At 50.0% G+C, this 270,665-nt stretch overlaps 20 protein-coding genes, 1 long non-coding RNA gene and 1 other non-coding gene across 53 annotated transcripts; 14 read left to right on the plus strand and 8 right to left on the minus strand.

Moving 5' to 3' along the window:
* Positions 1–2,336: 2,336 nt before the first annotated feature.
* ZBTB3 (zinc finger and BTB domain containing 3) lies at positions 2,337–5,710 on the plus strand. 4 transcript variants are annotated; one of them, XM_041723483.1, is made up of 2 exons: positions 2,337–2,664; positions 3,110–5,710. In XM_041723483.1, exon 2 carries the CDS (start codon positions 3,161–3,163, stop codon positions 4,694–4,696), a length of 1,536 nt encoding a protein of 511 aa, XP_041579417.1. In that variant the 5' UTR covers positions 2,337–2,664; positions 3,110–3,160; the 3' UTR covers positions 4,697–5,710. The 4 variants fall into 4 exon arrangements, with proteins under 4 accessions (XP_041579417.1, XP_041579418.1, XP_041579416.1 ...); XM_041723484.1 differs by lacking the exon at positions 2,337–2,664 and adding an exon at positions 2,680–2,768; XM_041723482.1 differs by lacking the exon at positions 2,337–2,664 and adding an exon at positions 2,946–3,001.
* A 3,831-nt stretch (positions 5,711–9,541) lies between these two features.
* On the minus strand, positions 9,542–19,916 carry TTC9C (tetratricopeptide repeat domain 9C). Of its 3 annotated transcripts, none has more exons than XM_041723093.1 (4): positions 19,431–19,916; positions 18,871–19,165; positions 14,326–14,508; positions 13,582–14,118 (listed from the first exon to the last, which is right to left on the minus strand). In XM_041723093.1, the coding sequence occupies exons 2-4, from the start codon at positions 19,106–19,108 to the stop codon at positions 13,988–13,990; spliced, it is 552 nt and encodes a 183-aa protein (XP_041579027.1). In that variant the 5' UTR covers positions 19,109–19,165; positions 19,431–19,916; the 3' UTR covers positions 13,582–13,987. The 3 variants fall into 3 exon arrangements, with proteins under 3 accessions (XP_041579028.1, XP_041579027.1, XP_041579026.1); XM_041723092.1 differs by having other exon boundaries at positions 19,320–19,452; XM_041723094.1 differs by lacking the exons at positions 13,582–14,118; positions 19,431–19,916 and adding an exon at positions 9,542–11,316 and having other exon boundaries at positions 18,871–19,423.
* A 723-nt stretch (positions 19,917–20,639) lies between these two features.
* On the plus strand, positions 20,640–33,981 carry HNRNPUL2 (heterogeneous nuclear ribonucleoprotein U like 2). The gene is made up of 14 exons (XM_041773640.1): positions 20,640–21,586; positions 23,493–23,628; positions 23,911–23,987; positions 24,210–24,349; positions 24,650–24,740; positions 24,838–24,950; positions 25,381–25,644; positions 25,824–25,946; positions 26,984–27,112; positions 27,706–27,874; positions 29,441–29,641; positions 30,662–30,735; positions 30,991–31,098; positions 31,215–33,981. The coding sequence occupies exons 1-14, from the start codon at positions 21,046–21,048 to the stop codon at positions 31,293–31,295; spliced, it is 2,247 nt and encodes a 748-aa protein (XP_041629574.1). The 5' UTR covers positions 20,640–21,045; the 3' UTR covers positions 31,296–33,981.
* Positions 33,982–36,903: 2,922 nt separating this feature from the next.
* Positions 36,904–49,247, plus strand: BSCL2 (BSCL2 lipid droplet biogenesis associated, seipin). 11 transcript variants are annotated; one of them, XM_041773641.1, is made up of 13 exons: positions 36,904–37,366; positions 39,211–39,424; positions 40,687–41,003; positions 42,533–42,614; positions 46,419–46,562; positions 47,254–47,352; positions 47,529–47,663; positions 47,845–47,942; positions 48,068–48,209; positions 48,364–48,430; positions 48,592–48,681; positions 48,772–48,852; positions 49,010–49,247. In XM_041773641.1, the coding sequence occupies exons 2-13, from the start codon at positions 39,344–39,346 to the stop codon at positions 49,150–49,152; spliced, it is 1,479 nt and encodes a 492-aa protein (XP_041629575.1). In that variant the 5' UTR covers positions 36,904–37,366; positions 39,211–39,343; the 3' UTR covers positions 49,153–49,247. The 11 variants fall into 11 exon arrangements, with proteins under 11 accessions (XP_041629575.1, XP_041629578.1, XP_041629579.1 ...); XM_041773644.1 differs by having other exon boundaries at positions 48,592–48,651; XM_041773645.1 differs by having other exon boundaries at positions 48,595–48,651.
* Positions 37,309–38,997, minus strand: GNG3 (G protein subunit gamma 3). The gene is made up of 3 exons (XM_041773654.1): positions 38,605–38,997; positions 38,103–38,202; positions 37,309–37,836 (listed from the first exon to the last, which is right to left on the minus strand). Exons 2-3 carry the CDS (start codon positions 38,199–38,201, stop codon positions 37,708–37,710), a joined length of 228 nt encoding a protein of 75 aa, XP_041629588.1. The 5' UTR covers position 38,202; positions 38,605–38,997; the 3' UTR covers positions 37,309–37,707.
* A 143-nt stretch (positions 49,248–49,390) lies between the features above and the next one.
* On the plus strand, positions 49,391–52,079 carry LRRN4CL (LRRN4 C-terminal like). The gene is made up of 2 exons (XM_041773653.1): positions 49,391–50,077; positions 50,610–52,079. Exon 2 carries the CDS (start codon positions 50,616–50,618, stop codon positions 51,327–51,329), a length of 714 nt encoding a protein of 237 aa, XP_041629587.1. The 5' UTR covers positions 49,391–50,077; positions 50,610–50,615; the 3' UTR covers positions 51,330–52,079.
* Positions 52,080–55,631: 3,552 nt separating this feature from the next.
* On the plus strand, positions 55,632–58,957 carry UBXN1 (UBX domain protein 1). 2 transcript variants are annotated; one of them, XM_041773387.1, is made up of 10 exons: positions 55,632–55,972; positions 56,080–56,167; positions 56,307–56,360; positions 56,450–56,556; positions 56,641–56,710; positions 56,957–57,148; positions 57,243–57,294; positions 57,441–57,554; positions 58,457–58,649; positions 58,817–58,957. In XM_041773387.1, exons 2-10 carry the CDS (start codon positions 56,109–56,111, stop codon positions 58,864–58,866), a joined length of 891 nt encoding a protein of 296 aa, XP_041629321.1. In that variant the 5' UTR covers positions 55,632–55,972; positions 56,080–56,108; the 3' UTR covers positions 58,867–58,957. The 2 variants fall into 2 exon arrangements, with proteins under 2 accessions (XP_041629321.1, XP_041629322.1); XM_041773388.1 differs by lacking the exon at positions 55,632–55,972 and having other exon boundaries at positions 55,979–56,167.
* Positions 58,958–61,360: 2,403 nt separating this feature from the next.
* Positions 61,361–62,020, minus strand: LOC121471951 (ubiquinol-cytochrome-c reductase complex assembly factor 3). The gene is made up of 2 exons (XM_041722869.1): positions 61,842–62,020; positions 61,361–61,741 (listed from the first exon to the last, which is right to left on the minus strand). Exons 1-2 carry the CDS (start codon positions 61,959–61,961, stop codon positions 61,595–61,597), a joined length of 267 nt encoding a protein of 88 aa, XP_041578803.1. The 5' UTR covers positions 61,962–62,020; the 3' UTR covers positions 61,361–61,594.
* Positions 62,021–67,574: 5,554 nt separating this feature from the next.
* Positions 67,575–69,527, minus strand: CSKMT (citrate synthase lysine methyltransferase). Of its 4 annotated transcripts, none has more exons than XM_041722866.1 (4): positions 69,444–69,527; positions 69,057–69,152; positions 68,820–68,960; positions 67,575–68,667 (listed from the first exon to the last, which is right to left on the minus strand). In XM_041722866.1, exons 3-4 carry the CDS (start codon positions 68,893–68,895, stop codon positions 68,012–68,014), a joined length of 732 nt encoding a protein of 243 aa, XP_041578800.1. In that variant the 5' UTR covers positions 68,896–68,960; positions 69,057–69,152; positions 69,444–69,527; the 3' UTR covers positions 67,575–68,011. The 4 variants fall into 4 exon arrangements, with proteins under 4 accessions (XP_041578800.1, XP_041578799.1, XP_041578801.1 ...); XM_041722865.1 differs by having other exon boundaries at positions 69,439–69,463; XM_041722867.1 differs by having other exon boundaries at positions 68,829–68,960; positions 69,057–69,470.
* LOC121472416 lies at positions 69,229–69,377 on the minus strand. Its single transcript, XR_005982894.1, has one exon. It is a non-coding gene; the product is annotated as a small nucleolar RNA SNORA57 (small nucleolar RNA).
* A 20-nt stretch (positions 69,528–69,547) lies between the features above and the next one.
* Positions 69,548–72,679, plus strand: C11H11orf98 (chromosome 11 C11orf98 homolog). Its single transcript, XM_041722868.1, has 4 exons — positions 69,548–69,640; positions 69,792–69,916; positions 72,150–72,247; positions 72,332–72,679. Exons 1-4 carry the CDS (start codon positions 69,602–69,604, stop codon positions 72,460–72,462), a joined length of 393 nt encoding a protein of 130 aa, XP_041578802.1. The 5' UTR covers positions 69,548–69,601; the 3' UTR covers positions 72,463–72,679.
* A 3,140-nt stretch (positions 72,680–75,819) lies between these two features.
* INTS5 (integrator complex subunit 5) lies at positions 75,820–81,050 on the plus strand. The gene is made up of 2 exons (XM_041722503.1): positions 75,820–75,955; positions 77,907–81,050. The coding sequence occupies exons 1-2, from the start codon at positions 75,876–75,878 to the stop codon at positions 80,881–80,883; spliced, it is 3,057 nt and encodes a 1,018-aa protein (XP_041578437.1). The 5' UTR covers positions 75,820–75,875; the 3' UTR covers positions 80,884–81,050.
* Positions 81,051–81,180: 130 nt separating this feature from the next.
* On the plus strand, positions 81,181–95,643 carry GANAB (glucosidase II alpha subunit). The gene is given in 23 exon segments (XM_041722450.1): positions 81,181–81,358; positions 84,086–84,190; positions 84,337–84,445; positions 84,687–84,814; positions 85,654–85,833; positions 86,301–86,366; positions 87,180–87,249; positions 87,418–87,505; positions 87,593–87,689; positions 87,939–88,119; positions 88,707–88,860; positions 89,074–89,309; positions 89,391–89,517; positions 89,623–89,702; positions 90,165–90,308; positions 90,409–90,505; positions 90,817–90,918; positions 91,097–91,340; positions 93,659–93,723; positions 93,919–93,957; positions 93,960–93,994; positions 94,103–94,177; positions 95,557–95,643. Coding segments are annotated over 23 exon segments (2,547 nt in total). The 5' UTR covers positions 81,181–81,320.
* Positions 95,644–97,082: 1,439 nt separating this feature from the next.
* On the plus strand, positions 97,083–101,797 carry B3GAT3 (beta-1,3-glucuronyltransferase 3). Of its 2 annotated transcripts, none has more exons than XM_041774006.1 (5): positions 97,083–97,364; positions 98,504–98,678; positions 100,071–100,431; positions 100,627–100,931; positions 101,286–101,797. In XM_041774006.1, the coding sequence occupies exons 1-5, from the start codon at positions 97,283–97,285 to the stop codon at positions 101,323–101,325; spliced, it is 963 nt and encodes a 320-aa protein (XP_041629940.1). In that variant the 5' UTR covers positions 97,083–97,282; the 3' UTR covers positions 101,326–101,797. The 2 variants fall into 2 exon arrangements, with proteins under 2 accessions (XP_041629940.1, XP_041629939.1); XM_041774005.1 differs by having other exon boundaries at positions 97,085–97,364; positions 100,627–100,917.
* A 134-nt stretch (positions 101,798–101,931) lies between these two features.
* ROM1 (retinal outer segment membrane protein 1) lies at positions 101,932–103,747 on the minus strand. Its single transcript, XM_041774004.1, has 3 exons — positions 103,126–103,747; positions 102,583–102,829; positions 101,932–102,469 (listed from the first exon to the last, which is right to left on the minus strand). Exons 1-3 carry the CDS (start codon positions 103,713–103,715, stop codon positions 102,251–102,253), a joined length of 1,056 nt encoding a protein of 351 aa, XP_041629938.1. The 5' UTR covers positions 103,716–103,747; the 3' UTR covers positions 101,932–102,250.
* A 262-nt stretch (positions 103,748–104,009) lies between these two features.
* Positions 104,010–113,753, plus strand: EML3 (EMAP like 3). 4 transcript variants are annotated; one of them, XM_041773999.1, is made up of 22 exons: positions 104,010–104,550; positions 105,371–105,542; positions 105,621–105,881; positions 105,976–106,086; positions 107,148–107,215; positions 107,378–107,498; positions 107,720–107,890; positions 108,085–108,154; positions 108,237–108,347; positions 108,589–108,684; positions 109,055–109,210; positions 109,371–109,512; positions 109,957–110,108; positions 110,185–110,310; positions 110,401–110,532; positions 110,979–111,046; positions 111,777–111,865; positions 111,936–112,033; positions 112,156–112,243; positions 112,709–112,807; positions 113,095–113,225; positions 113,314–113,753. In XM_041773999.1, the coding sequence occupies exons 1-22, from the start codon at positions 104,529–104,531 to the stop codon at positions 113,515–113,517; spliced, it is 2,688 nt and encodes an 895-aa protein (XP_041629933.1). In that variant the 5' UTR covers positions 104,010–104,528; the 3' UTR covers positions 113,518–113,753. The 4 variants fall into 4 exon arrangements, with proteins under 4 accessions (XP_041629933.1, XP_041629931.1, XP_041629932.1 ...); XM_041773997.1 differs by having other exon boundaries at positions 104,011–104,550; positions 107,375–107,498; XM_041773998.1 differs by having other exon boundaries at positions 104,011–104,550; positions 105,624–105,881; positions 107,375–107,498.
* Positions 113,754–114,032: 279 nt separating this feature from the next.
* MTA2 (metastasis associated 1 family member 2) lies at positions 114,033–122,731 on the plus strand. 2 transcript variants are annotated; one of them, XM_041774001.1, is made up of 18 exons: positions 114,033–114,573; positions 115,272–115,339; positions 115,798–115,891; positions 117,464–117,581; positions 117,716–117,779; positions 117,964–118,081; positions 118,404–118,506; positions 118,707–118,806; positions 118,947–119,135; positions 119,245–119,319; positions 119,453–119,511; positions 119,703–119,800; positions 119,943–120,082; positions 120,534–120,762; positions 120,963–121,052; positions 121,353–121,471; positions 121,574–121,722; positions 121,910–122,731. In XM_041774001.1, the coding sequence occupies exons 1-18, from the start codon at positions 114,546–114,548 to the stop codon at positions 122,073–122,075; spliced, it is 2,007 nt and encodes a 668-aa protein (XP_041629935.1). In that variant the 5' UTR covers positions 114,033–114,545; the 3' UTR covers positions 122,076–122,731. The 2 variants fall into 2 exon arrangements, with proteins under 2 accessions (XP_041629935.1, XP_041629937.1); XM_041774003.1 differs by lacking the exon at positions 114,033–114,573 and adding an exon at positions 114,586–114,953.
* A 1,864-nt stretch (positions 122,732–124,595) lies between these two features.
* TUT1 (terminal uridylyl transferase 1, U6 snRNA-specific) lies at positions 124,596–134,888 on the plus strand. Of its 2 annotated transcripts, none has more exons than XM_041722281.1 (9): positions 124,596–124,748; positions 126,233–126,423; positions 129,173–129,488; positions 129,674–129,774; positions 131,448–131,914; positions 132,458–132,567; positions 132,726–132,836; positions 132,988–133,080; positions 133,693–134,888. In XM_041722281.1, exons 1-9 carry the CDS (start codon positions 124,667–124,669, stop codon positions 134,841–134,843), a joined length of 2,622 nt encoding a protein of 873 aa, XP_041578215.1. In that variant the 5' UTR covers positions 124,596–124,666; the 3' UTR covers positions 134,844–134,888. The 2 variants fall into 2 exon arrangements, with proteins under 2 accessions (XP_041578215.1, XP_041578216.1); XM_041722282.1 differs by lacking the exon at positions 124,596–124,748 and adding an exon at positions 124,765–125,181.
* Positions 134,889–135,900: 1,012 nt separating this feature from the next.
* Positions 135,901–148,024, plus strand: EEF1G (eukaryotic translation elongation factor 1 gamma). Its single transcript, XM_041722283.1, has 10 exons — positions 135,901–136,047; positions 137,136–137,294; positions 138,407–138,470; positions 138,626–138,768; positions 139,314–139,457; positions 141,538–141,667; positions 141,972–142,176; positions 147,155–147,327; positions 147,430–147,554; positions 147,786–148,024. Exons 1-10 carry the CDS (start codon positions 136,036–136,038, stop codon positions 147,942–147,944), a joined length of 1,314 nt encoding a protein of 437 aa, XP_041578217.1. The 5' UTR covers positions 135,901–136,035; the 3' UTR covers positions 147,945–148,024.
* A 4,601-nt stretch (positions 148,025–152,625) lies between these two features.
* On the minus strand, positions 152,626–160,207 carry LOC121471263. 2 transcript variants are annotated; one of them, XR_005982646.1, is made up of 4 exons: positions 159,056–160,207; positions 156,036–156,187; positions 154,429–154,563; positions 152,626–153,119 (listed from the first exon to the last, which is right to left on the minus strand). It is a non-coding gene; the product is annotated as an uncharacterized LOC121471263 (long non-coding RNA). The 2 variants fall into 2 exon arrangements; XR_005982647.1 differs by lacking the exon at positions 159,056–160,207 and adding an exon at positions 157,559–157,722.
* On the plus strand, positions 157,918–187,670 carry AHNAK (AHNAK nucleoprotein). 6 transcript variants are annotated; one of them, XM_041721750.1, is made up of 6 exons: positions 157,918–158,066; positions 169,245–169,347; positions 169,652–169,808; positions 170,249–170,436; positions 171,333–175,586; positions 175,635–187,670. In XM_041721750.1, the coding sequence occupies exons 3-6, from the start codon at positions 169,652–169,654 to the stop codon at positions 186,831–186,833; spliced, it is 15,798 nt and encodes a 5,265-aa protein (XP_041577684.1). In that variant the 5' UTR covers positions 157,918–158,066; positions 169,245–169,347; the 3' UTR covers positions 186,834–187,670. The 6 variants fall into 6 exon arrangements, with proteins under 6 accessions (XP_041577684.1, XP_041577683.1, XP_041577678.1 ...); XM_041721749.1 differs by having other exon boundaries at positions 171,333–175,001; positions 175,050–187,670; XM_041721744.1 differs by having other exon boundaries at positions 171,333–187,670.
* Positions 187,671–263,044: 75,374 nt separating this feature from the next.
* SCGB1A1 (secretoglobin family 1A member 1) lies at positions 263,045–266,982 on the minus strand. Its single transcript, XM_041723062.1, has 3 exons — positions 266,865–266,982; positions 263,742–263,929; positions 263,045–263,184 (listed from the first exon to the last, which is right to left on the minus strand). The coding sequence occupies exons 1-3, from the start codon at positions 266,917–266,919 to the stop codon at positions 263,152–263,154; spliced, it is 276 nt and encodes a 91-aa protein (XP_041578996.1). The 5' UTR covers positions 266,920–266,982; the 3' UTR covers positions 263,045–263,151.
* Between the last annotated feature and the right edge of the window lie 3,683 nt (positions 266,983–270,665).

Consider the following 270,665-nt stretch of genomic DNA (forward strand, 5'->3'; position numbering starts at 1 on the left):
ATTCAAGTTGAATCATGTCACTTCCCATCTTAGAACCTAATGGCTTCCCAGGGTACAAGAGGGCTTTGGCTGCCTCCATTTTGACCTAAAACTTTGTTGAGTTCTTCATTCCAGCTAGTCTCTGGGCTCCTGCAGAAGACCCTGAGGGCAAACCATCTCTTGATGGAAACCAAAACTACCCCTCAAGCAAAAAGGACTGTCCAGAGCCAGCAAAACCCCACCCACAATTGCCTGCAAGACAATGATCCATTTAACCTCCACCTACCTGCCCATACCCACCCACCTTTGCCCAGCATTTTCCCTGTATAAACCCGGGAGTATTTTCAGCACTTTGGAGACAGTCTTTGAGATGCTAATTAATTTCCCCAGTGTTGGTCTCCCTGAAATAAATTCCTTTCTTGTTTCACCACCACTTGTTTCTCTGCCTTTGGATTTTATCAGCCAAGAGTGGCTGAACCCTTTCTGTCTCTGAGCTCCCCAGGCATGGGGTGGCCATGATAAATTTTCTCCAAGCCCTGATCTCTTTGCTTCCAAAGCTTCAAGGTCAGAGAGAGACAAGATAGGATAGAAAGAGAAAACAGCAATGACTTAACAATCAACTGTATTGAGATTAGGCATACAAAGAAAGTCTCCTGGGCAGCCTGGGTGGCTCAGTGGTTTAGCGCCTGCGTTCAGCCCAGGGCATGATCCTGGAGTCCTGGTGTCGAGTCCCACATCGGGCTCCTTGCATGGAGCCTGCTTCTCCCTCTGCCTGTGTCTCTGCCTCTCTCTCTGTGTCTCTCATGAATGAATAAATAAAATAAAATAAAATAAAATAAAATAAAATAAAATAAAATGCTCAGAGTTTTAAAAAGTCTACTGGAGGATTGAGTGATCTTTTGCTATCTCTTTTTAGAGGAGCCCTTGTGATATGTCACTTGTTTCCTAAAGAGAAACAGAAGCAGCAGGTCCCCCTGGAGGGCAATCTCTGAGCAAGGATCATTCATCCCAACTGCCCCTCTTCCTGGTTCTGGGCTCCACCTACTGTGCAACCAGTTCTTCCAACAGCTAGGATAATCCTGCACCGAATCCAAGTCTAAATCCTCTGGCCATTGGATCTACAACAACCCTAAGAACCCCCTTGCAGATACTCTAGGAAGATAGATTCTACAGAATAGTTAGAGCTAGAGTTTTGAAGACAGACTCAAATTCAACCTCAGCTCTGCCTTTTATTACCTGTGTGACCTTGGCCAAGTTACTTAATTAAGCTGAAGCTGTCATTCTGTCTAGTGGAGAAAGGAAAAGCTATTACAGAATTATATTTTATCTTTAGCACACTTTTAAGCATTTAACAAATGCTAAATAAATGGTAGATGTTTTTCTAACTTTGACTAATACTCAAACACGTAGAAGCAAAGCTTTACAAGCTTTTTCCTTGGGGGACAGTTACTACTAGAAGTATGAAATTTCTTCTGGTGTTTATTTATTTATTTTCTTTCTAAGATTATTTATTTGAGATAAAGAAAGTGAGAGAGAAGAGAGCACAAGCAGGGTAAGGGTCAGAGAAGCAGACTCCCCACTGAGCAGGGAACCTTATGTGGAGCTTGATCCTGGGACTCCAGGATCATGACCTGAGCCGAAGGCAGACGCTCAACCACTGAGCCACTCAAGCATCCTGAGCATATGAGTTGATCTCAGGTTGGGCATGGAGCCTACTGGAAAGGAAAGGAAAGGAAAGGAAAGGGAAAGGAAAGGGAAAGGAAAAGGAAAAGGAAAAGGAAAAGGAAAAGGAAAGGAAAGGAAAGGAAAGGAAAGGAAAGGAAAGGAAAGGAAAAGGAAAAGGAAAGGAAAGGAAAGGAAAGGAAAAGGAAAAGGAAAAGGAAAAGGAAAAGGAAAAGGAAAGGAAGAAGAAAAAGAAGAAAGAAAGAAAGAAAGAAAGAAAGAAAGAAAGAAAGAAAGAAAGAAAGAAGAGAAAGCAGAAACCACACTCTTCATTCTCCTGTCCTGGGAAATGTTAGAGTCTTGTACCCATCCTTCCCTCCCATCAGCACCGTCCAGACATCTCCAGACACAGAGAAGCGCATTCTTATCTCTTCGTTGTAAACTGTCTACAGGGATCAGGCTAAGGACAGTATGAGACCATTCGAGCAGCTGCTTGTTCTCGGACACCACCATTACTGAGCCAGGAGTCTGGAACCATCAGACTGGGGTAGTGAGGCAAAAGGGCATCTTGCCATTTTTGAGAGAGGGAGGGACCTTCAGGAGATACTTGCACTTCAGAGAGGCGTACCTGTTGCCCACCGTTATGTTATGGTGGAGCCGAGGCCCCTGAGTATCACACCGGTCTGTGGTGTTGTTCCCGCTTTCCTAGTCGCCCTGAGCACAACATCCTGCTGGGTGACCGGCTTCCCGCCAAGGAGCGGGTCCCCGCCCTCCTACGGCCTCAGGTAGATGGGGAAGCTCAGCCAATCAAAAGGTCTCTGGGGCAAAGAAGGCGGGACGAGGAGGAAAAGTTTAGGACAGGAGCGCCATCCAATCCTGCTCCTCGCTGGCTGAGCAACGGCCACTAGCACCATTCGCAGACGCAGCGGACAGCGAGCCAATCCGTGCGGAGGGAAGGCAGATTTGAGCCAATTAAAACTGAGAAGGTGGGAAGGGGCGGAGTCCGCCGGTGGTTGTTCGCTGGTGGGTGAGGGATCTGCTTTCTCTGCTAGTTTCCACCCTAGGACTTCTTAGCCCCTGGAATGCGAGAGAGAGGCTCAGGGGAGTTCCTGTTGTAGGGCATAGAGGTACCTTCCGGCAAGGCCTGGAAGCAAAAGAGATTCCTAGTTAGAGGAGCTGTTGGAAGCCACCGGGTGGGCATCGAGGAAGCGGAGGCTGGCTAGGGGCGGGACTTCCGGGGCGTGGTCTTGCGCGGGGGCGGGGCCATCTGGTGAGGTTGGGCCGGTGGGTGGAGCTACAGGGAGACCACTGGGTGTGACCTAGGAGAAGGAAGGGTAGTAATTTAAGCGGGCGTTTTGAGGTCAGGAAGGTGTTGCCATTGGTTTTGGGGTGGCAGGTGATAGCACAGGACTGAGGGGAAGGTTGCTGGGGAGGTTACCTGCCCTAACCTACTGTCCTCTCTTCCCAGGGAGCCACTGGTGGGGACCTTTCTAGGGTCCTGTTCCCTCCGTGGGGTGCTATGGAGTTCCCAGACCACAGCCAGCAGCTGCTGCAGAGCCTGCGAGAGCAGCGATCCCAGGGTTTCCTTTGTGACTGCACCGTAATGGTGGGTAGCACCCAGTTCCTGGCCCATCGGGCCGTGCTCGCTTCCTGCAGCCCTTTCTTCCAGCTTTTCTACAAAGAGCGGGAACTGGACAAGAGGGATCTGGTGTGCATCCACAATGAGATTGTCACGGCCCCAGCCTTTGGTCTGCTTCTGGACTTTATGTATGCTGGCCAGCTGGTTCTGAGGGGGGACACCCCTGTGGAAGATGTGCTGGCAGCTGCCAGCTACTTGCACATGAATGACATCGTTAAAGTGTGTAAGCGGCGGCTGCAAGCCCGGGCCCTGGCAGAGGCAGACAGTACCAAGAAGGAGGAGGAAACAAACTCACAGCCCCCTAGTTTGGAGTTTTTGTCCACTTCCCGCGGCCCCCAGCCTTCGTTGGCATCTGCTGAGACATCAGGCCACTGGGGCAAAGGGGAATGGAAAAGCCCTCCAGCTCCCTCACCAACTGTCTGTCCTCCAGATGAGGCACCAGTGCCCGGTGGGGCTGACACTACGCAGCCTGGCGTGGAGGTTGACTCACCACATCTACAGGCACCTCCTCCACCAGTAGCCGATGTCTCTCTTGCCAGCCCCAGTAGCTCCACGGAGACCATCTCTGCAAACTACTTCTCTTCTAGCCTGCCAGCAGTTTCAGTGGAGCCACTGGCCCCCCTTGATGTGGGTACTGAGAGTCTGAGGATGGTAGAACCGAGGGGTGCTGGAGGACCATTGCCAGGCTTCTATCCTCCAGCTGCAGCAGCAGCAGCAGCCCCAGTCCCAGCCCCAGCAGAAGCTGAGCTGGTCCAGGTGAAAGTAGAAGCTATTGTGATTTCTGATGAGGAGCCCGATGTGTCAGAGGAGCAGCCTCAGGGTGTCGAGGGACTATTCCCAGCCGGAGGAGCAGTGTATAGTGGACAGCCCCCTCAGCCAGAGACTTTCGAGGAGCCAAGAGCAGTGGGACTGGAAGAGGTGGGGCCAAGTGACCATTTCCTGCCCCCAGATCCTCACCTCCCCTACCACTTGCTGCCAGGTCCAGGGCAGTACCATCGAGGACTGGTGACATCGCCCCTGCCTGCTCCCCCAGCCCTGCATGAGCCACTTTACCTGCCTTCTGAATATGAAGCAACTCCAGGAAGTTTTGGGGTTTTTACTGAGGATGTGCCCACTTGCAAGACATGTGGGAAGACCTTCTCATGTTCTTACACACTAAGGCGACATGCCACAGTGCACACTCGCGAACGACCATACGAGTGCCGCTACTGCCTGCGCAGCTACACACAGTCAGGGGACCTATATCGTCACATCCGCAAGGCTCACAATGAGGACCTGGCCAAACGCAGCAAACCAGATCCAGAGGCTGGCCCCCTCCTAGGTGTGCAGCCCCTGCATAGCTCCCCTACAGCAGACAAACAGAACAGCAGCGCTGGAGGGCCTCCCAAAGATTTTGTACTTGGCCCCAAAAACTGACATCTGCAGGAGCATCATAAGCTGACGCTAGAGCTGCTCTTGCCCCATCAGGGGGCAGCGTAGGTTAGAAGCCTCTCATTTCCCCTGCTGGGGGCGCAGAATGAACATCCTGCCCTGGCTGAAGATTCACCCCGTCTTTCTTTACACAGCCAGACAGCAGGACTCTTGGCGCAGTGCATCTCAGTCCGCTCCTCTCCACGGGCACTGGGAATTTTTCTGAGGTGTAATCACTTCTCACTCTGCCTTCTGGGCCATAAAGCTAGCAGTGAAAATATCTCTTTGAACTGGTGTTGGTTGGTTTATTCCACAAACCTGCATGCCTCCTGATTCTTTCATACCTCTCCTGCAGACCTTTTAGGAATCTGACATCTGTACAGGGGTGGGGTTTGGGTCAGGTTGCTGATGAGGGAAAAAGAGACAGGCAGATGGCATGTGGACTTGGCTTAGGAGAAGGGTACTAATTAAGGAATCGTACCCAGTGATGGTTGCAAGTGATTGTTGCAGTTGAGCTCCTATGCCTTGGGCTATGCTGAGGACTCCATAAAAATACTTGATTCTCAACAACTTTATAAGGTATTAGCACCCCCTCCCCTTTTCTTCTTTCACAGGCAAGGAAACGTAAGACTCAGAAATCAACATGTTCAAGGTCAGAGGGTGAGTTAAGGGACAAGCCTGAATCTGAGTCATGGCTTCAAGCACCATGCCTGGGTTAGAACATTATTGAAGAGTGTTTGGCTTTGCTTTGCTCCCTTACCCCTTTACCTCTACTTCCAATGTAGAAAGTCTTTGGCTCACTGTTTCAACAACAGATACTGACTGTATCAATGACTGGAAATGTTTGCCTATGTGTCCTAATATGAATTGAGATCTCTGAAGACAAGGAACCAAAAGGCAGAAAACACAAAGCTCAGTTGTGGGGGAGGGAGAGGGACGGTGGTATGGAAAAGATGAGTGCTTGGGCAAAATGAAAGCAAGGGACTCCAGATGAGGGAATCTTATCATCATTCCTCTGGTCCACCTCCCTAACCTAGAAAGCATGAGGATGGCATAGAGAAGTCCGACTACTCTGCTGAGGTCATACGGGTGGTTACTGGCAGTAGAGACATTAGTGAGATGAGAGTCTAAGGTGTTGATGTAGGCTCTGGGAGCTCTTGGGAAGGTCAGAGAAAGGCCTGCCCTTCTGTTCTCTGTGTAAACAGTGGTGCCATCGGGGGAGAGAGCTCCTGAAAAACACTTCTCTATTTTGCACACAGAGTGCAAAAAATGCAGGAAGGAAAATCCAGGAAAAGATGAAAGTGAGTAAATTTTCTGAATTTCTTTTCCCTCTTTGGATTTGCCTGTCCCATTCAGCCCTGTGAGCTCTGGCCAGCAAGCTTCTGTTTCTGAGTTCGGGGAAGGAGGGCCAAACATCAGAGGTTTAGCCAAAGGAAGCTCCTTATCTGGGGCATCGAGGGAAGCAAACCGTTGATGCTTCCCATTTTCATGGCTGAATAAATTCTATGCCTTTCACTTTCCTTGTGTTGGAATAACCTTTCAGTTTGTCTTTCAAATGGCTAATTTTATTTCTGTGAATACATTCCTACTTTAACTCCTTGGCATCAGTAACAAGGCAAGATACATGTATATACAATAAGTTATTCCAGCACCTTTTCCAGTCTTTTGTAAATATCAAAATGCCTGAAAACAATCAGTTGCCTTTAAAAGAGTAAATTTTGTGGTATGTGAATTATTTAAGATTTTATTTGAAATGAGAAAGATCAAGATAAAGAGAGCCCCTGGGATCATGACCAGAGCTGAAAGCAGATGCTTAACCAACTAAGTCACCCAGGCGTCCCAGTATGTAAATTATATAAAAATTATATATATGGAGAAAGAGAGAAAAAACAAATCAGCTGCCTCAGAACATCAATTCCTTTTTTTTTTTTTTTTTAAGATTTTATTTATTTATTCATGAGAGACACAGAGAGAGAGGCAGAGACACGGGCAGAGGGAGAAGCAGCTTCCTCGCAAGGAGCCCAATGCCGGACTTGATCCCGCCACTGGGATGACACCCTGAGCCACCCAGGCATCCTAGAACATCAATTCCTAAAAGCAAGGCATAATAGTTGTGTCTATATGTGTATACAATGTACATAATTTCTCTAGTCAGTCTGGAAAACACAGTAACCATTGTCTCGGCCATGTGTCATTCCTAACTAAAGAAGATCTTTTGCTTGGTGAGATTCTCCTCTAGAGCAAGCATTTGCTTTTGGTTCCCAGCATGAAATGCAGTTTTCACTGGAGGTGGCAATTAGGAATCTGCAAGATGTTTAAAGCAGCACAGCAGCCAACACAAAAGGCCACAGTTGTCTCACATTATCTGCTGGACGCCAGGAACAGTTTCTGCCAGCCTGTAGAGGTATAGAGAATTTTCTCATTTCTGCTGCTTTCAGTCTCATCCATGGATTCAAGGAATCACAGGTGAGCTCATCTAATCTCTATGCCAACATTGGATCCTTTTTTTTTTTTTTCTTTAAGATTTTATTTATTTATGCATGAGACACAGAGACAGGCAGAGACACAGGCAGAGGGAGAAGCAGGCTCCCTCTATCCCGGGTCTCCAGGATCACGCCCTGGGCTGAAGGCGGCGCTAAACCGCTGTGCCACTGGGGCTGCCCTGGATCCTCCTTTTGTCAGTAAAATCACTACTTGAAAAAGAATTTGGGGCGCCTAGCTGGCTCAGTCGGTGGAGCATGCAACCCTTGATATCAGCGTCATGAGTTTGAGCCCCACGTTGGGTGGAGAGATTACTTAAATAGTCTTAAAAAATAATAATAAAATAAAAATAACTCATTATCCCCAAAGGAAACCTAGTCTATTGTTGGATAGTCCTAATTGTTGGATAATGTTGCCTTCTACTGAGCCAAAATCAGCCTCCTTTTATGAGAGTATGGGTCAGGCTCCAGCCTATTAAGAGTTGCACCCTGAGATACTGTTTTTGAGCTATAAGCTGATTTAGTCTTCAGACAACCACCTTCTGCTCTCCAGCTTTAGAGATACGATTCTTTTTTTTTTTAATATTTTATTTTTTTTTAATTTTTATTTATTTATGATAGAGAGAGAGAGAGAGGCAGAGACACAGGCAGAGGGAGAAGCAGGCTCCATGCACCGGGAGCCCGACGTGGGATTCGATCCCGGGTCTCCAGGATCGCGCCCTGGGCCAAAGGCAGGCGCCAAACCGCTGCGCCACCCAGGGATCCCTGAGATATGATTCTTTATTGTTTGTTTTGTTTTTAAGATTTAAAAAAATTTTTTTAAAGATTTTATTTATTTATTCATGAAAGACACTCGGAGAGAGAGGCAGAGACACAGGCAGAGCGAGAAGCAGGCTCCCTGCAAGGAGCCCGATGTGGGACTCGATCCTGGATCCTGGGATCATGCTCTGAGCCAAAGGCAGACGCTCAACCACTGAGCCACTCAGGCGCCCCAAGATTTAAATTTTTTTTTTAAGATTTATTTATTTATTTATTTATTTATTTATTTATTTATTTATTTATTTATGTATGATAGATATATATGTAGAGAGAGGGGCAGAGACAGGAGGAGGGAGAAGCAGGCTCCATGCCGGGAGCCTGACGTGGGACTTGATCCCAGGACTCCAGGATCGCGCTCTGGGCCAAAGGCAGGCGCTAAACCGCTGAGCCACCCAGGGATCCCCGATTTAAATTTTTTAAAAAGTAATCTCTACACCCAGTGTGGGGTTGGAACTTACAACCCCAAGATAAAGAGCTGCACACTGTAACTACTGAGCCAGCCAAGTGCCCCTAGAAATGTAATTCTAATTTAGGATTTCAATTCTTTTTCTTTTTTGGGGGAGGATGGATTTCAATTCTTTTCTTAACTGGCGGTTTTGTAAATGTATGCCTTCACTTGCTGCCTATTGATTGCCTCTTCTATCACCAGACATTTGGCCAAACTTAGCTTCACAAAAGTCACAATTTCAGTCATTTGGATTGGATTTTATTTATTTTTGTATTAAGAGAGGGAACAGCACATGTGCGTACAAGGTGGGGGATGGATGATGGGCGGGGGTGGGGATGAGAGAGAGAGAGAGAATCTAAAGCAGGCTCCACACCAGCACAAAGTCCAATGCAGGCTTCCATCTCATGACCCTGAGATCATGACCTGAGCCAATATCAAGAGTCAGATGCTTAACCAACTGAGCCACCCAGGGACCCCTGAATTTTTATTTTAATTTAACCAAAGCCAATGTTTCCAAAGATCATTTACCTGGGCATATACTATTTGTATTGTGAAATATATTTACTTTTATAGTTGGGTCTTTATTTTTTCTTTGCAAATGATATTAAGTGTTCCCAAGTCCCTTCCTCAATGACCAGTAAACAATTTTGATATGTGCCTCTATAAGAACTCTTGAAAAAAAGAAAAAAAAGACCAAGTACCATTATCATACTCAACAAAACTGACAAAAATTCTTTTTTCCCCAGACAATAATTCTTGTTCAAATGTCTGTATCATATTTTATTTAAGATTTTATTTATTCATGAGAGACATACAGAGAGAGGGAGGCAGGGACACAGGCAGAGGGAGAAGCAGGCTCCATGCAGGGAGTCCGACATGGGACTCGATCCCGGGACTTCAGGATCAGGCCCTGGGCCGAAGGTGGCGCTAAACCATTGAGCCACCTGGGCTGCCCTCTAAAATGTTTTTATTTATTTATTTATTTATTTATTTATTTATTTATTTATTTATTAAATTTTTATTTATTTATGATAGTCACAGAGAGAGAGAGAGGCAGAGACACAGGCAGAGGGAGAAGCAGGCTCCATGCACCGGGAGCCCGACATGGGATTCGATCCCGGGTCTCCAGGATCGCGCCCTGGGCCAAAGGCAGGCGCCAAACCGCTGCGCCACCCAGGGATCCCCTAAAATGTTTTTAAATACCAGTTTTATTTTTCCTTATTGATGCAGAAGATAGCTTAGTGTAACATCAAGTCTGGCGGTGGGGGTGGGGGGAGAGATCAGAAAGCAAAACTTGACCAAAGCAAACATGCAACCATGACATAATTTTGTCAACAATCTAGGTCTAGAAATTTAAGCAGCTTGGGAAAGGAATGAAATATTCTATTTTTGTTAGTTCTGTCCTTGGAATTACAAGATTTTTGGAAGAAAACCTTTTTGTTGTAAGTTCTATCATTTAGGGATATGAGGGGACACGAAGAGGAGCCTGGCTCTTTGGGAGGGAGAAGGGGCTCACCGATTAAGGGAGAACTCATGCATACTTGGCAAGACTAAGAGTTTTGGGGTTTTTTGTTCTTCTGAAATCTGTCCTTATGTGATAGCTAATGATACATGCTTACTACCTCCACTCATAAAGGTAGAGGCAGTACTACCTGGTCTCATCTTCTCTGTAGAACCCATACATTGTGGACATTATTCACAGCAAGTACACAGAATGACAAAGGAGCTCTTGGTTGATGGAGCCTCCTACTGAGACATAACTGTACCAGGTCTGCAGCCTGCACCGATAAAGCTTCCAGAAAGTTCCATGGGGTGCTTATGCATAAGGGAAGGATAACCCTTCCTATTTCCCTCCTCTGTAAGGAACTGGGCTCTTACAAAATATAAGGTGACAAGTGAAAAACAGATTTATGTCTTTTTTTTTTTTTTCAGATTTATGTCTTTATCCTCTCTTTCATGGTATTGTTTCAAGAAGACACAGCAATCTGTTTTTCCTTTTTTTTTTTCTTAGAGAAATGAGTACACAGATATGCATGTATTAAAAATTAAAATGTTTGGGTTTTTTATTTTTTTGGCATGAGAGCTGAAGAATTATTAAATACTTAAGTGCTTGACTCAAGGTTTTAAGATAGAAGAATTCAATGAAAAAATAATTAAGTATACTGTATGAATGCTCTAAGTATGAACACTAGCAGGGACTAGAAATTATCACCAGAAAAAAATAGGAACCAGATATTTTTGGGACAGGGGTACAAAGAACTGGAATGTATGTGGAATATTAAGGATAAGGAATTGATTTAGTCAAGGAGGTTAATTTCAAATCTTTCCTTTTAAGTCATATGGGTCCAATTTATAATCATATATTTCACAAAAATATATTTCCAAGTTTGGGACTTGTGTGACTTTGGCTTTGGGCATGAGGAAACAAAGAAAAAACTTTTATCATTCTTTCATCCTTTACTAACCTTCTTGTACTGTATATGGATACATGTAAAAATATCTATCATTAAAATCTATGTCATAGAGGATTAACTGCATTTATAGCTGATTTTATTTCTCAAGGCAAATATCCCCAAGAATATCATGTATGGAAAGCTATACAAATACATAGATTGACTTCACCACCACCAAAAAAAAGACTGTATAAGTCCCAAAGAATTTGTGCAGAGCTAGAAACAAAACAGAAATCCACCCGCGTCAGAGGTATGGGGTTAATTTCTCTTGTGGAGGCTCCAATTGGTCTTTAACTTTCAAGTTCAAGTGGAGGAGCATCATTCTTCTTTGTTAACCAAACATGCCCAGGTAGAGCTGCCTCTCTTTCTGATGGTAGCTACTGAGTTCCGACTGTGTTAGCTGGAGGTACCGCCGGACATTGGCATCTTAGAATAGGGCAAAGAAGGCAATTAGAGACAATTAGAACATAATCACAGCTTGGGGCAGGAAAGAATTGTTCACAGGATCCTTTTTTTTTTTTTTTTTTTTTTTTTTTACAAACATACTTTTATAGAGTCAGATCCTTTTTTAGTCATGGCTAAAAAAAAAAAAAAAAGAGTCTTTTAAAATGTTCAAAGCAGGGATCCCTGGGTGGCTCAGCGGTTTAGAGCCTGCCATTAGCCCAGGGTATGATCCTGGGGTCCCGGGATCGAGTCCCGCATCGGGCTCCCTGCATTGAGCCTGCTTCTCCCTCTGCCTGTGTCTCTGCCTCTCTCTCTCTCTGTGTCTCTCATGAATAAATAAATAAAATCTTAAAAAAAATGTTCAAAGCAAACATTGATTAAAAATACTTAGGGAGGGATCCCTGGGTGGCGCAGCGGTTTGGCGCCTGCCTTTGGCCCAGGGCGCGATCCTGGAGACCTGGGATCGAATCCCACATTGGGCTCCCGGTGCTTGGAGCCTGCTTCTCCCTCTGCCTGTGTCTCTGCCTCTCTCTCTCTCTCTGTGACTATCATAAAAAAAATAAATAAATAAATAAAATAAAAAAAAAATACTTAGGGAAAATACCAAGTTAACTGTTACTGGCTTCTGCAAGCTAGCATTTTTACCCCCACTTTAGGGATGTGGTTATTTTACAAAAATAGGTCAGAGATAATCCCAAGTGACATCCTGAATAAATGATATAAACCAGCACTATTATTTCAAATCAAGATTTCAGTCTTTCAAAGAAATTACTAGAGAAAGTAGGTTTGAGGAAGACCAGATTTCTGAATTTAAAAAGAATCATTTGAGTTTATTTAATATCATGCTGGAACAAATTTTTTTGGTGGGGGGAGGTGTGTGTGTATGTGTGTATAAAGTATGAGAATAAACATATTCTCTGGGAGAAGACGTTTGTTCAGATCTACAAAATATGCAGAGTATTTTTTACTCTCTAGAGCCCAGGAATCTTCCTGTGAACAAACATAAACGTGGGTATAAGACTTAAGCTGGGGATCCCTGGGTGGCGCAGTGGTTTGGCGCCTGCCTTTGGCCCAGGGCGCGATCCTGGAGACCCGGAATCGAATCCCACGTCGGGCTCCCGGTGCATGGAGCCTGCTTCTCCCTCTGCCTGTGTCTCTGCCTCTCTCTCTCTCTCTCTCTGTGACTATCATAAATAAATAAAGAAAAAAAATATTTAAAAAAAAAAATAATGATTTAAAAAAAAAAAAAAAGACTTAAGCTGGGAAAAAAAAAAGAAAGAAAAAAAAGACTTCAGCTGCTATTTTAGCTCTTTTTTTTTCTTTTTTTTAAGATTTTAATTATTTATTCATGAGAGACACAGAGAGAGAAAGAGGCACAGACAAAGACAGAGGGAGAAGCAGGCTCCATGCAGGGAGCCCAAGTGGGACTTGATCCCGGGACTCCAGGATCATGCCCTGCGCTGAAGGCAGGCACTTTAACCACTGAGCTACCCAGGTGTCCCTATTTTAGCCCTTCTTTGATGAGGCTTCTTCTCTACCTTTAGTTGTGGAGTTTGTTCTGCCAGTCTTCACTTCACGTTGATTTCTGGGGTATTGAGGATGCTTTGGTAAGTTACCTAGTTGCATTTGTGGGACAAGGTGAGCCTAGGATCCCCCTACTCCACTGCCATCTCCTCACCCTCCCCTGCATACTTCTGTTGCTAAAAATCTTTCTCAGATCTCAATATATCATAACTATTCTTTGCAATAGTAAATCTCATTCATTAATACTAGTGTGATTTTTTTTTTTTCTTTAGAAATCTCCGTACAGGGAGAAAAATCTCTGTACAATCAGGACTGGCTGGTTGTTAATTTCATAATGAAAGAGAATTTGAAGAAATAGTTGTCACAACTAGAGAGAGTCTAAAGATACTATACCTGGCTAGCAGTTCATTTTTGTAATGAACTTACTTGAAAGTAAGAAATATGGACAAATGCCTCATGTTTTAGGTCTTTATTAATTCACAGGGGCTTGCCCACTCATTTATTCTATTACTATTATTATTAAGATTTTGTTTATTTTTAAATATTTATTTATTTATTTATTTATTTATTTATTTATTTATGAGAGAGATCGAGAGAGAGAGAGAGAGCGGCAGAGACACAGGCAGAGGGAGAAGCAGGCTCCATGCAGGGAGCCCGACGTGGGACTTGATCCCGGGTCTCCAGGATCACGCCCTGGGCTGAAGGCGGTGCTAAACTGCTGAGCCACTGGGATGCCCAAGATTTTATTTTTAAGTAATCTGTACACCCAACATGGGGCCTGAACTTACAACCTAAGATCAAGAGTCACACATTCTACCGACTGAGGCAGCCAGGTGCCCCCCACCCACCATTCCTTTAGAGAGTTTTCTAAGCCAGAATGCAAAATGGGAGACAATTTTCAGGGCTGAACACAGGAATGTATCTGTAATCCACTTCACAATATCCTTACCTTGGAAACAAAGTACCAAGTTTAAAATTCTGTCTCAGTAGACTTGCCCTTTTTCTAGGTCATACCTGGGCTTAGTTGAGCTAAAGGATAAAACGATAGCTAAAGCAAAGGCCAGACCCAGTGTGGGAGCTGGCCAAAGTGAGGATCATCAAGTGTTTTCAGTGGAATCCAGATCCTGTTTCAGTTACAATCTCGGAACCGGAACTTGAAAAACAATGATTTAAAATCTTTTTCACTGGGGGAAGGAGGGGAGATTATACATGCGCCTGTTGAAGCATAAATACTTCTGGAGGGTATACAATGGTGCTTTCCTGTGGAGGCAAGAACATAAGGATAGAAGAAGGCCAGTTTATCAAACACCTCTTTATACTTTTTGAATTTTGAACTATGTGAATGTATTATTATCTATTCACAAACATTCAATAAATTGCAAAAGTAAAATAAAATATTTCCCACCCCCAGACACCACCTGCACAGGACAATTTTGTTCTTAGTATCTCAATCCCCTTCTCTCTTACCTTTTGGCTGCCTGTTGACAGCTGCCTGGAGGTAGTGCTGAGCCTGGTCATAGTCCTGCAGATGAAAGAAGGCCACGCCAGCCCGATACAAGGCCTTCGCATTATTGGGTTGTTGTTCCAGGACTTTCTGACTGTATTCTTTCACTCGTTCGTAGTTTACTGGCTCCATCTGAAGGAGACAGGCTAACAGGCCAAATGAAAGGACGAGCAGAAGAGGGAGGAGGGGGTAATTACACTCAGTGCCACTGACCAACTGGAGACAGCACCAGAGGACAATACCAACAATATGCACTCATCTGATTCATTCATCTACATGTCTACCTGGTGTCAGACATTCTTCTAGATACTAGGACTCCCACAGTGAACAGCTTTACATACCTTATAACTGGCTTTAATAACTACTGAATATGGGATGCCTGGGTGGCTCACTGGTTGAGCATCTGCCTTTGGCTCAGGTCATGATCCTGGGGTCCTGGGATCCAGTCTTGCATTGGGCTCCCCGTGGTGAGCCTGCTTTGCCCCCTGCCTGTGTCTCTGTCTCTCTCTCTCTGTGTCTCTCATGAATAAATAAAATCTTAAAAAAAAAAATTGGGATGCCTGGGTGGCTAGTGGTTGAGCATCTGCCTTTGGCTAAGGGTGTGATCCCGGAGTCCTAGGATTGAGTCCCACGTCGTGCTCCCTGCATGCAGCCTTCTTCTCTCTCTGCCTATGTCTCTGCCTCTCTCTGCCTCTGTGTCTCTCATGAATAAATAAATAAAATCTTAAAAAACAAACAAGCAAACTACTGAATGCTTACTGTGCCTAGTGCTGGGTTAGGTCAAGCTATAAAACTGAGAGGAACATACTTTAAAATTTATTTGAAATGTTTCTTATTTCTTGTCTTGAACCCCCATTTAACCACAATTATTTTACTGCAGCTTTTTAAAAAGATTGTATTTATTTGAAAGACAGAGAGAGAGCAAGCACAAGCAAGGAGAGGGGCAAAGGAAGAGGGAGAAGCAGGCTCCCCGCTGAGCAGGGTGCCCAACTTGGAACTCGATCCCAGCATCCTGAGATCATGTCCTGAGCCAAAGGCAGACATTTAATTGACTAAGCCACCCAGGCGCCCCTGTACTATAGCTTTATAAACAACAAGCATTGCCATCAATTGTGTGAACAACAACAAAAAATTGTGTGAACAAGTAGTAAACACTGTGCTTTGTACTTGACAAAACATTATCTCATTTAATCTTCTCATCCACTATGAATTTGGTGCTACTATCTTGATGTAACGGACAAAGAAATCAAGGTTCGGAGAGATGAAGGAACTTGCCCAAGATCCTACAGCTTCTAGGTGGAATATGAAATTTGAACCAAGGACTCTCTAATTAATTCATCATTCTTTTTTTCTTTAAGATTTTATTTATTTATTCATGAGAAACAGAGAGAGAGAGAAAGAGAGAGAGAGAGGTAGAGACACAGGCAGAGGGAGAGCAGGCTCCATGCAGAGAGCCTGACGTGGGACTCGATCCTGGGTCTCCAGGATCACGTCCTGGGCCAAAGTCAGCGCTAAACTACTGAGTCACCTGGGCTGCCCTAATTCATCATTCTTGATGATCTACTACTTCACTACTACCTCAGATTATATAAGGGGACTTCGAAATACAAATCTGTTTAGGGGGCAATGCTCAGCCTTTCTATAATTAAGAAGCGAAATGTGTTCCCTATTTCATGACTGTAGGAATTAAACATAGTATTATTTAATCATGGTGTGGAGAAGAAAGGAGAATCAGGGTTTCTGAGGACATTAAAGGGCAGGGGCTTACATCTGTAGCCCTTCTACAACATTCCCACCAAGTGGTCATATGGCTTATACTTAACTGATCCATCATTGTAGCTTCATTAATTATTTGACAACTGGTTATGCAGCACTGACCATATGCTAGGCAGAGCTAGGAGCAGCGGGGAAAAGGAACAAGACAAATATCCTGATGAGTAAACACCCGTTGTATCCTAGCCCCCAAATAGGAGGAGTACACAATAAACAAATGAATTTTTTAAAGTATTTTGAGGAAAACAGAACTATGCTGGGATACAGTGAATTAAGTCAGAGAGATGCCTGATTACACAAAGCCTCTTGAAGAAAGTGACTTTTGAGGGCACTTGGGTCGCTCAGTGGGTTAAGTGTCTGCCTTGGGCTCAGGTCATGATCCCAAGGTCTTAGGATTGAGCCCCACATCAGGCTCCCTGCTCAGTTCAGCCTCCTTCTTCTCTCCCTCTGCAGCTCCTCATGCTTGTGCTTGCTCACGCACTCTCTCTCTCTCTCTGTCAAATAAATAAATAAAATCTGTAAAAAAAAAAAAAAAAAAAGACTTTTGAACTAAGATCTGAATGCCCAGGGTCATTCAAGGGACAGGCCATTCTAACTGAGAAAGAAGAAATCCTACAAAGCTGGAAGGCAGAAATACATGTGCTTTGCAAATTCAGTGTATGGAGGAGCCAGACCATGTCAGGTCCTGCAGGTAAGAGAGTTTGGTTTTTTTCCTAAGTGTAATGAGATGCCACTGGAGGATTTTCAACCGTGACACGATCTCATTTCCTTATCTGTAAAATGGTGATAATCACAAGTACTTGGTAGAATTTTTTAAAATATTTTTTTATTCATGATAGACATAGAGAGAGAGAGGCAGAGACACAGGCAGAGGGAGAAGCAGGCTCCACACCAGGAGCCCGACGCAGGACTCGATCCCGGGACTCCATGATCGTGCCCTGGGCCAAAGGCAGGCGCCAAACCGCTGAGCCACCCAGGGATCCCCCTTGGTAGAATTTTTATGAAGATGAGAGATATTGTAAATAAACTGTCCCCCACATTATAGGCACTCAATAAGTGAAGATGGTTAATTGAGTAAGTCTTTATGGAGTATCTCCTAAGCACCTCCAAGCAGAGGCTCTACAGATGGCTAAGCCACCTTAGCCTTCAGATCCACCTACAGAGTTAAGATACTCTTTTTTTTTATTTTAAGATACTCTCTTTAAAAGTGAACATTGACTCTCTTTAAAAATGCTCGTGCCTGTGGTACTCACTGTTCCCATTCTCTTCTTTATTCCTCTCACAGTGCTTCACATTATCTATTTTCTATGTTACCTTTGTTAATTGTCCATCTCCTTACTTGAATATATGTTCCACTACAGCAGTGCTCTTTATCTGCCTCATTAGACTCCTTTATCCTTAGTATCTAATAAATGTTGAATGAATAAAAGCACAAGTATCTAATAAATGTTGAATGAATTAGCTACTATAATTGCTATTACTGGTACTTGAGTCTAAACACAGAGCTGGACACACAGTATAACAAAGCTAGATTTTCACCAAATCATAGGTGAAAGCAAGTATAGTAAAAAAAAAAAATCACTTTTATCTTTTTATTTTTTTTAAAGATTTATTTATTTATTCATTTCAGAGAGAGAGACAGAGACACAGGCAGAGGGGGGCAGGCTCCATGCAGGGAGCCGGATGTGGGACTCGATCCCAGGTCTCCAGGATCACACCCCCGGCTGCAGGTGGCGCTAAACGCTGCGCCACCGGGGATGCCCCCAAAAAACCACTTTTAAAATAACCATTGTGGGGATGCCTGGGTGGCTCAGTGATTGGGCATCTGCCTTCAGCTCAGGGCGTGATCCTGGAGTCCCAGAATCCAGTCCCACATCAGGCTCCCTGCGTGGAGCTTGCTTCTCCCTCTCTATGTCTCTGTGTCTCTCATGAATAAGTAAATAAAATCTTTTTAAAAAGTAAAATAAAATAAAATATAACCATCGTGAACTATAAAAACTAATCCTAATAATTCCCATGGCCTCAGCTGGGACCATTAGAATGCTTCAATATACTTCAAAATAATTTCATTAGGTCTTTGATTATTTTGCCTGCCACAGAACAGACATAAGAAGTCTTTCTTTTAGCAGATTAATCCTAGTGATACTAACTCTGGCAATCATCTTTATCCAAGGCCGGTATATGGATGATTCTAGTTATCCAAGAGCTCATTTATAGGAAGGAGGAAAACAAGGAAGAGTTGTCCAAAGCATCTACTAATGACTTACATGAGCAGCTGAAGCAAATGCCTTCTTTCCTATATTTTACATATGAAAGAAACAATGCTGTAAATCTAAGTTCAGTGTTTTCCGCAGAGTGCAAAATTCCCTAAACTATCAGTACCACCTGGGAGTTTGTTAGAAAGGCAAACTGACAAAAAGAAAAAAAAGAAAAAAGAAAGAAAGAAAGAAAAAGAAATGCAAACTGATAGTTCCCCCCCCCACACACACACACCCCTCAGACCCACCAAATCGGAATCTCTGGGGATGGGACTCAGTTAACAAACTCTCCAGGTGAACTTTGAGAAGCACGGCCCTATAGCAACTCGCGTAGACCCTTATAAACTGGAAATACATTTCAATTCACGGCAGAATAATTACATGACAGCAGAAGAGCATGCCCCTGTGTTTTCCAATGTTCACAAATTTTCACTTGCCTGCCCTGATACTCTATCTGCCCTTCAGCCCTGTTCTTACCAGCTAGATTGTTGTAGCAGTCTGTCTGGGTAGTGTGCAGTATTTTCTCTTGTTCAGGTGTGAGGGCTGGGCCCTGAGGTCCTATGTTAGGTATCGGGGAGGGCAGACTTGGATCCAGACCTCGCAGCTGAAGCAAAGCTCGATGGTACCTGCTTACAGCATCTCGGTACTTCCCTTCTCGGTAACGCTGGTTCCCTTCCTCCTTGTACAGCTGAGCCTCCTGCAGGCGCTTCTCCATAATTCTTTGTTGCCCAGAGCTCTTGCGGAATTGGGAAGTGAACGAGCAACTGAAGCTCTGGAGATAGAGCAAAATAACGGATTTAGGTAGCCGGTTTAAGAAGGCAGGAAATTACCCTTCTCCAAGAAGCCCCACAGAGAATGAGTTTTGCTTGTTTCTTCTACAGCCCCTTCCTCCCTTCTTTGCAGTAGTTTTCGATCTCTAGACGTACAAGACTAATCAGGAAGAGTCTGTGGAAATAGTAAAGCCGAGATTAAGTGACTTCTTAAAAAGGAGATAGCGGGGTGCACAGACCCTCCCAAAAACCAAAGGCCGTACTAACTGTGGCAGGCGTGGGAAAGCCGGCGGAAATTGCTTCCTCCTTTCTTTTGGACACACCTCCCTGACCCGGAAGTGGAAGGGAATAGGCGGGACAACCACTAAAAGAGGTCTACAGGGCTGGCCTGCACCCCTTCTCTTCATTTGCATGTATTCAATAAGCATTTGTTTGTGCCTATGTCAGAAACTGGGAACCGAGCTGAGTGCGCAGCATGCACCCCAGCCCCAGGCATAAACTGACGCGGCGACAGAGCAGCTCAGTTCCAAACCACGGAGCCCAGCGGTCAACCCCTCGCCCTCTCCAAATGCCCAAGCACGGAAATCCCCTGCTTGGCTTCGATTTGCCGGCGGAAACACCTAGCAGACCCGAGTGGGTGTCCCGACAGTTTGGTGTCTAAGGGGTGGCGCGCATTGCGCCACGCCGCCCAATCAAAAGCGGCTTCGGAAAAGTAATCACAGAACATGAAGACTCCTGACTCTGGGAAACGGACTAGGGGTGGTGGAAGGGGAGGAGGGCGGGGGTGGGGGTGACTGGGTGACGGGCACTGAGGGGGGCACTTGACGGGATGAGCACTGGGGGTTATTCTGTATGTTGGTAAATTGAACACCAATAAAAAATAAGTTTATTATTAAAAAAAAAAAAAAAGGAAAAGTAATCCCTCAGAAACGACCCCGACTCTCTCCAGTCCCCCTACGGAACAACCCGGCAAAAAAAAGTCCTCCTGGCAGCTTAGCCAATTGGAAGAATCCGGACGATCATGCACGACCAATCAGAATTGCAGATGTCGATTCAAGTTGGCCAATGGGAAAGCTAAAAGGCGAGGTCCGGGTGTCTGTTGCTGGGTAGAGAAATTGAAGGATTGCGAGAAGAGGGCCCGGGGATCGCTGTATTCCTTGGTTTGGGGAAGCCCTTCGTGTACCAAACAGGAAGACAGTTGCTAGTAGGCTTTCAAGTTGCAACAGCTTCCCTCCTTTTTCTTTTTCTCACGTAGTTGCTGCACGTTTAGGCGGTAGGCAAGAAAGACTAGCAAACAAGCCCTAAGACGACAGCGCGATCGGAAGCCAGACGGGAGTAAGGGTGGTGACGGGGTGGGAGGCGCGAGTGGGAAGGGAGCTCCCCCGCGGCTGCGCAGAGCCCGGGGCTGGAAGTTCGGGAAGGCGGGCGCGCACACGCCTCGGTGCTACGAGGCACTTGAACTGTAGCCAGGCTTCCCCGTCTCCCGCTCCGGTGCGGCTGCGCGGTGAAACCACTGGCGGCGATTGGCCCAGGGGTGAGAGGGGGCGGGAGGGAAGGAGAGGGAAGTCCGTCGTCCCCGGCGCGCGCCCGCCCGCGGCAGGGAAATCGAGGGGGCAGGAAAGGAAGCAGTTCCCCGTTGCGTTGTTTTGGGCTCGGTGAGCCGAAAGGGGGAGGGGAGAAGAAGGGAGAAACAAACACTACGTCGCAGAGGCTGCGCGCGGCCTTCGCTGCCTGCGTGCGTACGTGCGTGCGCTCGCTCGCGCGGGCTCAGTGCTGGCGCGTGAGGCGGAGGCGGGCGGCGGCGGCGCCTGCGCGGTCGGGCTCGGTCGACGGTTCGCAGGGGAGGAGGCGGCGGGAGGCGGAGGAGGCGGCGGCGGCGGCGATGGAGGTGAAGCGGCTGAAAGTGACCGAGCTGCGGTCGGAGCTGCAGCGGCGGGGCCTGGACTCGCGCGGCCTCAAGGTAGATCTGGCGCAGCGGCTGCAGGAGGCGCTAGACGCCGAGATGCTAGAGGACGAGGCCGGCGGTGGCGGGGCCGGGCCCGGCGGGGCCTGCAAGGCGGAGCCTCGGCCTGTGGCCGCGTCGGGCGGTGGCCCGGGCGGGGACGAGGAGGACGACGAAGAGGAGGAGGAGGAGGACGAGGAGGCGCTGCTTGAGGACGAGGACGAAGAGCCACCCCCTGCCCAGGCGTCGGGCCAGGCCGCGCAGCCGCCGCCGGAGCCCCCGGAGGCGGCAGCCATGGAGGCCGCGGCCGAGCCCGATGCTTCCGAGAAGCCGGCGGAGGAGGCCACGGCTGGGTCAGGTGGGGTAAATGGTGGCGAAGAGCAGGGCACCGGCAAGGGGGAGGAAGACGAGCCAGAGGAGCGGAGCGGGGATGAGACGCCGGGATCCGAGGCGCCGGGTGACAAGGCCGCAGAGGAACAGGGTGAGGAGCTGGCAGCGGAGCCCGTCTCCAAACTGCCCCCGACCCAGCAGTCAGCCGTGCACCGCGGGGTCCGATTCCTTGTTCTCAATTGCCTGAAAGCGCAAGATTCCCGGCGCCTTTTGGTGGGAGTTCCCAGGGGAGTTGGCTTTCATTCTTTGCCCACCTTGCTGGCGGGTTTGACTGCCCCTGGTGGCCCCGCTCTCTGCAGGAGAGAGGTTCCTGCCTAACTTGGTTCCTTAGTGGTAGTGGATGGAAGTAATTTTGCATGCGAACTGCTTGTGAGCTACCTGTGGAGCAGCCTGTCGCGGTATTGGTTATCTCTTCCTTAAGCGGGAATGCGCTGAGAAATTGGTGCTTACTCGGACGGCCAGACCGGACTGTTGGAGGCTTTGGCCTTTGGGTTACCTGAGTATTGATATTTCCGTTTTAAACATATTAAGCAATAGTCTAAGTTCGCTAAAGTTCGCTCCATCCCATTGCTGGAGCTTGAGCCACACAGTGAATCTGTAAGTCTAACCTTGCTCCTGCTTTAGCAGCCTGTGGTGTGAGGCTATGGAGTTTAATAGTTAACTAGTGAAGAGACTGTCTTAATCTAGTTCATTTAGAACTAGCCAACCTCTTGGCTAGAGGTTTTATCTTGTCTGAATTCTTATGATTAAATTTTAATCTTTTCACTGAGTCCATGGATGGGAGAATTTGTGGATTTGCTGCACACTTGGTTAGTCTTTTACATTTTAGGTCCCTGACTTCCTGAATTGAAAAGATTGAGGTGTTAGTGGCTCCATTGAGTAACCTGGGAAGAAAATGTGTGGAATTGCCCCAGGGAGTTAGTGACCTTTCTCTTTTCTTTTGAAGTGGTTGGATGGTTAGAGCTGATCTGTACCTGTCTGTCAGAGTAGGCAGGAAAACTAGAGCTGTTTCCAAGTCTTACTATGAAGTGGGTTGCCTTAGTTCTTATAAGAGATTTTTTTTTTAGGCTGCTATTAGTAATCATGGTATAATTGGAACCCATTCTAAGACAGTCACATGCAACTTGCAGATTGTTTGCTCTGTGTCCTGGAACAAAAATCCCATTACATAACCTTTGACTTAACGTGTATCCCAAATAGCAGATAAAAAAGGTTTTGAGAGGGAAAAGACCGCTTTAAATAAATTATTATCTTAAGCGCTTGTTTTACAAACTAAGGAAAATTTTCAGATCTTTTTTCCTCTTGCAGAGAATGTTGCTAAATATATGATAACACCTTTCTGCCCCAAATTATGTGCAGTAAAGATGCAGTATTATTTATGGGTCTCTTGTGACTTAATGGTTTGCTCTTGACAACTTTCAGTAAAGCCCATGGTAAAAATATAGCTTTGTATATGCACCTGAGTCCATTTGCTGTATAAGTAAAAGCTGTGAAGGGCTGTGCATTCTAAGCTAGAAAGGCAAACTCTTTAACACACACACACACTTATTGAGACATCTAGATCATGAAGCTGCTGAAGAGTGATGGAAAATGTATATTAAGTGCCTAGCTTACATTGAAATTTGACAATCAAGAGTCTAAATTAACCTATGAAATTTTTAAAGACTTAGGGGATTTTTAAAGATGTCATATTGGTGGGAAAATCTGCAAGTTTGACCTGATTTAAGTAGATAAATTTAGAATGCAAAAATTGTCCAATTTTTATCTACTGCTCGACTGTAATTAGCTCATAATCATAATGTCCGTCCTTTTTTCTAAAGTACCAGTCAATGACAGGAGGATGATCTTTAGAAATAAACGTTCTGTGGATGCAGTGGGAATAACCTGGCTATTCTGATTAGATAGATACTCAGATCCCTTTTTAGTTTCTATTGGTTCTGAGCTTATTCTACACTCCAGTATGAAAACTGCTGATTTTCTTTCCCTCCTTTTTGTAGGAGATGACCAAGATAGTGAAAAGTCAAAACCAGCAGGCTCAGATGGTGAGCGGCGGGGGGTAAAGAGACAGCGGGATGAGAAGGATGAACATGGCCGAGCTTACTATGAATTCCGAGAGGAGGCTTACCACAGCCGGTGAGGGAAACAGCCCCTTTCGTTGAAAGGAGTGTCTGCTCTGATTTTGATATACCTGATGTTGATTGGAGAGAGGGGTGGATCTAAAATCGAATAGGCTTTTATAGGTATAAGTTTTAGATTGAATCTGTTCTGAAAGCTCCTGTTGCTGTTTTCATTGTTGAAAGAAGCTGTCTTTTGGAATTTTGTATTCACTGATAGTTTACAACGTTAATTATACAGACACCCATTAAGGAAGAGGACTTTGGATACACTGTATTTGCTTTTTTCTCATACCCATAGCTCAAAGTCTCCACCACCCCCTGAAGAAGAGGCAAAAGAGGAGGAGGAGGATCAAACTCTTGTGAACCTGGACACGTGTATGTATAAGGCAGATAGGTTGGGGTTTTCAGCCATACAGAGATGATTTTGCATGTTAAAATGTCATGGCCTGCAATTTTTAAGAGATGTAGCAATGGAAGACTTGTATCCATTTCTGACAACTAGGTTTATTTGTGTTCTGTTGGTGGCTTTTAAGTGTTAGGCTTTGGAATAAACAGATTGCTTCTAATAGATACTTCGGATCTGCTTCTTCCTAACAGATACCTCGGATCTCCATTTTCAAGTGAGCAAAGACCGCTATGGAGGGCAGCCACTTTTCTCAGAGAAGTTTCCCACCCTTTGGTCTGGTGCAAGGAGTACTTACGGTGTGACAAAGGGGAAAGTCTGCTTTGAGGCCAAGGTAGTATATGCAGCTTCTTAAGACCATTCATTTCTTATTCATTAAACTACTATGTGTTAGGTTCCTGCCCACCAGTATTTTATTAATGCAGTGAAAGGTACCACGTTTTAATGATAATCTTAGCTCCAGTAACTAAGAAATTGATGTCTGTGGCTTTGGTTTAAGTTCATTGATTGCTGTTATTCTGATGTTGGATTGTGATAGTTGTTTTCAGTTTATATAAGAGTCTTGTTTTTCTAACTCAGAGTTTGCTCCTGAGTTGGTCAGAGTCTCTGAGAGTTCCTTTTGTGACTTGGCCAGGTAACCCAGAATCTCCCAATGAAAGAAGGCTGCACAGAGGTTTCTCTCCTTCGAGTTGGATGGTCGGTTGATTTTTCCCATCCACAGCTTGGTAATGCTATTTTTAACTTAATCATTAGTGTTTGCTGCTATATTGCTTACTCCATGGGAAGTTTGGATGTAGGTAACTAATTTGTTCACTGTTCTAGGTGAGGATGAATTCTCCTATGGTTTTGATGGACGAGGACTCAAGGCAGAGAATGGGCAATTTGAGGAATTTGGCCAGACTTTCGGGGAGAATGATGTCATTGGCTGCTTTGCTGTAAGTGCTCCTAAAAGTTATAGATTCATAGCAAGGAGTGAATAGAGGGCCCTGGGAATTCAGTTTGCTTCCCCTGCCCCCCATAAGTAGGCTCCACACTAGGCCACTTAGCATGGAGCCTACTTTCTTTGTCGTGTTGTCAAATTTCTGAAAGGTAAAATCTGGACTATATCAATGAGTTTAGTGCAGGGCTTGAACCCACAACCATGAGATCAAGATCTGGGCTGAAATCCAGAGTTGGATACTCAGCCCACTTGGCCACCTAAGTGCCCTTCAGTTTGCTTCATGTTAGCTCCTATCTTTTGTGTGTTTGATGCATTGTTTGCTTAGTTGTGTTTAGCACTTTGAGTTTAAAAAAAGATTAGGTTGTAAGATTTAATTAGTTTAAACCTCATAAAGTCATAAATGCTCTTGTCTGTTGTCATTGTAGAATTTTGAGACTGAAGAAATAGAACTTTCCTTTTCCAAGAATGGAGAAGACCTAGGTGTGGCTTTCCGGATCAACAAGGAATCCCTGGCTGACCGGGCCCTCCTACCCCATGTCCTCTGCAAAAATTGTGTTGTAGAATTAAACTTTGGTCAGAAGGAGGAGCCCTTCTTCCCACCACCAGAAGAGTTCATGTTCATTCATGCTGTGCCTGTTGAGGAGCGCGTGCGCACTGCAATTCCTCCCAAGACCATAGAGGAGTGTGAGGTATGCCAGACAATATGCAAAAACTTAGTATTTGTGCTTTGGAATGGTTGGTCTAAGGCTTTTCTTAAAGTATTATCTTGAAGTTTTATTGAATTGGGGCAGGTGATGATGTTCTTAAATCAGGCTTTGTAAACGTGATCCTCCCTTTTCACGGTATTCCTGGTTCTGTTTACTTACAGGTGATTCTGATGGTAGGACTGCCTGGATCTGGAAAGACCCAGTGGGCACTGAAATACGCAAAAGAAAACCCTGAGAAAAGATACAATGTCCTGGGAGCTGAGATTGTGCTCAATCAAATGAGGGTGAGTTGCTGGGAGAGGTTAGCCATGAGCCACGGTATTTACTCTGGAGGTTACAAGAAATGCCTATAACCTTTTCCTGATGGAGTTGGTTGGGTCTTTTGAGGGTCGAATAAGGATCCCACAAATGGGAAAAGGAATTCTCAATATATGTTTAAGGGAGTTTTTATTTCCTTGCTGTGTTGTCAAATTTCTGAAAGCAGGCTAAATTTGGAATCTATCCAGATCAAGACTGGAAATGACTCTTAGAAAATGGGTAACATACGGGAATCCCTGGGTGGCTCAGCGGTTTAGCGCCTGCCTTTGGCCCGGGTCGTGATCCTTGAGTCCCAGGATCGAGTCCCATGTCAGGCTCCCTGTATGGAGCCTGCTTCTCCCTCTGCCTGTGTCTCTGCCCTTCTCTCTCTCTCTCTGTCTTTCATGAATAAATAAATAAAATCAAAAAAAAAAAAAAAAAAGAAAAGAAAAGAAAAGAAAATGGGTAACATGGGATCCCTGGGTGGCTCAGCAGTCTAGCGCCTCCCTTCGGCCCAGGGCATGATCCTAGAGTCCCGGGATAGAGTCCCACATCAGGCTCCCTGCATGGAGCCTGCTTCTCCCTCTGCCTGTGTCTCTGCCTCCCTCTCTCTCTCTCTCTCTCTCTCTCTCATGAATAAATAAAATCTTGGAAAAAAAAAATGAGTAACATACACTGACAGCATTGAGGAATAGGAGTGAACTGCCGTGATAGCTTTGGTGGCATGTAAAGAGGTGGCCTGGGGATCCCTGGGTGGCGCAGTGGTTTAGCGCCTGCCTTTGGCCCAGGGCGCGATCCTGGAGACCCGGGATCGAATCCCACATCGGGCTCCCGGTGCATGGAGCCTGCTTCTCCCTCTGCCTGTGTCTCTGCCTCTCTCTCTCTCTCTCTGTGACTATCATACATAAATAAAAAAATAATAATAATTAAAAAAAAAATAAAAAGGTGGCCTTTACCAGTGACTCTTGGGTTTGAACTTGCATAACTTCTTGTGTTTCTCTTCACTTCCTCTTAAACTCCTCAGATGAAGGGGCTTGAAGAGCCAGAGATGGACCCTAAAAGCAGAGACCTTTTAGTTCAGCAAGCCTCCCAGTGCCTTAGTAAGCTGGTCCAGATTGCTTCCCGGACAAAGAGGAACTTCATTCTTGATCAGGTATTGTTCACATGTTGAAAAGAAACCTGGAGCACCTGCTGGCTGAGTCCGTGGTACATGCTGCTCTCAATCTTGGGGTTGTGTGTTCCAGCCTCACGTCAGGTGTAGAGACAACTTAGAAAAAGAAGGAAAGAAATCTAATTTTACAGAAGGTCTAAAGATGAAAAATTATCTGATAAAATTGCTTATGGTCCAAGTGGGGTACATATGTAGAGGGAATCCGAATTAAGGATCAGAAGTAGGTGACCAAATTACGACTGTTTATGTTATGGTCATAATGTTTTTTGAACTCAGAAATGCCTTTTACGCGTGTTTTTACCATACTATAAAACACATAATAGAAGGTGGTAGAGCATTAGAGCTTATTTGGATTTCTGGCTCTACCACTTACTAGGTTCGTGACTTGAGGCAAGTCTTGGCCTCTGAGTCTCAATTTTTCTGATCTTCATCAGGGAGAATTTGAAAAATTAGAGGAAATTGTGTCTGTAAGACCCTGTAACCTCTTGCTTCACTTGTAGAAGATGCTCAGTAAGTTGGTTGAGTACAAGTGGTAATTTGTATTTCTAAAACATCTGTTATCCTTCTGCCCCCAGTGTAACGTGTACAACTCTGGCCAACGACGGAAACTGTTGCTGTTTAAGACTTTCTCTCGGAAAGTGGTGGTGGTGGTTCCTAATGAGGAAGATTGGAAGAAGAGGCTGGAGTTGAGAAAGGAGGTGGAGGGAGATGATGTGCCTGAGTCTATAATGCTGGAAATGAAAGGTGTGCTAACATTATACAAGTTAGGGAGCTTGTCTTTGGTCAGTGCATGCCTTACCCAGGCCTCTTAGCACCTCTTAGCATCTGGAGTGCTTCTCCACATCTAAAGAGTAAATCCTGGGATGCCTGGCTGGCTCAGTCAGTAGAGCATGCGACTCTTGACCTCATTGTCATGAGTTTGAGCCCGTAGGTGGGCATAGAGGTTACTTAAAAAAAAAGAAGAAGAAGTAAATCCTAAGAGTAAATTAATGGGTGTGAGCACTTAGAGATGAATGAATGAGGAGGGTGACCGGTGAAGCAGTAACTTCTTGACTCATTCTAGAGAAGATACAAAGAGGGAGGGAGGGTAATCGACCACAGCGTGATTAAACTCAAAGCAGAGGCTTTCTTGAGTCAGTTATTGATTTAGTAAAAGCTTCAAGGGTGTTTACTGGTTTTCCAATACTATTTTAGGCATAGGGGATAGCAAATAAAATGAAGCTTTGCCTTCATTGAATTTATGTTCTGGGGGGTGGGGTTATTATAGTCTAAGTGAAAATACAGTGTTTGGAGTGAACAATCTCATCAGTATATTTTGATTTTTAGTATCACATTAGGATTATTCTTTGGTTTTGGTTTTGATCTGTGTCTGAAATTTTTAATGCAAAACAAAACCTTATAGCATCATTTCCATCTTGATTGACCCCTTTTGATTGACCCCTTTTCCAGTTGTTCCCTTCAGAGTGATTCTCCACCCCCCACACCACCCCGGTTGCTGCCTTCAGCTTCTACCATCCCACCTGTCTTATCAACTACGACTGGCTCTTTGAATTATGATAATGCCCAAGCACAGGAGCTGATTACACATCTAAGAGCTGGGATATTCCAAGTTAACTATGCCAGTCCATAACTGATAATCAGGCATGCAGAGGAATTTAGTTCAGTTTTGTTAAACTGAGGGCTAACTGAATTCATCCAAGAATCAGGAGTGCCCCATTGACCTGAATTCCCTGAGACCTGGCCTCTGAACTTCGTGTCTGGGGACTGGCTGGTGTGCTGGCCCATCATGCACAGGTGGTAAATGAGCTCCCCTGTACTCTTGCTCCCTATTATCCTCATGTAGATGAGTAAGTGCCTTTTGGTTTGGGTCAGTTTCTCATGGAATCTCTCTTAAAAGTGTCTTTCCTGGGGTCTTTACCTAATTGACACCAAAACTTTCTCAGTTATTTTTTAGCTTTTGCTACCTGCATCTGTCCTGATAAGAAACTTTTAACTCAATTCACTGTTAATTTACTATGGATCACTCGAGAAATTGTAAATCTAGTTTGCAGATAGCCTTTTGCTTGGGGCTGTTACAGTTTGGGGAAAAGCTTCTTTCTGGTAGAAGAAGTGCATTGTTCATTTAAATGTAAGTGGGGGGGGAAATAAAAAATAAAAATAAATGTGAGTGAGTATGAACCCAGCACCTTGGTGTGCATTTAGTAGATGAGGGTTAGAAAATCCAGCTCCCTATGGTGGGCTTTTCATGGTGAAATCTTGCACATACATGCGCTTTTCGCGTCCCACGACCTTCTCTCTTCCTCTTAACAGCCAACTTCTCTCTGCCTGAAAAATGCGACTATATGGACGAGGTGACCTACGGGGAGCTGGAGAAGGAAGAAGCTCAGCCCATTGTCACCAAGTACAAGGAGGAGGCAAGAAAGCTGCTGCCCCCCTCTGAGAAGCGGACAAACCGCCGAAACAATCGAAACAAGCGCAACCGGCAGAACCGAAGCCGAGGTCAAGGCTACGGTGAGTCCCAGGGACCTGCCAGCTCCTGGTGTCAGTGTGTTGTCGGTGCCACGTACAGCAAAGGCCCAGGACACCAAGTCAAGTCATAGGCAATAAGGAAGTACTCTCTTTATGGAGCTGGTTCTTCCTGTGTCCTTCTCCCCCACCTTCTTATGCTTTTCTCATAATTCTTCCCTCAACAAAAGGTAGTTATTTTGCAGCAGGAATACTTGTTTTCTTGAAAAGCAGTGCTTGGGCTCTTGTCTAGTTGTCATTTTTACATGAGTGCCCCATTTCATCTCCTACTTCAGTGTTGGCAGTATAGCCTTCAGACGTGTACAGGGAAATCAGATTCTCAACTTAAGGTTTTTTGCTGCTGCGTGTGTTGGATCAACACAGCTGTGTAGACTAGAAAGTGAATGCATTATTCAATAATTGGGGGGGTTACAAAGTAAGGCTAGTAGTGGAATTAATTTATCTCCTGGACATCTAGTTTGTCAGTTAACCCCATGGTGTACCTTCACTGACCTTTAAAATGTTTGTGTGTGCCTGTGTATGTAAGTCAGCAATATGTTTGAGTGCCTGCTATGTCCTAGGCACTGGAAATACCAACCAAGTTCTTGCTCTAGACAGCTTAGGATTTATACTTTGTTTCATTGGTATAAAATACTGGGTCTGGGTTATAGGATATCTGGGGTCCCTTCCAACCCTGAAAGTCTGTGATCCTCTGAATGGCAGTTTTTATTCCTGTCTCTAACTCTGCCATGTATCCTTTTGCCATCTTAAATGTTTTGCAGGAGTTGGGGAGCTTCAAAAGCAAGGTGGCTTGGTTTTCTTGTGTCTGTATTCCTCTGCCCTCCCACTTCAGACTATTTAAAAAACTCCTGGCTGGTAATTAATTACCATTGTGTGAGCCTGACAGAAGCAGGCTTCTGTATTCCCCTCAGAATTGCCTTTGGCTCCGACTTTTTGATTTCCACTCAGACATGGAGCCAGGACCCCATGCCAGCTGTCTGAGCGCGCTCTCCATTTCTCTTCCAGTGGGCGGGCAGCGCCGAGGCTACGACAACCGGGCCTACGGGCAGCAGTACTGGGGGCAGTCTGGAAACAGAGGGGTGAGTGCAGCTCTCCTGCTCCTCCCTCTGGGTTGTGATGGCCATTCCTATTGGCTTGGGGGAGCAGAGTGGTTTGGGCTGTTTTCTCAGGGCTTATTAGGGTTTTGCCCATTTGATGTGTTCCTCTGGAAGACCTTATTTTGGGGAGACTCAGCCTGTTGATAATATCAAGCTACGATGTGTGTCTCGTTTAAAATGGGATAGCAGTGGATCATGATGCTAAAAACCCATAAATCTTCACTCCTCCTTTCCCAGGGTTACCGTAATTTCTACGATCGATACAGGGGAGACTATGATCGATTCTACGGGCGAGATTACGAGTACAACAGATACAGAGACTATTACAGACAATACAATCGGGATGTGAGTATCTTCTGGAGCTAGAGCATGGGGGTGGCAGGACTAGAGGAATGAGTGTCATGCCTTTCCGTCCTCGGCCAGCTGTGGCTCCGAGTGATGGGGTTTCCCCTCTCTTCTAGTGGCAGAATTACTACTACCACCACCCCCAGGACAGAGACCGATACTACAGGAACTACTACGGTTACCAAGGGTATCGGTGAAGCCCCTGTCATTCTCGCCTGTCAGCCATGAAGCTGAATCTCTAGGGGTGCCAGGCACCCCCCAAAACACAACCAAGGAAAACAGGGGCTGTTCGGGTGGGGCTGAGCTGCCGGGGAGGGGCGGTGGGGGGGGAGGGTGCACAAGCAGGGGCAGGGGAGGGGGGAGGCGGAAACAACAAAACTGTACATTTTTTTTAAAAGTTTGTTGAAAAGAATATTGTCTTATTCTATAAAACATTTCAAACCTAGTTAGATATTTGTAATCAAAAAACATTTGCGCAGAAAGCAGCACTTAGGGCTGCCTGTCCTATATCCTGCAGTTGGACAGGAAAAGAACTGAAAATGTCACCCTTCTGACCCATAAGGCAGCTGGACTGGCAGCCAAGGAAGGGAGAGTGATGAGGTGGTGCGGAGAGGGTGGGCACGCATGTGAGGGCACTCTCTCCAGAGCAGGCAGGAGTGGGGACAGAGGGAGAGCTTGTGACTGGGGCAGTGAAAATAAACGATTGGCTCTTATCAATCACTTGCACCAACTAACCGTTTGTATTTTTTTTTACCGACCTTTCCCTCTTGGGATATCTGGTCTAGTGGGCTGGGAGGCCGAAGTGTCCCTATTTCCACTTGCCTGTACCTCGTGCTGTTTAGCTGAGGCACAGAGACTACCAGTTGGGTGGTTCTATTATATAGGATTCCCAGGTCAAGGAGGCAGAGGGACTGTTGGTGATGGCAGAGCAAAATAGCCTCCACCCTCTCTGTACCCAGTAATTAATTTCCACAGAACCTTGGTGGAGAATGGCATTGCTGCCCTCAGCCTGAAGATTGTGATTTGCCAGTCTCTACTCTCTGTCTTCCAAGCTCGAGACAGGCGGGAAGTCTCTGAAATCATCTCTGTTAGAGTATCTGTCCTCTTATAGTGCAAGAGAAGGAACGTTTCTCAGGGTTTCAGCTCACACAGAAACGAAGCAGGGTTCTTTTCTCTTTTCGCTGCAGCCGGATATGTATATAGGTGAATCCTGTGGTGTGGGCTGTGGGGCCCAGGTGCTGAGAATAGCAACTATTTTATACAGTGTGGAGGGCAGAAGCCCTGCTGGTTTTTTTGATACATAGGTAGAGAGTGGATAGAAGGGGAGGGGGGTGGGGGGTGGGAGGCAGCTCAGGGGGCTGCCGAAACTGGGGAAGGGCGCGAGAATGTGAGTGTGTATAACGTATGCATGAGAGGGAGCACCCCCTCCCCACTTCTTGAAACAGGATTCCTCCAGGGGTGCTGTCCCTGCGTGTCCCGAGAGAAGCCTCCAGACAAGAGACTTCAGTTGGGATAGTTTTTGTTTGTAACTTTACCAACAGCCTCCCGGTTCTTGATAAACAGCTTCAGGTTGCTGGACTCAAGAGGACGGGTGGGATATGAGAATGCTCTTCCAGTACTCTGCTTCTGTTGTAATTCATTTTCCTGCTCAGCATTGTGTCAGCCAAGAGCTTGCTCCGGAAACACCACACATGCAGCACTTCTGAGGGAGGGAAAACCCAGGGTTGTGCTGCCCACTGAGGCCTCACTTCGTTTCCCCACCTGGGCAGTTCTTGGTTTAAAATTTTGTGCTGAGATTTAACTTTCCTCTCCCTCTGCCATCATTCCCTCCATGCAACCCTTCTCTAGGTGTGCAGGCCCACATTCTGGCCCTCTAGTCTAACCCCTGTCCCACACACCCTTCTGCCCCACAAGTACCTCTGATCCTGAGGCCAGCAAAGGGGTGCTGGTAGGAAGGAAGTCAGCTTGCTCCTCATGACATCCTTTCTGTGGGCACCTGCTTCCTTGTGGTGCCTTCATGGATTTGTGTGTGGCAGTGGGTGAAGTGATTGCATGAACTTTGCTGTAATCCACTAACAATTTCTTAGGGGAGTTTAAGAAAGCTTTGCTCATAGTGTCAGGCAAGGAGGTAAAAACTGGAGCCTAAAGAAATTCCCTTGGGGCAAGATTATGTGACAGTAGAAAATTGGATTTGAGGTAGAAGTTGCCATCTCCTTTCAGATGTTCTGTCCTCCAGCAAATAGCATCTTTTTATAGTGTCTGATGTGCTTGGCGGATGCTATACCCTAGGGGCCACGGGGGCAAAGCTCAAGCCATTTGGCAGTTTTGGGAGGTGGGGGACAGCTGGGGGAGGTACTTGCTATTAATTTTTGACACCAGAAAGTCATCTTTTTAAAATTTTTTTAAAAAGCTGTTTTTCTGATGGAGAGTGAAACTGCCACATCCTTGTCACTTTAACCCAAGAGATCACTTGCAACAACAGTAGATGTCTGGGTTTTGTTTCTGTCTTTTTATTGTGAAAAAAAAAAAAAAAACAATGTTAAGGGGTGGGGGGTGGGGAATGTGGATTACCAAGAGGGATTCCTAGCCTTGTTTTCCTTAGAAGACTTGTTTAGTGTTTTATCAGACATCTCTTGTAGTTGTAGATGGAAACGCTCATGAGATAAACAAACACCACATGGAGCCTGTAAATGTTTTTGCACAACTTGTAAAGCATTCTTGGAAGTGGCCAGTAAAAAAGGGTTTTACCGTTTAAAAAAAAAAAAAATGTAACGTGTCATTGTTTACATCTGTAACTTTTTCCTCCCCTGTTCTCATTACATCTTGGCAAAAATGTAGGCACAGTAGCTTCCAGTTTTAGAATAAATAACCATTTGGATTGAATTCACCCTATCTCCTGTGGCTGCACTGACTGGGGCAGAATGTGTCATTGGGGGGAATTGACTGATTTTTGATGCTGCTTCCTCAAGTTATACTGGGTCCAACCAAGGATGGCTTTTCTCTTGCATGGCTGTTCCTCCCTTCCTATTCTACAATTCACTTGGGAGCCAGCCATGTCTTCACTTGTCAGTTGTTAGCTTGCTTAGTGCCTGCTTATGCTGAGCACTTGAGCCATCAGAGTAGAAGAAAAATCATAAGCCATGATCTCTCCGTATTTGGCCTATACTAAAACCGTTTAGTATTTAGCTTTTTTTTTTTTTAAGATTTTATTTATTTATTCATGAGAGACACAGAGAGAGAGAGAGAGAGAGAGGAGGCAGAGGGAGAAGCAGGCTCCATGAAGAGAGCCCGACGTGGGGCCCGATCCCGGGTCTTCAGTATCATGCCCTGGGCTGAAGGCAGCGCTAAACCGCTGAGCCACTCGGGCTGCCCAGTATTTAGCTTTAAAGCTAAATGTAAGGTTCCATTTGGGGGCCAAATAAGTTTATTAATGAGTCACTGCCATTTAGAAGGAAAAGCCTTACTTATTCCATGGAAGATGTTTGATGGGGGTTATTTCATAGTAAATTTGGAGAATGAAAAGGTAATTTGAATTAACAAAAGCACTATTGCATTGCTAGTACTGAACTGATCCTCCTAACTAATTTCAAAGAGTAGTGTGATATAACAAATACAGATCCTGCTCTAACTCCTCTCTATGGGACACAGATTCTGACCCCAGGGGCTTACAGCTTTGTATACCTGAAGACCATATCCTTGATTTCAGAGTTTGCCCCATCCTCTGGGATATTTAAAGTTACCCAGTGTTAGAGTTCATTAATCTTTTTTTTTTTTTTTTAAGATTTTATTTATTCATGAGAGAGAGGAGGTAGAGACACAGGCAGAGGGAGAAGCAGGCTCCATGAAGAGAGCCCGACGTGGGACCCGATCCCGGGTCTCCAGGATCATGCCCTGGGTTGAAGTCGGCTCCAAACAGCTGAGCCACACCCAGGCTGCCCTCATTAATCATTTTTAATGGTTATTTATAGTTAATGCCTGGTCTCTGGTAACCTCTTAAACCCCCTTTTCCCCCAACGAGGGCTGTAGCCATTTACCTCCAATCTGATGAATATGAAAATTGTGCAGAAAAATTGAACAGAGGCTTAAAAAACAAAGAACTACTATCAAGATTACATTTATTGAGCACTTTTGGCTTTTTACCAAGTCTAAGCTGATGTGGAGATTTTCACTTACTCTCTTGAATCTGCCCAACACCGTGATGCAGTAGAAAAAGAGAGGTCCTTAGGGTCTGCTCTGCATTGCTTGCTATTTAAGCCTATGTAGTACAGTCATTCATTAAATATCTGAGTGCCAGCTATGTGCCAGAAACTTTCAGGATGCAGAGATTAAAACAGACTTGATCCTTGGAGGGCCTGGGTGGCTCAGTCAGTGGAGCTACTGACTCTGGATTGGGGTTCAGGTCCTAATCTCCCAATGAAATGGAGCCCTCCCTGACCCCATCCCCCCCACTCTTCCCTTCCCCTGCACCCAGCTGGGAGTGTGCTTCGGATTCTTTCCCTCCCTCTGCTTCCCCCCCCCCCCCGAAAAAATAAACCAAACTTTAAAGAATAAAACAGAACAGACTTGATCCTTTCAAGACTTTTCATAAAACACCAAGAAGGAACTGACGGGGACTCCTGAACAGAATGGAGGTAGGGCCCCACTTCAGGAGGGCAACCAGATTACTTTTCCCTACTTCTTCATCTCCAGGATGAGGTAATTAATTAGATGATCTCCAGGACCTGCTGGGTTCAGAACTCCATCAACAGCTGCAAAGCTGCTGTTCTGAAAGTGCCGCAATTTCATTGGGTGCCCCTGGGCCTGTGGAGTGAGTCTAAATTTAATTCCTGGTAGGATGCCCTTTATTGCTTTGGTTTCCTCTCTGCATCCCTCTCCCCTTGCCGTCTTCCTGTGCGAAGATGTGGGGAAGCTGGGGCGATGGCCATCCCTAATACAGGCCACCCTCCTATTACTGCAGGGTGGCACAAGACAGGAGCCAGCCTAGGCTTTTCCTGGAAAAGATAGATCCCTGAATTTGGGAGATGTTGCTAATGCATGAGGAGCAGACACCCTGGGACTGTTACCTTCCCTGCCTTGGCCCTGGTCCCACCTCCTTATGTTCACCCTTGGAAGGAAAAGACTTCTAGAAAAGCATCCCGGGCTTCTAAACCTCGCCAAGTTTGGGTCTGGGAGGCGCTCGTGAGACATTAAGCCCTGATTTTGGCTGGTGGCCAGACGGCAAGCTGGGACCACGACGAAGGTTGGTAGGCACACTAGGGGCGGGAACGTTGCTTCTGGCGGATGTGACAGAATAGGCCTGAGGGAGAATGGGAGCACGGCAAGCCCTACAAGGAAACCCAAACTGAAACAACTTCGGGCTTACCCAGCTCCTAGGGAGATCAGGAATAGAGAAGGAATGGCGCCGGGCACTGGCCGCACACTTACGTTTACACCTCTAAGCTTGGCAAGCTCCAGAACCTAGATTTCCTCGCAAGATACCCGCGACCAGCGCCTGCTACGGGATGCTTGCCAGGGTCCCCTTGTCCCATGAGCTTTGCTCATGACCACCCGTGTGCCTTCACCTGGATCCGGGGGGACGTCGGCTTCCAGACTCTGGGCCGCATAGGAATGGGCATCAAGTTGGCGAGGGCAGGGGCAGCCATTTTGAGACCAGATGAGCACAGATGGGACTGCACTGACTCTGGCTGCCTGGGGCCGCCATTTTACGTATGGGGCTAGCTGGGACGCCCTGTACGGTGAAACCCAGTGACTCGCGGCTGCCATATTGGCGCGCGTCCTATGGCGGTGGCCATCTTGGAAAGGGGCACGCTGTGGGCGCTGCCATCTTAGAAGTAAAACCGGCCCCTTCGCAGGAACCCGAGCCGAGCTCCTCCCCTCCGTTCCTGCGGTCTGCGACTGCCCTCCCTAAATCCATCCTGTTCGGTCTGTTTTCATTTTCACTTGTGTTCAGTGCTTTCGCGCGCGCGTGTGCGTGTGTGTGTGTGTGTGAATGCTCTCCGCAGCTTCTGGATGTCGTAACTTAATTCTCCCACTTGAGGCTCTCTCGCGCCCGCCGTCTCCCCAGTCCCGGCGATCTCCCGTCCTAGGCGATGTCTAACCTGGTTTGACTGCCCTTTTCCTGGGGAATGGCAAGTCTTTCACCTGCCGCACACATTCCCAGATCCACAGACTAATGATCCTCTCCCCAAGAAGGCTAACACAGGAGCTGTCTTCTGAGACTCTGGATACCTTTATTCTTCAAATGGCTTTACCCTTCTCATAGCTCCAGGTGAGACTGGGAGCCAGCACCCGGCCAGTGCCTCTCTCCATTGTCTGTCTCCATTGTCTGTCACAGAGAAGCCTGCAGGACGCTGGCAGAGTCTGGCGGCCCTTCTGGGGATAGAACTAAGGGGTCCCTGGGTCAGGGGGTTCTTGGGGTCGGCTGCAGTGGGCGAGGAAACGGGGTCGACAGATCGGTGATGGAGAGCCTTGTGCTTCGGACGACCTCACGGGGTCGGACAGGGCTAGGGGTGGGATGCAGGGACCCTCAGGGACTCACGACAGTTACTAACCTAAGGGAGGGCCCAGGAGAGGGACAGGTGAGGAGCTTGTGTGGAGGGACAGGGCAACTCAGAGGAGGGCACAGAAGAACTTCTTCTCCCTGAAGGGGTTCTCCGAAGTGGGCACCGGGGTGATGAGGGGATCCTCACAGGCGTGGGCATCACAGTAAGTCATCAAGTCGGCTGCTGCCTTGGACACCTGGGGCACAGCCAGGAGGGGAGTTGTTAGCCAGATCCCCTGAGAGGGCCTGCAGCCTGCCTCCCCAAATGGGTTATCTTTTTGCCATCTCTAGGGCTTCTTAGGACAGTATTCTCTTCCCTCATCCCCCTCAGAGGGACTGTCCCACAGAGCCGGAGACTCCTCCCCTGATCGCAGGGACTCAAGGAAAGAAATCGTCTCTTAACCTGAGATTTGGGGACCTACAGCACAACTGGGCCAACTGAGGGGACCCAGGATCCGCCCACCTTTATCCGGCACAAGCTGGCTTCAATCTTAAGCTGTTCCACCATCTTGCGGGCTTGCCCAATACTCATAGTGCTGTTCACGGGGGTCTCCCCTTTCATCCTAGAGAAAAGAGAGGAATAGCTCAGAGTATGATGTGGGAGGTGAGGAGCTGCATAATCTCATCTGAGGACCCCCCCCTCCATGTTCATTTTTCATCAGTCTTTACGAGGCTGCCCCAATATTTTGTTCCTCTTATCTTCATCTTCCAGTGGCCTTTCCCATCCCTGTCTTCCTGGGCTAAGGAAATGGAGAGAGTGGGATGAAATGCCCTCCAAACTCACACACGGCCTGGGCCCACAGATCATTAGACATAATGATTTAAGGCTTTTCAGCCTTTCCAGCCTTGTGTGTTCCCAGCCCTGAAAGCCTCAACCAGAAAGAGCCCCACCCTGATGAGGGCACATGACCCCCACCTGCCTCCTTGAGACCCAGGGGGAGAAAAACAGGATACTCCCTACTCACCTGCAGCCACAGGCAGTGGTAGCCCTGGGGAGTAGTCAGTGGGGTGCACAAAGCCTGCCCCAAGATGGGTGCCCCACCTTGCAGGGAGTTGCAGTTGAAAGTATTTGCTGCTGCAGCAGAAGGAGCTAATACAGAGAAGTCCACTGGGGAGGTCAGGTCAGAGTTCTGTTGAGGGCTGGGCCCAGTTCCTGCAGCTCAAGCACTGCCCAGACGCTGGTACCTGAAGGATGAAGGATGCTAGAAGAAGCTGCTCAGATCCTGGAACATACCAACTGCCTGGCCAGTGGGGGAGCCTGGCTGCTGACTGCAGCCCCTGCACACACCCCCTAGTGTGAACTGTCTCACTAGCTGCCCTTCCCCCTTTGCAGGCATTCTGAGTCTGGGCTAGGAAGTTGCTGAAGGAGCTGGAAGGAGTTGAAGGCCAGGCTGACTCCCCCCTTAAATGGGGTGGTCTGGACCTGTGACATCACCTGCAGTGGAGTCTGTACTGGCTGCGGGGGACTCTGCTCATTTGAAAATCTGACATCAGCTGGGCAGTCGCCCCCCTTTTCCCTCCTCCCTCCTCTGACATAGCATGTAGTACCTGAATCTTCTTTTCTTTCCCAGGGACCCTCCGTTCTCTGTATCTAGGAAAACGTGATGAGTTACAGGTATCAGCTTCTAGATCACCAAGCACTTCATGTTCTAGCCACAAGTGGCTCGAGTGGAAGATCAAGGGGCAACAAGGTGCATCAGGAAGATGCCTAAAGAACAAGGAGGAGGAGAAGCTGGGGGAAAAGAGCTGTGCAGATACCAGATCAAAGAATCGGACAAAGAAGAGGTAGGGGGCACTGTGGGGGAAAGTCACTGGGTGTTGAAATAGATGGGCTTCCTTGGGTGGGTTTTGGAGGGTGGGTATTGGTTTGAGAGATTACTTCCCAGGCATGCAGCGTTGTGCTTGGTGCTGTTGAAATGCAAAGATGTACATAATATTAACCTGACGCTCTGAGGGATCTTATATGGGATGAAGAGTCATATACACAATAGAAGGTACCCTCTGCCAAGGTCTAGTGTCCATAACGCGCTGCGGGGATTCTGAGGGAGAGTCCAGTTAGGGTCAGAGGTGGTGGATCACATCCCAAGTGCTGGAGACAAAACACGGAGCTGAAATGCTGCCACTCTTGTGACCGGGGCCAGCCGGCCGGCCAGCAGTACTCCCTGCCGTGGACGCCTACAGGCCCAAGGGGCTGTGGGCGATAAAAATCAGCACCAGCTGGATACCCGCCCTTCCCCTTTGCGGGGGAGGGGGCGGTAAACGGCCGGTGGTGAAGGTGTGGGCGGAGGGCCGGGACTGCGGCCTCCAGGGCGGGCCCAGGGGGCTGCTGCTGACTCATAGCGTTCCCTGGGTCACGTCTTGAAGCCTGGAGGGAGGCGCCTGTCCCCTTGGGTCTGGGAACCGGACCGCGGGGAGAGACCGCACGCGGCCGGCGGAGGAAGGAAGCCGGCCGCCCGCCAGGCCCCGCCCCGGGAGGGCCCCGCCCCGAGCCCCGCGGCGGCCGTAGGAAGGGGGCGGGGCTTCCAGGGCGGCGGAAGTCCCTTTTGCCGTTGCTCGGCAGCCTGCGTACTGGTGAGTGCGGAGCGGCGGCCCGGAGCTGCTACCCCTTTGGTGCGTTAGGTGGGGCTCTGGGCGGCGGGCAGATAACTCGGGAGGGGCTGTCTGAGTGCGGCTGCACGACCCTAGGCAAGTCGCGCGTGCCCTCGGGGCAGCCACCTCGCGGGGTGGACTCGGTGTCCTCATGTGTAAAAGCCTTTTAAGGTGCTCATTCCCCGAGTGTTATGTGTTGCTGTGAGATCAAGGTGGCCTGTCCCAGAATCACGTGTCCAACAGACAAGTTCAGCCGACTTTGGCACTGGGAACCAAGCGGAGTGGGAAAGGGAAGTGATGATTGCTAGAGGAACACAGTCACCTGGGGAGAGGCCACCTGAAACAAAGACTGTTCTGTTATCTCTGGTTCCTCAAACCCAGTCCAGTAAGCTTGTCCTCTCTGTCCCCACCTCCCCTAGGAAAAAAGCCATTTTCCCCCCTTTTCTGTCTTTTTCCAGGAACCGCCAGCTGCTTCACCCCATGGCCAGGCGTGGCGTCCAGGTGGCAGAGCAGCTAGGAACTCAAGGCCTGAACCTGGGGCCAGACACTCTGCACTCCCTGCCATGGTCAATGACCCACCAGTACCTGCCTTACTGTGGGCCCAGGAGGTGGGCCACATCTTGGCAGGTCGTGCCCGCAAGCTGCTGCTACAGTTTGGGGTGCTCTTCTGTACCATCCTCCTCCTGCTCTGGGTGTCTGTCTTCCTCTATGGCTCCTTCTACTATTCCTACATGCCTACAGTCAGCCACCTCAGCCCCGTGCATTTCTACTACAGGTGAGAGGGGTCTTCTACCAATGTCGAGGAATTCTTTGAGAGAATTGCTCTTAGGCCCCTTAGAGCTTATTCAGTTCAACCCCTTGGATTACAGAGGAGAAAACTTGAGCACAGTGTGTTTATAGGGCTTCTTACTTTTCACCGCCCAAGGCCAAGGAAGCTCTGGGTTGGTGGGGCTCTAAGATCCTAGTTCTGCCTCTGGTTACTGAAATCTGTTAAAGAGAAGGAGAAGAAAATCCCCCTTTTAAACTGTCACTATGAGGATCAGTTCTGTTTGGGTTGGGTCATACCTCTCAGGGCCACTGTAGACGTCTAAACCAGACAGATCCCTTGGGTTGTCTCAGAACTAACCTGGCCTTCAGTAGAGAAGGTATTGGGAAAGCAGCAAGTTTCCTTGTACACTTTATCCCATTCCTGATAATCCTGTACAGTAGAGATTATGGAAACACAAAGTGACAGTACATAAAGTCCCAGAGTCCTGCTTTTTACCTGGGGCTTCAGTTCCTTCTGATTTTACAGACCTTGTCAAATTCTCTCCCCTTGTCTTAACAGTGACAATAGGACCAATCGAGAGATGCTGATAGGGATATTGTTATCAGTGGTCCAAAGTCATTTATTTTTTCCCCTGTCTTGAGTCCCTGATCAGAGCTGCTTAAACATTTAGGAGGCACAATCTCATGAAAACTTTAACCCTTTTGTTATAAAAACGTGTATGCATGGGGGCACCTGTCTGGCTCAGTTGGTAGGGCATGTGAATCTGACTCTTGATCCCAGGGTCGTGAATTCAAGCTTCATGTTAAAAAAAAAATTATACAGATATATATATATTCACACACACGCACAAATATATATGCATGCCCATGTGTAATTTTGCTTACAAGTTGAGGTTTGTGAGCCTCTTAAAAACCATCTGTGGATCCCTTGGGAGGAATTTTCTCAAACTAGGCACAAGACCAGAACTACCAAATCAGAATTTGGGGATAGGACCCAGGAATCTGCCTTTTTTTTTTTCCCCTGAGAGAGGGAGAGGGAGCTTGAAGCAGATTGGGGGGCAGAAGGAGGGAGAGAGAGAACCCCAATTTCTCTCCACACCCAGCGGGGAGCCCAGCACAGGGCTTGATCCAAGGACCCTGAGATCATAACCTGAGGTGAAGTCAAGAGTCGGACACTTAACTGAGCCGACCAGGTGCCCCCAGGAATCTGCATTTCTACCAAGCTCCCCAAGTGAGTCTTTAGAAACACTTAAGTCTGAGACTATTCAACTGAGTATCCATTGAGTCCTGTGTAAGCGATTCTGCTCTAACAAGAGGAAATAAGCTAAAGTAGTAGGAAAAAGAATGAAAGAATCATTCAGGTGTCTTGAATCTCCTGGCTGTATTTCTTTTCCATCTCTCTCTGACAGAGAGAAGGGTACCTGTTCTGGAAGAAGGGATGGGGGACAAGAGGGAGCCCTAGGGGGCCAAGGAGGTGTACGGACAGGTAAGGCAGACTCTATAACTTAGTGGAGTATCATCCCCATTCTCATTTAGGACTGACTGTGATTCATCCACCTCCTTACTCTGCTCCTTCCCTGTTGCCAATGTCTCGCTGGCTAAGGGTGGACGTGATCGGGTGAGTATGGGAGCTACAGAGAGGTTTCATTAGAGCTTTGAAGACTTGAAATCATAGGGATTGAGAAAGACTTGGCGAGCAGGGATTGAGTAATAGAGACTAAGAGGAAAGCTTGCAAGGAAAGAGAGGTTAAACAAAAAGTCTGAACCATGTAGATTATTCTTTCCTGCTGCAAATGTTAGCAATACCCTTCTTAGATTATTTCCGACAGGCCATATCTGCTAGATGAGATGTGCTTTAGACCTCTGTGAACCTAAATTAAATAGTCAGCTATTTCATTGGACTAGGATGGAATCTACCCAAGAGTTTTGAAAGCCTGTATGTGAAATTATGAAACTCTTGACAAATATGTGTGGCTTGACATTACAGAGGTTACTGTGCCAGGGGATGGGCTGGATGGCAGTAGGACTTTAGCAAACCCGGAAACCCTGGGAAATGCAGAATGGGAGTGCATCTGTTTATAGTAGGCAAATTGGTGGAGGCTTTGAGAAGAGGGAGGATCCCTTCTTGCTTCAAAAGGACCATTGGAGCATCAACATCACTTTTGCTCACCAGAGTTTTTTGAGTTGTTAGCATAATTTGTAGTAATCAGCCATCAAACTTAATAAGAATTTTTCAATCATCCGGAAAGTGTTTTTTTTAAAATGGTCCACTGACACAGGGTAGACATAAATGATCACTCTGGAGGGAGGAGTGTAAGTTGTAGCATCTGGGATTGGTATTTAGACTGGCGTTGTTTGGCAGTACAAATAGCTTGCTATGTGTATTCTGTGACCACTTTCAGTTGCTCAGCAGGTAGCCATACACTGTCAAGAAGACTTCTCAGGTCCAATGAGTAGGTCCCAAATGGACATAGTGATGTGGAAGGTTGGATATTGTAAGGCAGAGATTTATCATTTCGCTTTCTTTCTTTCTTTCTTTCTTTCTTTCTTTCTTTCTTTCTTTCTTTCTTTCTTTCTTTCTGTGGGGGAGCAGAGAGAGAGCAAGAATCTTTTTTTTTTTTTAGAGCAAGAATCTTAAGCGGGTTCCATGCCCAGCTCAGAATCCAACTTGGGGCTCGATCTGTATGACCTGAACCAAAATGAGGAGTTGGGACACTCAACCTAATGAGCCACACAGGCTCCCCGAGATTTATCATATATATATATATATATATATATATATATATATATATATATATATATATAATTTAAAGATTTATTTATTCATAGAAACACAGAGAGAGAGAGAGAGAGAGAGAGGCAGAGACACAGGCAGAGGGAGAAGCAGGCTCCATGCAGGGAGCCTGACGCAGGACTGGATCCCGGGTCTCCAGGATCATGCCCTGGGCTGAAGGCAGGCGCTAAACCACTGAGCCACCTGGGCTGCCCGAGATTTATCATTTTAGTCTGGCTACTCAGGAAAGGAATTTGGAGATTTATTACAGAATCTTCTATGAAGACATTGATTCAATAATGTACTTTTGTGGCTAAAAATAGTAATAAATAGACTATATTGAGAGGGAATTAGAAACAAAGCCACAGTATATATGCACCTGAAATGGTGCATACAGTTGTGTGGCTGCCTGTTTTGTGGAGATCCTTTTTTTTTTTTTTAATTGTATTTATTCATGAGAGACACAGAGAGAGAGAGAGAGAGGCAGAGACACAGGCAGAGGGAGAAGCAGGCTCCATGCAGGGAGCCCGACGTGGGATTCGATACCGGGTCTCCAGGACCAGGCCCTGGACTGAAGGTGGCACTAAACCACTGAGCCACCTGGCTGCCCCTGTTGTGGAGATCCTAGAGGTGATTCAGGTAGCCTACAATTGGGTGTGAGGCTGCTGGATAGGGAAGGAAGGGAAAGATGAATGGGGGGGGGAATCCAATATCAGAGACTCCAATCAGGGTAGTCCCTGATAATTAAAGCAGGTTGATCCTTTTGTCCATTTACAGTGAATATATAGGAAGGGATGAAGAAATAGAAGGCATAATGTGTCTATTTTCTGTGTAACACTTTGGTAGAAGTAGAAAATGTGGTCCTGCTTTCCAGGAGCTTACAGGTTTGATAGAAATCTATATACTGCATGAAGTAGCAAGGCATAAGGTGCAGATTCTGCATTTCAGAAGAATTTGTGGAGAATTTGATGCATCAGTGTGAGACTATGGGGATGGTGGGGCTCAAAATGGACCGATCCTGTAAGGAAGGGTGAATATTGTGTGGGGATGTGGGAACAGAAGGAGAATCTGCCCATCAGATGTTAACAAAGGCTTGGAGTCATTCACAAGATTCTGATATTGATTTGGTGGCTCCCATTGGAGATGTTGGTTTAGACAGAATTACTAGTTTAAAAACATAATTAAACAGCTTTATTGAGATAAAACTCACGTACCGTACAATTCACCCACTTAAAATGTATAGTTCAGGGACGCCTGGTTGGGTGTCTGCCTTCCACTTGGGGCGTGGTCCCGGTATCCGGTATTGACTCCCTGAGGGAGTCTGCTTCGCCCTCTGTTTCTCTTCCTCTCTCTCTGTCTCTCATGAATAAATAAAATCTTTTTAATTAATAAGTCTATAGTTCAGTCATTTTTAGTGCACAGAGTTAAGCAACCAGCACCCCAATTAATCGTGGAACATTTTCACCCCAAAAAAGAAACTCCTACCCATTAGCTAGCAGTCACTACCCATTTTGCTTCAACCCACCTAGAGAACTACCTATTAAAATGTTTCAGGGGCGCCTGGGTGACTCAGTTAAGCATTCGACTTTTGATTTCAGCCCAGGTCATGACCCTGAGAAGGGTTGTGAGATCGAGCACCAAAGATCTGAGTTGGGTGTGGAGCCTACTTAAGATCTCTCTCCCTCTTCTCCCCTTCCCCCTGCCTGTAAAAATGTTTCAGAGAATTCAGTGAAGCAGCTGGCTTCATCTGGCCTCTTCCATGGGCTAGGAATCTCATGGAATCCATTTTTTCAACAGATAATTCATTTTGAAGATAAGAATCTGTATGAAGAAAGACTTTTACAGGATTTTTCTACCTTTTACCCTAGTGATAGTGCTCAAAGCACCCTCAGCCATACCTGGATTTTCGAGGTGGTTCGCTATGGGCTTTTTAAAAAATATATTATCTTTGTTTAAAAACAACAGCTTTAAAAAAGCCAGCTTTTTTTTAAAAAAATCCATTCTCTTTGTTTAAAAACAAAAGCTATAACTCTTGCCTCTGAGGATGTCGTGCTACAGATAAAAATAATTGAATAAAGAGATTAGAAGAATATTGTAATGGTCAGGAAAAACCGGAGTGTGTTTGGTGGCAAATCTGTAACCTTTCAAGGTTAATGCCAGTGAAGAAGCCTCCCCACTAGGAGCCGCAGGGTTCTACCAACAGACAAGAGGTAAGGAACCCAGAGCGACAGAAAGCTGAACTGGAGTGACCTGACTGTGAGGGGTGGTTTGGGAGTTGGTGTACACTTCTGGCACTTGGTTAATTAATAATGTAAGTGAAGGCAGGCTGGGCCCAGGGGGATGGCCTCACGGGGACAGAGGCCTGAGTCACAGATGGCCCAGTTGGCAACATGACGGTTCACTTTTGGAAAAAGAGATGTGACACAGCCTTTCTCAGAATTGTGGAGTCTGATTCAGCCAAGTCACGGGACGGTGATCTCAGAAGTGGGAGGGCCGCCACCAGGGGGCAGCACCTCCCCGGGGAATGAGAGACCCCGCCGCCCCCTGTGCTGGCGTGGGGTGTGTGGCAGCGTTTGGAGGTGGGAGGAGGTGGAATTTTTTTTTTTTTTAATGTATTTTTTGAAAAGAGATGGGGGCTACCTTGGGCAGGTGCTGATGTATGGACAGCCGTACCGCGTTACCTTAGAGCTTGAGCTGCCAGAGTCCCCTGTGAATCAAGATTTGGGCATGTTCTTAGTCACCATTTCATGCTACACCAGAGGCGGCCGCATCATCTCCACTTCTTCACGCTCTGTAAGTGTTCAGGACCTGTCTGGGAGGGCACGGGGGTGACAACAGATGTCAGAACATCTGGGTAGGGCTTTAGGTCTGAGGTCACAGACTCATCAGGATAGGGAAGAGGGGGGTGATGCCTGGGTGGCTCAGTGGTTTAGCACCTGCCTTCAGCCCAGGGCGGGATCCTGGAGACCTGGGATCAAGTCCCACATCAGACTCCTTGCGTGGAGCCTGCTTCTCTCTCTCTCTCTCGAATAAATAAATAAAATCTTAAAAAAAAAAAAGGATAGGGAAGATGAGTCAGTTCACCAAGCCAGACAGACACTCCAGATACCTGATAGCTGCCTGTCCAGCTTCAGGGTAAAGTCTGAAGAGTGGAGCCAAAATGGGCTTCATTAGACCCCAAAGATCTGCACTGGAATCCTCCTCACTCAAACATACAAGCCGAGACACAGCTTCTTTCACCCCTTGGTTACACAGCATTACCAACTGGGTGTGATAATAGTAGTCCTGTAGCAAGACTTAGTCTGGATTCAATGAAAAAAGGTACAGTGCTTACTAGTGTATAGTGGGTGTTCGATAAATATGAGACTCCATTCTTACATGAATTGTCAACAGAGCTACATTATGATACAGATCCCTGAGTGTCTATATGGAGAAAAAAGTTTCAGGTGGTACACTGAAACTTAGAGACGATTTTGGATTGTAGAACTGCCTGGGGGAAAGATCAGAGACTGTGTGGGACTTCACCTATGCAGGTTTCAGGAAGAGGAGAATGAAGACGTGGGCGGGCAGGCATGTTACTCAGGTAGTTGGAATGACTGGGTCAAGGGTGGGGGAGCGTGGTAGGAAGTGAAAATGAGAGAGCATGGGGCATGAGGAAGAAGCAGACTTCACAGACTACTCAGGAGCGGTGGAAGGGTGGGTGGGGCTGTGGAAATTTGGGGGTACCTGTTCCCAGCCTCTCCTTCCTGGCCCTGGCAGGTGATGTTGCATTACCGCTCAGACCTGCTGCAGATGCTTGACACACTGGTCTTCTCCAGCCTCCTACTGTTTGGATTTGCAGAGCAAAAACAGCTCCTGGAGGTGGAGCTCTACTCAGAATATAGGGAGAACTCGGTAAGGGGGTGAAGGAAGACTAGATACCACTGTTTGCATGAGCCCAGAATTCTCCCTGAAGAGCCTCTGGGCTCGGTCAACAGGAACAGCAGTGGAGATGCTGGAAGTGGGCTTCAGATTGGGCTGGAAGAGTGACGGCAACAGGATCATGGCCTGACACTCAGTGCCCTGCCCTCTGCAGTATGTGCCAACTACTGGAGCGATTATTGAGATCCACAGCAAGCGCATCCAGATGTACGGAGCCTACCTCCGCATCCATGCCCACTTCACCGGGCTTAGGTGAGGAACCACTGCAGCTCGTATGGGGGCTGTCCTTAAGTGAAACTAACTTGAATTTTCCTAGAAATGACTTCTGGGAAGTGAGAAGGCTAGTGCTCTCCGGTAACTGCCTCTTCCTGCCTCAGGTACCTGCTGTACAACTTCCCGATGACCTGCGCCTTTGTAGGCGTCGCCAGCAACTTCACCTTCCTGAGTGTCATTGTGCTCTTCAGCTATATGCAGTGGGTGTGGGGGGGCATCTGGCCCCGACACCGCTTCTCCTTGCAGGTCACAAAGGACTTCCTTCTTCTCCCCTTCATCATCCTTCTTGTACTAAGGAGTGGGCTGGGGCATGATGGGGATGCTCCTCGGGTGTTAAAGGTCCAGATCACAGCCGGGGTGGGGTGGGGAACCTCACTGCTCACTAGTTTCCCCTTCGCAGGTAAACATCCGAAAAAGAGACAGTTCCCAGAAGCCAGTACAGCGAAGGATCTCAGCCCATCATCCAGGTAAACATGATGGGAGGGGGCTTCCTATGTTACCCAGGATGAAGCTTTAGGCCCTCACAGCTGGGCTAAGGGTCAGAGGATAGGCAGACCGGAGGAGGTGAGCTTGGCACTGCTGCCTGCGTGCAGTTGCTTTAGCCCTACCCTGTCCTCTACCCACTTTGGAGGCACAGAGCCCCAAGGCCAGGAGGAGTCAACACAGCTGTCAGACATCACAGAGGACGGTGAGAGCCCTGAAGATCCCCCAGGGGCAGGTACAGTAACAGCTCACCCGCCTGCCCTCGCTGTCTTCAGTTGTCCCCTTTAGCCTCTTAGCCTGACCTCTGCATTCCCCGTGGCTGCAGAGGGTCAGCTCCCTGAGGAGGAGAAACCAGATCCGCAGCCCTTGAATGGAGAGGAGGAGCTGGAGCCAGAGGCCAGTGATGGTGAGGGGTGCTCAGTGAGGGGTGCACGGCATGGGGGGTCTGGTGGAGTGGAGGTGGCATGTCGGTGGGGAGGAGATTATATTGACTGAGGGGGTTGAAGAGCCCCTGGTTACTTAATGCCCCATTTGGGATTTTGTTTCTCCCTCCTCTGGCCCAGGTTCAGGCTCCTGGGAAGATGCAGCTTTGCTGACGGAGGCCAACCTGCCTGCTCCTACCCATGCCCTTGCCCCAGAAACTCTGGGCAGCTCTGAACCCTCTGTGGGCAGTCTTCGACAGCGCCCCACCTGCTCCAGTTCCTGAAGAGAACAGGACAGAGTCCTCACATTCCAGCCTTTTCTCACTTGACAACTCTTCCCCTGTCCTGTGGTTCCCCCAATAAACTATTTTCATGGCCACTGCTTCCCTGACTCCTTGAAATGGATTCAGGGCCTTGTGAAAACGCTGCATTGCCCTGGCACCTTCCCCGCCACCCAGCAGTGGAAGAGGTTGTCTTGCTGGAGGGCCGGCCGGTGGGGAAGGCCTCCAGACCTGGCCTGTTATACAGCTGTTTCCATTCAGAAGCCTAGGAAGTCAAAGGAGAGAAAACCTCTCTTGCCCACTGCCTCCACGTGACTGGAGAGGGGGATCGAGGAGGGCGGTTCTGGAGAGCTGGGCTGCATCATTCTGGCCTCTGTACCCCACCCTTTCTCTGTCCATTGGGAGGCAGAAGACAGGAAATGACTGCCCTGGATGTGGTATAATTTTTACCGAAACCACATTTTGGAGCCCAGGCCCCATGCTGTCACAGCTACTTTCCAACCCCCAACTGCAGCCAGGTGGCCCTCTCCTCACCTCCCCCCCCCCCCCCCCCCCCCCCCACACACACACACATAGCTTCAGCCCTGTGATTCTCCACTCCTGGCTGCTTTCCACATTCCGCCCACCTCTCCAAACCCAGGCATCCTGGCCTCCAGATGCAGCAGCTGCCTGTGGCTCCCCCCAGCCCCAGCCCCGTGACTCAGGCTCTCTGAAGGGACCAGCCGGCTTCTTGGCATTCACCGGGAAAGGGGGGGGTGCAGGGCAGGGGGGCTAGGTGGTGACATCATCATGGAAGGGTATAAAAGCTTCAAGCCAAAACAATTGAAGACAAAACCTACCCGTGTAGCCCGTGCTCCTGGGGACACCCTAGCCTTTCACCCACAGACCTCTGGCCTGAGATCTGCACTGCTGGGAGACCTCCCCGCTGGTGAGGGGGCTACTGGGGGCCAGGGGAAGGGGATGGCAGGTGGGGGGCGGCAGGGACTGGAGCTCCTTTGATAGATGGGGAACGGTCCAGGTCCGCAGATTTTCCCCTTCTATTCCATCTCTTCTTTTTTGTTTCTGTCTCCCTTTGGGTTTTTCAGTATAATTGTTTTTACTGAGATCGGTCCTTTGAGTGGCAGCTGGGAATAATTCTACCTTTCTTCCCCAGGCTGAGTAAATCCTCTTTTTTTGCCCTTCAGCACTTTGTTTATTCATTAACTGTTTCTGGTACTTCACCCATTGCCAATCGCACACCCATCTCTCAGGTCAGCCTGCATTTGTTTCACCCAAAACCAACCAACAAGTCCATAGCCCGTTGAGAAGTTGGTTGACAAATCAGCATGTCTGTGTCCTTTTCTTTGCTTTCCTGTCCTCTTCTTTGCCCCCAGCTGTGTTTCCCTGGTTTTGTTGGGGGGAGGGGTGCAGAAGGCATGGGGTCTGGGCGGTCTTGACTTCTCCAACTCCTTCCCTTCCAGACTCCAATGCTGGGCTCTCCCTGCCTTCTGTGGCTCCTGGCTCTCACCTTCTCCTTAGTGGCCAGATCACAGCTCTTGACCCCTCAAGACTTTAAGGAGGAGGAGGAAGATGAGACACTACGGCCGCCTCTGCCTGCTGTCCTCTGTGACTACGATAGTTGCCGCCACATGCAGGTGCCATGCAAGGAGCTGCAGAGGGCCGCACCCAGGGCCTGCCTGTGCCCTGGGCTCTCCAGCCCTGCCCAGCCACCTTACCCTCCGCGCCTGGGAGAAGTGCACGTGGTGGCTGAGACGGGCAGCGCTTTGGTGCACTGGTGTGCCCCCTCCTCCCCGGTCCACCAGTACTGGCTGCTGCTTTGGGGAGGCAGTGGGGCTGCCCAGAAGGGGCCCCCCCTCAACTCTACAGCCCGCAGAGCAGAACTGAAGAGGCTGAAGCCTGGGGGCACTTATGTCGTTTGTGTGGTGGCTGCAAATGGAGCTGGAGAAAGCAGCGTGCCAGAGGCAGGTGGGGAAGGCCTTGATGGGGTGAGTGGCCCTACTTTCGGGCCCTGCGGCAGGCTGGCCGTGCCCCCCAGGTCCCTGACCCTGGTCCACACAGCTGTTGGGGTGGGCACAGTTGTGGCCCTGCTGACTTGCTCTGCTCTGGTTTGGCACTTCTGCTTGCGTGAGCGCTGGGGCTGCCCCCACCGCGCAGCCTCCCTACCAACAGCAGGGCTCTGAAGCAACCTGGGGGCCTCTTAGGCCTGGCTGAGTCTGGGCTTGGAGAGGAGAGTTCGGCCTGGACTCCTTGGGAGGAGGTGGTTGCCGCTGCTGCCCAGAACAGCCCAGATGGCAGAGTAGAAGGCCAGGTGCCTGGGCCACAAGTGAGTCTCAGTGCTTAGCCTGAGAGCTTGCTCAGGTCCCAAACTCTCCGTTCTGCTCCACACTGAGGGTTGGAAAGGAGCAGAGAAGCTTGCAACTTTTTACTTAAAGGACCAGATAGTAAACAACGTAGGCTTTGCGTTTCCGGAGGACAAAATCAAAGGTGATTTGTAGGTACTTCTATAGCCATGTAATCATGTAAATACGTAAAAAAACATTCTTAGCTCATCGGCCCTACAAATCAGGCCCTGGCTATATTAGGCCTGTTGGCTGTAGTTAGCTGATCCCAATCCCTGCCATATACCCTCCAAAGGGCCCGGTCACCTTGGTGGCTTTGGTGGGATTTTTGAGAACAAGCTGCTGCAGGATAGGAGTTTGGGACAAGACTACTTCCTCTTTTACCTTTTATTTAGATCTAGAGTATGGGCACACCTGAGTCTGAATCCACCTGTCTGAAGTGGGTGGAGATAAATTACATGGGTTGGAGAACCACAGACTGCCTAACTGCTTTCTGAGGCATTTCCCAGATCCAAGGATTTCCCCCACTTTCCCTAAATCTGCGTTTGTTGTATATCCACTGTACCAACATTAAAGGAAATATAAAAGGAAGATATTTTCATTTTTCGCGATCCTTTTCATTTTCCTGTCCACGCACCTATTTTTCAGAGAAGTGTATACTTTTGAATTTATAATTAAATTAACTGGATGGGGCAGCCCCGGTGGCTTAGTGGTTTAGTGCCGCCTTCAGCCCAGGGCGTGATCCTAGAGCCCTGGGATAGAGTCCCATGTCTGGCTCCCTGCATGGAACCTGCTTCTCCCTCTGCCTGTGTCTCTGTCCGCCCCCCTCTCTCTCTAATAAAATCTTTTATTTTTTTTATTTTTATTTATTTTTATTTATTTATGATAGTCACAGAGAGAGAGAGAGAGAGAGGCAGAGATACAGGCAGAGGGAGAAGCAGGCTCCATGCACCGGGAGCCTGACGTGGGATTCGATCCCGGGTCTCCAGGATCGCGCCCTGGGCCAAAGGCAGGCGCCAAACCGCTGCGCCACCCAGGGATCCCCTCTAATAAAATCTTTTAAAAAATAAAATGGATGTAGGGGTGCCTGGGTGGCTCATTCAATTGAGTGTCAGACTTGGTTTCAGCTCAGGTCATAATTGCAGGGTCATGAGAGCGAGCCCCACTTTGGGCTCTGTGCTGGGTGTGAAGCCTGCTGGAGAGTCTCTCTCCCTTTGCCCCTACCCCTATTATTCAAATAAATAAAGAAAACCTTTAAAAAATAAAAAATAAACCAACTGGAAATAGAAAAGCCTGAGTTGCTAGAGAGTATAATCCTCACTTTTGCTGGTCTTATAACTTTTTTTTATGCATTGATTATTTATTCAGCAATAGTTAAAATTCAGATCCAAATAACTTTTTTAAAATAAGATTTTATTTATTCATTCATGAGAGACACAGAAGAGAGGCAGAGACACAGGCAGAGGGAGAAGCAGGCTCCATGCAGGGAGCCTGACATGGGATTCAATCTTAGGACTCCAGGATCACGCCCTGAGTTGAAGTTGGCGCTAAACCGCTGAGCCACCTGGGCTGCCCCTGGTCTTATAACTTTTTTTTTTTTTTTGCTGTGGTTTATAACTTTTAATTACAGAATTGACAGTTATATGAATTTCAAGTACTGCTGAAGAATACAAAGGAAAATTCCCCCAGATTTTTATTCAATGCCAATGTATTTTTTTTAAGATTTTATATATTTATTCATGAGAGAGAGAGAGACAGAGAGAGAGAGAAGCAGGCTCCGTGCAGGAAGCCTGAGGTAGGACTTGATCCCAGGACCCCAGGGCCATGTCCTGAGCCAAAGGCAGATGCTCAACCGCTGAGCCACCCAGGTGTCCCTCAATGCTCTTATTTTCTTTATTCACAGTAGATGATGGACAGTGTTCCACGTTGGTAATTCATAGCCTCCTTGGTTATGTTAAAGGCTGTGCAACTTTCCCTAGGAGGATGCTCCTTAAAGGACCAAAGCCATCGCTCTTTACTGGAACATTTGTCTTCAGTGTCTGCTACGGGTATCTTTGTGTATCCTTCACGTTTGTGTATTTAATACTATACAGTTGATTATTTTCTTTTTTAACCATTAGAGCTCAAGATAAATTAAAAATACGTGTATTATGGGATGCCTGGGTGGCTCAGTGGTTGGGCAGCTGTTTTGGGCTCAGGTTGTGATCCCGGGATCCGGGATCAAGTCCTGAATCAGGCTCCTGCAAGGAGCCTGCTTCTCCCTCTGCCTATGTCTCTGCCTCTCTCTCTCTCTCTCTCATAAATAAATAAATCTTTAAAAAAAAATACATGTATTCTAAGACCACATTATAGTGAATACTGTGTCCCTGTTTTATTTGCTTCCCCCTTTTCCTCAGTATTCATTTGCAAATGAGGGCCCTGCTTTCTCATTATTCAAGACTTGCTCTATATGCCTTCTCATTTACTCTTCACAATCTTTCTTAAAAAAAAAAAAAAAAAAAGATTTTATTTATTCAGGAGAGACAGAGGAGAGAGAGAGGCAGAGACACAGGCAGAGGGAGAAGCTGGCTCCAAGCAGGGAGCCTGACATGGGACTCGATCCCAGGTCTCCAGGATCACACCCTGGGCTGAAGGCCGTGCTAAACCACTGAGCCATCTGGGCTGCCCTCTTTTTCTTTCTTTTTTTTTTTTTTTAAGATTTTATTTATTCATGAGAGACACAGAGAGAGGCAGAGACACAGGCAGAGGGAGCAGCAGACTCTCCGCAGGGAGCCCGATGCAGGAACTCAATCCCAAGGACTCCAGGATCACGCCCTGAGCCAAAGGCAGCTGCCCAAGGGCTGAGGCACCCAGGCGTCCCATCTTCACATTCTTTCAAAGAGATCACCTGGGAGGAAATGAGAACTCTGACATTCTAAATGGTTTAAAGATACACCAGTAAGGAGGTGAGTTAGGATGCCCAACTTCAAAGCTGAAGTTCTTCACTCCAGTATGGAGAGGCAACACAGCATAGTGGTTTAGTGAATGCACACTGCATGGGTGTGTGGATTCTGGCTTGGCTACTTACCAGCTTTGTAACCGTAGGTAAATTTATCTCCTTTTTCTGTATGTGTTTCCTGTGACTAATAGTAGTATAATCACATAGATTGTTGTGATTATTAAATATGCATTAATCACATAAAAAGTCTCTAGCGCATTAGGGTAAGTAATCAAGGACCACACAATACGGGGATAAATGTTTAACGGAGTCAATATTGGAGGTGGCAGGTGGAAAGGGGGTGGTCAAAGCAAGATTTCTTTTTTTTTTTTTTTTTTTTTTTTAAAGAATTTTATTTTTATTTTATTTATGATAGTCACAGAGAGAGAGAGAGGCAGAGACACAGGCAGAGGGAGAAGCAGGCTCCATGCACCGGGAGCCCGATGTGGGATTCGATCCCGGGTCTCCAGGATCGCGCCCTGGGCCAACGGAAGGCGCCAAACCGCTGCGCCACCCAGGGATCCCGCAAGATTTCCTTATAAAGTAACTGTAGGAGATGCCTGGGGAGCTCAGAGTTTGGGCACCTGCCTTCAGCTCAGGTCGTTATCCCAGGATCTGGGATTGAGTCCCTCATCGAGCCTGCTTCTCCTTCTGCCTGTGTCTCTCATGAATAATAAATAAATCTTAAAAATATATATATTATTAAAAAAATAAAGCCAATGGGGGGGGGGGGTCCAGTCTCAGGATTGGGAGTTAACCAATCCCACATAAGAGGCAGGATGTCACAAGCAGGGGGACTGGTAGGTGCAAAGGCCTAGAAGAGCAGGGCCTGCCTTGCAATAGGCAAAGGTTAACAGCAAGAGGTAGGAGATGAAACACCGACCGGCACAGTCTTGCCAGGTACCGAGGACAAGTGCTTATTGTTATTCTCACTTCACTGAGAGGGCTTTAAACAAACAACAACGAAAACGGAGGAAACCAGACTACTAGCTTTTAAATTCCGTCCTCAGTGACAGGGGTGTCGTGGAGAACTTTCAAGCAGGGAGGTGATGACAGGATCAGATCACTGTGTTCTGCAAAGAGGCCTTTGGCAGCGGGGTGGAGGATGGCTCAACTCCCCAGAGAGGATGAGCGGGTCAAAGAGCGCGCACATCGCTCTGGCTCCCGCGCAGCACCGCCAAGGGACATTCCAGTTGGCTGCGCTCAGTTACTCCATGGAGAGCGGCTACGTTCCGCCCGTGGGTTTCGGAGCCGCACCACCCTTCTTCCCCACCGCCGCCGGGCGTCCAGCTGGCGCGGGGGTAGGTGGGGTCGCCTCCGGGGCGGTCACTCCGCCTCACCGCCCATCCCCGCCCCCGCCTGGGCCAGGCAGCGCGGCCAGACCCGTGCTTTTTGGCCCTCGGAGGCACCAGTCCGCGCCCATCGCCACGTGACCCAAACAGATCCGGGCACTTCCGCTTCCCCTCGGCTTTTTTCTTGTCCGTGTCCGCTGAGGGTCCAGAGCCCGGTAAGTGAGAGAGCGGCCGGCTGGGACGCCGGGGCGGAGCTGCGCGCGGGCCGGGCGCACCCCGCTCTGTCCCTATCTCCCTACCCCTCCTTCTCGCCCTGCCTCAGGTCCGCGCGGAAGCGGCGGTGGCGGCGCCATGGCGGAGCTGACGGCTCTAGAGAGTCTCATCGAGATGGGCTTCCCCAGGGGACGCGCGTAAGGGAGCCCCCCAAACCCCGGCCCACGGGGGTCGCGGACCTGTCTGGCCTTGCCCCCAGCCTGGCCTCAGGCTCCACGCCCCAGCCTGACCAGCACCATGGCTCGCGGGCGCTATTCACGGTGTTTCTGCCCCCAGGGAGAAGGCTCTGGCCCTCACAGGGAACCAGGGCATCGAGGCTGCAATGGACTGGTGAGCGCTCAGACCGGGTGGCAGGGGACTGGGGGACTGTGGGGAGAGGCACCGTCAGGGATAACCTCCCTCCCGACTTTCCCTGCCAGGTTGATGGAGCACGAAGATGAACCAGATGTAGACGAGCCGCTGCCGACGCCCCTTGGACATGCCCTGGGACGGGAACCCACCGTCTCGGAACAAAGTGGCCCTGAAGGTCCTGACTGAGGGACACGGTTGTGATTATTCAAGAGAGTTCGGGGAGGATGAATGGGCAGTAATAGTGATTGTTTGTTTGTAGGAACTGGCTCTACTGCCGGAGAAGGCAAACCCGTTTTGAGTGAAGAGGAGAGACAGGAACAGACTAAGAGGTATATAGCAAGGAACAGTGTCACGTTTCTGAGGGTCACCTTCCACCTGTGCACAGTACACAAGTCTTGATCAAAGAACCTGGAACTTTCCGCCTTCCCTTTGTCCTTCTTTGGTGGTTTCCTTTTTGTTTCTTTCATCTCTCCTCAGACACATGTTTCTGTATTTCATTTTGAGTCCCTGTTACAAACTCATCTTCTTGATCCATGTCCATTTATTTTTTGAGCTTTTTCTTTTCTGCAACACAGGATGTTGGAGCTGGTGGCCCAGAAGCAGCGGGAGCGTGAAGAAAGAGAGGAGCGTGAGGCTTTGGAACGGGAACGGCAGCGCAGGAAACAAGGGCAAGAGTTGTCAGCTGCTCGGCAGCGGCTGCAAGAAGATGAGATGCGCCGGGCTGCTGAGGAGCGGAGGAGGGAAAAGGCTGAAGAGTTAGCAGCCAGGTCTGGGTGATGGGGATGGTAGATAACAGATGAGCTGGGAAGCTAGGTTTGCTTTGTCAACGTCTGTCCTACTTTCTTCCTGTCTGCATTCCAGACAGAGAGTCCGAGAAAAGATTGAAAGAGACAAAGCAGAGAGAGCCAAGAAGGTAGGTGACTGGGAAGACATTGAGGGTAATGAAGTACATGGGCTAGTAAAAGAATCTCCTTTCCTAGCTTCAGAGGGGAAGATGGCCATTCGATGTTTCTGGTAAGAATGGGTGGGGACCTGATCAATGCTTTCTTTGTCCTCCAGTATGGTGGTAATGTGGGCTCTCGGCCGTCTCCACCAACAGAGCCAGGGCCGGTTCCGTCCTCTCCCAGCCAGGAGCCTCCCTCCAAGCGGGAGTATGACCAGTGTCGCATACAGGTATTGATTGTAATTCCTGTCTTGCTTCTGGGATTCCTTCGTTGGCCTATACAACACGTGGCTCGGAGCTTTTTTTCAGTTGGTTCCCTTTGCCAAACCTCTACCTTTTTTGTAAATGACTTTTGAAATCCTCTCTCTCTACGGTTAGAAGATACCAAGTTTCACTTGCCTCAGTCTTAATTTAAATCCATACCTCACTCTTCCTCAGCAATTACCTTTTTAGTTGGTCATGTTTTTATTCGGCTTATCACACTGTTTGCATGGTGTGATATTTATGTATGTATTTTTGTATGTTCTTATCCTTGTCTTTGTTAAAACGTGAGGGAGTTGCAGCCTCTCTTCAATGCTTAGTAAAGCAGACAATAAGTGGTGGTTCATCGGGGTGTATTTATTTATTTATTTATTTTATTTATTTAGATTTGATTCATTTATGAGAGACAGAGAGAGAGAGGGAGAGAAAGAGACAGAGACAAAGGCAGAGGGAGAAGCAGGCTTCACGCACGGAGCCTGATGTGGGATTCAATCCCGGGACTCCAGGATCACGCCCCGGGCCGAAGGCATGTGCTAAACTGCTGAGCCACCCAGGGATCCCCATCATCAGGGTGATTGATTGATTGATTGATTGATTTTTAAGATCTTATTTATTCATGAGAGACAGAGAGAGGCAGAGACACAGGCAGAGGGAGAAGCAGGCTCCCTGTGGGGAGCCCGATGCGGGACTCCATCCCAAAGGCAGCGCTAAACTGCTGAGCCACCTGGGTTGCCCCATCAGGGTGTTGTAAATAGTAATTATGCTGGTTCAGTTCTCAAAGAGGAAGCAGAAGCCAACCTTGCAGCTCTTTTCTTATTTGGGTACCTCAGTTTTGACACCCCCTGTACTATATTTCTCACTTGCCCTTCAGGTCAGGCTGCCAGATGGGACCTCACTGACCCAGACGTTCCGGGCACGGGAACAGCTGGCCGCTGTGAGGCTCTATGTGGAGCTCCACCGTGGAGAAGAGCCTGGGGGAGACCAGGACCCTGTGCAGTTGCTCAGTGGCTTTCCCCGGCGGGCCTTCTCAGAGGCTGACATGGAACGGCCTCTGCAGGAGCTGGGTATGACACTTGGGACCAGAAACAGGACATGGGGGAGGGGGAGAAGGGTATGCCCAAGAAAGGAAGGAATGCCAGAAGACTTTGTGGAGATGGTGTGCGGCCAGAAATCTTGAGGGGGCAAAAAGCCAGAGATCTTTGTGGTCAAAGCTATTTTCTCCCATCTTCAGGACTTGTGCCTTCTGCTGTTCTTATTGTGGCCAAGAAATGTCCCAGCTGAGAGGCCTTTATCCCACCATCTCTCTCTGACCTCTTCATCTTTGATAAAGCACTGACATCTCCTTCCTAATAAATAGACCCTGAGTTCTCTATGTGCCTGACTCCTTCCTGAATGGCTGGGAGGGCCAAAACTGAAACAGGAAGAAGCCAAAGGGAAGGCATTTAGGATAGACCTCATTTTTTAAAATCTCAAGTTTCTAACAAACTTGATTCCAATCTCTGGGTCTTTTTACTTGCTTGGGAGGTTGAGAGGGGAGATTGTTAGGGATGGGGGGAGTACAATGGGTAGCGCTTTTTGCTCCTATAGGTAAGGCAGTGCATAGGCCTGAAATCCTTACTCATGTGCCATGACTTTAGGAGTGGGGTGGGGGGCATCCTCCACCTGTGCCTGCCTTGATTTTCGGAAGCCAGCCTAGTTGCTACTTTAGTAAAAGAAGTATGATAGTATCTGTTAATTTGGATTGTTGTAGGTGTTATATAATGCTGATATAGGGAGCGTTAGCATAATGCCCAGCACCTAGTAAGTTCCCAATAAATACTAGCTACTAAAAGGGTAATTTCTTTTTTTTTTTTTAAGATTTTATTTATCTATTCATGAGACACACACAGAGAGAGAGGCAGAGACACAGGCAGAGGGAAAGCAGGCTCCATGCAGGGAGCCTGACGTGAGACTCAATCCCAGGTCTCCAGGATCAGGCCCTGGGCTGAGGGTGGCGCTAAACTGCTGAGCCACCCGGGCTGCCTGGTATCTTTTTTTAAGATTTTATTTATTTATTCATAAGAGACACAGAAACATAGGTAGAGGGAGAATCAGGGTCCTTGTGGGGAGCCTGATGCAGGACTCGACCAAGACCCCTGGATCACAACCTGAGCCAAAGGCCGACCCTCAACCACTGAGCCACCCAGGTGCCCTGGGTAATTTTTGTTATTGTATAATGCGGCTATTCACAAATGGCCAGAGCAGCATTGCAGTGACCTTTACACCGCATTTCCTCTTCAGTAAAAGTACTGAGTACTTAATATGCACTAGTTTTAACTGCTGTATATGTATTAACTGAGATAAGAAGGCACTTACCTGGGGGACACCACAAAGCACATGGCTTGCTGAAACCAACACAGGTAACTGACAGTGGAACTTGGACACACCTGGGGAGCCTGACTCTAGGACTCAGGCTCTCAACCTCCAAGCTCCTTCATCATAGCCCCTCACTGCTGCTGACCACATCACTCTAATGCTCCCTCAAAGAGCTGCTAACCTTTTCCCTCTCATTCGTGGGCTAGGGAAAGAGGCCACAATTAAACCAAAGATCACACTTAACAAATGTGTTTGGCTTAGCGCTTCACAACATCTAGCCACTGAAAACAGCATCAATGCTCCCATCTGGGTTTACAGCTCAGTGTTACCAAGCTGTATTTAGTGTTCTGGCTTTATTATAATAAAAACAGGCTTTGGGTTTTGTTTTCTTTTTTCTTCTTCAGTTGAAATCTTGCTTGGAACCACAGGCAAGATTGTGAAATAGAAAAGAGTGGGGCACCTCAGTGGTTTAGTTGGTTATGGGTGTTGCTCTTGGTTTTGGCTCAGGTGGTCTCTGAGTTGGGAGATCCAGCCCCTGCCCCAAACTGCACTCAGCAAGGAGTCTGCTTAGGGCTCCCTCCACCCTGTCCACCAGAGTCTCTAATTTTTTAGAGACAAAGCACAAGCAGTCAGTGGGGAGGAACAGAGGGAGAAGCAGACTCCCCACTGAGCAGAGAGCCCATGGTGAGACTTGATCCCAGAACCCCAAGATCATAATGAGCCACCCGAGTGCCCCAGGGTCTCTTAAATCTTTAAAAAAAAAAAGTAGACAATGGGGTGAATTGGTTGATTTGGAGGTGGGGTGTGACCCAAATGCCAGCTTTATCTCATTCCTTCAGTGACATCTACAAGACCCCATGACTGAATTCAGAGATTGTGAACTACTACAGTCAAATCCTTTAAGGGGAAACCCTCCCCTACATTTATTGAAAGGCTGCTCTGTGCCAAGCAGTGCACTTTACATTTCCAAGTTAATCTTTTTACAACAGCTGTCAAGATAATTGTCACCTTTAATGGAACAGGACTGAGGCTCAAGGAAGTTTTTGTGACATACAAGACTAATCAAAATCTGACTCAAAGCAGGCTTTCACTCCTAGCAAATTGTCCTCCATCACTTCAACAGCCCCAGAAAACATCGTGGCACATGTTAAATGCTAGCAGCCCCACTCCTCCTCACTCAAAGGACAGGAAACCCAAAGTGTCCTTTATGGGCAGGTATTGTTACAAGATTTTCCAAGAGAGTTTTGATTTCAAGAATGTCACTTGGTTATCACCAAAAGTACACTAGCAGAGCACATGACCTGACTAGTGTTTCTGAATATGTCGCCACGAGGCAGGTGGGAGCCTTGGTCACCCATGTCCCCAGCACGGACCCCCAGGACACGAGACATTTATAAACGTCAGACCCCAGGGCTCACTGTCCAGACGGAGGAACGTGATTTATTGGTTCCTTCAGTTCGCCACGTCCGACGGCCCAGGCCTGGGCGTAGGACGTGCAAGCGCAGTCAGAGCAGCGTCGGGGGTGGAGGAGGGACGTGCTCACCCCGCAGCGGCTCCCAGGACTCAGGGAGGCCTGGACCCGGCATCTCAGTCCAGACTCCCCGCCGGGCCTGCGGAGAAAGGTCGCGTCGGACTCGTGCCCGGGAGAAAAGTCTCACGCTGATCTCCCGCCGCCAACCATCCAGTTCTTCCTCCAAGCCACGTTTTCCTGCGTGGCCGCTGCCTCCTGCAGAGTGGCCAGCACTAATTCTTTGGTCCTGGCCGCCTCGTCCCTGCGCCGTGGGTCCTGCTCGGGCATCTCCTGCGGAGAGGAAGGGAGGTTCGCAGTGCTCACCCACTCCCATGCCCCAGCCCGGGGCTCTCCGCCCGCCCACTCCACCTCGCACCCGACCTGCTCCCACCTTCAGTATCGCCTGCTTCTGCTGCTCTCCCGGGCTCACGAGGACAAAGAGTGCGGAGCCCACGCCAGCCCCCGCTCCCAGAAGGGCCCCCACGATCAGCGATCTGCGTAAGGTCTCCATGGCCCGCCGCGCCCAGCGAAGCACCCTCTGCTGCCTCCCGCGGCCTAGGAAGCGTCTCCCCGCCCCCGCGCAGGCTAGAGCGGCCTGCGGAGACGACCATAGAGCAGGGTGGGGCTAGAGAGGGCTGATCGGCCCCGCGCTTAGACTGTGGGGCGCCGGGGTCGGAGACTGGATTTAGCTGGGAAGGTTGAGTGTGGCCGGAGCGTTGGCGTCGGGGCGAGCTCTGCAGCCCTTGTCGTGAAGTCAGACGGGTTGCTCAGGGGATCCTGCGTGACTTCTTGGGTGCTGTGGGTTTCGCAGTTGCCCATTTCCGAAATTTCATGACAGATACAGGGCTAGGACTGTGTTCTGTCCTTTCCTACAATAATTTGTGCTTTTTCGATATAGCACATGCTGGACATCCAGATATTCACATCAATCTGACCCCCTCCAAATCCCCTCAAATTCTTAAAAAAAAAAAAAAAAAGTTATTTGGGACGCCTGGGTGGTTCAGTGGTTGAGCGTCGGCCTTCTGCTCAGGTCGTGATCCCGGGATCTGGAATCAGGCTCCCTGCATGGAGCCTGCTTCTCCCTCTGCCTGTGTCTCTGCCTCTCTCTCTCTCTCTCTCTCTCTCTCTCAGTCTGCGTCTCTCATGAATAAATAAATAAATCTTTTTAAAAATGTTATTCAATTTGCCAACATACAGTATAACAGTGCTCATTTCATCATGCCCCCTTAGTGCCCGTCACCCAATTACCCCATCCGCCCTCCCATACCTCCCCTTCTGCAACCTTTTGTTTCCCAGAATTAGGAGTCTCTCATGGTTTGTCTTCCTTTCTAATTTTTCCCCACCGTTTCCCCCCCTTTCACTATTATATTCCACATGAGTGAAACTATATAATTGTCTTTCTCTGACTTATTTCACTCAGCATGATACCCTCCAGTTCCATACATCTTGATGTAAATGGTAGGTATTCGTCCGTTTTGTTTTGTTTTTTTTTTTAAGACTTTTACTTATTTTTGTGACAGATCACAAGCATGAGCAAAGGGGAGAGGTAGAGGGAGAAACAGGCTCCCTGCTGAGCAGGGAGCCCAATGTGGGACTCAATCCTAGGACCCTGGGATCATGACCTGAGGTGAAGGCAGATGCTTAACCAACTGAGCCACCCAGGCGCCCCTAGTCTCAGTCCTTTCTGATGGCTAATATTCCAGTGTATATATATACCATATCTCCTTTATCCAGTCATCTGTTGAAGGACATAGTGGCTCCTTCCAGTTTGGCTCTTGTGTACATTGCTGCTGTGAATATTGGGGTGCAAATGCCCCTTTGTTCACTACATCTGTATTTTAGGGGTAAATACCCAGTAGTACAACTGCTATCCCCTCAATTTCTGAACAAAAACTCAAAGCCAAGTGTGCTGGATGAGTAAAAGGTATATTTATATATACATATATTTTTTAAATATTTTATTTTTAAGTTACCTCAACACCCAACGTGGGGCTTGAACTCACAACCCCAAGATCAAGAGTCATAGGCTACTGTTAGAGCTAACCAGGCATCCTTATTTTACTTGTTAAATAAAGGTGTTGAAAGTTTGTTGGGGACACCTGGGTGGCTCAGTCAGTTAAGCATCTGCCCTTTTTTTTTTTTTTTAAAGATTTTATTTATTTATTCATGAGAAACACACAGAGAGAGAGGCAGAGACACCAGCAGAGGGAGAAGCAGGCTCCATGCAGGGAGCCCGATGCGGGACTGGCTGCGGGACTGGCTGAGGGACTGGCAGAAGGACTGGCTGCAGGACCTGATTCCGGTTCCTCAGGATCATGCCCTGGGCTGAAGGCGGCGCTAAACTGCTGAGCCATGGGACCTGCCCAGAATCTGCCTTTGGTCCAGGTCATGATCTCAGGCTCCTGGAGTGGAGCCCCCTATCAGGTTCCCTGTTTAAAGAGTTGGCCTCTCCCTCTCCTTCTGCCTCTCCCCACTGCTTGTCCTCTCTCTCTAATAAATAAAGTCTTAAAACAAAACAAAACAAAACAGGGCGCCTGGGTGGCTCAGTGGTTGAGTATCTGCCTTCGGCTCAGGGCATAATCTTAGGGTCCGTGGATTGAATACCACATCAGGCTCCTTGTGAGGAGCCTGCTTCTCCCTCTGTCTATGTCTCTGCCTCTCTCTGTGTGTCTCTCATGAATAAATAAATAAAATCTTTTTTTAAAAAGTAAATTTGTTGTTTTTCTCATCATGGTATGAGATCATGGTACTCTCACCCCCACCCCCCAGTGAAAACTCAGGGTTTGGATAACATACTGAATTCTAGTTTGGAGAAGAAAGTACCTTTTAGTTCTGTGACTCTGGGCAAGTCATTTAAGTTCTTTGTGCCATCAGATGCCCGTGCATTGGAAAACAGGTCTAGGGATCCCTGGGTGGCGCAGCGGTTTGGCGCCTGCCTTTGGCCCAGGGCGCGATCCTGGAGACCCGGGATCGAATCCCACATCGGGCTCCCGGTGCATGGAGCCTGCTTCTTCCTCCGCCTGTGTCTCTGCCTCTCTCTCTCTCTCTGTGACTATCATAAATAAATAAAAAAATTAAAAAAAAAAAAAAAAAAGGAAAACAGGTCTAGGGATCCCTGGGTGGCTCAGAGGTTAGCACCTGCCTTTGGCCCAGGGCATGATCCTGGAGTCTCGGGATCGAGTCCCGCATCGGGCTTCCTGCATGGAGCCTGCTTCTCTCTCTGCCTGTGTCTTTGCTTCTCTCTCTGTGTCTGTCATGAATAAATACATAAAATCTTTAAAAAAAAAAAAAAAAAGGAAAACAGGTCTAATGACAGTATCTATCTCATAGTTCTAGGATAATTACATGAGTTCATATATAATTAAATGAGTTTCTGGCAAATAACTAATACCATATAAATATTCGTTAAATATAACACAAAGAGGGCACCTCAGGTGGCTCAACAGTTTAGCACCACCTTTGACCCACCTTCGATCCTGGGTCTCCAGGATCAAGTCCCACGTTGGGCTTCCTGTATGAAGCCTGCTTCTCCGTGTGTGTGTGTGTGTGCGTGTGTGTGTGTGATGAATAAATAAATAAAATCTTAAAAAAAAAAAAAAGACACAAAGAAGCATGTCAAATTAGAAGACCCAGTAAGGAATCAGGAATTCCCAAGTTTGTTAGCAGAGTTCTTCAGTCACAGGGCTTTAAGCCAGATGCCCTGTTGGCTCCTACCCCTCCTGCCTTTCCTGGTGTCACCGGGGTGTGGGGTGACACAAAGCTCCTATTCCACCTGTTGGGATTTTCCCCTCTCTGGAAGGCCCATAATCTCCTTGCTTGTCATTGTCTTCTCAGAAGTGATTAAGGGGCCAGGCTCTAAAGATTAAAAGAGCCGCCTGTGGAGTGTACTGAGTAGGGTACTCCACTTTGAGTTCTCTAAGAATTAGCACCCATGGCCCTTGTGCCAGGGAACAGTGAGGATGAGCCTTGGCCTACAGACAGCCCAGGCTCCTCCCAACACCCAGAAAGTCCTAGGCTAACCAACCCTCTGTGGATGGACAGAGGAGAAATTGTTAGAGTTGAAGATCACCAGGATGTTCAGGTTAGGACTCCCTTACCCTGTTGTCCTGCTGCTGGCTCATCCTCCGACTTGGTCAAGCGCCCTGCTATCCTGATTCAGGATTTTGTCTCTCAAAAGGCCCGCCTGCCCTCCATTGTGGTAGAAGCCTCTGAGGTGAGTGAAGACAGCGGGGAGTTTGATTGGCCACATGAAGAGTTGCTGCTGCTCACTGATGAGGAAGAGGAGGCTGAGGTCTTCTTCCAGGACCAAAGTGAAGAGCCAGGTAAGGGAGGCAGTAGCTTCAGTGGAGCTGTTGTGACCTGAATGTTCTGGGCAGGACTGAAATGGAAACCTGAGTTGGGTTGCACTAAGCAATATAGGCACACAGTAGGTGCTTAGTGTAGTGGGAGAAAACATAGAGGTGGAGAGAACAGTCAAGGTGTCTGGCAAAGTTGAACTTTTTTATTTTATTTTATTTTATTTTATTTTATTTTATTTTATTTTATTTTATTTTAAGAAATGTATTTTTTAATTTTAATTTTTTTTAAATTTTTTATTTATTTATGATAGTCACAGAGAGAGAGAGAGAGAGGCAGAGACACAGGCGGAGGGAGAAGCAGGCTCCATGCACCGGGAGCCTGATGTGGGATTCGATCCCGGGTCTCCAGGATCGCGCCCTGGGCCAAAGGCAGGCGCCAAACCGCTGCGCCACCCAGGGATCCCCAAAGTTGAACTTTAGAGGGAAGTTCTGATGTCAGATGGGGATGTCTTTTAAAAAACTTTTATTTAAATTCGATTTGCCAACATACAGTATAACACCCAGTGCTCATCACGTCACATGCCCTCCTTAAGGCCAGCCACTCAGTTATGGGTGATGCCTTTTAATTAAGTACTTTTATTTTTTAATTTTATTTATTCATGAGAGACAGAGAGAGAGAGAGGCAGAGAGACAGGCAGAGGGAGAAGCAGGCTCCCTGCGGGGAGCCCTATGTGGTTCTCGGTCCCAGAACCTCAGGATCATGACCTGAGCCCAAGACAGACGCTCAACCATTGAGCCACCCAGGCGTCCCTAATTTTTTTATAAAAAAAATTACACAAATTTGTTTCATCTTTTAAAGTCAATAATAGACCAGGAATACTTTTCACTCTTCAACTCCTCTCTCCCCAAGGCTGGACATGGAGCCCATTGGACCCCAGATCTCCCTTACGAAGCTTTAACCCAGAACTCAGCTGGGGGCAGGAACAGGGAGAACCAGAGGTCTCCTGGATTCCTGAGGACATGGAGTATCAGGAAGCCTCCAACCCTTGTTCTCTTTGGAACCCAGCAGCAGGCTCCCATGTTTGTAGAAGCTGCTTTGTGGAATACTCACATCTGCTTCCCAGGAGATTTGAGGGTAAGTACCATTCTGTCCTCAACATTTCAGCCAGGTTTGTTATAAGGCATTTCTATTGGCCCTTTCAATCTTCCCTCTTTTAAAGCTGAGTTCAAGAGGATTAGAAGTGAGGTCAGCGGCTCACACAAATCAGTCAATACTGGGATTTGGATTAAGAACTCCTCTATTAAAAAACTCCTCAAACAGGGGCATCTGGGTCACTCAGTTGATTAAGCACCCAACTCTTGGTTTTGGCTCAGGTCATGATCTTGGGGTCTTGGGTCAAGCGCTGCATCAGGCTCTGTGCTGGGTGGGCTTGGAGTCTGCTTGGGATTCCCCCTCCACCTCTTCCCCACACCTCCAAAATAAACCAAAAAAAAAAAAACAAAACAAAACAAAACCCTCAAAAAAACCCACAAAACTCCCGTTTTATTTTTTAATTTTAATTTTTTAATTTTTTAAAAGTGAAACCTTTTATTTTTTTTAAAGATGTTATTTATTTATTCGTGAGACACACACACACACACACAGAGGCAGAGACATGGGCAGAGGGAGAAGCAGGCTCCATGCAGGGAGCCTGGCATCGGACTTGATCAGGATCTCCAGGATCACGCCCTGGGCTGAAGGCGGTGCTAAACCGCTGAGCCACCCGGGCTGACCTTTATTTTTTATTTGTAAAGATTTTATTTATTCACGAGACAGAGAAATAGAGACATAGACAGAGGGAGAAGTAGGTTCTTCCCAGGGAGCCCGATATGGGACTCTGTTCCCCGGATGGCCATCACTTCCTGAGCCAAAGCCACACGCTCAACCACTGAGCCACCCAGGTGTCCCAATACTCGTTTTTAGAAGGTCCAGTTCCTTGGGGCTGGGGAATGTGCCACTGCATCTACTCTTATTGGCACTCATCTTGTGCCTGGCCTTGCTAAATGCTCCAGGTTCTACCTATCATTATATGCAATCCCCTTAATTCCAGGTATTATTCCTACCTTGCTGCCAATGTGCGAACTGGGACACAGAAACATTCAATGCTATGTGCATTCAATGCTATGCAGAGATCAGGCTTGCTTCCCAGTCATCTTACAACGCTGAAAAACTATCCACCTCTCTCCCTCACCCAACAGAATAATTCAGGCCAGACTGAAGTCTTTAATGAGAGCCTTGAACCAAGTAAGCAAAGTAGGTGATGCCCCCAAAAGGGCCTAGCTCCTGCACCATCACAGTACAGCCTGGAGTCCCTTGTTCTAGGCAGGGCACTCGCACATCAGGGTCCTCATCTGAGAACTGAATCAGGGTCCCCTGGGGGCTTAGGACCCTGAAGCACTCTGACAGAAGCTGGTAAGCCCCAGGCCAACCCCCTCGGGCAACAGCATCCCAGGTGCCCTTATCCAGCACTAGCTGGAAGGAGCCTGAGGAAGCCACGGACTCCAGGTTCTGGGCATCAGCCTGCACGAAGCGGAGTTGAGAGGTAGGGTGCCCAGGGCACAGGGGCTTTCGATCTTGGCCACCTTCCAGCAGACTCTTCATGTGGGCCACAGCCACAGGAGAGAGGTCCACCCCCAGGACGTCCACGGGATGTGGGCACCTGGTGTAGAGGCCTGTACACAGACTGGAGGTCCCACAGCCCACATCCAACACCCGCAATGGGCATGCAGCCCGGGACTCCTTCAGCAGCGGCAGCAGGAACCCCTGGGCTTCCTCATACCCAAAGAACCAGTCGAAGGTGGGGACGCTGCCTGCACGGGTATCGGAATGGAGCTTATCCCAGAGGCGATGGTCGGCAGGGCAACTGCCAGCCAGGGAGCCTGTGGACGCGAGTGGAGTACCTGTGTCACCCACCGCCTAAGTTCCATCAAACTATTGCAAACAAGGTACAACGTACCCTGGGGTCTTAAGAATCACAATTTCAGGTACTAGACTCCCAGGTCTCCAAGAACCCTCCCCTCCCGCTGTCTACCTTCCCTACCCGCCGAAGCGCGGCGCGCCCCAGCCGCCAGGGTCGCCACGTGGAGGGTTCGGCGCAGCGCTGCCATCTGGAGATCCCGGCAAGGTCGGCCAGAGAACCTTCGCGAAATGTCGCCAGCACTTCCGCAGGAGCCTGAGGTCCAAGAGAAAAGCGGCAAATTCCGCCTCGTGCAATAACGCGTACTGCCTTCCTAACAAAAACCTCGGAAAAAAGAACGTGGACACACACCTACTAGGGTACGAACCGCCTTTATTGTTTGCAACCGGAAGTAAAAGAGAAGACCCTGCAGTTCAGCTCCGGGGGTCTTGATTCAGCTCCAAAGACCTGAAATTAAAGGAGAAGGCGTGAGCGCCCCAGGGAGGAGTCTGCGGAAGCCCGGTGCCGCCGTGCTCCGCGGAGCCAGTGTCCCGGCGCTTGAGGATAGAACCAGCGGACTGGAAGCCGCGGGCACCGAAGACATGACGCCGAGGGGGCCGGAGCCCTTTCCTTCTGCCTCCGTACATCACGGGGACCGGGACTGCACACCCGACCCCCGCCAAGAAAAGGAGGGTGCGCAGGCCTCGCCCAGCACCCCCGCCTGGGAACCGGGCTCCGCAAACGACCCACGGACCTAACCTGCCGCCGTCGCGGGAAAGAACCGTAAACGCGCCGCGTCCACTTATATAGCCTCAACGCCCCCGAGCTTCGATTGGCTCGCGGAGGCCGGGGGCGGGCCTACGTCGACGCTGCGCCGAGGCCAAACGCGGTCTTGGAACCACGTTCGCGGCGCGGCCATGGGGCCTCCCGGGGGGAAGATCAACCGGCCCCGAACGGTGACTGTGTGGAAGCCCGACTTCGTTTCTCCAAGCGCCCTGCAGCCCTCTCGTCCCTCCAGAGATGGGATCTTTGGGCTGGACTCCGGGTGCGGGGTCTCGGGTCGCGCGGTGCGCGGCATCGTCTGATTAGCATCTTCCTCCCCCTTAGGAGCTGAAGAAGAAGCTGTTCAAGCGCCGGCGGGTGTTGAACCGGGAGAGGCGACTGAAGCATCGGGTAGTCGGGGCTGTGATAGACGAAGGGCTGATCACACGGCACCACTTGAAGAAGCGGGCGTGAGTGCCGGACCCTCTTGGCTTTGCCCCTCCCCGCCGAGTGCCGCCCCCCCCCCCCCCCCCCCCCGCCGGGCTCCTGGGCCAGGAGTCCTTCTGCGTTCCTCTGGGTGCACTGACGGAGCGTTTGTCGGAGCGTTTGTCAGCTGTGCTTTTGCCTGCACCCCGCTAGCCTAGCACCTCGCACGGTACCTGTAGTTCACAATCTCTCCGCCTCCCGGACGTCCCCCACTAAGAATGTAAGAACTGTCCACTCACCCACCTCCGCAGGTAACATGGTACATTCACATTTTTTTTTTTTTTTTAAGATTTTATGTATCTAACAGCACAAGCAAGGGGAGCAGCGGACAGAGACAGAGAGGGAGAAGCAGCCTTCCTGTGCAGGAACTCCATCCCAGGAACCCCGGATCATGACCTGAGCCCAAGGCAGACGCTTAATTTACTGAGTCACCCAGGGGCCCCTTCACATTAGATTTTTGTAAATAAAAAAATTTTTTAAAAATTTATTCATGAGAGACACACACACAGACAGAGAGAGAGAGGCAGAGACACAGGCAGAGGGAGAAGCAGGCTCCATGCAGGGAGTCCCAAGGTGGGACTCGATCCCACGCCCTGGACTAAAGGCAGGCACTAAACCGCTGGGCCACCGGGGCTGCCCTAGATTTTTATAAATAAATTTAAAGCACATACATGGGGCAGCCCCGGTGGTTCAGCGGGTTTAGCGCCGCCTTTAGTCCAGGGCGTGATCCCGGAGACCAGGGATCCAGTCCCACATCAGGCTCCCTGCATGGAGCCTGCTTCTCCCTCTGCTTGTGTCTCTGCATCTCTCTCTCTCTGAATAAATAAATAAAATGTTTTTAAAAAAAAATAAAGCACACACATGAGTATGCACGAACTCCATTCACAGAAAAGCGCCTAATGGGATTTTGCATGTTTCAAAGCCGCCTGAGCCTTGGGGAAGAATTACCATCCCATCCTTTCATTGACTTCTTCATTGTAAATATTTACAGTTTGGGATATAATAAATACATTTGGTCTTTGTCCGTGGTTCCTAGCACAGAGCTTCTAAAACCCTGATAGGAGTGTCATGTATGGCCTAAGGACCCCCTTTTGAGCACCCTAAGGTTTATACTAATAACTTAGGGTGGAGCTGATCTCCTGAAAGACCAGGTGGTGAGAGCCTTGTAGATTTAAACTCCACCTACTTAGGAAGATTAAGTTCTATAAGAACTCTTGAATAGTAGAGATTTGATGAGCTTCCTGGTTAGTGAACAGGTGGAGGTTTGGGGAAAGTGGCACACCTGGAGAGAGTGTGGAAGCTCAGTGCCCCTTCCCCATACCTTACCCTATGCATCCCTTCCATCTGGCTGTTCCTGAATTGCATCCTTTTACAATAATTAAGTAAATGCAAGTAAATGTTTCCCTGAGTTCTGTGAGCTCTTCTAGCAAATTATTGAGTCTGAGAAGGGGATCGTGAGAACCTTGGTTTATAGCTGATTATTCAGAAGCAAAATATCTGAAGTGGGGGGCTCAGTCTCGTGAAACAGCGCCCTCAACCCTTGGGATCTGATCCAGGTAGATTGTGTCAGAACTGAGTTAAATGTGTAGGATTCTCAGTCGGTGTCCACCAAATTTGAGAATGCCTTGATGTGGGGAAAAACCCACACCTTTTTGGTGTCAGAAGTATTGAAAATAGGGGCACCTGGCTGGCTCAGTTGGTAGAGCATGTGACTCTTGATTTCAGGGTTGTGAGTTCAAGCCTCATGTTGGATATGGAGCCTACTTAAAAAAAAAGTATTAAAAATAGAGGAGAGGGATGCTTGGGTGGGTGGCTCAGTGGTTGAGTGTCTGCCTTTGGCTCAGGGTGTGGTGCCGGGGTCCTGGGGTCGAGTCTTGCATCAGGCTCCCTATAGGGAGCCTGCTTCTCCCTCTGCCCATGTCTGCCTCTCTCTCTGTGTCTCTCATGAATAAATAAATAAAATCTTAAAAAAAAAGAAAAAGAAAAGTAACTTTCCCTTACAAGTTCTGGCACATACCAAATTTTAACATTTAATGTTAAGTACTTTATATATGTGTGGGAGTGGTATTAAGTATGTAAATGGCTAAGTGTTGGAGAGATTTAACTCACTACCTCAGAGCCCAGATTTTCAAAGTCTTTTTACTTGAATCCGAAGACCTTTTCGATAGAACCAACTGACGCTGGTTCAGGAAATCTTTGCTCCTACTGACCCTTCAGGTCCAGTGCACGTGCCAACATTACTCTGTCTGGGAAGAAGCGCAGAAAGCTCCTCCAGCAGATCCGGCTGGCCCAGAAAGAGAAAGCAGCCATGGAAGGTAAGGCCAGGGCATAGAGGTGGGGTCAGGGAGCAGCCTGGATTCCTTGGGGTTCTTTAATACTTTCCCTTTCCTTTTTCTCAGTGGAAGCCCCCACAAGGCCAGTCAGGACTAGTGGACCACAGCCCAAGCGGCAAAAGAAGACAAAAGCACCCCAGGATATAGACATGGAGGACCTTGGAGATGAGAGGGGAATCTCTCACCCCTTCCACTAGAAGATTCTCAGCTGGAGCCAGAAAGACTCTAGTTGTTCAGAGGACTTTGGAGAAGGCATTGCCCCTTTTCATTCTCCCTAGACTCCTCTTCCTTCATGGCCTAGTGACCTGTCATGGAGGGATATGTTAAGAGGAAGAGGGTGGTGAAGAAAGACTGGAGAACGGGGCCCCCTTGCAGTCAGCTCCTCTTGTAATAAAGTTCTAGAGTTCTCTCTGAGATGTGTGGTTTATTTTTTTTTTTAAATTAATTAATTTATTTATTTATGATAGTCACACAGAGAGAGAGAGAGAGAGGCAGAGACACAGGCAGAGGGAGAAGCAGGCTCCATGCACCGGGAGCCCGATGTGGGATTCGATCCCGGGTCTCCAGGATCGCGCCCTGGGCCAAAGGCAGGTGCTAAACCGCTGCGCCACCCAGGGATCCCAAGATGTGTGGTTTAATGTGGGAGCCTGAAAGGGACTTGGGAAGGGGTCTGTGGGTGTGGAAACAAGATAGAAAATAAAACCCATGGCGCTAGGGCAGTCCGGGTGGCTCAGTGGTTTAGCGCCACCTTTGGCCTAAAGGGAGCCACGCCTCCATGGCGTGGTCCAGGAGACCCGGGATCAAGTCCCATATCGGGCTCCCTGCATGGATCCTGTTTCTCTCTGCCTGTGTCTCTGCGCCTCTCTCTTTCTCTCTCTCCTTGTGTGTGTGTCTCTCATGAATGAATAAATAAGTAAAATCTTAAAAAAACAAAACCAAACCCATGGCACTCCGGCAGCCCCGGTGGCACAGCGGTTTGGCGCTGCCTGCAGCCAGGGGCCTGATCCTGGAGACCCAGGATCGAGTCCCACATCCGGCTCCCTGCGTGATGCCTGCTTCTCCCTCTGCCTGTGTCTCTGCCTCTCTCTCTAGCTGTGTCTATGAATAAATAAATTTAAAAAAAAAAACCTTTAAAAAAAAAAAAAAAAAACCCATGGCACTCACTTGAGCAAGAGCAATAAGAAGGCAGCCTCTGTGATGATCCTGTTTCCCTAGTGACACTCCCAACTCTCCACTTCTGACAACAATACAGATTATTGTAGAAATGGCAGAGGAGATAAAGTCCTGATACTAGCCCTGCCTCTCACTGCCTCTGTGACCAGAGGGGGCAAGTCATTTTATTTATTTATTTATTTATTTATTTATTAATTATTTATTTATTTATGATTTGAGAGAGCACAAGTAGGGAGGGGGTGCAGAGGGAGAAGCAGAAGCAGACACCCCACTGAGCAGGGAGCCCGAAGAGGGGCTGGATCCCAGTGCCCCAAGATCATGACCTGAGCTGAAGGCAGACACAGCTGCCTGAGGTGCCCAGGTACCCCAGGAACAAGTCACTTTATGTCATGTTTGTATCTGCTTCCTTTGTTGGATTTTATATATATACATCACTTTTAAAAAATATTTATTTGGGATGCCTGGGTGGCTCAGCAGTTGAGTGCCTGCCTTTGGCCCAGGGCCTGATCCTGGAGTCCTAGGATAGAGTCCCACATCGGGCTCCCTGTATGGAGTCTGCTTCTCTCTGTCTATGTCTCTGATTCTCTCTCTGTGTATCTTTCATGGATAAATAATTAAAATCTTAACAAATAAATAAGAGGTTTATTTAGGGATGCCCGGATGGCTCAGCAGTTGAGTGTCTGTCTTTGGCTCAGGGTGGGATCTTGGGGTTCCGGGATTGAGTTCCACATTGGGCTCCCTGTGAGGAGCCTGCTTCCCCTCTGCCTAGGTCTCTGCCTCTCTGTCTCCCATGAATAACAAAATCTTAAAAAAAAAAAAAAAAGTTTATTTATTTTAGAAAGAGTGAACTGTGTAGGGAACGTGTATCAGGAGAGGAAAAGGGAAAGCTGACTCCCTGCTAAGTGCAGAGCCCTATCTGCCAGCTCATCTCATAACCCTGACTTTATTTTTGTTTTTGTTTTTTTTTAAAGATTTTACTATTTTTTAAATTTTTATTTATGATAGTCAGAGGGAGAGAGAGAGAGAGAGGCAGAGGGAGAAGCAGGCTCCATGCACCGGGAGCCCGACGTGGGATTCGATCCCGGGTCTCCAGGATCCCGCCCTGGGCCAAAGGCAGGCACCAAACCGCTGCGCCACCCAGGGATCCCAGATTTACCAATTTTTAACATTTTCTTACACTCGTTTCATCTCTGCACTTGTAAATATGTATGTGTGTATCTTTTTTTTTTTTTTTTTTTTTGAGATTTTATTTATTTATTCACGAGAGACAACAGAGACAGAGAGGCAGAGACACAGGCAGAGGGAGAAGCAGGCTCCGTCCAGGGAGCCTGACGGGGGATTCCATCCGGAGTCTCCAGGATCACGCCCTGGACTGAAGGTGGCGCTAAACCGCTGAGCCACCGGGGCTGCCCTGTATCTTTGTTGTTGACTCATGTGAAAATCCATTGCAGATGAGATTTTACCCTTAAGAACATTCATTTATATAGCCAAACTACTATTGTCACACCTAACATATTTAACGTTGGCTATTGGGGATGCCTGGGTGGCTCAGCGGTTGAGCATCTGACTTTGGCCCAGGGGGTGATCCCAGAGTCCCGGGATTGAGTCCCACATCGGGCTCCCTGCGTGGAACCTGCTTGTCTCTCTCTCATTGCTGTAGAACTTATCTAGTTTAAAAATCTTTTACAGGTCAAAAGTTGAGGTTCTGAGGTGGATACCAGTTTGAGGCAATCCTAGGAGCAGAAATTGTCTCTATTGTTCTAGAACAGATCTTGCTAGTAAGTGGCATGGCTGGGTGGCTCAATGGTTGAGCGTCTGCCTTTGGCCCAGGGTGTGATCCCGGGGGCTGGGATGGAGTCCCGCATAGGGCTCCTTGTGGGGAGAGTGCTTCTCCCTCTGCCGACTCTCTGTGTCTCTCATGAATAACTAACTATCGAGAGAGAGAGAGAGAGAGAGAGAGAGAGAGAGAGAGGCAGAGACACAGGCAGAGGGAGAGAAGCAGGTTCCACTGAGCCACCCAGGCGCCCCTGTTTACTTATATTTGATGTATTTAATAGGATCACTATTTATTGATGAAAATGTTTCCTAGTGCTTCATTTTTTAAAACCTCGTGAATTGAACACTTTGTATTTTTGGCTTTCGGCAAAATAAATTCGGCCGTGAATAGCCGCAGCTAGCTGTAGTTTGTGTGTCAAAGGCCCTTTGGAGGAACAACAACAACGAAAGGTTTCACTGAGGCCGGAACGGCTTCTCATTGTCACTAAGTCCGGGTCGGGGATCCCGACGCGGTCCGGAACCAACGTAGGAGGGTCGCGGACGTCGACGGACCGGTTTCCCGGGGATACACAGTCGCTGGTTCCTTTCGGGCTTCCTGTCAGCGCGCATGCGCTGCCTGCGCTTCGCCGCTCCCGCCTCGGGCTCGGGCTAGGGCTCCGGGATGTCCGCGTTGTGCGACCCTCCCGGGGCCCCAGGGCCTCCCGGGCCTGCCCCGGCCACCCACGGTCCCGCGCCGCTCAGGTAGTTAGAGCCCCTGGCATCTTACCCCCATCGCGCGGCCCTGCGCCGATCCCCAGCCTTCTCGGCAGAAACCCGGATCCTACCTCGAGAACTCGCTTCAGGGTTCTCAGAGATTCCTGGTCGGATCTTCCCAGAACTCAGGGATCGCCTCAGCAGAACTCTGGGCTCCAGTGCCCGCACTCGTGAGCTCTCGGTCCTGCCTGCCCCGGACCCCCAGCGCCTAGATCCCGGCCTTGTTCTCCCAAGAGCTGGGGCTATCAGAACTCTTGGGAGCCCAGCTGTCCTACCCCTTGTAGACTTGAGAGAACCCAGGGTCCCTTGACTTCATGGAGACTCCCTGAGAGCCGGGGCCCAGAAATCCACACAGTGCTTCCCTCTAGCCTTTGCCTTACCCTCCGACTAAGATACCCCCCCTCACCTTAGGATGGTTTATTTGATTATTTATTTAAAGAATCAGAGAGAGCATAGTCTGGAGCCCTATTAGCCCCTAGAGGACTTGGTCTTCTTTGGTAGAAAAGGCAGTAAAAGGAAGGGTACTTTGTCTCTTCCCATAACACTGGCTTCTGAACCTCTGAGGCCAAAGCTCTATGTTTTGGGAGGGGAGGTGTTGAAAGCCAGGCATTACCTTGTCTGTACCCTGGCACACTGAGCATGCCGGGAAGGGGGTTTGTTGATGTGGAGTTTAAGTGCTGGGTGGCGACGATGTTTGCAGAATATGGGAAAAAACAGGTACTAGGGCAGCCCGGGTGGCTCAGCGGTAGCGCCGCCTTTGGCACAGGGTGTGATCCTGGAGACCTGGGATCGAGTCCCATGTCCGGCTCCCTGCATAGAGCCTGCTTCTCCCTCTGCCTGTGTGTCTCTGCCTCTCTCTCTCTCTGTGTGTGTCTCTCATGAATAAATAAATAAAATCTTAAAAAACAAAACAAAACAAAAACAGGTACTAGGAAGCCTTAATGAGGGACAAGTTTGAGCTTAAGATTTTAAGAGCAAGATCCTGGGTGGTTGTGTTTTGTTTGTGGGGAGGGCATCCAGGAGGGCAGCCAGGCTGGAAAGGTGTGTTTTTTGTTTTAAAGATTCTATTTATTCATGAGAGACATAGAGAAGCAGAGACACAGGCAGAGGGAGAAGCAGTCTCCACGCAGGGAGCCCGATGCGGGACTCGATCCCAGGACTCCAGGATCACACCCTGGACCGAAGGCAGGCCCTAAACCGCTGAGCCACCCAGGGATCCCTGGAAAGGTGTTTTTAAAGCAGATGTTATAGCCACACAAGATGCATTTACTTAATTCAGCAAATACTTACGGAGTACTTCCCATATACCAGGCGCTTCAGTAGAAGAGGATTCATTGTTGAAGAGCACAGAAATGGTTACTACCCTCTTGGGACTTCTAGTCTGATTACTTAACTTTGGTTTTCTTTCTTTCTTGCTCTCTCTCTCTTTTTTTTTTTTTTTTTTAAAGATTTTATTTATTCATGAGAGATACAGAGAGAGAGAGTCAGAGACACAGGTAGAGGGAGAAGCAGGCTCCACGCAGGGAGCCCTATGTGGGACTCGATCTTGAGACTCCAGGACCAGGCCCTGGGCTGAAGGCAGGCACTAGCCCCCTGAGCCACCCAGGGATCCCTAACCTTGGTTTTCTTTTCCGTAAAGTGGGATCATACCTTCTTGGGCTGTTGTCTTGATTGAGATAAGACACGTGAAGTACCTAAAGAGCACCTGACATGAGTTACCTAACATTGATATTGTTATTATCGAAAGAAAAATAGGTAGCATTTACTGGGTGATTAGTGTGAACCTGATGTAGCTAGCGTTTATTGCTTCACGTACATTATCTTATGAGGGAGGTACAGTTATCCCTGTTTTACGTAGAAAAACCAAAACTCACTGAGGGAATGTAATGTGCCTAACATCTCCCAACACTCTAAGTCTTCTTCTCTTGCTTCCTTTTAGTGCTCAAGAGCTGTCCCAGGAAATCAAGGCTTTTCTAACTGGTGTGGACCCGATTCTGGGCCACCAGCTCTCTGCCCGGGAACATGCTCGCTGTGGTCTTCTCCTGCTGCGTTCTTTACCACCTGCTCGAGCTGCTGTGCTTGACCACTTGCGAGGTGTCTTTGATGAGAGTGTCCGGGCCCACCTGGCTGCCCTGGATGAGAGCCCTGTGGCTGCCCCCCCTCACCTCCGTCCACCCCCACCCTCCCATGTCCCTGCTGGGGGACCTGGTCTAGAAGATGTGGTGCAGGAAGTACAGCAGGTGCTGTCTGAGTTTATCCGAGCCAACCCGAAGGCCTGGGCACCTGTGATTAGCGCATGGTCCATTGACCTCATGGGGCAACTGAGCAGCACATACTCAGGCCAGCACCAACGTGTGCCCCATGCCACTGGCTCTCTCAATGAATTGCTACAGCTGTGGATGGGCTGTCGGGCCACCCGTACATTGATGGATATCTATGTTCAGTGTCTCTCAGCTCTCATTGGTAGTTGCCCAGATGCCTGCGTGGATGCCTTGCTGGATACCTCTGTCCAGCATTCCCCACACTTTGACTGGGTTGTGGCCCATATTGGCTCCTCTTTTCCTGGCACCATCATCTCCCGAGTTCTCTCCTGTGGCCTTAAGGATTTCTGTGTTCACGGTGGGGCTGGAGGTGGAGCTGGTGGCAGTGGTGGAAGCTCTTCTCAGACCCCCTCTATAGACCCTTTCCCTGGGTCTCCTGCTATCCCCGGGGAGAAACGGGTGCCCAAGATTGCCTCAGTTGTAGGCATTCTAGGGCACCTGGCCTCCCGCCATGGAGACAGCATCCGCCGGGAACTTCTTCGAATGTTCCATGATAGCCTGGCAGGGGGCACTGGGGGCCGGAGTGGGGACCCCTCCCTTCAGGCCACAGTTCCCTTCCTACTGCAGCTGGCGGTCATGTCACCAGCTTTGCTGGGCACAGTCTCTGGAGAGTTGGTGGACTGCCTTAAGCCCCCAGCTGTGCTGAGCCAGCTGCAGCAACACCTGCAGGGATTTCCCCGAGAGGAGCTGGACAACATGCTGAACCTGGCTGTGCACCTGGTAAGCCAGGCCTCGGGGGCAGGTGCCTACCGGCTGTTGCAATTCCTGGTGGACACAGCTATGCCTGCCTCAGTCATTACCACCCAAGGCCTGGCTGTGCCGGACACTGTTCGGGAGGCCTGTGACCGGCTGATCCAGCTGCTGCTGCTGCACCTGCAAAAACTGGTTCATCACCGGGGAGGGTCTCCTGGGGAAGGAGTGCTGGGCCCACCCCCAGCCCCCCGCCCTGTGCCTTTTTTAGATGCGCTAAGAAACAACGTTGGAGAGCTATGTGGAGAAACATTACGATTGGAACGGAAGCGCTTCCTCTGGCAACACCAGCTCCTGGGCCTGCTCTCTGTCTATACTCGACCTAGCTGTGGACCTGAGGCCTTGGGCCATCTCCTGAGCCGGGCCCGAAGCCCTGAAGAGTTGAGTCTGGCCACCCAATTATATGCAGGGCTGGTGGTCAGTCTCTCTGGCCTCCTGCCTCTGGCTTTCCGAAGCTGCCTGGCTCGGGTGCACGCAGGGACTCTGCAGCCTCCCTTCACTGCCCGGTTCCTGCGCAATTTGGCACTGCTAGTGGGGTGGGAACAGCAGGGTGGTGAGGGCCCTGCAGCCCTAGGGGCCCGGTTTGGGGAGTCTGCATCAGCTCATTTGTCTGACCTGGCTCCTCTCCTGCTACATCCTGAGGAGGAAGTAGCTGAAGCTGCTGCCTCCCTCCTGGCCATTTGTCCCTTTCCTCAAGAAGCCCTGTCCCCCTCCCAACTCCTGGGATTGGTGAGAGCTGGAGTACATCGCTTCTTTGCCTCTCTGAGGCTGCATGGCCCCCCAGGAGTGGCTTCTGCCTCTCAGCTTCTTACCCGCCTCTCTCAGACCTCCCCAGCTGGGCTTAAGGCTGTCTTACAGCTGTTAGTTGAGGGAGCCTTACATCGGGGCAACACAGAACTGTTTGGAGGGGAAGTGGATAGAGACGAGACTCTTTCAATTGTCTCAGCTCCTTTGGCTTCTGCCTCCCTTTTGGACACAAACCGGCGTCACACTGCAGCTGTGCCAGGGCCTGGAGGGATTTGGTCAGTTTTCCATGCTGGAGTCATCGGTCGTGGTTTAAAGCCACCCAAGTTTGTCCAGTCTCGCAATCAGCAGGAAGTGATCTATAACACCCAGAGCCTCCTCAGCCTCCTGGTGCACTGCTGCAGTGCCCCTGGGGGTACTGAATGTGGGGGCTGTTGGGGGGCTCCCACCCTGAGCCCGGAGGCAGCCAAAGCAGTGGCAGTGACCTTGGTGGAGAGTGTGTGCCCTGATGCAGCTGGTGCTGAGCTAGCCTGGCCCCCTGAGGAGCATGCCCGGGCCACTGTGGAGCGGGATCTCCGCATTGGCCGGCGCTTTCGGGAACAGCCCCTGCTCTTTGAGCTGTTAAAGCTGGTAGCAGCTGCTCCCCCAGCCCTGTGCTACTGCTCTGTGCTCTTGCGGGGGCTCCTGGCTGCCCTTCTGGGTCACTGGGAAGCCTCTCGACACCCTGATACAGCTCAGTCTCCCTGGCATCTGGAGGCATCCTGCACCCTGGTAGCTGTCATGGCTGAGGGAAGCCTTCTGCCACCAGCGCTAGGTAATATGCACGAGGTATTTAGCCAACTGGCACCTTTTGAAGTGCGTCTGCTGCTGCTCAGTGTCTGGGGCTTTCTCCGGGAGCATGGGCCATTGCCCCAGAAGTTCATCTTCCAGTCAGAGCGTGGGCGCTTCATCCGGGACTTCTCCAGGGAGGGTGGGGGTGAGGGTGGACCCCATCTCGCTGTGCTGCACAGTGTTCTCCACCGCAACATTGACCGCCTGGGCCTTTTCTCTGGCCGTTTCCAGGCTCCTTCACCGTCCACTCTTATTCGGCAGGGGACGTAGCCTTTTCCATGCTTTGGAAGTCAAGGGAGGTTTAGCAGGGAGAGACACAGGGGGCTAAGGTGCTCAGAAAGGTAGAGGTTTCTCTTCAAAACCTTAGCCTAAAGAGCGCTGTCACTTTTTTCCTCTCCCATCATTTTTTCTAAATAAAATTTGCCGAGTTGAGAAAAGCAGAGTCCAGTGCCTCTGTCTGATGCTTAGAGCTGGCAAAGTCGGACAGCGCCTGGCTCTGGACAATCCCGCCCCCGCCCTCAAGCCACGCCCTCGTCCCCGCCGACCGCGGGCATTTATTGTGCGCGCTTTGCCAACGGGACAGCCGGCCGGCCGCTCTCTGGTCGGGCCAATCAGAAGGCCGGAAGGGGCGGGTGCTAAGACACGTGGCTCAACGCGGGCGGGGCGGGGAGGAGAGGCTCGGGGTCAAGGAGCAAACCCGGCACAAGATGGCGGCGGTAGCGGCAGTGGCGGCGCGTAGGAGGCGGTGAGGAGCCCGGAACCCGGGTGCACGCCCGGGACGCCCCCATGTCCCCCAAACCCCATAGCTCTTCTTCCTGTATGCCCTCCTGAGACTCTGTCACCCCTGGCCTCGTGAGCACTCTCTGTCCCTCCGGAGGCGGCCTCAGGCGCTCTCGGTTTTCTCGCTGTAGGTCCGCGCGGCGTTGGGGGCCCTTTTGGGGCTCCCAGCTCCATCCTGGCGGGTCAAGAGGGCCGCAACCGTTCGCTGTCCTTGGCCTTGCCTTCTCTCAGCTGCCCCCTTCCTCCCTTGGCGGCTCGCGACGGTTAACGCTGCCTCCTTCCTGCAGTGCGCGGGGCCATCCGGGCGGGGACGAGACGCGGCCGGGCCTACGGGAACTCAATCCCTTGGCCCTGCGGGCCCCTCAGCAGGGAAGCACCGCGGCCTGCTGTCCCGTCTGCACTACCCTTCTTGCCCTACACCCCCAGGTGTACTCCAGGACCCTGTCCTGCCCTTGTCTTCACGTGGACACCGACTCTGACTTGTTCCGTGTTCACGGTCGCTGGGCTCGGCTGGGACAGGATCCCATAAATTCATGGTCTGCTTGGATGTTGGTGCGCAAACACAGCATGCAATCGAACGGTTTGATCTGCGCTCTCGAGTTTATATTACCGAAAAAACAAAACAAAACAAAAAAACCCTAAACGGTTGGAAACAATCACCAGCGCCACAAAGCGTTTACCTGGACGTAACGGATGTACTGGGGGGGGGGGGGGGGCATGTACTGTCACCAACAGTGAAAAAAAGATTGGACTGTAAACTCTCTGGAAGCCTGTGATCTGAAACAATAAACGGGTGCACCTTACCCTGCGGCTCATTTCTGACTTTGGCTTGTGACCACCTCTTTCTCTGGAGTGTTCAAGTCATCCCTGAGTTCCTAGGGCCTTCCAACAGGTCACATCCGAAAGATCTTTTATAAGTCCTATCCTCATTGGCACTCCTCCGACCCCATTGTATAGATTGTACAAATGGGACTCCAGGAGGTATTTAACTCACTTTACTTTTGATTACTGCCGCTTTGGCCAGGTAGACGGGGTCAGTGATGCAGGGGACCTGCTGCAGTCACTCCTTAGGACCTGGGCCACAAGTCTTGCTATTGAGTTTTCTGGTAGCATTTCTTCTGCTTGTTTTGCTACTAATTATTCCTGCTTGGTCTATCAAAAGATAGTGCCTGGTGTTTTCCTCACTTTTCTGTGTGGCCTGGCTGGCTTGCACATTCTTCTGGAACTGCAGGGCTTACCCTGTTCTGCCCTCTCCTTTCTGGTGATTTTCCTTACCTTTAGCTTTCAAGCAGATACTGAGGCTAATGCTGGATACAACGTATATAGTCTTTAGTTACCTTGTTAGCAGTTTGCAAAGTTTTTAAGACTTAAAAGAAGCCTGCTTTTGTTTTCTCTTCCTATTTGGAACACTTAAGAGTGTGCTCCTGGACAACCCACATCAAGTTGCTGGGAAAGCATGTTTAAAATGCAGATTCCTGGGGTTCAGGAATCTACATTTAATAAACACTGCAGGTAATTCTTAACAGATAAATAAAGTTTGAGAACCTCTGTTTAGGATTTACCCAGAATGGATGAATGTATCTTTCATACTAACTTGTCTAAATAATTGGATTAGTCCCTTGTCTGTCATTTGCTTTTTTTTTTTTTTTTTTCCTTGTCTGTCATTTGATAGCACACTGGGGAAGTGACTTTCCAGTAACCCTGGGGTAATGGTCCTCAGTGAGGCAGACCCTGCTGGTATAGGTAGTGTGCCATATTGTGTGTCATGAAGTACATGGGCCTGGAGTCAGGCAGAGCTGAGTTCAATCTCAGTTTCACTCCTCATTAGCAATTCAGTTTTGGATGGATTCTTAGCCTTTTATGCTTCAGTTTTCCCATCTGGGAAAAACCCCAACCTTACATTCACCAAGAAAACAACAAAAGAAATGAAAACGAGGTAGTGTGTATAAAGAAGTGGTTTTGAATGATGATTGCCCATTAGTGTTGTTTGAGAAGATTTTAAAAACTCTGATGCCCAGGCCCCACTTTGGGCCAATTAGATTAGAATCTGTGGAGGTGAGATTGGCACTTTTCAGAACTGCGGGCAGGGTTGGAAACTAGGGATATAGGCAGGTAGTGGGGCCCGTGGGGGCATGTTAGGGTTCAATACATGTAGCTGTTATTCTTGTTAGGCTTAGGTAGTGATAGTGGTGACTTACTTTGGACATCTAGGAGTGGAAATCAGAGGAACAGGATGCCTACGGTGCTAGGGATGTTGGGACTCTAGGTATTGTGACAACAGGCTACCTGAGGGTACATCTTTAACTTTTCTACTGTACCTCCACTTAATGCCTTGCGTGGAAAGGCATGGCTTGCTTTGTTTCTCTGTTCCTCACTTGGTACCACCACTTCCCCTGGGACTGGCTGTTACTGCTCCTTTCCTCTGAGTAGCTGATGTAACCAGAGTCAATACCAGGGCCTCTGAAGGCCAACCATCCTTTGTCCACTTCCTTTGCCTTTTGAAGGCAAGATGCGAGAATCCTCTCCTCAGGCCAGACACTTTATCCCATGTCCATTCTGCCTTCTCTTCTATTTAACCAGACTCTTTCTCCCCTGTTAGGGTTGTGGTGGAAAGGGGCCTTTCCCCTCTGAAGGTGGGGCCTTTTCTCACCTCTGTGCTGATGGTTCCCTCTTTGTCTTTTTTCCTCCTTAGATCTGGGACAGGTTTGGTATTCACTTGTTTAGGAGTCTTCCTGGGAGTTACCCTTGCTGTGGATAGAAGCAACTTTAAGACCTGTGAAGAGAGTTCCTTCTGCAAGTATGATATTTCTTGGAGAGTGGGGTGGAAGATAGAGTAATGTGGGAGGTGCTGTGGCATATGGGGGGTAACCTGGGGACACTGCAGGTGGTAGAGGGACCTAAGAACATTGAAGAACCTTTCTACCTTCCCATTTCACTTGGCAGGAGGCAACGAAGCTTACGGCCAGGCCTCTCTCCGTACCGAGCCTTGCTGGACTCTCTGCAGCTTGGTCCTGATGCCCTCACAGTCCATCTGATCAATGAGATCACCAAGGTCAGAGGAGAAAAGGAGGAGGCCAGTGGCAGTGGGGAAATGGCTAAGGGGTAATTCGGCAAAGGTGAACCTATAGCCAACATCCTATCCCAGCCATCTAGGGATTTTATGAGGAATTCAGATCTCAGGTCCCTTAGGTAAAGGACTAGAAGCAAGAGAGCTCTAAAGAGGGAGTGGGTTCAGAGGGCTTTCCATGGTGTAGCCCTGTCCCTTCTCCAGATCTAAATCTCTGCCTCCACAGGTAGTGCTGGTGCTGGAGCTCCAGGGGCTTCAAAAGAACATGACTCGCATCAGGATTGATGAACTGGAGCCCCGGCGGCCCCGATACCGGGTGCCAGATGTGTTGGTGGCTGATCCCCCAACGTCTCGGTAAGTTATTCCTGAGAAATATACCCATTTCCACAGTCCTTTTCTCCTTCCCAGTGAACCTTTATCTATTTATTTAAATATTTTATTTAGAGCAGCCCGGGTGGCTCAGCAGTTTAGTGCCACCTTCCGACCAGGGCGTGATCCTGGAGACCTGGGATCCAGTCTCATGTTGGGCTCCCTGCATGGAGCCTGCTTCTCCCTCTTTCTGTGTTTCTGCCTCTCTCTGTGTCTCTCATGAATAAATAAATAAAGTTTAAAAAAAATTCTAAAAAATCTTACTTTAAAATGTTAAGGTATAATTTGTCTGGAGTTGATACAAGTAACTGGTATGAGGTAAGAATTTGGTACCATTTTATTCCTACTCGAGAAATCTATTTTTCTGACTTCACTATTTTTTTTTTTAAAGTGACTTTTTTTTTTTTTAATTTTTATTTATTTACGAGAGTCACAGAGAGAGAGAGAGGCAGAGACACAGGCAGAGGGAGAAGCAGGCTCCATGCACTGGGAGCCCGATGTGGGATTCGATCCTGGGTCTCCAGGATCGCGCCCTGAGCCAAAGGCAAGCGCTAAACCGCTGCGCCACCCAGGGATCCCTCTGACTTCACTATTGAATAATCATCCTTTCCTCACCAAAATGCCGTGCTACCTCTGTTAACATTTTAAAGTTCTAAGTATGCTTGGGTCAGCTGCCAGGCTCTTCTTAGGTTCCTTTGGTCAATCTGTCTCCCCTGGCACTGTCCCCACACTACCTATAGCTCTTAGCAGCCCCCTCTTCTGGAGAGTCCTCACTAGTCTTGGCCTGTTGTGCTTCTTTGTATCCCTTTTGATCTCTTTTCCAGGCTTTCTGTCTCTGGCCGTGATGACAACAGTGTGGAGCTCACGGTGGCTGAGGGACCCTATAAAATCATCTTGACGGCACAGCCATTCCGCCTGGACCTACTAGAGGACCGCAGTCTTCTGCTCAGTGTCAATGCCCGAGGACTCTTGGATTTTGAGCACCAGAGGGCCCCCAGGGTCCCGTGAGTATGGGAGTTTGGATTGGAATGGACGTAGTGTGCAAGAGCCTGGGGATGTGGTGGATTTCACACTGGGTCCCTGGGAGGAGACAGGGTGGCAGGACCACCAGACCAGGTAGGGGCTGGGGGCTGGGAGAAGCTGTTCTCAGGGAAGGTAGGAAGCAGACCCAGTCTCGGTTTCCTCCGTTTCCTGTACAGACCAGGAGGCAAGTCACTTTTGTCCCTGAGCTGTACCCTGGGCACCTCCTCTGGGAGGCCTGCCTGGGTCTGCCTTTCCCTTTTCCCCTTCTCACACCATCACATTTCCCAGGTTTATTTTCTTCCTTTTTTTTTTTTTTTTTTTTGGTTTCCTATCCCCCTACCCCCCCATCTCTGGAAGTTTGTCGACTGAAACTCACTTTTATGTTTCTGTGTTTGTGTTGGTTTTGTGCCTCCTTTTCCCCTTCCCTACCCATCTCCTCCTGCCCCAGTTTCTCGGATAAAGTTAGTCTCACGCTCGGTAGCATTTGGGATAAGATCAAGAACCTTTTCTCTAGGTAAATCCATGGCCACTGGTACTGTATCTGTTCCTCTGCCCTTACCCACCCTTCACTCTGGCCCCCAGGGGAAGGTGTCCCAGACCTTCCCATGCCCTGCCCTTCACTCACCCTTCTTTCCCCAGATATGTGGTATCTGGTCCCTGTTCCCTGTTTCCCTGGCTGGGAGCCCTCTGGGAGAAGGAAGATGACATGCTGGAAGTCCTTGAGGAATGTAGGGAGCTTCTTGCTTTGCCAAGGGGGTGGAGAGATACTGCCTAATGCTGGGGTTTCTGGCTCTCAGCTGGGGTGCCCTGAGGCTCTAGATAGAACTGCTTGACAGCTGCCCTTGAAAGCATTCTTTAGCAGAATCTCTTGTTTGAGTCCCTGCATATATCTGTAGAGGCTTGACCATAGTATGACCCACTTGCTTTGTAAAGCCTTGGTGTCAGGCCAAGAGGCTAAGGCCCAGTGGAAGTAGTTGGGGCCAGAGTCTCTCGGAAGCAGCAGAGCCAGCACTGACATTCCCAGTCCAGGCACTTGAACCATCCTGCCTGTCTGTTCTGGAAGGCAGGCAGAGGCTGATGATTTAGCACCTGTGTGTGGAAGGCATCTCCTGGTAGCATTTACTCGTTTCCCTTTCTCATTTCTCTCCCCGTCTTTTGCACATTAATCCGTTCACTGGGGTCCCTTGCCAAGCTTTAACGTTCAGTCCCTTCCTCCAATGCCTTCGTTCCTTTGGACCCTTGGCTCTCTATTCCCTTACCCCTCCTTCCACTAGCCCCTCGTCCCTGCCCCCTCTGGATTGGAGCAGACAGCTCTCCTACCTTCCAGGCAAGGATCAAAAGACCCAGCTGAGGGCGGTGGGGCCCAGCCCGAGGAAGCACCTGGGGATGGTGACAAGGCAAGTTGGTGGACTGGGTGGCTGGGCACAGGGTTGGCTGGAAGGTTGGAGGGGAAGGGCCCACAGGAAACTTGAGCTCAGTGTCCCCATTGGGGACGGGATTTAGAAAAGGGTCGGGGAAGAGAGAGCTAGTATGTAATTGGAGGTGGTCTGCTTTCCTCCTCACAGCCAGAGGAGACCCAGGGGAAGGCAGAGAAAGATGAGCCAGGAGCCTGGGAGGAGACATTCAAAACTCACTCTGACAGCAAGCCATATGGTGAGGGACTGGGAGAGCCTTGGGCAGGGATGCAGGGACTCTTTGTCAAACAGAAGCTCTGGAGCCCATCTTTTGTTTTCTTGACAGGCCCCACATCTGTGGGTTTGGACTTCTCTCTGCCAGGCATGGAGCATGTGTATGGGATCCCTGAGCATGCAGACAACCTGAGGCTAAAGGTCACTGAGTGAGTCCCATGGTGACATCAAGATATGGGGGGAAAGATGGGTTGGACATTAGGGCTGTGGAGTGGTGGTGTGCAGTTTGGATACTTCAGACAAGCATGGATCACTTCCTGTGGCCAGATCCCCTTTGGGGATCAAAAAATTCTCCTTTGGGAAAGGGCAGGGGGGCCACTTCTTATCACTCACCTGTATCTGTGGGGTGGAGGTTGTGAGTGCCATAGCCTAGGGCCAGTCTGTCTGTCTGCCTGCAGGGGTGGGGAGCCGTATCGCCTCTACAATTTGGATGTATTCCAGTACGAGCTGTACAATCCCATGGCCCTGTATGGGTCTGTGCCTGTGCTCTTGGCACACAGCCCTCATCGAGACCTGGGCATCTTCTGGCTCAATGCTGCAGAGACCTGGGTTGACATATCTTCCAACACTGCAGGGAAGGTGAGCAAGCAGGTGGAGAACAGTACGAGAGTACGTCTTCAGGCCTGAGACAAATGGGTGTGCTAGGGGCATTTACTTTGAAGAAGCTGGTTGGAGGCTCACAGGGATACCTGTTTAGGGACTGGGTGGGAAAAGGAGTCCTGAGCCTTGAGAGCAGCATTTGAGTTCCCTGGTCATTCCCAGAAAACACACATTCATGGAGAAAGTATTGCTCTTTCTACATTTATTGTCAGTACACTTGTTATTGATCAAACGTCTAAGTGCATGGGATATGTTGTTCATTGAGGTAGGAAACGTTCTCATTCTCAGGGTGGAAGACAGATGTTACATAGGTAAGAAGGCAGGGCAAATTCTGTGGTGGGAAGCGTTGAGAAAGAGATGTGGTCACAGGGTAGGGGATGGAGACAGTGCTGTTTTAGATGGTGTGGTCCAGAAAAGCCTTCTTGAAGGGGTGATATCTAACCTTAGCCCAGACAGACTCCTTAGGACCCAGCGGTGTGAGGACTCTGAGGAGAGCGTTGCTGCTTTGTCTCTGGGTCAGGGAAGAAGAGGGTGGGTGTTGGACCTGTGTCTCTGGTCCTCTGTAGACCCTATTTGGGAAGATGCTAGACTACCTACAAGGCTCCGGGGAGACCCCACAGACTGATGTCCGCTGGATGTCAGAGAGTGGCATCATTGATGTATTCCTGCTGCTTGGCCCCTCTGTCTCTGATGTGTTCCGGCAGTATGCCAGTCTCACAGGTATGTGCATCCCCTTGCTGCTAGCCAGCAGCCTCCTTCACTGGCCCTGTCTTCTTGAGAGGGAGGACTGTATTTTCAAGATCTTGTGCCTCAGCCTGCTTCCCAGCCCTGGACCCTTCACTCACTGTCTAGTCGACTTGTCTTCCTCAATTTCTGGGTGTTCCCAGTGGCCCTGGGTTGGGCCTGACCCCATTGTGACCCCCGTGCCTGCAGGGACCCAGGCATTGCCCCCGCTCTTCTCCCTCGGCTACCACCAGAGCCGCTGGAACTACCGGGATGAGGCTGATGTGCTGGAAGTTGATCAGGGCTTCGATGATCATAACCTGCCCTGTGATGTCATCTGGCTGGACATCGAGCATGCTGATGGCAAGCGGTACTTCACCTGGGACCCCAGCCGTTTCCCCCAACCCCTTACCATGCTCCAACACTTGGCCTCCAAGAGACGGAAGGTAAGAGGACTGCGGCCATACTCAGTCTGCTCTGGCACGACAGGCCCGGAGAGATCTGACCACCGCATTCCTTGCCTGCAGTTGGTGACCATCGTGGACCCCCACATCAAGGTGGATTCTGGCTACCGCGTGCACGAAGAGTTACAGAGCCGGGGTCTGTATGTTAAAACCCGGGATGGCTCTGACTACGAAGGCTGGTGCTGGCCAGGTAAGTGGCCCCAGAATTGAGGGAGAGGCTGTTGTGAGGCCAGGGAGATAGGATGGTAGTCATTTTGCTCCTTGGAGGTTGACAGCCACCCTGAACTTGTCCTAGGCGCCGCTGGTTACCCCGACTTTACCAATCCCACGATGAGGGCCTGGTGGGCTAACATGTTCAGCTTTGATAATTATGAGGTATGGAGCCCCTCTCCTACCTGCATCTGTCTTTCCCACCTGGCCTCCCAGACTCCATCGTTCTATGTCAGTCAGCCCTGCTGTGGTCAGTTGCCTGTATTTTTTTTTTTTTTAAGACTTATTTATTTACGGGGTGGGGAGAGCAGGCTTGGGGGAGTGGGATGAAGGGAGGGGCCAAGAGAGACAGACAGGGGAGAAATTCCAACTCTCCACTGAGAGTGGAGCCTGACACAGGACTTGATCCCACCCCTGAGAGCATGACCTGAGCTGATATCAAGAGTCGGTGCTTAACTGACTGAGCTGCTCAGGCGCTCCTGGCCACCTGTATTTATCAGGAGGTCTTCATGATCCTGGGAAGACCCTGAGAGATGCTTCTTTTGGATTCCTAGGAGTTCTCTACTCTTACCATTTGTCTTCCTCCCTTCTGTCCTTCTGTCCCCATTTTCTGCCTTGTCTACTTAGGGCTCAGCTCCCAACCTCTATGTCTGGAATGACATGAACGAACCGTCTGTGTTCAATGGTCCTGAGGTTACCATGCTCAAGGATGCCCAACACTATGGGAGCTGGGAGCACCGAGATGTACATAACATCTACGGCTTCTATGTGGTAAGAGGTTGAGCAAGGAGAACCTGAGGGCTAGGGAATGTGCACGTGACGATGGCAGGCTTCTGCTCCTCACCACCCCTCTTCTCCTGTCCCCATTCAGCACATGGCAACGGCTGATGGGCTGGTGCTGCGCTCTGGGGGCTTAGAGCGCCCCTTTGTCCTGAGCAGGGCTTTCTTCGCTGGCTCCCAACGCTTTGGTAAGATTTGGAGAATAGAGCTGTAGCAGAGTGTGAAGGCCAGATGGGAAGAGTGGTGCACCAAGGCCTGCTTCTCTTAAGAAGTCTGTCCACGCAGCTGTCCCCTGAGAGCAGTACGCTGCATCCTCCCTCACCCCCACCCACACACTTTAAGAGGAGCCAGGGACTTGGGGGGGGTCCTGTCCCCTTTCAAGTGTTGTACATTCTGCCATCTTGGGCAGGACCCTAGGGGCCCTAGAAGAGATGTGGCGGGTCAGAGGATTCAGCTGCCCCTTTGCTGTTGGCAAACTCCATCTCCCTCTTTTTCTTAGGAGCTGTGTGGACAGGGGACAACACTGCTGAATGGGACCATTTGAAGATCTCTATCCCTATGTGTCTCAGCCTGGGGCTGGTGGGACTTTCCTTCTGTGGGGGTGAGAGGGGGAGGAATTTGGGGTCTTGGTTTGGTGGGAGAAGAACAAGGCCGAGGGCACAGGACCCAGGCATGAACAGAGAGAGCCGAGAGTCTAGGGTGGGGTGTGGGGGAGCTACTTAGGCAGAAGCCCTCCTTTACCCTCTTTTCCAACCTGTTTCCTCCCTCCCCTCTCCCAGCGGACGTGGGCGGTTTCTTCAAAAATCCAGAGCCAGAACTGCTTGTGCGCTGGTACCAGATGGGTGCCTACCAGCCATTCTTCCGGGCACATGCACACTTGGACACTGGGCGGCGAGAGCCCTGGCTCTTACCAACTCAGTACCATGACATAATCCGAGATGCCTTGGGCCAGCGATACTCCTTGCTGCCCTTCTGGTACACCCTCTTCTATCAGGCCCATCGTGAAGGCATTCCTGTCATGAGGTGAGGCATTCAGTTGGGTCTGTGTAGAGTAAGCTGAGGGGCTGAGGGATGTGGGGACTGGGCTCCATTTTGGGCCTCTTTGCCACTCACCAGGGCCTTGTAAAGGGGGAAATTCTGGTTTTGAAGTCAAGAGTAAGAGCCTAAATGGGGATGAGGAGCAGTCAACATTACTGGCAGGCATTGTTCCTTACTATCCCCAGAGCCTGAAACAAGGTAGACAAGTATCCTTCTTTCCTTGGAAGCAAGACAGACATGTACACAAATATGCAAATAAGAAAATTGCCTACAGTAATAATCTCTTTTTAAAAAAATAGAACAGGGTAATGGAATTTGGTTCTACAAACCGCTGAGCCACCTGGGCTGCCCTACAAATGGCCTTTTCAAGAAGAAAGATGCATGAGTAGCACCTGGGTGGCTCAGTTGGTTAAGCATCCAACTCTTTTTTTTTTTTTTTTTTAATATTTTATTTATTTATTCATGATAGTCACACACAGAGAGAGAGAGAGAAGCAGAGACACAGGCAGAGGGAGAAGCAGGCTCCATGCAGGGAGCCGGACGTGGGATTTGATCCCGGGTCTCCAGGATCGCACCCGGGCCAAAGGCAGGCGCTAAACTGCTGCGCCACCCAGGGATCCCTTTTTTTTTTTTTTTTTTAAGATTTTATTTATTCATGAGAGAGAGAGAGAGGGAGGCAGACACAGGCAGAGAGAGGAAGCAGGCTTTATGCAGGATACCTGATGTAGGACTCGATCCTGGGACTCCAGAATCATGCTCTGGGCCAAAGACTGGCGCCAAACCGCTGAGCCACCCAGGGATCCCTGAAGCATCCAACTCTTTTATTTATTTATTTATTTATTTATTTATTTATTTATTTATTTATTTATTTATTTATTCATTCATGAGAGACACAAGAGAGAGAGAGGCAGAGGCAGAGACACAGTCAGAGGGGGGAAGCAGGCCCCCTGCAGGGAGCCCAGTGTGGGACTCGATCCCGGGACTCCAGGATCATGCCCTGGGCCAAAGGCAGGCACTAAACTGCTGAGCCACACAGGCGTCCCAGCATCCAACTCTTGATCTCAGCTCAGGTCTTGGTCACAGGGTCGTGAGTTCAAGCATTGGGCTCTATGCTGGGTGTGGGGCTTACTTAAAAGAAGAAAGGGGGATCCCTGGTGGCTCAGCGGTTTAGCGCCTGCCTTTGGCCCAGGGCGTGATCCTGGAGTCCTGGGATTGAGCCCCACATTGGGCTCCCTGCATGGAGCCTGTTTCTCCCTCTGCCTCTCTCTCTCTCTCTCTCTCTCGTGAATAAATAAATAAAATTTTAAAAAAAAGAGGGCATGTGAGATGAGGCCTAATGAGGAAGATGGACTTTTGTGATCTAGAGGAAATAATGTTTCTAGCATAGAAGATAGCAAGTGCACTTGCTAGATAGCTAGTGCACTCTAGACCTTCTCAAGTAGAATTGAGGGCAGCTCCAGTGGCTTAGCGGTTTGGTGCCACCTTCGGCCCGGGACATGATCCTGGAGACCTGGGATCCAGTCCCACGTCGTCTGGCTCCCTGCATGGAGCCTACTTCTCCCACTGCCTCTCTCTCTCTCTCTCTCTCTCTCTCTAATAATTAAATAAAGTCTTTGAAAGAAAAAAAAAACACAAAACACTATTCCATTCAATTCCCTTAAAAAAAAAAAAAAGTGGCATTGAGTTTGTTGTGTTCCAGGAATAGAAAATAGATAGCTAGTGCACTCTAGACGTTGTAAAGTGGAATTGAGGGCAGCTCCGGTGGCTTAGCGGTTTGGTGCCACCTTCAGCCCGGGGCCTGATCCTGGAGACCCGGGATCGAGTCCTAAGTCGCACTCCCTGCATGGGGCCTGCTTCTCCCTCTGCCTCTGCCTGTCTCTCTCTCTCTCTCTCTCTCTCTCTCTCTGTGTGTGTGTGTGTGTGTGTGTCTCTCATGAATAAATGAATAAAATTTAAAAACAAAAAGAAAGAAAGACCAATGTGTCTTGGGGGTAAAGAACCAGAGGGAGGGGTAGGAGATGATGTAGGAAAATCCGACCTGATCTAGGGCAATGAAATGGCCACTGGAAAGTTGGCATGTCAGATAGTTTCAGGAGGAGGTAGGGAAGGAGGAGGAGGTGGATTAGGAAGTTCAATGATTAGACCAAGGGTAGGTTGCATAGCTGTGGCCTACAGCATGATTGATCTGTCTGGCTGCAAGTTCCTGGCTTGGACCCCTGTGCTGTGTTTAACTCCAGTTCGTGGGATAGCATCTTTGACCTCTGCCAAAGAGGTCTTCCTTTCTTGTCTTGCTTCCTTCTTAGGCCCCTGTGGGTACATTATCCTCAGGATGTGACCACCTTCAGTATAGATGATCAGTTCCTGCTTGGTGAGAAATGGAGGCGACAGTTGGGGGTGGGTTGGGATAGGGTTGAGAAGAAGTAAGCACCTGTGGGAGAGATGTCTGTGGATGCCCAGAGAGGGAGGAGTGAGTGAGACCGCTGGCACAAGGTGGCAGGTGCTTTGGTGCTCCGTGTCTGAGAACTGATCCCCTCAATTCACAGTTGATTCTCGTTTGTTTTAGGCGATGCATTACTGGTTCACCCTGTATCAGACTCCGGGGCTATGGCGTGCAGGTTTATCTGCCTGGCCAAGGGGAGGTGAGTTAAGGAAAAAAGGGAAAGGGTGTGTGTGATGGGGAAAGTGGTGAAGGCTGAAGAGGATGAATAGGATGGGCAATGACCTAATCTGTCTCCTGCCACCCACAGGTGTGGTATGACAGTCAGAGTTACCAGAAGCATTATGGTCCCCAGACCCTGTACCTGCCTGTAACCCTAAGCAGTGTGAGTATGCCTGGCCCAGCTGTTAGCTCTATCTGCCTGTAAGTCTCCAGAAGGAGTAACTGTGTTCCTATCATAAATAAATAAAAACTTAAAAAAAAAAAAAAACGAGGGGCAGGGGCAGCGGGGTGGCTCAGCGGTTTAGCGCGCTTTCAGCCAGGGCCAGATCCTGGAGATCTGGGATCGAGTCCCACGTCGGGCTTCCTGCATGGGGCCTGCTTCTCCCTCTGCCTCTGCCTGTCTCTCTCTCTCTCTCTGTGTGTGTGTGTGTGTGTGTGTGTCTCTCATGAATAAATGAATAAAATTTAAAAACAAAAAGAAAGAAAGACCAATGTGTCTTGGGGGTAAAGAACCAGAGGGAGGGGTAGGAGATGATGTAGGAAAATCCGACCTGATCTAGGGCAATGAAATGGCCACTGGAAAGTTGGCATGTCAGATAGTTTCAGGAGGAGGTAGGGAAGGAGGAGGAGGTGTACTGGTTTTGGAGACAGGTACCTAGAAGGCACACAGAAAACTCCATAGTGGCGGTTTCATGTTTTGTGGACCTTGGTTACTTGTCCGTAAAATGGGGACAATACCACCTGTTCAGGACTAGAGTGAGGAATGAGTGAGGACGCCCAGAGCACAGGCCGGGCACAGAGAAGTCCCAGATTTCATTCATTCATGAAACAAGCATTTGTAGCCATGGCGTCCCGTGGCCGACGGATGAATGAATGAAAATGAGGAAATTGGGATCCCCGGGTGGCTCAGCGGTTTAGCGCGCTTTCAGCCAGGGCCAGATCCTGGAGATCTGGGATCGAGTCCCACGTCGGGCTTCCTGCATGGGGCCTGCTTCTCCCTCTGCCTCTGCCTGTCTCTCTCTCTCTCTGTGTGTGTGTGTGTGTGTGTGTGTGTGTGTGTGTGTGTGTGTGTGTGTGTGTGTGTGTGTGTGTGTGTGTGTGTGTGTGTGTGTGTCTCTCATGAATAAATGAATAAAATTTAAAAAAAAAAAAAAAAATAAAAAAAAAAATAAAAAAAAAAATAAAAAAAAAAATAAAAAAAAAAAAAAAAAAATAAAAATTCATCGAATCACGATCACCTGTATTTATTGCTGGGAGAAGGCTGAGGGTGGGGGGAGATGATCATGTGTGCCCAGGGTTGGTGGGAAGCTCTGGGTGAGGGGTGGGGGAAGACTGACTGGGGACAAGGGGGAATATTTGTGGCAATTTTTTTTACTTCCTCTTGGCCCCCAGCTGTGACAGGTTTTGATAAAAGGAGAAACAATAAAGAGATAAACCATAAATAACTGTTGGTGTCCGGATTCTAGTTCTGGCCTGAACCACAGACCCTTAGAAGCCTGAGGGCCTGACATTTTCATCTAGCTTCAGCATAAACCTCATTAGATCTGCAAAATGAGTGAGTACGTCTTCCTCAACTTGCTAGATGCCAATATTTTCATAGAGGAGTCCAGCAAGGCCATCAGATTTTAGGAGGCTTAGTTAACAGTGGTGACCGGAGCTGATGGGGTCCGTCTTGAATAGAAACAGCTTTATAGTCAGATGTTCTCATGAAAAAGGCTGCTTCTCTTTGGCATCACTTTTTAAAATTCCCCATTGTTTCAGTGACAGGAAGTAGATCACTCCATTTTGTAAAGTGACTTATCAGTCTTGAGAGATTATTTTATAAGAAACGAGGTTTTTTTTTTTTTTTTTTTTTTTGGGGGGGGTGGGGTGGGGAAATGCTCAGGAAGGCTTGTACCTGAGTAGTTAGGGAATGTGCTCATGGAATTCTCAGCTCAAGAAATATTTCCAGTTAGTTTGCTGGGACGTAGTTCACTCCCTTGGCACCCCACTCCCTACCTCCTATTGTCATCTGTTTAAGAAACGAGGGGCAGGGGATCCCTGGGTGGCGCAGCGGTTTGGCGCCTGCCTTTGGCCCAGGGCGCGATCCTGGAGATCCGGGATCGAATCCCACGTCGGGCTCCCGGTGCATGGAGCCTGCTTCTCCCTCTGCCTGTGTCTCTGCCTCTCTCTCTCTAGCTAGAGTAACTGTGTTCCTATCATAAATAAATAAAAACTTAAAAAAAAAAAAAAAAAAAACGAGGGGGCAGGGGCAGCCGGGGTGGCTCAGCGGTTTAGCGCCGCTTTCAGCCCAGGGCCAGATCCTGGAGATCTGGGATCGAGTCCCACGTCGGGCTTCCTGCATGGGGCCTGCTTCTCCCTCTGCCTGTGTCTCTGCCTCTCTCTCTCTCCCTCTGTGTCTGTCATGAATAAATAAAATCTTAAAAAAAAGGGGGGAGGCAGAGGAGAGGGGCAGGAGGTGTACTGGTTTTGGAGACAGGTACCTAGAAGGCACACAGAAAACTCCATAGTGGCGGTTTCATGTTTTTGTGGACCTTGGTTACTTGTCCGTAAAATGGGGACAATACCACCTGTCTCAGGACTAGAGTGAGGAATGAGTGAGGGACGCCCAGAGCACAGGCCGGGCACAGAGAAGTCCCAGATTTCATTCATTCATGAAACAAGCATTTGTAGCCATGGCGTCCCGTGGCCGACGGATGAATGAATGAAAATGAGGAAATTGGGATCCCCGGGTGGCTCAGCGGTTTAGCACCTGCCTCCGGCCCAGGGCGTGATCCCGGAGTTCCGGGATCGATTTCCGCGTCAGGCTCCCCGCATGAAGCCTGCTTCTCCCTCTGCCTGTCTCTGTCCCTCTCTCTGTGTGTGTCTATGATGAATAAATAAATAATTAAAAAAAAAAAAAGAAATCTGGGTACTGGGACTGGAGACCAAGGGAAAGGTCTCAAAGTCACTCCCACCAGGCGACTGACCGCCCGCCACGCGAGCACGCCACACCGGATGTGACGTCACCGACTCCCGTGGTTCCCAGAACTAGGCAGAGGGACCGGAAATTAACCCGGGGGGCGGGGTGCAGACTGACCGGAAGTGGGCCCGGGCGGGCGCCGCCGGCCCCAGCTCACCGGAGCTGGTGAAGAGGAGCGTGAGGAAGGCGGGACGCGGGGCGGGGCCGCTGCAGGGGCGGGGTCTGCAGGCCGGCGGATGGGGGGCGGGGACCCCCCCTTGGTTCCCCCCGGACCCCGCCTGCTCGGGCGCCGGCGGCCGCACGGCCATGAAGCTGAAGCTGAAGAACGTGTTTCTCGCCTATTTCCTGGTGTCGATCGCAGGCCTCCTCTACGCGCTGGTGCAGCTCGGTGAGCGGGGCGGGGCGGGGGTGCGGCGGACCCGCCTGAGGGCGCCCGCCGCCGCGCAGCCCGCCCTGGGGATGAAGCTCCGCGCAGGCACCCTGCAGCCCGCTCGGCCCTCCGACAGCCCTCTGCCGCCGCCGGGCGCTCTGCTCTCTGTAGCACCTCGGATGAATTGCGGACTCCTTTCCAGAGTCCGCAAGGCCCCGCATGATCCTGTGGCCATCCGCCTTGGCAATCCCCTTACCTTCCCCACTCGCTCGCTCTGCTCCGGCCGCACTGGCTGTGTGACAGTTTCTCGAAAAGCCCACGCGCGTTGCTCTCTCAAGCGCTTAACCTGCACCTTCTGGCTGCAGTGCTTTTCTCCCATTTCTTTCCTGGTCGCCTCTTTCTCATCCTTGAGGTCTCAGCTCAAATGTCACCGCCTCAGAGAGTCCTTCCCCGACCACTTTAGCTAGAGTAACTGCTTTTTCTGGATTCTCTTTTATACTCTATCTTATACGTCTCCTTCGTGGCCCTTATCACAGTTCGTGACAATTTTACTAATTTGTTTCTTTGCTCAGTGCCTGCCTCCTCCACTAAACTGAAAGCTCCATGAAGGCAGGGACCATGTCTGCTTTCCTCCCTGCTGTATCCGCAGCACCTAAGGCTGTGCCTCCCACGAGGAGCATTCAATAAATATTTATCCAATAATGGAATCAATGAATTTTATGAGTCTTTGGTCACACAGCCACGGGAACAGATTGAACTTTGCCTCTTACGCAGATAGACGGCTTAGGGCTTGATCTTCAGGTATTTAAAAGACTGCCCTGTTTCAGGAGATTTAGTTGTTCTTTACATCTCTAGAAGGCAGCAACATGAGGATCAGCAAGTAGAAGGGTTGGAGGCAGATGATCAGCTCAATATCCAAATGAAAGCTGTAACAGATGGACTTGACTGTGGTTGGAGAGGGCTGCTGATTGAGACCATAAGCCCCACCCCGACCCCCCCTACCCACCCCCCACCCCCGAGGCGTGGAAGAGGCTGTTGGGGAAGTTGTCAGGAGATTTCCCCCTACACTGGCTAGGAGTTGAATGAGAACGTTCTGCCCCTTTGGGATGCTCAACATGCTGTGGTTCTCTGCCCCCATCCCTGCTTCCTGGGACCAGGTCAGCCATGTGACTGCCTCCCTCCCCTGCGCGCAGCAGCAGAGCAGCTTCGGCAGAAGGATCTGAGGATTTCCCAGCTGCAAGCTGATCTCCGTCGCCCACCCCCTGCCCCTGCCCAGCCCCCTGAACCTGAGGCCCTGCCTACTATCTATGTTGTTACCCCCACCTATGCCAGGTATGGGGTCTGGTGTACCCAAAGGCCTGCCAGGGCCAGGATGTTGGTGTTGATGGAGTTTGGGGAGGCACTGGGCTAGAGGGTGTTCTGTAGGTGAGGGCATGCCAAATGACAGGATAAAGGAACCACATCTTTCCTCAAAGATTTGTGGGGAAATGACTGTTTCTCTAGTGAAACAGGGGTATGCTATGAAATAGAATACACAGTTCCTAACAAATTTTAAGATAGAATAACAAAGTTTCAAAGAAATGTTGAGCTTACCCATGAATTCACTCTCTCAGGGACCCTTTGGTGAGAAAGTCTGGGGACCACTGGCTAGTTGAAGTAGAAAAGGGCCTGGCCTTACTGTCATACTAGGGTCTAGAAACAGTTACCCCAGCTATGATTTGCGGTATGTTCACTCTCTACCAGCCACTGTGCTAAGTAAGGGCTTTTTTTTTTTTTTTTTTTTTTTAATTAAAATGTAACTTTATTTTGGTACAAACCCCTGGGGAACCTGGTTTTAGGTTTATAGCTAAAGAGCCTGCCAATACCTCAGGGGAATCAAATGGCTGACCCATGGAAGCACAGGCAGCTCTAGACCCTGTCCCCTTCCACACACGCAGCCCCAACCCCATGGCAGGCAGAGCAATTGAGGGATAAATCTAGAAAAGACTGGGCCACACCTTCCCAGTTTCCTGTCTAACCTTAGATAAATCCTCTCCTGGAGAGGAATGAGGCAAAGGGCTCATCTAAATTTCTCATCCTGGAAACCCAGGAAGAGCACCTGGTATTTTAGAAAGTCGTTAAAATTTGCTCTTTAAGGGGAAGCCTGGGTGCCTCAGCAGTTGGGCGTGTTTGCCTTTGGCTCAGGCCGTGATCCTGGAGTGCTGGGATCGAGTCCCACACTGGGCTCCCTGCATGGAACCTGCTTCTCCCTCTGCCTGTGTTTCTGCCTCTCTCTTTCTATGTCTCTCATGAATGAATAAATAAAATCTTAAAAAAAATTTTTGACCTTTAAGACAAAATCGTTGTAAAGTGCTGTTATTCCCATTTTCATAGCCAAGGAAACAGGCTTGGGGAGATCTGACCCATTTCCCTCAGTGTCTCACCTACTAAGTTACAGAGCTGGCATTCAAACCTAGATCTGTCTGATTCCAAAGCCTGTGCCCTTAACTTGTTATAGTCTCCCACAGCCAGAGCCCTGGAGTTGAGGCGGGTGCCAGACATGGGCTGCAGGAGCAGGGCAGGAGAGTGCGGTGTGAAGTTGACAGGCAAGAAGAGGAATTTGGGTATTGGTTGGGCAAATGTTGTGGGGGATACTAGAAGGGGCCCAGGAGAAGCTATGTATACTGGCAGGAGTGAGCAAATGGTCCCGACCCCTTGCCCTCCTCTGTATCTTTTCCCCTGCAGGCTGGTGCAGAAAGCAGAGCTGGTGCGGCTGTCCCAGACACTGAGCCTGGTGCCCCGGCTGCATTGGCTGCTGGTGGAGGATGCTGAGGGCCCCACACCATTGGTCTCAGGGCTGCTGGCTGCCTCGGGCCTCCTCTTCACACACCTGGCGGTCCTCACCCCCAAGGCCCAGCGGCTCAGAGAGGGTGAGCCAGGCTGGGTTCGGCCCCGTGGTGTAGAACAACGCAACAGGGCCCTCGACTGGCTCCGGAGTGGAGGGGGTGCTGTCGGGGGAGAGAAGGACCCCCCGCCAGCCGGCACCCGGGGAGTCGTGTACTTTGCTGATGATGACAACACCTACAGCCGGGAACTCTTTGAGGAGGTGAGCCCTGGGGTGGGGATGGAGAAGGAGGCAGGTGGAGCCAGCTTCACCTATTCCCTTGGTTACTGGTGTTTCTCTGGAAAGATGTTGTGGGAGGATGGGGAGCAGTGGGGCAGAATGAGCCCATTGGCCCTTCCTGCTACTCCCTTGCCCCTGGGCCACCCTGTCTGTTTCTTTTCTCCTGACCTCTCTTAGATGCGCTGGACCCGTGGTGTCTCAGTGTGGCCCGTGGGGCTGGTGGGCGGCCTGCGATTTGAGGGCCCTCAGGTACAGGATGGCCGGGTTGTGGGCTTCCACACGGCATGGGAGCCCAACAGGCCCTTCCCAGTGGATATGGCAGGATTTGCTGTTGCCCTGTCCTTGCTGTTGGCTAAGCCCAATGCCCAGTTTGATGCTACTGCTCCCCGGGGCCACCTGGAGAGCAGTCTCCTGAGTCACCTTGTGGATCCCAAGGACCTGGAGCCCCGGGCAGCTAACTGCACTCGGGTAAGGGGCTGGAGGTGGGTAGAAACCTGGCTCTGGGATATGGAAGGGTGATGGGGAATGTGGAGGAAGGCTTTGGGGAGGAGGGGAAGAACAGTTGTTTGAACAAGGAAGGACCCTGCAGAGCTCACTCAACCTTGCTTACTCCCCTGGAGGGGGAGCTGGGAGCCAGGGAAAGAAATGGTCTCCTGCACTCTGTCACCTGGGTACCCATGTAGCCCAGAGGGGGTAAGGGGAGAAAGCCCTATTTTAGAGGCACTACAGCTCCTGCCCTGCACACTTGAATTTAATGCTATGTGTGTAGAGGCAGCAGTAAGAGAATTCGGGCTATTCTGTGGACCCCAGTTCTAACTGAAATGCTCCCGCAACAGGTCCTGGTGTGGCATACACGGACAGAGAAGCCCAAGATGAAGCAGGAGGAACAGCTACAGCGGCAGGGCCGAGGCTCAGACCCAGCTGTTGAGGTGTGATGGCGGCCCCCCCACCCCCGCCCCTGACTACCACCTCGTCAGGCACGAAGCTGGGGGACTGGGCCCCTGACCAGCCTGGGCGGCAGATTTCCAAATCCTGACCCCTCAGAGCCAAGGGGTGGCTCCTCTGCCCCTTCAGCCCCAGAGCGTGGCCCAGCTGCTTCTCCTCTCCCCCAGCTTGCCATGTGGCACTGCCCACAGGCTGGGGACAAGCGGCCCTTGTGTTGAGCCAGGTCAGCTCGGTCTGGGGTGGGGCAGAAGGACAGACACTCAGGAGGGCTGCTAAGCAACTGGGTAACTTATTGGGGCTAGGCATGGGCTGGGGGGCTGGAGGAGCTGGGCTGGACCCTCCCCACCTGAGCATGTGGATCCCATCCCCCCCCCACCTCCAGAATAAAAGATCATGAGCTGGAGGGGCCTCTGGTTTCCTTTGTAACGCACGTCTGGTTCTTGCATTTGATCCTCGCCAGAGTCAGGACCTGGGAGTCCCGGCTTCTTTATCAGATAGAAATCAGTTCTCCCAGGGCCCTCCACTCTCTTGAAGAGGAAGATCAGTGGTTTCAGTCCAAAAGTTTTATTGAGTCTGTGTGCCAGGAGCAGTCTCCAGCTCTCCCCACGTTGCTCTCCCATTACCCCGTGTGCTTTCTGGTTGTCCGGTGGTTCTGGCCACAGGGGCTAGGCCCCGGACACCTAGTTCTCTTGCTGCTACCAGTCCAGCTCCCTGACTATCCTTAACCCCCCTAATCGCAGGGACTCCCCCATCTGGAGCCTTGGTACAGAGTTGTGAGGTTTTCATTCCTGTCCATCCCTCCCCTCCCCCCTGCCCAGGCCCCCACCCCCCACCCCTCTTCCCAAGCTTCAGGCCACTAGGCCTCAGGTAGACCCTCCTTAGGAGGTTCCTCTTCTGCTGGGGCCTCCTCAGGTGCTGGCCTGTGAGCAACCCCCCCCTGTAGCCATGCTGTTTTCAGCATGTCTTTCAGCCCACTGGGAAACAGATAGCCCTGGGCCTCTCCCTCCCCATCGATGACTCCTCCAAGCCCCTCCAGTGCCGTCTGGAGGTACCGCAGGCCCAGGAGCACCAGAATCTGTGGGGGAGGCAAGGGGGAGGAGGTCAGTGAGGGTCAATAGGTCCCTGGAGCCAGGGGTAGAGGCAATGAGGGGGGCCCAGATGGAGGGGGCCCCCATGTTGCTGACTCACCTGCAACATGAAGGTGACAGTCAGCGTGCTGCCCAGTGTGCTCGCCAAGCTCTGCAGGTGCCCCAGCAGTGCTGCGTGGCATCCTTGTGTCCAGAGGTTTAGGCTGGGCTGACGGGGATCAAAGAGAGGGTGTGCGTGGGGGTCTGAGAGCCGGCTTTGCAGGCAAGGTCTGGGCGAGTGGGGGTTGCAGCAGGAAAAAGGGACACCATCGATCAGATATAGGCCTTCCACGTTGCTCTGGATCCGACTGTAAAGAGAGGGGCAGGGGTGTCAGGATGTCTGGAAATAGAGACCCCGGCGGAGAAGCTGCAGGGCACAGGATTATCTCCATCTTACAGACGACAAAATGGGCCCGGAGCAGTTTGGTCACATGCCGTGGGTCACGCACCTAATAAACAGCAGATCTGCAACCAATTCTCTCAATCACTATGCTCTATTTATTGCCTATGGGGGTGAGGTGGGTTTCAAGGGGGGAGGAGAAGAAGGGAAAGGAGGGGAAGGAGGCCAGCAGGAGCCGGGGGTGGGGAGAGACAGAACACTCACTCAACCACGTCCTGGTCACTGGGATCCAAGTAACGGCTGCTGACCCACTGGACCCCAAACCAATCCTTATATCCGTGCCGCCCACAGCAGTGGTGCCTCAGCTGGAGCTCATCCAACAGCCGTTTGGCATGACAGTGTCCGGGCACCTCTGTGTCTTTATAGTGAGCCAAGGCAGTCCCCAGGCCCTCCTCCAGCCCAGTGTCCAGACTCCCAGGTAAAGCCAGGGTCAGCCCCAGGGCGAAGACCAGAAGACCTCCGCCTGCAGCTGTGCCGGCCACCAGCAGTGGGCCGAGGACCTTTCTCCACGGAGGGTATTGAGCTGCATCCAGACTGGCCCTGCTGGCTCCTGCACCCACCAGGCCTGTCCCCAGAGCCACTGTGCCGGCTGCCAGGGCAACCTGGGGCAGGATGGCAAATGGGCAGGAGGGAGCCAAGAAGGTGCTGAGGTGCCACAGCTGAACCAGGAGGTGCCCGCTACAGAGAAGGGTGAGGCCACCCGCCAACGCCAGCAGCCAGGAGAGGAGCCAGAGCCCCTGTGCCAGACGGATGCGGGGCTGCAGGGGCAGCACCAAGGGCAACACCGGCGCCATCTCCCATCTCTGCCCAAGGGGAAGCAGAGCTGTCGGGGACGAGGGTTGGTGGGGACGGGATGCTGAGTCAGCCCAGCCTGGCTTGAGCTGAGCTAATGCCACCCTGACCCCAATACCCTGGGAATCCGCCCACCCCTAGCCTTAATAACCCGCTGCCCTGGCCCCTGCCAAGCCCCAATTCGAGATGCCTTTGCCTTGCCCCTTAGGGAAAGCCCCGCCCCCGGGCAGAGGGCCCATTTCGTAACCCCGCCCCTGTCCCCTCGCGGAAGTGGGGAGGGGCGGGTCGGCTCTGCCCCTAGGGGCGAAGGGCCGGGTACCGGGACCAGAGAAGACCCCAGGGAGTCCGGGGGCGGGGGATCCCTAAGGACGCGGAGGCCCGGAGGGGGCCCAGGGGTCAGCAAGTGGGCCCTGCCCGGGTCCTGAGCCCCGAAGCCCGGACAGGGAGGGGTTACCACCAGGCGGCCCGGCCTCCCCCAACGTCCCGCCCCCCCCTCCCGCGCTTCCTGGCGGCTCAGCGTCCGGCGCCTGTTTGTGCTGCGGCGCTGGGGCCTGGGACGGCCCCGCCACCGCACCCCCGGGAGCAGAGAGCGGCCCCGGGAGAGTCCGAGGCCCCGGGGGGCCCTGGAGCCTGCCGCCCCCGCCCCACAGCGCCCCCTCCAGGCCCTTTCCCCGCGCCCGACAGCGCCCCCGGGGGGTGGCACGGCAGCCGTGCGCGCGCGCCCCAGGGTGCTTCCCCTTCCCCTCTCCCTGGCCATGGCCCCGGCGGCTTAGAAGCCTCCGCCGCCGCCGCCGCTCGGAGCAAGCCGGGGCCGGATGGACGGGGCCGGGGGGCCCGGTGAGTACGGGGCGGGGCGGGCGGCGTGCCCCTTCCCGGAGCGCCGGCTGGTCGGCCGCTGCCACTGCCCGCCGGGCGTCTGGTGGTGTCCCCGCGTGCTCCTCGGCCTCAGGGCTTCTGAGCATCCTCCACGGTGCCTCAGGTCGCTCTTCCTCGTTATTTGGATCTCCTGCTGTCATTTCCACCTTCCTCAACGTCATCCACTCCCCATGTTACTCTGGGCCCCTTGGTGTTTCTCTGCCCCCCGGTGTTATTATGGGCCTATTCTCCTGGTATTTCGGGTCGTTTTACTTCTGACCCGTTACCCTGGGACCTTCACTATGACTCCGTCTCCACCTATACCCTCCCGGGTCGTTCTTGATCTCTTCTGGTCTTCTGAGCCCTCAGATGACCGTATTCGCGTGTCCCCCTCTTCTTTTGGGCCCCCCTCCCCCTCTGTGTCCCTGCCTTCCCTGGAGAGCTGAGCCTGCTCTAGGGTGGGCAGTCACCCCTGAGCTGCACCAGGCCTCCCTCTGTGGTTCCCACGTTCCAGGGCAGTACTCCATATTTGCCCCCTGGGATTCTATGGTACTCCCTGTCTTTGCGGAGGCTGAGGCAGCAGCAGGAAGGGAGCTTTGCCAGGCTCCCCGCCTGCCCTGCCAGAAGGAGGCCCTTGATCCTCTACCACCCGTCTCCTCCCCTCCCGGCCAGCCTCCAAGCCTGGGGCTGCTTGAAGGGGGCAGTGCTGTCGGACAAATGCGAAGTTGGGGGAAGACAGAAGCCCCTCAGCCCTTTCTTCAGGTGGCCGGTCCATTCTAAGTGCCTCTTGCCCTGTTCCCAGGTGAGGGCCCTGCTCAGGAGGCCCTGCAGTCCTTGAGTCGGCGGCTTCAGGTGCAGGAGAAGGAGATGGAGCTGGTAAAGGCAGCCCTGGCCGAAGCTCTCCGCCTGCTGCGGCTGCAGGCGCCCCCCAACTCCCTGCAGGACTCTGGCACCCTAGCTGCCACAAGGGACAGGTATACACATTGTCACACCCTCTTCCTCTTTCTTCCAGGGACCTCTAGGGGCATCAGGTTGATTCACTGTCTCCCCAGCAGCCCTGCAGCGCCCCCCGGACTGCCACCCCCATGCAGCCCCTCCTTGGTGAGCCGCGGCACCCAGACCGACACAGAGGCAGAGCGGGAGGCATCCCTGGGACCCTCTGGCCTGAGCAATGGGCCCCCGGCCCCACAGGGGGGCAGTGAAGAGCCTAGTGGGACCCAGTCTGAAGGAGGGGGCAGCAGCAGCAGTGGCACTGGCTCCCCTGGCCCCCCGGGGATCCTCAGGCTAACGCAGCCCCCACAGCGCGCTGACACGTAAGTGCCCTGTGGCAGAGGCCAGGAGGGGTGGGAGGGTTGGGGAGCAGGAACAGAGGGAGTGATATTCACCTGCTCACTATGCTCCTACCAGGCCACGGAGAAATTCTTCCTCCTCATCCCCCTCAGAGCGGCCCAGGCAGAAACTCTCCCGGAAGGCAGCTTCCTCAGCCAACCTGTTGTTGCGGTCAGGGAGCACAGAGAGGTGGGCGAGGCTCCCCTCCCCACCTGCCCCCCCCACCCCCAGGCTCAGGCTTTTGACTTTCCACATCCCTCACCTCACTTCCCTGGGTGGGGTGGGGGGACCTCATTGGCCAACAGGAAGAAAGGAACAAGCACCCCTGGGGGGTCTGCTGTGTACCTGGCACTGTGCTAAACTCTCAACCTCCATCTCATTCAGTTCCCACGACATCCTTGGGGGGTAGGTGGTGTCATGCTGTTCATTGTCCAGGTGAGGAAGCAGGCTCAGAGAGGGTAAGTGATTTGTCTGGGGTCACACAGCTAGAGCTAGGATATGAACCCTACTCTTTCCGACTCCAGTTCTGCTGTTTCACTGCGTACCTTCCAAGAGTTTAGGAGGTACCACAAGCTCTCGTGATTTTCATGGATGACTTGCTTTCAGAGTTTCAACCCTACCCCTCACCCCTTAACCCCCTCCCCCTTCCCCCTCATCTACCAGGCTTTATTTCTAGACAGCAAGGGGGAAATCCTAGTGGCTGAGCATGGTTATCTCAGAGTGCGTACAAGCTTCAGGACTCCTGTGTGTTCATTTGAACCCTGTCCTTGGTTTCTTCTTTATTCTCTGAAGAGATGTTGCAGCCATATGGTCTAGTGACAGCTCTCTGTGGAATTCACCTGTTACTTTCCTCTTGAGACATAAAGACATTCTTGCTTTCCTCCCAGATCCCTGAAAGGCAGGGCTGGTGTACATTCTGGATTCACTCTGGTCCCATTTTACAGATGGAGAAATGAAAAGGCCAGCCAGAGGCCTGTGGTCTAGGAGAATGGGCTCCCCGCTGCCATGCCACGCTGCCTCTCACAAACTTTAGGGCTCTGTGCCGAGTGCTCAGCCCCTTCAGCCCAAACTTTCTCATCTCTTACAACGGAGCTGAGAGTCCCTATCTACTCTGGGGCCCTGAATGCTCTGGATGCAGGCTAAAAGGCTGCAGAGGTGTCTGGGTGAACCTCCTTTCCTGTGTCCTGCCCTTCCCCACTTACGTCTCAGGACCTGACCTCATCACTCTGCTCCTCTCTCTTTCCCAACAGCCGTGGAGGGAAAGACCCCCTCTCCAGCCCCGGGGGTCCTGGGTCTCGGAGGAGCAATTATAATTTGGGTATGTACGGAGAAGTCTGGCACGATGGAGTTAGGGTTTGGGCTACAGCCCCAGGAGCTATTTCGGGGGACCTGTGAGGTGTGGTGGGTAGAGTCCTGCTCTGGCTTTCCCGAGAGGGAGGCTGCAGGGTGGTGGTTGACACCCCCCTTTTCTCTGTAGAAGGCATCTCAGTGAAGATGTTCCTTCGCGGCCGCCCCATTACCATGTACATCCCATCTGGCATCCGCAGCCTTGAGGAGCTGCCCAGCGGCCCACCCCCGGAGACCCTCAGCCTTGACTGGGTGTATCCTGCCCCCTCCAGTCCCATGGGGACCCCCTTTCCCATCTTGGGAACCCCCCTTCTTTCTGGCTTCCCCCTGGGTCTGCGGGATCAGGAAGCCATCGGAATCCGCCCCTCCCATCTTCTGCCAGTGGTGCTGCCAGCCAGAAGCTCTTTTGTTGTCCCCACTCTTCCTCACTCTGCCCTCGGTCTGACCCTTTCCTTGACTGTGATCCCCACTCCAGTTATGGGTACAGGGGGCGTGACTCCCGCTCTAATCTGTTTGTGCTGCGCTCTGGGGAGGTGGTCTACTTCATCGCCTGCGTGGTGGTGCTGTACCGGCCTGAGGGAGGCCCAGGGGGTCCTGGAGGTGGTGGCCAGAGACATTACCGGGGCCACACGGACTGCGTTCGATGGTGAGGGGCCCGAGGCCTGGGAGCGGGCAGTTCTGGGTGTGGGGATAGTTAGTGTGGCAGGAACGGGATCTGGGAGAGTACAGAGGAGCAGGAAAGAAGAGTTGCCTTGTTGGTCTGCAAGCATGGAGAAGGGTGTCCTGGGGGGTCTTGGGAGACCAACCCCCTTCCCGAGAGTGTCTCCTCCTTCCACTTAGCCTGGCCGTCCACCCTGATGGTGTCCGTGTAGCCTCAGGACAGACAGCTGGGGTGGATAAAGATGGAAAGGTAAGGCCAAAGTCAAACCCTGGGCAGACGGGAGGAAATTCTAGCCTGGCTGCCCTTCACATCCTGACCTCTTCTCAACCAGCCCCTACAACCTGTGGTTCATGTCTGGGACTCTGAGACACTGCTGAAGCTGCAGGAGATTGGACTGGGGGCCTTCGAGCGGGGTGTAGGAGCCCTGGCCTTTTCAGTGGTGGTGAGCTGGCCCTCGAGCCCCTTGGCCCCCATATTCCTTGACCAGGAACCTCATCCTTGCACTTCACCAGGACGCCTCAGGAGTTCTGGCATTCCTGAACCCAGCCGACTTTCCTGAGAAAGGGACAGGGGTCCACCTCACCTGCCCGCTCAACCCGCGATGGCAGCCTTTGCCTGATGACTGTGAACCCCCAGACCTTGAGGCCTCACTTGGCCCCCCTCGATGTGTCCCCTATTTTCAGGATCAGGGTGCTTTTCTTTGTGTGGTGGATGATTCCAATGAGCACATGCTGTCAGTGTGGGACTGCAGCCGGGGCACAAAGCTGGCTGAGATTAAGGTGAGGAGTCCAGGTGGCCTGGCAGGGCAGTGAGGTTAGGGTGCCCAGAGCAGTAGAGTACAGATAGCTCCAGGCTTCCCCATACATCGACTTCATTTCTGGCTGGGTCACCTGGAGCAAGTCTCATCGCCTCTCTGAGGCTGGGAGAGGGGACTATGGAAATTCTGGCCTCCTGAGTGATCTTGTGTTAGGCATTAGAGTGGTGCTGGCATCATGAGTGACTGGGGGAGGGGGTGGGGGTGCTCTTAGGGAACCAGACTTGTCCTGGGGTTTTGAGACTTCAGCAGACCAGCTGTCAGGATGCAAACTGAAGAGTCAGAGTGTGGGTGCTCAGGGCTTGGGGTAGCTGAATCTAGTATCTTCCCTTCAGAGTACAAATGACTCAGTCTTGGCCGTTGGCTTCAGCCCTCGTGACAGCAGCTGTATTGTCACCAGTGGGAAATCCCACGTCCACTTCTGGAACTGGAGTGGAGGAGCAGGGGTCCCTGGAAACGGGACCCTCACCCGGAAACAGGGCGTCTTTGGGGTGAGGCGTGGATGAGTGTGGGGTAACATGGGAGGACAGGGTAGAGGTGAAAGTATCCATCTGAGTAGTGTAGACCCTAATACTATCCACCTGGCAACGGCATGTGACTTTGTCTTTGCCCTTCCCTTTGACCCCTGCTCTCTGCTTGCCTCTCCCCTAGAAATATAAGAAACCCAAGTTTATCCCTTGCTTTGTGTTCCTCCCGGATGGAGACATTCTCACTGGGGATTCAGAGGGGAACATTCTCACCTGGGGACGGAGCCTCTCAGATTCCAGGACCCCAGGCAGGGGTGGGGCCAAAGGTAAGTGGTGCTTGGGGGTGGCATCTGGGAAGTCTGGTACCCCAGAGGGTCCATGGGAGCAGAGAAGAGGATCCCCCCCTTTTTTTTTAACCACGAGAGTTGATAGTTGTCTGGGACCCCACCGGGGCCCTCCAGGAGGGCATTCTAGAAGGGTAGGGATGCCATGGCAAAGGGGCAGGGCTAGGGGCTACGGAGTCTGCCAGATCCTGGGTTCACATTCCAGTTTTGCTGCTGGGTATTTGGCCTTTAGAAAGTTATCTCAGGTCTTTGAGCCTCCATTGTCCAGTCTGTAAACTGGGTAAAATAATAGCCGAGAATCAGAGACCGTATTCAGTAGGTACTCAGTAGCTGGGAGTTATCATTCTGTTGTGCCGGCCAGGGCTGCTCCAATTCCCCACTTCCCAGCACCCCTATGGCATGACCCACTTGTGACTTTGCCAACAGAGACCTATGGGATTGTGGCACAGGCCCACGCTCACGAAGGTTCCATCTTTGCCCTGTGTCTCCGGCGGGATGGGACTGTGCTGAGTGGTGGTGGCCGGGACCGCCGGCTGGTGCAGTGGGGTCCGGGGTTGGTGGCCCTCCAGGAGGCTGAGGTGAGGCTGGGGTCAAGGGAGGGAGGAGGAAGAGGGTTGGCTAGTGGGACCCTGACCTTCTGACACCATTCCGTAGATTCCTGAACACTTTGGAGCGGTGCGGGCCATTGCTGAGGGCCCGGGCTCTCAACTGCTGGTGGGAACCACAAAGAATGCACTGCTGAGGGGAGATCTGGCTCAGGGCTTCTCCCCTGTCATCCAGGTTGGGGGGCTGAGGGCTCCGGGAGGAGGGGAGGAGGGTGGGAAGAGCTGCTAAGGTAGGGCAGAGGTGACAGCCCATGCTCTGCTGCAGGGCCACACGGATGAGCTCTGGGGGCTCTGCACGCATCCCTTCCAGAACCGTTTCCTCACCTGTGGCCATGACCGGCAGCTCTGCCTGTGGGATGGGGAGGGCCATGCGCTGGCCTGGAGCATTGACCTCAAGGTAGAGCCCTATGTGCCTGGATCCCCAGTGCCACGCCCACCATGGCTTCTGTGGCCGCCACTCCTTTCCCAACATCCCTGTCCCTTCTCCTCAGAGGTAACCAGCTGCACGGGCTACTAAAATCTCCATTCTTCTGTGCAGATACCTCCAGTGCCCCCTAAGCACTGCCCCCTTGCCCCCAAGCTCCCAGACCTCCCCTTGACCCAGCAACAAATGGCAACTCTCCCGCACAGCTTCCCAGCTCAGTTCTGGTTGTTAAGTATTTTGAGTATCGCCTCCTGTAGGCTCCAGTGACACCCTGCCTCCACCCCAGGTCTACTGTCCCTCTCCTCCCCAGCTCATCCTTGGGAGGAGAAGCCTTTGGTGTTACCAACATGAAGAGGTGTCCGTCTGGGAACCTTCACTAGAAAGGCATCTTCTTGAATTCACCTTCTCCCCCCTCCCAGGAGACGGGTCTCTGTGCTGACTTCCACCCCAGTGGGGCAGTTGTAGCCGTGGGACTGAACACAGGGAGGTAAGAGGAGCCAGGATTCCCGGTAGGGGAAAGTAGGAGGTACGGGAAGGGTTCCCGGTAATGGGGTTTGTGGGGGGAGGAGTGTGGCTGCTGCCTGCTCGGGAGCCTCAGCTGCACCTTCCCGCTCCTCAGTGCTTTTCTCTGCAGCCCCCTGCTTCCCCGGCTCTCCTGTGGCAGCTGTCATTACCCTCAACCACTTCCCTCCGAGCCTGGGAGTGTGGAGGAGGTGGCTGCTTAGGATAGAGAAGCGGTGGGGATAGGAGAGGCACAGGAGAGACTAACAAAGGGAAGTGACAGGCTTCCAGACTCCCACAGGTCCTCCTAGTGGGCCCCTCTATTCCCCTCTTAGAGGCATCAGAAGTCCTTCAGCCTTTATCTCTCTAGCCCCTTCCGGATTCCTAGCCTAAGAATGCAGTGGTGGAGGCACCTGGGTGGCTCAATGGGTTAAATACCAACTCTTGATTTCAGCTCAGGTCTTTATCTCAGGGTCGTGGGATCCAGCCCTACGTGGGCTTGCACTGGGCACGGAGCCCTGCTTAAGATTCTCTCTCTGCATCTCCCTCTGCCCCTTCTCCCACTCTCCTTTTTTCAAAAACAAACAATGGACACAGTTGCGGCTTGTCTACATTACAGCCTTTCTGTCCACACCTCTGAGACTCTCCAACTCGCCAGTCCCCACCTTGCCCAGGACAGGTAACCTCTCACCTGCTTTTTACTACTTCCTTTCCAGGTGGCTGGTTTTGGACACAGAGACCAGAGAGATTGTGTCTGACGTCACTGATGGCAATGAGCAGCTCTCAGTGGTCCGGTACAGCCCAGGTGAGAGCCACCCCTACCCTGGACCCAGACCTGTCCCTGGCCCTTCCTCTCTGAGTGACTGTCTTTGTAGATGGGTTGTACCTGGCCATCGGTTCCCATGACAACATGATCTACATCTATAGTGTTTCCAGCGATGGTGCCAAGTCCAACCGCTTTGGCCGCTGTGTGGTGAGGAAGCTGGGGTGGAGGGTGGGGCATTGCCATAGGTCTCTTGAAGGGGTCTAATGTGCTCAGGGGGATCTGCGTACGGGAAATGGCTACATTTTTAGTCTCTTGGCCCTTGCTCCTAGGGTCACTCCAGCTTCATCACTCACCTTGACTGGTCTAAGGATGGGAGTTTCATCATGTCCAATTCTGGGGACTATGAGATACTTTACTGTGAGTGGCAGGAGGGGAGAGCATGGGGAATGGGTCACTGGGTGGGTTTTATTTGTTTGGGGGGCTCCTGGTTGGGAGGGTTGAAGGAGAATCTGTAGGGAACTTCAGGCAGAGAGGGTGTTGGACAGGAAGGTGGAGATGGGATTGAAATGGAGTTGGAATTGCACAACCCCAATGAGGAGAGAGCTGAAAAAATGTACTAGGAAAGATTGTTTTGGACAAGTTTCTCAGGGCAGGTATGGAGGGATTGATCAATGTAGGGAGGAGGAACTGATGAGAAGCCATTAGAACTTCAGCAAGAATTCAGGAAACATATGGGGTTGGGTTCTGCCCTGAGCTGAGGGCTACCTTGGTGACCAGATCACTGGCCACTACCTCAAGCAAGTCTTAACAATCTGCCCTTCCCGATGTCTCCCCGACTGAGGGCAGGGTTAGAGCTGAGCTGGGTGGGCCCCCTCTCCCCAGGGGATGTAGTTGGAGGCTGCAAGCTGCTGAGGAATCGCTATGACAGCCGAGACCGGGAGTGGGCCACCTACACCTGCGTGCTGGGCTTCCATGTCTATGGTGAGCAGGGCCTTTGGAACCATTCGGGAGGGGTGGGGTGCGGTGGGGGGCAAGGTGGAGTCCTCGCTGGGCTCGGCATGCTGGGCATGTGTCAAGGGGTTGGCGTCAAGAAGCGGGCAGATCCAGCCCGGGAGGCCCCTCAGGCCCTGGGCTGTCGGGACTGGCTGGGAAGGATTGCCTGGAACGCGGCCGGTGGGTGGCCGCCCTGCCTGAGCACCAGAACGTGCGTCCCTGGGCCGTGGGTGGGCACGGGGAGGAGGCCGTACTGAGGCTGGCCGCCGTGCTAGGCGTGTGGCCAGACGGCTCAGATGGCACCGACATCAACTCCCTGTGCCGCTCCCATAACGAGCGCGTGGTGGCCGTGGCCGACGACTTCTGCAAAGTGCACCTGTTCCAGTACCCGTGCGCGCGCGCCAAGGTGAGGCCTCGCGGGGCTGGGCTGCTGCGGCCGGGCGGGTCGGGCCCGGGGCCGGCGCCGCCGCAGCTCCGTCTTCGTTCTCGCCCAGGCGCCTAGCCTCGTGTACGGCGGCCACGGCAGCCACGTGACCAGCGTCCGGTTCACGCACGACGACTCGCACCTCATCTCGCTGGGCGGCAAGGACGCCAGCATCTTCCAGTGGCGAGTGCTGGGCGCTGGGGGCGCGGTGCCAGCGCCCGCCACGCCCTCCCGAACCCCCTCGCTGTCCCCTGCCTCCTCTCTCGACGTCTGACCGCTGCGGGCGGGCGCTCACCGGCCCTGCGGCACGGCTCCGCCCCATCCGCAACCCCCGGGACCAGGGGCCGACCTTTCCTGGACTTCGAGACATTCCTGATCGCGCGTTTCCCTGGAGGGGGCGAATGGCACCCCCCGCACACACTGTAGAGACCCGCTGGCCGCGCCGGGCAGCCCCAGCCTGGGCCCTGACTCCCGCCGCCTGCTGAGGGGCAATAAACCAAAAGCAAAGTCGCCTCTCCGTCCTTTTGTGGGGCGCGGCTGGGTGCCTCCGGAGCCCTGTGGGGGTGGCGATGAAGAAAAAGAGGAGTTTGGACAGAGTAGGGGAGCCTAGGCCACTCATGCAAATAATAGGCAAAGCCGCTTGCAAATAACCCGGCGAAGCGCAAAGGCGCGCGAGTCTTTCGTGGCCTCAGGCGGAGATACGGGGGCTCCGGCGAGGATAGAGTTAAGCCCAACTCCTCTCCCGCCCTCGGAGGAGGGGCCGAGCTGCAACGGAAATAACCGAGCGCCCGGCCGGGGTGGCCGGAGGGAGCCGAACCTCTTCCGGAAGCAGCCGATCTCTGGGGTCTCTCTCTCCGACCTGAGCCGAGCGCCGGGCCTTGTTCTCCGGATCAGCCGAAGGTGTTCCGGAAGGAGGCGAACCCCGAGGCGGGCAGGGCAAGCCTTCCCGGCGGCCGGCAGAGCCCAACGTCTGGTGGGGCTCGGCGAGGGCGGAGGTGGGGGAGCCGGAGCCTGGCTCCGGGCCGGCGGGAGCCGAGCTCGTTCCGGAAGAGGCCGAGCGGACCGGCGCTGGCCTCGGCGTCCCGGGCGTGAGGCGGCGGCGGCGGCGGCGGCGGCGACGGCGACAGCGCGGGCCGGGATGAAACGAGACGGCTGAGGTGGCGGAGGTGCCGGCTGCGCGGGACCGACCGAGACTTCCGCGAAGCGCCAGCCCCGCGCTCGGGGCTTCGCCTCGAGCCGAGCCCCGCCACCGCGAGTCTCCCGGACCCCTTTGTGCGGCCGGAGGCGGCGGCGGGAACGGCCATGGCGGCCAACATGTACCGGGTGGGGGGTGAGTACCGGGCGCCGGGGCTGCAGGGTCCGGGGCCGGAGAGGCTCGGCACCCGGCAGCGCGGGTAACCGCGTCTGGCGCGGCGTGGTCCGAGCGCGGACCGGAACCGGAACCGGGAGCACGGGGAGCGAGGGTGCGGGGACCGCGACGCGGCGGGGCTCCGCGGCCTTCGGAGAGGCTGCGGGAGGCCGCGACGGCACTCTCCGGGCTGCGTCGGGGGCCTCCGGGGTCGGGCGGTGGGGCCTGGGAAGGTGGTTCGGCACGAGCTGACAGGGCAGGCAGGGGGCGCGGAGGGCCGAGGCGGCCGCTCTGCTACCTGAGCGGCAGCCGCCAGGAGGTTTCCTCTTCCCGGGCGTTATTGTGCGCCTGGATGCTAAAAGGTGAGGGTCAGCGATTGCTCATTTGGCCGAGACGGGTGCGACTCCATGGCGGAGTTGTAGGGACTGCAGGGGGACCCCCCTGCTTCTTGTTTCTTCCTTAAGGCTCACTTTTGAGGGAAGGATTTGAGATTAGAACTTGGGTGGTGGTGGGGAAACCCCTTGTTTTCTCGTAGTCTCTCCACTTCCACATTTCAGCGTCCTCTCTACCTGGATCCTTATCCCCTTGGTCCTCTCAGGCCTCCTTTCTCTCCCACCCCGGTGCTGTCTTTCCCATCTCCCCCTCTGATCTTCCCGGTGCTTCCCCACCCCCTCCTACAGATTACGTCTATTTTGAGAACTCCTCCAGCAATCCTTACCTGGTTAGACGGATTGAGGAGCTCAACAAGGTGAGTGGAACAGAGAGAGTCCCACCCCTGTCCTGTCTGGCCTCCCCACCGCCCCCTCCGGGAGGGTCTTTTTCTTCTGAGGTCACTAACTTCAGGTGGAAGACGGAGGCGGGGTGGAGGGAAAACCAATCCTATCCTAAGCGCCCATTCATATTCATCCATTCATTCATTCATTCGATGTATTCAGGAAAGGCTTTTGAGAGCTGGGTGGGAACCTTCTATTCTCTCTCTCCTGAGAGAGGGAAAGGGAAAATCTGGAGGATAAAAAGTTTGGAAGTCTGTCCTTAAACGCCAAGTTTTATTCATAATCGCTTGGGTCTTTCTATTTATACTCCTTAGAGATTTATGTACTGTTGTTAGTCTCCTCTTTTTGTGTTTCCACTTTATTTATTTATTTTTTTGTGTGTGTTTCCACTTTAAAATGACCAACTTTAACTGCTGTTTTTTTATCCTCTTAGACTGCAAATGGAAATGTGGAGGCAAAGGTTGTGTGTCTTTTCCGGCGAAGGGACATTTCTAGTAGCCTCAATAGTCTGGCTGATAGCAATGCCAGTGAGTGTCTTTGCACTGCCCCCCCACCCCCGCTCCCCCACCCCATGATCTGAGGCCTGGGCATGTTCCTGCAGGTATTTCCCCTGGTAGCATGCCCAAAGCAGGGGTGTGAGTTTGGGGGTGAGAAATGCCTGGTTTGCGGAGGGAGGCCTGTTTTTACACGTTGGGGTTGGAAGCAGGGTGGAGAGACCATGATAAGGAAAGCCAGAAAATGGCTTGTGTGTGTGTATCTGAATGATGGGTGTAAAAGAGATGATAATATTTAAATAGGGGATGAAGAAGAGCTTTAGAGAAGCAGGACCCTTGGGGGTCAGTTTTGGGTACCTTGGGACAATGGGTAGTGACTGTAAAGGTCAAGGTTGAAAAGGAAGAGAGTGTACTTGGAAGCCTGCATAACAAGGAAGCAGCCTAATTTTGTGATCACGAAGTAATGAGAATACATTGAAGGAAGAGAATGGGAAACTAGGAAACTTTTCTTGCCCTTTTTCCTCTTTCTCACCTCTTCTGTCTTGCTCCACTCCATTTTACATCTTTTTCTTTTGTGTTATCTTCCTTCTCTTCATGCTTTCATTTTCTTTAAAAAAAAAACTATTTCTTTATGTTTTCCTTAGTTTCTTTTTCCTTTCCTGCTTTGGCTTTCTTTCCTCTTCCTCTTGTTCCTCCTTCTGAAATTATTTTCCTTATTTCAGGCAGCTGTGGCCATGAAGGGGTTAACGAAGAGCTAGGCCTACCAAGTTCTCTGGCCCTCTGGGGTTTCCAGCCCCATCTGGCAGGGGCTGACCTTGGCCTTGTCCAATCAGAAGGGGTGGGGGTGTGTGGTCCCCCCCTTGCCTTAGCACTGGGTTTCCGGAGCACACAGGCGAGGGGTGGAGCCTGCTGCACCCCACCCCCCCCTTCTCCCTGAGGTTGGGAACAATGCACCAATGAGCCCGGGCCTGTGGCTCTCCTGCCCCCTCCCGCTTTGGTTGGCCCTCAGCCAAGTTAACCCTTTCCACCAAGGTTTCAGGGCAAAGTTGCAGTGCCTGGGGAGGAAGGCACTGGCGCTGGCTTGAGAGGTACTGTCCTTGGAAGCCCCAGAAACAATCATTAGTCAAGTGGACAGTGAAGAATAGTTAGGACTGCGATATGTATAAGAGCAAAGAGACTCCTGAAATCTGAAAAGAACTAGTAAACACAACCTTGTGTGATGATTTTTCACCTTATTGGGTTTCTGGAACTCAGGCTGGTTTAGCAAGAGAGAGGAGTGTGATATTCTTGCTGGGCCTGAGGTGGGCAGATTTGTGCTTTATGAGTGGCATTTAAGCATTGGCACCTGGGTCTGTGATGGGTTTCTGTGGCATTCTTTGTACTCTTAGCAGTGATTCCCAAGGCATTAGTGATGGGGAGTTGGGAGCACTGTAATGGGGAGAGGGCTAAGTGGGAAGTTTGGCGGGCTTAGGGTCTGAGAGGTAGATGCCTGGGGAATGTGAAAACCAGCTGGAATAGGAAATGTTTTCCCCGGGGTTAGAGTTGCCAGGGTGGCTTCTTTCTGAATTAGTTTCTGACTTGGCTTCTTCCTCCTTCATCTCCCAGGGGAGTTTGAGGAGGAATCAAAGCAGCCAGGGGTGTCAGAGCAGCAGCGACATCAGCTGAAGCACCGGGAGCTTTTTCTTTCTCGGCAATTTGAATCCTTACCAGCCACCCACATACGGTATAGGACAATCAAGGCCACTGTGGCCTGTAGGCACTTCCGTAGAAGCTGGCAAGGGAGGGGGTGGTGTATTGGAGATGCTGTGGAGAGGCAGTGAGGAGCTCACCCAGGGTTTTCTGACTTCTCTTCTGTAGGGGGAAATGCAGTGTGACCCTCCTGAATGAGACTGACATCTTGAGCCAATACTTGGAAAAGGAGGTGAGAAAGAGGTGCTGGAAGAAGAAGGAGGGGGGTGGGTATGTCCCAAGGGGCTAGAGGAAAGTAGAACCATGATGAGGCACAGTTCAACTGACTGACCGCCTGTCTTGGGAACTCTGGATCCTCCTCACCACCCCCCGCCTCTGAGGACTGCTGCCTGCTTACCCTTTCTTCCCATCTCCAGGACTGCTTTTTTTACTCACTGGTGTTTGACCCTGTGCAGAAGACACTTCTAGCTGATCAGGGAGAGATCAGAGTTGGTTGCAAATACCAAGCTGAGATACCAGATCGCTTGGCAGAGGGTAAGCAACAGACCAGACCAGTATGGCTGCTGGGTTATCTAACATGGTAGTGTCTATGAATAGTATGCCGTGGAGTTCTACACTGTATAGTCTTCATGGCTCTCTGCTGTCACCCTGATAGGACAGGACCCTGGGAACCTGAGGCGGGCAGATGGGCACAGTTGGGAAGAGAAGTCTGAAAGTTGAGGTGGTGATAAAAATCCAAGCAGGATTTTATAAAATTTTATAAAATCCAAGGAGGAGCGAAGTGCTATTGTGAGTATCAAAATACTTCCTATCCTCCTTTACCTTTCTCTGATGTTGCCATCTCCCTGTTTCCAAGGAGAATCTGATAATCGGAACCAACAGAAGATGGAGATGAAGGTCTGGGACCCAGACAACCCTCTCACAGACCGGCAGATTGATCAGTTTCTCGTGGTGGCCCGGTGAGGGGTGGGTGGATGGGAAAGATGGGCTGGGGGTGGTGTGGACATCTTGCATCGAATTTGCAGAGGTGGACTTGATTGTTTTGGGGGGAAGTGGTTTTTTTTTTGGCGGGGGTGGCATGGGTGTTTTCCTTATTTGGCTTAGTTCCTCAGCCCAATCATGCCTTCTTTTCCTCTTGGCTTCTCCATCTCTCCCTCAGAGCTGTGGGCACCTTTGCAAGGGCCCTAGATTGTAGCAGTTCCATTCGGCAGCCAAGCCTGCACATGAGTGCAGCTGCAGCTTCCCGAGATATCACCTTGGTGAGCAGATGTGGCTGGGCAGTTGGGCAGGCTGGGCTCTGTGGGGACCTGCAGAGCCTGGGGACAAGAGAGGAGGGGTCTCTGAGGCTGTGGTGTGGAGGGGTTCAGGCCATCAGCATTGTTTCCTATCTTCCTTGTAGTTCCATGCAATGGATACGTTGCAGAGGAACGGCTATGACTTGGCTAAAGCCATGTCGACCCTGGTACCCCAGGGGGGCCCGGTGCTGTGTCGGGATGAGATGGAGGAATGGTCTGCTTCAGAGGCTATGCTGTTTGAGGAGGCTCTGGAGAAGTATGGGAAGGATTTTAATGATATTCGCCAGGACTTTGTAAGTGGATGGGGCTGGGAGGAGAGGTGGAAGAGATTGTCGTCTCTGGTAAGGGAACCAGGACCTGGGACCAGATGCCAGCTCTGCTTTCTTCCCTCTGCCTCCTTAGCTGCCTTGGAAGTCACTTGCCAGCATAGTCCAGTTTTACTACATGTGGAAAACCACAGACCGCTATATTCAGCAGGTATGGGCTGGGCTGGGCTGGGCAGGGCAGGGCAGACTGGACCAGGGACCTCCTTCTCACCTCTGCCTTTGGGAGTTGATGACATCCTCCTGCAGAGATACTTTGATCTTTCTTTTTTTTCCCCTTCCTGCAGAAAAGATTGAAAGCTGCTGAAGCAGACAGCAAACTAAAACAAGTCTATATCCCCACCTAGTAAGTGTGGTAGGTGGGGGAGGTTGGCATGTTTTCTTTTTCTCCCTCCATCTCCCCCAACTCATGCTTTGCTCAGTGACTGGCAGTGGGCAGGAGTCAGGATCAAAGAGTCAAATGTTGATAGAGATGAGATGGAAATGGATTCTCTACCTTGACCAGTTCCTGGTTTCTCCCCACACTGTTCCCATTAGTACTAAGCCAAATCCTAACCAGATCATCTCTGTGGGCTCGAAACCTGGCATGAATGGGGCTGGATTCCAGAAGGGCCTGACTTGTGAGAGCTGCCACAGTGAGTTCCATGGGAGGATTGGGATGTTGTGGCGGGGGGCGGGGGGGTGGGGAGGAGGTGAGGTCCTCTCTGGCCCAAGGACCTGAAGGACTCTCGTGTAGTATTTTTCCCACACTGCCCCCTTCTCTCCATGCTCCTACAGCCACACAGTCTGCCCAGTGGTATGCCTGGGGCCCACCCAACATGCAGTGCCGCCTCTGTGCTTCCTGTTGGATCTACTGGAAGAAATATGGGGGACTGAAGACCCCGACCCAGCTTGAGGGGGCTGCTCGGGGCACAACAGTAAGGAGTGGTGGGGAACAGGCAGGGCAGAGCAGTAAGCATATCGATGTGAGCTTCAGGGGAAGGCCAGAGCACCCAACCCCTTCCATGGTGATGGTTTGATGTGGGTATGGGTGGGGAGGGGGTGCTCCGTGATGGTTGGAGACTGGTAGGTTGGGATGGTGATAAAGAGTTCAGGCAGGAGGGATGCCTGGGTGACTCAGTGGTTGAGCGTCTGCCTTTGGCTCAGGGTGTGATCCCGGGATCGAGTACCACATCAGGCTCCTTACAGGGAGGCTGCTTCTTCCTCTGCCTGTGTCTCTGCCTCTCTCTGTGTGTCTCTCATGAATAAATAAAATCTTATTATGCTAAATAAGATTTCAGGCAGGAATAAATTGCTTTTTGCAGAGAACAGAAAAAAGGGAGCCTCAGTGACCATCTGTGTTCTCCCTTTTTCCCATGTCTCTTTCAGGAGCCACACTCGAGGGGTCATCTCTCTAGACCTGAAGCCCAAAGTCTCTCCCCCTATACGACCAGCGCCAACCGGGCCAAGCTGCTGGCTAAGAACAGGCAAACATTCCTGCTCCAGACCACAAAGCTGACCCGACTGGCCAGACGCATGTGCAGGGACCTGTTACAGCCGAGGAGGGCTGCCCGACGACCCTATGCCCCTATCAATGCCAATGCCATCAAGGCAGAGTGTAAGGGCAGGAGTGGTGGGGTTAGTGGCAGGTCAGGATACTCTGGCTGGAAAGCAGAGCAGAGACCAGTGTTTCTCTGGATGTTTAAAATGACAGGGATACCAGGCCACAGCGCTTGGGTGGGAGAATAGATGTGGCTTCTGGCCATAGGAGAGGCCTGAATAGCGAAGCCCTTTCGAGTTTTCTTCTTTGTTCTTCAGGCTCCATTCGACTTCCTAAGGCTGCAAAGACTCCATTGAAGATTCACCCTCTGGTGCGGCTACCACTGGCAACCATCGTCAAAGATCTGGGTAGGTTAGGGCATGAGGAACCCGTTAGGTGGTTTCAGGCTCACATGGTTTCAGGCTCACGGTCATCCTTTCACCATCAAAGTCCAAAGAGATTTAGTTTAATAGTTTAACAGCTGGTACTTTTGTATGTTAATAATGGTTTTCATAAGCTATCCATAGTGAATGCTAAGATCACACTCAGGTGATCCTTGCTTGCCAGATCCCTCCCACCATCACTGCCTTTGGGGATGCCCAGGGAAACTACATTGAGAAGAAAAAGCATGAAAGTTCTAAGTTTTCTCTTATTTTTTTATCTGGCAGTGGCCCAGGCACCTCTGAAACCAAAAACACCTCGGGGTACCAAGACCCCAATCAACAGAAACCAGCTGACCCAGAACCGGGGTCTGGGGGGTATTATGGTGAAACGGGCCTATGAAACTGTGAGTTAACAGCAGGAGTGGGCAAGGCTGATTGGGTGGGCATTTGTGTCTGATAGGAATCCATGAGTCCACTCTCATTGTGTGCCCCCTCCCCCTTTCCAGATGGCAGGAGCGGGGGTCCCCTTTTCTGCCAATGGAAGGCCTCTTGCCTCAGGGATTCGCTCAAGCTCACAGCCAGTTGCCAAGCGTCAGAAACTAAACCCAGCTGATGCGCCCAATCCTGTGGTGTTTGTGGCCACAAAGGATACCAGGTACAGAGCCCATCATGGGAGGGGCTGAGAAGTTGACAACCCACTTTGGGGGGTAAGGATAATAGTATTGGTGTGGGATGGGGATGTCAGGAAATAATGGGTCCGAAGGCAGAACTGGATTGTGGAACGTGGGGTTTCACCTTGAGAGCCTTAGCCTTCTTTATTCTACTCTCCTTTTCCTGGCCAGGGCCCTGCGGAAGGCTTTGACCCATCTGGAAATGCGGCGAGCTGCCCGCCGACCCAACTTGCCCCTGAAAGTGAAGCCACCACTGATTGCAGTGCGGCCCCCAGTCCCACTGTCTGCACCCCCACATCCTGCCAGCACCAATGAGCCCATTGTCCTGGAGGATTGAGCATCTGTGGGGGAAGGGAGGTGGCTGAAAGCCAGAGGGTGGGTGCCCAGGGCATCCAACCTCCCTTCCCCTCTAGTAGCAAAGGGAATGAGGAGTGAGGGAGGGAGGGTTTGTCCTTGGAGGGGTTGGGCGCCCTCTGGTGTTACCACTTGGAGGCCTGTCCCCTTTCCACATTTTCTCCACTTCTGGTGGTGGAGGGCACACTGCAGGAACTTGACCCACTGTGGGAACCTAACCTGTTTTGGGGGTTAGGACCCACAGTCGTCTTGGACAGTTTTGGGGGGAGGGTTTTTTAATTTTTTAAAAATTTTGCCTCCCTTTGTGAAAACGGGATGGGGAGGGGAAGGGTAAATTGACAGGAGGTGGTGGTAGGGGGAGGGGGGCGTGCACTGCCATGACTGCCATGTCTATCCTTTTTTTTTTTTTTTTTTCCTAATGGGGGTTTCTCTTCCTGTCCGGTGTCCGGACTTTCCTAATTGGAGTTTGAGGCCCCTAAGCTGGCATCAACCCCAACCCATGCTCTCTATTCCTTCCCTTCCTGTGCCCCCTCCGCCTTTTGTACGCCAATTCTCAGAAATAAAGATCTTTTGTCCATTTTTTAACCTCGGATTCTGTAATTGGTTCTTATAGTAACAAATAAAAAGCTGTTTTCTTCAGCTTCTCCTGGCTCAGCTGTTCTCTGCCATGGGTGTGTGTGTGTGTGTGTGTGGGTGTGTGTGTGTGGGGAGGACAGTGACTTAAATTGGAAAAATAAAGGACAACGGGTGATAAAGGAGATACAGATGGGGCTTGCCTGGGAACAGCTTTAGGAGCTAGGCAGCCTGTTCTGGCTAGCTTTCTCGTGGGACCCAAACTGCTCCCCAGCTCCCTGTGGTGCTGGAATCCAGGCTCCCTCTTGGCACACAGATTGAGAACGGTTGGAATGGATGGACCCTGGATGGTTGGTGGCTTCCACAGGAAGGGAGGTGGGAAGATGCTTTTTCTTCTATTTTCCAACCCTTAACCTCTCTTTTAGGAAATTCTGGGAGTTGCTAGAGATCAGGGCAAGATGTAGCCTACTTGGGGGGCAGGGTGCTGCACTCTTACCACCCAGCCCTGTGGTATATTTGCAGATTGCTGCTTCAGGGATTCCCAAGACCAGCCTCAGCACCTGCCTTGATACTGAGGGCACGCTCTAGAGCTGTCTCCTGCCTTTTTGGGTTTGGGAAACAGAAGTCTGAGCAGGGCCCAACAGGAGGAGCACCCTTACAGAGTGAACAAGAATTAAGCCTATCATGAGTTCCTTCCACGCACTTCCTTGAAGATAGGGGACAGCCTCAGCAATCAGCGCTTCCTTAAGGTTACGGACCTTGAGCTGTCTGCCTCAGGCCCAGTGTGCTTTCCACAGTCTAGAGCTGCGGACTGATAACCACAGCAGGAGCTGCTCAGACCCTTGAGAGTCCTCTCCATCTCCCTTCTCTGCCCCTGGGGCCTCCCCAGCGACTTCGCTCTCCCCACTCTGAGCTTCCGCCTCGACAGTATCAGGAACTGCCCGCTACACCAGTCTGGGGGAAGGGGGAAAGTAGCATTTTCTCCCTCCAAGGTCTTCGCTTAGTTGCCACCAGCGCAGGTAGGTTCTGCCGCATGCCTTGAAGTGGGCCGGTGGCTCCGGCTCCTCATGGCAACACTCCACGCAGTCAACTAATGCAGGAGGGAAACGTGACTCACCGGGACCGCAGCGATCTGGCCGTGGTTGAGCGGAGTCCGCGAGCTGCCCGGTGGAGACAGAGCTCCCTGACCAGGGCGGGGAAATGGTCGCATGACACCCATTGAAGGGAGGACCGAGGGCAGAGGGAGAAGCCGCAGCCCTAGGGAACTTGGGAGTCCGGGGACAGCCTGGAGCTTTGTGAAGTCGGCTCATCCTACCCCCTTATTCGCCAGGTGAATTTGGGTTCGGGGGTGGAGCGCCGCGGTCCCTAGCGCCCCTTGAAGGAAGCTTAACTGCGTGCTCCGAAACACCCAGCAGGGAACAACCAGTCGACTAGAACCAGCCCCGGCGCCGGCTTTTGTGGCCGCCCTCATAAATATTCATGATACTTTGGGCCAATCACCGCCGGAATGACTCAGAGTTCACCAATCGACTTGCAGCATGCAGATAAGTATCAAAGACTTGCGGCTGGGACGCCCGGGGGGCTCAGCAGTTTAGCGTCACCTTCAGCCCAGGGCCGATCTTGGAGACCCAGGATCGAGTCCCACATCGGGCTCCCTGCATGGAGCCTGCTTCTTCCTCTGCCTGTGTCTCTGCCTCTCTCTCTCTGTGTCTCTCATGAATAAATAAATAAATAAATAAACAAACAAATAAATAAAATCTTAAAAAAAAAACAAAAAAAGACTTGCGGCTTTTTCCGAAGCTGGTAGAAGAAACAACGCGGAGTGGAAACGGAACCCTGAGTCGAAGGAGCTGTTTCCCAAGCCGAGGAGTGTTTGCGCAATTGGTCCATGCTACGTCACTTCCTATCCGCCTGGCGGAAGTTGCTTCCAAGCGCTTTGCGATTTGTAGGCGTGAGTTCCGGTGGGGGCAGAAGTAGTTGTGTGCTGTCGGGAGAGTCGCGATGGCGGCGGTGGATTCGGATGTCCAGTCGCTGCCTCGTGGGGGTTTCCGCTGTTGCCTCTGCCACGTTACTACAGCCAACCGTAAGCGGTGGTTGTGAGTTTTCGTCTTTGGGTGCTAGCGAGGGTTAGAGTTAGAGGTCATAGTTCTTGGCAGGTCGGTTGGTAGGGCCGCTCACCTCCGTTTTCGCTCCGCCTTGACGAAGGGACTGCAGAGTGGCGGAAGTCCTACCACTTTTCCCTCTCCTTCCCAGCATCCGAAATCTCCACAGCGAAAGTTTCATTCTTATTCCCTCTTTAACCGTCGTCTGTTGGACGCCACCTTTGTGTCTGGTACTCTTCTAGGCTCTCGGGTGGGGTGAGGGGATTCAGAGGTGGAGACCATTCTGGTGCTCCACAGGGATGTTTGGAGAGCTGTAGGATCACAGAGAAAGTCGTAATTAACTCAGGGAAGTCCTACAGAGGAGCGACCCAAAGGCAGAGACGGGCGAAGTAGCATGGCATGCATGACTAGAAGGTGGGTTTGGCAAAGTAGACAGGGTTCTTGTATGACAGCACACAGGACTCCATGAAACCTCAGATTCCACTTTGGAAGTCTGGAGTTGTGATCTTCCCTAAACAGGATCTTCTATCCGTGTGTGTGTGTGTGTGTGTGTGTGGCACTATCACTGTTTGCCCCATAGGGCAAGCCAAAAATCCAAGATAGTCTTTTCTGGCCCCACATATTCATTGGTGGCAACAAACAGCTGACCCAGAATTTAACAAAAATAATAATTGCTAACTTTTCCCATGTTCTATATGTGTATACCCTTGGGGTTAGTTCTATTGATATCTTCATTTTGTGACCCACGAAATTGACACACAGAGAAGTTAAGTGACTTGCCCAAGATCTCACACAGTTTGCCAGAACTGGGATTTAAACTTGAGCAGTGTGACCTCAGATCATGCACTTGCAATCTCCCTACCATACCTAGAGACCATCCATGAAGTCTAGGGTCCTGCTTTATTTAGTTCTTCTGTAATATGATCTGGATAAGTTTCCTGTTATTTATTTATTTATTTATTTTTAAAATAATTTTTAGGTGTTGCTTTACCTAGCACTTAGAGAGGGTTTAAGAAAAATTGTAGCTAGTTGTCCTGGGAACTACTTAGAGAGAATACCTTATGTGGACAAATGGACAAGAGAGGGAGGTGAAAAGAGCCAGACTTGGTTTATTCAAAGGCCACCCTTTCTGTAGCTTGGAAGGATTGGTAAGATTTAGGTATGCATTTAGGTAAAGTCAAGGGGTGGGTGCACTGAAGAGTGATTTGGATATTTTTTTTTAATGTTTTTTTAAAAATTTTTATTTATTTATGATAGTCACACACACACAGAGAGAGAGAGAGAGGAGAGAGAGAGAGAGAGAGAGGCAGAGACATAGGCGGAGGGAGAAGCAGGCCGGGAGCCTGACATGGGATTCGATCCCGGGTCTCCAGGATCGCGCCCTGGGCTAAAGGCAGGCGCTAAACTGCTGCGCCACCCAGGGATCCCTGATTTGGATATTTTTGTTTCACAATTATCTCTGTAGGACCCAGCCTAGATGCCCACTTGGGAGGCCGGAAACACCGACACCTAGTAGAACTACGAGCTGCCCGAAAAGCCCAGGGACTTCGAAGTGTGTTTGTCAGTGGCTTTCCCCGGGATGTGGATTCTGCTCAGCTTACTCAGTACTTCCAGGCATTTGGACCTGTGGCCAGTGTCGTCATGGACAAGGACAAGGTAGAGTGAATGGCTTTTGGGGTAAAGAATGACTCAGGTGTGCCACATACAAGAAGAAATGAGAGAGAAACCAGGAGCCCTGTTTCAGCTGGTGCCTTATGTGGCTTGTCCTTGATGGATACCACAGTACTTGGGCTAATTCAGCTTTGTGAGCCTTCGCCACCCCCCCACCCCCCCCAAACTCCCACCTCTCTGGCTCCTGCTTGGATTTGTCAGTTTGCCAGAGTTAGTCATTGGGGGACTTGTGGATCATTAATTTATTGTCTTCGTTTTATTTGCCAAATATTAACTGTTGACTTAGTACTGGGCACTGTGTGTAGACTGTATTTTTTTAAAGATTTATTTATTTGAGAGAGAGGAGGAAGAGAGAGAATCTTAAGCAGACTCCACATTTAGTGGTGGAGACTGATGAGGTTCTTGATCTCACGACCTTGAGATTGTGACCTGAGCTGAAATCAAGAATCGGACACTTAATGGACTGTGCCACTCAGGTGCCTCAGAGTTGTATTTTCAATAGTGAATAGGGTAGGGGCACCTGGTGGCTCAGTTGGTTAGGTGTCTGCCTTTGGCTCAGGGCATGATCCCAGGATTGAGTCCCACATTGGGCTCCCTTCTCCATGAGGAGCCTGTTTCTCCCTCTCTCTCTGCCTGTCAATCCTCCTGCTTGTGCCCTTGCTGTCAAATAAATAAATAAAATCTTTAAAAAAAGAGGTCAGTAGTGAGTAGGATAGATGTGGCCCCTGCAGGCACAGAGCTTACAGCCTAGTGAATAAAGTAGACAATTAAATGAGTAATTACAAAGAAGTAGGTGCTTTTAAGACTATAACATTGGGAGATCTATCCTAACCCTACAAGAGACTGGTTTATGAACCAGTTAGCAGTTTATTAACTTATAGTGAGAGGTACACTGAAATTAGCTGGTCAAAATACCCTGTCTTCTGGACAGTGCTAGAGAGGCAGAGACATAGAGGGAAAAGCAGGCTTCCTTCAGGGAGCCCAATGTGGGACTCAATCCCGGAACTCCAGGATCACGCCCTGAGCCGAAGGTGGATGCTCAACTGCTGAGCCATCTAGGTGTCCCCCTACAGAAGCTTTAACACAAGAGGTTTAATTGTTTCCTTTATTTTTTTAAGAGTTTTTAAATTCATTCATGAAAGACACAGAGAGAGAGAGAGAGAGAGAGGGGGGGGGGGCAGAGACATAGGCAGAGGGAGAAGCAGGCTCCCTGTGGGAAGCCTCATGTGGGACTCAATCCCAGGACCCCAGGAACATGGTCTGAGCCAAAGGCAGACGCTCAACTGCTGAGCCACCCAGGCGTTCCTAATTGTTTTCTTTAACAAGAAGTCCAGACCTGGGCAGTCTGGGACTTTACTTTTCTCCTGCTCTGTCATTATTGGGCATGTGGTTCTCACTTCCTAGTTGTGATAATACTGCTTGCACATCTTCAGGTGAGAAAAAGGGGCAGGCTGAAGGACAGTATAAAAGGCTAATGCCAGCTGAGTCTGACTGTTTTCCCCTGCTTTTCTTTACTTTCCAGGAAAATATCTTTTCCCAGAGCCCACACGTGGGGGGTCTCTTCTGTTTGTGTATCCTTGCATCAGTGACACGCTGGCTCACTTAACTATGGTTTTTTTTTTTTTTTTTTTTTAACTATGGTTTTTAAGAAGTTTTGATGCCTATTTCTGATGCCTATTAGTATTTTCATTGGTGTTAGATGAGAGATTAATTTGGGAAGAATTGGGTCTTTTATACTGAATCTTTCCATAAAAATGCTATGTCTTCATTATTGATACCTTTATTTTTTTAATTTTTTTATTGTTTTTTTAGATTTTATTTATTCATGACAGAGAGAGAGAGAGAGAGAGAGAGAGAGAGAGAGAGAGAGAGGCAGAGACACAGGCAGAGGGAGAGAGGGAGAAGCAGGCTCTGTGCAGGGAGCTTGATGTGGGACTCGATCCCCGGTCTCCAGGATCACACCCCAGGCTGAAGGCGGTGCTAAACCGCTGAGCCACCGGGGCTGCCCTATTGATACCTTTAAATGTAAAGTTTTATAATTAGTAACTTGTATTAGATTTATTCCTTAGTACTTCATATTTTCTGTTGCCACTGTAAAAGGTACTTTTTTCTTATCTATTACTGGTAGAAAGGATCATAATTACATATTGATCTAATATTTAGCAACCTGCTGAATTACTTAAAAAACCACAGACTTTGTTGGGTTTCTATAAAGACAATCATATAATTTGCAAAACAAAACAAAAAACTTTTTTTTTCCTGTATGTTGATAAATTGAACACCAATAAAAAAAATAAATTTATTTAAAAAAATGAAAATTATAGGAAGCAGAACAGAATCTATCACAATAAAATGCAATTATTAGTTAGAGGAATAAGCCTGACTTCTGAGAAGGGGAAAAATGTAGGTCAAGAAGACACAAAAACAGGACAGCCCCTGTGGCTTAGCAGTTTAGCGCCGCCTTCAGCCTGGGGTGTGATCCTGGAGACATGGGATCAAGTCCCACGTCGGGCTCCCTGCATGGAGCCTGCTTCTCCCTCTGCCTGTGTCTCTGCCTCTCTTTCTCTGTGTGTCTTTCATGAATAAATAAATAAATAAAATCTTAAAAAAAAAAGTTATTTATTTATGAATGGTCCCCATTTCATAGAATCTCACTCATGACACACATGTCAAACCACATATTTGGATTCTGGATTCCAAAACCACGATCCCTGCCCTTTTTGTGGTTTGCTAGGGCGTATTTGCTATCGTGGAGATGGGGGACACAGGGACTCGGGAAGCTGTCTTGTCACAGCCCCAGCACAGCCTAGGAGGACATCGCCTGCGGGTCCGGCCACGGGAGCAGAAAGAGTTCCAGAGCCCAGCTTCCAAATCTCCCAAAGGAGCAGCCCCTGACAGCCACCAGCTGGCCAAAGCACTAGCTGAGGCCCCTGATGTGGGGGCACAAATGGTGAAGCTTGTGGGGCTGAGGGAGTTGTCTGAGGCTGAGCGGCAGCTTCGGAGCCTCGTGGTGGCCCTGATGCAGGAGGTCTTCATGGAGTTCTTCCCTGGTGAGTCACCTCCCTTACCATGTGTGAGCCCTTCCTGCCCTTCCCTCCACTGAGTCTACATCCCCCACCCCTCTCCCTCAGCTGCGGGCGTTTGGCTGCTCTTCCTTCTTTATGTCCCACTATGTTCTTCCACCCCATTCTCTTCTGTAATGTCACTCAACCTTTCTTCTCTGCTTGGCATCCAGGCTGCGTGGTCCATCCTTTTGGCTCTTCCATAAATAGTTTTGATGTCCATGGCTGTGATCTTGACCTCTTCCTGGATCTGGGTGACTTGGAAGAGTCTCAGGTGAGTGACCAGGGAGGCAGCTTGGAAGAGTCAGTGGGGGGCAGCCCCGGTGGCACAGTGGTTTAGCGCTGCCTGCAGCCCAGGGCGTGATCCTGGAGACCCTGGATCGAGTCCCATGTCGGGCTCTCTGCATGGAGCCTGCTTCTCTCTCTGCCTCTCTCTCTCTCTCTCTCTCTCTCTCGCTCTCTCTGTGTCTCTATGAATAAATAAATAAAATCGTTAAAAAGAAAAAAGAGTCAGTGGGAATGGTCATGTGACTCTGGGCAAGCACGATATCTCTCTTGTGCCTTAGTTCCTCATCTGTAAAATGGGGATAATGGAACCCAGCCAAAAGGGTTATTGTGATTAGAGAAATGTGAATGTATTAGGTGGTCATTAGAGAGGATGAATGCTAATGGACACAGGATATGTGGCATTTGTAACAGGAAAAAAAAATTTCAAAACGGTATACATTATTATATACTGTATTTTGGGAAAAATATATGAAAAGAGATACAGTGAAGTAATTTTGGGGTTATGTTTTTGTCTATTTTCTAAAATCTAATATACAGATCTCCTTTTGGAATAAGGCGGTTGTTAGTATTTTTTAGGCTTTGTTTTTTAGAGTGGTTTTATTTATTTATTTATTTTTTAAAAATCTTCCATATAGTTTTTTTTTTTTTAATTTTTATTTATTATTTATGTATTATAGTCACAGAGGGAGAGAGAGAGAGGCAGAGACACAGGCAGAGGGAGAAGCAGGCTCCATGCACCGGGAGCCCGACGTGGGATTTGATCCCGGGTCTCCAGGATCGCGCCCTGGGCCAAAGGCAGGCGCCAAACCGCTGCGCCACCCAGGGATCCCCTTTAGAGTGGTTTTAGATTCACAGCAAAATTGTGCAAAAAGTACAGTTTTCATATACTCCCTACTTTACAAAAAGGGTTATTTTAAGGATTATTTATTTATTTTGGGGGGGGGCAGAGACAGAGATTGAACTTGATTAGAGGGAGGGGCAGAGGGAGAGAATCTCAAGCAGACTCCCTGCTGAGTGTGGAGCCTGATGTAGGGCTTGACCTCACGACCTTACGTTCATGACCTGAGCTGAAACCAAGAGTCAGATGCTTAACCCACTGAGCCACCCAGGCACCCCACAAAATGGGTTATTTAAAAAATAAATTTGTTTTATCATTCTCCCTATGTATGTACACACGCACACATATACACTTTATATTTTCAGAATCATTTGAGGGCAGGTTGCATACATGATGCCTGTCATAGTCCAGTGTCCAGTAGGGAAACACAAAGGCATCCTTGTGTACAGCCGCAGGACAGACATGTTACCTTATGCAAATGTAAAATGTTAGGAGACTTTTAGTCTGCAGCCCATCCTCTGCTTTCATCAGCTGCACCAGCAGGCTCGTGTTGTCCCCCTCACACTCCTGTACAGTTCCTCTGCCTTCTTTGGTCTTTTCATGACAGTGACATCTTGGTAGAATACAGACCATTTATTTTGTGGCATTAAAACGTTATTTTTAATTTTAAAAAGAGATTGTGAAATTAATTGAGTTCATATATATAAAACCCCTGGACCAGGGCCTGGCACATAAGCAGTAATGATAGATCTTGGGGGATGTTGCCCAAATGGGGGACAGCATGAGAGGTGAATATTCACTGAGCTCATTTCTATCCACAGCCAGCCCCAAAGGCCCCAGAGTCTCCATCTTTGGACTCAGCCCTTGCATCACCACTGGATCCTCAAGCCCTGGCCTGTACCCCAGCTTCCCCTCCAGACTCACAGCCTCCTTCTCCTCCAGACTCAGAAGCCCTGGATTTTGAAACTCCTTCCTCTTCCCTGGCACCCCAGACTCCAGACTCTGCTTTGGCCTCTGAGACCCTCGCCTCTCCCCAGTCCCTGCCTCCAGCCTCACCACTGCAGGAGGACCTGGGAGAGGGGAACTTGGGGAAGGCCCTGGAACTGGCAGAGGCCCTGAAGGGGGAGAAACCAGAGGGGGCAGCAATGCTGGAGTTGGTGGGATCCATTCTTCGGGGCTGTGTCCCTGGAGTGTACCGAGTCCAGACTGTACCCTCTGCCAGACGCCCTGTGGTCAAGTTTTGTCATCGGCCTTCAGGTCTTCATGGTGACATCTCCCTCAGTAACCGGTACCTTTGTTTAGGGGGTGGTTGGGAAGGCCAGCTGAGCATTCTGGGGTGGGTGAGGAGGGGGCCCTGTTGTGGGGAGCTCCTGTACTTGCTGAGGATATCCTTGTTGGGTCCCATCCTGCTTTCTGTCACTTGTCTCCTGTCTCGCATCCACTTTCATGAATGTAAAGTGTGTTCCTTGGAATACTTTTTTTAGGGGATTTAGGAAAAAGTTTTAGGGTTGAGTAAGTTTGGGAAATGCTGAATTAGATGGAAATCACTTTCTCCCTTCCCACCCTCTTCCCCACTTCCTTTCTCCCTCTCTCCCTTTGTTTCTTTGCATATGAAAGGCAATTTGAGCTGTCTTGTAACTACAGTAAAGGATGCAGTGTTTCCCAGTTTTGATTTCCTTTTGCATGACTTTTCACTTGACCCACGTTGGCAGACACTTGGAAAACCCTCTCTCGGCCTTATTTGCAGGCCCCGTCCTGCAAGCTTGGGACAAGAGCTAGGATAATGGATTCAAAGGGTTCCGCAGCACTCACACCCTTGTCTTTGTTCCAGGCTGGCTCTGCACAACTCTCGATTCCTGAGTCTCTGCTCTGAGCTGGATGAGCGAGTTCGGCCTCTTGTATACACCCTCCGCTGTTGGGCTCAGGGTCGAGGGCTGTCAGGTGAGAATGAGTCAGGACACTTGGGGTTGAGCTGGTGTTGGGGCAAAGGCAGGGGTTCATGGAGGGAAGGGGAGGCAGGCACAAGAACCAGGGTTGAGAAAACCAGCGTGGAGGTGTTAGATGCACCTCCAGCATAACTGGAATTATTGTTTATCTAGGAAGCGGCCCCCTCCTCAGTAACTACGCCCTGACCTTGCTCGTGATCTATTTCCTTCAGACCAGGGAACCTCCTGTGTTGCCTACTGTGTCTCAGCTCACCCAGAAAGCAGGTACAGCAGCCTGGCTTCCACCTTCTTTATCTTGTCAGCTTCAGCTTTCCTCATGTCTTGTTTAGATGCACTGAGCTACCCCAGGAATGAGATCTCTGCTTCCAAATCTTTCTGCTTCCAAGCTGATTTTCACCTTTTTTTCCTTTTACAGGTGAAGGCGAGCAGGTGGAGGTGGACGGCTGGGACTGTAGTTTCCCCAGGGATGCCTCAAGACTGGAGCCCAGCACCAATAAGGAGCCCCTCAGTGAGTCTGGGGAGGCGGGTAGAGGAATTTTTTTTTTTTTTTTTTTAAGATTTTATTTATTTATTCATGAGAGACACAGAGGCAGAGACATAGGCAGAGGGAAAAGCAGGCTCCCTGTGGGGAGCCCGAAATTGGACTGGATCCCAGGACCCCAGGATCACGCCCTGAGCCAAAGGCAGACACTCAGCCTCTGAGCTACCCTGGCACTTGAGGCTGGTAGAGGATTGATAAATGATGTTAATCACTGCTGTAGATTATATCCGTCAGTTAGTTTGTCAGGCATGGTTCTCACAGCATAGTTCTCATGGGATAGCTAGTATTGTTAATACCATTTCACAGATGAAGAAACCATGCCTTGGAGCAATTAAGTGGCTTGTTCAAGGTTACACTGCCAGCGAGGGAAAGGAGCAGCATCTGGGGAAGGACGTTGCTGGGGGCACAGGGCAAGAGGCCGGACCTCTTGTTTTAGAGATCAGAGGAGTTTGGCTGCAGACACTTCTGAGCTACTTGGAAGGGAAAAGAAAGTCCTTCCAAGAGAATGTCTCTAGTGCAGACCTGTCTCAGTTCTGGCCTCTGAGTAACCCCTTCTGCCTGGTCTTCCTCCTCTTCTAGGTTCTCTGCTAGCCCAGTTCTTCTCCTGCGTCTCTTGTTGGGATCTCCGTGGCTCACTGCTGTCCCTGCGGGAGGGTCAGGTACTGCCTGTGGCAGGGGGCCTGCCCTCTAATCGCTGGGAGGGCCTGCGCCTTGGCCCCATGAATCTCCAGGACCCTTTTGACCTGAGTCACAATGTGGCAGCCAATGTGACCAGCCGCGTAGCCGGGCGGCTACAGAACTGCTGCAGAGCAGCAGCCAATTATTGCCGAAGTCTCCAGTTCCAGCGCCGTTCCTCCCGGGGTCGGGACTGGGGGCTGCTCCCCCTTCTGCAGCCCAGCTCCCCTAGTTCCCTGTTGTCTGCAACACCCATCCCTTTACCCCCTGCTCCTTTCACCCAGCTCACTGCCACCCTGGCCCGGGTGTTAAGGGAAGCATTGGGGTGTCATATAGAACAGGGAACCAAGAGACTGCGGACTGACAGAGGTGGCCCTGAGGAGTCTCCTCAGGGAGGGACAAACAAAAGATTGAAACTAGACGGACAGGAAAAAAGCTGTGAGGAGGGGCTGGAAGAGCAGCAGGAATGTGTCAGGGACCACAGTGAAGATGGGGTGGAGGAAATGGTTGTGGAGGTTGGAGAGATGGTGCAGGACTGGGTGCAGAGCTCTGGGCGGCCAGGGGAGCCACCCCAGACGACCACAAAGCAGCTAGCTACTGGAGGAGAGGGACAACCAGGACATGAAGCATTGGCAGAGCAGAGGCCTCAAGGCCCTGATGCTGATGCAGCCAGAGAAGGTTTTTGGGCTGAGACAGGGAAGGGGGTGTTGCTGTCCTCAGTGAGCTGGCGCTGTGCCTTGTGGCACCGAGTGTGGCAGGGGCGGCGGCGGGCCCGGCGACGCTTGCAGCAGCAGACCAAGGACAAAGGTGGAGGCACTGCTGGCACAACAGCATGGCTGGCGATTGAGGCTCAGGTCACCCAGGAGCTGAGAGGACCAACCGGTGCAGCACAGCGGCCAGAGGCTGAGCCGCTCCTGACCTTTGTGGCATCTGCCTCCCAGGCTGACCAGACTCTCACCGTGACCCCAATCCAGGATTCTCAAGGCCTGTTCCCTGATCTCCATCATTTCTTACAAGTTTACCTCCCTCAAGCACTTCGAAACCTCCTCAAGTGAAGACAGGGACCCTAATGGGCAATAAAGCTCCTAGTTTAATAAACACTAGAGTTTCCTCTAATTTCCACCTGGTAGTAATCCTTCCACCCACTACTTGCCCTCCCCAGACCTACTGCTCTTCTCAGACATGCCTTTTTTGGCCACCCTAAAATAGGTCTGGGCCTATTTGCTTCTTAGCATTTATCACCACCTGCAGGGAGGCCTACATGTGGTGTGTTCCTGCACCCGGAGCCCGCTTGGTAGAGTTCTTGAAGGATGGAGTGCCAGGTGGGCGGCTTGGGCAGTACCTGGAACAAGAACCGAGTTTGCCTCCACTTTACCTTACCGCCCAGATTTATATGGTGACGGCCTGAAATTGGGGTTCAGGGTTCTCTGTCCATTCTTTCACTTAACAGAGTTCATCCTGTTCTGATTAAAATGGGGAAAACACTGTCCGACCTGAGCGTGGGTAAAGGGGTGTCCATCATCGGTGAACTGGCAGCCCTCTGCAGGGTGACGGGTGGCAGGGATCCGCTGTGTTCTCCCTCGGCCCTTCTCGGCTGCAGGCCCTGCACCAAGGCCCTACCTGCAGTGATTGCATCCTGGAGCCCGCAGGGTGGTTTAAACGGAGGAAACCTCACTTTGGTAGAGGGGTTTCTGACTTGGGCTCCGGTGAGATAATCATCCTCTCCTGTAGAAAACCAGAGCGGGAACAAACGTACTTATCCACACAGGACTTGTTTCCGCCCCCAGTGAGAGTCCCACAATCCTGATGTTAGGGGCCTGGAAGGATCTCCGTCAAGTCACCGCGGGTTTCTGAGCTGGAGGGGAACGCCTCTGGGACCTGGCACGGCGCGGAGTTGGCAGCCGTGCCACGTCGCCGGGAAGAGGAGGCTTTTCAGCTAGTTCTCAGTTTACCCTCCCCGCCTTACACCTTCAAGTCGGGACTCCGATTGGCCTCGCCTGCGGGGCGGGGCCAGTCAAGAGTCCCGCTGCGCAGGCGCGAGCTGTCTGTGTGACGACCAGCAGGCCCCACCCCCTTCTTTTTGCAATTCAGCCACGGCGCGGTATAGAACTGTCGTGCGTATGCCTTCTGTGCCGTCCTCGCTTTGCGGCTGCTGTTTCTCCGCGGCTCTCCCCTCCCCCTTCTCTCCCCGACGGCTTACTTTGCGGCAGCGCCGAGAGCCCCACCCCCTTTCTCTGCGGAATCACCATGGCGGCCGGGGTAAGTTTGCCGGCTCCGGCGATCCAGGTCATGGTATCCGACGCCATCCTCTGCCCGAGTGGAGCCCTCCGGCGTCAGAGAAGTTCTGGAGCCGAGTGAGGGACTGATCCTGGGTCTAGAGACCGTGCTGTTGGGAGAGCAAGGCTTCCAGGCCCCGGCGGGGAACTGAGGCTGGAGCTCTTGGAGGCCAAAGAGGTGGTAGGGTCTGGGGCAGAGGAGCAAGGAGATGTGGGATCCTGGTCTTCTGGGGCCTGAGAAAGGGGTTCGGGTTCATTGCCGCCTCGAGACGTGGGATCCGGGCAGGTTGACAGAACTTTTGCGACCGTTTTGTGGGGGAACAGCGGGGACGGGGTGAAAAGGAGGGTCTTTGTGGGCAGGTAGGGCTGTCTCCGGTTAAGGGTCGTCCAGCGGGGAGGTTTGGGAGGGAGAGGACTCTCCGGACGGCGGAGTCAGACGGTGCTGGCCGGGTTAACAGAAGGAGAAGCAACGCCAGAACTCACTGCGGGACAGGACCGGAGGGACGAATGGTACGCATGACGAGAAGGAATGGTTCTTGGGGGGAGACCGAGTTGGTTTAGGAAGAGAAGATGCCATTCGATTTCTCCGTGGCTTTTCGGAGGGGAACTTGGAAATGGTCGTGTGTGTGTGTGTGAGAGAGAGAGACGGGGAGTGATGCTTTCGAAGGGGGTGAGCGGCTCAGTCGTAGAGTAGGCAGGTACTCGTTAACCATCAATGAATGAACCAGAGCTCTAGGAAGGGAGGAATGTGTCGGCAGGTGGAGTCTGAGGGAACTACGAGTTCTGGGTTTCTCCACGATATATTGGAGGAGAGGAGAATGCTGCTGGAGATGTCCTTAGGGAAGGTCAAACCTGTCAGCGCTTTATTTAGCAGTTGGTGTGTAGTTGTGTCTTGGGTATTTCAGCGGACTCTGATTACACATGGCAGATACTAGAGAGCGTCGTTCACCAGGGGGAGTAAAAGTGAGTTGAACAGATTGGGAATAACTCAGGGAATTTATCCCGGGAAGTGACATTTCCGACTGAGAGCCTTTTACTCATTAACGTTCCCTCCCCTACTTTCACCTACAGACCCTGTACACATATCCTGAAAACTGGAGGGCCTTCAAGGCTCTCATTGCTGCTCAGTACAGCGGAGCTCAGGTCCGCGTGCTCTCCGCACCACCCCACTTCCACTTTGGCCAAACCAACCGCACCCCTGAATTTCTCCGTAAATTTCCTGCCGGCAAGGTGAGTAGAAAAGTGGAGAGGAGTCTTTGGTCCTGAGAACTCAAAAGAGTCCTGAGATTCTCTCACTCTGAAAATGGTCTCCATCTTTAAAAGGGAATTTTCTGTATAATTTGTTCTTTTTTTTTATTTTATTTTTTATTTTTTTTAATTTTTTTATTTTTATTTTTTTTATTTATTTATGATAGTCACACAGAGAGAGAGAGAGAGGCAGAGACACAGGCAGAGGGAGAAGCAGGCTCCATGCACCGGGAGCCTGACGTGGGATTCGATCCCGGGTCTCCAGGATCGCGCCCTGGGCCAAAGGCAGGCGCCAAACCGCTGCGCCACCCAGGGATCCCTAATTTGTTCTTTATATATTTCAGTGATGGGATCCCTGGGTGGCGCAGTGGTTTGGCGCCTGCCTTTGGCCCAGGGCGCAATCCTGGAGATCCGGGATGGAATCCCACGTCAGGCTCCCGGTGCATGGAGCCTGCTTCTCCCTCTGCCTGTGTCTCTGCCTCTCTCACTGTGTTCCTATCATAAAAAAAAAAAAAAAAAAAATTATATTTCAGTGATTTAAAATTCTTTTGAGTTAAGTGAAGATTCACACGTAGTTAAAAATGATGCAGAGCTGTTCAGTGGCTTGTTATAAAATTCACAAGTTTCTTTGTATTTGCGGGAAAGAGAATGGGTTTTGACTGTTTTCAGTGCAAATACATCGAGTATCTGCCCATGAGCCAACCAAAGGGCTTACCGAGGTCGATAAATAACCATGCTAAACAGAGAAGAGATAAATGCAGTTCAGGGAGCACCACAATACTTTAAAGAATACGGAGAGAGATGACACTTGGTTTTTGGTCTTTTGCCTATTTGATTGAGGGATTTTATATAAACAGTTGATAATATTTAAATCTTTGGGATTTCTCATGTGAGTTCACATTGTAAGGAATACCAAGTTACTTAAATATTTCTGGTTCCTAAGTTTCAGATTGTAGTAGTTCATATCAGTAGTTTGCTTAGTAAGGATTGTCAGCCTTATGTAAGAACTTTATCCCAGGATTGGCTAGTGAGTAATTCCTGATTGTTTTACTTAATGTTTTTTTAAATTTTATCTTTTGACTGTTTTATCCCAGGTTCCAGCATTTGAGGGTGACGATGGATTCTGTGTGTTTGAGAGCAATGCCATTGCCTACTATGGTAATTTGCAGTGGGTGTGGGAATGGGAAGATCAGGAATGAAGGAGGTAGGAGAGGATGAGGGTGAGCTGTAGTGGACAGGAGAAGAATTTTTATGGACTTGGATCGATGTTGGCCTGACCCCAAAGTTCTGACCTTTGTGTTCTGCCTCTGCAGTGAGCAATGAGGAGCTGCGGGGAAATACTCCAGAGGCAGCAGCCCAGGTGGTGCAGTGGGTGAGCTTTGCTGATAGCGACATAGTGCCCCCAGCCAGTACCTGGGTGTTTCCTACCTTGGGCATCATGCACCACAACAAGCAGGTAAGCCTTGAACTTGGGGAGAAGCCAAGGCCCAGGATGAAATCAGCTCCTGAGTGTCAAGGAGCAAGAAATAAAATAGATTGAGAAAAGGAGATGCTAAGAATTTGGGATAATAAAAGACCTAATCTTTGGGGTATGAGTTTGGAGCACTGCTGTTGATAGTGTCTGGGTTCTTTGTCACACAGACCCAGTTGGAGGTGGTGCCTGTCATGAGTGGTCAGAGGAGAGATTTCTGTTGTAGAAAAGCTATCCCAAATGGTAGGGGAGTGGTTACATCAGGTGACTTCTGTGGTTCCTTCTAAAATTCAAAGATAAAGGACTAGGTCATAGTGGGAAATTAATCCAGACTGCACCATGAGGAAATTTGACCTTGAGAGCTTCCTTTGTGATACATTTGGAGTGATCTGGAATCTGACTCCATTGAAAGAAGATGGGGATGAGCCAGAACTTTGTAAGTGAAATAGCTACCTTAGGTCTGTCGTTGGAGGGGAGAGGGAAAGGGATGGGTATCCACTATTAAGTTTTGAATCCTTTTAAATCAATAGGCCACAGAGAATGCAAAGGAGGAAGTGAGGCGAATTCTGGGGCTCCTGGATACTCATTTGAAGACGAGGACTTTTCTGGTGGGCGAACGTGTGACACTGGCTGACATCACAGTTGTCTGCACCCTGTTGTGGCTCTATAAACAGGTGACATTTGAAAGAATTAGGTTGGCAGAGGATAGGGGGCGGTTAGAAATTAAGTCATTAAGTCTTCCGGGTTACCCTGTATTCTGCTGAGGACTTGGATGTGAAGGGTGTTGGGTAACGACTAGTCTATAGGAATCCCAAGTTTGAATACCATGACTACCTTCCCTCATGAGAAGTTTGGTAATGTTCTGTTTCCTGAGTTTCTGTTTGATAGAGAAGATGTGGTTTGTTTCTGTATTTTGGGGGAAGTCCAGCTGTGCTTGTGCTTAGTTGTAAAGACAGGAAAGGCGGGCAGCCTGGGTGGCTCAGTGGTTTAGCGCCGCCTTCAGCCCAGGCTGTGATCCTGGGGTCCCGGGATTGAGTCCCATGTCAGGCTCCCTGCACGGAGCCTGCTTCTCCCTCTGCCTCTCTCTCTCTCATGAATAAATAAATAAAATCTTAAAAAAAAAAAAAAAAAAAAAAAAAGACAGGAAGGGCTGGTAGCTTCAGTGTCCAGATCTTTTGGAGGCAGGCTGGGTTCAGTTCTTAGTTTCATTACTTACTAGTAGAGGGATGTGTGTGTGTTTGAGAGAATTCCTTGAGTTCTTTTTTTTTTTTTCTTCTGTAAGCTATAAAATCAGCATGGTAGTAATTAGTTTTGAGGTTTTTGGGTTAAAGAAGATGACATGTTGCTGACCAAGCAACTGTTGGACCAATATGTGTCCAGAATAGTAGTGCAGTAATTGGAAAATAAAAAAGCACCTCCTTTGTGTCAGGCTCTGTGTCAAGGGCCTTGCAGGGATCATCTTAATCTTTACCTGCTGTATGGGTGAGGAGAAATGGAACCTTGCCCAAGGGAATGTAGCTAGTAAGTGTGGCATAGAGTTTGAACCCAGTACTGCAGAACCAGAGCCAAAGAACTGACCGCTCTGTTCCGTCTTCTTGACAAGATTATTTTCCATATGATCTTAGCAAACTAAAAGATGGTAAATGAGTTTTTCACAAAGCTAAGTTTAAAGGACAGTTTGTTATTCTGAAGTACTTTTTTGCCTTTTTTTTTTTTTTTTTTTTTGACTGTTGAATATTTAGCTTCTGAAGTTAGGTGAATAGTATATATCATGTAGATAATTGTGGTTTACTTAGTAAAACGAGTAATTGGTAGCTGTGTTGCCCTGCCTTTTATTTATTTGCTTTAGTTTTATTGATATGACTTTTAAAGATTTTATTTTTTTGAGACAAAAAGATACAGCATGAGCAGGGAGGGAGGGCAAAGGGAGAGGGAGAAGCAGGCTCCCCGTTGAGCAGGGAGCCTTATGTGGGGCTTCATCCCAGGATGCTGGGATCATGACCTGAGCCAAAGGCAGACTTAACCTACTGAGCCACCCGAGTGCCCTGACACGTGACATTTAAAAGGTTGGAATGGGTAGGCCTGGGTGGCTCAGCGGTTTAGCGCCTGGTTTAGCGCCTGGTTTAGCGCCTGCCTTCGGCCCAGGGTGTGATCCTGGAGTCCCAGGATCGAGTCCCACATCGGGCTCCCTGCATGGAGCCTGCTTCTCCCTCTGCCTGTGTCTCTGCCTCTCTCTCTGTGTCTTTCATAAATAAGTAAATAAAATCTTTTTAAAAAAAATAAATAAAAGGTTGGAATGTGGGACGCCTGGGTAGCTCAGTGGTTGCGCATTTGCCTTGGGCTCAGGGTGTGATCCCTAGTGCAGGGATTGAGTCTTGCATTGGGCTCCCTGTGAGGAGCCTGCTTCTCCCTCTGTGTCTCTCATGAATAAAATTATAAAGAAATAAAGAAAGATTGGAACGTGTAGATGAAATGGTTTTGTAAATGATGTAAGGCACCATATAAACATATCTACCAAGTAGATTTATAGTAAATGAGGGATAGGATCAAGTATCCGCTAAGTTGGACTGTATAGTGAAAAAGTGGAAGGTAAACGGGAAGTACCCCTCCAGGGTAAGATGGTATACTAGGGAGCTCCCATCTCCGGGATTGAGAGGAAGATTGGAGCTTTGGTGTAGAAAGAAATGTCTCTGGCTTGAAACTCCTCAAGAACTTTCTCTCCTTTGTTTCTATTCTACCCTTATGTTTTGACAGGTCCTGGAGCCTTCTTTCCGCCAGGCCTTCCCCAATACCAACCGCTGGTTCCTTACCTGCATTAACCAGCCCCAGTTCCGGGCTGTCTTGGGGGAGGTGAAACTCTGTGAGAAGATGGCCCAGTTTGATGGTAAGTCTGTGGAGATACAGGAGTATGTGGCCTGGCTCTGGGCTGGTTGGCTCAGTCTCAGTCCCTTGATTTCCCATCAGGCTTTTGGGTTATGTGAACCCACAGATAAGGTTCACGTGTATTTGTTGCTGAGGGTTGTGTTCTTGCTTCAGGACATACAGGGAACTGGTGGCAGAGCAGTGCAGGGCCTAGATCCCTTAGTTCCCCGCCTGGCAGTTTTCCTCCATTACCCTGCTCACTGCCTGCTTTTAGAGGCATATGGAAAGAGGGAGGATATTGACTTCTCTCCCTTTTTCTGCACCAGCTAAAAAGTTTGCAGAGAGCCAACCTAAAAAAGACACCCCACGGAAAGAGAAGGGTTCTCGGGAAGAGAAGCAGAAGCCCCAGGCTGAACGGAAAGAGGAGAAGAAGGCTGCTGCCCCTGCTCCTGAGGAGGAAATGGATGAATGTGAGCAGGCACTGGCTGCTGAGCCAAAGGCCAAAGACCCCTTTGCTCACCTGCCCAAGAGGTAATGATATTGGGGGGTAGGGGACATGGGACTCCCAAAGGCCACTTTTTGCCTCTGTGTGTTCCCCTCACACAGCTAGGGCTATTTTAGGTTGTCCATACAAAATTGAAAGATGTTTTGTGGGCAGCCCGGGTGGCTCAGTGGTTTAGTACCACCTTCAGCCCAGGGTGTGATCCCGGAGACCTGGGATCCAGTCCCATGTCAGGCTCCCTGCATGGAGCCTGCTTCTCCCTCTGCCTATGTCTCTGCCCCCCTCTCTCTCTCTCTATCTCTCTCTCTCTCTCTGTGTATTCTCATGAATAAATAAAATCTTAAAAAAAAAAAAAGATGTTTCGTTTGCAAGGAAAGTTTATCCTCAAGAATTGGATTAATTTTTTTTTTATTATTTTATTTATTTGGGGATCCCTGGGTGGCTCAGCGGTTTAGCATCTGCCTTTGGCTCAGGGTGTGATCCTGGAGTCCCAGGATCAAGACCCACGTCCAGCTTCCTGTGTGGAGCCTGCTTCTCCCTCTTCCTGTGTTTCTGCCTCTCTCTCTCTGTGTCTTTCATGAATAAATAAATAAAAATCTTTTAAAAAAAACATTAAAAAAAAAGATTTTATTTATCTGAGAAAGAGAGTGTGTGTACACCTATAAGCTGGGTGGGGAGGGGCAGAGAGAGAGGGAAGAAGCAGGATCCCCGCTGAGCAGGGAACCTGACCTCATGACCTGAGCTGAAGGCAGACACTTAATCTACTGAGCCACCCAGGTGCTCCAAGAATTGGATGAATTTTAAAAGTGGAAAGGAAATTTCTAATATATATAGTATTTGGGAAGATAAGAACTCCTTTTCCAGCAAAGAATGTAGACAGGCACAGAATTGGGTGTGGAGGTAGACTGGTCTTAAGTATGCTCAATAAGATTTGAGAGTCCTCAGAACTAATATGAGAAGGTGCAGAGAGCCTCATGTCTACCCTGCTGGGCTGCCTTTGCTGAAGCAGTGACACCACATCAGTGTTGTTTTATTATATTTTTACCCTTTTGATGAAGGCAGTATAAACATTATCTCTGAGAAGCAAGGATGACTATGACTCCATAGTGCCTGTCTGCTTCATTATTTCTCAGATTGCTGGAGTTAAACCCCTAAAAGAAAAGGAAATAGATGGGACGGTTGTCACCCCTATCCACTGCCAACCTTTTTAATGAAGGTTGGGGTTCTTGGAAGAAAAGAATACAGTAAAAGGAAACTTTTCAGTGAAAAAAAGCAGGACATCTAGCACTACTCACATCATCAGCTAATGCCCTAGGTTTTTCATTAGAATTGCAAGCATTAGGAGACCTGTCTTGTCTGTGGCCACTTCACAAAGTCCTTGATCCCAGCTTTTCTCACCCACTCCCTGCTTTTCTCACCCACCCAAAGCCATCCAGCCTTTCTTAGTTTGTCTGTTAGGGTTCAACAGAGTTCATCCTCTGCCATTTTTGTAATTTTTTTTTTTTTTTTTTTAAGATTTATTTTAGAAGGGGACAGTGTGTGCATGAGTAGGGGGAGGGGCAGAGGGAGAAGGGGAGAGAGAAGCAGACTCCCCATTGAGTGCAGAGCCCAAAATGAGGCTCTATCTCACAGCTCAGATCATGACCTGAGTGGAAATCAAAGTTGGATGCTTAACTGACCGAACCATCCACGTGCTCCTTGTAATGGTTTTTAATGGGACAAACAAGCATGAAGGTACACATTGCTGGTGGCCATAATAGGGGTTTGGAGAGTTGTAAATGACAAGCATCCTAGCACCAGATGGTTACAGTAGGAGCTGCTATTTCCCCAATTGGGGAGCAACTTGGAGTGTAGCTCTTAAGCTCAGGTACTTTTTTTTTTTTTTTTAAGAGTTTATTTATTCATGAGAGAGAGAGAGAGACAGACACAGGCAGAGGGAGAAGCAGGCCCTATGCAGGGAGCCCAATGCGGGACTCGATCCTGGGTCTCCAGGATCAGGCCCTGGGCTGAAGGTGGTGCTAAACCGCTGAGCTCCTCGGGCTGCCTGACTCAGGTACTTCATACAAGACCAAGGAAGCTCCAGATGCAGCTGCTCTTTACAGATTTTTTTTTTTTTTTGAACTGAAGTGATTTACCTTGAGCCTAACACAGGAGCAGGTAAGGAGTGAGCAAGATTTTTGGTGTGTATATAAATTGTATTAATTAACCTGAGTGACATATGCTGTTGTAATACAAATCTCTAATTACTTGTTAGCTAGTTTTTTTTTTTTTTTTTTTTAAGATTTTATTTTTTCGTGAGAAACCTAGAGTGGCAGAGACATAGGGGGAGAAGTAAGCTCCTTGTGGGGAGCCTGATGCGGGACTTGATCCCAGGACCCTGGGATCACAACCTGAGCTGAAGGCAGATGCTCAGCCCCTGAGCTATCCAGGGACCCTAGTTCTTTTTTTTTTTTTTTATTAAAGATTTATTTATTTGAGAGAGAAAATGCGTTGAGCAGAGGGACCAGCTAGGGGAGAGGGCAAGCAGACTCCACTGAGTGGGGAGGCTAATGGGCGCAGCTTGATCCCAGGGTCCTTAGATTGTGACCTGAGCCAAAGGCAAGTGCTTAACCAACTGAGCCACACAGGTGCCCCAGTTCTAGTTCTTTTAAGGCCTTCCAGCTTAACTTGTTTCAGAAGCTGTTCAGAGCCTGTCCTCATTTGGGGTGGAATGGATACAAGATGGTCATAAATTTTAAAGTTCAAACAGATGAGGAGGGTATGAAGAGAAAAACCCTGAGTCCCTTTTTTTGGGTGCTTGAGGGGGAAGCACCTCAGAGGAGGTCTCCTTTGTGTATTTGGGAAAGAACACAGGACCGGGGATTCAAGGGCACTCTGCTTTGCTATATTGTAATAGTGGGCAGGTCACACCACTTAACCTTATCTGGAAAGAGGGAAAGGAATGGTTTCTAACTCTAGGGTTTGTTAGCATCATTTACACTAATGAGTAATTGGTCCAATTAAAGTTAGTGAGGGCTTTTTTTTTTTTTTTTTTTTAAGATTTTATTTATTCATGAGAGACACAGAGAGAGAGGCAGAAACACAGGCAGAGGAAGAAGCAGACTCTCCCAAGTGGAGCCCAATGTGGAACTCAATCCAGGGACTCCAGGACTCAGGACTCCCTGAGCTGAAGGCAGACGCTCAAGCACTGAGCCACCCAGGCATCCCAATTTTTTTTTTTCCCAAAGATTTTATTTAATTATTCATGAGAGACACAGAGGGAGGCAGAGACATAGGCAGAGGGAGAAGCAGGCTCTCTGTGGGGAGCCTGATGTGGGACTTGATCCTGAGACTCTGGTATCGCAACCTGAGCCAAAGGCAAAGGCTCAGCCACTGAGCCATCCGGGCATCCTTAGTAAGGGTTTTCTTAAATAGGTTTATGGCACATTTTATAGTAGAGGGTTATGTAGCCATTAAAACATTTGTAAAGGGGGATCCCTGGGTGGCGCAGCGGTTTGGCGCCTGCCTTTGGCCCAGGGCGCAATCCTGGAGACCCGGGATCGAATCCCACGTCGGGCTCCCGGTGCATGGAGCCTGCTTCTCCCTCTGCCTGTCTCTGCCTCCCTCTCTCTCTCTCTCTCTGTGACTATCATGAATAAATAAATAAAATCTTTAAAAAAAAAAAAAAAACATTTGTAAAGGGATCCCTGGGTGGCACAGCAGTTTGGCGCCTGCCTTTGGCCCAGGGCGCGATCCTGGAGACCCGGGATCGAATCCCACATCGGGCTCCCGGTGCATGGAGCCTGCTTCTCCCTCCGCCTGTGTCTCTGCCTCTCTCTCTCTCTCTCTCTCTCTCTCTGTGACTATCATAAAAAAAAAAAAACAAAAAACAAAAAACCATTTGTAAGGCGCGCCTGGGTGGCTCAGTTGGTTAAGTGTCTGCCTTCTCAGGTTGTGATCTTGGGGTTCTGGGATCCAGACCCACATCGGGGTTCCTGCTCAGTGGGGAGTCTGCTTCTCCTCCTCTGACTTTCACCCCTGCTTATGCTTTAACTTGGGTGCTTGGGTGCTCATGATCTCTCTCAAATGAATAAAAAAAGGAAAAAAAAAATCCCTGATAGGGGGACAGTATTAAATGAACAAATTGTGTAAGGCACAAAATTATATACATCATCTTTGGAAAGTCACCAGCAGGAAGTACATAAACATTAATCAATTCTCTTGTTTACTGGCATTGCAGATGATTTTCTTCAGTCAGCATGTGGTTTTATAACTGGAAAGAAAAAAAGAGAACCCCTACCATGAGGGGAGGAACTCTATAGCTGAGCCTTCTCAGTGCAGTGTGCCAGGTTGCCTCAAAGATCAGCTGAACCTAAGGGCTTTTCAGCATCTGGGCTTGTTCCTGGGCACAGTGACTCAAGGCCACCCGTATAAAGTCTGGGGCGGAGGTTCTTTGAGAACATTTGCTGCTTCCATTGTCACATTGTAGTGTGTGTAACCCGAAGAGGCCTGTGGTAGGGGAAGATACTTGGGTGAATCAGGGACTGTGACTCAGTGGGAAAGGGCCCTGGAGGGAGCCAGGGGGCTAGGGGCTAGCCAGGAAGGATGAGCGCTCATTCTGGGTTTCCACCAGGGGGCAGTAGTTTGCTGTGTTTTTCCTGGGTCAGGTCTCCCTCAGGCCAGGGGGTGGGGGGGGGGGTGGTGGTGGTGGTGGTGGTGGTGGTGGTGGTGGTGGTGGTGGTGTGTGTGTGTGTGTGTGTGTGTGTGTGTGTGTGTGGTCCCACTGTCTTCAAGCTTAGCCTACTTAAGACTGCAGAGAGAGAGCAGAGGAGTGGCCTAGGCCCCTCTTCCTACGCCCTTAGCTTTCTTCCGTTACAAGCTTATACCCATCTGCCAGTCCAGTGAGCTCTTCCTTTAAACCAGTACATTTTAAGTGAAATTCGTCCTTAGCTTCTCTTAGCCTGGAAACCCTTTGTTGCCTCAGTAGGACCTTCTTCACATTGATCTTGCTTGTTTTTCTCCATTCAGTACCTTTGTGTTGGACGAATTTAAGCGCAAGTACTCCAATGAGGACACTCTCACTGTGGCACTGCCGTATTTCTGGGAGCACTTCGATAAGGATGGCTGGTCCCTGTGGTACGCTGAGTACCGCTTCCCTGAGGAGCTCACTCAGACCTTTATGAGTTGTAACCTCATCACTGGTGAGAAGAGGGTGGGCTGAGGGAGGGGGAGGCCAAGGCAGTGGGTGCTGTGATTCTGAAGGCTGTACCCACTGTGATTCTGTTCTCCCTTGGCCCTGTCAGGAATGTTCCAACGGTTGGACAAGCTGAGGAAGAATGCCTTTGCCAGTGTCATCCTCTTTGGAACCAACAACAGCAGCTCCATTTCTGGAGTCTGGGTCTTCCGAGGCCAGGAGCTTGCCTTTCCGGTGAGGAAAGGAGTAGGGGAGGAGTTGCTCCCTTTAGGATGGGGCAAGGAGATGGGAAGCATACTCTCATTCTTGTGCTTGTGGGCATTCAGGAGAGTTCAAGGAATGTGTACAGGAGGAACTGTCACAGGAGTTTTAGGATCTGATGACATGCGGCTGAGCTGGAAGTAACAGGTGTGGGGCAGGATCTGATTGGACCACATGCTTCTTAACCTGGCTTTTTCTCCCCAGCTGAGTCCAGATTGGCAGGTGGACTACGAGTCCTATACGTGGCGGAAACTGGATCCTGGCAGCGAGGAGACCCAGACGCTGGTTCGAGAGTACTTTTCCTGGGAGGGGGCCTTCCAGCATGTGGGCAAAACCTTCAATCAGGGCAAGATCTTCAAGTAAACATCTCTGTCATCATCGCCTAGCTGCCTGTACCTGCCCTTCAGGGAGATGGGGGTCATTAAAGGAAACTGAACATTGAACCCTTAACCTGTCCCGCCTCCTTTTTAAGTGATGGCTTCTTCAAAGGGGGGTAGGTCTGTTGAAGCAGGGTGTTTTCTAGGTTTGCATACCTCCCTTTGCAGGAAAAAGAAGTCTTCAGAAGAGCAGAAACAGGCCTCATTTTCGACTTTATATGCTCTGCCTTTACGGTGATGGCTGTCTTCTAGCCTAGCTGAGAAAGACTGGGTGCAGTTCGAGTGGTTGGTGACACAGAGCTTTGTAACTACCTGAGTCTGCAGGACCAGGTTGCTAAAGTATGGTAGCACACTGTGTGTGGAGGAACTTCATGGTGTTTCTCAGATTGCCCTGGGAGGTAGGTGGCATCAAGGGTCTGGGTAGAAATTTCAGATAAGCAGGAGTACCAGGCACAGTACCAGCCTACTACCTAGAACGGGCACTGGCCCGTGGGCCCTCACCTGGCTGCGGATCATTTCTGGGGGAATTCTGCTTTCTCACAAGGAAGTGGGGTTCAGAGATTTAAGGGACTTAACTTGTGGAGGCAGGATTTTGAACCCAGTGGGAACTCACTGGAGCCCAGAATCTAAATGGGCCTTGCTGTTTCCTAGAATGTAGAGGAGTCCTAATGGCCACATGAGAACCCTTCTCAGACCTGGGGGTACTATTTTTTCTCTTAGGCTTAATTTTTATTATGTTCTTTTCACAGATTCTTGTTCTACTTTGTCTTTTTTTTTTTTTTTTTTGTATTTTTTCTGAAGAGCATTGAGGGTCTCCCTGGTATTAACAGTTGAGAGGAAGTTGGAAAGCTCTAGTTCAATTCACATTTTGAGACATAGGCAAAAGCAGTCATGATTCAACCTTTGGTCTCTAGTTTATGGTTTTATACGTGTTCTTTCTCTGCCACCCTCTTAGTCCATGCAGGGCTTAGCTAGGGAGGGGAAGAAGTTGATCTTTGTAGGTACAGACGGTCTGGTGGCTGGGGAGAGGGTAGGGCTGTAATCTAGCTGGGTACTTGGACTATAGTTGGGGTTCTGGGAAGAGTGGGTGGAGCAGAGTTGCGATGTGGAATCCAGCTGGGTGAGGATGGGCTAGTTCTTGCTCAGGGATTGCTCCCTGGCAGGTCATCTTGGGTTGGATCCAAACTTGCCACCTGTCTTGCTTCCAAGCATTCCACGCTGCTCTTGGTTAGGATCTAAAAGTGCTAGTTGCTGGCTGGGCTGGGGCCTCACCTAACCTGTCAGACTCCCTTCACAAATTCCGTTTCCCACCACACTTCCCTGCTCCTTTGCTTTCATAATCTTCACCCCCTTCCTGGTATCCTTGACCTTCCCAGGAGCTGGAGATTTAGTTGGGAGAGACCAAGTTATGGAAGGTTTGAAGGGGCAGGTCGGAGAGGCCCAGGACTGGGGCCCTGTTGTGGAAAAGGGTTTCCTCAGGGTAGGCTAGAACTTGGGCAGCAGCTGGCCTGGCTCCCCATGTGGATTGGGCGGGTCTGATGGACTCAGCCTTCCAGCCTCCTTGGACTGCAGGAAGAGTGACTCATCTGCACGTCCTGCCTCCTGTGCCTCAAGCCTCAAGGTCTGGCGGTTTGGTGCAGAGGAGGGTGGCCAGGTTGTTGGATGTGGCCAGGCTTGTGTTTGGGGGAGGGGCAGTGCCCACAAACGGAGGTGGGGTGGGTGGCCTCTTCCAGGCTGGCTGTTGGCCTCCAAAGTGGTTGGAACCAGAGGGCCTCTTCTCTGCCCTGGTGGGCAAGAAAGAGGTTAACAGGAGTTTCTAGCGGCAGATGTGGGGGCAGGGTAAGAGGAGAGGTCCATCTGGAGTTGGTTGGTCTGCCCTGCCCTGCCCTGCCCTGCCCTGCCCAGGGGAGGCCTGAGTCACCGTACAGCCTCAGGCTGGGGACTGGCACCCTCCCCGACCCCATCTGATCCTGGCTGGGGCCCCTGTGCTTGCTGGAGCTTTGCCTGGCTCCCTGCTCCTCCCGGCCCTGCTTGGCTCTGGCTCACCCAGGCAGCCAGTGAGCGCCTGCGCCAAGGGGTGTCTCTGGTTGCTGGGCCCATTTCCTGACATGCCTGGGAGGCTCGTGCCACCCGCGCACCACCTACAGCTGGCATCCCGGCGGCAGTGCGTGCCGGCTGGGGCCAGCGTCCCAGGGAGGGAAGGGAAGGGACCCTGAGTGGGTCAGGCCGAGAACAGGGCATGATGTTGATAACTAGAGTAAGATGGAAGAAACCATTTATTTGCTTACTGGGCAAATGCTTAGCATATCCCGAAAGGAAGATGGAGAGAGAGGGGTCTGGATTCAGGTGCATCTGACTGCAGATGAACTCTAATTCAGCATAGTTAAGATACAGTGTAATGTTAGTTTCCGGTGGACAATATAGCGATTCCACACTTCCCTACATCAGCTGGTGCTCATGAAGACAGGTGTCCTCCTTGATCCCCATCATACCTGTTTCCCCCATTCCCCTCCCTTGCCCTCTGGGGACCATCGGTTCTCCACAATTAAAAGTCTGTTTCTTGGGGATCCCTGGGTGGCGCAGCGGTTTGGCGCCTGCCTTTGGCCCAGGGCGCGATCCTGGAGACCCGGGATCGAATCCCACGTCGGGCTCCCGGTGCATGGAGCCTGCTCCTCCCTCTGCCTATGTCTCTGCCCCTCTCTCTCTGTGACTATCATAAATAAATAAAAATTAAAAAAAAAAAAAAAAAAAAAAAAACAAAAGCTGTTTACCGTTTTAAAAAAAAAAAAAAAAGTCTGTTTCTTGGTCTGTCTCTTTTTTTTGTTTTTGTTCATTTTTTTGTTCATTTTTTTTCCTTTGTTCATTTGGTTTGTTTCTTAAATTCCATATATGAGTGAAATCATATGGTATTTGCCTTTCTCTGAATGGTTTATTTCCCTCAGCATGATACTCTCTAGCTCCATGGTGTCATCACTGCAGATGAAATCTTTGCCAAACCCAGTGTGTGAATGGGAACGCCTGAGACTTGGTTCAGCCTGTATAGAAACTGGTAGATACTGGTTATAAGCAGCTATTTATTATAGCTTTGTTGGTGCTTCTGCTTAAGTCACTTATTAAAAACTCAAGCCTTTAAAGTTCTTCCAATAAAGACGTAGATTGTCATGTTTTTTTCATGTCCTGTTTGAGCTGGAGTTGGACAGCTGCTCTGCACACTGGGTCAGGCCCATCCCACCAGCTGCCCACATGCCCCAAATGTGCCACTTCCTCTTTTCAAAGGTGGGGGAAGGGTCTAGAATGTTGAAGGGAGAGGAATGAAGTGTTTTGGAGGATCCACCCAGCCATTTCTGAAATCAATACTGTGGTTTTCATGGCAACCAGCACTCTTTGTCCTTGGAACCCAGAACTTTCCCTCATCAGATGGGTTTTCCTGGGTGACTGTGGCTTCCCTGGCTCACCCTACCAGCTGTGCCTACAGTATAGGCTAACTTCCCCAACTGACTTTGGTCCTCTGTGTGTTTGGGTGCAATTCTGGGGTCCCCACCTCCACACCTCCCCTCATGGTGTGGAGCTAAAATATCAGTGCTCCTGAAAGGTTAGAGAAACAGCCACCTGCTCCTGTCTGTTTGCTCTAATTAGGCTGGCATAGCTCCCGGAGTCGTTTTACTCCAGTGGAATTACTGGGGTGTCCCGGTGCTCCAGCACCCAAGGGATGGGTGCAATGGTGGTGAAGTGGCTGCTGGGTGCTGCATTGTATTCATTCGAATGTCTCCCAAGAGGCAGAGTACCCTGGGCAGGTGGGACTGCTTAAGTGGCAAAGGTTGTTTTGGTGACCCTGGGTCTCTAGATGTTCCTGGGCTCTTGTCATCCTTGTAGCCCCCTCCCTTTCGGGAACTGCTCCCTGCCCCGTTTTCCTCATTTTCTCAGGATTCCAAAGGGAGCCTGCTGACCCTACCTTGTTTACACAATGGGCTGGCCATGTGCAGAGCGGGGGCTGGATGGTCAGGGTTTGGGGCTATTTCTGATCGAATCTCCCATGGAATGTGCTTCCCTCCACTTCCAGCGGCCCCCTCCCCTCCCCAGCAGGAACAGCTGTCATGTGAGGGCCTCTCTCGCTGGCTCAGCCCTTTTGCAATCTGGCTGGCTCCGCAGGGATGGGGGTGGATAGTGAGGATGGACAGAGCCAAAGGGTAAATGAGGGGACACGACAGGGCAAGAAGGGCTATGTCGTTGAAGGCCCAGGGAAGAGGGGTTGCCAGGGCCAGTAGGAGGGGTGGAGGCAACTGAGTAGGCCAGGGAGGCAGTATGACAATGAGCTTAGGGTGCCCATCAGAGGCAGTGGGGGCCGCAATGCGGCAGGAAACTTTCTAGGTGCAGGGGAGACCAGCTGGTTATAGCGGGACCCTGGCCAGTCATTCTTCAGGGAGATCTCCATTTCTCTTGAGTCACAGGGGAGCATGCCCTGTCAGTCCCATTCTCTGTGGGGCCTGAATCACCCACTTGCCAAGGGTGTTGGCTGCCCTATTGTGGAGGAACCTGTGCCCTACCCCACCCACTCCTGTTAGGACAGGGGTTAGCAGACACACTCCTTTAACCCACCCTCCCAATGGGAACATTCTATCTCTTGAACTCAGACTGACAGAATGTACCTTATGCAGGAAAGCCAGGGAGACCACATTAGGTAGTCGCTTTATTTTACCCAGGAGGAAACCAGCCCAGAGAGGGGAAGTGACTTATCAAGGGTGCATGCTAGTCTTTCCACAGTTCTCAAAGCCACTCACTGAGTCACTTTTGTTCCTAAGAGCAGGAAGGGGCGCTTCCCTCAGACTGCTGGGCCACTAGGATGGACCAAGCACACTCGGTTTTGGAGGTAGAGGGTGGTATCCAAGGCTGCTAGCAGCCCTGGCTGGTAAGAGGCACAGAAGTGGAGCAGGTCCCAGGGCAGGTCAAGCCCGGCACTCCAGCACTCCAAGTCCTGGGGCGAGCAGAGGGCACAGGGCGAGCAGAGGCGGGACTTCGAGCGTCAGGAACCTCAGCTATGTGGTGACTCAGGCTCTGGGCAGCCTAGGCCCTTCCTTTATTGCTCAGCCTGATCTCCTCAGCCTGGACTTGGGAAGTTGCAAGCAGAAGAGGGAGAGAAGCCCAGGCTGGTCTCCCTTTACCCCTGAAACCAGAGGAAAGGCAGAGGAAGTTGGAAAGGATGGCAGAGAAGCAGATTCCAGAAAAGCGGAGTAGAGGCTGGTGGTCCCCCTTCCCTGCTCCCAATTCCCTGCTGGGGCTGCAGCAGCTCTGCTCACTCCAGCTCCCTCCCTCGGCTCCTGTTTACAGTTTGCCTGTCTTGGGCTCAGATCTGAGCTCTTCTCTTCTGCTCCCCCTCCCTCCTTCACAGCCTTATTCAATCGTGTTTTGCCACTTGTTTTCCTTAATCTCCACATTTCCTGTTCTCCCCCAATCTGCACAAGCACACCTCCTGGCCTCTAGGCCACCTCTCACCCTGCCAGTGCAGGTGTCCTGCTCCCTCTGTCCTGCTCACCTTGCCCGCTTTGTCCCCACTCTCTTGTCTGGATGCTCTTTCTGAGCCATGTTTCCTCCCAGAATCTGTGCTCAGAGCCCCACGTGTCTCTCATTCTCTAATAAGTTTTAACTTGGGTTCTGCTTTGGCCTGAAGATTTCAATTAGGACCGAGTGTAATGGGCAGGTTTCCTGTATTCGCTCTTGTCTGATCTGATCTGAGTGATTCAGGAACTCCTTATTGAAGCCCAAGGTTTTATACAGGCTGGAATTTAAACTGGGCTGGAACACTTGGCTTCATGTTCTGAGTTTGAGTGAAGAGTCTGGGGTCTCAGAGTTGCTTAGGAAATAATATCTGGATCCCAGAATCACTCCGAGAGGTTTGCTGTTCACCGGGGAAGACAGATTAGGAAGCAATGAAAGTGAACATGGATGGGCCTGATGTTTGGGGAGATGCTCATCTCTGGGTATGTGTGTATGGGTGGGGGTGGGGTCTGGGAGATTCCAGATAGCTCGAAGAAGAGGTAAGAGTCATTTCTCTGCTTCTAAGGCAGATATGTCAGAGGGCCCTCATGGGAGGGGTGGGGAGTCTACTTTCAAAGAGACTGCAGATTGCACATTTCACTTCCTTTCTGGGATCATAGTTTAAAAGCCATGAATACTCTCTGAGCAGTCGCGTCTCATCTTCCCTGTAATACACTGATTTTAGAGGAGGGGACTGTGGTGAGGAGGGAGGGGAAGGGGAATCCCCTGGCCCGGGGCCTGCCCATAGAGCTCCCTCTGTGGTTGCTATGGAAACAAGCATACTAGGACAAAACAGAGGCATGTCGCTTGGCAACAGAGCCCAAGATTCATCACACACACACTGTGCGTACACATCAGGGAAACTCCTGGGTTGGGCGGGGGAGCAAAACTTCTGGGGAAGCTGGGGTATCCCAGTGATGATGAGTCCTAGGACTCACTCAGCTTTGCCAGCAAATCTGCAGGACCTCGTTGTTGGTGTCTGGTACCTCTGAAAGGTGATGGAGTGCCAGCAGGAGGGCTGAAGTCCTTCTGGATTCCTGGATAGCCTTTATTTTGGCAGAGGAATCTGAAACCTTCAAAAAGATACAGATTTTCCTTGCGAAATTGAGACTGTCAGGGGGAATCCTTTTATAACTTAAAAAAATATTGTGTGTATCTGTCAGTGTATGTATGTTGGTGGGAGGAGAGAGGTGTCAGTGTAAAATATGTGGCAGAATGGATAATATCCCATTTTCCCAAAGCATAGGACCTGCAAGGAGCTCAGAAGACATTTTCTTCAGGACCAAGCACCTTGAGGCAGGTGTTCCATCCTGTTGAGTTTTTTATTCCCTGAACCACCACTACCAGCACCACCATAGGCCCTTGGCCTGTCACCGGACACACAATAAATGTGCGGCTGTAGGAGAGGCCTGTAAGTGGGGCAATTGTTCCCTGGCTGAGAGGAAAGCGGAATGTTGGGGTTTAGGATGCTGTTGTGAAAAAGACAAGGGCTTTGGCGCCAGTTATACCTGTAGTTCATTCATTCATTCATTTCACAAAGTTCTCCAGCCACAGCTCTAGGCGCAGGGCACAAAACCAAGACCAAGGAAATCCCTGTCTTCATGGGGCCTAGATGCCAGCGGGAGGTTTGGCTCCTGCTTCTGAGCGCTGTGTGCCTTTAGGTAAATCACTAACTCTGTCTGAGACCGTGCCCTCCTAGAGCACATGAAGATTAGATGATAGCGCCTGCTGCAGCAGGAGACACAATCGCCATTAAGATAGCTTTGGGGGGTGAGGGATAGGGGGCTACAGCAATTACACCCCTGAAAACTGTTGAATATATTTTCTCCCCTTGGGCCAAGGAAGCTGACCTAGGAAAGTCCAGCTCCTTTTCCAGCAGGCAGGGACGGGATTGTAGTTTTTTTTTTTTTTTTTTTCTTTAATGGGGCAAGGGTCTGGGTGACTCCTTCTCTATGCTCCTAGCTTGGAGTGTGCAGGAAACAGTCCCCAGGACCATCGCCAACCAGGCATTTTGACACTCCTACCTCTGAATGAAGTATCTGGACAGTAATCCCTGCTCTATAGTTGCTCCCAAACCAGCCTCTCCTGCCTTCTTCTCTGTTGACCAAGAGGGTGGCCAGAACAAACAATGGAGCAGATAAGTTGGCCCTGAGCCCAGGACACTAGCCTCTGCTCTTTCACTCCTGGGGGGCCGATGAGCCCATGCTCCAGGGAGGATCCAGCATCCACACCCTCCCCTGCTGGTCCTTTCCTGTGCCAGTCCCTCCCTCCAAACTCCTCTCTGCAGATCCCCTGCATCTCTGTGGGTATATCATCACTCCCGTTTAAGTATGTTCTGGGAAAACTTGCACTTTCAAGGAACTCTGGTGATTCATAAAGTTAAAAATCCTTTGGTCAACTGTTAACAGTGGTTACTTTTGGGGAGAGGGAGTGGGTGAGGGAGGAGGGACACATTTACCTTTTGTTGTTCTACCTTTCTGTATTGTTTACATTCTTCACCAGATGGAGGCATTGGTTTTATTTCAAAAATGTCAACAAGGATTACCTGACTTGTAGCATGACGGGCCACTCTAGTTTCTCTGTATTCTTCTTCTTCTTCTTCTTCTTCTTCTTCTTCTTCTTCTTCTTCTTTTTTTTTTTTTTGGTTAGTTTCTCTGTATTCTTGCTCCATTTGTCAAAAAGCTGAGAAAAATTTTACTGAAAATGAAATAAGAATTAAAAGCCACTAGTAAAGGAAATAATTAGTTCTTAGCTCTTATGTTTTAAAAGCACCACAACGTTGAAAAGTTTAGATTTTTTCCCCTTAAATAAAGTAGGTTCTAGAAACAAAATGGAGGAGGTGCTTCCTTCAAAAGCCTGGGCTCGTGACTGTGTGTGGTGGGACTGCCTCTGCCCTGGGTTTGAGTCCCTATCTGTGTGCCTGTATGTCTGTGTGTGTGAGTGAGTGTGTGGGTGGGTGGGGTGGGGTCTGGGAGAGAACAGACTTGTACCCAGGAGCAGGAGCAAGTGAGAGACAGAGACATGGAGAGACATAGAGAGACAGAATGCTGATGCCCAAGCTCTACTTTGTCTGTCTTTGCATGTCTATGCCTGTCTGAATGTCTACACATGTATCTCCACCTTTATGCATCCATTGTATGAGTCTCCACACAGCTAGGGCTCCTTTGCGGTGTCTTCCCTCCCCCATGCCTGTGCTGGTAACTGGACCTGGGACACAGCCCCCAGGGCTGGCAGCAGAGTTGGCTGCTGGGTATTTTTAGCCTGTAAACATGTTTGCCATTTCAGAGGACAGGGCCGTAGGTCTCAGCCCCAGCCCACTCATGATCTGCCGCAAGGAGGGTGCTCCTGCCCAGAGCCAGGTCTTCTCAGGGTCCCAGCCTGGGGTCTTCCTTCCTCAGCATTTGGGAAGGAAGGAAAACTGCCTTGATATGGGTAGTGGCTGGCCACCTAGGAGGGAGGATAAGAGGATTCATGGGGGAGAAGAGAATGGGAGTGTGGAGGGGGGGCTGGGTGGCCAGAAGGGCCCCCGAACCCCATCATTAAGCGGTTAATAAAATCTCATGGAGTTAGAAGTGCCTGTGGGAAATGGCAGTAAATTTGGAAGCAGCGTCCTTGCGAGTGGGGGGGTGGGGGAAGGGCTCAGATAAGAAATGGGGAGGTCGAGGCAAGGCTGGAGCTCCAGCTTCCCTCGGGTGGAGCCCGTAGAGGAAGATGTGCGGCGGGCGCTGCTCCTCCAAGGGCTGCCGGCCTGACTCCCCTGTCGCCGCGGTGGCCGGAGCAGCACCTAGTGCGTGGGGCACTGGTGACTCCACGTGGGCACCCTGACTCCAGGGGTGGGGCCAGCGTCTTCAGACCTTTTGTGGGGGAGGGGCGGGGGGGTCAGAAAGCCGGGTGGGGGCGCAGAAATGGGCGCCGCTGCATGGAGCTTGGGAACCAAGTGAGACTGGGGCCTGGGATTTGAAGTGTAGACGCCCGGGTTGAGAGAAAACTCAAAGATCCGCGTCCGGCTGGAGGTTGCGTCGGAATCACACACCCCCCCCCCCCCCCCCAACCAGCCGCTTTCTGAACCTCTGGTCCTTCCGGCAAAATGAGCTGATCTGCAGCTTCCAGCTGGGAGGACGATCCTTGGGGAGCTCCAAGGAGTATTCTGGTGCAGGCGACCACACGCTGCAAACGTTGCGGGGGTGGATCCCCGCGCGGGCCAGGGCAGGGGGCACTGGAGCGGGGCGGGGTAAGGCTGCTCCCTAGTCCCCGCGACCCCCCGTGGCCCTCCCCCCAGCAGCGCGCTCCCGGGGCCGGGTCGGGTCGGCCCGCTCGCGGGTCCCAGCCCCACTCCGGCCCCGCCCGGCCCCGCCCTCTCCCCACAGCTCCGGGCAGACCCGCCCGCCGGAGCCGGAGTTACAAGAGCCGCCTCCGCGCGCGAGGGCCGGGCCACTCGGAGCAGCTCCGCCGGGGGGACTGCACCGCCCACCCTGCCGGACCCGCCCCGACCGGGGCTCGCCGCCTGCAGTCGCCGCAGCACCGCGACCTGGGGCCCCGCGCGGGCTGTGGCCGTGCCCCGGGGCTGAGCGTGCAGGTAGGGGCGCCGGGCGCACCGCGGCGCCGCGGGGACGGGGCTCCGCGAACCGGCGAGGGGCGGTGGGCTGCAGGGATGGGCGAGGCGCTCGGCTACTGCTGAGGCCGCGAGGAGCAAGCTGGGCAGCCCCGGGGCCGCCGGGGAGGCGCCGCGTCGCGCCCTGGGAGCCAAGCTCTGCCTCCGGAGTTGGGGCGCGAGTTGGGCAAAGTTGGAAAAATCGCTCCGAAGCGTGTTCTGCTCCAGTCCTCATTTCTCCCGAGGGCTGCTTGTTGGTTGGGGGGCCCCGCTCCTGGCCTGGGGGCCCCTGGTCTCCGCCCCATCCCCTCCTTCTCCTTGGGGCGGTGGCTCAGCGCGCTGCTCCCGCTCCTATTCCGTGTTTACTGGAGAAGTTTCCGATGTCGTCGCCGAGGCCCCTCCCGGAGTCCCCGCGCCCCCGCGCCCCCTCGGCGGTCCTTCCCCGCTCCCCACACCTCCGTCTCCAGCTGTGCGTCCGGAGTCCTCCCGGTCCCACCCAGTCCTGTAGCACCGGCCTGTGCCCCTCTCAGCCCCCGTCCGGCTGCCCCGCCCTAGGCTCGCCGCTCCGCGGTCCCCGCTCCAGAAGCCTCCCTGCGTCCTGCCCTAACTTTGCAGCGCGCCTCGGGGCGGGCCGGGCGGGAGAAGGGGCGGGGGGCGTAATTAGGGAGATTCCAGCGCTGGGGTGGGCGGGACGGGGGTGCCGCGCTGGGCCCGGCCCTCGGCCCCACCCCTTCCCCTTCGGGGGCGGCGCGCTCTCCCACCCCACACCCCACTCCCAAACCCGTCCGGGCGGGATGGCCCCCGCCCCAGCGCCTGGCACGGCGCCAGCAGCCTGAGGAATGTGGTGGTTGGAGCCGCTGACTAATTCAAACCAGAACTCGGGGAGGAGTGGTGAGGGGCAAAGGGGAGGGGGAGGAAGGGGCTGCGTGGGGCGGTGGGGGCAGGATTCGGCTCCGCGTGGGAGGAGGGCTCACCGCGCACTCCCGGACCCTCCGCTGCAGCCGTGCGCTCCGGGAGAGACGGTGGGGGACGAGGTCTTGCCCTGTTGGGAAGGCAGAGCGCTTAGGGTGTGTTCGCAGAGCCGTGTTATGTAAGGCTTTCCCATGCGGGGAGAGGGTGTGCAGCGTGTGAGGGCCTGGCCCTCCCTCCCCTGGCGGGCCTGGGCGCCCCCTGCCGTGCCAGGGCCGGGAATCTGGGGGCGCAGCCCTGGGCGGCGCCGGCCGGGAGGGACACGTGGGGCTGAGCCGCCCGGGCTGTGCCCCCCTTGCGTGGGAGGGGAGCCGAGCGGGCAGACGGGGCGACCCACGGGGCTCAGCTGGGCGCCTGCACCAGGTGGGGGACGGCTCTGGCGCCTTGGCACATGTGGCCACAGAGAATTGTGTGCGTGTAGTGTGTGTGCCCTTGAGCCTTTTACTGGGTGTGGCTGCAGAGAGGTGGTGGTGAGTGTCCTGGCTGGCGGTGGCTGCCGAGAGCCCTGCTCTGTGGAGTGGGCTTATGGAAAGGCGGGGTGGGATCCTCCCCTGTCAGTGGGGTCCTTTAGAGAGAGACCTGGAGTTTCCGAGAAAAAAAAAAAAAAAAAAAAAAAAAAAAAGACTGGTATTTACTTCTGTGTCCCCAGCACAGCAGTGAGCTCCAGTAATTGGTTTTGAAACAGTTTCCTCCGTGAGAATCCAGCCTCCCATATGCAGGAATCACCTGCCCTTCCTTGCACAGCCCAGTGTTGGTAGGGGCTGGGCTGCTTTTATGGGACATAGTGACAGCGTGGGGGCTGTTGTGATAGGTGAAGCCACGGGAAGGGAGGAGGAAGAGATTGAAGGTGTTTTGGAAGGCATTTTCAGGCCTTGATGCCTATGCTGCATCTAAAGTAGGGGAACAGATTCTGCTTCCTTTTCCCTCTCTTCCTCTGCCCCCAGAAGGAAAATCCCTGGGGCTGGGTGTGGCACTCACTTCCTTTCCAAAGCTGAAAGGGGAAGCTTCCTTCTCCTGGGCCCAAAGGGATGGTGGGCTTGGGCCAGCGCACAGTAGGTAGAGAGTGCAGAGTGGGGAGCGGAAGGGCACCCCCGACTTGGGGGGTACCTCCTTGCTCTGAGCTGTGAGCTGTGGTAGGAAAGAGGTGGGGTAGGGCAGGGAGGGAGAGGACCTAGGACCCTCAGAGCTGGGCTAGCATAGGACACAGGGTCTCGTCTGAAAGGGAGGGTGTGTGAGCCCCTTTCTCTAAAGCCTTGTCCTCAAGAGAGTATATGCCAGGATGTTGGTCATCAAACAGGGACACATAAGGAGCCAGAGAAGTCATGCGGGGCTTCATGCTGCTGATCTGGGACCCTTAGCAGTGATTCAGGGGCGCTGCTCTGGGCCCTCCTTGGAGAGCCAACCCCACAGAGTTGGGTTCAGGGTGCCAGACTGGGTTCAGGGCACCGGTCCAGGGTTCCGGGTGGGCCACGAGAGAGTCAACCACGGAAGACTTGTGGAAGAAGAGGGCCAGCAGCAGAACAGGGGCAGGGAATGGGCTGGAGGATCTCCTGGGTCATCCAAGTCCCAGGGAGGCCGTGGGTGGAGGTGCCCAGGCACTACCAGGCTAGATTCTTTGGCTCAACTTGGAATTGGCTGGCTGGCCCCGGTGGAGCACGCTACCCAGAGCTTGAGGAGCTGGTTTGAGAGGTTGGGGCAAATCTGTGGGGGTGGAGGGGTGTGTGGGGCTCTGGGGTGTGGTCACTGCCTTCCTCAGAACTTGGGAACTGCCTGGAGACAGATGAAGGCATACCAGAAGAGCTGGTCCTCCTCTGGATGGGACCACTCCCACTGCTGGCTCTTCCCTGCTCCCCACTACTCCCCAACACCCCCCAGATTTGTCTCCCTGGAGCTGGCCTGACCCTCTGCATGTGCTCGAAGTGAGGAAGGGAGGTGGCTGCTGGAGAAGGTTTACAATGGGCGGATTTCAGTAGATGGTGGCGGTGGCCAATGTCCCAGGCCTTTTGCTCTCTTTTTGTCCCCCGTGGGCTTTATCCAGGCTCCCGGCTCCCAAGGGCTGGCATATCCCTGGTCTCTGGCCACCCCAGCGGGCTCCCAGGCCTTCCAGAGCAAACTCAGTTTCCTCCGTGTGTGTGTGTGTGTGGGGGGGGGGGGGGCGGTGGCAGCTCAGCAGGAACGCGTATGTGCGAAGGAGTTTTGATAGAGTCCCTCTTCTTCACCCCTGGCCTAGTTCCCACCAGGGGGGGTTCCTGGGCTGTTGTAGCTGGAGGTGTGGTGCCCAGGCGTCCTCTTTGGTGTTTGTGGCCTCATGTGCCTTTGGCCACTCGTGTCACAGCGGTGAGGGGTGTGTTATATTACCGGTGAGAGGCCGTCCCTCTGGCTGTGTATGGTGGTCCTGGGTATGTCCCTCTGCTTGCGTCTGGGGCTTAAAGGGCAGGGGATGGCAGTGGGACTCTGCCCCGGTGATGGAGCTCTGATGGAGCCTGAAGGTCAGGTCTAAAGTCACTTTCTCCATCCTGGTTGGGTTCTGGGCCCTGGAATTTGTCTTCAAAGGCCCTTGGGAGGGTGAGGATAGCTCTGGGAACGAAGCCCTGGCTGAGTGATGCCGAGCAAGGCGCTGCACACGGCTGGTCAGGGAGGGGCATCCTGCCTTGTCCCTGGGGGCCAGAGCGGAGGTTCTAGGGGAAGGGGAAATGCCTGGAGCTGATCCTGGCTTCGTGTCCTGGCTGGGCTGGGGGTGGCTCTTTGGCTGCTGGAGCTGCGGGACCTGGCTCTGCGCCCCTGCACTAGCGCTGCCCGGCCGCTGGGTGGAGAGGTCGCCTGCGGCTGGGGAGCCTGTGCACCCCTGGCAGCTCCAGGGCTGTCATCTCCCGCTGCCCCGCCCGCCTGGGTGAGACCGAGCCACCCCTGCCCTGTGGAGAGTGCACCTCTGGTCCTTGGGTAAAGGCTCTCTCTTTCCGGGCTGTGTGGCCAGGGGTGGGGACTTGCCGCTGGGTAACGCGCTGCTGCCCCCAGGCCCCCATCACAAGTCACAAGGAGGAGGGGAGTCCCTCTCAGTCTGGGGAGGAAGAGGGAATCTCCCTCCCCACTGGAAGTGAGAACTTGGAGCTCACTGGGGGTGGGGGGATGGTGTGAGGAAGCTGTGTGTAGGAGAGCCAGAGGAAGATATAAAGCCTGTGGGGTAGGAGTGGGGCTGCCCTGAAAGTGGAGGTGCAGAAAACTCAGGCCTGATGGTGAGGGGCCCTTGCTGGGGCTGTGGGGGGCGGGGAGGGAGGCAGAGAGGAGAGGGCTGGAGTGATAGAGCTGGAGGGCCTTTCTCCTGGTGGGAGTTGTGAGCTAGGCCAGTGGCCTGGATAGCAAGGGAGCAGGAAGATAGGCCTGGGCACCAGGTAGACGGAGATGCAGACTTGGGGCAGGCATGGGCGCCCTCCAGAATGGGGGGGTGCCTGGGGCTGCCCAGACAGGTGCTGTTGTGAGTGGGCGGAGGCTGGGAAGAGTGGGGGACCGGGCTGATGAGTGCGTCTGTGCACGCGGTGTGTGTGTGTCCTTGTGTGTCTTTCTGGGAATGTCTCTGCAGCGCCCATGTCGCCTGTGTCTTGTATTGTGTTAGTCACGTTCTCCCTGATAACCCCACCCTCCCCCAACACATACAGTGTGCCCCCTTGGGCTGTAAGTCCCAGAATGAGCTGAGTAAAAGTTCCTGATGCCAGCTTAGACCCTTCAGATTACCTTGCTGTTCTCCCCTAGTTAGACTAGGGCGTGCTGTTTTCCAGACAGAGGCCTGGCAGCTGCATCCATGGAGGTTCGTTCGGAGCAGGCTGAGGCCCTGGAAGCGATGCCACCCCTGTTGTTTTCCTTGTTCCCCTGGGACGAGGGCCTGCCTGTTATGGCTATTGCCCTTTCCCAGTGAGTGGAAGCATCTGCCTTACCCTTGCTGGTGCCTTTCTCTAGAGTGGGTCTCGTGTCCCTGCAAGCCCCAGAAGGGATGACTTTCTTGGCCTTCACTTGATGGGCCCCCAAGAGTCTCCAGGTGAGCTGGGATCTATGTAGCTCAGGATTTCTGAGTCCTGGGGATATGGCCTCCATGAGCCCCCTCAGATCTGGCTTCCAGGAATTCTGGGACTCTGCCCCTCTGGGTCGGCTATCCCTGAGCTGTTGGCCAGGAAGGGGCTGGTGTGTGGGCCAAGGAGTCTGGTGGCCGCTTGCCCTCCCTCCTATGCTTGTGGCAGTGGAAAGGTGTCACTGCTCCCTGGGTGAGTCACCTGCTCCTCCCTGGGTCTCTGGGTCTCTGGGTCTCCTAGGGGAATCTCAGCCCCTCCCTTTCTCTGGGTCTATGCCCTCTCTCTGAGGCTTTCTCCCACCCTGCCTCCCTCTGGGTGTGTGCGTGGAGGCCTCTCCACCTTCCCTCGGGTGGGTCTCTGGCCCTCCTCCAGTATAGATCTCTCTTATCTCTGTATCTCCCTTGTGCATTTTTCTCTGTGGTTTCTCATTGTGTGTGTGTACTTACTTGCACCTTCATTCCTCTGCCGAGGGAAAGACTGCTTTGGAGTCACAGAGTCATAGGAGTTTGGGCTTGCATCTCAACTCTTGCTCACTTTTGGGCAAGTCATCTTACCTCTGGGGGCCTGTTGCTGCGTCTCTGAAATAAGGACACCAGTTATCAATCACAATAGGTCTGGGATCGAATGAGACCCCAGGCATGGAACTATATAGCATACCCCAGGAGCTCGGCAAAATTCTTTTTCTCAGTTTGTTAGGGATTTTCGTTCAATTCAAGGCTTTTTTTTCTTCTTTGTTGTCTGGCGCTTATGAAGAGTAGATTGCCCCTCTGGGTGGGTCTCTCTTTTTTTTGAATATCCTACCCCCTCATCCTATTATAAGTGTCTGGGACTTTCCCTGGTGGAGGTCTCTACCTGTGTGTGAGTCATTTCATTCTTCCTGGCTTGGGAGATGCTTCTCCTTGGCTTGTGTATACGGTGGGTGCAGGTGGGTGCATGTCGTTGTGCTGGGTAGAAGTTCCCATTGCTGTTGGTGTCCTCCCCACAGGGGGTGGGAATGCTTTTCTCTCTCCCCTGGAGGGCACCTCCCGTTTCCATCCTGTGCTGGGCAGATGCTCACACTTGTGCCCCTCTGGTATGTGTCTTGTCTTCAGGGTTGGTGCATGGGAGCATTGAGGCCCATGGGCCTGTCTCTCGGGCAGTGGGCCTCTATCCTGTCATTTTGACACTGATGCTGGCTGCAGGGTTGGTTTTGGCTGCAGCAGCAATTCAACTGGGCCCCCTCCCTGGCTGACTTCATACTGGCTCTTGAGAGGAAGGGGCTTTGTTGCCTCAAGGCAGAGGGGGTAAGATGTTCCTCTGGATGCCACCTCTGGCAGAGACCCTCTGCCCTGGGCAAGGAGTCTGCTTCTTGGATCTGCCTGGGTGGTGCACATCCTCTTTGCAGGTTTTTTTTTTTTTTAAGGTTTTATTTATTTATTTGTGAGAGAGTGTGCGTTCATGCACGCCGCATGAGGGGGTGGTAGGGAGGAACAGAGGGAGAGGGAGAAGCAGGCTTCCCACTGAGCAGGGAGCCCCACCCAGGTCTGTGTCCCAGGACCCTGGGATCATGACTTGAGCCAAAGGCAGCTTAACTGCTGGAGCCACCCAAGGCTGCCACCCCCCCTCGCCCCCCCCGCATTTGCAGTTTTGAATTGACAAGACAGCCTGGTTCTCTTTCTGCTTCTGGCCTGAGTTACGGTGTCCCTGCAGTGGACTCTCAGCCTCCCAGATGGAAGTGGACATACCATCTCACTCTTTTTCTGCCCTCCAAGCAGCCCTCTGCCTAGAGGGTCCCCACTCCAGGCCTTCCCATCACGAGGGATACTGTGAGCCAGTGTCGGGTGGGCCTTGGGGTGGGGTGCCGGCAGACCAGGATTCTGGCGTCCTGACGCTCTCCTACTCTCACCTCTCTGGACCTCTCCTTCCCCATCTGTAAATACCAGATAGCTGTCCCGCAGGACTTTCTGCCTTGGTGGAAGTCTTCCACATTTACCCGGTCTAATATGTTGCCCTGTGTAGTTGTTGAGCTCTTGAAATGTGGCTGCTGCAATCAATAAACTAAAAATTCAATTTAAGCTAATTTAAATTTAAATAGTCACATGTAGCCACCATGTTCACAGCGTGGCTCGAAGGCATCTTCGAGCTCTAAAGACTTATGACGCTTGGCTGAATGTGCAGATTTCCTCAGAGTTGCAAAGACTCGGGGCAGGACCCTCAGCCGCCCCCCTCCCCTGGGGGAAGTCTGGCGTCACCTGACTTATATAGGAGAAGGGCCCATCTGGGCTTGATACAGGCTCCAAGGATGTGGGAGAGGCTGATGGGACTCAAATGCAGAAAATAGACCCTTCCCACCGTGTCTTTAGTCCATCCTTATCAGCACCCCAGGTGCAGCCACCTGCGTGGCCCAGAGCAGATGAGAGGGCAGGGGAGTTGCTCCTGGATGCCTTAGAAGGAGAGCCCTGAGCCGGAGCAGGCAGGGTGGTTGGCAGCCCCTCCTGGCCAGGAAGCCAGCAGGTGCCGTGCCAGGGCCAACCTGTAGCCCTCGGTCCAGCGGCTCCTGTTCTCATGGGCCGTGGACCCTTCGCCACTCATGATGGCTCTCCACCCCCGTCCTGAGCTGCTTGGCTTGAGGCATGTAGCAAGTCCTTCCTGAGCCTCCGAGCTGTGCTTCCGGGGACTTCTGACCTGGGCTCCATCCTGAGGAGCTGGCAGGGAAGCCGGCTGCCTGGCTCCTCTGGTGACCCAACCCCCCCACGGACCCCTGGGGCTCTGACCAATGAAACCCTTTGTCGATGGGGTTTTAGGCGTGACCCTTTGCATGTCTGGAGCTGTTATAGCCTCAGTGACTCACTGGAGAAGGAGGGAGGGTGGGGCCAAGTTGTGGGTGAGGGTGAGCTGGCTGGCTCTCTCCACCCCTCACTAGCTGCTGGCTCAGGACCAGGATGTCAGGCAGAAGAAAGGGGCCCTGCTCCAGGAGGAAGAGTGGGGTGCTAGGATGCCTGGTGGCTTTAGATACCCGAGAAGTCCTCAGGCTGGAAGCCTTTTTCCCCCCCCTGTGCTGCCTGGCTTCCTGTCTGCAGGGCTGGCTTCTTAGTGCTGGGGGGTAGGGGGTGCCTTAAAGTTGCAGCTTTGCTGTCTGTTGGGATCAGGATGACTTCCCATAGCGGCTGCGCGTCCGGAGGGGAAGAGGTAGTTTCCTAGCTCACACCTGTGCCAATAGGCCACTTGCTGGTGGTGGCTCTGGTTGCCTCTTAGGCAGCACCTGTGTCATAAATACTGCATGTGAGAGTTCGGGTGGGGTGGGGTGGGGTGGGGTGGGTGGAGGACTGGGTGTCTCTGTGCTGTTTTTACCCATGCTGTGATCTGCTTGACACCGCGACTGCTAAGCAACCACGAATTTCCAAGAGACCCAATCCTTTTCTCAGAGGCAAATTCTAATTTATTTATTTATTTATTTATTTATTTATTTATTTATTTATTTATTTATGATAATCACAGAGAGAGAGAGAGAGAGAGAGAGAGAGAGAGAGGCAGAAACACAGGCAGAGGGAGAAGCAGGCTCCATGCACCGGGAGCCCAACGTGGGACTCGATCCCGGTTCTCCAGGATCACGCCCTGGGCCAAAGGCAGGCGCTAAACCGCTGCGCCACCCAGGGATCCCACAGAGGCAAATTCTAATGCATTCAAGAAAACTTGTGAATACTAAGTTATTTTTGCTGCATTCTTTCCTTTTATATTTCATTCCCCTCCAGGAGGCTCCCAAACCTTCTAGAACATTCTAGGAAGCTAAACGGGTCAGGACCAGGGCACCTTGCTCATATTTTATATCCGGGACAGGAACTAAGTCTTTCCAGTCTCCCCATCTGGCATATGGAGTGTACGCATTTAGTAAATGCTGGGGGGATGTGCAAGTTAGGTGGCAATCTAATGCCCTGTAGAGCTCAGGGCTGGGCTAAGCTCTGTCTGTTCCTTCTTGGCTTTTTTTTTTTTAAATTTTTTATTTATTTATGATAGTCACACAGAGAGAGAGAGAGAGAGGCAGAGACATAGGCAGAGGGAGAAGCAGGCTCCATGCACTGGGAGCCTGATGTGGGATCTGATCCCGGGTCTCCAGGATCACGCCCTGGGCCAAAGGCAGGCGCTAAACCTCTGTGCCACCCAGGGATCCCTCCTTCTTGGCTTTCTTTGCCGTGTCTGGTACAGTGTTGGACATGCAGGAGGTGATCAGTATGCATGTATTTATTGATTGGTTGACTAATTTCTGAATGTAAACAGCTTCAGGGTGGGGCTTTGGGTGAGGCTCTGCATGATTTTTAGCATCTCCCACACGGTTTTGCAGACATGCTTCTGGATGACTGTGCTCCTGCCATTCTGTGTGGGTGGCTGTAGGCCACGACTGTACCCAGATTCCTCCCTCATGTCTTCCTAAGGCACCAGTGCAGCTGACAGCTCATCCTGTGGCTAGAGGGCATCTTTGCTCCCAAGTGCCTGCACCTATGGGGGCCTGGCTCAGGGCTCCACGTGGGCAGCCAGATGGGCCCTGACTCACCGGGTCCCCGAGGTAGCTCAGCTGTATTCAAGCCTCTGGGGTGTAGGCTGGCCTGGCGGGCTTGGGGCTTCTTTTGTTCAGCCCGCTGCGCCTGGAATTCCCAGCTGGTGAGGGTACCCCTGGTCCTAAGGACTGGGTTAGATTGGCTGACCCAGAGTCCGTTTGTCATCAAGGGTGGGAGGGCACCACCATTCTTGCCTTCCGCCTAACATTTGCTGCCAGACCTGGAGATACTCTGAGAAGAGGGGTCTCATGCCGGTTAAAGCTGCACCTGATGTGGTGGAGGGGAGAGAGTTACAGACTCAGAGCCCAGGTATAACAGCCCTCTTTTGTGGTTCTCAGATCTCCCTCTCTCCATCTGTAAAATGCAGACTCGACATTTCCTTCCTGGAGCTGTCATAAAGAACCTGATGAGAATGTTTATTTTATTATTTTTTATTTTTAAAAGATTTTATTTATTTATTCATGAGAGACACACACACACACACAGAGGCAGAGACACAGGCAGAGGGAGAAGCAGGCTTCATGCAGGGAGCCCGACGTGGGACTCCATCCCAGGTCTCCAGGGTCACGCCCCTGGCTGAAGGTGGCGCTAAACCACTGAGCCACCAAGGCTGCCCGAGAATGTTTATTTTATGACTCCTGTGCGCCTGAGCTTTTCACACACGCGCTCTGTCTTGCCTTCAGTCTTCAGGGAGATCCTGTATCATCTCTGTTTTCACAGAAGAGGAAGTGGATGTTCAGAGAAGTCGAGTGACTTGGCCAGGAATACACACACACAGCTGGGAGGATGCAGAGCCAGGGTTTATTTATTTATTTGTTTTTAAGATTGTTATTTATTTATTTATTTATTATTTATTTTATTTATTTTTATTTTTATTTTTTTAAGATTTTATTTATTTATTCATAGAGACACAGACTGAGAGAGAGAGAGAGAGAGGCAGAGACACAGGCAGAGGGAGAAGCAGGCTCCATGCAGGGATCCAGGATCACACCCTGGGCTGCAGGGGGCGCTAAACCGCTGTGCCACTGGGGCTGCCCTATTTATTTATTTTTAAAGATTTATTTATGAGAGAGAGAGAGAGAGAGAGAGAGGTAGAGAGATATAGGCAGAGAGAGAATCAGGCTCCTCCCAGGGAGTCTGATGTGGGATTCGATCCCTGGACCTGGGATCATGCTCTGAGCCAAAGGCTCAACCACTGAGCCACCAGGCATTCCAAAATTTCATTTATTTATTAGAGAGAGAGCACAAGCAGTGGGGAGAGGGAGGAGACTCCCTGCTGAGCTGGGAGTTTGACATGGGCCGGATCCCAGGACCCTGGGATCATGACCTGAGCAGAAGGCAGATGCTTATCCAACTGAGCCCCCCCAGGTGCCCCAGAGCCAGGATGTATGTCAGGGTTTACATCTGAGTCTGGCCTCCCCTTAGCCCCCTTTCTGTGACCCCAGGTTGGAAAGTCATGGATGAATGGAATGGAAGTAGGGGAAGGTTGGGGTTTGGGCCTGGCCTGGAGATTGGAACAAGAACGCCCCACCGTCTTCTGCATTCGGGATTTTGAGCAAGCCAGCTGTTGAACATGAGCATCCTTGTCCCCCTTTCCCTAGGCTGTGTGACCGTGATTCCAGAGGAGAGAGAGAGACTGAGAAGACAGGAAGGAGGGGCGGGCTCTTGGCAAGGCATCCACTCCTGAACTGAGTCCTGCAAAAGGTCCGTGGGAAGGGGAGGGTGTGGCGAAAGGCAGGAGAGGGGTGAGGGCGGGGAGGGACCTCGTGGTGGCATCAGGGAGCTGGGACCCTGGGTGGAAGGGATGAGGGTCGGTGGCAGCCAATGTCCACTTTCTGTGTTCTCTGCGATGCCTGTGGAACATTTCCCAGTAGACGTGGGCACCTCAGAGACACTGCCTCTCCCTTTGCGTGCTCACAGCACCGGGATCCCTGGCTTTCCTATCTCTTGGGCTCTTGAGCACCCCCCCGCCACTGTCCTGAGCCCCCGTTTCCTTACCTCATCCCAGATGGAGAAGGAAGAGGACACGACCCGGGAGCTGCTGCTACCCAACTGGCAGGGTAGTGGTTCCCATGGGCTGACCATTGCCCAGAGGGATGATGGCGTCTTTGTGCAGGAGGTGATGCAGAACTCCCCTGCGGCCCGCACTGGAGTGGTCAAGGAGGGTGAGTCACCCCAGGGTGTGGCCTGGGTGCCGGGGCGGGCTGGCAGAGGGTGGGGGTGGGAAGGCCACAGGGGCAGGGAAAGGCCAGTCCCAGTGGATTCAGAACAGTCGGCACCCAAGGCCCCCCACTCTCCTGCCCCCTCTGTGTCCGTTGATCCATCCAGTCCTCGGGGAAAGTGGCTATGGAGGGTGGTGGCGACATCGCCCTTAGTCTCTCCACTCCACTACTCATGAGCTTGACCACTTTGGGTGATTCAGTGGGCCTCCCATAGCCTTACTTTCTTTCCTCGACTGTACAACGGCTATTATCACAGTTGCCTTATAGGGTATTCAGGAGCCACCTTAAAGGCAAGTGCGTTTGGAGGGCCTCCCATGTGGTGGTCATGTTCTTTTCCCAAGACCCTGTGGGTCTCACTTGCTTCCTGCTCCGCCCTTGCTCAGGGGACCAGATTGTGGGTGCCACCATCTACTTTGACAACCTGCAGTCAGGTGAGGTGACCCAGCTGCTGAACACCATGGGGCACCACACCGTAGGCCTGAAGCTGCATCGTAAGGGGGATCGCTCCCCTGAGCCTGGCCAGACCTGGACCCACGAGGTCTTCAGCTCCCGAAGCTCCGAGATGGTTCTGGTGAGTGCCTGGCCAGCCCGTCTGTGCCCTGAGCTCTCCCCGACCGTGCTGACCTGCTGACCACTTGCTGAGCCTTGTGTCTGCCTACTGGACCTCTCTGGTGCTTCCTTCTCCTACTTTCTTTCCTGTGCACCTTCTGTTGTGCCAGCCTGTGTGTTCTTACTCGTGTGTGGCGTGTAGCTGATGTTGCCCTTGGAAGTCTTCCATCGATCTCAGAGCACCACAGTTTGGGAACCCACTCATGCTGTCTGGCTCTTGATGCCAGGAGGAGGGTCAACTGCTCAGCAGGAATCTTCCAAATAGTCTCACAGGTGCCCCATTCCGCCTCCCAGACACCATTTTTCTGCTTCCAGAGCCCTGGCCTCACCTGTGAGTCAGAGGCTGGGCAGTGAAGTGCCCCGGGGATGTTTCTTTGCTCCTTCTGATGGCTTGTTTATTTAAGCAACAATGGTCCTCAAAGTGAAAGTGTTAACCCTAGCACGGGGAGGGGTCTCAACAAATGCTTTCTGAGGAGTCCCTGAGAGGATTCCCCTTCTCCATTAAACAAGCCAGTGAGTTGAGAATTGAGAGAATCCCTGGGACTTGACAGGCCGATTTGAATCTAGAATTGATGTAAATCCTTCTTCCAGACCTCACAGGCAGGAGTCTACCCTGCTTCACTCCTCGTGGCTTTTGCTTCCCTGAATTTCCCCCAGATAATTTGTATTTCTCCTGTGATGTGGCCGTCAGCCCCTTTGTTCAGCACCCCCTGCTCTGCTCCCGGAGGTTCCGTCGGCCTCCGTTCTGGTCCCAGCTTCTGTGGGGAACGGGCAACCAGGTTGTCAGCTGGGCTGTGGCCGGGCATGTGGGGTTCCTCAGACCCTGCTGCAACCTCTGCCGGCCGTGTCTTTCTGCAGAGCGGGGATGATGAGGAGTACCAGCGCATCTACACCACGAAGATCAAGCCTCGGCTGAGGTCAGAGGATGGAATAGAAGGAGATCCTGGGGAGACCCAGAGCCGCACCATCACAGTGACTAGAAGGGTCACGGCCTACACTGTTGACGTCACAGGCCGAGAGGGAGCCAAGGACATCGAATTTAGCAGCCCAGAGTTCAAGATCAAGATTCCACAGCATGAAATGACTGAAATCTCCACTGTGGATGTGGCCACCCACCCTGGCAAGACAGTGATCAGATTGCCCTCGGGCTCGGGGGCTGTGTCTCCTACTGCAGGTTCTGTCATGGACATCTGGGCAGGGTCTGTTTCTGCTTCGGGACCAGAGCTCCAAGGTGCTGGCCACTCGAAGCTCCAGGTCACCATGCCTGGGATAAAGGTGGGAAGCCCAGGAATCAATGTCAGTGCAAAGGGCTTGGACTTGGGTGGCAAAGGAGGGGTCCACATTCCAGGAGTGGATGTCTCGTCTTCTCTTGGAGGGGGAGCAGTGGAGGTGCAGGATCGGTCTCTGGAGAGTGGCAGTAATGGGAGAATTAAAATTCCCACTCTGAAGGTGCCAAAATTTGGTGTTTCGACAGTGCCTGAAGGCCAGGCACCAGTGGCAGGGCTGAGCATTTCCACACCTGAATTCTCTGTGGGGCGCCAGGGTGGCAAACCAGGCCTGATGGTTGGTGGGAACATCCAGACCCCTCAGCTAGAAGTTGGTGCTCCTTCTGTCAATATCGAGGGGCTTGAGGGGAAGCTGAAGAGCCCCCAGATCACCGGGCCATCCCTTGAGGGTGACCTAGGCCTGAAAGGTGCCAAGCCACAGGGGAGCACAGGGGTGGGCATCTCTGTGCCGCAGATTGATGGCACCATCACTGGCCCCAGTGTGGAAGTTCAAGCTCCTGACGCTGGTATTCACGGGTCTGGGGGCAAACTGAATATGCCCAAGATGCAAGTTCCCAAATTCTCTGTATCAGGTTCTAAGGGAGAGGGAGCTGGTGTTGATGTGACACTGCCCACAGGTGCAATGACTCTTCCTGGGGTGTCTGAGGATGTCAGCCTGCCTGAAGTTGCCGTTGGGGGGCTGGAAGGGAAAGTGAAAGGCACCAAAGTCAAGACTCCTGAAGTGGTTATTCAGAAACCTAAAATCTCCATGCAGGACGTGGATTTGAGCTTTGGGTCCCCTAAATTGAAGGGAGACATGAAGGTTTCAGTGCCTGATGTGCAAGGTGATGTCAGAGGCCTGCAAGTGGCCATCAAAGGCTCCAAAGTGGACATAGAGACCCCGAGCCTTGAGGGGACCCTGGCAGGACCCACACTGAGTAGTCCTTCTGGGAAAATGGGAACATGCAGTATCTCAATAGCAGATGTTGACCTAAATGCAGCTGCACCTAGAGCAAAAGGGGGTGTAGATATCCTACTCCCCAAAGTGGAAGGGAAAGTCAAAGTCCCTGGGGTTGATGTCAGAGGCCCCAGAGTGGATGTCAGTGCCCCAGATGTAGAGGTCCATGGCCCAGAATGGAACCTGAAAATGCCCCAGTTTGGCACTCCAGGAGTTGAAGGGGAAGGCCTGGACGTAGATGTGAAACTACCCAAAGGCGAAGTCAGTATTGCAGGGTCCACAATCAATGTGGAGGCCCCAAATGTCAACATAGGGGGCCTGGGAGGCAAACTTAAAGGCTCTGATGTTAAGCTGCCGGAAGTGAGTGTCAAGACACCAAAGATCTCTATGCCTGATGTGGATTTGCATGTTAAAGGCACAAAGGTGAAGGGAGAGTATGATGTAACAGTACCAAAACTCGAAGGAGAACTAAAAGGCCCAAAAGTGGACATTGATGTCCCAGATGTGAACATTCAAGGCCCAGACTGGCACCTGAAGATGCCCAAGATGAAAATGCCCAAGTTCAGTGTGCCAGGTTTCAAAGCCGAGGGCCCAGAAGTGTACATGAACCTGCCTGAGGCTGATGTGGATATTTCTGGGCATAAGGTAGACGTTAGTGCTCCTGACGTGAACATTGAGGGACCAGAAGGGAAATTGAAAGGACCTAAGTTTAAGATGCCTGAGATGAATATCAAAGCCCCCAAAATCTCCATGCCAGATGTGGACTTACATCTGAAAGGCCCTAAAGCAAAAGGAGAATACGACATCACAGTGCCAAAAGTTGAAGGTGAGATTAAGGTTCCTGATGTTGAACTTAAAAGTGCCAAAGTGGACATTGATGCTCCAGATGTGGCTGTTCAGGGCCCAGACTGGCACCTGAAGATGCCCAAGATGAAAATGCCCAAGTTCAGCATGCCTAGCGTCAAAGCAGAGGGCCCAGAAGTGGACATGAACCTGCCCAAGGCCGATGTTGACATCTCAGGACCCCAGGTGGACACTGATGTTCCAGATGTGAATATCGAAGAAGCTGAGGGAAAGCTAAAGGGTCCCAAGTTTAAGATGCCTGAGATGAACATCAAGGCCCCTAAGATCTCCATGCCTAATGTGGATTTGCATATGAAGGGTCCCAAGGTAAAGGGGGAATATGATGTTACGGTGCCAAAGATGGAAGGGGAGCTCAAAGGGCCAAAAGTAGACATCAGTGCCCCAGATATTGAAGTTCATGGTCCTGAATGGAACCTCAAGATGCCCAAGATAAAAATGCCCAAATTTACCATGCCGAGCCTCAAAGGGGAGGACCCACAAGTGGACGTGAACCTGCCCAAGGCTGATGTAGACATTTCGGCACCCAAAGTAGATATTAGTGCTCCAGATTTGAGCCTTGAAGGACCAGAAGGAAAGTTGAAAGGTCCCAAGTTTAAGATGCCTGAGATGCACTTTAAAGCTCCAAAGATGACTCTGCCAGATGTTGACTTGGATCTTAAAGGACCCAAAATGAAAGGCAATCTAGATGTGTCTGCACCAAAAATAGAAGGTGAGATGAAAGTTCCAGATGTGGACATCAAAGCACCAGATGTGGACATCCAAGGAGCAGACTGGAGCTTGAAAATGCCGAAGATGAAAATGCCCAAGTTCAGTGTGCCGAGTTTGAAAGGCGAAGGCCTAGATGTGGACATGAACCTACCCAAGGCTGACATTGACATATCAGGACCCAAGGTGGACATTGAATCCCCAGATGTGAGCCTTGAGGGCCCAGAAGGGAAGCTGAAAGGCCCTAAGTTTAGGATGCCAGAGATGCACTTCAAGGCTCCCAAGATGTCCATGCCTGATGTGGACTTACACTTGAAAGGTCCTAAGGTGAAAGGAGATGTGGATGTGTCTGTGCCCAACATAGAAGGTGAAATGAAAGTGCCAGATGTGGACATCAAAGGACCCAAAGTGGATGTCGATGTCCCAGATGTGGATGTTCACGGCCCAGACTGGCATCTGAAGATGCCTAAGATGAAAATGCCCAAGTTCAGTGTGCCAGGCTTCAAAGGCAAGGGCCCAGAAGTGGATGTGAACCTGCCCAAGGCTGACATTGATGTATCAGGACCCAAGGTGGACATTGAAGCCCCAGATGTGAGCCTTGAGGGCCCAGAAGGGAAGCTGAAGGGACCCAAATTTAAGATGCCTGAGATGCACTTCAAGGCTCCCAAGATCTCCATGCCTGATGTGAACTTGAATCTGAAGGGGCCAAAACTAAAGGGAGAGGTGGATGTGTCAGTGCCAAAATTGGAAGGAGATTTGAAAGGCCCCAGTGTGGATGTGGAGGTGCCTGATGTTGATCTGGAATGTCCTGATGCGAAATTGAAAGGCCCTAAATTTAAGATGCCAGAGATGCACTTCAAGGCTCCCAAGATGTCCATGCCTGATGTGGACTTACACTTGAAAGGTCCCAAGGTGAAAGGGGATGTGGATGTGTCTGTGCCCAAGATAGAAGGTGAAATGAAAGTGCCAGATGTGGACATCAAAGGACCCAAAGTGGATGTCGATGTCCCAGATGTGGATGTTCACGGCCCAGACTGGCATCTGAAGATGCCTAAGATGAAAATGCCCAAGTTCAGTGTGCCAGGTTTCAAAACAGAAGGCCCAGAAGTGGATGTGAACCTGCCCAAGGCTGACATTGATGTATCAGGACCCAAGGTGGACATTGAAGCCCCAGATGTGAGCCTTGAGGGCCCAGAAGGGAAGCTGAAGGGACCCAAATTTAAGATGCCTGAGATGCACTTCAAGGCTCCCAAGATCTCCATGCCTGATGTGAACTTGAATCTGAAGGGGCCAAAACTAAAGGGAGAGGTGGATGTGTCAGTGCCAAAATTGGAAGGAGATTTGAAAGGCCCCAGTGTGGATGTGGAGGTGCCTGATGTTGATCTGGAATGTCCTGATGCGAAATTGAAAGGCCCTAAATTTAAGATGCCAGAGATGCACTTCAAGGCTCCCAAGATGTCCATGCCTGATGTGGACTTACACTTGAAAGGTCCCAAGGTGAAAGGGGATGTGGATGTGTCTGTGCCCAAGATAGAAGGTGAAATGAAAGTGCCAGATGTGGACATCAAAGGACCCAAAGTGGATGTCGATGTCCCAGATGTGGATGTTCACGGCCCAGACTGGCACCTGAAGATGCCTAAGATGAAAATGCCCAAGTTCAGTGTGCCAGGCTTCAAAGGCGAGGGTCCAGAAGTGGATGTGAACCTGCCCAAGGCTGACATTGATGTATCAGGACCCAAGGTGGACATTGAAGCCCCAGATGTGAGCCTTGAGGGTCCAGAAGGAAAACTGAAAGGCCCCAAGTTCAAGATGCCTGAAATGCACTTTCATGCCCCTAAGATCTCCATGCCTGATGTTGATTTCAACTTTAAAGGGTCTAAAGTCAAAGGAGACTTTGATGTTTCTGCCCCAAAGCTGGAAGGAGAGTTAAAGGGTCCAGAAGTTGATGTCAAAGGCCCCAAACTGGATGTTGAGATGCCGGACGTAGCTGTGGAAGGTCCAGATGGCAAATGGAAAGGCCCTAAATTTAAGATGCCAGACATGCACTTTAAAGCACCCAAAATCTCCATGCCAGACATTGATCTACACTTAAAAAGTCCCAAGATAAAGGGAGAGGTAGATGCTGATGTTCCCAAATTGGAAAGTGACCTCAAAGGGCCAGACCTCAAAGGTGACATCAGTGGGCCAGATATCGACATCAAAGGACCAGAGGGCAAATTGAAAGGTCCCAAGTTCAAGATGCCAGACATGCATTTCAAAGTCCCAAATATTTCTATGCCTGATGTGGACCTAAATTTGAAAGGACCAGAAATGAAGGGGGATGTTGATGTGTCTGTGCCTGAGGTAGAAGGCAAAATTAAAGCACCAGATGTGAACATCAAGGGCCCCAAAGTAGATATAAATGCTCCCGATGTCCATGGCTCAGACTGGCACCTAAAGATGCCCAAGATGAAAATGCCCAAGTTAAGCATGCCTGGTTTCAAAGCAGAGGGTCCAGAGGTAGATAAGAATCTTCCCAAGGCTGACATTGATGTCTCAGCACCCAAAGTTGACATTGAAGTCCCGGATGTGAGCATTGAGAATCCAGAGGGAAAAATCAAGGGGCCTAAATTTAAGATGCCAGAAATGAACATCAAAGCTCCCAAGATCTCCATGCCTGATGTAGATTTACACTTGAAAGGTCCTAAGGTCAAAGGAGATGTGAATGTGTCTTTGCCTAAGGTGGAAGGTGACCTCAAGGGCCCTGAAGTTGACCTCAAGGGCCCCAAAGTGGACATTGATGTACCAGATGTGGATGTCCATGGCCCAGATTGGCACCTGAAGATGCCCAAGGTGAAAATGCCCAAGATCAGCATGCCTGGCTTCAAAGGAGAAGGCCCAGAAGTGGATGTGAACCTGCCCAAAGCTGACATTGATGTATCAGGACCTAAGGTGGATGTTGAATGTCCCGATGTGAATATTGAAGGACCTGAAGGAAAGTGGAAAAGTCCTAAGTTTAAGATGCCTGAGATGCATTTTAAGACTCCAAAGATCTCCATGCCTGATATTGATCTTAATCTAACAGGTCCAAAAATAAAAGGAGATGTGGATGTCACAGGTCCCAAGTTAGATGGAGACCTGAAAGGCCCTGAAGTTGACCTCAAAGGCCCTAAAGTGGACATCAGTGTCCCAGATGTGGACGTCCATGGCCCAGACTGGCACCTGAAGATGCCCAAGGTGAAAATGCCCAAGTTCAGCATGCCTGGCTTCAAAGGAGAAGGCCCAGAAGTGGACGTGAACCTGCCCAAGGCCGACATTGATGTCTCAGGACCCAAGGTGGACATTGAGTGCCCTGATGTTAACATTGAGGGTCCGGAGGGAAAGTTGAAAGGTCCTAAGTTCAAGATGCCAGAGATGAACATCAAAGCCCCCAAGATCTCCATGCCTGACTTTGATTTGCACCTGAAAGGTCCCAAGGTAAAGGGCGATGTGGATGTGTCTCTGCCTAACGTGGAAGGTGACCTCAAGGGCCCTGAAGTTGACATCAAGGGCCCCAAAGTGGATGTTGACATCCCAGATGTGGATGTCCATGGTCCAGACTGGCACCTGAAGATGCCCAAGGTGAAAATGCCCAAGTTCAGCATGCCTGGCTTCAAAGGAGAAGGCCCAGAAGTGGATGTGAACCTGCCCAAAGCTGACATTGATGTATCAGGACCCAAATTGGACATCGAAGGCCCTGATGTTAACATTGAAGGACCAGACGGAAAGTTGAAAGGTCATAAGTTCAAGATACCTGAGATGAACATTAAAGCTCCAAAGATCTCCATGCCAGACATTGATCTTAACCTGAAAGGCCCTAAAGTGAAGGGCGATGTGGACGTGTCTTTACCAACAGTGGAAGATGACATTAAAGTTCCTGAAGTGGATATTAAGGGCCCCAAAGTGGATGTCGACATCCCAGATGTAGATGTCCATGGCCCAGACTGGCACCTGAAGATGCCCAAGATAAAAATGCCCAAGTTCAGCATGCCTGGGTTCAAAGGAGAAGGCCCAGAAGTGGATGTGAACCTGCCCAAGGCTGACATTGATGTCTCAGGACCCAAGGTTGACATTGATGTTCCAGATGTCAATATTGAAGGTCCAGATGCAAAACTGAAGGGCCCCAAGTTCAAGATGCCTGAGATGAACATCAAAGCTCCTAAAATCTCAATGCCAGATTTGGACCTTAATCTTAAAAGCCCTAAAATGAAAGGAGAGTTAGATGTTTCCCTTCCAAATATAGAAGGTGATGTGAAAGGGCCTACTCTTGACATCAAGGACCCAAAGATAGATGTAGATGCTCCAGATATTGACATTCATGGCCCTGAAGGAAAATTAAAAGGTTCCAAACTGAAGATGCCAGACATGCATGTAAACATGCCCAAGATCTCCATGCCTGAAATTGACCTGAATTTGAAAGGCACAAAACTTAAGGGAGATGTTGATGTTTCTGGGCCCAAATTAGAAGTTGATGTTAAAGCTCCCAAGTTGGATGTAAAGGGCCCAGAAGTGGACATTTCTGGTCCTAAGGTCAATCTTGAAGGCAAATCAAAGAAATCACGTTTTAAGCTTCCTAAATTTAATTTTTCAGGCTCCAAAGTTCAGACACCTGAGGTGGATGTCAAAGTTAAAAAGCCAGATATTGATGTGACAGGTACAAAAGTTGATACTAATGCTCCTGATGTTGAGGTCCAAGGAAAAGTGAAAGGATCCAAGTTCAAAATGCCTTTCCTAAGTATTTCATCTCCTAAAGTTTCTATGCCTGATGTGGAGTTAAATTTGAAAGGTCCTAAAGTCAAAGGAGACTTAGATCTTACAGCTCCTAATTTAGAAGGTGACTTTAAAGGACCCAAAGTAGATATTAAAGCACCAGAAGTTCATCTTGATGCGCCTGATGTGGATGTTCATGGTCCAGATTGGAATTTGAAAATGCCTAAAATGAAAATGCCCAAATTTGGTGCTCCTGGCTTAAAAGCAGAAGGGCCAGAAATGGCTGTGGATTTGCCAAAAAGAGATATCAGCCTAGAGGGCCCCAGAATGGACATTGAGAGCCCAAAAATCAATGTGGAAGGTGTAGAAGGAAGCTTAAAAGGTCCCAATCTCAAGATGCCTGACATGAACATCAAAACCCCCAAGATCTCCATGCCTGATATTGACTTAAACCTGAAAGGTCCCAAGGTAAAGGGTGATGTGGATGTGTCTCTGCCCAAGGTGGAAGGTGACCTCAAGGGTCCTGAAATTGACATCAAAGGGCCCAAAGTGGACGTCGACATCCCAGATGTGGATGTCCATGGCCCGGACTGGCACCTGAAGATGCCCAAGGTGAAAATGCCCAAGTTCAGCATGCCTGGCTTCAAAGGAGAAGGCCCAGAAATGGACGTGAACCTGCCCAAGGCAGACATTGATGTCTCAGGACCCAAGGTGGACATCGATGTTCCAGATGTCAATATCGAAGGTCCAGATGCAAAACTGAAGGGCCCCAAGTTCAAGATGCCTGAGATGAATATCAAAGCTCCAAAAATCTCCATGCCTGACCTTGACTTTAACCTGAAGGGCCCCAAAATGAAGGGCAGTATGGATGTTTCTCTGCCTAAGGTGGAAGGTGACCTCAAAGGCCCTGCAATTGATATTAAGGGCCCCAAGGTGGACATTGACACTCCTGATATTAACATTGAAGGCCCAGAGGGGAAATTGAAAGGCTCCAAGTTCAAGATGCCAGAGATGAATATCAAAGCCCCCAAGATCTCCATGCCTGATATTGACTTAAACCTGAAGGGCCCCAAGGTGAAGGGTGATGTAGATGTTTCCCTTCCTAAGTTTGAAGGGGATCTTAAAGGCCCTGAAGTAGATCTCAAAGGGGCCAAAGTGGATGTTGGTGTCCCAGATGTCGATGTCCATGGCCCAGACTGGCACCTGAAGATGCCCAAGGTGAAAATGCCCAAGTTCAGCATGCCTGGCTTCAAAGGAGAAGGCCCAGAAGTGGACGTGAACCTGCCCAAGGCCGACATTGATGTCTCAGGACCCAAGGTGGACATTGAGTGCCCTGATGTTAACATTGAGGGTCCGGAGGGAAAGTTGAAAGGTCCTAAGTTCAAGATGCCAGAGATGAACATCAAAGCCCCCAAGATCTCCATGCCTGACTTTGATTTGCACCTGAAAGGTCCCAAGGTAAAGGGCGATGTGGATGTGTCTCTGCCTAACGTGGAAGGTGACCTCAAGGGCCCTGAAGTTGACATCAAGGGCCCCAAAGTGGATGTTGACATCCCAGATGTGGATGTCCATGGTCCAGACTGGCACCTGAAGATGCCCAAGGTGAAAATGCCCAAGTTCAGCATGCCTGGCTTCAAAGGAGAAGGCCCAGAAGTGGATGTGAACCTGCCCAAAGCTGACATTGATGTATCAGGACCCAAATTGGACATCGATGTTCCAGATGTCAATATTGAAGGTCCAGATGCAAAACTGAAGGGCCCCAAGTTCAAGATGCCTGAGATGAACATCAAAGCCCCTAAAATCTCCATGCCTGACTTTGATTTGCACCTGAAAGGTCCTAAGGTGAAAGGAGATGTAGATATGTCTCTGCCTAAAGTGGAAGGTGACCTCAAGGGCCCTGAAGTTGATATCAAAGGGCCCAAAGTGGACGTTGACGTCCCAGATGTGGATGTCCATGGCCCTGACTGGCACCTGAAGATGCCCAAGGTGAAAATGCCCAAGTTCAGCATGCCTGGCTTCAAAGGAGAAGGCCCAGAAGTGGATGTGAACCTGCCCAAGGCTGACATTGATGTCTCAGGACCCAAGGTGGACATCGATGTTCCAGATGTCAAAATTGAAGGTCCAGATGCAAAACTGAAGGGCCCCAAGTTCAAGATGCCTGAGATGAACATCAAAGCCCCCAAGATTTCCATGCCTGATATTGACTTGAATCTGAAAGGTCCCAAGGTAAAGGGTGATGTGGATGTGTCTCTGCCTAAGGTGGAAGGTGACCTCAAGGGCCCTGAAATTGACATCAAAGGGCCCAAAGTGGATGTCGATGTCCCAGATGTGGATGTCCATGGCCCAGACTGGCACCTGAAGATGCCCAAGGTGAAAATGCCCAAGTTCAGCATGCCTGGGTTCAAAGGAGAAGGCCCAGAAGTGGATGTGAACCTGTCCAAAACTGACTTTGAAATCTCAGGACCCAAGGTGGACATAGACACTCCTGATGTTGACATTCATGGCCCAGAGGGGAAGCTGAAGGGTCCCAAGTTTAAAATGCCTGACCTACACCTCAAGGCACCTAAGATCTCCATGCCTGAAGTGGACATGAATCTGAAGGGTCCCAAGGTAAAGGGCGATGTGGATGTGTCTCTGCCCAAATTGGAAGGTGACCTCAAGGGCCCTGAAGTTGACATCAAGGGCCCCAAAGTGGATGTTGACATCCCAGATGTGGATGTCCATGGTCCAGACTGGCACCTGAAGATGCCCAAGGTGAAAATGCCCAAGTTCAGCATGCCTGGCTTCAAAGGAGAAGGCTCAGAAGTGGACGTGAACCTGCCCAAAGCTGATATTGATGTATCAGGACCCAAATTGGACATCGATGTTCCAGATGTCAATATTGAAGGTCCAGATGCAAAACTGAAGGGCCCCAAGTTCAAGATGCCTGAGATAAACATCAAAGCCCCCAAGATCTCCGTGCCTGACCTTGACTTTAGCCTCAAAGGCCCCAAAATGAAGGGTGATGTGGATGTTTCTCTGCCCAAAGTGGAAGGTGACCTTAAAGGCCCTGAAATTGACATCAAGGGCCCCAAAGTGGACATCGATACTCCTGATATTAACATTGAAGGCCCAGAGGGGAAACTGAAAGGCCCCAAGTTCAAAATGCCAGAGATGAATATCAAAGCCCCCAAGATCTCCATGCCTGACTTTGACTTAAGTTTGAAAGGGCCAAAGGTAAAGGAGCATGCGGACCTTTCTTTACCTAAGATGGAAGGTGATCTAAAAGGGCCAGAGGTAGATATTGAATGTCCTGAAGGGAAACTCAAATGTCCCAAATTTAAAATGCCCGATGTCCATTTCAAAACCCCACAAATCTCCATGAGTGATATTGATTTGAACTTGAAAGGACCTAAGATAAAGGGAGATTTGGACTTTTCCATTCCTAATCTGGAAGGAGATCTGAAAGGACCCAAAGTGGATGTTAAAGGCCCTAATCTGGACATGGACACTCCTGATGTTGACATTCATGGCCCAGAGGGGAAACTGAAGGGCCCCAAGTTTAAAATGCCTGACCTACACCTCAAGGCACCTAAGATCTCCATGCCTGAAGTGGACATGAATCTGAAGGGTCCCAAGGTAAAGGGCGATGTGGATGTGTCTCTGCCCAAAGTGGAAGGTGACCTCAAGGGCCCCAAAGTGGATGTCGACGTCCCAGATGTGGATGTCCATGGTCCAGACTGGCACCTGAAGATGCCCAAGGTGAAAATGCCCAAGTTCAGCATGCCTGGCTTCAAAGGAGAAGGCCCAGAAGTGGACGTGAACCTGCCCAAAGCCGATATTGATGTCTCAGGACCCAAGGTGGACATCGATGTTCCGGATGTCAATATCGAAGGTCCAGATGCAAAACTGAAGGGCCCCAAGTTCAAGATGCCTGAGATGAACATCAAAGCCCCCAAGATCTCCATGCCTGATATTGACTTGAATCTGAAAGGTCCCAAGGTAAAGGGCGATGTGGATGTGTCTCTGCCTAAGGTGGAAGGTGACCTCAAGGGCCCTGAAATTGACATCAAAGGGCCCAAAGTGGACGTTGACGTCCCAGATGTGGATGTCCATGGCCCAGACTGGCACCTGAAGATGCCCAAGGTGAAAATGCCCAAGTTCAGCATGCCTGGCTTCAAAGGAGAAGGCCCAGAAGTGGACGTGAACCTGCCCAAGGCCGATATTGATGTCTCAGGACCCAAGGTGGACATCGATGTTCCGGATGTCAATATCGAAGGTCCAGATGCAAAACTGAAGGGCCCCAAGTTCAAGATGCCTGAGATGAACATCAAAGCCCCCAAGATCTCCATGCCTGATATTGACTTGAATCTGAAGAGTCCCAAGGTAAAGGGTGATGTAGATGTGTCTCTGCCTAAGGTGGAAGGTGACCTCAAGGGCCCTGAAATTGACATCAAAGGGCCCAAAGTGGATGTCGATGTCCCAGATGTGGATGTCCATGGCCCAGACTGGCACCTGAAGATGCCCAAGGTGAAAATGCCCAAGTTCAGCATGCCTGGTTTCAAAGGTGAGGGCCCAGACGTGGATGTTACTCTCCCTAAAGCTGACCTCGATATTTCTGGGCCCAAGATGGACATCAGTGCCCCAGATGTGAATATCGAAGGTCCAGATGCAAAATTGAAGGGCCCCAAGTTCAAGATGCCAGAGATAAATATCAAAGCGCCCAAAATCTCCATGCCTGATGTTGACCTGGATTTGAAAGGACCCAAAGTCAAAGGAGATTTTGACGTGTCTGTCCCTAAGACTGACGGTGCTTTCAAAGGCCCAGAAGTAGATCTTAAAGGTTCAGGTCTGGATTTTGAAGGCTCAGATGCCAAGCTCAGTGGCCCAAATTTGAAGATGCCTTCGCTGGATATTTCTGCCCCGAAAGTAACTGTCCCTGATGTTGATTTGCATTTCAAGGCACCCAAAATTGGGGTTTCTGGTCCCAAGTTGGAAGGTGCTGAAGTGGACCTCAAAGGACCCAAAGTTGATTTAGAAGCTCCAAGCTTAGATGTACACATGGAGAGCCCAGATATTAATGTCGAGAGTCCAGACATTAAAATTCCCAAATTTAAGAAACCCAAGTTTGGTTTTGGGGCAAAAAGCCCCAAAGCTGACCTCAAGTCACCTTCCCTGGATGTGACTATGCCAGAGGCAGAGCTGAATGTTGAGACTCCTGAAATTAGTGTTGGTGGCAAGGGCAAGAAAAGTAAGTTTAAAATGCCCAAAATTCACATGAGTGGCCCCAAAATGAAAGCCAAAAAACAGGGATTTGATTTGAATGTTCCTGGGGGTGAAATTGATGCCACTCTCAAGGGTCCTGGTATGGATGTCAATGTTGTTGGGCCCAATGCCATGCTTAAAGTTGATGTGAAATCCCCTAAAACCAAGAAACCTATGTTTGGGAAAATGTACTTTCCAGATGTAGAATTTGACATCAAATCGTCTAAATTTAAAGCCGAGGCCCCTCTCCCTAGCCCTAAAATGGAGGGTGAAATCCAGGCCCCTGATCTGGATATCTCTTCACCGGGGATTCATGTGGAAGGTCCTGACATCAAGCTAAAGGCTCCCAAGGTCAAGATGCCAGGCATGGATGTCTCCGGGGCAAAAATAGAGAGTGACCTGAAAGGCCCCAGGGTGCAGGCAAACTTGGATGCACCTGATGTCAACATTGAAGGCCTAGATTCGAAAGTCAAAGTACCGTCGTTTGGCATTTCTGCCACTCAGGCCTGCATCCCTGATGTGAATGTTAGCTTGAAAGGACCAAAGATAAAGGGTGAGGTCCCCAGGGTGGGGCTGGAAGGACCAGATATAGATCTGCAAGGTCCAGAACCGAAGATCAAGTTCCCCAAATTTTCGATGCCCAAGATTGGTGTCCCTGGTATGAAGATGGAAGGCAGAGGAGGAGCTGAAGTCCACGCCCAGCTGCCCTCTCTTGAAGGAGGCTTGAGTGCACCCGATGTTAGGCTTGAAGGGGCTGATGTGTCTCTGAAAGAGCCAAAAGTAGACTTACCTTCAGTGAACCTGTCTATGCCAAAAGTCTCTGGACCTGACCTTGACCTGCACTTGAAAGGACCAAGTTTGAAGGGAGACCTGGATGCCTCTGTTCCTAGTGTGAAGGTGCACACTCCAGGGGTTGACCTCAGAAGTCAAGGTGGAAAGGTGAGGATGGAAGGAGACTGTGTGAAAGTGCCTGGGATTGATGCCACAACAACACTGAACCTTGGCGCACCAGACGTGGCCTTGAAGGGACCAAGCCTACAGGGAGACCTGGCTGTCTCTGATGACGTCAAGTGCCCTAAAGTATCAGTAGGTGCTCCTGATCTGAGCTTGGAGGCCCCCGAAGGCAGCATTAAACTTCCCAAAATGAAGCTGCCCCAGTTTGGCATCTCAACTCCAGGGTCCGACTTGGACATGAACGTCAAGGGGCCACAAGTGACTGGAGAGCTACCGGGGCCAGGCATGGATGTGAACCTTGGAGCCCTGAACCTAAAAGGGCCTCAGATCTCTGGCCCTCAAGGCTCAGCACCAGACATGGACTTGAAATTGGAAGGACCAAAAATAAAAGGGAGCCTTGGGGCCGCTGGTGAGATGACAGGTCCCACTGTTGGAGGAGGTCTTCCAGGCATCAGTGTTCAATGCCTAGAAGGAAACCTCCAGATGCCTGGAATTAAGCCCTCTGGATGTGATGTGGAGCTGCTTGGTGTGAATGTGAAGCTCCCAGCAGGGCAGATTTCTGGTCCTGAAGTCAAAGGCGATCTAAAAGGTTCAGGAATAGGTTTCCAAGGGGCTGCTCCCGATATTAGCACCAAGGAGCCTTCACTTAATACAGCTTCTTCTGAGTCAGATTTCGGTGTCAGCTTGAAGGGCCTGAAAATCAAAGGAGGTATGGATGTTTCCCGGGGTGTCAGCGCCCCAGCTGTCAGCCTGGACGAAGGGCACTTGAGCATCAAGGGACCCCAGGCCACCTCTGCTCTCAGCTTGGATGCCCCTAAGATTGCTGGGGGACTTCATTTCTCAGGACCAAAGGGAGAAGGAGGGGTGAAAGGAGGCCAGATTGGACTCCAGGGTCCTGGGCTGAGTGTGTCTGGGTTTCCAGGTCACTCAGAAAGCAGATCTGGAAAAGTAACATTCCCCAAGATGAAGATCCCCAAATTCACGTTCTCTGGCCGTGAGCTGGTTGGCAGGGAAGTGGGGGTGGATATTAACTTCCCTCGAGCAGAGGTCACTGGCCACCAGGCTGGGGCCGGAGATGGTGAGTGGGAAGAGTGTGACATAAAACTTAAGAAGTCCAAGATCAAAATGCCCAAGTTCAATTTTTCCAAACCTAAAGGGAAAGGTGGTGTCGCTGGCTCCCCGGAAGCATCCATCTCAGGCTCCAAGGGCGACCTGAAGAGCTCAAAGGCCAGCCTAGGTTCTCTGGAAGGAGACACCGACGACGTTGAAACATCATCCCCCAAAGGCAAATTCTCTTTATTTAAGAGTAAGAAGCCTCGGCACCGCTCAAACTCCTTCAGTGATGAACGGGAGCTCTCTGCGCCTTCTACTCCGACTGGGACTTTGGAGTTTGAAGGTGGGGATGTGTCCCTGGAAGGCGGAAAAGTCAAAGGGAAGCATGGAAAGCTGAAATTCGGTACCTTTGGTGGATTGGGGTCAAAGAGCAAAGGTCATTATGAGGTGACTGGGAGCGATGAAGAGGCAGGCAAGTTACAAGGGAGCGGAGTGTCCCGACTGTCCTCGTCTTCCAGCAATGACAGTGGGACGAAGGTTGGCATCCAGCTTCCCGAGGTGGAGCTGGTAGTCTCCAAGAAAGAGTAGCAGGCCCCTGTGTGTGTGTGTACATATATGTATAAAAGTACATCAGCCTTGGGTGTGTCTGTATATAAACGCCAAAGAGAAACGCTGACAGCCTCAGCATAATGCAAAGACCCGGCCTCCCTGCCCATGCAAGTGCTGGAAAGCCAACAGACAGCCTTAATGCCTGGGTCAGAGCTTTACAGATCTAAGTGTCAAGGGCTCCAAGTTTGTCCAGACCATGTGCAGAGCCGACAGTGTTTGCCTTACGATTTCAGGTTTTTTGTTTTTGTTTTTTTTGCATCAAATGCTGAGAGCTCCTGTTTACTAAGCAAGCTTTTGTGTTTATTATCCTCATTTTTACTGAACATTGTTAGTGTTGGGTCATGGAAACCCACTTTTTCATTGTAATGACTTCTAGGGCTTTTGTTAGTAAGGGTGGGGGTGGGGTAGAAGGCAGTAGCGGGGGCCAGACTCCCATTTCTCCTAAGATTGGATCTATTCGATGGTGAACACCCAGGGAGGGCCGAGAGGAGCGTGTGGGGGTCTTGAGATCTCTGCAGCAGTGGCCTTCTCTGCCCCAGAGGTGGCGGTCCTCGCCAGTTTGGCGCTCATGGTGAGACAGAATGAGACCTGTTGGCAAATGGGCCAACCCACCAGCTCAGCATGAGGGGCTTCCATCCTGTGTATCATAGGAGAAATGTTTTCTTCCTGGCTGCCACATTCCTGATACTAGTTCTGACTTCTTTTAATAACTCTTATCATGATTAAGAAAATTTCCCACACTTTAATGGCAAATTAATTGAGAATGTCAGAAAATCGATGCTGTCAAAAGCAAATAAAGCTGTTTATTAACTCTGATGTCTTGTGCCTTTGTGTTCTGTGTCGGGAGCACGAAGCCTGCACGCCCAGTCTGATGGTTCAGACTCGGTCAGTCCATCCAGCAGATTTGCTGGTTTCATCAATGGGTGGTGGGGTGCGGCGGGGGTGGGGGAATCTTTGCTGCCTAATTCTCATGGTGAGGCTGGCTGTCCCATTGTTGAGAAGTCAAAAGAGGCTCGGCACCCTGGCAACGTAGGCCCCAGGTCCCAGCCACCAACTTTGCATCCTCAGAGATGAATATACCATTTAGAGATGGTTCTGGATGGGTAGGAGGCTACAGTTATGAATGGAAAACAAGACGTTTTCAGAGTGGTAGGAAGGGCTCGATCTGGTTATGAGTTACGGGCATGCCATCTATTTCTGACTTGGCTGCTGGTTTGCTGGGTGGCCTCAAGTTACCTGCCCCGTCTGGGCCTCAGGTTCCTCTTCTTCTTTGAAATAAGAATGCTGATCTCGTAATAGATGTTTTTATGAACTTTATGAAACGCTTTGTGACCAGAGTCCTCTTTTGATTTCTATATGGTCTATATGGTCTACAGACCATATATGTTGTATGTGTGTGAGGCTTCTAGAAACTGGCTTCTAATGTTGGTCCTTGCTGAGCACAGGGCAATGCCTTCTTTTTTTTTTATATCTGAATTTTGAAAAAATTTTATTTAAATTCAGTTTGCCAGCATATAGCATAACACCCAGTGCTCATCTCATCATGTGCCCTCCTTAGTGCCTATCACCCAGTTACCCCATCCCATCACCCACCTCCCTTGCTGCAACCCTTTGTTTGTTCCCCAGGGTTAGGAGTCTCTTATGGTTTGTCTACGTCTCTAATTTTTCACCACTCAGTTTTTTCCCCTTCCCTTATGGTCCCTTTCACTATTTCTTATATTCCCTGTATGAGTGAAACCATATGATGATTGTCTTTCTCCAATTGACTTATTTCACTCAGCTTAATACTCTCCAGTTCAATTCACATGGATGTAAATGGTGGGTATTCATCTTGATGGCTGAATAATATTCCATTAGGTATCTATACCACATCTTCTTTACCCCAGAACAATTGGACCAAGCTTCTCCCCTCACCACTCCCCAGAGCTGCTGCTTCCCTGCCCTCCTGTCCCTGGAGACAGCTCTGCACCTCTCCCATTACCCCAGACCACAGATAAGGGCTCCCACCCCATCTCATCCTCTCCAATACCAGCTTGTCAGTGGGTTTCTGCACATGGTGGTGGGGTCTGCCCACTGTGGGGAGGGGCTCCCCCTGGCCTGGCTTGGATTGTCAGCTTCATCCATTTGTACATCAGTTAGCAGAGCCTGCATCCCTGGGGGTTTTGCAGCTCTTGGTTTTGGAAAGAGGGAACAAAGGAGGTGCTGGAGCTCCTGCTGCTTTTCTTAAGATGACTTACCTGCAGTCTTTGCTTTTGTGAATTAGGCAAGACACTTAAACCCATTGAGCCTTTGCTTCTTCACCCATCAAATAGGGATCCGTAGCCATAGAGCCAAAGAATCTGCTTGGGTATTTGGGTTGTCAGCTGTGCAAGGACACCACATTTAAGGGTGTGGCATCCAAATGACAGCCATATGCTTATTGGGAGCATGAAGGTGGGTGTGGGGTCCTAGTGGAGCAGCTGCAAACCCCTCCATGCAAAGAGTGAGAGTATGCATGTACCTGCGGGCACACACATCTGCACGCAGCTGCCATCTGTGCTGACTTTCCTGGGAGCTCTCCAAGTGCTTCTTTCACTCTTTCAGAGCTCAAAGCCCAATCCCTAATCCTTCATCAATTCTGAAGCTTGAGGTGTGGGGTGGAACCAAATGGGCATGCTGTGTGAGATAGGTGGCCCTGGTGTCCGGAGGGTGAGGTGCACTTGTGTGCACAGCAGCAGGGGAGATGCCTAGTGGGATGTTCACACGATCCCCTAGGTGGGACTACTCAGGTTGTCAATTCTATATCAATTAGCATTTTTTTTTTTTGGATCCCTGGGTGGCGCAGCGGTTTGGCGCCTGCCTTTGGTCCAGGGCGCGATCCTGGAGACCCGAGATCGAATCCCACGTTGGGCTCCTGGTGCATGGAGCCTGCTTCTCCCTCTGCCTGTGTCTCTGCCTCTGTGTGTGTGTGTGTGTGTGACTATCATAAATAAATAAAAAATTTAAAAAATAGCATTTTTTTTTTTAAGCTTGAGACAGGGTTGTAGGCTAGTGGTGACGCTCAGTGATGGTTCCCGGGCTCTCAGGGTACGATGTCACTGCTGGGGTAGTCACGGCTGGCGGGTGGGATGGAGAAGAAACATGACCACTGGCCATTCACATGTGTGAAGCCTCTTAGTTGCCCACTCCTACATCAGGCCCAGGCTGGAAGCGCCCGCCCCAGAACAGAAGCCCTCCCTCCTGCAATGACTGTGACCTTAGAAGGGACAGCATGGAGGAGGTGCCGGGGGCTGGAAAGGCTTGTGGGGGGCCTGTCCCATCCAACGTCTCTCTGCCTGGCCTGTTGGGCCCTGCGCTTTCCCTCCCTCCCTCTGTTCTACCTTATGCCTCCATCACCAGCCCCCTGCCCCCCTCAGTCACTGATGAGGGTGGGCCACGTTATCCCCAAAGTGCTGCTGGGCCCAGATTTGAGAGGTCTGACACTGTGAGGTCGCGGGTGGGAGTAGCATCAGGAGATGGGGAAGGGGCTGGGCTGGGCTTCTCCAGGTCCTTCTTTGGAGATGCATGGAGCCATCCAAGGGCTGGACTGTAGCCTCCACCTTATACCTTGCTTTTGGCAGCTTGAGTATGTGGGAAGAGGCATGGTTAAAGGGACATTTCAAAAATGGAGTTATTTTGGAATGCCCCATGTGCACACAAATGGCAGTAAATATTTTTTATTCATGTGAGCTAATTTTTAAAAAAGATTTTATTTATTTATTCATGAGAGACATAGAGAGAGAGGCAGAGACACAGGCAGAAGGAGAAGCAGGCTCCATGCAGGGAGCCCAATGTGGGACTTGATCCCAGGACCCCAGGATCATGATTGGAGCCAAAGGCAGATGCTCAACCACTGAGCCACCCAGGCGTCCCCATGGGAACTCATTCTAAATCTGTCTGGGTCCCCAGGGGAAACAAAATTCCACTGTAAGAGAGTTCCACCACAGAGGCTTGGAGAAAGATGCTGTTCAGGGAGGAGTGGGCAGGGACAGAGTGGCCAGTAAGGGGTGATGAGGACAGGGACAGCAGGAGGCTGGTACTACCCATGGGCCTGAGGGGACCCGGGGAGGAAATGGTGTTCCTGGGATCCAGTGTGAACTAGAGGCAGAGGGGGGAACCCCCACAGGAGCCGTTGCCATGACAAAGGACCACAGTACCTGCCAGAGACTGCCAGCCATGGGAAACAGGAAAAAATGATCTTTCCTCCTGCTGGTGCCTCTCCCTGGGGGGCAAGTGAGTCTAGGTGTTGCTGGTGAAGGGATCAGCCTCCTGGAGGTGGAGGACCAGATGGAGGAGCAACTGAGGGTGGAGATGCAGATAAAGAATAACCAGGACAGTATCTGAATCCTCTCCTTTTTCTGTTAGGCAAGTTTGGATTTCTGTATATTGAGATTTCTTTTTTTTTTTTCAAAGATTTTATTTCAGACAGAGAGAGAGAGAGAGAGAGAGAGAGAGAGAGAGTGAGCACATGAGCAGGGAGGAGGGGCAGAGGGAGAAGCAGACTCTGCTGAGCAGGGAGCCCATGACCTTGAGCTGAAGGCAGATGCTTCACCGACTCAGCCACCCAGGTGCCCTGTATATTGAGATTTCTTAAAATAGCCCCCATTGTGTGAGATGTGTTTAAGTTGTGATCATAAAGTGATATGATAATTCTTGTTTTAAACAAACACACTTATGTTTGGGAGGCACTGCCATGAAAATTCTGTCAAGAATATTTGTTTCCTCTCTTTTTAAAAAAGCTTTTATTTATTTGAGAGAGAGAGAGAGAGAGAGAGAGAGAGAGAGAGAATGAGCAGGGGAAGCACCAGAGGGAGAGGGAGAAGCAGGTTCCCCGCTGAACAGGGAGTCCGATCCCAGGACCCTAGGATCATGACCTGAGTTGAAGGCAGACACTGAGCCACCCAGGCACCCGTGTTTCCTTTCTTTTGAAATGGCTCCCAATGTCACCCATACATTAATTTTTTTTTCCTTGGAGAAACACAAATATTCCTGTCTTGAATTTTTGCCCATAGCCACAAGGCCTGGAAAATACTCCAGGGTTCCCAGGACAGAACCTTGGAAGGAGCACTGCCCTGGGAGGAATCAGTGGGATTAGCCATGACCTTGGTTCCTGTCTGAGCCTCGGTTTCCTCATTTGTAACATAGATCAGGCATGTGTTCTTGAAGGCTGCTGCCCATTCCAGTAGTTAATGATCCTTTCAGAAGTAAAGCTGGTTAACTAGATGGATGGGACTGGGTTGGGTCAAGAGCAAGGATGTTATTCTAATGTAGTGCAACTATTTATTCCGTGTGGTTGGTAAGTTGGGTCAAATGTTTTGAACAATGGCAGCATTATTGAATTATTGCCATGTCTCCAGCATTCCAAAGCGAAAGTGTGCTGCTCCCTGGGACTTTGCATGTCGCTGGCACACATGTCTCACTGCTGCTGGGTCCCACCTCAGGTCCGCTAAGCACGTTAACTGTGACATGCTCAGTCTCTGGGAGATGCCGTTGAGCATGTGACCAATTTTCCTTTATTTACTCATTTACTTAATTTAAAAAAAAAAAAAGATTTTTCTTTGGAAGTAATCACTACACCCAACATGGGGATCAAACCCACGACCTCGAGATTGAGTCACACGCTCCACTGACTGAGCTGACCAGGCACCCCGATGTTCCTTTTTCTTTAAAATGTATTTTTCTCTCTTTTTTCTTTTTCTCTCTCTTTATTTTAAAAGTGTATTTATTTTGAATTAAAAACCGACAGAGGGAGCCCTGGGTGGCGCAGCGGTTTAGCGCCTGCCTTTGGCCCAGGGCGCGATCCTGGAGACCCGGGATCGAGTCCCACGTCGGGCTCCCGGTGCATGGAGCCTGCTTCTCCCTCTGCCTGTGTCTCTGCCTCTGTGTGTGTGTGTGTGTGACTATCATAAATAAATAAAAATTAAAAAAAAAACCGACAGAGACATTGCAAGAATAATACAATGAATAACCCATATATGCCTTTCCCAAAGATTTACCCATATTACCTCATTTGTTTTAATCTCTCTCTCTAGGTTATAACTATCACTATTTTTGCTGAGTCATTGGAGAGTCCATTGCAGTACACCAGGACCTTGTTTTTTTAATTTTTATTTATTTATGATAGTCACAGAGAGAGAGAGAGGCAGAGACACAGGCAGAGGGAGAAGCAGGCTCCATGCACCGGGAGCCCGATGTAGGATTCGATCCCGGGTCTCCAGGATCGCGCCCTGGGCCAAAGGCAGGCGCCAAACCGCTGCGCCACCCAGGGATCCCACACCAGGACCTTTTACTCTGAAATACTTTAGCATGCATGGGCATCATCTCACATAACCGCAATATAGTAATCAAATGCAGAAAGCTTAACATTGGTACAATACTGTGGATTTAAATTTTATTAATTGCTCAATGACTGCCTTTTGGCGAGGTTTTCCTTCCCATTTTGGCCTCGATCCATGCCCCGGATCCCATATAGTCTTTAGTTCTCATGGTCTCTTCCATCTAGAACCATTCCTCAGCTTTTTGTTGTCATTTGTGACATTGATAGTGTTTATTTTATTATTTTTAAAAAGATTTTTATTTATTTATTCATGAGACACAGAGAGAGGCAGAGACATAAGCAGAGGGAGAAGCAGGCTACCCGCAGGAAGCCTGATGCAAGACTCGATCCCAGATTCTGAGCCCTTGATTAAGGAGGAGATTGCCAATTTCTCCACTCTAACAGTGCCATACTTTCTCTTTGGAATTAACAAGTAAACCCAAGTTTTGAAGATAGAAGTCCAAGTTTGGGCAAGCTTCTTTCGCAAGCACACAGGGCTTGGGGCATGTGTGCCTCATCCTCAGCACGCTCTCTGCCGGGGCTCTGGAAGATGGAGCTCTGATCTGGGGCTCTGCAGCACAGAGTGGCTCTCTGTCTCTCCTCAGGAGGACAAGGAAGTCGGTGCATGAATGCTTGCCAGGTGCCCGAGAATGCCATGTGTGTTTCCCAGTCTCTGAATAGCCCCGTGGTGGCCCACAGCCCAGCCAAACCACAAGTGCTCCTGCAGGCCGAGCGCTTCCAGCAGAGGCGCTGCCAAGGCAAGCCTGTGGGGAACATTGGTTTCTCTTCCCTCTAAAAACTTCTGTTGTTTTCCACTGCAAGCGTGAGGCCTGGCCTTGATGGAAAAACTTCCCAACAGTGGGGCTGAGGATTGGGAAGGGTTAATGAAGAAAAGACCTGGGCGCCTGGGTGGCTCAGTGGTTGAGTGTCTGCCTTTGGCTCAGGTCCTAATCGTGGGGGCCCTGGATTGAGTCCCACATCGGGCTTCCCACGAGGACCCTGCTTCTCCCTTTGCCTGTGTTTCTGCCTCTCTGAGTCTCTCATGAGTAAATAAATAAAATCTTTTAAAAAAACGTTGAAAGAAAGAAAAGACCCTCTCTGCCTACAGGGCATTTCAGTCTACAAGGCCCTTTAACCTCTTGAGATCTCACACTGAGCTCTTAGCTCTATGGGCCAGAAGGTGGCTTAGGTCCAGAAGGTGGCTTACAGGAAGGAGATGTTAGGGGAGGGGAAGCAATGGGTCTCAACTCACACAGCTGGGAACAGGGGACTCTGCTAAGGCCAGTCCAAATGTTCTGATTTAAAAAAAAAATTTTTTTTTTCTCTTTTCCATGATGCCATTGCTGTTTCCGTGAGGAAGTTGGGGATCTTTTTCTGGGGAGGTTTTAGGAAATGGAAAAGGTCTTTTTTTTTTTTTTTTTTTTTTATGGAAAAGGTCTTTTGAGATTTGTAGAGCCCTGACCTACCTCCCTTCCTTCCTTCCTTCCTTCCTTCCTTCCTTCCTTCCTTCCTTCCTTTTCAGATTTTATTTATTTATTCATGAGAGACACAGAGGCATAGGCAGAGAGAGATTCAGGCCCCGTGCAGCGAGCCCAACATGGGACCTGATCCCGGGTCTCCAGGATCAGGCCCTGGGCTGAAGGCGGTGCTAAACCGCTGAGCTACCCGGGCTTCCTGGGCCCTGACCTTTCAACGATAGCCCTAGAGGCTTTGCACATACATATTTAATATATTTAATATATGTGCAAAGCCTCTTTCTTCAGTGAGCCTACTGTGTAGGAGGGAAATAATAATGATAAAATAATAATAGCTATTAGCCTTTCCACTTGGTAGCCATATGATCTTGGGCAAGTTAATTTTTTTTAAAGATTTTATTTATTTATTTGAGAGCGAGAGAGCAAGAGCGAGAGGAAGAGTGAGCGCAAGAGGAAGAGAAAGAGAGAGAGAGAGCACAGGCCAAATGCGGGGCAGAGAGAGAGGCAGACTCCCTGCTGAGCAGGAGCCCTATGCAATGCCAGGCTGGATTCCAGGACCCCAGGATCATGACCTGAGCCAGACAGACGCTTTACTGACTGAGCCTCCCAGGCGCCCCTTGGGTAAGTTATTGAACCTGTCTGTGCCTCACTTTCCTTATCTGTGAAATAGGAATGATATGGTGCCTCTTTCCTAGTGGTGTTGTGAGGGATGACTTGAGTTGACACATACAATGTGCTCGGCGTACAGTAAAAACTGCAAGCGCTAGTGATGACTCTTGACCACTCTGTGTCGGGTATTCTGTATGTATTGTACATGCTTTCTCTTTTGACTCCTACCACAACGCCATAAAGTGGGTATTCTTCCTCTTACAAACTGAGACTCAGAGAGGTTAAGCACGATGTTCAGGGTCACGCAGCTAGCATGTGGCAGAAGGCAAACTGGGCCTGGTCTGACTACCGACGTTCTGCTTGTTCTGATATGGGGAAGACTGTGTTAGTAGCAGTCTATACCTGTTTCAGGGTTTGGAGAGGAGTGTGGGGTGCAATTCCACGCAGAGAGAACAGCAGGAGTGAGGTATGGAAGTGAAGTGTGGTGGGGAGTTTCAGCCAGGTGGGGCTGGGGAACCAGAGAAGTGTGGGGAACTCAGAAAGGCACTTGAGACCCTGCAGGGAGTGGGGCTGGTTTCTGGTCCTGCTCAGAAAGGAAAGGAAAAAGCTCTTTTGGAGGTAGGAGGTCGACTCCAGGCCTTCAGCAAAGTGAACCCTTGGCTTAGGCTCAGCCTTCCCCACGGCAGCCCGCCCCTCCGCCATCTTTTCCAGGCTTCCAGGATGGAGATCAACAAGGGAGTGACTACAAGCAAAGCATTTGCCTCGTAATTTGCTCCACCCCCTGGCCCTGCCGTCCTGGAAGCCTCTGGTTGGGCTCCAGCCAGCTGCCTCACTGCCCCGCCTGGAGCATGGAGGTGGAGGGCCCTGTGGGGTGGAGCTCCTTCTCTGGGGGTGGGCCTGGCAATGTGAGGGGGTTTCAGAGAAGAGTTTGGGCGCAGAACAGAGTAGTTATTAACTGTGGAGAGAGCTTACCCTTTTATTATTTTGCCTGCCGGCCCTGAGGGCTCTAGAGCTGTGGCCAGCTAGAACCTGGGACTTGCTAACAATCTGTGAGGTGTGGGGTGGGGGTAGGGGGTGGAGTGTGTGGGGAGCAGAACATCCCTGCTTCCTGAGAGGGACAAAGCAGCCCCACCCACTGACCACCCGCCTCCACCAACTGAGATCACAGGCCCTTTATCCTGGAGATTATAGGGCTTGAGGCTAGAAGGAAGTGGATGGAAATCTCTAGGGATGCAGAAGAACATGGCCAGGGGGCTGGAGCAGGGAGGCAGCTTGGGGGAGCAAAGTGCTAGGAAAAGAGAGGGAAGGGGGAAGCCTGGAATGGGCTGCAGGGAGTATGAAAGGAGAGGCAAGAGGAGAGGACCAAAGGGAAAGGAGATGAATGGAGGGCTGGGGGCACTTTAGCCCTGCTCCCCATCTCCAGAAGTCCCTCCTGGCACCCCAAAAGAACTAAATAGAACCTAAATAAAGCAGCATGCTTGCAATGTCAATTTGCCCCAAAATTCCAGTCGAAACTTTGCTTTAGCCAAAAACCGGATGACGTCCTTAAGCCCTCCCTACTGAAATCATGGGGCCACCAGGGTCCAGGGAGTATAAGAGCCTCCCAAAGAGACTCTTGGCCCCGGAGGAGGAGGAGTGAGACAGGGAGGGAGGGACAACACAGAGCGAGGCCCAGAAGAGGAAACAGTCTCTAGGAAGCACCTGCTACCATGCCCGGTTCCATAGATCTGCCGACCACCAGGCCATCCTTTGGGTCCTGGGACCCTCTGCCAGGTGGATTTATACCCACCTCTGGGGTTCTGGGAGCCACCAGTCCTGTGGAGACCAGCAGGGACTGGGGGAGGGGTACCATTGGTAGGAAATGGGGGAAGGAAGACCTGTTGGGAAGTTGCTTGATGCCAAGTTCACACCTCCAAGTGGCTGCTGGGAGAGCTAGCCTCCTTACCCTGGTGGGTCCCTAAGCTCCAAACAGTGTAGGGACATTAGCTCTTCCTTCAGGCCAGAATTTCCTCAGCTGACAGCTTTGTGCTCTGAGAAGGGGCTGGGCCACAGAGTCCCAGCACCTTAGAGAGTCATACTTTGGGATATTTACATTTAAAAAGAAGGCTTTTTGGGACACTTGGATGGCTCAGCAGTTGAGTGGTTGAGTGTCTGCTTTTGGCTCAGGGCATGATGCCTGGGTCCTGGGATCTGGGATCAAGTCTCACATCAGGCTCCCCACAGGGAGCCAGCTTTTCCCTCTGCCTGTGTCACTGCCTCTCTCTCTGTGTCTCTCATGAATAAATAAATAACAAATCATAAAATAAAATAAAATAAAATAAAATAAAATAAAATAAAATAAAATAAAATAAAAAGAGGGCTTTTGTGTTCCAGGGATGGGTCCCTCGTGGTGGTTATATCAGACCCATGGGCTGGCCAGCTCCAGGTGTTTGGGGACAGGAGAGCCTTTTAGCAAAGGCTTACAAATAAGTACCTGTCTTGCTTTTCCCTCTGGGGCCCTGACACAGCCCGGGGCTGTAGCAGGGCATGTGACCCTAGCTTGTCTTGAGGTCTTCTCTGGCCCAGCGGACAAGAAAACCTTGGAAGTCCTTTCCAGCAGGTGCCCTGTGGCTTGGGTTCTGTTTTACCTGGTGTGTGCTTCCCCCTGAGAGCATGACTGCCCTCCTGGCCTCTATTGTCCACATCCAGTGGATAGACAGTGGGGAGGGCTGGAATGTGAACAGGCAGGACAGAATCATGATGGGGCATATTCTACTGGTAACAAGGTGAGTTCGACTCACAACTTGAATTTTAAGTGGGCCCTTCAGGCAGATTAGGGAGGTCAAATGAGAGAGTGCAGGCAGCCATCGTGGATTGTCTAAATTCCTAGAAAATAAATTCTAGGAATTTTGCTATGGGAGGGATGAGTGCCAGGCGAGCACATTCAGTGCCATGCGTAGCAGTTGTTAGAGCTGGTAGTCTAGGGGGCCTGTCGGGAGGAGGTGGCTTTTTGCTCTTCTTTCAGTTTGAATACCCTGTATTTCCAAAAATTACTTGTCTTCTGAATCAAGTCTAAGAGACAAATTAATACTTTTAGCCAAGGGCTTTTTTTGGGGTGGGGAAGAAAAAGTTATTTTTTTTTTCCACTGAGCTGCAATCCTCCTGTGGAGGAGAACCACTCCCTCTAAATACCACTTTTGGTGACTGCCCTTTGTTTGAGGTGATTATTGTCTCTAGAAATGGGAAATGACACATTACTGTTTATCAAAAGGAAATAAACACCTTGGATTAATAGGGTTCTTGCCACTGGAAGGTGATTCCAGACCTTGCCAGCAAGCTGGATGAGAAGCCTGCACAGCATGTCCTGCACACATTCACTTTCAGTGGTTTAAGATTTCTAAAGGGGAAATGGTTGGTTCCTGTGTGTCTGACGAATCTTGCTTGCCTTGTTCTTGTTACGTCATCCCGGAGAGCCTTTGATAGGGCTTTTCTGGTTGTAGGAGCGAGTACAGGAAAAAAGACAGAGAGTGGGGTGTGTCACCTGCTTACTCTGCTCACACACGGATTGGGATCTTGTTCTGTATCTGTGGGCATTTGATTAGTTCTCACTAAATAGTGGAAAGTTGATTAGGAAAGCTTTATGAAGACAGCCTGAGCCACATACAGACTCACGCGGGGAAGAACGTGTCTTGGAGGTGGCTCTGAGCGCTGCGCTTCTCAGCCTTTCCATGTTCCAGCCCAAAGCCAGGGGCAGGGTGCTTGTTCTGTGGTCTCTTGAGCCCTCCCCTCCTTTTGACTCTGGCCTTAGTCACCCCTGCAGCTGGTCTCTGAGCCACACTCAGCTCTTTCCAGTGGCTCTTTAACATCCCCTGCTGTCTCTAGCCCCCTGGCTTTTAGGCAGGCTTCTCTTCCCCACATCCTTAGGGTTTTGATTTAGGTGGGTGGGTTGGGGCATTTCTTCCCGGAATTATTCTTCCTTGCCACCCCCAACCCCCCACAATTGTCTGAGTGCTTCTGCTGCTCTGAACCTTCCTGATCTCAGCATTGTTCATACTAAATTCTCAGTGACTGGTTGCTGCCTGCTTGCTTCCACCATCACCATCGCACTGTCAGTTCTGCCAGGGAGGGGGCAGCTCTGGCCTGGTGCCAGGCCCCCGGCCCCCTCCCTGCACAAGCTCACTAAGCCCTTCTATCACTGTTTTGTCACTTTATATACTTCACACGCTGCAACTTCCCCGCTGCCCATTCCGTGTGTCCTGATCTCCAACCGTTTGGTCTCTATTTGGGTAACAAAAACAAACCCAACTCAATCCGGAAAACCAACAAAAGAAGCACACCCATAGTCATTGCTAAGGTTGGGCAGGTCAGCTACTCTCCTTGGGGTGTCGATGAGTCTGATTTGACAAGGATGAAATGCAGAGAAAGCTTGCAGCCTGGCAGTCAGCAAACTTCAAAATCCACACTTGGCCAGCATGTGAGACTGCCTTGTAGGGGGGGAGAAGGAGGTAAAAGATAAGCCTGGGGACCCAGAAGGTGACACGATGGCTGCAGAGGGCACAGGGGTGCTGGATGGGGGTGTGGTGGGAAGGGAGGAGTGGGGGGGTGGTAGGTGGGTTCGAGATGGCCCCCACCAGAACTGCAGTGGGGAGCTCATGCCCAAGAATTGAAGCTGGAGAGCCAAGAGGGGGAGAAAGCAGGGCGGAGAAGGAGGAGGGGCTCCCTAAATCTGATGAGCTGATAGCTTTGCTCCCAAACCAGTAGGCTGGCATCTGAAATGTCACACTCATGGCTCGAGTCTGGAGATTGTGACTTTTTAAAAAATTATTTATTTATTTATTTATTCATGAGAGACACAGAGAGAGGCAGAGACAGAAACAGGCTCCATGCAGGGAGCCCGATGTGGGACTCAATCTTGGGACTCCAGGATCATGCTCTGGGCCAAAGGCAGGCACAGACCACTGAGCCACCCAGGCGCCCCAGATTGTGACTTTTGATTTTTCTGTTCCCAATTGATCATTTTTGTTTTTTTTAATTTAAAAAGTGTGACTTTTTTTCTTTTTTTAAAAAAGATTAAAAAAAAAAAGATTTTGTTTATTTATTCATGAGAGACACAGAGATAGAAACAGAGACACAGGCAGAGGGAGAAGCAGGCTCCCCGTGTGGAGCCTGATGTGGAACTTGAACCCAGGACCCTGGGATCAGGCCCTGAGCCAAAGGTAGACGCTCAACTACTGAACCACCCAGGCGCCCCAAAGTGTGGCCTTCTGATGAGGTGTTGAGTCCCTGATCAGGCTTTGTTCTATGAAGAGAGTAGTAAGAAGAAAGCGCCTTCTTTGCTTCCCCCTCCTTCTTCCTTCCTAGTGAAACTCTTGACTAACTGAAGCAAAGGTGGGGCTGGCCGCCTCTTTGTTGTCGCAAACTGCTCCACCCCCATCCCTCTGTTGTCCTCTTGGAGCTGGACAAACACAGCGGCCGGGGCCCTGTTGCCAATGCAGACCATTGCAGAATGAGACAAATCCCTTGTGTCCTTTGCTGGGAAGCACTTGGCCGTGACATACAGACATGTGAGCACTTATATGCACGTCTTCCAGAGCGTTTCCAAGCCTCCTTCGAGGACAGCCAGGCTGGGGCATGGTAAATGTGTTTATCGTTCTCAGGTTTGGGCAAAGTCTTTCTAGAGAGTATATCTTGAAGCACTGAAATCAGAAATCTCCCAGGGAAGTGAGTGAGGAGTTGTGTTCTAGCAATGTCCATCTGTCAAGAAACATATACTGTCCCCAGCCCAACACAGACTTGTCCGTTGGCAGCTGGTCAAATGCTCAGGCTGGCTCCTTACCCACAGATAGCAAGGCCCCCTGAGGGAGGAAGGGCTTCTCAGTGGAGGGAGAGATGATATGTGAATTGGTGGATCAGGAATCCCCTCGTTGATTCTCTTAACTCAAAGTGGAAATGCAAAGGTGTTGTTTTTAAGATTTTTTTAGAAAAGATTTTATTTATTTGAGAGAGAAAGGGAGAGAGCACCAGCAGGAGGAGGGAGAAGCAGGCTTCCTGCTGAGCAGGGAGCCAGATTCAGGGCTCAATCCCAGGACCCCAAGACCATGACCTGAGCCTAAAGCATATGCTTAACCTGTGGAACCTCCCAGGCGCCCCGTGAAGGTGGTTCCTGTTTCCAGTATCCAGTACTGAGCAGTTTAAAACCCACTTGGATTTTATAGATCATCAGAGCTATGCAAAGCGCTCACCACGCCCTGTGTCGGGCTCTATGAGGGACTGCACGTAGGTTTGGGAGGAACAAGTTGAAACCTGACTTTGATCCTTAACAAAGCCAGTCTTCTCTAGCAAACATGAATCTCCTGGCCAATCAGATTACCTCAGCCCTCCAGCACCCATGTGAACTGGCTTGACGGGGAAGCTGGTGGGGGGCTGGGATTCAGGTGGAGCAGCCCAGTGCCTATAAGGTGTGATTTGAAGGCCTCAGGAAAAGACCCACCCTAGCCTGAAATCTCCCCCTGCTGGCTCATCGAGGGTGTCTGCAGTCTCACTATTATGGAGTCATTCCTTTGCGTTTACCACAGGCCCTTTTCCTTGCTGTCTCTCTGAAATTCCGGTTGGTCTGGTGTCCGAGGATTCCCTTAACCTTTCCACCTTGAATTCTACTATTAATCTCTTGGATAAACCACAAGCTCAGCTCCACTTTTTCTCTTTTCTAGTTTTATTGAGATACTGGACCTAGAACCTTGTGTGAGTTTTAGGGTGGGCTGTGATGATTTGAGATTTGTGTATATTGCCAGGTGACCTCTGCAGTAAGGTTAGCTCCACTTTCTAGATGTTAGGCCTCTCTCTCAAGTTGCCTCACCTCCGCTATTCCCTGTTCTGCTTCATAGAGACAGGAAGCAGAGCTGGAAGCCAGGTGGCCTGGTGTGTGTGTGGGGAACAAGGGAGCCCAGAAAGGAGCCTGAGGGGGCTACAGAACAACAGGCTCTCACATAGCTTCCCAGCCCTGTAAAGGCTGCTGGGCCACCTCTCCCCAGTTTTGGCCAAGGTGGAGCCCTGTCAGGGCCTCCTGGGCTCCTTTGATTTCTTTTTTTTTTTTTTTTTAAACTTTTTTTTTCTTTAATTTATTTATGATAGTCACAGAGAGAGAGAGAGAGAGGCAGAGACACAGGCAGAGGGAGAAGCAGGCTCCATGCACCGGGAGCCCGACGTGGGATTCGATCCCGGGTCTCCAGCTCCTTTGCTTTCTGCTCTGGCTTCCTTCCTCTCACTTGCCTCTCAGTGTCTATCCCTCCATCCTCCTAGGCTGTCTCACTCTGAGCAGCCCCATGCAGGAAAGGAGCTCTCACTGCTAAACCAGAGGTGCTCCAAGCTCTGAAGCCAAACCAGAGCTTGGCTGCCGTCTCTTCTCTTTCCCTACTTGGTTCTCAGTCTCTCGGAGAGGCAGCTGCCAACTATAGACACCCCAACTTGCATAGCTGGTTGGAGCTGATCTGGAGAGTGTTTAGTGAGGGGCCAGCTGGGTGCTATGGGTCTGCACTAAGGCCTTGAACTATTCTCACCTCTTCCTCTTTTCCTGACCTAGATGAGATGACTAGAGCCCATCTCTGCCCTGCCCCCTGCCCCTGGGCACATTGTATCCACATGGGCTTCTCTCCCAGAGACACCGCCCTCCCCTCAAAGCAGATATACCATAAAACTCCACTAGAATATAAACTCAGTCGAAGCAGATCTTTTTCATATTTCTCCAGAGTTGCAAACAGTGCCTGGCCCACAGGAGGTGCTCAGGAAATGTTTGCTGACCCAACCTCCTCTTGTTGAAGTTAGCACAGCTGGTGAAATGCTTTCCACCCCAATGAAGACACAATTGGGCATTTTTAGGACTAACGTTTGCAAAGATTTAATTTCTTTCTCTATTGTGCCCATCTCCTCCCCCCCCAAAATTTATTTTTTATTTTTTAAATTAAAAAAAGATTTTATTTATTAATTCACGAGAGACACAGAGAGAGACACAGAGACATAGACAGAGGGAGAAGCAGACTCCCTGCGGGGAAGCTGATACCAGGTATTAGGTATGTATCGATACAGGACCCCGGGATCAAACCTGAGCCAAAGGCCGAAGTTCAACCACTGAGCCACCCAGGCTCCCCTCAAAATTTTAATTTTTATTTTCAAAATTAAATTTTTAATTACACACCACATAGCAAGTTCTTTTTTGGAAAACATTGAGAACAATGAACACGTCCTTCCTCTTCCCCAAAATCCAGTGGCATGCTCATCCCAGTGCTAACAACTTGACATCTCAGCACTCACCTTTGCAGACTTTGCTCTGTGCTTTGGACAATATCTGATAGTTTTTTTTTTTTAAGATTTTAATTATAATTTATTTGTTCATAGACAGAGAAGAATATACATTTTTGTTTTTTTTAATTTAAAAAGTGTGACTTTTTTTCTTTTTTTAAAAAAGATTAAAAAAAAAAAGATTTTGTTTATTTATTCATGAGAGACACAGAGATAGAAACAGAGACACAGGCAGAGGGAGAAGCAGGCTCCCCGTGTGGAGCCTGATGTGGAACTTGAACCCAGGACCCTGGGATCAGGCCCTGAGCCAAAGGTAGACGCTCAACTACTGAACCACCCAGGCGCCCCAAAGTGTGGCCTTCTGATGAGGTGTTGAGTCCCTGATCAGGCTTTGTTCTATGAAGAGAGTAGTAAGAAGAAAGCGCCTTCTTTGCTTCCCCCTCCTTCTTCCTTCCTAGTGAAACTCTTGACTAACTGAAGCAAAGGTGGGGCTGGCCGCCTCTTTGTTGTCGCAAACTGCTCCACCCCCATCCCTCTGTTGTCCTCTTGGAGCTGGACAAACACAGCGGCCGGGGCCCTGTTGCCAATGCAGACCATTGCAGAATGAGACAAATCCCTTGTGTCCTTTGCTGGGAAGCACTTGGCCGTGACATACAGACATGTGAGCACTTATATGCACGTCTTCCAGAGCGTTTCCAAGCCTCCTTCGAGGACAGCCAGGCTGGGGCATGGTAAATGTGTTTATCGTTCTCAGGTTTGGGCAAAGTCTTTCTAGAGAGTATATCTTGAAGCACTGAAATCAGAAATCTCCCAGGGAAGTGAGTGAGGAGTTGTGTTCTAGCAATGTCCATCTGTCAAGAAACATATACTGTCCCCAGCCCAACACAGACTTGTCCGTTGGCAGCTGGTCAAATGCTCAGGCTGGCTCCTTACCCACAGATAGCAAGGCCCCCTGAGGGAGGAAGGGCTTCTCAGTGGAGGGAGAGATGATATGTGAATTGGTGGATCAGGAATCCCCTCGTTGATTCTCTTAACTCAAAGTGGAAATGCAAAGGTGTTGTTTTTAAGATTTTTTTAGAAAAGATTTTATTTATTTGAGAGAGAAAGGGAGAGAGCACCAGCAGGAGGAGGGAGAAGCAGGCTTCCTGCTGAGCAGGGAGCCAGATTCAGGGCTCAATCCCAGGACCCCAAGACCATGACCTGAGCCTAAAGCATATGCTTAACCTGTGGAACCTCCCAGGCGCCCCGTGAAGGTGGTTCCTGTTTCCAGTATCCAGTACTGAGCAGTTTAAAACCCACTTGGATTTTATAGATCATCAGAGCTATGCAAAGCGCTCACCACGCCCTGTGTCGGGCTCTATGAGGGACTGCACGTAGGTTTGGGAGGAACAAGTTGAAACCTGACTTTGATCCTTAACAAAGCCAGTCTTCTCTAGCAAACATGAATCTCCTGGCCAATCAGATTACCTCAGCCCTCCAGCACCCATGTGAACTGGCTTGACGGGGAAGCTGGTGGGGGGCTGGGATTCAGGTGGAGCAGCCCAGTGCCTATAAGGTGTGATTTGAAGGCCTCAGGAAAAGACCCACCCTAGCCTGAAATCTCCCCCTGCTGGCTCATCGAGGGTGTCTGCAGTCTCACTATTATGGAGTCATTCCTTTGCGTTTACCACAGGCCCTTTTCCTTGCTGTCTCTCTGAAATTCCGGTTGGTCTGGTGTCCGAGGATTCCCTTAACCTTTCCACCTTGAATTCTACTATTAATCTCTTGGATAAACCACAAGCTCAGCTCCACTTTTTCTCTTTTCTAGTTTTATTGAGATACTGGACCTAGAACCTTGTGTGAGTTTTAGGGTGGGCTGTGATGATTTGAGATTTGTGTATATTGCCAGGTGACCTCTGCAGTAAGGTTAGCTCCACTTTCTAGATGTTAGGCCTCTCTCTCAAGTTGCCTCACCTCCGCTATTCCCTGTTCTGCTTCATAGAGACAGGAAGCAGAGCTGGAAGCCAGGTGGCCTGGTGTGTGTGTGGGGAACAAGGGAGCCCAGAAAGGAGCCTGAGGGGGCTACAGAACAACAGGCTCTCACATAGCTTCCCAGCCCTGTAAAGGCTGCTGGGCCACCTCTCCCCAGTTTTGGCCAAGGTGGAGCCCTGTCAGGGCCTCCTGGGCTCCTTTGATTTCTTTTTTTTTTTTTTTTTTAAACTTTTTTTTTCTTTAATTTATTTATGATAGTCACAGAGAGAGAGAGAGAGAGGCAGAGACACAGGCAGAGGGAGAAGCAGGCTCCATGCACCGGGAGCCCGACGTGGGATTCGATCCCGGGTCTCCAGCTCCTTTGCTTTCTGCTCTGGCTTCCTTCCTCTCACTTGCCTCTCAGTGTCTATCCCTCCATCCTCCTAGGCTGTCTCACTCTGAGCAGCCCCATGCAGGAAAGGAGCTCTCACTGCTAAACCAGAGGTGCTCCAAGCTCTGAAGCCAAACCAGAGCTTGGCTGCCGTCTCTTCTCTTTCCCTACTTGGTTCTCAGTCTCTCGGAGAGGCAGCTGCCAACTATAGACACCCCAACTTGCATAGCTGGTTGGAGCTGATCTGGAGAGTGTTTAGTGAGGGGCCAGCTGGGTGCTATGGGTCTGCACTAAGGCCTTGAACTATTCTCACCTCTTCCTCTTTTCCTGACCTAGATGAGATGACTAGAGCCCATCTCTGCCCTGCCCCCTGCCCCTGGGCACATTGTATCCACATGGGCTTCTCTCCCAGAGACACCGCCCTCCCCTCAAAGCAGATATACCATAAAACTCCACTAGAATATAAACTCAGTCGAAGCAGATCTTTTTCATATTTCTCCAGAGTTGCAAACAGTGCCTGGCCCACAGGAGGTGCTCAGGAAATGTTTGCTGACCCAACCTCCTCTTGTTGAAGTTAGCACAGCTGGTGAAATGCTTTCCACCCCAATGAAGACACAATTGGGCATTTTTAGGACTAACGTTTGCAAAGATTTAATTTCTTTCTCTATTGTGCCCATCTCCTCCCCCCCCAAAATTTATTTTTTATTTTTTAAATTAAAAAAAGATTTTATTTATTAATTCACGAGAGACACAGAGAGAGACACAGAGACATAGACAGAGGGAGAAGCAGACTCCCTGCGGGGAAGCTGATACCAGGTATTAGGTATGTATCGATACAGGACCCCGGGATCATAACCTGAGCCAAAGGCCGATGTTCAACCACTGAGCCACCCAGGCGCCCCTCAAAATTTAATTTTTTTTTCAAAATTTAATTTTTAATTACACTCACATAGCAATTCATTTTTGGAAAACATTGAGACAATGAGACAAGTCCTCCTCATCCCCAAAATCCAGTGGCATGCTCATCCCCAGTGCTAACTACTGACATCTCAGCACTCACCTTTGCAGACTTTGCTCTGTGCATTTGGACATATCTGTATGGTTTTTTTTTTTTTAAGATTTTATTTATATTTATTTGTTCATGACAGAGAGAGAGAGAGAGAGAGAGAGAGAGAGAGAGAGGCAGAGACACAGGAGGGAGAAGCAGGCTCCATGCAGGGAGCCCAACGCGGGACTCGATCCCGGGACTCCAGGACTGCGCCCTGGGCCAAAGGCAGGCGCCAAACCGCTGAGCCACCCAGGGATCCCCTGTATGTTATTTTTTAAAAAAAGATTTTATTTATTTACTCATGAGAGACACACACACAGAGAAAGAGGCAGGGACACAGGCAGAGGGAGAAGCAGTCTCCATGCAGGGAGCCCGATGTGGGACTCGATCCAGGATCACGCCCATCCTGGACTAAAGGCAGCGCTAAACCACTGAGCCACTCAGGCTACCTGACATATCTGTATGTTAACACAGATTTCTATAGTTTGGTGGGTTAAAAGAAACCATAAATGGGACGTTTGGCTGGATCAGTCCATAGAGCATGAGACTCTTTTTTAAAAGACTTTATTTATTTATTTATTTATTTATTCATTTATTTATTTGAGAGAGAGAGAGAGAGAAAGCACAAGTGGGGCGGTTGGCAGACAGGCGGAGAGGGAGAAGCAGGCTCCCTGTTCAGCAGGAGGAAGAGCTCGATTCCAGGACCCTGAGATCCTGACCTGAGCCAAAGGCAGATGCTTAACTGACTGAGCCACTCAGGTGTGCTGTGACTCTGTAAATCTTGATCTGTGAGTTATAAGTTTGAGCCCCATGTTGGATGTAGAGTTTACTTAAAAATAAAATATTAAAAAGTTAAAAATATAAAAGAAACCATAAATAAGATTGCACTGCCTTATTTTGCAATTAGGTACCCCCCCCCCCGCCCCCAATACTATGTTTTGGAGATGTTCTGGGTAGGTCAATACATATGTTCTGTGTAGGTGACTGTTCTTTCTTCTTCACTGTTACAGAATATGGTGTGGCATAGATCAAGCATTCTATGTTTCATGGTTCCTCTAGGTGGAACTTTAGGTCATTTCTAGTGTCTGCAAACATCCTTACACACACCACTTTGAGCACTTACAAAGTACTTCACTTGAGTTCCTAGAGATGGAATCTCTGGCTGAAGGAGCCCGTGCATTTAAAATTTTTTAAAAATATTTTATTTACTTAATCATGAAAGACATACACAGAGAGAGAGACAGAGGCACAGGCAGAGGGAGAAGCAGGCTCCATGCAGGGAGCCCGATGTGGGACTCCATCCTGGGACTCCAGGATCACACACTTGGGTGAAGGTGGCACTAAACCGCTGAGCCACCCGGGGCTGTCCCATTTAGCATTTTAATAGCTACTCTAAATCACCCTCCCAAAAAGCTGTATCCATGTTTGTTCCCACTTCTAGGTGTGAAAACCCTTGCTTTTTCCATATCCATATTGGCTTTTAGAGATCTCTTTTACTTTTTACCAATCTGTTGGCCAAAAACTATGATCTCATTGTTAGAATAAAAATGTTCAGTTCACTCTACTTGGCCAGGAAATTGTGAGTGATTCACATTAGTAACATAACCACATGTAGGTGATCATACCATGTAGCTGCTATGTGTTCTGTACTTAGTAACTATTTTGCATGGAGTGAGTAATAATCAGGAATAGTCACAAACCGGTTTTCTCCACACATTTCAGTTCGACCTTTGGACATAAAACACAAGATTGTGGGGTCTTGGAGTGTGCAGAGGGGAAGGATCTCCATTGCCAACACCCCCCCCCCTGCCGCAACTCCCCACCCACTGCCCTGATGTCCTTTCTTGCCACACAGGGGCTGTGTCCTGTAATGACGATGCCAAATTGTCCAATCTCAAGCAGCGGTGTTTTCTCCGCTCCTCAGCCTCTGGGTTTCTCTTTTGACCAGCCTAGAATGTGTCAGCCCAAGTTGTGGTTTGGGTTTTTTTTTTTAATTGGAGTTTGATTTGCCAACATATACTATAACACCCAGTGCTCATCCCATCAAGTGCCCCCCTCTGTGCCCGTCACCTAGTCACCCCATCCCTCTGCCAACCTCCCCTTCCCCTACCCCTTGGTCGTTTCCCAGAGTTGTGGTTTTGGTCCTTTGCTTGGCTTTAAGGTTATCATCAGGCCTGTCTTGGGGCAAAATAGAAGCTGTGTCATGGGCTGGATCCTGCCTTAATCTTTTCCAAGCTCACATATCACCTAGGACAATGCTTTCCACACTGAGAAGTGCATTTTAAAAGGAAAAGCTTTAAGAGCATTTAGAGTTGTACACTGTTTAATTTCATAGCTGTTTCTGTCCCCTGTTCCTGCATTGATGCCATGCATTCCTTTCTCTATCTTTCTCTACCTCTGTATTCAGGATAAACTCAAAATGTGAAAGATTTTTCTCCCTCCTGCAAGTTTTCTCTGGGCCTGATTCGTTGTCACTGACAACATCTAGCTTAGAGTCATGTAGTGACTTAATATTGATCCCTGGTGACTGAGTTGGAACCACTTTCTAGTATGGCTGCATTGAATAATGTAGGCTTCCCCCTACAGTTTACGTAGGAATTTTAAGGCTTATGACTCGTTTTGATGGTTTCAGATTGATTTTGTATCTGTACCAGAAAGCAGTTTGCTTGACAGTTTGTTTCATTTTCTAAAACAAACTGAACAGAATTCCCTTCCTACTCCTTTATCCAGTCCAGCTACTACAGAATCTTTGTCTTGCTTTAATCTTTGTATTACTCTATTCTTTCTTTTTTTTAAAGGATTTTATTTATTTATTCATGAGAGACACACAGAGAGGCAGAGACATAGGCAGAGGGAGAAGCAGACTCTCTGTGAGGAGCCTGATCCCAGGACCCCAGGGTCGTGAAGTGAGCCAAAGGTAGATGCTCAACCAGTGAGCCACCGAGGCGCCCCGTCTATTATTTCTTTCTTTAAAAAATATTTTATTTATTTATTTATTTATTCATTCATTTATTTATTTATTTGAGAGAGAGCAGGAGCTAGGTTGAGGGCCAAGAAGGAGGGAGAGGGAGAGTGACTCTCTTAAAGTGTCCAATGTGGACTCGATCTCATGACCCTGAGATCAAGATCTAAGCAGAAACCAAGAGACACTTAACTGACTGAACCATCCAGGTGCCCCTACTCTAGTTTCTAAAGTGCTCAAATTTTGGCCACAAGTTACACCAACAGGACACTGTGAGGCGATATCTATCTACCTATCTCTATCTATCTATCTATCTATCTATCTATCTATCTATCTATCTATCTTCTATCTAATCTAATCTATCTAAGAACCATACTTTCTTCAGGATAACTTCTTATTTGGAGTATTCTAGTAACGTTGGATTGTTCCTTTTTCCTCTCTCATATTTTCTAATATATGCTGCTGGACCTGAGTGGGTGGTTTAATGGTTTAGAGTGTGGGTTCATGAACCAGAGGGCTTGGTTTCAGATCCTAGCTGTGCCACGTCCTAACTGTGTGATCATGGGCAAGTTACTCAAACTCTCTGGTCCTCGGTTTTCTCTTGTGTAAAACAAAGTAAGGGTAGCTGCTGTCTCCAGAATTGCCATAAGGAGTTAACATACAAATTAAAACAGTGGTTGGCACGTGGTAAGTGCTGATGTGTTTGCGATTATTATTAAGTTCTTCCTGAAAGAAAAAAACATTCCTTTCTTCTGTGGTTATTTGGACTTATTCTGCATCTCATTTTATAATTGAAAACTGAACAAATTGAAATAGAATCACAGAATTCTCAGTTACTCAACCAAGCCCTTTCTGGAAAAGTCAAGATTGTTTCTCTAAAATAATTCACAACTGATTAATCTATTAGAATTTTTGAAAATTTTTGGAATAAGAAAAATGTGTATGATGGGATTAATCCATGTGTAGTTTTTAGGAGCCTCAGAAGTTTTCATGCTATTGGTTGTTGAAGAAATCCAAGTACCATTTAGCTTTAAGAATATTTCTTCCTCCCTCCCTCCCTTCCTTCCTTCCTTCCTTCCTTCCTTCCTTCCTTCCTTCCTTCCTTCCCTCCTTCCTTCCTTCTTCCTTCCCTCCTTCCTTCCTCCCTTCCTTCCTTCCTTCCTTCCTTCCTTCCTTCCTTCCTTCCTTCCTTCCTTCCCTCCTTCCTTCCTTCTTCCTTCCTTCCTTCCTTCCTTCCTTCCTTCCTTCCTTCCTTCCTTGTCACAAACATTTCCAGAGTGCCTGGGGTACTGTGCTAGGCTCTACAAACAGTGATGCAAAGAAAAATAATACATGGCTCCAGCCCTTAGGAAGGTCTAATACGAGATTTTCTTATTTTTATGGTGAGGAGAATTTTAAGTGTCTCCAATATCCCTCTGAGAGCTTGGGGCAGGAGAGGTAAAGCATCTGTGAGAAGGAAGCACAAATAAGAAAACTCAACAATGTGTGGAGATCCCTGGGTGGCTCAGTGGTATGGTGCCTGCCTTCAGCCCAGGGCAGGATCCTGGAGAACCAGGATCAAGTCCCACATCGGGCTCCCTGCATGGAGCCTGCTTCTCCCTCTGCCTGTGTCTCTGCCTCTCTCTCTCTCTCTGTGTGTGTGTTTCATGAATAAATGAATAAAATATTTTTTAAAAAATTCAACAATGTGAAATTGAAGATCCAGACTCATTCTACTCATCGAGCTCCAAGTTGCTTTCTCCTGGGGAAGAGTAATTTCTTGGGGTGATGTTCAACTTGTGCAAACATGTGAAAAGAGCTTCCCATTGAAGCTGTTGGGAGCAATCATGTTCTCCACAACTTAGTTTCCATGTTGTTGTCAGATGGAATTCTGGCATTGACCAAGGAATCCTATGGCCAGGTGGGCTCTCCTTCCTTAGGGGAGTACTCATCCGAGATGGTGATTACCCAGGATTGGAGATCTCCCACATAGAGTTTCAGGAACTCCTCCCAGTGGACTTCAGTCTCTGTCCCATGGCATCCAGCTCAGTGCTGGAGAGAGAGAAGATGCTCAGCAGAGCCATCTAACACACAACCCTCCTTTCTATGCATTCTTTGCTCAACAGCATCTTGTTGGCAGTGTTATGTTGGATCTTACCTCTCTCCTTCTGCCCCTGCAGAATGCTTGAGGACAGAAACAGGGTCTGCTGAATTGATGAACCTGAGATAGAATTGTCCCCCATTTACGAGGTTCACTGGACTTTCAGGGATGGGATGTCTTTCAAGTTTTGCCAATTCTCTTCTTAATTTTATTCTCTCTCCTACAGGCAGAGCTTCCAAGTGAGGGTGGAAGGGGCTGGGCTCAGAGGTGGTGGGGGTAAAGTTGGGGCCTCTGAGTTTTTTACACACCCACTGAAAAATGTTAATCACTTGGACGGTCTGAAGAGTGACCCTGTAATAATCTTTGTCCTTGTTAGAACACATCACAGCCACCAGCACTGGAACGCAAAGACCAGAACAAACCCGGAAGGAAACCATAGCTGAGCCAGGGCAGTTTCAGTCTCGACCCCAAATGCAGGTGAGACAAGGTGATGGGGTTAAAATAATGGTCTTGGTGGACACCTGGGTGGCTCAGTTGGTTATGTGGTTGCCTTGGGCTTGGGTCTTAATCTCAGGGTCCTGCTCAGCAGGGAGTCTGCTCCTCTCTCTCCCTTTGCTCCTCCCCCTCACTTGTGCTCTTTCTGTCTCTCTCTCAAATAAATAAATGAAATCTTTTTTAAAAAAGGTCTTGATAATGACACCTGCCATCGGGCCTGGGATCGTGGTTTCTCTCATGAATAAATAAATATAATCTTGCACAGTAGGCCCTCCATCCCCAGGGCCTTGACATTCAGGTCCTTCTCCCCCTTCAGCTTTTTGAAAAGCCTGCAGAGAATGCACTTGCTACAGAAGAATTCTCAAGGCTTTTTTTGTACACAGGGCTGCTGTGGGTCATTTACAATGACTTTTAGGACAGCATCTATTAAATACAGAATTCAGGGTGGGGTGGAGGCCAGAGATTAGGATTAAATAAGGACAACTATTTTTGATCCTATAAAGGGAAGGTTTTCTCGGGCCTCCCCAAGGTGAGATACACCCACGTGAAGGGCGAGAGGGAGGAAGAAGTGCCTAGGGAGTCAAAGTCCTGGATCTGGGATGCCTGGGTGGCTCAAAGGTTGAGTGCCTGCCGTCAGCTCAGGGCGTGATGCTGGAGTCCTGGGATCATCCCACATTGTGGGACTCATACCACATTGAGCTCCCTGTAGGGAGCCTGCTTCTCCCTCTGCCTTTGTCTCTGCCTCTCTCTCTCTGTGTGTCTCTCATGAATAATTAAATAAAATCTTAAAAAAAAAAAAAAAAAAAAAGAAAGAAAGTCCTGGATCCAAAGTTACCCACCTGAGGCTGTTGACTTGGGCCAAGCCATAGCCATGATTTGGGCCTGTATAATGATCAAACTGTTTTTTCAAGGTAGTGGTACACATTTAAAACTCAGGAGATTTCACAGAAAATATGGACTAGATGGCCTTTCTTGAAATGTGGAAATCTTTGTTGAGCTTATCAGCTGGAGTGGAGTGACAGCCCTGTCATCAGGGAATTGGAGCTTATCAGCTCCCCACTTGCCCCCATCCCTTGTCCCAGGAATACCTCCTCCTCCATCCCAGCACCCTGTGGGATCCCACCAGGGCTTCTGTCCATCCCTTCACTCACCCCTTCTCTCCCCAGCACCCCACCTCTTCCCTAGCATCTCTTCCCAACTAATAAATCTGTGCACCCCTCCCCCATTTAAATAAACTCTCCCTCAACGCCTCCCCCTCTGGCTATCTATGGGGTGGTCCCTGTGGAGACAACCTGCTAGAAAGGGTACTTCTTCCTCTTCTTCTTCCTCACCTCCCACTCACTCTAGTGTGCCACCCATTGCCCCTGGGGCTTTCTACTCCCAAAGCTGTTCTTGCTCCTCCTTACTCAGCCCAAGGCAGTCTCTGGGCACTTGGTGCTGTGTGCCCTCCCTCCTGGAAGCCCTCTCTTCCCTCTGCTTAGTGGCATCTCTTGTCTTCATGTCTGTATGCCTCCCAGGCCCTATGGGCCTCTTCTCTTCCCAAAAGCTCACAAATGGCAGAATTTCCCAGGGATCTGTCCTGGGGTCTTTTTTTTTTTTTTTTTTTTTAAGATTATATTTATTGATTCATGAGAGACACACAGAGAGAGGCAGAGACACAGGTAGAGGGAGAAGCAGGCTCTCCTCAGGGAGGCCCGATCTGGGACTCGATCCCAGGACCCTGGGATCACACCCCGAGCTGAAGGCAGAGGCTCAACTGCTGAGCCAACCAGGTGTCCCTGTCCTAGGGTCTTTATTTTCTGACACTAGACTCTCTCTGGGTAACTTCTTGAGGCCTGCTGATTGAAGACTGCTTTTCTGAGCTCCAGGCCTGACGTCAGATTTTCATCACTTACTGCAGTCACCTCCTAACTTGTCTGCCTGTCACAGATCTTTCGTTCTGTAGGTGGCGTGAGCTTTAAGTAGAGGCCAGTCTAAAATAAAAATCAGATCATGTTATTCCTTGCTTACAATCCTTGGCTTAGCACAGGAGGCCGCTATGACCTGGCTTCCATCTCAGCACCCACAGCTGCCCCCGTGCACCTTTCACTTTGGTCATGCTAAGTGCTTGCAGGTGTCCAAAGTCATGATGCTGGTCTCTGCTGCTGCTGAGTGCTCACCATGATCTTCCATATGACTTCTGCTCCCTGTTTTACTTCTTTTTTTTTTTTCCTAAAGATTTTATGTATTTATTTGAGAGAAAGCACAAGTGGGGGTGGGGGTGGGGGGGAGGGAGAAGCAGACTGCCCGCTGAGCAGGGCTTGACCCCAGGACCTTAGGGCTCATGACCTGAGACAAAAGCAGATGCTTAACTGACTGAGTCACCCAGGCACCCTGCTCCCTGTTTTTCTGAGCATTTGAGTCACCTGAGCCTCTGAGGCTGGGCTCAGGGCCCCTTCTCTGTGCTCTCCTGGGGTTCCCTGGGCATCCCTGTTTCGGCTTCCACAGTACTGGGCTTCCACCAGACTTCGCAGCCAGTGGGCACAGAGAAGGTCCCTGGCACAGTGTGCCAGGCACGTAAAATAGATAATGGCAAGAGCTTCTGGCTGGTTGCCTAGTACTCACACATGGCTGGATAGTCCTCTCTTGCCCTTTTGGGAGCAGCTTCTAGCTTGTCACAGTGCTTGCCTCCCCAACGCAGCACATTTTGCTGTACAATGTACTTCATTGACACTTACCATGTGTCTTCTTGAGATTTAAAGGTGTTTGGCATTTGAACCCCTTCCTCGAAGGACTTGTTAGACTCTGATGCATAATATCAGTCTGGTCAATGAGCATTTATTGAGAGCAGCACTGAAGGAGACAGAATTAAAGCTGCTGAGAACAGGGATTCAGATAAAATCTGTGTAGCTTAGAGGAGCTTGCTGTGGCTTTTTAGTGCTCATGTGCCTTGGTTCCAACTAGAGGTGAGAGATTACAGTTATCTTTGCAGGGGACTCATGGACAGACCATGTGGTGGGCTTTCCTCTGGCCCTGGTGTGTCCTTGGAAGCCAGCTTCTGTGTCCTGCACTTTCATGGCCTTTGAGGCTGAGTTTCGCCTCAGCACGATCTCACTGGAGTGCTGGAACGAACCTTACCTGCTGCCACTGCGAGCCTCCAGCTATCTCTACATCAACTTCTCAGAAGGCTTCTGCCATTTCTCTTGGTTGTTAGAAACACGTTTGAACAGCACACAGCTTGCATTTCTCATGGCAACGCAACTGTCAGCTGTTGTCATAAAGAGTCATTTTGGTAAATAAGCAGATCGGTAGGTTTGATCAGAGAGCCTTTGCTGCACTTGAGATAAGACGGTGAGGTTTGGACCAGGGGGTGCTTTTGAGTCAAGATATCTCCTTGGTCAGCATGCTGTCCTAAATGCTCGGAGTGGGTTTTGAAGGGTGGAATCCTGGGAAGTGGGTGTTGTGGGTCACGCTGTCTGGCATCGTGGGCTGTGGGGCTAGAGGGTAAGAGCCCTGCTCTGAGACTGCACTGCCTGAGGTCAGATCTCATTTCTGCTGCTCTGACTTTTGGAAGTTCCAGTGTCCTCATTTGTGAAACTGGGATGATTGGGGGACTTCCCTTACATGGTGGCTTTGTGATTGAGCTAGTTAGTCCCTGTACACTGCTTAGACACACAGTAAGTGCTCAGTAAGTGTAAGCTGTTGCCAGTACACCCCTTCATTGGCCTCACTTGGGACTACCTGTCATGGGCACTTGCTTTTTGTCACCAAAGCTGTCATCAGGTCTCCCTCTCATTTGTACGCCGCATCATCCCTGTGGTTTCAATCTTCTTTGCTCATTTTGCTTCTCTGATCATCTTATTCCAGTCTCTTTCTTTCTTTTTTTTTTTTAAGATTTTATTTATTTATTCATGAGACACACACACACACACACACACACACACAGAGAGAGAGAGAGAGAGAGAGAGAGAGGCAGAGACACAGGCAGAGGGAGAAGTAGACTCCATGCAGGGAGCCCGATGTAGGATTCGATCCCGAGTCTCCAGGATCACGCCCTGAGCCGAAGGCAGACGCTCAACCACTGAACCATCCAGGTGTCCCTAGGATATTTTAAAATTCGCGTTTGTATTTGTAAATCTTATAGAGCCCTTATAGTGCCAGTGGACTAACCTGTGAGATCACCATCTGTTTTTTAAAAATGATAAAACATACATAACATAAAGCTTACCATTTTAAACATTTCAAGTGTACAGTTCAGCAGCATTAAGTACATTCACACTGTTGGGCTGCCATCACTACAGTCTGTCTCCAGAATATCATCATCCCCAGCAGAAACTCTGTATCCATTAAACACTAACTTCCTTTTCCTTCCCAGCTCCAGTCCCTGGCAACCACCATTTCATTTTCTGCCTCTATGAATTTAACCACTTTAGGTCCCTCACATCAGTGGAATCACACATTACTTGTCCTTTTGTGTTTGGCTTAATTTCACCGAGCATGATGTCTCCAAGGTTCATCCATGCGGTAGCAGGCTGAAGCATATTTCCTTGGATATACATGTCACATTTTGCTTATCCATTCATCTGTCGGTGTTTGTTTGGGTTGTTTCCACATTTTGGCAATTGTGAATGATGCTCTTCTAGATGTTGGTGGTGTACAAGCATCTGCATGAGTCCCTGTGAGAATATACCTATTAGTGGGACTGCTGGATCATATATGGTCCATAGGTTATGCAAGGCTGATTTTATCAATCAAGAACAGAGCTTGAACACCTGCTAGGTGCTCTTCACCTCCCTGGGGATCCTCCCATAGACCTTATCTCCATAAATGTTAGTGCTACCCTCAGGCTGTTCAGGTTGAAACTTTGATGTCTCCCTGGACTCCTCTAATTCTTTTACAGACTGTATGTAGATGATTAACAATTCCCATCAGCTCCATCTTCCAGATCCACAATCTAGTCGCTTCTCCTCATCTCTGTCTTTACTACCACGGTTGAGGCTGCCATGTCTCTCGTCTGGAGTATGGTAACTGTTTCCAAACTACTCTCCCTGTTTCTGCCCTGGGTACTCTCTCATCTCTTAGCACAGCAAACAGGTTGGAACCTTTTAAAGCACTGGTCAAATAATGTCATTCCTCACTCACGACCTTCCCGACCTTCCCTTGCTTCCCCCCTCACTCGAGGGAGATCTCAGATACTTGCAAAGATCTGTTGGCTCTCACTGCTTTTCTGACCCCATTTCTCCTCCTGAATTGAGCTCTGGCCATAAGGGTTTCCTTGCTCTTCCACCTCAGGGCTTCTGCATTTGCTGTGAACTACGCCTGGAATGTTCTTCCCTTGACAAACTCTCTGTCCTTCAGTGTCACTTGACCAGAGAGAGGCCTTCTCTGAGACCTTATATAAAATAGCAAGCCCTCCCTCCCCTGCCTCAGGCATGGCCTGTGCCTTTTACCTATTTACTTATCTCTCCCTGACATATATTAATTCCCTGATTTGTTCACTTCCTTCTTCCTCACTATAAGGTAAGCTTCCTGTTGTCAGGGGCTTTGTTTGGTTTCCTGTTGTATCTTCAGTGCCTAGCACATAGTAGATGCTCAGTTCATATCTGGTGAATGAATGGGTTGTGCCTTGAGGTCCCCACTAATGGCTCACTGATGTTCTAACGTCTCCAACAGCTGTGCAGAGGTGTCGAGCTCCCACTGCCAGCCTTCTGGACCAGGGCAGCTTTGAAACAAAGTGAAACTGTTGATTAGCACTTGCCGCTTCCTTTAAACTTAGTGGTTCTTATAAATGTCCCTGACTGAGGCAAGGATTTCTTTTAAGATGAACAGCCCCTCAAAGGACATGTCCCATATGTGAGATTCTTCACACTGGGCTCTGTGGGTGTCTTCTCAGGAGTTCAAGGATTCAACACAATTCAAAATTTTGTTTCACATTTTGGTGAAAATCTAAGAAAAAAAAAAAAAGAATGGAAGCCTAGTTTTGTTCTTTTGGATGACTGTCTCCTGGCTAAGGAGTGCCATTTAGCCATTTGTGGGCGGTGTTTGCCTTGGTGGGTGCATGACATTCTTGTATGCAGTGACCACCTGAAGCAATGGCCTCTAAGTCTGAAATTATTTAAATCAGGTTCACTGGTTCAGGGATATCTTCCTGCAAGTATCCTCTATGATAATTTTTTTTTTCCTGTAAAATTAGTCTGAATGAGAAATATTCAGATTACACAGCCACTAACCATGAACTAAAGTGAAGGCTTCCAAGGCTCCAGGTGGCAGTTTTATGCAGATCTGAGACAGCTGGAGTCAATGGCCTACAAACAAAGGCAAGAACGGTGGTCTTAGAGCCAGGATCAATGTCTGTTTCTGAATTATCTGTGTGGCCCTGGGTTGGTCAACCCACCTGTCTGGGTCTCAATTCTATAAAATGAAATAGAGAATCTCCAAGTTCTTTTCCAGCCCCAACGTTCGATTTTGTGGTGTATATTGAGCAGCAATGTCCATTTGAACACCAGGAGAAATGCTTTGTTGGAACCTCACCTAGAACACTGGCAATGAGGGCTAAAGTGTCCCTGCAAGGCTTGCTTTCTCTAATTGGCCTTTTCTGAGCACTTTACCTAAAATTATACCCCATTCCTGTACCCTTTATCCTCTTTGATTTTTCTTTATATTCTTCTATGTTCTTGAGGAAATCTTATTTTATTTCTTATCATCTGTCTTTTCCCTCTAAAGGTGAACTCTGCAAGGTGGAGTCTTTTTATGTCTGTGCCCTGGTGCCTTGGAATAGAGCCTGTCATTTTGTAGACATCAGTCAACATTTGCTGAATAGCCGACTGATTTGAGCACCTCCTTTGGTTTGGGTACTGTGCAAAGTGCTTTACACTTTAATCAATATGTGCATAAACTAAGTATTACTATTAGCCTTATACAATGGCTGAGGCCTCACGACTTGCCTATAAGTGTCAAAGCTGGGACTTGAACCCAGGTAAGTCGTACACCTTGCCGTATCCATCCTTAGCTTTGGTACCTCTCAGCCAGGAGAGTTCAGGTACCAAATGTGTCAAGGCCCTGGTAAGGCTCTTTTTTTTTTTTAATCCTTCTTTCTAATACTGTTCTGTTCACAGGGAAATGGAAAATCAAACTGTCATCTATTGAAGAGACTGTACTTTCCCCACTGTATATTCCTGGCTACTTTGTCATAAGATTGTCCATAGGTGCATGGGTTTGTTTCTGGGCTCTCTCTTCTGTTCCTTTGATCTAAATGTCTGTTGTTAGGCCAATATCCTACTGTTTTGATTACTGTAGCTTTGCAATATAGCCTGAAATCAAAAAGTGAAGTCAGCATTGTTTGTCTATCTCAAGATTGCTTTGGCTGTTTTGTGGCTCCATACAAATGTTAGGATTGTTTTTTTTTATTGCTCTGAAAGATACCATTGGAATTTTGATATTGAATTGAATCTGTAGGTTGCTGGGGGCAAAATTAAACTCTTAGAGTCCTCCTTGACTGTCTTTCTTGCTCTGACTATACAGAAAACACTGCTGGGGGTGCCGGGTGGCTCAGTCCATTAAGTGTCCTACTCTTGATTTTGACTCAGGTAGTGACCTCAGGGTCATGGGAACCACCCCTAATGTTGGGCTCTGCACTGAGGGCAGTCTGCTTGTCTCTTTCCTTCTGTTCCTCCTCCACCTGCCCTTCTCCCCATTAAATAAATAAATAAAATCTTAAAAAAGAAAAGAAAAGACCATGCAGAATTTCAGGACTGGGTGCTTTGTTAGCTCTCCTCTGGTTCCGCCCATCTCTTCATTTTAAAGCTGAAGAAAGGGAGTCCTGGAAAAGCACATTGCCGCTTGACTCTCATACTGTTTTGAACTACCAACTGGCTAATTCCTGAGCCTTCAGCAATCTGGGCGGTAAACCAGAAGGCAGGGAGGGAGTGCAGGGAGCCGGCGCAGAGTCAGGGACCCACCCCGCCTGATGCTGCCGCCATCTAGTGGCCCCTAGTGTTTCCCCTAACTTGGGTGCTGTTCAGTTTCAGGAGGAGCAGATGCTGGCTGAGGCCCTCGCCTCTGATCAGACCACCCTGAGGCAGTTCTTTGTCATGGGAAAACCATGTCTTTGAAAATGTCATACTTTTAGCGTTCATATGTACCAGGAGGACGTTTTGGGACAGTTAGGGCAGGGTGTGGGGCAGGGTGGGACGTTCTCATGTCTGCATGTTCCTGACAATTGTCTTCATTTTTTTCCTTCTAGATCTCTTAGGAGTTAATTACTATCAGGAAGAAGCAGGGCAAATTCCCCTGCTTATTCTGCACATTAGGAATGAGGAATATTTTACGTTCATGAATAAGCTATTGCTTTTTGATGTTCTGATTACAGACAAAATCTTCTTGTTTCTCTTTGTTACACATGAAATTGCAGCAAATGGTTACAGCATCGACTATAAATGATGTGCTTGAGTGATGGGGTCTCTACTGGGTGTAAAAATTCAGGGGAAAGGGTACTGGAGATGGCCAGAATGGTCAGGTAATAATTAAAATAAGAACTAACTCGGAGTGCCTGCATGGCTCAGTTGGTTGGGTGTCTGCCTTTGGCTTGGGTCATGATCCCAGGGTCCTGGGATCGAGCCCTGTGTCAGGCTCTCTGCTCCGGGGGAGCCGGCTTCTCCCTCTCCCTCTGCCTGTTGTCCCCCTGCTTGTGTGCTCACTCTCTCTGTCAAATTAATTAATTAATTTTTAAAAAAGAACTAACCCTTATCAAGAGCTCTCTAGGTGCATGATGCTAATGCTTTATGTGAGTTCACTTATTAATCCTCACGAAAACCCTAAGAGGCAGGTTCAATTATACCCCTATTTTACAGTAAAGGAATCTGAGGTGCAGAAAGATTGAGTGACAGAGACCTGATAAGGGCAAAGCCAGGGTTTGAATCCAGACTGGCTAGCTTCGGAGTCCTTTCTCTAGAATGCTACACCTAATAGCCTTGATGAAGTCTCTGTGAAGGAGGTGAGGCTTAGGCCTTGAACAATGAGAGGTCCTACAGCATGGGGACAACCTGAGGGGTGGGGTGGCCCAGTGTTAGAGCAGACATGGCAGACCCCAACAGGGATGGAAGTACTGACCTCACTCTGTAGAGGGCGTATAATGAAGAGCAGTGGGGAGGACAGCGCAGCAGGCAGTAGGGTGGGGACAGATCATAAAAGGTCTTAACATCTAGTCAGAGGATTTGGTCTTGGCTTGGAAGGGCACCGCCTTTGTTTTTTTTTTTTAATTTTTATTTATTTATGATAGTCACACACACACACACACACACACACACACACACACAGAGAGAGAGAGAGGCAGAGACACAGGCAGAGGGAGAAGCAGGCTCCATGCACCGGGAGCCCGACGTGGGATTCGATCCCGGGTCTCCAGGATCGTGCCCTGGGCCAAAGGCAGGTGCCAAACCGCTGCGCCACCCAGGGATCCCAGGGCACCGCCTTTGAAGTGTGTTGCAGGATGTCTTTCTTGAAGCAGAGGTTGGGGTGGCAGTGGCAGGTGTGAGGGTAGGAGGCACAGAGACGGGAATGAAGCACTGAAGGTCTGGCCTGTGATGACACGAGGAATGAGAAGCAAGGGAATGCAGTGTGAGAGAATTCCCAGATGGGAAGAGCAGGCGGGAACAGAAGCTCCATATTCTACTGGCTTTGAGATTCTGCATCTGGTGAGAGGCACAATGTTGACTCCATGGGCTGAGATCTCATGCTTAACTGCTATCACAGAGAATAAACATATAGGACATCGTCAGGTTATTTGTCTTAAATTCGCATCCATTTACGTAGCCTGCTAAGATGGATTTTTTTTTCTATTGATGTATCCATCAGGATTTGATCAGAGAAGTAGAACCTTCGTGAGCTATAGAGAAGAGGGGCTTTATCACAGAGGGCAGAGCTCCTCTGCCGGTGGGAGGTTAGTCTGCAGTCATTGGAGGGCGAGTGTGAAGGGTGGAAGGGGAGGCCCTGTCTGGCCCTTACTACCTGCATTCTTCATGATGACCTGGAGGGGTGGCCTGAGGGACAAGCTGGGGCCATCACCCCAGAGCTGCGTTCACCTGGACCAGGAGCTGGAGGAGCTGCAGGTGCTGCAGCTGCCCCATGCTCACAAGTTGGGCCAGCAGGGTGGCGACAGTGTGTGTGGTTCGGAGCAGAACAAGATGACTGCGCTTCACCTGTGCCTTCCAAACCTTCCAAATGCCCACATGGTCCTCTTGTGGCCAATGCTAACTCAGGACCCTAGAGGGAAGGGAATTCTGGGAAGTGTGGCGACATGGGTCCAGCTCAAAACCACCAGGATTGCATGCACAGCAGACTCACTTTCCTTTCATTTTTCTGCTCCTCCTCAAACAGGAGGCAGGAGGTTTTCTGTAGTTCCATCTTCTGGCTTGGCTTGCGAAGGCTGCCCTACAAGGCACCAGAGATCAGGTGGCTTACACAGCAGAATCTCATTTTCTCATGGTTCTGGAGGCTGGAAGTCCAACGTCAGGGTCTCGGCAGGGCTGGTGTCTTGAGGCCTCTCTCCTCTGCTTATGGATCATGTCTTCACATGGTCTTCCTTCTGTAACTGCCTGTGTCATCATGTCCTCTTATGATAAGGACACCAGTCATGTTAGATTTGGGCCCCACCCCAATGACCTTACTTTACTTGAATCACTTCTTCAAGGACCTGTCTTTTTTTTTTTTATTATAATTATTGCTTTTTAAAAGATTTTACTTATTTATTTGACAGAGAGAATGAGAGCACGCACAAACAGGGGGAGGGGCAGATGGAGAGGAAGAAGCAGGCTCCTGAAGAGCAGGAAGCTGGGATCATGACCCTGCTGAAGGGAGATGCCCAACCGGCTGGAGCCACCCTGGTGTCCCAGGACCTGTCTTTAAATATAGTCCCATTCTGAGGTTCTGGAAGTTAGGATTTCTCCATGTGAATTCTTTGAGGTCATACTTCAGTCTTTAGTACTTCCTTTCTCGGCCTAGTTGCCTCCTGGTGGAGGATCAGCCCCACAACTCTCCCAGCTGCTCAGCCCTTACCTCTGCTTGCTCACAGGAGCAGCTGCTGGGCTTCCACAAGGAGGTCAAGGGTATTATTTTCTGAAGTCTGCTTTCCTGTGCACAGCTTCCCGCCCAGGCAAGAAGTGTTCCTCTGAGCCACACATTCCGACTTGGTCAGATCAGAAAGCAGCAAATCCAGGGAAAATGGTGTTTTTTTTTTTTTTTTTTTTTTTTTTAAATTACATGCTGAATTCCTTGCGTAGCAGAGAGCTTAGGAAGGAAGGCCCTGTTTGGGGACAGAGGTCAGGGCTTTGGAGTTCAGGGCCCTTCAGAAAGGGTCAGTCCCTCCTCTGCTCATCTCAAGTTTGCTTGATTAGCCTCTGCCTAGAATGAAAAGGAACACAACCCAAGATGCAATTTAACTCTTGAGCTTTGTTTTCTCCCACCCCTAAAATATCAGTTGCGGAGAGGAGGTTGGTTTAGAAAGAGAGGCAAGCAAAGCAAAGATGAGAGTCCTGTGGCTCTCACTGTCCAGGACAGCAGGCTGCTGGGTCCTGCCTGCCTCCCCTGGGGCACAGGTGGGAAGCTGGGGGCTGCCCTCGCTGGCGGGAAGCAGGGTCTGAGTATGGTGTGCAGAGACTTCCTGCCTCCTGCCCTCCTGCGAGAAATGGGGAGAGTGGGTTGTGGTATCCTTCTGCAAATCTGGAGTCGAGGGGATCCCTGGGTGGCGCAGCGGTTTGGCGCCTGCCTTTGGCCCAGGGCGCGATCCTGGAGACCCGGGATCGAATCCCACGTCAGGCTCCCGGTGCATGGAGCCTGCTTCTCCTCTGCCTGTGTCTCTGCCTCTCTCTCTCTCTCTCTGTATGACTATCATAAATAAATAATAATAATAAAAAAAAATTAAAAAAAAAAATCTGGAGTCGAGTCAGAAGGGCACCTGGCAACTTGTAGCTCTCTCCTCTGGTTCCCAGCTCCCTGGCCCTGGCTGAATTTACCATCACTTTTTAATAAGTGAAAAACAGTTGAGATATGAATATTCCCTAAAGTCACTTTGGAATACTTTCAAGAATAGTTTCACAGCAAAAACAGGGAAAAGAAACAAAACAAAACAAAACAAAACAAAAACAGGGAAAAGGATGAGATTGCACAAAGGGCTGGATCACCCACTTGGAGGGCCGGTTCTAGAAAGAGAACTTTGACTTCACGCTATGGGCCACATGCATGGTGGAAGAAGGGAGTGGGAGGTGTTGGGTGGAGGGACGGAGGCTTGTCACCTGTCCAGGACGTCCCCTTGTGCACAGTGACAGGCTGTTAGGGAGACATCTTAGAAAAGGGGTGTGAGCAGTCTGGCAACCTGCCGGCCCTCCTGTACCTGAAACAAAAATGTTGGCGGGACACAACTGTTGAGGTAATCTCCTAGTGCCAGACTCAGCGATCCCAGATCCCAGGATCACGACCTGAACCGAAGGCAGCCGCCCAACTGCTGAGCCACCTGGGTGTCCCTAAAAAAGATTTCATTGAGTTATTAGAAAGAGAGAGAGAGAGAGTGCGCGAGAGAGAGCAGGGAGGATGGTCAGAGGGAGAAGGGGAAGCAGGCTCCTCGCTGAGCAGGGGGCCCGATGATGTGGGACTCCATTCCAGGACCCCAGGGTTCATGACCTGAGCTGAAAGCAGCCGCTTAACTGACTGAGCCACCCAGGCGTCCTGTAAGTGAACCTTTTCATTTTAATTGTTGACCTTTGTGAAACTCTTGTGTACCGAGGCCTGGTAGATCTTATTTTAAAGTGATTTGTATGGTGCACACTTTGCTCTTTTCTTATTTAAAAAGATTTTATTTATTTGACAGAGAGAAAGAGAGGAGGAGGAGTGTACAAGGCAGAGGGAACAGCAGGCAGAGGGAGAGGGAGAAGCAGATCCCCCACCCCCAGCAGAAAGCCCAATATGGGGCTCGATCTCAGGACCCTGAGCTCATGACCTGAGCCCCAGACAGATGTTTACCAACTGAGCCACCCAGGCATCCCATACTTTCTAAACATGGCTAGGGGTGGTCAGTTTGGGAAAGGCAAAGGAGGAGTAAAAAAGAAGAGGTACTTTCCCACCGACACTCTCCTGAGGTCCAGAAAGGGGTTAACATGGCCCCAGTAAGAGGTGGGAGCTCCCTGCAGGGGCTCAGTTTCGGTTTGAAGAGGCCTCAGGGCCCTAGCGGCCCCCTCCCGCTCCCCCAGCCCCCCAGCGCCCGCTGTAGCTGGAAGAATGGAATGTGTGCTGACCAGACCTGCCTGTGAGCTGTGGGAGGCAAGAGGCCATCCCAAGAAATCACAGGGATTACTATGAGGAGATAAGGAGGCCAAATGCTTGTGCTCTTAAGCTAACACTGTCTCCTGTAGAGGGGAGTCCCTCGGAGCCTAGCGGCTAAGATTCCAGACTGCTTCCCACCACGCTGCCAATTGCCGAGGGACCCGAGGCCTCTGGCCGGGTTTCCCTTCGCTGTTGCTGTAAGTTCTGCAGCCCTCATCAGCGGGCCTTCCTGCTCTTTCCACATGTACCAGACGCCTCTGGGCATTTGTGCGCATGTAATTTATCTGACCAGGAGTGCCCCGGCCACCCCCTCTAAGACAATTATTCCTCAGGGTTTTGTTTCGTTTTAAGATTTTTATTTATTTATTCATGAGAGGCACACAGAGAGAGGCTGAGACACAGGCAGAGGGAGAAGCAGGCTCCACACAGGGAGCCCGATGTGGGCTCGATCCCAGGACTCCAGGACCACACCCTGGGCTGAAGGCGGCCACTCAACCACTGAGTCACTCAGGTGCCCCACCTCAGGGCTTGATACAGCTCTCACCTCTCACCTCTCGGGGCACCAGATCCCCAGTCTCCCTGCTCCTGGTCTCTGTAAGTCTTCCTCTCCTTTGCCGGGTTATAATCCCCCAGGAAGTTAGCCACCTCCTTACAAGTTTGTGGCAGGCAGCTCTTCGGAGGTGGGAGAAGGGAGACCCCTCCCGACTCCCCTTGTGGATGGTGTGGTGTCCACTTCCGGATGGGGAAGGCGGGGCTCAGCGCCCCTTGACATGAAGGAGTGGCACTTCCTGGCTCTCACACTTACGGTGCATAAGACCCTCTGGGGGAGCCAGCTAAGAACACAGCTTCTTTGCATGACTCCCAAGATTCTGATTCTGTAGTAACTTTTTTTTTGATTGTAGTAAAATATGCACAATAGAAAATTCACCATTGTAATCACTTGTCAAGTGCAGAGCCCAGTGGCATTAGGGACATTCTCTTTGTCATGCAACCATCACCACCAGCCATCTCCAGAACCTTTTCATCTTTCCAAATAGAAACTCTGTCCCTGGGAAACACTAGATCCCCACTCCCCCACCCCCGCCCCTGGCCGCCACCCTTCCATTTTCTGTCTCTATGGATTGACTACTCCAGGGACCTCCAATAAGTGGAATCATACGTGTGTGTCCTCTTGTGTCTGGCTTATTTCTCTGTCACAGCATTATAAACAAGGGCTGCTGGTAATCCTCGTGTAGAGGTCTGGATCACTCTGAGAAATTCTGGTAGTGGCAGGGAGCAGCGAGGAGGAGAAGCATCCTGGGAGAGGCTCCGAGGGCTGGGTTTACATGGAGGGTGGTCTGAGAGGCAGAAAGGGGAGGTGAGGGTGGTGATGACAGAGGGCCCCTGGGCTGGGCAGTGGCTGGTTTCTGGCACAGATTGCTTATGACAGGGTGTTGACCAAGGCCTAGGAGCTCAGGACAGAGGGACAGTAGAGGAAGAGATGTGTGGACCCATTGGTTCAGGGAGAGTCCATGAGTTGTGGGTCACAGGCCAGGGTGAGGTGCCAACAAGGGGATGACAGAGTGGGGAAGAGCTTGGGTGGGGTGAGGTGTGTGAGGGCCACAGAAGATGAGATGAGCCAGAGGGGGACGGGTGGGGGCAGTGCCAGAGCCACATGGGTCAACCCAGGTGGGGGCATCCATGAGAAGCAGGAGCCAGATCCTACCATAGGCCCAGAGGCCAATGGTGGCAAGTCCGAGTAGGCTAGCAGGGCCAGAAGATGTGGGAAAGAAGGCCTCTGGGCACAGGAGGGAGATTTGATACAGAGCCAAAGTGGAGAGATTGCACATACTTCCTCTTGAGGAGGTGCCAGGTTATGGGCAGCGTTGTGACCCTGGAGCAGCGTCCAGGGCATGGGAGTGGCACAAAGGGTGGACCTATCTCCGCCCCAGAGAGTTCGGCCAGAGGGGTCTCTCTCCACCTTCCCACCATCTCCTGCCCCATCTGCCGCAGCTCTCCTTTTTCTCTTCTTCCCTCCCTCTCCCAAGGGCCCCTGAGCAAAGCTGAAGCGTCATGCAGGGGCCCTGGGTACACACACCACACTCTCTGGCCCTGCTCAGGGGCCCACATGCATCGTTCCACCTCCTGTTACTGTCCAGCCCTGAGCAGGCCTCTACCTGGCCTGCACCTCACTTCCCCCATTTGTGCCATGCACAGGAGTAGTACCAACTGCAGGGGTCAGGGGTAGATGGGAGAATTCACGCTATGGGCTTAGAGCTGTGTTGGGAGCAGAGTGATCAACCACTGAATATCCATCAGAACTCACAGAAGTTTCTGGTGGGGTGTGTGTGATTTTCCCCAACTTTTTTTTCCCCCTAAGTAATCAATAGAGCTCATGAGAGGGGGCCAAGGACCTCCAGCTGCCCTGTGTACAGATAGATGTACAGACGGCATCGGCTGTGGGAACGTGGGTGGGTTGTGGCCGGGACACCTCAAGCCAGAGCTGAGGGATTTGGCCATGTCGTGTGGGCGTCGGGGCAGCTGCTGGAAGTCGGCTTGCTTGAGGGATGCAGGGCTTTTCTGGCAGTTCCTTTCGGATAAGACAGATTCAGGCTCAGCTGGTGGCGGTTGCCTGATGGTTCTATGTGCAGCCTGAGGTGTGACCCTCAAATATTCCTTCCTGGGTCTCCCTCTTGAGTCCTTTGGAGGCAGGAGAGCTGAGTCAGAACATAGAAGGGTGATGCTTCTGTGTTCGTCGGTCGGAGGCAGAGAAAGATTAGATCTGCTTATAGGAGGACACAGCTGCCCAAAGACTTCCAAGACTAATTGTGTGTGTGTGTGTGTGTGCATGTGTGCTCACACATGTAAATGGTGATAGTTTTGGCTGAGACCTCCAATGTAGCTATTGGAGGAAGAGTCGATGACATCTACATTATCGCTGTCACCATAACCCCAACCTTCAGCCCATATGGGGTGGCCCAGGCAAACACAAGCCACACGCTTATTTAAAAAAAAAAAATTACTCCTTCTTCTTGAAAATCGTATTTCTCTCTGTCCAAAAGTTAGATGTAAACTGTTTTTCAACTTCAGGAGACCCATCATTTCTTCCCCGTGGGTATGGAGCTGGATTTCATTGATGTCTTCTCCTCCTCCCTGAAAATGGTGACCCCTGTCTCAAGGAGGGGATTGGAGGAGCCCTCCTTCCTGGCCCTCCTCCCTGGCAGGGTCATCACAGGACTTTCTCATACCCTGAATTGTGTACCAGCCTCTCTGGGACCATGGGCACCCTGGCCCCACCCCTCTGTCCCCACTTTGTCCCAACCCTGTATTCCCTAATGTGTGATTCACACTGGGCTTCTCCCTCCCTTTGTCCCTGCTCTGTCTTCTAAAGAGTGGCCCTTTGGGCGTTTGGGTGGCTCAATTGGTGGAGCATCTGCCTTCGACTTAGGTCAAGATCTCAGGATTCTGGGATGGAGCCTGCATCGGGCTCCCTGCTCAGTGGGGGAGCCTACTTTTTCCTTTCTCTCTGCACCTCCTCCTGCTTGTGCTCTCTCTCTCGCTCACTCTCTCTCTTAAATAAATAAATAAAATATTAAAAAAAATAAAGCAGTGGCCCTTTAATGGAGGCGATAACCCTCCTAGGGGTCACGTGATAATTTTCAGATACAGTGTTGGTGGTCACAACGTGGTGTGGGGGTCCTACTGACTGTAGTGGGTAGAAATAAGTGTGATGGACTGAATGTTTGTGTCTCTCTCAGATTCATTAAGTTTAGAGTTGAAACCCTAAAGCTCAATGTGATGGTATTTGGAGATAGGGCCTTTGGGAGGTAATGAGGTCATGAGGGTGAGGCCCTCTTGATGAGATTAGTACTTTATGAGAAGAGATGCAGAGAGCTTCCTTTCTCTCTGCCATGTGAAGATATAACAAAAGTAAGTTAACTCTACTGGAATTAAGAGAAAAAACTTAAGGGTGGCTCAGACGGTTAAGCCTCTGGCTCTTAATCTCCGCTCAAGTCTTCATCTCAGGGTTGTGAGTCTGGGCCCTTTGTTGGGCTCTGCAATGAGCATGAAGATGATTAAAAACAGCAGGGGTGTCTGGATGGCTCAACTGGTTGAACAGCTGATTCTTGGTTTCGGCTAGGGTCCTGTGAGATGGAGCCCTGCCCTGGGCTCTGCACTCCGTGCCAAGTCTGCTTGTCCTTCTCCTTTTCCCTATGCTCTCTCTCTCCCTCAAATAAATTAAATCTTTAAAAATAAAGAAATAAAAAGTTGGTTAAAAGTATGTTGAAAAGAGAAAAAAACTTAGTTAAAAAAAAAAAAAGACATAACAAGAAAGTAGCTATTGGCAAACCAGGATAAGGATTCTCAGTAGAATCCCCATGCTGGCACTCTGATGGCAGACTTCCAGCTTCCAGAACTGTGAGGTAGATTTCTGTAGTTTAAGCCACCCATTTAGAATATTTTTGTCCTAGCAGCCGAGCTAAGACAGTATGGTGCTGTTAAACCTCATATGGTGCACAGAACAGTCTCCCACAACAAGGAATTAACCAGTACAGGCTGTTACAAGTGTCTGCACCAGGGCTGCTTGAACTGTTTGCCATCAGCAAACTCCCCCTCAAAGAGTGCCAGCCTTCCCATGTTCCCAGGTACCAACGCCTCTGTCCTCATGCCTGTGGCTATAGGTGGCCTGGGGCTCTTGCCCAAGAAAAGTTTCTCCCAGATCCTTCTCTGGTATTGGTGTAAATAAAATCAGAAGTTCTCTTAACATGTTGGGCAGAGCACAGGTGGAGGAGGCATCCGTGTTGAGTGGTGGGGAAGGCTCGTTCTGGAAGGATTGCGATAGGCCCAGCATCTTGTATGGCCTGTTTATTCTATGGAAATGCACCAACTGGGTGAGCAGGAGATTCTTGCAAATGAAGAGATGAGAGAGAAGGTTGGTGATGATCTGATGTCAGCGATCATTCACAAAACTTTACCTTGCCCACCTGGGGTGACCACCTATCGGACCCTTTAATCAACGCTCAGGTCTCATCTTGAGACTGCATGAAAAAGTATTGGGATGATTAGCTGATTTTTGAACCTTTTAACTTGTGTGGTTTTTGTGGTTAGGAACTGGAGTTTTAGTTACAGGAGTTATTCTCTAAATTCTATGAGGTTTTTTCCACATGATTTTTGGTTTGTGATGCAGCACTCATATGTGGATGAACTGTGCTTCCTGCTTTTCCCATGTTATCTAATTTGTGAATTCAGCCCATTGCCTTCTTTGCGCCTAACATCTGTCACCTCAGAGAGTTACCTGTCCCTTTACCTGTACTACACAGCACCTTATACTCTCCTCAACCAAGCTTTAATTATAGTCTGGTTATGTGAACATAATCCCAATATAATTAATATAACTAATATAATTGCCCCCCCAGTGGAAGATTCTGGAGGGTAAGGACACGTGTTGTTTACTCATCTTTGAGCCCTTGGCACCGGAGCTGGGTCTCACCCGAGATCAGGCTTCAGGAAGTGTTTGCTGAGCTGAATTGAACTTCAAAAGAGTGAACCATATGCAACAATTTCATGGGGGAAAATGTGAGAATGCCCTCAAAATTACCAATGATTTAAAGGGGCAAATGTGGGCCACCGATTACATCTTTACAGAAGGAAGACGCTGCTGCTGGCTTAGCAGAGTGTGCTGGGACCTGCCTGGGAGAGTGGCCATCTCTTTTTCAAACCAGTTACAGCTTTTAACATGCTTTCCTCAGTGTCAAAAGGCTTGAGTATTTCAAGATACATTTTTGGAATGCTAGGCGAGCCGTGGTGGAGACTAGAAACATCGAGAAGCTGGGTGTTTCTCGTATGTGTATGCTCTCCACAAAAGTTTGCATTGTAGACTATTTCTTTTAAGGAAATGCAATGATATTACTTTGAAGGCTATGCTTTACATTATTGAACCTGGCTGTGAGGAAGGACTTAGGCTTTGTATAATCACCAAAGAAACCAGGTCATTTAAAGGAGAAACCTGGTGACCATCAGAATATGCAAATGATTCATGATTAACCAGCATTTTTCTTGTAAACAGTTTATTGTCCCACATAATTGAAATGCTTCCTTGTCTTTGTTTTGCTGTTGTGCTCACAGCCTCTGCTAATAGGATCACAAACTCTCAAACAGGGGAGTATTTGAGTTAATATGGTTTTATTTCACTCATTGATCTAACAAGTATGCCCCACAGATAGCAATGAACAAACCAAATCCTTGCCCCCTGGAACATTCTAGTGAAGCAAAGCGTGATGATGGTTGATGGAAGGGGAGGAAATATCTAGAACATAGAGCTAACAGAAACTGCTGATGGATGGGATATGTGGGGGCAGTGGTGAGAGAGGGATCAAGGATGACTCCTACATTTTTGGCCTGAACAACTGGCAGATTGCCCCTTCTGCTTACTGAGTTGGGGGAGACAGGGAGAAAAGGATCTGGGAAAGCAAACCCAAAAGTTCAGTTAGGGACATGTTGAGTTTGAGACCACCAGGGACGATGTGAAGGACACAGATGGGCATATGGGGTTTTCGTGTTCAGGAGCAGTCCAGGCTGGAGATGCAAACTGGGGTGGTACTGGTTTCTCAAGGGTAGCTTAACACAACAGAAATATGTTGTCTCTCTGTCTGGAGGCTGGAAGTCCAGAATCAAGGTGTTGTCAGGGCCATGGGCCCTCTGAAGTTTCTAGAGAAGACTGAAACTCTTTCCCTGCCTCTTCTGGTTCCTGGTAGTTGCTGGCAAGCCTTGACATTCCTTGGTTTACAGCTGTACCACTGCATTTCTGCCCCTTCATACACATGGCCATCTTCCCTCTGTACACGTCTGCATTTCTTTGTCCAAATTTCCCTCTTATAAGGACCCTAGTCATTGGATTATGGCCCACCCTAAACCAAGAGAGTGCAGGATCTAGAGCAGTGCCTGGTTCTCAGGGAGCTATGTTATAGAAATTCAGAGTAGGCATTTAGCAACTTTTGTAGCCATATCACCCAGGCACTGCTCATTCTTGTACCTATTCATTTGTATTCTCTTCCTTAAAAGTATTAGTCTGTAATCAACAGGAAATAAAAATGTAAAAATCTCGATCCCTTGCAACAGGCCTAGTAAGTTAGGAACTTGGAATTCACCTTGGATTCGGCAGTGTGGGTGGTCTTGATTATGGAGATTTTGTTGGAGTGAAGAGGAGAGGGGCCTGAGTGGAAGTTGTTCACCAAGATGGCAGATGTGAGGGACACCTGGGTGGCTCAGTGGTTGAGCGTCTGCCTTTGGCTCAGGTTGTGATCCTGGGGTCCTGGACTCAGGTCCCTCATCGGGCTCCAGGTAGGGAGCCTGCTTCTCTCTCTGCCTCGCTCTCTTTATGAATAAAATCTTAAAAAAAAAAAAAAAAAAAAGAATGGCAGATGCGAAAGGATCCAATGAGTCCAGGTAGTGCTTTGCTCTGAAGGGCAGTGAATTGGGTTGGTAGGAGGAGAAAAAAGTGGGGTGAAGGGAGATATTTCTTATTCTTTAGGTTGGAGGATCTTAGACCTTGTCTGCATGGTGAGGAGAAGAAGTAAGTGGACAGGGAGAGGTGGATGAGGTGGAAGACAGGACCAGAGCCTGCAGGCTGGTTGGAGGGGGTGGCATCCTGGGTCCCTTGGAGGGTGGACCTCTGATGGGAAGGAGCAAGGGGAGCATGTCGTGTCTAGAGTGACTTCCCTAGTTTTAGCACTGGAAGTCCCATATCTGGGGAAAGCTTACCTGTCCCAGGGCCGCTCCCCTCTCCCAGTCCCAGGCAAACCGGGACAGGTGGTAGCTCCATCAACAGAACCTGCCTGCTGGGAGGCCCAGGGCTTGATGGAGAGAAGATGAGGTCGCCTTTGATCGTGGCTTCTATTCTCCTGGTGACGCAGGGGAGGAGGCTGGAGGGCAGAGGAGGTGTGGAAGGGCCATCTTGGGAAGAGGGAGAGGGAATTTACCAAGAAATGCAGTAGCATTTCCAGGCAGTGCCAGATGGTCATGTGAGCTCTGTGGTCACAAGCTTTAAAGGGATACCAGTCAGAGTGACACTGGGGTGTACACTCCGTGAAAATCCCAGTGGCTAACATTCTGTCATGTGTCATAAGTGAACACAGGACACTAACAGGGCTGTCCTGGAGTATGGTGAGAATGGACACAGCATCAGGAACGCATTCCTGGTCTGTGGGACCTCCAGACAAAACAGAGCCAAAGCCAACTCTCCGGAGAGTAGATGAACGACACTTTCTTTTCGACCTTTCTCCCCTTAGGGACTGTTGACAGTTACAGTGTGGACAGGTCACGTTGTCCACACCCTTTGTAGCTCCTCTCCTGCAGGAACACCTCAGAGGCTTGCTCATATCAAATGCTTCTTTGCAGTTTGCACGAGCAACAATTTAACATCAGAAATAAAAAAATTGCGCCCACTTGATTCCATTAACCTTCCTGTCAAATGGGTGCAGCTGGATCGCCACCGATTTTGGCTTATACTGCCTATTCTCTCGCAGATTTCAGATATTTGATCAAAGTAGGTAACTCAAAAAGTAGCCAGGTAAGGATTTGGAGTTAGAACACCTGGATCTGAATTATCCGCCGACTGGTTTTTGGCCGTGTGAGCTGACGAAGCTCGATCTAACCTTCGAGCCTTTGTCTTGTCATAAAAGTGTGGCTGACACTACCTGTGCCGGCTGCTTCACCAACTCCATGAAGGGAAGTGTTGGGCGTCAAGCACAGGCTGGCCACTGCTCTGATTGTTGCCTGTGTGGTTCTGTGTCTTTCTTTGGTAGATTCCAATTCTGTAGCCCTAATAATAGAGACCCAGACAACCGCTGACCCATTGGGTGTGGCAGCTGGGTTCCTGATGACAGTTGATTATGAGGCGCTGGGCTGGGGACCAGGGATGAAGTGAGAGCAGGGCAGGGGTGCAGGGAGTGAGGCACGAGCGTGGGGTGGGGATTGTGGCAAGAGAGGGAAAATCCTGGACCGTAAGATACTGAAAGTGCAGTCCTTCCAGGCATTACTAAATCCTAGGGGCTGCCTTAAAATGGGATTATAGAAATAATGCCCTGGGCCCTCTGTTTGGGAATGCAGGGGGGCGATGAGGCCAGTTTAGAAAGACTTCTATTTAAAAGTTTACTTGTCTGTCACTTAAAGTTTTCGCCTCCAGCTATTCAGGAAATTCTATCCTATAAAGTGATTCATTTATTCCCTAAGGGTTCAGCACAGCCAGGGTTTTACTGGGTCAACCACAGAGGCTCAATTCCTGGAAGATTGTTTCCATTTTGTCATGGACTATAACTTTGAAGTAATATTTTTGAATGCTCAATTATGGAGAACTCAGAATACTTTTTAGAAATTAGCTCTAAAATCTTTAGTGCTTTCTCCTCTATGGTAGGTCGGAATGCTTGATGATCTCAAGATTACTTTTAATGTACTTAAAAAGGCAACGTGGAGTCCACTTCTACCACCATACAGACACCTCCCCTCCAGGAAATCCACCTTACCTCCAGTTACTGCGGGATCCTTTGGTCTTCTTGCCTTGCTCTCAGTGTCTGCCTTAAAATACTGCTATTCTCATCTCTCATTTTCCACAGCTCAGGGCTTGGTGTCCTGCTCCTCTATCACTAGCTGCTGAAGAACTTTATTTTCCCCATTAATTAAATTAATTGATTCTTTTAAAGTAAACTCTATCTCCAACATAGGGCTTGAACTCACAAACTGGAGATCAAGAATCTCATTGCTCCACCAACTGAGCCAGCCAGGCACCTCCCAATCCCTTTAATTTTTTTAAAAAGATTAAATCAAAAGTCTTACCAGTTATTTCAAATAACTCAAAACTGTTTAAGGTGAAAAATCAAAGTCACTCCTGCTGCTCTTCCCAGGATCACCCCTATTCTCTCTGGGAAAGCTCTCCAGGCGGAAGGCTGCAGGACTGTGTCTGGTGGATCCGGGGCTCTGGTTCCAGATCCTGGAGCACTGGTCCGTCTTTTCTGCTGCATCTTGCCATGGGGGTCTCTCATTTCAGCTGCAGCAAGTTTCCGGGTTTGTTGGCAGGACCCACTGTGGACAGGGCTTACGTGACCTCCAAGAGAGGCTTCCTGTGGATAGCCTTGAGAAATATATTTGACCTCTGTGTCCCTCAGTTTCTTATCAGTGACGTGACGGGGGGTTAGGACACCATGGTCCTCTGCACTCTGTACTCTTTGCTCTAACCCATCTCTGTGTCTAGCCTCCTCCCCCTCAATTAGTATTTCTAGTTTCTTTTTCTGCTTTTGTCTTTTTTTTTTTTTTTCCCCCAGCAGAAAGACTTGTGTTGAGGTGCAGAGATCAGAGAGTCAGAGTCACCTTTTGGCTGGTGACTAGCTATGTGACCCTGCCAATCACGTGGCCCTCCTGGACCTTCATTTTGAACTCTGAGAAATGAGAAACCAGGACTGTTTGATCTCCAGGAGGCTTTCTGATTCTGACACCCCATGATTCTCACGACCTCGCCCTACCCAGGGCTGACTCCTCTGATCCAAAGGGAATAGTCAGCTCAGGGTTTGTTTGCTGCTTTCAGCACAGGTGTGGGTACAGTAGGTTTCTGAGCAGGAGACAAACTGGGGGAGCTGGACTCTCTTCTAGAGTCCCTGAGTCAGCTCCTCACGGTCTGACTTCATTTTTTTTTACCTGGAGTGTTGTATAATCCCAGAATATCACCCACGCCCACTCTCAACCCTGAGTGTATTTGGGGTGCATTCCAACTCCAAGTAAGAGCCATTTGGAGAGGACATCTCATCTGTGAGCTTGGAAACCCCTGCTCCTTGTTCCTGGGTGTGATGTGAAGAGGGCTGCGATGGCCAGCCGTCCTGCCTTGCCCTGGATGGTCTCATGTCCCAAGAACATTCAGATCACACCAGGACAGTTGGTTCCCCTACCAATGCTCCCCTTCAGGGCCTGGCCCTGTTCCTGAGTAGGCTAAGGAGCCAGCAGGGCAGTGAGACTCAGAATCAGCTGGGGGGCCTGATGGATGCAGATTCCCGGGCCCTTCTCTGGAGAGCCTGATTCAGTAGATCTGGAGACTGGAAATTTGCATTTCACAAGGCCTCCAGGTGAGTCTGTGCAAGTGGTTCAGGTACCACCCTTGAGACATATACTGTACTTGGGGTAATGGGGGGACAGAGCCTGCTCCTGCCTTCACTTTCCTTGTACCCCAGACAGCAAAAGCCTGGTGGGGAACTACTAGCACTCACACTGAAGTGAGTGTTGTGGATGGGCTCAGTTCCTTAAGCACTTAAGCGTCTGCCTTTGGCTCAGGTCATGATCTTGAGGTCCTAGAATCCAGCCCCCCCTCCCCTTCAGCTCCCTGCTCAGTGGGGAGCCTGCTTCTCCCTCTCCCTCTGCTACTCCCCTCATTCCTGTTCTTGCGCATGCACGTGTGCGTGCTCATACTGTCTCTCAAATAAATAAATAAAGTCTAAAAAAAAAAAAATGAAATGAACACTGTAACATGAGTAGCATGAGGACCGACAGATTTTATTCCTCCTCCGAACCTCCAAAGTAATTCAGTGCTTACAAAGCTCGGCTTTGTTCATTAAGAGAGTTGACTTGGCATTTTTCTGCAGGGGGCCTGCAGGGAGGGTGAGTTAGTGGCAAGAGATGACCATTCCCTGCAGTTTATGTCAGACTCCCCTGTCTCACAACCAGCCCTGCTCAGTTTGCTGCATTGTGGGACCCCTCTGGTCGAAGGGTGAGGAGACCATCTCTAAGGCCCATTGCAGCTCCAACCTTCTGGCATGGGGGGAGCGGGGGGAGGAAGCAGCCCTGGTCTTATTCTTGGTAGGTGGTTGTCATTTCTGTTGCTTAGGAGCTCACCCTTTTTCTAGGGTGAGTCAACGAACTCGAGTCCCCAAGGCACTTAGCTACAAGAATGATTTGTTCTTTTTTTTTTTTTTTTATATATTATTTATGATAGTCGCACAGAGAGAGAGAGAGAGAGGGGCAGAGACACAGGCAGAGGGAGAAGCAGGCTCCATGCACCAGGAACCTGAGTGGGATTCGCTCCTGGGTCTCCAGGACCGCGCCCTGGGCCAAAGGCAGGCGCCAAACTGCTGCGCCACCCAGGGATCCCACAAGAATGATTTGAAGGGGACCCAACATGGCTTGGGAAGGGTGAGCATATTCACAGTTCCAATGGGCTTGCTCAGGCTCTGCTGCCAAAGAACAAAGTAGCAGAGGCATCCCTCAGAGGGAAGAGGAACGAAGCCAAGGCCCCACAGGTCTGCAGATGAGGAACACGAGGTTCATCGGCTCCTGGGAGGACATGCCACTGCTGGGGTTCCAGGAAGGCCAGCCTGCCTGGCACCACTGGCCATGTTGCCTCTGCCCATTGGGCTCATCACACTGGTGTGAGAGTTGGGCTGAGGGGGCTGTCTTGGTTTGGATACAGGATACCATAGACTGGGTGGCTTACTAACAATAGAAATGTACTTCTCATAGCCCTGGAAGTCTGAGGTCAGGGTGCCAGCATGGTCAGGTTCTGGTGAGAGCTCTTTTCTGGGTTGTGGCCTGCCAGCTTCTCACTGTGTTCTCACTGTGGGGTGCTGGGGGTAGGAAGTGAAGGAATTCTCTGAGGTCCTTTATAGAAGAGCACTAATTCCATCACAAGGGCCCCAGCCTCATTACTAATCATCTCTCAAAGGCTTCACCTCCTAATATCATCGTGCTGTGTGTTGGGGGGTAAGTAGAATTTCAACAGATGAATTCTGAGGCAGCACAAACATTCAGTCTGTTGTAGGGTCCTTCCAGGGACTGGTTCCTTGGGTATCCCTAAGGGTGTCTTGTGATGGCTGTGAGTTGAATCTTGTCTCAGTCATTTATCAGCTGGGGGACTGGGGTAAGTCATTAACTTCTCTCAGCTTCAGTTTTCCCATTTGCCAAACGGGGTAACATTCCTTATGCTGTTGAGAGAATTGAAGGAGATAAGCCTGCAAACTGCTTTCGCACAGTGCCTGATGCAGAATAAAGGTTAAGCTTTGTTATTATTAGTGATAGAAAGTGGCAGAGGCCAGTAAAGAGGTCTGTATTAATTTGCTTAGGCTACCATAACAAAATACTACAGACTGGGTGGCTTCAACAACAGAAAATTATCCCCTCAGAGTTCTGGAGCCTGAGAGTCCAAGATGAAGGTGTCGGCTTTGGCAGGTCTGATTTCTTTTGAGGCCTCTGTCTTTGGCTTGCAGATGGCTACCTTCCCACCTTGTCTTCACATGGTCTTTCCTGCGTGCATCTCAGTATCTTTGTGGGTGCACATTTTCTCTTCTTTTTTTTTTTTTCAGATTTATTTATTCATGAGACAGAGAGAGAGAGAGAGATTGAGAGGGAGGCAGAGATGTAGGCAGAGGGAGAAGTGGGCTCCCCGCAGGAGCCCAATGCAGGACTCGATCCTGGATCCCGGGATCAACAACCTGAGCCAAAAGCAGCCGCCCAACCACTGAGCCACCCAGGCATCCCTTCTTATTTTTTATTTTTTAAGATTTTATTTATTTATTCATGACACACACACACAGAGGCAGAGACACAGGCAGAGGGTGAAGCAGGCTCCACTCAAAGAGCTCAAAGTGGGACCCAATCCCGGGACTCCAGGGTCATGCCCTGAGCCTAAGGCAGGCGCCAAACCACTGACCCTCCCAGGAATCCCTCACATTTCCTCTTCTTATAAAGATACCACTCAGACTCAATTAGGGCCCACCCTGTGGGCTTATTTTAATTTAATCATCTCTCTAAAGACCTTTTCTCCAAATGGAGTCACTTTTTAAGATGACAGGGGTGAGGGCCTCCACGTACGGATTTAGGGGCACAATTCGGCCCAGCTCTTCAGGGTTTACAGGACTCTTGCTTGCTTTCAGTGGGTCAGGAAACCCTTAGAGGAAGCCAATGTGATAGGTGCTCCAGTGGAGGCTGCTGGCCATTTGAGGCCTTCTCATGGATCCAATCCATACATTTCCTTAGGAGGTGCAAATCTGGGCTTCAGCAGAGAACCAAGTGGCTGGGGTGTAGGTCCTCAACTTCTTGGAGCCTTCTAAGGACAGGCTTAGAGCCCAGCATGGGGGCAGGTGTCAGTCCATTAACTTTCAGTCCCAGGATGAGCTTGTGAAGGTCACTTGTCAAGCCCCCTCCTCTTCTCCCCTCCTAACTCTTCTCTTCTACAACAGTCCTCCTGAGCTACTTTGGGGACTTCCCCATTATCCTGGCAGATCTGACCCTGCTGACCATGAAAGCCTGGGTTCCTGGACTCAGCATCACTTTACCTGCCATTCGGCTTTGATTTTGGCTGAAGGTGGGGTTCTGAGGATGACATCCTGTCTGCCTGTTGCTGGGGTGAGGGTAGGCAGTTCCCACTGTTGCCACAAACATCCCAGATCCCTCACCTAGATCTCAAGGCTGTCTTGGTTTCAGCCTCTTATTCATGTCTTGTGTTATTTAAATGGTTTGGGATTTGGTAATCTCTCTGTTTATAGTCATTCTGAGGGTGCTTGAGGTTGAAGATGGTATTCTTTTCAAACCCTTTGGCTGTCTCAGAATTAACTTAGAATTTCTGACTGTGCACATGGCAGAGGGTATTTAGACACAGTCCTCTTATAGGAAGATATATTCCTGGGCCAGAGCCCCTGAATCCAGATCAGAATTCAAACTATATCTCCTCCTGAAAGGATCTTCTTAAGCCACCCCCGTTCTCTAGGGGAGCTGAAACACTCTGGAGAACTCACTCAGCTCCTATGGGCACCAGGTTGTAACCTTCTTGGAAGACAGTCGTATGGTGCCAAGTGAAAGTCCTGGGTCCAAATCCTGTCTTTGAATGAGCCGTTGATGAGCTGGGTCTCCTGGGGATGTTTCTGAGTCATTGTGCCTGACACATGTCAAGTACTCAGAAAATCATGGCTGATTTTATTCTTACTATTATCACGCATTCATCCTCCTCAGCCCCAAATGGCATTGAGTGTAGTGGTTTTCCCTGGAATGAGGATAAGGTGGAACAAATTACCCTGAAGCCACGCTGATCCTTGGGGAAGCTGGTGAGTGACAAGTTGGACAAGAGTGGTAATAGCCAGCTCTGAGGCACCGCTAGGTGGAAGAACAACCTGAATTGTGGGAGGAAGCAGAGACAGGTTTAAACTATCTTAAAGCACTCCTTCTGACGTGTGAAGATAATGCCGTTTACCCTTCCGGAGATGCAGTACCTAGATATGGATGGTATATTAGAGAGAGAGAGGGTTTGGAGATGAGATGCTCGTGGGACATCTGACTGTTTCGACTAACACATGGGCAGAGGGTGTGCATATTACTCTTGCAAAATTTGCAGATCTTTTACAAGGTCACACATTGTGTGAAACCAGGAACAGCTCGGACTCAGGGGACAGAGGTTGTGGAAGATACCTGCTATCTCCCATCTCCATCACCCCCCAGCTTGGGAAGTCTTAGATGGAAGTCAAATAAAACCATGGCAGGGATGGGGAACGCCCTAATGAGGCAGCCACTGGGGGACTGCTCTGACAGGGCCTGCCTACCATCCCTACCCTCCAAATAAAAGCAGCTGGTAAGAAACTACAGGAATCCAACGGATACCTCCAGCCCCCCTCCAAATCCACTGTCATGTGGGATCAGAGCTCCTTCCTGCAGACTGTGCAATGGAACAGGTCGTGTGTGGCATGGGAGGCGGAACCTCAAGCTTGAGTGGGGCTGCATGCGGCTCTGACTCCTTACTTACAAGCTGTTTTTTCTTTCTTTCTTTCTTTCTTTCTTTCTTTCTTTCTTTCTTTCTTTCTTTCTTTCTCTTTCTCTCTTCTTTCTTTCTTTCTTTCTTTCTTTCTTTCTTTCTTTCTTTCCTTTCTTTCTTTCTCTCTTTCTCTCTTTCTTTTTCTTTCTTATTAGCCTCTGTTTCCCCCTTGCTAAAAGGGGATAATAATAGCCATGCACATCAGAGCAGTGCTGTACAGATGAGACTATAAAAGTGAAATGCTGGGCATAGAGGAAGAAATGTTATTATTCTCTTTGGGGTGGGATCTGTGATCTGCCCATTAGGTTTCTTAGAATATATTGCTAATTGTCACAGGTCCTGAAGTGACCTCTGTCTTGTGAGATTATTATTATTTTTTTGAGACTAAAGGCTTTTGGTCTTCTAGAGAGCCTTATTTTTTTTTTTATTAAGGATTTTATTTTTAAGTCATCTCTACACCCAACATGGGGCTTGAACTCATAACCCTGAGATCAAGAGACTCAGACTCCGCTGACTGAGCCATCCAGCCAGGTGCCCCTTGAGAGTCTTACTAATAAGCAACCATTCTAAGCATTCCAGCAACTGTCTTACCTGGTGGCTCGCTGGGCAAGGACCTGGGATGGGCATAGGATGATTGTCCAGGGTTGCAGAGGGACCGGGAAGAACAATGGGCCAGATTGACAACCTTTCTCTGACTGGACATTTTGCCCTTGGCTGCATTCCCCAAACCACCCATGTTATTTAAACTTAAGTTTCGCCCCCAGGATTGTTGTGAATCTTTGGTTGAGGAGAGATGAGTTGAGACCCGTCCTTGGCACGTGAAGGTGATACCACTGGCCCACAGCTGGAAGGGCTGGCCAAGATGTTGGCTCTTCCTGGAATCCTGAACGGGTCTCTCCACCAACCTTCCCCATGACTGCTTTTTAAACATGTGAGGAGCTTTTGATATTTACTTCACTCAGCGTGTGGCAAGTGGCTGCAGCTGTGCTAGGTGCGCAGAATGCAAATATGAGAGAGATGTCCCAGTCTGTAGGTGGCTCTTGGACCTTCCTGCTGACAACTTCTGGTCTCCTCTCTGGTGGAGAAGGGCGAGGAGGGTGTTCTGTCCCTGGAGACAGCAAGAGCAGAAGCTCAGAGATATAACAATGCGGTGCATTCAGAAAGTGAGCGGGCCCCTGGTGGAGGAGTGGGCCAGATAGTGAGACCAGGGTGTACTTATCTTTGGGGAGTGGGAGCCACTGGAAATGACCTGAGCTGGCTTTTGTTTTTTCTTATAATTGTAATAGCTATCACAAGGATGATATGGAGCATTTCTTGTGATAGGCATTAACTAAAGGCTTTACCAAGTTATCTTTTTCTTTGTCTTTTAAAAGATTTATTTATTTATATTAGAGAGAGAGCATGCACAAGTGACTGGGGGGAGGGGCAGAGGGAGAGGGAGAGGAAGACAGAATTGTGAAGCAGACTGCCCACTGAGCAAAGGAGCCTGATGTGGGCCTCCATCCCAGGACCCTGAGATCATGACCTGAGCCGAGATCAACAGCCTGCTGCTTAACCAACTGAGTCACCCAGGTGTCCTCTGAGTTATCTTATTTAAGCCCGTTTTACAGATGAGGCTGGGAGAGCGCACAAAGTCCACAGACAAATCCACATCTATCCAACCACAGTCCTTGATATTAAATGGCTCCTCAACTTCCCTGAACTTCAGAGTCCTCACCTCTAATACTTCCACTTCCCCATGGGGTTGTTTTATGAACTTGGGAGAGTATATGGGCACTTGGTACAGTGCCTGGCACATTGTAAGCTCTCGATAAACATTAGTCATTTATTTTTGGTATTGTTCTTGTTATCTGTTGTAGAGAGTGCTCACTGGCATGCCAGGTGTTGGGTGGTACCCTGGAGTTTGAAACCACATGGGCTGGTATGAGTAAACCTCACTAATAAAGCCACTGCTGCTAGAGCAGGGTGCTGACTAGGGTGCATGACCAGAGTGCCTGCACTCACCTTGGTTGCTGTGGTTACTGACTGGGACACCTCACACTCTCTGTCCCAGATGCCTCTCCAGCTCAGTGTGGGTGACCCTATTCCCACGACGCTTCTCTGAGGCTTCCTGCCACACCCTCTGATTTCGGTTTTGCTACAGCTGAGCAGTGGCTGATCCCACCAGTAGCAGAATGGTGGATGCACCGGAGGGACCAAAGTCCAGGGAGTTGTTGAAAGTCTCCAAGGGAGACAAGGTTAAGCCTGGAAGGGCATGATCATGGGGATGGAGAAAGGAGCCAGCTTTGGGGATATTTTGGATCTACACTGATAAGATGTGGCAATCTAACATTATGAGAAGACAAAGGTAAATGTGAAAAATAGGGACTATCTCTCACTTAGATGGCCGATGACCCTACTGCTTCTCTTTCCTTGCTTCCCTCAGTGGATCTCATCCATCCCCATGGCTTAAAATAAGTTTCTAGGCTGACAACCACCAAATTCCCAATTCCCTGAGTTCCAGCCTTGAGTACTTAGCTGTCTCTTGCTCTTTTCACTTGGATGGCTCTCAGGCATTTCAAACACAACATCTCCAAAATAGAACTCCAAAAGTGAGTTGCCTGCCTCACCCCCAAACCTGCTTTTCCATCTCAACAATGGTACAACTCTCCCTTGGGTTTAAGCTAGAAAATATGAGGATCATCCTGGATGCCTTCAGCTTCCTCACCCCTGAGGTCCCCCTTATCAGTGAGGCCCATAATCTCTACCTCAGGAATACATCACAGGGTAAACAGGTCACCATCTGCCCTGCCACCATCCTGGACCAAGCCACCCCCATCCCTCACCAGGGTGACTGGGAGTGCACACTGTCTCCCCTCTTCTACTCTGGCTTCAAATTCCAGCCACAGTGATCTTTTAGGAACACAAATTCGATTGTTAATCATCTGACCTCATGACGTCCAACTGCACTTAGTATAACAGCTACCACCTTCCTGAGGCTTACAGGATTCTGCAAGGATCTCAGCTTCATCTGACCTCTTCTTCCCCTTTGGCTCTTTGCTTCAGCCTCATTGGCTTCCTTGCAGTCCTCATAATATGCCAAGTCTTTCCTTCCCTGGGTCCTCACCCATGGTTTCCCTGTCCCCACTGTCTGGAATGCTGTGCCCCATCATTGCGGTTCCTTCTCATCCTTCAGACTTGAGCCTGAATGTTTCCTCTTAGGTCACGCCTATAGCCTGAGGAGGTTCCACATCTTTTTCAACATTCTCTTTAGTTAAACATTTCTTTCAGAGCTTGCATTGGTCACAACTTGAAAATTGTTACTGTTCACCTTGTTTATTGGCTGTCTCCCCGACCAGAGTGTCACCTCTATGAGGCCAGCCTCATGGAAGGTGCCAATAGATATTCGTTGAGTTAGGTGGATGAAGAGGATACACACCTAGGCAGCACAGAGGGCCAGGAATACCCAGACATTCAAGGGGTGGGCAGAGGGGCTGTCAAAGGGTCATGGAGACTTGAGAATGAGGGACAGGAGAGGTCAGTCACCAAGAGGGGAGTGACATATTGGTTGGTAATGACAAACCTTTCAGTGGTGATGTTGACAGAGATGATTTTTCTCATATTTGGAATGTCTAGTGGCAAAGCTCTGGGCCAGTGTTGCTGAGGTGCTCTTGGCCTTCCCTCAGCTTCAAACATCACATCCTCACACAATCGAATTCAAAGACAGGAAACAGGGAGCAGCATGGGGCAGACATCCTCCTCACATGTCTCTCTCTCATTGGTAGGGGGTGGGATGGTGGAAAGGCTGCCCCCAGAAGACCTCAATGGATGTTCCTCCATATTCCATTGATCAGAAAGGACACATGCCTGCCCTTAGGACCAGGCCCTGTGCCCATCTTGCTGAAATAAAAGACTGTCTTTCCTGTCCTTGAACAAAGTTGGGCTTGTACCAGCTAAGGAGAAGAGGAATGGCCCTTTGTAAGCAATGCACAGTGCTTGCTCTAAGCACATTTCATAAAGAGTTTTTTCTGTTGGTTTGATTGAGAGGTCAGATGGGATGGATATTGAGCAGTGGCTGCTGGAGTTGATACTTATAGACTTATTTGTGGCCCTTGAGAGAGCAGTTCCCATAGAGTGGTTGGGCTGGGCTGCCCACTGCAGGCTTGGGAATTAGTGGGAGAAATTTAGGAGAGGAAGGTAGACTACCAGGAAGTTTGGTATTAAAGGTAAGAGGAGAGATGGGACAATTTCTGGCCACATGAGGCAGACACAAAGAGGTCTTTCCAGTTTGGGGCAGACTTGAAGGTGTTTTGTGGATGAGCCAAAAAAGCCAGCAGGAAAGAGGGGGAAGCAAGATGGGGTAGTTGATTCCCTTGCCTTGAAAGAGGCATGGAGATGGGTTCAAGTGCACAAGAGGTGGTGTGTTACTGGACAGAGTGGGGAGGCTTCTCTGGAGACTCAGATGTCTTCTGAGATGGGGGAAGGGTCACAGGATGATGAAGATGCCCAGGGATGAAGATTCCCCTCACTTTCCTTTGTGTGACAATGGGTTCATTTAGAGTAAACTGGTGACCTTGACCTTTCCATCACCTTTGTTTTAAAATTCCAATGTAACAGACTAAAAACAACAACAACAACAAACACCCCAGATCCATTTGTGTGGTCCTACACTCGAAAGTCCAAGGACAAAGCCTGATTCTTGGGTTTCTTGTTCAGTTGTTCTAACGGACAGAGCTGCCCAGCACAAGGTCGGGGGTGTGGTTATTACATCATGCCATCCAAAGGGTGCAGGACACTTAATGGACAGCACAGAGCTTCCAGATCCTGTAGCTGATGGGCAAGATGGTGGAGGGAAAGCACTCTGAATTGGGCAGAGAGGACTCGGGTCCCAGGTCCAGGCGTACCACTTACAAGCTGGGGTTCATTGGTATCATATCCTCCAAGCCTGTAACTTCATCAGCAGTTGGTTGGGTTGTGACAGCAAGTCTCCTCCCTCCCTCTGCCCACAAATTTAAAATGTGCATGCTCTTTATAAGGAATTAGGGGAATGTCTTCCTGTCCCCTCCACATCCCTCTCTGGGGAGTTTTGACCCTGCTCAGACCCCCTTGAAACAGTACGGTGTTTTTTTTTTTTTTTTTACCATTAACCCTGGTCCCTCACTTCTGGCATCATTTCCCCTTTGTTTTGGGGAATGATGGCATAGGGCCCAGCTAGTAGGATTGGGAGCCAAACCTTTCTCCTCTATTTATTCAGAGCGTAGCTATGGATGCAGCAAAAAGCAAACAGAAGTTTGACTAGATATATGAGCTCAATATTCCACAACATTTAAAGCTGGTGCCTACTTACGTAGGAGGCATACAACACAACATTATGTTAAAATGAATAATAGCCCCAACAGAATTTTTTCTGTTTAGAGTGTATTTTTAAGAAAAAATCCTTAGTGGGACGCCTGGGTGGCTCAGTGGTTGAGCATCTGCCTTTGGCTCAGGGCATGATTTCAAAGTCTCAGGATCAAGTCCCACATTGGGCTTCCCTGCATGGAGCCTGCTCCTCCCTCTGCCTGTGTCTCTGCCTCTCTCTCTCTCTCTCTCTCTCTCTCTGTGTCTCTCATAAATAAATAAAATCTAAAAAAAAAAAAAAAAAAGGAAAAGAAAAGAAAAGGAAAAGAAAAAATCCTTAGCAGGAATGTTCGGATGCTAAGTTGGTAAGATTGACATTGACTCTGTGTGTCTCCTCCTCAAGAGCTCATTAATGTCTACCCACATCGCATGCTATCTCTCATGGTGTGAATTCTGAAGGAGATACATCTTCTCTTAGGTCATCCTCTTTATCTGGCACGTGGGGTTGGATGTTGACCTCAGGAGGGCACCATGCATGTCTCATGGCTTAGCTGGGAGATGCCAAAGTTGGTAAGAAGTGAGGAGCAATATCATTTTGTCCCATCAAAGCTACCACAGAGAGACCAGTCTTGCCCATCACTGGGTCGCCTGGATTGCACCTCGTCATCTCCAAAATGCGACTAATGATTGTTTCTCCCTCATGGGATGGCTATGGGGATTCCATGGGTTCATACCCATGAAATGTCTAGGAAAGTGTCTGGATGGAATCAGTTACTCAATCCACAAACACGGGGTGCCAGTAACTTGTCTGTTATACTCTGTGGGAAGGAAGCCCCAGATGCATCTCTGCTCTCAAGGAGACAGCATCTATCTAGAAAAAGAACCTGGACCTTGTGGATATCAATAGAGAACCCGAGAAGCCTCCAAGACCAGCCTGTCCCTGCAGGATGGTGTCCTGGAGGGCCAGCAGCTGCTGGGTGGGATGCACTGTCAGCTGGCTCTGCTTAATCTTCTGGCAGCCAGAGCAGGGAGAAAGGAGAATCTGGTATTCATTGTGTGGTTGTTTCTAATTTCCTTCTGCTTTTGAGATCCTCTTCTGAGGGAGAACAATGCCTTGAACAAGGCTCGGGCTTCCTTGGCCGGGCAACCGCCCAACTGTGGGGGAGGTGCTGCCCAAGACAATACTATGGCCGGCACTCCAAGGGCAGATGGTGTTTGACTCTTGTCCTCTGAGAGTGCTGGGGACGGTGGTATTTGGTGGCTGGTTTGAATCCCAGCCTTTGTTTGCTTTATATCTTTGGGGCTTTGAGCAAGTCCCCCCATCTCATTTATGAGTGTTATTTATAAACTGTCTCTATTTGCCAAGGAAGGACAGTCCTTCACCAGGTACATGTACTGGTACAGGAAAGTTCTGTGGCTGGGTGGGCAGAAGGGACCATGGAACTCCCATAGGACCTAGATTCTGGAGCCACAGTCTGCACCATGTACTCCCATCCCCATGCCACTGTACCCCTAGCAGGAGGGGGTGGTGTTGGGTCCTTGACAGCATCGCCCTGGCCAGGGTCAGCGCACAGACCTGTGCCTGGGAGGGACCCACAGCAGAAGGCCCTGGACCGGGTATTTCCCCTGCCAGTGCCTTGAGTCTGATGGGGGCAGAAGGCCTAGGACTAGGACCAAGGAAAGGGTGTGGTTTCCTCATCCCTTTCTGTCTTCATACTTGGCCTCTTGTTTGTGGATCTCAGTACATTTATCAGCTTTGCTGGGTTTCTCTTTTACTACCAGAAAGTGGAGAGAATCCAGAAGTGAGTGACCCTCCTATGGACCGGGACAGGAGAAGGCTGAAGGGCTAAGGTCTTTCAAATCCACGGGATTTTACTGAGGGAGAGGTTGTGGGAGCGGCTGTTGGGGATCTGATGCGAGAGGGCCACAGTGGGGCAGCCGCCTGTAAGCTGGGTGCCCACACTTAAGTCCATCCAGCACCACCATCACCCCCACTGCACAACCACATGTCCTCCGGACACTGTTTAATGGTCACCTTGAAATAAGATTTATTTTTAAGACCTTATGTTTAATTAAAAAGAAATCTTTGTCATGACCGTAAATGAAATCTGGCATTTTTCTAATAATTGTTGAACAAGTTCATAACTATTAAAATGAAAAGATTCATCATGGAACTGATAAAATTTTGGTCTTTGTGTACATTTTTGGTGTGGGGCCATTTACACACAGGTGCTCTCCATGATGGTGACGTTGGGGAGCTTGATGTTGGCGGGGAATAATGGGTATTGTGATTAGCACCGACTGGTGACCCCATCGAAAACGTTTCAGGAGGGCACCCCTCCTGCTCGACCCGAGCCCCCCAGCTCCATGTCAGCAACTTCAGTGTGGGAGAATGACAGTGTCTCCTTCAGAGGCTGAATGAAAATGGACTCAAGTCATATATTTATAAGGTGTTTAGAATAGTGTCTAGTGTGTAGTAAGTGTTCAGTAAGGGTTAACAGCCACCATAACTTGGGAGGTTCCAGCTGAGGGCTGCCCTGGGGGTCCCATCACCTGCCTGGTTGGCAACAGGGCGAGGACAGATCCCATCTCCAGGCTCCTTCCCTCTCTCCACCCACGTTTGTTGCTCTCCAACTCCTCTGTTGAGACAGGTGCGGTCAGGTGGTATACCCATCATTTTCCTCATGATGAGAGAATTAAAACTAAGATGTGGTCATAGTGTGAGTCATCTCAAAACACCCCTACTGGAATGAGTGGTCATCTGTGTCCACTGGACTCTCAGGACCCGTGCTTATGTCTGCTGCTCTGAGTAACCCTGGTTGTTTCTGGAGTAGGACTTCTGGCTTGGAGGGAGAAAGTTGTTGTGGGAAGCAGTCCCAGGTTCCCTGGTGGGACTGGAAATTCTGCCTCAATCCCTGGAATTTTGACTTCCTGTTTGGCCTGGCTTTGTTCCCCCACGTATTTGGCTCTGGCGCATCCTCCCCCTCCCGGGATCCGTTTCCTTATCTATAAAATGAGGGGGTTGCACTAGATCGTATCTAAAGCTCCATTGGGCTTGAAAAAACTATGATTTGCCTCCCACCCTCTCACTGTTCCCTCTAGCCTCTTGATTGACAGAAGGAAGGTGGAAAGGAAATGGGAGGAACCAGAAGAGCCTCGCAACCTACAATGTACAGGATGGGCCCCACAGCACAGGGGTTTCCAGCCCCAAACGTCCATCTGTGGCACTGAGGTTGGGAAACCTTGTGTGAGGGGAGGGCAGGTGAAGGGAAGTAAAAGGAAGGGCATTGTAAGTGCCCTAGAGATGACAAGCGGGTAGGTGAATGATGAGAACAGGGCAAATCCAAGGAGAAAAGAACATGTGTGGGGAAAAGTTTTATAAAGAAGGGACAGTGAGAGTTGTTAGGATAGGAAGAAGTGTCTGCAAAGTGATCACAGTTAGGGTTGTAGGAGTAAGTGGCTGGCCTGAGTGTGTAAACAGTATTGGGAGGAACTGGTATCCCCTCTTCTTTCTGGCTCATTTTGAAAGATCGCTCCCTCACCCTGCCCTAGCCCCAAGTTAGGGTTTCTGGGATTACAGCAATGCAGCCAGGCAACAATGGTGCCTGTTGATGCTCTAAAGTGGCCTTAGGATAACAGACTGGATGGTCCAAAAGACAGGTAGTCATTCTCATGTAAGCAACAGCATATAAACCAGGCACCGTGAGTTCTTCTGTGCGACTCTTGCTCTTTATTGAAATAGCAGGTCATCAGTTACCTCCAACTCTAGAGGAGGATACCAGTAAAGCAAGATGAAAGGAAATTAACATAGAGAGGATGTCCCGGAGACTTTGCGGGTGGGCAAAGTTTTCTAAAACAGAAACCAAAAGCACTGACTGTAGAAGAAATATTGAGCTTTATATTGATAAATATATATATTGAATATTGATAAGTTGAGCTTTTGATAAATATATATATTGAATATTGATAAGTTGAGCTTTATCAAAATTATAGCCTCTCCTTATCAAAAAGCACCATTAAAAATGTGAAAAGGCAAGCTTCAGACTCAGAAGAAATCTGTAATGCATACATTTGACCAAGCATTCATTTTCAGGATGTATGAGGAACCACTATAAATCAATAAGAAGGGTGCCTGGGTGGCTCAGTCAATTAAATGTCTGTCTTCGGCTCAGGTCATGATCCTGGGGTCCTGGGTTGGAGCCCTGTGTCAGGCTCTCCACTCAGTGGGGAGCCTGCTTCTCCTCCTCCTTCTGCCTCTGTCCCTCCCTCTGCCTGCCCTTTGTTTCTCTATCAAATAAATAAATAAATAAATAAATAAATAAATAAATAAAATCCTTAAAAAAAAAGTCCCTTAAAATTAATCAATAAGAAGACAATGACCCAATAAATTTTGGGCAAAAGATTTAATAGACACAAGATAACATATCTAGATTGCCAAATACACTATGAAAAGATGCTCAACATCATTACTCCTTGGGAAAATGCACATTAAAAACACAAGGAGATGCCACTACACACCCACCAGAATGGCTAAAATGAAAAGAGTGACAATACCAGGTGTCACTGAAGATAGGAAGTCACTGGAACTATCATACATTGCTGGGGAGTGTAGAAATGTACAGTCCTGTAGGACAATTGTTTGCTATTTTCTGTTCAAGCTCAAGATATGCCTACTCCTTGACTCAGTCATTCCCCTCCTGGGTGTATGTATCTAAGAGATATGACAATACAGAGATATGTAGAAGAGTGTCCAAAGGCATTGTCTCCAAACTTGAAATTCCCATCAACTGGAGGTTGAAGCAATAAACAAACGGAGTATATTCATATAGTAGAGTACTACACAACAGTGAGTATTACATGTGGATTTCATTATTATGAAGTTCAAGAATAGGTAAAGCTAAAATATGAAGAGTCAAATCATAGTTACAGCTAGTGGAGGTATGGTCTGACAAGGTGCGTGAGAGAACATTTTGGGGTGTTAGAAATATTTGATGTCTGGATTGGGGTGGGGCTTATATAGGTGCGTATATATGTAAATAATTATCAAGCTGTCCATTTATGCATTTTATTTTTAAAGATTTATTTACTAATTTGAGAGAGAGAGTGAGCAGGGTGGAGAGATGGGGGTGGGGAGGCACAGAGGGAGAGGGAGAAAAATCCTTAAGCAGATTCCCTGCTGAGCATGGAGCCAGACATGTGGGGCTTGATTCCAGGATCCTGAGATCATGACCTGAGCCGAAATCAAGAGTCACTCAGCTGACTGAGCCACTCAAGCATCCCAATTATTTTATTTTATTTTTTATTCCATTTTAATTGCAGTTGGTTAGCATACAGTGTTATATTAGTTTCAAGAATACAATAGTGTAATTCAACGCCTCCATATCATAGTACCCCTGTGCTCATCACAAGCTCACTTCTTATGTATTTGATTGCATATGTGTAAGACTTTGATTTAAAAAAAATGAAAAGAAATGCAGATTCTTGTGTCCAAGGGAAGTAGTAACGTTAGTAATTTATCGAACACTCAACACTCAACAATTTATATAAAGCTGGGTGCTTTATATAAATTATTTTATTGAATCCATCCAAACCACATTGTTGGCTAAGTATTATTTTCTTTTTACAGAAGAAGAGGTAACTGAGACTTCTCAAGGTAAATAGCTTACCTGAGCCTCACCACTGCAAAACATAGGAACCAGAACCTGAACACTGCAATCCATGTTCTTGCTACTTGGCTTGGGATCTTAGGGTGATGTAGGTGCAGCATCAAAGCCTCCCCTCCAAGCATCAAGGTCTTAGATACGATTTTAAAAAAGATTTATTTATTTTTATTTTAGGAGGGGGGGAAGAGGAGGGGCAGAGGGGGAGAGAGAATCTCAAGCGACTCCATGCTGAGCGCAGTCTGACACAGGGCTTGATTTGAGCTCACCGCCCTGAGATCACGACCTGACCTAAGCTGAAACCAAAAGTCGGACACTCAACCGACTGAGCCATCCAGGTGAACCTGATACCATTTAAAAAAAATATTTTTTATTGATTCATTTGAGAGAGAGAGCACAAGTGGAGGGGAGAGGCAAAGAGAGAAGCAGACTCTGTTTAGGGGAGGTATTAGCTGGGATCCTCCCAACTCTATTTTTTAAAGAAAACCTAGGGGTGCCTAGGTGGCTCAGTAGGTTAAGCATATCTGCCCTTGGGGATCCCTGGGTGACTCAGTGGTTTAGCACCTGCGTTTGGCCTGGGGCATGATCCTGGAGTCCTGGGATCGAGTCCCACGTCGGGTTCCCTACATGGAGCCTGCTTCTCCCTCTGCCTGTGTCTCTCATGAATAAATAAATACAATCTTTAAAAAAACCTCCAACAACAACAAAACAAACTTCCTTTCCACCCTCATTGCATAGGAACCAGATGGAGGGAGGTATATCAAGACCAGAACAGATCCAATGGCAGAGTAGTTTTAGTTTTCAAATCTACCCTTCCCAAAGACAACAGTTTGTTTAGATGCTCTACCAAGGGATCTTTGCTCAGTCTGTGCAAAGCTAACAAATGGCCTCCTGATTTTATGGAGAGATGCAAACACTGTTTTGAATAAAAATCCCTTTGTTATTGTTGTTTTACAGGGCTGTCGCAGTGGCCAGGAAGAAAACTGCCCCCTCTGAAAGTTGTTTTTGTGACTGTTCTTTGGAGCATTGTTCTAAAAATGGGAAATTACATGCTGCTATGCCAAAGGAAATAAACACCTGCAGTTAAAGGAATACCTTCCATGAGGTGGCTTTTAGAGCCCCAGCCAGTTCTGGATGCAGAGCTGCTGCAGAAATTCTACTTGGTGTGTTTCTTTGTGTCTCTAAGGGGATGGGGTGTGGGCTTACATTTGTAACCAGGGTGGGCTATGGCAACTATGGGGCTCTGATGATTGTCTTTTACTCATTTATTCAATAAACATCTACCAAGCATCTATATGAGGTCAGTGTTGGTGGTCTTCACTCCTCCTTTCCCTGGCGTTAAAAATCAGCAGGAGAGTGGAGCACCTTTGTGGCTCAGTCGGTGCAGTGTCTAACTCTTGATTTCTGTTCAGGTCAAGATCTCAGGGTTGTGAGGCTGAACCCCATGTCAGCAGCTCTGAGCTGGGTGTGGAACCTGTTTAAGAGTCTCTCTCTCCCTCTCCTTCTGCCCCTCTTCCACCTCTAAAAAAATAATTAAAATGTTAAAGAAAAAATCACAGAGAGTTGGCTTCCGGTCACTTTTTGCCAATTTTCAGAGCCAGTGCATGACTTCTGCCTCCTTCTACCTCCGGTTGCCAGGGTGCATGCAGAAATTCTTGTTCTATCATGTGAGACATCAAAAGGTGATTTTTTGGTTATCTGGTTAATAGTTAACATTTATGAACATTGGTATAATTGCAAAGTAATTAGGTCACGAAATTCATCAAGTATGAAATGAATATAGTTCAGATAGATTTGTGGTTTAGAGAGAGTCCGGTTTTATAAGCTGATCTTACCTTTATGGGAAGCAAGTGGATTCAAGTGGATACAATGAATTTCAAACTTTCTGGAATGCATTGACTTTGGTTAGAACTTCCTGCCCATGAACACATGCATTCCTCCAATGGGTTGGCCAGAGAATGATGACAGATCTTTGGGAGTCAGAGTTATCTCTCTGGGACCTCTTGGTGACTGATGAGGTCCCACCTGGAAGAAGAGAGATGGGGATAAAAAGACTCTTTACGCCTGTAACATGCTCAATCCACTGTCTTGGTTTCCACATTGGTCTCAACTTTTCCCCAAAGGCTCAAAAGTAGGACTCTGTTGAACTGGATCCCATGATGCAGATTCATATTTGAGGCCCTCCCCTTTGCTTACCTGAATTTTCTAATTTTTCTTCAATGACTGGCAAGATAACACAAATCTGGATCACATCTTCATGGGGCTCATGTTCAAGAGAGGAAAGCAGATACAAGCAAATGTGCTCCAGTGAGCTAAGGTGCGGAGTCATGACAGCATGGATATGTTGCCTCTTTCGGATATAAATGTGTGTCCCTCACAGTAATGCAGGTAAGTGTCACCTGAGGAAGGATGTCTAGTCACCAGGAAGATCCTCTGTTCTGGGCTGGTGGCATCCGATTCCCCATTTGCTCTTCCTTCCTTCCATTTGTCTTTCACAGACTGCACACTTGGGGCTGTCTTGGGAACAGATGAGAAGAGGGACCTGGGTCTTCCTTGTGACTTTGTGGCCTGAGAACCTGTGTGAGGGGACAGAATGAGAATGGCTCCATCTCTCAGAGGAGGCTGCACACTGAGCCTCCAGATCCATGGCTACAACCAGAGGCACATTAAAAAAAAAAAGATTTTATTTATTTATTTATTAGAGAGAGACTGAGAGGAGAGAGAGAGAGAACACAAGTGAGAAGGGGGAGGCACGGAGGGGGAGGGAGGGGAAAGAATCCCCGACAGATTCTGCACTGAGTGTGGAGCCCAACAGGGTCTCCATCCCATGACCCTGAGATCAAAACCTGAGCCGAAACCAAGAGTTGGATGCTTAACCCACTAAGCCACCCAGGTGCCCCCAGCAGCACATTTATTAATTTGCTGTGAGAAATGTCTAGTAGACTGGACAAGTATATTCTCCCCCTGTGGACAAGTCATTAAGATTGGGTGGCGAGCACAACTTAGTATGAAGGCCCTGGTTGAAGGGACACCCAGTCAAAGTTCCTGCCAACGGAAGCTGCAGTGGTTGGTCCATTGCTCCTTGTCCCTGCTCGGGACACCCCTGTCTCTCTGGTGTTGTTGCCCATCCCTCCTCTTTGGCACAGCAGCCCTTTCTATTCACCCAGCGGGGCACAGTACACTGGATTAGATTTACACTTCCTAGATGACACCCCATTCACATGACTCCCTCAGCACCTTGGTGGATCACAGGATGTGACAGAAATCTTTTCCCCTAGTCAGGGACAATCTCTTGGTTCATCCCCAGAGATGGCTCACTCTGTCCATTGTCTGTGAATCTGCCAGCCTAATTTGGAGGGCAATCTTATTTCCAAGACTTGTCCATTGATGCACCCCCAGGATTTGAGACCAGGGCCCATTTCCAAGGAGGGCCTCCAGGGCTGGATGAGGAGCCTGGACTTTATCCCATAGGAGACTGGTAGCACAGAAGGATTTTAAACACAAGTGTGGCATTTTGGTTTGGTTTCTGGCAGTTGTGGGAAGAGTAGTGTGGAAGAGAGCAAGACTGAAGTCTTAGAGATTATTTGGGGGCTGAATAATGATTCCAAGGAACCTCCTCTGTGTTAGAGGGAGGCAGAGAATGGAAGAAGCTGCAGTGTTGAGTATGAAGGTAGGGGAAGGACCACAGGACTAGGAACGAAGGTGGCCTCTAGAAATGGGAAAGCAACGAACCAGATTCTTCTCCAGAGTCTTCAGAAGGAACATAGCCTGCTGACATCTTGATTTTTAGCACAGTGAAACCATTTTGGACTTCTGATCCCTAGACCCATATAATAATAAATTTTTAAAGCCACCAAGTTTCTGGTAATTTGTTATAGCAGCCATAGGAAATGAATTTAGAGGCTATTTGCAATAACCCAGGCTACAGATGGTGAACGTCTGCTATTGGCAGCAAGGGTACCAGGAAGGGGACAGGGTCAAGGTAAACTGAGGACATAGACTCAGAGACTGATTGGACACATAGGTTCGGGGGCAGAGGCCCTTCTCCTGCCCTGTACCCCAAAGCCTGCTCCTCATCTCATTTGTCCTGCAAGGCAGCCCTGACCCGAGCCTTCACTCTGGCCCAAGCCTCTACTCTGACCCGGGGCTGAGGGAGTACCCCTTGGGCTACCAGAGCCCCAGGAGGGGATTCTAAAGGGCCCTCTATAGTTATGTGGCTTACAGTTACACAGGATGGTCGGGTGACACAGACACACAACTTCAGCTATTTTGTGGATTAACTAGACTTTTTCGATAGGCTAGGAATCTATTCTCTTGGTGGAGAACAAATCTGAATTCCAAACCCTGACATTGGCAACTATGCATGTTTAATCTATTTTCAGATTTTTTTTTTGCATGTACTATAGTTTTATAATTTTAGTTTGCTCATGGAAAGATGTGGGGTGGTTTACTACAGATGAGTCATCATCACATAGTCCCATGTGCCTGTTGGTGTATTCTGTAAGTGCTTGGGAGGGGCGTGCTCTAATTACACGTTTCAGAATGCATTGTTTGTGTGGCCCCGCCAGCATCAATCCAGGTATGCCTTATCTTCTACCCGAAGCCATTTTCAGTGGCAATCACCCTGCGGAGAATGACTACCCACCGTCCCTTGGCCTTCACAAACGGCATGCCTTGCATCAGCCATAAACTAGACATAATTTTATCCACATCATCTTGATAAAGTTGATGAGGGCTGGTTTTGCTTCCTCTTCCTGCCTTGTGACACATTTATAGATTTTTTCTGCCAGGCTAACCTCAACTGTCTTATGTGTTAAGGGTGTAAAACTGAAGCTTTCCTAGCAATCAATCAATTCAGAGTACACATTGACTTACAGGAAGGGCAAGCCCCGGGATTTTGCAATGTGACAGCCCTGTCTGTTACCATTCCTCTTTTCCTTCAAGAGTACACGTTCCTTTGTTGGCAGGTTGTGGGGGTAACAGACTGTTTTCAAAGACCGTTCTCACCCAGATTCACACATTAGTTGACTATGTAATCGAGGAATGTGGTCTTTCCCCTGGGCTCCTCCTCAGAGGTATGAATGCCAAAACTAATACAGTGCTAAAAACACAATTTCTTGGTCCCCCCTTGTTTTTTTAATTTTATATATTTTTAAAGATTTTATTTATTTATTCATGAGAGATACAGAGAGGGGAAAAGACACAGGCAGAGGGAGAAGCAGGTGCCCTGTGGGGAGCCCAATGTGGGACTGGATCCCAGGACTCCGGGATCATGCCCTGAGCCAAAGGCTGACCCTCAACCACTGAGCCACCCACATGCCCTTCCCTCTTGATATATGCACATATATAATTTTTTTCTTTCTTGGGCTGCATTTAAAGTTTTTTCTTTACATAGTTTGCATGTAATGCTTCTCAAATGCAGGAGGCTTATATTCATACACTGGCCTCCTTGTGTTTTAGTTTGGCATATATTCACAGTGAAAAAGGCTGATTATATAATTATATATTCTATGATACAGGGGTAGACAAACTTTTTCTCCTTCTGTCCTCTTCCTTCTTCAGATGTAGAAACTCTTCTTAGCTCGAGGTCCATTCAAAAACAGGCCACAGCTTAAATGTTGGCTGTTGGCTAGAGTTTGCGGACCTGCGCTCTCACTTATGGGTAGGCACCATGCAGACAGAAGAGGACCCAAAGAGCATTCCTTTCCTTCACTTCTCTAATTTCCTTCTGCTTTCTGGCAACATGCATCACACGGACTTGTGCTCTTTCTGTGGTTGGGATCAGTTCATCTTGTGTTCTGCTCTTTTAAAACTGACAGCTCAAACACACACACACACACACACACACACACACACACACACAAACCCTAAAAAACAAAAAATAAAAAACAACAGAAAAGCCCCTGACAGCTCATGCTCCTGTGGATCACCTACGTCTCTAGCCCCCTTGAGGCGGACATTCGCTGCAATATAATTGTATTTCCTTTCATCTCAAGATACCTGTGTTGTATTTGCCCTAGGTAAATACTTCCTTGGCTGTGAATAGGTAATTAAAATTCTGAATCTTTTATGGCCCTGGATCCTTATCCGTTTGAACAATACTCACATTGGTGGATGGCTGACAGGAGGCAAAGGTATGTGAGTTAATGATGACCTGGATGCAGGAGAACTCGGGGCCTGGCAGTCAGGAAGTGTAGGAGGTGGGAGAGTGGGAGGCCCCAAACCATGGTCCCACCTTTTACCAAGAATCTCTTTCAAAATTGCCAATCTTGATGGCCTGCTCTGGTATTTTTACCACCACAAAGTCCCTCCTTTGTGGTGGATGATGAAGGGTGGAGTGTGGTGTCCTGGCCTTAGGACGTGTGCGTGCACGTGTGTGTTTTGGGTGTGTGTGGGGGTCAGACATTGCTCATCCATCTCATTTATTGGCTCAGTGGATTCCTGCATCTGGAATCTCATTCCCTGTAGAGCAGGGGCTGAGGCCTGGGCTCTGGAATCTGGGTTGTGGGAAGACTAAATATGAAATTGCAAGAATGCCCCCCCCCCCCCCCGCCAGTAAGCAATCTATAAAGATAATTATTAGATTGCAGCTTTCTGCTTCCAGACTTGGAAAATGGAACGGGATGAGGTCGAAGGTCAGCTCTACCAGCGCCCCCACCCCACAGGGCCACAGGCCGTGGACTGCCGAGCTCTGCCTTGGAATCAACCCTCTGGGGATGGAATAGTTTCTAATTCCCAAAGAGCTGACACATCACTGGCAGCCCTGGCCCGGCATTTGTGTGGCTGTCCCTGGGTTTTCTCAGAATTCTGATTTTAAAAAAATCTCGAAAAGTAAAGCAATCACATAGACCATGAAAGAACCCCAGGCAGAAGTTGTATTTCATCATCCGTCCCGCGGAGAGCTCCGGGCCACGGCGTGCGGGGCGGGGGCCCTGAGGGCCCGAGGGCTGCTCCCCGACGCCTTGGCCGACATCGCCCCCTAGTGGCCGCGGCAGCCCCGGACGCCGAGGGCGGAGAGGGCGCGTCCCGCCGGCCTGCCGGGCTGGCTGGAACATTCCCTGCAGAGCTTTTTCCCTGCCCACCCCCAACCTCCATCCCCGCGCTCTGCGGATGCCCTTTCAGGGCCCGCCTCCCCTCTGAACGTCCTCCACTTTCATTCAGTGTCAGCGGGTGGTGAGGCCCGGGTCGGGCCGATTGCCCCGGAACAGGGGGCGTTTTGGGGGCTCTTATACCTACTTGGGATACATCTCTATGACAAGTTCCATTTTTCCCACATTTTGTTCTAGACGATTTTCTAAACCAATCATCAGTACTTTTGAGCAGTTGATACTGTGTGGCCACTGCAAAGGCCCTAAGGTAGGAAGGGGCTTGGCTCCTTTTTTTTTTTTTTTTTTTTTTTAAGATTTTATTTATTTCTTCATGAGAGACACACACAGAGAGGCAGAGACACAGGCAGAGGGAGAAGCAAGTTCCCTGTGGGGAGCCTGATGCGGGACTGGATCCCAAGACCCCAGGATCACGACCTGAGCCAAACCCCAGGGGCTTGGCTCTGAAAAAAAAACAAACAAACAAACCACTTGAAAGTGGGAAGGGAGGCAGGGAGAGGAGTGGGTGGTGGGTGGAGCAGAGGGAATGATAAGCAATGAGAAGGAAGGCAGAGGTGAGAGCCAGTGATGGGCAGGTTCTGCATTTTGCCTTGTATAAGAGCACTAGTAAAGTTTTGAAGGATTTTACTTGGTGGAGGAAGGGTGGCAGTCAAGGGGGGTTTTCACATGATTAAAATAACTTTGGCATTTGGGAGGAGATTGGACTGCAGGGGTGCAGAGTATCTGGGAGGCCCTTGGGTTGTGACGTGAGAAATGGATGGTGTGGCCCTGAATGACCCCGTGGACATGGAGGGAGTTCCCAGATGCTCTAGAGGTAGACTTGCTTGTCTGGATGCACGGGCACTGCCCAGGGAGGGGTCAGGGATGCCTGTCCATCTGGCTGGAGGAGCTGGGAGGATAGATGTAGAATTTACCAAGATTAGAAACTGCCTAGGGTGAGAGGGGTGGAGTATGAGCTCTGCTGGACAAGTGGAGTTTGTGAGGTGGGGTAGATGATCTGGGCAGAAGATCTGGGGACTTTTGGCGACAGGTAACAAAACCCAGAGGAAAAGTTCTTTAGAAAGGTTCTAAATTTTCTCCTGGGGTCCCAGGGCTAGGTTCAGCGAGGTTTGAAGAAGGAAGTGGGATGTCCCAGGCATCCTTCACACTTGGTCCTCCGTGCATCTACCTGATGGCCCTTCTTGCTTTACCCTTTGCCTGGGATGCCCTCTCCTCCTCCTCCAGTCGCCGGCTCCTGTATCACTTCAAGTCTCTGTTCAAATCCTAAGAAGAGGTACAGTTGGCCTGTCTAAGCTACCCCAGCTCACATCACTCTGTGGATTTCTTCTCCTTTTTTTTTTTTTTTTAACATTTTATTTGTTTATTCATGAGAAACACACAGAGAGAGGCAGAGACACAGGCAGAGGGAGAAGCAGGCTCCATGCAGGGAGCCCGATGCAGGACTCCATCCCAGGGCCCTGGGACCACGCCCTGAATCAAAGGCAGATGCTCAACGGCTGAGCCACCCAAACGTCCCTTCTGTGGTTTTTATCACTGTTTCAATTACCTGTTTACTTATTTACCTGTGCATGTTGCCAGAGCTGGTGATCTTCTCCATTTGACTGCCAGCTCCCTGAGAGCTGAAGCCCCTGCTTTATTCACATTGCCATACTTGGGCTGTCATGAAGTTCTGGCCTGGAGCGAGTGCTTTATGCATACTTGTTGGCTTATGAAATCTGCTCCTGGCTTCCTCAGAGTGCCCAGCACCACTATGAACACATCCAAAGTGCCAGTGAATACCTAGGGATTAGTTCCATGCCCGAAGACTCCTTTGCCACGGAAGAAAGGGGTGATCAATTCCATTTCTGCAGGAAAGTTGACTGAACAGGGACTCAGGGAAGGGCGCGGGGGCGCAGGGCATTGTGCAAGAGCATCACCTCATGGGTGGTGGGCAGCAGTAGCCCGGTGCTGACCAGCCCTGTGATTGTGACACCACTCCCCACCCCCTAGATCCTCTTCTGGGTGGATATGTCTTGAAAGTAGGACTGATGTGAATTTACAGTCTGACTTGTAGGCTTTGCAACTTAAACCTGGAAATACAGGGGGGCCTGGGTCGCTCAGCTGGTTAAGCATCTGATTCTTTTTTTTTTTTTTTATAATGATGACTTCTTTTTTTTTTAAATTTTTATTTATTTATGATAGTCACACAGAGAGAGAGAGGCAGAGACATAGGCAGAAGGAGAAGCAGGCTCGGTCTCCAGGATCGTGCCCTGGGCCAAAGGCAAGGCGCCAAACCGCTGCGCCACCCAGGGATCCCATAAGCATCTGATTCTTGATCTGAGCCCAGGTCTTGATCTCAGGGTCGTGAATTCAAGCCCCTTGTTGGGCTCCACACAGATTGTGGAGACTACTTAAAACCAAACCAAACCAAACAAACCTGGAAATATAATGTCTTAACCATGATGACAGATAAAGCATCTAGAAAATACATAAGCAGGTTTTTTTTCCCCTATTCTCCACACCATTTAAAAAATAGTTGGAGGGCGCCTGAGTGGCTCAGTGGTTGAGTGTCTGCCTTTGGCTCAGGTTATGGTCCTGGGGTCCTGGGATCGAGTCCCACATTGGGCTCCCCACAGGGAGCCTACCTCTCCCTCTGCCTGTGTTTCTGCCTCTCTCTCTGTATCTCTCATGAATAAATAAATAAAGTCTTAAATAGTTTGATAAATAATTTCATGTAGCATATATGAAGTGAACAAAACCCTACCTTCTCTGAGGACTTTACATGACTCTCTGCTGGTGCTGAGAAGTCAGGGTCTGCCATCCTCCAAGGCACTTCCAAACACCCTGGATCCCTAATCAAGGAACTGAACCCTATACCCGCTCCAGGTTTTGTTGCCTGAGTGTGTTACAAGAACCCGATTCCTCCCATGAGTGGTTGTGTGCTGGGTGTGATGTGAGGCGCTCTGATGCAGGCCCATCCAGCCCCAAAGAGGTCCCAGATACTCTGTCCACATGCTTGAAATGGACGTTTCCATTTATCTTTGGGCTACACAACTCTCTGCAAAGCGCCATCTCTGCTTGTAGGTGTGTCTGGATAGCACAATTAACTCAAATATTTACAGCTTAGTTAATTTCATCAGTAAATGGCTGGAGGTTGAGGACTCTGTCTGAGGTCAGCCACCACTGTATATGGACCCCCTTTTTATTCTCCTGTAGGGTTAAGTTTGAGCAGGGCCCTGGATGGCTCTCTGCCCAGGCAAGAGCGTGTGTGCTGGACACCATCTCGCCTCTTGTGGCTAGCCTGGTGTTGGGGGGGGGGGTGCAGAAGTGAGTCACCTGGGCCCCTCAGAGATATGTTTTAATGGCTACTGCCTTTTTCTTTGCACCTGTGATCCTTACCCTAGCAGTAGCGGATCTTCTCACTCTAGCAGGCAAACAAAAAAGAGGTGGAGTGGGGGGCACAAGTGTGAGATGCTTATGCTTTATTGAGGGGAGCCAGGCTGGGGACAGAGTGGAAGAAGCATCTGGGGAGCAGCAGGAGCTTCAGCAGTTGGAGATCTTCAGCTTCTAAACCCTAAGCACACTCTGGGCTTTTTATGACTGCCCCCTAAAACAAACAAACAAACAAACAAACAAACAAACAAACAAACAATGGTGAGCAAACCTCAAAGTTAGGCCAAGATGTCTACATGCAGAAACTTCAATGTCAATTCAGAGGTTCAGTAGCTCTAGGAAGAGCTAAGCTTCTAAGAGTTTTGATTATTTCTTGGAAGCCTCTTAAAAAGGGTAAGAGTATTGGGGCACCTGGGTGGCTCAGTGGTTGAGCATCTGCCTTTGGCTCAGGTCCTGATCCTGGGGTTCTGGGTTCAAGTCCCCCATCAGGCTCCCTGCAGGGAGCCTGCTTCTCCCTCTGCCTGTGTCTCTGCCATTCTCTGTGTTTTTCGTGAACAAATGAATAAATAAAAACATCTTAAAAAAAAAAAAGTAAGATGACTGAATCTGCTTCCTGGAGGAATATGCGCACCAGGACTCTCCTCTCTGGATTAGAAAGGGGTCAGTAGAAATGCGGCAAGGCTGTATAGCCCAGGGACCAGGGTGGGGTGGGGTGGAGGGTAGGGAGTGGGGACCCACTGCTAAGCAGCATGAATGAAGGGAGCTGTGTACCGTGAACTTTAGGATGTTCTCGGTGGTGGTTGAGGGGAGGGTGTCCACCAGACTCTTCAGCTGGATCATTGCATCTTTCATGTCTGCGTCTGGGTTGAAAAATTCAAGTGCAGCCTGGTAACTGGAAGGCGTGTCCAGGAAGAGGGCTTTGATGACATTTAGAAAGTTCTGGCAGATCTCTGCAGAAGCTGAAGCAGGGAAAAGAGAGAGTACATGTGTCAGGCCCCTTTCCAAGCTGGCCGGGCCCTGGCTGGGCCTGCCCCAGATGTAAGCAGGGGGGCCTGTCAGCAGGAGGTAGCGCCTTTCTAGTTGCTGGGATGGTGCTGAATGTAGTGCTGGTGCTCCTTGGCACTGTGGGGAGACTTCCTGGGGTTGCAGCCAGCCTTTCGTGGCTTACCCTCCTTGCACTTCCTGGGTGGGGGTGGGGCGGGGTGCATTTGTTCTTTCTTTCCTTTTTTCTTTTTTTTAAAGGTTTTATTTATTCATTCATGAGAGAGACACACAGAGAAAGAGAGAGAGAGGCAGAGCCAGGCAGAGAGAGAAGCAGGCTCACTGCAGAGAGCCTGATGTGGGACTCGATCACAGGTCTCCAGGATCACACCCTGGGCCAAAGGTGGTGCTAAACCGCTGAGCCACCCGGGCCCCCCCCCCAATTTGTTCTTTCTGTTAGAGTTCTAGGCAGAGCACTGATGAAAGAAGTTGCTGATCTGATCTTTTACGTAATGTGGGGTTTGGGAAGAGGCTACCGAGGGTTTCTGGTTATTGTTCTGCCAGTAACATGCCTCTTACCAATGGTTAGTGATGGTCTGAGCCACTTGCCATGGGGGTGGGGAGGTGGCTGGTACAGGGATGCATGGGGCAGTCGGGCCACACAGAAAGAAGTACTTGCATGGGCCAAGTGCAAGCCCCTGAGCTGGCCCAGAAGAGGCTTCCTCCATGAGCTCTGGGTCCCTGTGGTGCACTTACTCACCTGCCCACAAGCCTCCGTGTCCATGCCTGGCCCTACAATGTTCCCTCCGCCTGGAGTGCTCCCTGGATTGTGCTCCCCCTTTAGGCCCCTGCCCCAGGAACATGTGGGGCAGTCACTGGTTCCTATGCCTTGAGTCTCAGTCTCCATTCTGGAATTCTTTGCCATGTGTGCAAAGTTTCCGCTTCCCTGCCTTGGACTCCAGGGACCCCAAAGTGGCCACTCCAAGTCAGATGCCCTCCAGAACTTAGAGTCCTGCTTTGCAACTTACTATGTCACCTGGCAAAGTAATTTATCTTTATGTGGCTCCACTTTCTCATCTGTAAAATGGGAATAGTATCCCAATTTCACAGGGTTATTGTTAAGAATGAAAAGGGGTTCAGATTAGTGATTGGCACATGGTCGGTGCTGAATAAATGGGCGATATTATTATTGTTATTATTACCTGTGTGCACAGACAAGTATACACATGCATCCCAGATCCACCCCCTAACATATTTCAGCCCCACCTTGCTGAGCCGCCTGCTCTATGCACAGCACTGAGATCTAATTAATGTACAATTGGCCTTTGAACAACATGGGATTGAACTGCCTGGGGCCCCTTACATGTGAATTTTTTTCAATAGGTGTGTTGGAAATCTTTTTTGAGGGGATCCCTGGGTGGCTCAGCAGTTTAGTGCCTGCCTTTGGCCCAGGGCGCAATCCTGGAGTCCCTGGATCAAGTCCCACGTTGGGCTCCCGGCATGGAGCCTGCTTCTTTCTCCTCCTGTGTCCCTGCCTCTCTTTCTCTCTTTATGTCTATCATAAATAAATAAATCTTAAAAAAAAAATTAAATACCCCAAAGAATATTTAAAAAAAGAAAAATGAAATCTTTTTTGAGATTTGCGACAATTTGGAAAGACTCACGAATGAACTGGATAGCCTAGAAAAAAATGAAAAACACTAAGAAAAAGTTGGGTATTATTGTCAGAACACAGTATATAATACATATAACATACAAAATATGTGTTAATCAACGATTATTGGTAAGGTTTCTGGTCAAGAGCAGGCTAGGAGTAGTTAAAAGTCAAAAGTTATAGGCAGATTTTTGAATGTGTGGGGGGCAGTCAGCATGCTGAAGCCCTATGCTGTTCAGGGGTCAACTGTACATGTCAGTCCAAAATGATGTTATTTCCCCTTAAAGACAAATATCTCTGTACAATAGTTGTCCCCAGTGCATCTTGGTTTTGGTTTTCCAACTCTCCTGCCACCAACCCCCAGGGTCATCAGACCTACCGCCATGGATGTCATGAAACTTTCAAAGGGAATTAATTGAAATTGGCTAAAAAAACAAAAAACAAAACCCCCAAAACCTTTTTGTTTGTGTTTGTTTATTAAAAGCAGTAGAAGAGGCTGATACAGAGTAAAAACCAATTCCCAAAAGATCACGGAGGTTGAGAGAGGTGGGATCCCCCTTGCTCTCTCTCTCTCTCTCTCTCCCCACCCCCCTTTTCCTCCTTCTCTCTCTCTCTCCCTCTCTTTCTCTCTTCCTCCTTCTTTCTCTCTCCCTCCCTCTCTCTCCTCATTCCTTCCCTCGTAGTGACAGCTGCAACTATTCAGAGACTCCTAATCTTTTTGGCAGAGGACAAAAATGTTTAGAAAACTCTACTCTGGTTTGGCAGTTTCCCAAAGGGAAGATCCCTTTCTAGAATATTCCTCTAAGCCCAGAATGGAAGATCTTGCCTTAGCTTGGATTTCTTTTGGAGACATGAGGCTCTGTAGCTCCTTCTAGCCCCTTTGACCGCCAGAGTGGTGTGAAGACCCCAAATGTGAAGGCAGCACTGTACCAAGGTCTCTTGGCATCTTGGGCTCTCTCCAAGACTGGGCTCTGAGGAGCTCATTATTATTCCTATGGGAATCTCCATATGGGATCTCCTCCATTCCAGCCTCTAGTCTGTTTTGAGTTGTTGGCTATGGAAGATGGGATCCCTTCCAGGTTTCCTCCCCGGCTCAGTGTGCTCCCCAAGTACCCGAGATAGGCCTGTTCGCAGACCCGGCTTCTTGGCTGGAAGTCAGCATTCCAGCTAAACAGCTGCCCCCTGTCCTAAGCAGAACCAGGGTGGGTGCAGGAAGGGTTCCTGAGCCTGGCCTGGGGGAGGGGTCTCTGGGAACTCACCAGGACTGCAGTAGAGAGCCAGGGTGACCAGGGCAAGGATGACAGCGAGCTTCATGGTGGGCAGGAGGCTGGCGAAGGAGGCCCTGGCCTGTCTCTGGACCCGGTGGTCTTGTGTGAGACATGCTCATTGGGGTGCCTTCTTAAATGCTCCAGGCTGTACCTGGAGGGAGGGAAAGGGGTGGGGCCTGGGCTCCATGGATGGGACCACACTATTTACTTGGGTATCAGCTTGGTGGGAAAGGTAAATATTCTCTTTTCTCAACCCTGTGGCTTTCCTCATTGGAACTGACCTCACAAAAATGAGGCACTTGGACAGCAGGAAACCCGGAGTGCCAAGTGGAAGCCACAAGAGGACCTAGGTCAGAGGGTATGGAGGCCTGGCTACCTGTGCCACACTCACTGAACCTGAGCCCTGAGCAGTCCAGGCAATTGCAGAGTCCACCCGGACCTATCACCCCAGGAAAGACTGAGGCCTGAGGCCCCTTACACATAGCTTGGGACTCCTGATGCTCCCCTGGGCTCCTCCCACTGCAGCTGGAGGGTCACGTGGACCAGAGCATCCATCTCTGTGGTCAGGCTTCAGGGCGACCCTGGACAGAAACACGCAGACAGATAAAGCCTTGCTCTGGAAAGCCCCCGAGAAACCCAAGCCTCAGATCAGACTGGAGAATGTGTTGCCTCAGGCTGACTCTGTGTCCGCCTGAAGCCGCTCTTATGTCTTATCCTCCTGATGGCCAAATCCATGGGCACTTTAGGCCTTATCTCACCTGCCCTCTTCATGGCTTTGACCTTTTTGACCTTTTGTTTCTTGAACTGTTCTCTCTCCTGCACTCCCACGGCCCTGTTCTTTCCTGATTTCCTCCATGATCATCCTTGTTCTTCAAATGTTTGCTTTTTACTGACTGTGCTTACCTGTGGAACGGTTCCAGACTTTGGTTGCAGCCCCTTTTGCCCTCCAGAGGCCACACCTACAGCTGCTCCCTTCTTTCTCCAGTGCCTGTGACTTAGGACACAGGCCTGGGCTGGCCAGACCCAACTCCTAACAGCTTCCCGTCCCTAGCTTGCCCTCCTTGGCCATCTGCAGGAAGACCAGCTGAATGATCTTTCTAAAACCTGCTGATCATGTCAATTCTCCTTCTTAAAACCCTTTGGAAAAAAAAAAAAAAAAACCCTTTGAAATCGTCCTCTTTTCCAACAGCGTAAAATTCAAGTGTGATCTACAAGGTCCTTGTCCACTGGCCTTTGCTTATCATTTGAGCCTCTTTCCCTACTTCCCCACATAGTGATTTGACTCTGTCTTAGTATTTGTGGATTCAGGAACATCCCATGTTTTCCTTTTTTTTTTTTTTTTTAAGATTTTATTTATTTATTTGACAGAGAGAGCAAGAAAGAGAGAGAGCAAGTGAGCAAGCAGGAGCTGGAGGATGGGCACAGGGAGAGGGAGAAGCAGACTCCCCGCTGAACAGGGAACCTGATGTGGGGCTCTATCCCAGGGCCCTGGGATCATGACCTGAGCTGAAGGCAGACACTTCATGGACTGGGCCACCCAGGAGCCCCATCCCATGTTTTTTTTTCTTCATGTCTTTCTACTTTTGCACAAAGGATGCCTCATGCCTGGAATATACATCTCCTGTCTTGTCTACTTCTCCAAATCTTGTCTGTACTTCAATATTCAATCAAATGTCCATTCATTCATTCTGAGCACCTGCTATGTGCCAAGCATTATCCTTAGGGGTGGGGATTGAGGTAGATATAGAGAAGCACTGCCTGGAGCTTGTCACCTGACTGTGAGGAGTGTGGTCAGCAGAGAGCCGCTAGATCCCCGTCACTTTGGGGTCTTCCCAGGCCCAGAAAGCTGCCCCGTTCAAGATCACACCCTTCTTGAGGCTGCTCCTCTCTGGTGACCAAGCAAGGAGGGCACTTCTGCACCGTGCAGAATGACTCCCATGGGTGACCCTGACTCCACAGCTTCCTGCCCAGCTGGCTGAGACTTTGCCAGGCCCTCACTGCAGGTGCATTGCAGGCCAGCTTTCCCTCCGCCCTTTCTGCCCCTTCCCTGAACAGTTACTATCCCTAACAGTAGCTTCCATGGAACCACCAACCCACAGCAGGGAAGCAGTGATGGCTGAGGCAGGCCCAGGTCCCTGACACTGTGGAACTTTGCGCTGGTGGCTGGGACAGGCAAGCAGGCAGTGAAGCCAATGACATAATTGCAGCGGCGCTTGGTGCTAGGAGAGAAGGAAGCAGGACGCGGGGTAGAGAATAGATGAGACCCACTTAGGTGGGGGAGTCCGGGGGCAGTTGCTCCAAGCCAAGCTGGTGACTCCATGCTAAGACCCACAGCACAGCATCTAGGCAGAGTGGACACCCAGCACTGGGGCCCTCAGGTAGGAAGGACCAGGGTATGTTCGAGGAACACAAATGGGCTATTGTGCCTGCAGTGGGGAGCCGGGACCAGGCGTACCGGCCCTGGGAGGGTAGGAGTCCAGATCACGCAGGCCTTTATGCTCATAGTCCTGGGAAGCTCTGGAAGGGGTTTCTTCTTTCAATGCTTTTAGAGAATGTGTTAAAATGCACATAATGCAAAGTTTACCATCTTTACTATAAGTGTATGTACAGTTCAGGGCCTGAATCCATTCACGCTGTGCAGCCATCCCCACCGTCCACCCTATAGCTCTTTCCATCTTACAAAACTGAAACTGTCCACATTGAACACTAATTCCCTCTCGTCCCCAACCGGTGGCAGTCCCCATTCTACTGTCTGTCTCTATGATTTTGATGACTAAGTGCCTCTCATATGTGTATGCTGTTCTCCACAGTTTGTGGCGTGGGCACCGTGCGTGTCCTGTTTTTGTTCCCGCCATCTCTCTCTGTAGGCTCCTTTCCCGGTTCCCCTGTTCATCTGTGTTCCTTCTTCCTTTCCCTCTCTCCCTCCTCTGTACTCTCTCCCTGGGCATCTCATCTGCGCTCATAGCTTCAGTTACTTCCTACGCTAAGACAACTCCCTATTTTTATCTACACGTCAGTGTAGCTAGCACACTCACTATACAGACACGGAAATTGAGGCAGAGAGGGTTGTAGAGGACTTAGAGCTGCAGCCTTGACCATCCAATGCCTGTTAGACACCGTCATCTCAATTTTTCAAAGGCCTTCAAACTCACTTTCTACAAAGTCAAACTCATGATCTTTGCTTCTAAGCCTGGTAGACCTCTCCCCAGGATTCCATCCATATCTTAGCAAATGACCTCACCACCCAAATGGTCACATAGCCTAGAGACACGTCTTTGACGCCTCACCCTCCCTGAGGTCATCTTGGCATGGCCCCATGTCCACCACCAAGTCTATAGGCTTGGACACAACTGTGATGGTGCCCCCTCGCTGTTCTCTGAGGGCCTTTCAGGATTGGTCAGCCTACCACCTAGGGTCTTCTCTTCCTCGTCCACTCCTTCTGGGGCCATCGGGTCAGGGCATCACAACGGGGTCCTGAAGCTTTAGTTTGATTATTTCTCTCTACTTTGGGAATATCACAGATTCGTGATAGGTTTATTTGAGGGGCTACTTATCTAAGAGGTAAGAAATCCACTGAAAGCTGAAAATGACAATCTGCTCATTATTAAAGGAAAAGAAGACAACAAAACTGCCATGATATTAAATACCACTTAGCTCCTGGGTCTGACTCCATGATCCAATGATCTGGTCTCTTGAGGCCAACCCATCTTTTGGGCTTAGTTATAGGTATCTGGGTCATTTACTGGACTCCCTGGGGCACCCTGAAGCCCTCTCTGTACTGCCCCCAGTGGG

Source organism: Vulpes lagopus, chromosome 11 (genome assembly GCF_018345385.1).
Source record: "Vulpes lagopus strain Blue_001 chromosome 11, ASM1834538v1, whole genome shotgun sequence".
In the NCBI taxonomy this organism is placed as follows: Eukaryota; Metazoa; Chordata; class Mammalia; order Carnivora; family Canidae; genus Vulpes; species Vulpes lagopus.

What these genes read in the sequence shown, in the direction of transcription:
- LRRN4CL (XM_041773653.1), top strand. Translation starts at nt 50,616, where the DNA reads ATGCTGGGCTCTCCCTGCCTTCTGTGGCTCCTGGCTCTCACCTTCTCC.
- ZBTB3 (XM_041723483.1), top strand. Translation starts at nt 3,161, where the DNA reads ATGGAGTTCCCAGACCACAGCCAGCAGCTGCTGCAGAGCCTGCGAGAG.
- INTS5 (XM_041722503.1), top strand. Translation starts at nt 75,876, where the DNA reads ATGTCCGCGTTGTGCGACCCTCCCGGGGCCCCAGGGCCTCCCGGGCCT. An exon ending in CACGGTCCCGCGCCGCTCAG is followed by an intron (nt 75,956 to 77,906) that starts GTAGTTAGAGCC and finishes GCTTCCTTTTAG; the next exon opens with TGCTCAAGAGCTGTCCCAGG.
- EML3 (XM_041773997.1), top strand. Translation starts at nt 104,529, where the DNA reads ATGGACGGGGCCGGGGGGCCCG. An exon ending in GAGGAGCAATTATAATTTGG is followed by an intron (nt 107,216 to 107,374) that starts GTATGTACGGAG and finishes TTTTCTCTGTAG; the next exon opens with AAGGCATCTCAGTGAAGATG. An exon ending in ACCCGTGCGCGCGCGCCAAG is followed by an intron (nt 113,226 to 113,313) that starts GTGAGGCCTCGC and finishes GTTCTCGCCCAG; the next exon opens with GCGCCTAGCCTCGTGTACGG.
- AHNAK (XM_041721744.1), top strand. Translation starts at nt 169,652, where the DNA reads ATGGAGAAGGAAGAGGACACGACCCGGGAGCTGCTGCTACCCAACTGG. An exon ending in CACTGGAGTGGTCAAGGAGG is followed by an intron (nt 169,809 to 170,248) that starts GTGAGTCACCCC and finishes GCCCTTGCTCAG; the next exon opens with GGGACCAGATTGTGGGTGCC. An exon ending in GAAGCTCCGAGATGGTTCTG is followed by an intron (nt 170,437 to 171,332) that starts GTGAGTGCCTGG and finishes GTCTTTCTGCAG; the next exon opens with AGCGGGGATGATGAGGAGTA.
- LOC121471951 (XM_041722869.1), bottom strand. Translation starts at nt 61,961, where the DNA reads ATGGAGACCTTACGCAGATCGCTGATCGTGGGGGCCCTTCTGGGAGCG. An exon ending in AGAAGCAGGCGATACTGAAG is followed by an intron (nt 61,742 to 61,841) that starts GTGGGAGCAGGT and finishes TCCTCTCCGCAG; the next exon opens with GAGATGCCCGAGCAGGACCC.
- EEF1G (XM_041722283.1), top strand. An exon ending in GAAGATGGCCCAGTTTGATG is followed by an intron (nt 141,668 to 141,971) that starts GTAAGTCTGTGG and finishes TTTCTGCACCAG; the next exon opens with CTAAAAAGTTTGCAGAGAGC. An exon ending in GCCAGGAGCTTGCCTTTCCG is followed by an intron (nt 147,555 to 147,785) that starts GTGAGGAAAGGA and finishes TTTTCTCCCCAG; the next exon opens with CTGAGTCCAGATTGGCAGGT.
- C11H11orf98 (XM_041722868.1), top strand. Translation starts at nt 69,602, where the DNA reads ATGGGGCCTCCCGGGGGGAAGATCAACCGGCCCCGAACG. An exon ending in AGATCAACCGGCCCCGAACG is followed by an intron (nt 69,641 to 69,791) that starts GTGACTGTGTGG and finishes CCTCCCCCTTAG; the next exon opens with GAGCTGAAGAAGAAGCTGTT. An exon ending in CACCACTTGAAGAAGCGGGC is followed by an intron (nt 69,917 to 72,149) that starts GTGAGTGCCGGA and finishes CTGACCCTTCAG; the next exon opens with GTCCAGTGCACGTGCCAACA.
- ROM1 (XM_041774004.1), bottom strand. Translation starts at nt 103,715, where the DNA reads ATGGCGCCGGTGTTGCCCTTGGTGCTGCCCCTGCAGCCCCGCATCCGT. An exon ending in AGTGACCAGGACGTGGTTGA is followed by an intron (nt 102,830 to 103,125) that starts GTGAGTGTTCTG and finishes CTCTCTTTACAG; the next exon opens with TCGGATCCAGAGCAACGTGG. An exon ending in CTGTCACCTTCATGTTGCAG is followed by an intron (nt 102,470 to 102,582) that starts GTGAGTCAGCAA and finishes CCTCCCCCACAG; the next exon opens with ATTCTGGTGCTCCTGGGCCT.
- MTA2 (XM_041774001.1), top strand. Translation starts at nt 114,546, where the DNA reads ATGGCGGCCAACATGTACCGGGTGGGGG. An exon ending in GGGCTGCTCGGGGCACAACA is followed by an intron (nt 120,083 to 120,533) that starts GTAAGGAGTGGT and finishes TGTCTCTTTCAG; the next exon opens with GAGCCACACTCGAGGGGTCA. An exon ending in GTGGCCACAAAGGATACCAG is followed by an intron (nt 121,723 to 121,909) that starts GTACAGAGCCCA and finishes TTTCCTGGCCAG; the next exon opens with GGCCCTGCGGAAGGCTTTGA.
- TTC9C (XM_041723093.1), bottom strand. Translation starts at nt 19,108, where the DNA reads ATGGAGAAGCGCCTGCAGGAGGCTCAGCTGTACAAGGAGGAAGGGAAC. An exon ending in CTGCTACAACAATCTAGCTG is followed by an intron (nt 14,509 to 18,870) that starts GTAAGAACAGGG and finishes TTGGCCTGTTAG; the next exon opens with CCTGTCTCCTTCAGATGGAG. An exon ending in TGTCAACAGGCAGCCAAAAG is followed by an intron (nt 14,119 to 14,325) that starts GTAAGAGAGAAG and finishes TTGCCTCCACAG; the next exon opens with GAAAGCACCATTGTATACCC.
- GNG3 (XM_041773654.1), bottom strand. Translation starts at nt 38,201, where the DNA reads ATGAAAGGGGAGACCCCCGTGAACAGCACTATGAGTATTGGGCAAGCC. An exon ending in CCAGCTTGTGCCGGATAAAG is followed by an intron (nt 37,837 to 38,102) that starts GTGGGCGGATCC and finishes GCTGTGCCCCAG; the next exon opens with GTGTCCAAGGCAGCAGCCGA.
- CSKMT (XM_041722866.1), bottom strand. Translation starts at nt 68,895, where the DNA reads ATGGCAGCGCTGCGCCGAACCCTCCACGTGGCGACCCTGGCGGCTGGG. An exon ending in CGCTTCGGCGGGTAGGGAAG is followed by an intron (nt 68,668 to 68,819) that starts GTAGACAGCGGG and finishes TCGCGTCCACAG; the next exon opens with GCTCCCTGGCTGGCAGTTGC.
- HNRNPUL2 (XM_041773640.1), top strand. Translation starts at nt 21,046, where the DNA reads ATGGAGGTGAAGCGGCTGAAAGTGACCGAGCTGCGGTCGGAGCTGCAG. An exon ending in GAGGAGGCTTACCACAGCCG is followed by an intron (nt 23,629 to 23,910) that starts GTGAGGGAAACA and finishes TCATACCCATAG; the next exon opens with CTCAAAGTCTCCACCACCCC. An exon ending in ACAGACAATACAATCGGGAT is followed by an intron (nt 31,099 to 31,214) that starts GTGAGTATCTTC and finishes CCTCTCTTCTAG; the next exon opens with TGGCAGAATTACTACTACCA.
- TUT1 (XM_041722281.1), top strand. Translation starts at nt 124,667, where the DNA reads ATGGCGGCGGTGGATTCGGATGTCCAGTCGCTGCCTCGTGGGGGTTTC. An exon ending in TCGTCATGGACAAGGACAAG is followed by an intron (nt 126,424 to 129,172) that starts GTAGAGTGAATG and finishes GTGGTTTGCTAG; the next exon opens with GGCGTATTTGCTATCGTGGA. An exon ending in GACATCTCCCTCAGTAACCG is followed by an intron (nt 131,915 to 132,457) that starts GTACCTTTGTTT and finishes TCTTTGTTCCAG; the next exon opens with GCTGGCTCTGCACAACTCTC.
- UBXN1 (XM_041773387.1), top strand. Translation starts at nt 56,109, where the DNA reads ATGGCGGAGCTGACGGCTCTAGAGAGTCTCATCGAGATGGGCTTCCCC. An exon ending in GGCTTCCCCAGGGGACGCGC is followed by an intron (nt 56,168 to 56,306) that starts GTAAGGGAGCCC and finishes TTCTGCCCCCAG; the next exon opens with GGAGAAGGCTCTGGCCCTCA. An exon ending in GCTGAAGAGTTAGCAGCCAG is followed by an intron (nt 57,149 to 57,242) that starts GTCTGGGTGATG and finishes TCTGCATTCCAG; the next exon opens with ACAGAGAGTCCGAGAAAAGA.
- B3GAT3 (XM_041774005.1), top strand. Translation starts at nt 97,283, where the DNA reads ATGAAGCTGAAGCTGAAGAACGTGTTTCTCGCCTATTTCCTGGTGTCG. An exon ending in CTACGCGCTGGTGCAGCTCG is followed by an intron (nt 97,365 to 98,503) that starts GTGAGCGGGGCG and finishes TCCTGGGACCAG; the next exon opens with GTCAGCCATGTGACTGCCTC. An exon ending in GCCGGGAACTCTTTGAGGAG is followed by an intron (nt 100,432 to 100,626) that starts GTGAGCCCTGGG and finishes GACCTCTCTTAG; the next exon opens with ATGCGCTGGACCCGTGGTGT.
- SCGB1A1 (XM_041723062.1), bottom strand. Translation starts at nt 266,919, where the DNA reads ATGAAGCTCGCTGTCATCCTTGCCCTGGTCACCCTGGCTCTCTACTGC. An exon ending in GGCTCTCTACTGCAGTCCTG is followed by an intron (nt 263,930 to 266,864) that starts GTGAGTTCCCAG and finishes TCCCTGCTTCAG; the next exon opens with CTTCTGCAGAGATCTGCCAG. An exon ending in AGAACATCCTAAAGTTCACG is followed by an intron (nt 263,185 to 263,741) that starts GTACACAGCTCC and finishes TGTTTGTTTTAG; the next exon opens with GGGGCAGTCATAAAAAGCCC.
- BSCL2 (XM_041773641.1), top strand. Translation starts at nt 39,344, where the DNA reads ATGCCTAAAGAACAAGGAGGAGGAGAAGCTGGGGGAAAAGAGCTGTGC. An exon ending in GCCCACTTCACCGGGCTTAG is followed by an intron (nt 47,943 to 48,067) that starts GTGAGGAACCAC and finishes TTCCTGCCTCAG; the next exon opens with GTACCTGCTGTACAACTTCC. An exon ending in GATCTCAGCCCATCATCCAG is followed by an intron (nt 48,431 to 48,591) that starts GTAAACATGATG and finishes CTACCCACTTTG; the next exon opens with GAGGCACAGAGCCCCAAGGC.